This window comes from Oncorhynchus mykiss, chromosome 20 (assembly GCF_057628025.1).
Source record: "Oncorhynchus mykiss isolate SJ-2025 chromosome 20, ASM5762802v1, whole genome shotgun sequence".
NCBI lineage: Eukaryota > Metazoa > Chordata > Actinopteri > Salmoniformes > Salmonidae > Oncorhynchus > Oncorhynchus mykiss.
The window spans coordinates 34,438,773-34,727,130 of NC_143041.1; the positions used below are offsets into that span (position 1 = coordinate 34,438,773).

The 288,358-nt window shown below is 43.0% G+C and overlaps 7 protein-coding genes and 1 long non-coding RNA gene across 19 annotated transcripts; 5 read left to right on the forward strand and 3 right to left on the reverse strand.

Moving 5' to 3' along the window:
* Positions 1-574: 574 nt before the first annotated feature.
* msh6 (mutS homolog 6 (E. coli)) lies at positions 575-39,291 on the forward strand. The gene is made up of 20 exons (XM_021576400.3): positions 575-978; positions 3,055-3,260; positions 10,446-10,630; positions 16,092-16,778; positions 17,046-17,198; positions 17,365-17,562; positions 20,259-20,405; positions 20,840-20,930; positions 21,278-21,537; positions 21,855-22,095; positions 22,233-22,531; positions 22,752-22,954; positions 23,125-23,239; positions 23,399-23,585; positions 33,183-33,472; positions 33,752-33,869; positions 34,168-34,257; positions 34,536-34,690; positions 35,962-36,164; positions 38,917-39,291. Exons 1-20 carry the CDS (start codon positions 719-721, stop codon positions 38,996-38,998), a joined length of 4,170 nt encoding a protein of 1,389 aa, XP_021432075.3. The 5' UTR covers positions 575-718; the 3' UTR covers positions 38,999-39,291.
* Positions 39,174-72,763, reverse strand: fbxo11a (F-box protein 11a). 6 transcript variants are annotated; one of them, XR_016489486.1, is made up of 21 exons: positions 72,188-72,763; positions 53,792-53,922; positions 53,189-53,270; positions 52,733-52,874; positions 50,871-51,000; positions 47,522-47,605; positions 47,133-47,265; positions 46,757-46,863; positions 46,350-46,461; positions 45,907-46,013; positions 45,652-45,789; positions 44,266-44,483; positions 43,914-44,094; positions 43,336-43,458; positions 43,122-43,207; positions 42,862-42,938; positions 42,342-42,596; positions 41,882-41,989; positions 41,641-41,691; positions 41,192-41,290; positions 39,174-40,914 (listed from the first exon to the last, which is right to left on the reverse strand). XR_016489486.1 is itself a non-coding variant. In XM_036956149.2 (21 exons), the coding sequence occupies exons 1-21, from the start codon at positions 72,273-72,275 to the stop codon at positions 40,785-40,787; spliced, it is 2,640 nt and encodes an 879-aa protein (XP_036812044.1). In that variant the 5' UTR covers positions 72,276-72,763; the 3' UTR covers positions 39,174-40,784. The 6 variants fall into 6 exon arrangements, 4 of the variants coding, with proteins under 4 accessions (XP_036812044.1, XP_036812043.1, XP_090069084.1 ...); XR_005037977.2 differs by having other exon boundaries at positions 52,733-52,877; XM_036956149.2 differs by having other exon boundaries at positions 41,583-41,691.
* A 14,734-nt stretch (positions 72,764-87,497) lies between these two features.
* On the reverse strand, positions 87,498-138,258 carry foxn2a (forkhead box N2a). 7 transcript variants are annotated; one of them, XM_090212960.1, is made up of 6 exons: positions 138,041-138,189; positions 133,787-133,890; positions 105,063-105,649; positions 94,513-94,687; positions 93,628-93,699; positions 87,498-91,228 (listed from the first exon to the last, which is right to left on the reverse strand). In XM_090212960.1, the coding sequence occupies exons 2-6, from the start codon at positions 133,839-133,841 to the stop codon at positions 90,765-90,767; spliced, it is 1,353 nt and encodes a 450-aa protein (XP_090069086.1). In that variant the 5' UTR covers positions 133,842-133,890; positions 138,041-138,189; the 3' UTR covers positions 87,498-90,764. The 7 variants fall into 7 exon arrangements, with proteins under 7 accessions (XP_090069086.1, XP_090069089.1, XP_090069087.1 ...); XM_090212963.1 differs by having other exon boundaries at positions 87,498-91,743; XM_090212961.1 differs by lacking the exon at positions 133,787-133,890 and adding an exon at positions 121,219-121,361 and having other exon boundaries at positions 138,041-138,186.
* Positions 138,259-167,341: 29,083 nt separating this feature from the next.
* LOC110499323 (protein phosphatase 1 regulatory subunit 21) lies at positions 167,342-190,769 on the forward strand. The gene is made up of 21 exons (XM_021576403.3): positions 167,342-167,691; positions 169,236-169,304; positions 169,481-169,627; positions 170,004-170,108; positions 170,940-171,104; positions 171,335-171,393; positions 172,797-172,891; positions 173,444-173,496; positions 175,212-175,361; positions 176,072-176,262; positions 176,546-176,682; positions 180,111-180,203; positions 180,464-180,591; positions 182,334-182,486; positions 182,748-182,840; positions 183,106-183,372; positions 184,538-184,573; positions 184,679-184,795; positions 187,222-187,320; positions 187,786-187,914; positions 188,714-190,769. The coding sequence occupies exons 1-21, from the start codon at positions 167,638-167,640 to the stop codon at positions 188,744-188,746; spliced, it is 2,373 nt and encodes a 790-aa protein (XP_021432078.2). The 5' UTR covers positions 167,342-167,637; the 3' UTR covers positions 188,747-190,769.
* A 2,100-nt stretch (positions 190,770-192,869) lies between these two features.
* LOC110499324 (stonin-1) lies at positions 192,870-214,600 on the forward strand. Its single transcript, XM_036956153.2, has 7 exons — positions 192,870-193,128; positions 207,850-209,155; positions 209,301-209,498; positions 210,848-210,988; positions 211,160-211,679; positions 212,059-212,261; positions 212,545-214,600. Exons 2-7 carry the CDS (start codon positions 207,950-207,952, stop codon positions 212,608-212,610), a joined length of 2,334 nt encoding a protein of 777 aa, XP_036812048.1. The 5' UTR covers positions 192,870-193,128; positions 207,850-207,949; the 3' UTR covers positions 212,611-214,600.
* Positions 214,601-216,386: 1,786 nt separating this feature from the next.
* LOC149974577 (uncharacterized) lies at positions 216,387-230,716 on the forward strand. Its single transcript, XR_016489487.1, has 4 exons — positions 216,387-216,722; positions 216,845-216,891; positions 230,101-230,227; positions 230,635-230,716. It is a non-coding gene; the product is annotated as an uncharacterized LOC149974577 (long non-coding RNA).
* Positions 230,717-232,456: 1,740 nt separating this feature from the next.
* On the forward strand, positions 232,457-236,477 carry LOC149974578 (uncharacterized). Its single transcript, XM_090212965.1, has 7 exons — positions 232,457-232,515; positions 232,846-232,939; positions 233,172-233,453; positions 233,542-233,825; positions 234,127-234,286; positions 234,837-234,945; positions 235,278-236,477. The coding sequence occupies exons 5-7, from the start codon at positions 234,245-234,247 to the stop codon at positions 235,475-235,477; spliced, it is 351 nt and encodes a 116-aa protein (XP_090069091.1). The 5' UTR covers positions 232,457-232,515; positions 232,846-232,939; positions 233,172-233,453; positions 233,542-233,825; positions 234,127-234,244; the 3' UTR covers positions 235,478-236,477.
* Positions 236,478-245,147: 8,670 nt separating this feature from the next.
* Positions 245,148-282,338, reverse strand: LOC110498786 (lutropin-choriogonadotropic hormone receptor). Its single transcript, XM_090212966.1, has 14 exons — positions 282,133-282,338; positions 281,071-281,142; positions 270,791-270,865; positions 270,268-270,342; positions 270,002-270,082; positions 264,453-264,530; positions 264,016-264,084; positions 262,508-262,582; positions 255,561-255,749; positions 250,228-250,293; positions 249,853-250,077; positions 249,412-249,523; positions 247,800-248,057; positions 245,148-245,847 (listed from the first exon to the last, which is right to left on the reverse strand). The coding sequence occupies exons 1-14, from the start codon at positions 282,336-282,338 to the stop codon at positions 245,284-245,286; spliced, it is 2,145 nt and encodes a 714-aa protein (XP_090069092.1). The 3' UTR covers positions 245,148-245,283.
* Between the last annotated feature and the right edge of the window lie 6,020 nt (positions 282,339-288,358).

The window sequence follows — 288,358 nt, forward strand, 5'->3', positions numbered from 1 at the left end:
GGTAAGATATTAAATGTTTTACAAATCTGTGCTGTTTAGTTTGATGGGAGGGTACTCTCAATAAAAAACATATCACCAGATATTTTTTGGGGTGTGGTTAGTTTACACCAGTTTGTTTCCAACAACCAGGTAGAAAAATGAGGGTAGAGTGGAGTGGAGTGAAAGTGAAGTGATGAAAATATTAGAATGGTAAATCAAAATATAAGGGAAACTCACAGTTTGTGAAATGGGAAGAACAATTCACAGGGTGAATTCCAAAGTTATCTATGATGAATGATTACAAGTTAGGTTTACATTAGGTTTACACACGTCTCCCATAATCTGTAATCAATTATACAAATACCGCGACTGCACTCTGCTGGTGATGTGGCTATCGCATAACATAGTCGGTCTGTATCATGATGAAATGTAACTCCTAAATAAATACAAATATGTATTAACTTATTCTTACTCGGGAAGAGAAAATACATGTTTTAATTGTTTGACATGAACCAGTATAAACCCAAAATATTTATTTGATTAATAAATACCAAGAATAAAGATGGTTTGCCATTGGCTGAATTTCCTTGGAGCCACTCCCACATGACCTTTTACCTTCTGAGAATTTCCCGCGAACAGTGCACGAGCACTGATGCCTGCAGACCAGACAGAGTTAGCAGACTCTAAACATTTGATGAACTAAATCACTTCATTATAATTTTTTCCATTAACAGGCTTTATGGCGAAGCAAAGCAGCATTTTCAATTTTTTCAATAAGTCTCCGCCACCGGTTCTGAAGGCGAAACCGAGTCCCTCGCCTGCAGAAGCCGACTTGCCATCCTCAGTTCGAAAAAATAACAGCTCTCCAAAAGAAGAAGCTAAGCATGCATCTCAAACTCCCAACACCAAAAAGACTCCTGCAAAACCCCTTAATGCAAAAGCAAGCAAAGGCGGATTCGGCAAACTCTTTGGGAATAAGACACTAACAATAAAGGAGAGGTAAGACAGGTGGCTCAAATTAGTTAGCTAGCACAAACAACGAGTTGCTTTGTTGTGGCTAGTGGTTTTAGCGGTAGCTAGCCACAGTAGCTAATTATAACTCATGCAGAAATGCTCATTGATTTGTGAAATGGCTAACTCTCGTCTACACAGGACAGACGTTATGTAAATGCAATACGATTTAGACAGATTAGTGGCTGGATAAAACTGGCTAACCAGTCAGCGGATTACTTAACTAGTAACGTTAATGTTATTTGCCTCAACCCTTCAACACTTCCTTGTGTATCCGTTGTCTGACAGTGTTGGAGTAATGATACATTTTGATCAAGCATGTCAAAGTGCACAGTAACATGCATGCGTCCTCATTTGGCGGGAGAACGTGTCATGTAATTCAACACTTTCGTGACTGGCATGATGCGGGTGGACGTAGACCCATGGGGACCAATTATATTCAAAGGGGCAAGGCATCATACCATATCTTCAGGTCTATGTGAAACTAGGTTTATTAAGCCTCGATCAGTGTCATTGCATTTTGGAACACCAGAAGTACCAATGATTGTATTTCTAACTGAACCAAGATAGACAACAATCTGCCGTTCCAATGGGAACAAATTAGTTATAGTGGGCAGAACAAGCAAGGAGATGGACAGAGCCAAGCATGAGTTAGCGAGATCCTATTGACACGTTCTAGCGTGCATCTGCATATTTCCGTTAGGGAAGGCCTACTCTATCAAGTGCCGTGTGCAATAACTGAATTCGCCTTTGCACTCCTACTAAACCACGCGCTTTCTTTTTTTGCAACTTTGGCAAAAGGTAAAGCCTACTAAATGTAGTCCACTCTGTAAATAACATATTTTAGTTTTGGGAACAGAACTGTGTTGAGATCAAATATTTCGATGATGAGAAAGTCTGTCAAAATCCATCTTCTCCCACTGCCAGCCACTGGGCTTCCTCTCACTACCATATTTGGTAGTGAGTGGCAACGCCAGCAGATGCCTCACATTTATACATCTGGTGAAACATCTGACTCATTGTTCTCATTGTTCTATTTGTGGAAGTAGATTCATTTCCAATGGAACGCTGCGTTTGCCCTGCAGCATTGCGTTTAATTTATCAAATGTATTTGTAAAACTATTTGCATAGATGGCTTGACAGAAATGGTAGAGGAAGGTGACTGTTGAACTTTTGTTGCACACACATCCAGATGATGCTGCGTACCATTTTGCGCAAATATGCTGTCGGTGTGAAGGAGGCGTGAGCTGAGTTGACGACAACCGGATGCATCGGCTTTTAAGGGATACAGCCAAAGATGGGCAGAAACTGCTTTAATATAAATCACCGATCACACTTGTAGGGGACCATTAGACACTATGCGCAGAAACACGTCATCATGTCTAACGGTCAACCCGTGGTGAACTGCACCTGTGCAGGCCATCAAATCCAAGGCGCTCCTTTGACATGAAGTTCTTTTTGGCAAAAATGTAAACGTGTCAGTTTCACTTTCACAAGGTTGGAGTAATATGTTTAACTACTTAAGACATTTGCTCGAATCTAGGTTGTGCCTTTTTTAGATTTTGAGAATTAACAAGGGAGATTATTTTTTTTTTTTTTTACTAATCAAACCCCACAACCCGGCCTGGTCTGTTTCACAAGCATTCCTGTAAGTCTCATGATCTTGCGCCTCTGGGTTTAGAAACTCTGTGATACAGCTAATTCAACCCTATTCAATCTAGATCAATTTTCCGCTGAAAACTGGATATGGAAACTCCGCTCGGGTGTTTTCTTTTACATCTGCTACCTTAGGTTAATGTAAAACAAATGAATGGGACGGATCCATATTTCCTTCAATCTCCCTTTCCTCTTAAAGTGTGCACTCGTTCACTGCTCCCCACATGTAAAAAATAATTGGATTGGAGTAAGCATTGGCTAGAGTAGACAAGGGAGTTACTATACCAGTGATTTCCTTTCAAATCCATAAAGGGAAGTTCAACAAGTAGACACTTGGGTAAACAGGAGAGATTGTTACTAGATGACCTGTTGTCGGATATTTTAATTCTCCATCTTATTTTCTTCCAGTCCAGCACCATGTCCATTCAGTGCCGGAGCCTTGGTGTGGGCCAAGCTAGAGGGGCACCCCTGGTGGCCGTGTATGGTAGCTCCCCAGCCTGTCGGCGGGCAGCAGCTGAGGGGTAGGGGTAAAAGCCAGCGCCTGCATGTCCACTTCTTCGATGAGCCACCGACCAGGGGCTGGGTCAGCACCAAATATATCCGCGAGTATCAAGGTGAGAAAGCTATGGTTTACCTGTCCAAAACTCCCTTTACTATCTACAGTGTGCTGCGTCACTCACCTAGCCTGTGCAGGTGGACATCTATTGTCTATCTATTCTTGGTTAGCCTGGTCCCAGATCTGTATGTTCTGTCTTTCCAACTCTTATGTATGTTGTCATGGAAGACCATGACCATAGGAGTTTGCAAGACGGCACAAGAAAATCTGATATCAGGCTAATTCTAGCTATGCTACAGTTAGTGATGTAAGATGCCAGTTAAGAGGTAAGCTATATTACTACAGCAATAGCTTCTCTAAAAAAAGGGTTTTATTGATTCTAAAGCAATGTTTTCGGCACTGAGCAAATTTCAGGTCTGCGAGCGCATTCTTGAATGTTGTGAAAATTCGGTGCAACTTCCAGCGTGCGTTTACTGTGAACTCTGAGGCTGTACCTGCTTTAGGTTACAGTGTTAAGTGGCCATGTAGGCTACTGTGGCTATTTGATCATAACCTACAGAGTGGCCTACCATCAAAAACAATGGAGAAAATGCATTCCATAACATTTTAACATGGAAATCGCTGTTCTATTATTCAGCCTACAGTAGCAGCCAATGTGTGGTGTTCAATGTAGGGCTGCATTCCATGCGACTTGTGAAAAAGAAAATTCCGGTACAAATCTGTCGTTCTGCCCCTGAACAAGGCAGTTAACCCACTGTCATTGTAAATAAGAATTTGTTCTTAACTGACTTGCCTAGTTAAATAAAGGTAAAATATATATATATATTTTTTACCTGTTTATCCACTTGTCCTTCAGACACAGTGACTGAAAATGTTCTCATGTTTGATGCAAGAAACCACTTTACAAAATAAAATGCATTATTATTATACCATTATTACAGAAAATCAGACAAATTATGCTACCCTCTGCCTATTGGCTACCAATCTTATTCAAGCCTGTCTCAAAATACAACACTGCCCCTTTAAGACGACAAAAAAGCTGTTTACCGGACTTGCATTTCAAAGATGTCTAGAAATGTTAATGTTTTGTGCTCTTGTAGGAGGCAATCACTCCCCTATTGCTGACTACAAATGATCTGTAACTTGGCTGATAACTCACTAACTAGCAAAGTGTATGACTAAAATGTGCACATGTGGCTACATGAAGCTTTTGCTTTGATCTCAAAACAAGCACATCTACTCAACTGTTTATGCTGTAAACAGAGTCCAGTTAAAAGTAAGTGGCACAGATCCGTATGTGGCAATGGTCTATTTGCGTATAGACCTACTGCAGCTCTGATTGTTTATGCCACACCAGTCTGTAGTGTGTGTCAATGCAATAGAATCTTTACTCCGTGTTCTGCCTATAACAAAATCTCTTGCATAGTTTGTTTTGTTTCGGTATGTTGCATTGAAAGTGACTAATATTGCGTTGATTTGATCACAATTGATGGTGTTAACAGGGAAAACTCTACTGGTCACCAACCTTTTTATGAGTAAAGGTCACTTTCTGAGTAAAAATGCAAGCTGAGATCTACTGCTCAGCTTTTTTTACACATGACTTAAAAAACATATGCCTATGCAATGTTAACCAATTAACAGTCCCTCCAGGATTCCGCAATTCTGCAATTGCATAATTTAATGCAAAATCAACCAATCAGCGCATATTATGCGAGAGCTCGCAATTTTGACAAATCCCTGCACTTTTAGCGCATAAAAGGGTCCAATCAAAAGCGGGTTTGTAATTTTGACTAATTACTGCACTGTCCAATCCAACCACACATCAAAGTTTTTTTCCCCCTTGGCCTGTCGGTGTATTCACGTGCGAGGATTATGGGTGATTGTTGATGGCTGACGGGCGGTACAAGGAACAGAAATCAATCTCATTAGCTAACAAACGACCGTGCGAAACAATTTCCAAGTGTTTTTGGAAACTAGAGAAATTCAACAGTCACTTCAAATCAGCAAAGCATATGAGAATGTCAGAACAGTTCCCACAGCAGCGGCAGTTCACCATGACTGAAGTGGTAGCAGGGAAGACTGTGGCAGCGCTGAAAGAATCAAGGTGAGTGAGTAAAACTACAAACTTGTTCTCCGCTAACCTTGGCTTTAGTAGGGTGGTCAGCTCTCTGCTCTCCCCAGTCTGTCTATGGAGAGCGCTGATCAAAGCACCGAGTGCAATTTGTCAGCTTTGCCATTTTAAACTCTGTAAAACTTAATCCGGATCACTAAAGCACAATCTTTCTGTATTTTTTAGAAATGGTAATACTGTTTCAAAAGTATATCAACCACAATACTCTATTTGTACGTTTTCTGTTCATCCCCCTTATGACCGTTTCAGAAAAAAATCACAATCAAGTATTTTGAAGACAACTTGTTAGAAAGAAATATTGATCCTTAAATTGGAAGCGATTGATCAGCTTTAACTCTTTTTTTTGAGAGAGCTAGCGTGAGCAGGAATGTGAGATCCATCTTGTGTTGATGGCAAGCAAAGCCTGATGGAGAGGTGAATGTGTAAGTAGATTATGACAGAGCTGTTTTCTCTGGAAAATAAACAAAATTGAAACATCTAAAGTGCTCATTGTTTTTGTAATATGTATTCCGCTTAAAATTGTCCTAAAACTGAGCACATGACTTTTTATTGCTTTATATGAAATTAATGTGGGGGGAAAAAGGATCACTGCTTTATTGTTGGGTTTTTTACACAATTGTTGGTGATCCACTATTCAAATTTATTTTATATAGCCCTTCGTACATCAGCTGATATCTCAGTGCTGTACAGAAACCCAGCCTAAAACCCCAAACAGCAAGCAATGCAGGTGAAGAAGCACGGTGGCTAGGAAAAACTCCCTAGAAAGGCCAAAACCTAGGAAGAAACCTAGAGAGGAACCAGGCTATGTGGGGTGGCCAGTCTTCTTCTGGCTGTGCCGGGTGGAGATTACAACAAAACATGGTCAAGATGTTCAAATGTTCATAAATGACCAGCATGGTCGAATAATAATAAGGCAGAATAGTTGAAACTGGAGCAGCAGCACAGTCAGGTGGACTGGGGACAGCAAGGAGTCATCATGTCAGGTATTCCTGGGGCATGGTCCTAGGGCTCAGGTCCTCCGAGAGAGAGAAAGAAAGAGAGAATTAGAGAGAGCATATGTGGGATGGCCAGTCCTCTTCTGGCTGTGCCGGGTGGAGATTATAACAGAACATGGCCAAGATGTTCAAATGTTCATAAATGATCAGCATGGTTGAATAATAATAAGGCAGAACAGTTGAAACTGGAGCAGCAGCACAGCCAGGTGGACTGGGGACAGCAAGGAGTCATCATGTCAGGTAGTCCTGGGGCATGGTCCTAGGGCTCAGGTCCTCCGAGAGAGAGAAAGAGAGAAGGAGAGAATTAGAGAACGCACACTTAGATTCACACAGGACACCGAATAGGACAGGAGAAGTACTCCAGATATAACAAACTGACCCTAGCCCCCCGACACATAAACTACTGCAGCATAAATACTGGAGGCTGAGACAGGAGGGGTCAGGAGACACTGTGGCCCACTCCGAGGACACCCCCGGACAGGGCCAAACAGGAAGGATATAACCCCACCCACTTTGCCAAAGCACAGCCCCCACACCACTAGAGGGATATCTCCAACCACCAACATACCATCCTGAGACAAGGCTGAGTATAGCCCACAAAGACCTCCGCCACGGCACAACTTAAGGGGGGGGGGGGGGGGCACCAACCCAGACAGGATGACCACATCAGTGACTCAACCCACTCAGGTGACGCACCCCCTCCAGGGACGGCATGAGAGAGCCCCAGTAAAGCCAGTGACTCAGCCCCTGTAATAGGGTTAGAGGCAGAGAATCCCAGTGGAAAGAGGGGAACCGGCCAGGCAGAGACAGCAAGGGTGGTTCGTTGCTCCAGAGCCTTTCCGTTCACCCTCCCACTCCTGGGCCAGACTACACTCAATCATATGACCCACTGAAGAGATGAGTCTTCAGTAGAGACTTAAAGGTTGAGACCGAGTTTGCGTCTCTGACATGGGTAGGCAGACCGTTCCATAAAAATGGAGCTCTATAGGAGAAAGCCCTGCCTCCAGCTGTTTGCTTAAAAATTCTAGGGACAATTAGGAGGCCTGCGTCTTGTGACCGTAGCGTACGTGTAGGTATGTACGGCAGGACCAAATCAGAGAGATAGATAGGAGCAAGCCCATGTAATGCTTTGTAGGTTAGCAGTAAAACCTTGATCAGCCCTTGCTTTGACAGGAAGCCAGTGTAGAGAGGCTAGCACTGGAGTAATATGATCAAATATTTTGGTTCTAGTCAGGATTCTAGCAGCCGTATTTAGCACTAACTGAAGTTTATTTAGTGCTTTATCCGGGTAGCCGGAAAGTAGAGCATTGCAGTAGTCTAACCTGGAAGTGACAAAAGCATGGATTAATTTTTCTGCATCATTTTTGGACAGAAAGTTCCTGATTTTTGCAATGTTACGTAGATGGAAAAAAGCTGTGCTTGAAATGGTCTTGATATGTTCTTCAAAAGAGAGATCAGGGTCCAGAGTAACGCCGAGGTCCTTCACAGTTTTATTTGAGACGACTGTACAACCATTAAGATTAATTGTCAGATTCAACAGAAGATCTCTTTGTTTCTTGGGACCTAGAACAAGCATCTCTGTTTTGTCCGAGTTTAAAAGTAGAAAGTTTGCAGCCATCCACTTCCTTATGTCTGAAACACATTCTTCTAGCAAGGGCAATTTTGGGGCTTCACCATGTTTAATTGAAATGTACAGCTGTGTGTCATCCGCATAGCAGTGAAAGTTAACATTATGTTTTCGAATAACATCCCCAAGAGGTAAAATATATAGTGAAAACAATAGTGGTCCTAAAACGGAACCTTGAGGAACACCGAAATTTACAGTTGATTTGTCAGAGGACAGACCATTCACAGAGACAAACTGATATCTTTCCGACAGATAAGATCTAAACCAGGCCAGAACTTGTCCGTGTAGACCAATTTGGGTTTCCAATCTCTCCAAAAGAATGTGGTGATCGATGGTATCAAAAGCAGCACTAAGGTCTAGGAGCACGAGGACAGATGCAGAGCCTCGGTCCGATGCCATTAAAATGTCATTTACCACCTTCACAAGTGCCGTCTCAGTGCTATGATGGGGTCTAAAACCAGACTGAAGCATTTCGTATACATTGTTTGTCTTCAGGAAGGCAGTGAGTTGTTGCGCAACAGCCTTTTCTAAAATTTTTGAGAGGAATGGAAGATTCGATATAGGCCGATAGTTTTTTATATTTTCTGGGTCAAGGTTTGGCTTTTTCAAGAGAGGCTTTATTACTGCCACTTTTAGTGAGTTTGGTACACATCCGGTGGATAGAGAGACATTTATTATGTTCAACATAGGAGGGCCAAGCACAGGAAGCAGCTCTTTCAGTAGTTTAGTTGGAATAGGGTCCAGTATGCAGCTTGAAGGTTTAGAGGCCATGATTATTTTCATCATTGTGTCAAGAGATATAGTACTAAAACACTTGAGTGTCTCTCTTGATCCCAGTTTGGTGTGTCGCCATTTCCGTTCCAATTTTCTGGAAGCTTGCTTCAGAGCTCGGGTATTTTCTGTGTACCAGGGAGCTAGTTTCTTATGAGAAATGTTTTTAGTTTTTAGGGGTGCAACTGCATCTAGGGTATTGCGCAAGGTTAAGTTGAGTTCCTCAGTTAGGTGGTTAACTGATTTTTGTCCTCTGGCGTCCTTGGGTAGACAGAGGGAATCTGGAAGGACATCAAGGAATCTTTGTGTTGTCTGTGAATTTATAGCACGACTTTTGATGATCCTTGGTTGGGGTCTGAGCAGATTATTTGTTGCAATTGCAAACGTAATAAAATGGTGGTCCGATAGTCCAGGATTATGAGGAAAAACATTAAGATCCACAACATTTATTCCATGGGACAAAACTAGGTCCAGCGTATGACTGTGACAGTGAGTGGGTCCAGAGACATGTTGGACAAAACCCACTGAGTCGATGATGGCTCCGAAAGCCTTTTGGAGTGGGTCTGTGGACTTTTCCATGTGAATATTAAAGTCACCAAAGATTAGAATATTATCCGCTATGACTACAAGGTCCGATAGGAATTCAGGGAACTCAGTGAGGAACGCTGTATATGGCCCAGGAGGCCTGTAAACAGTAGCTATAAAAAGTGATTGAGTAGGCTGCATAGATTTCATGACTAGAAGCTCAAAAGACGAAAACGTCTTTTTTTTTGTAAATTGAAATTTGCTATCGTAAATGTTAGCAACACCTCCGCCTTTGCGGGATGCACGGGGGATATGGTCACTAGTGTAGCCAGGAGGTGAGGCCTCATTTAACACAGTAAATTCATCAGGCTTAAGCCATGTTTCAGTCAGGCCAATCACATCAAGATTATGATCAGTGATTAGTTCATTGACTATAATTGCCTTTGAAGTAAGGGATCTAACATTAAGTAGCCCTATTTTGAGATGTGAGGTATCATGATCTCTTTCAATAATGACAGGAATGGAGGTGGTCTTTATCCTAGTGAGATTGCTAAGGCGAACACCGCCATGTTTAGTTTTGCCCAACCTAGGTCGAGGCACAGACACGGTCTCAATGGTGATAGCTGAGCTGACTACACTGACTGTGCTAGTGGCAGACTCCACTATGCTGGCAGGCTGGCTAACAGCCTGCTGGCAGGCTGGCTAACAGCCTGCTGCCTGGCCTGCACCCTATTTCATTGTGGAGCTAGAGGAGTTAGAGCCCTGTCTATGTTGGTAGATAAAATGAGAGCACCCCTCCAGCTAGGATGGAGTCCGTCACTCCTCAGCAGGTCAGGCTTGGTCCTGTTTGTGGGTGAGTCCCAGAAAGAGGGCCAATTATCTACAAATTCTATCTTTTGGGAGGGGCAGAAAACAGTTTTCAACCAGCGATTGAGTTGTGAGACTCTGCTGTAGAGCTCATCACTCCCCCTAACTGGGGACTATTAATGCCTTGGTGACCACTGCTCTAGAAAGTTGAGTGAAGTTCAATCTCGTGCTTCTCTCTGTGGGCTAATATTTCTGCGGACAGTCCAGGGGAGCTGCTCGGCAGTCTCGGAGCTACTGTGAGCGCAGCTTAGACAGAACATTGTTTTCGAGCCATATACACTTTGGAGTGCACTAAAAATGTCGCTTCTCACTTGTACTCCATCCCAGGCTCGGACAGCAGTGATGCTAAGACAGGAGGGGTGTTCTTCAGTGGTAAGCCTGTGATCCGCAAGGCCATGGAGCTGGCTGATGCTGCTATGCCAGACAGCCCAGAGACTAGACTGAAGATGCCTGTCTGTATGGACCCATCTGATGCTGAGGAAGATGATGACGACGAGGAGGAGGATATGGAGGTGAGAGAATCTTTCCGTTTGTATGTACTGCTGCGAACATTGCATTTCCATTTGATTGATACTTTATTAATCTACAATCTATTTGTCTATCTAGTAGTGGTGCAACGGATCACAAAACTCACGGTTTTGAGTCATGGATCGGATCATTTTTCAGCTCTGCAAAAAAAAGGGAGACAAATAACTTTGCTTTCCATTTATTACTTAAAGAACACTTAAAGCAAGGAACTTTGCAATGTTTAAATAAAATCTTAAAATAAATATTCAATACTCAATTGTTAAATTAAAGTGCAATATGCGGCATGATGCCTTCTTCCTTTGAACAATAGTGAATGAAAAAATAGCCTGTCAACAAAAATACAAGTTTTTAAAAAAGCAAAGCAAACCTGAGCTTATAACTTCTTTTTCAGAAAGATGAGGATGTCTACATTGTCTGGGGAGAGGGTTGACCTCTTTGCATTTAATATGTCCCTTGCTGTGGAAAACACCCTCTCGCTTTGACCTGAAGTGCCAGGTACAGCCAGGTCGTGACTTGCCATCATGGCAATGTGAGGATATTTATACTTATTGCTTTTCCACCATGTCATCCACTGGAATGCTGCTTTCTGCCTTGTAGGATACCACCACCTCTTTGATGGTGTTGGCAAACGTCTTGCCTGTGTCCTTGCTCGCAAAAGTCTCCCTGAAAAGCTCCATGGACAAATTATTTTGGCTCTGGCTTGACCCTGCAGAAAAAAGGACTATCTATTAAACTATTTATTTTCAAATTTCATAGAACTATAATTGTGGCAATAACATTTAATAAAAACCATTATTGTTACAACTCAAAAATGGATGATTCTAATAGCAATAGCTATTTACCTATTCAGTGGCTACAATCTCAGTGACAAGGTCACTGTATGTCCTCCGGTGTAGGGCATGGTCTAGGTGAGACAGGTTGAGAGCTTCAAGTTCCTTGGCGTTCACATTAACTTCTTATGGCTAGGGGGGCAGCATTTTCACGTTTGGATGAAAAGCGTGCCCAGAGTAAACTGCCTGCTACTCAGTCCCAGTTGCTAATATATGCATATTATTAGTAGATTTGGATAGAAAACAGTTTGAATGATGTCTGAGTATAACAGAACTCGTATGTCAGGTGAAAACCTAAGAAAAATCCAACCAGGAAGTGGGAAATATGAGGTTTGTAGTTTTTTTTAAACTCTTGGCCTATCGAATACAGTGTCTATGGAATACACAGTGTCTAGAGTGTCATTTTGCACTTCCTACGGCTTCCACTAGATGTCAACAGTCTTTAGAAACTTGTTTGAGGCTTCTACTATTAAGGTGGGGCTCATAAGGAATCTTTGAGTCACTGGTCTGGCAGTGATTAAGTTAATATTTATAATGCTATTTCTGACTTATGTTGACTCATGGCGGATATCTTTTTGGGTTGTTTTGGTCTGATTGCTGTACTCAAGATTATTGCATGGTTTGCTTTTTCTGTAAAGTTTATTTGAAATCTGACAGCGGTTGTATTGAAGTATATCTTTAAATCTGTGAATAACACTTATCTTTTATCAATGTTTATTATTATTTCTGTAATTATGTGGCTCTGTGCAAATTCACAGGATGTTTTGGAGGCAAAGCCAAATGTAAACTGAGTTTTTTGGCTATAAATATGAACTTGATTGAACAAACCATACATGTATCGTGTAACATGTTGTTCCGGGAGTGTCATCTGATGAAGAATATCAAAGGCTAGTGATTCATTTTATCTCTATTTCTGTTTTTTGTGACTCCTCTCTTTGGTTGGAAAATCGCTGTATGCTTTCTGTGACTAGTTGCTGACCTAACATAATGATATGTTCTGCTTGTGTCCCACATGGCCAATAGCCAGGGAAGATGCAGAGCGCCAAATTCAAATACATTTCTATAAAAATCAAACTTTCATTAAATTACACATGCAAGAGAGCAAATGAAAGCTAAACTCGTTGTGAATCCAGCCAACATGTCAGATTTCAAAAAGGCTTTTCGGCGAAAGCACAAGATGCTATTATCTGATGATAGCACAATAGTAAACAATGAGAGAGTAGCATATTTCAACTCTGCAGGCGAGACACAAAACGCAGAAATAAAATACAAATCATGCCTTACCTTTGACAAGCTTCTTTTGTTGGCACTCCTATATGTCTCAAACATCACAAATGGTTTTGTTTGATTAATTCCGTTGATTATATATCCAAAATGTCCATTTATTTGGCACGTTTGATACAGAATGAAGTGACGTTCGTTCTGAGCAATGGTACTTCTTCATTACACAAAGGAAAAACCTTAACCAATTTCTACAAACTGGTGACATCCAGTGGAATTGGTAAGAACTGCAGGAAAGTCGATTCCCTATGAAAACATATTGAAAAGACTGACTTGAAAAAAAAGTCAATGGTTTGTCCTCTGGATTTTGCCTTCTAAATAAGACCTGTTATACTCACAGACATGATTTGAACAGTTTTAAAAACTTCAGTGTTTTCTATCCAATACTAATAATAATATGCATATATTAGGATCTGGGACAGAGTAGGAGGCAGTTCAGTTTGGGCACGCTATTTATCCAAAAGTGAAAATGCTGCCCCCTACCCCAAACAGGTTAAAATGGTGTCTAATACTTGTATGTTTGAGAGAATTGAATTGAGATTTCTGTTGATTTTCAATTTGGCACCCTGCAATTTCACTGGCTGTTGGTGAGTGGTTCCGCTAGCGGAACAGGTTAACAACAAACTAACATGGTCCAAGCACACCAAGACAGTCTTGAAGAGAGCACGACAAAACCTATTCCCCCCTCAGGAGACTGAAAAGATTTGGCATGGGTCCTCAGATCCTCAAAAGGTTTACAGTTGCACCATCGAGAGCATCCTGACGGGTTGCATCACTGCCTGGTATGGCAACTGCTCGGCCTCCGACCGCAAGGCACTACAGAGGATAGTGCTTACGGCCCAGTACATCACCGGGGCCAAGCTCCCTGCCATCCAGGACCTCTATACCAGGCGGTGTCAGAGGAAGGCCCTAAAAACTAAAAATTGTCAAGACTTCAGCCACCCTAGTCATAGACTGTTCTCTCTGATACCGCAGGGCAAGCGGTACCGGGGCGCCAAGTCTAGGTCCAAGAGGCTTCTAAACAGCCTCTTCCTCCAAGCTATAAGACTCCTGAACAGCTAATCAAATACTACTTGCCCCACCCCCCACGCTGCTACTACTCCCTGTTATCTATACATAGCCACTTTAACAACCCTACCTGCATGTACATAATTATCTCAATTACCTCCACTGGTGCCCCCGTTCGTTGACTCTGTATCGGTATCCCCTGTATATAGCCCCGCTGTTGTTTTACTGCTGCTCTTTAAATATTTATTCTTATTTTCTTAACTGCATCATTGGTTAAGCGCTTGTAAGTAAGCATTTCACTGTAAGGTTGTATTTGTTGTATTTGGCACATGTGACATAACATTTGACTTGAACCTTGGATCCAGTGCGGTAGATCTATGAAGGTAGTCCTGTACATTAGGGGGGTATCTGGGGTACCGGTTCTCTAATGGCAGCCTTGACATCTCTAATGATATGGTGCTTTATTCCTTGTTTTCAGAGGTAGGATCATGGACACTGACGATGCAGTTTCGGTGCTCAATAAGGTTGTAACCGTTTTGAGGGGTTTGAGCACCTGGAGGACCTCCTCCTGCCACATTCACAGCTGCCTGCTGCTCAAGATCGAGCTCCAACATGTCATAGGTGGAGTTCCATCTTGTTGTGACATGGTGTATGAGCTTGTGAGTCGGTAGCTGTAGCATTTCTTGCTTGGTGTTAAGCACATGAGTGGCTGTTGTGCTCCGGTGAAAAAAGGAAACCTTCCTGATCCTCCCAAGGAGGCGGTCCATCTGGTTTACTGAGATTCCCCTTTGAGATGCTAAATAGCTTGCATTGCACATGAGAGCACCAGCCTCTATCACTGCATTTACTTGGTTCTTGGCGTTATCTGTGGTGATTGGGATATTGCTATTGGGCCTCTCTAGCTTCCACTCTGCTCCTGCTCCTAGCAGTACCTGCGCCAGATTTGTGTTTCTCTCATAGAGGGGGTGTCTAGCACCGGACTTCACATCTCCCACTCCTCTGGTGTAGTGAACAGTCACAAAGCTTTCCGTTACCTTGAAGGTCCACCTGTGTGAGGTGAGAGCAACAGAGGATGCCTTGGATAATTCATCGACAATTTAGTTATTTTCCGGTTCCTAAAGATCTGGCATGATCTTCATACTGAAGTGGGTGCGCCAGGGGATTTCGTAGAATGGCTCAAGCACTTTCACCATATTTTTAAACCCTTTGTTTTCCACAACAGAATATGGCCTCATGTCTGCAGAGATAAACATCCCAATAGATTTGGTGATGGCTTTAGCCCGGTCTGATTCTACAGCAACGGGCTGCTTAAATGTTGCGGTGAGAAGTGGTCTCTTGGCTGAGTTGGCTCCCGTCACTTGACACACCAGGGTGATGACGCTTTAAATGTGTGGCCATGCTCAATGTATTTCCATGATCATACGGCTTTCTTGTGGCACAATGCCCACACACCGTAATGGTGTTGTCCACCACCCTTCTTCTGTCATATTTGACAGGGAAGCCAAAATTCTCCCATCCATGAGACTTAAATGAAGCGGGAGGCTTTTCCTGTTCTTCAGCTCCTCCCCCAGCCATGGCTGTCACTGCTCTTTTCGTAGCTTTTTGCAACGCGAGCATCCAGGATTGATACGTTTGGATTCAACATGCCCCGTTCATGTGAACAGTAAGCACAACTGCTTTAAAAAATTATTCAATCAGGCTTCAGAGCAAAACACAGCACTGTCTTTATCTTTCACTGCAAATTTGCATCGAGATGTAGGGAATTGCTTTAAAAAGTAACAGCGGCAGTAAAACTGTATTTCACACTGATGGTTAAACTTTGCAATTGATCTGCAGTTCACACGTGTGCCGAACCGTGGGCGGTTGATCCGTATGGATCAACTACTCTCCTACGATCTCGACACATTTGCATCAAAAAAATGTAAGCCAGTATCAAAACTTTCCCCATCTTGTAGTGTAGAACAAGTTATTTTAAACATTGAACTTACCCCTCAATAATGATAAATACTGTATCATTCCTCCGACATACATATATTACTCTTTGTCTTGTGTGCAAACTGGCATGTGTAAAGCAAATGTGTTGAATATAAAAATTAAAAAAACTTTAAAAAACAAACGAACAACACTGGGCCAAATGTGCGCCACCCTATGGGACTTCCAATCACGGCTGGTTTAGATACAGCCTGGATTTTAACCAGGGTGTCTGTAGTGACGCCTCAAGCAGTGAGATGCAGTGCCTTAAATCACTTCACCACTGGGGAGCCCATATTTTTTTCTCTTTTGAAAAACTGAAGTACTGTATTTTCATTTGCCTTTCCTCCTACAGCTTGATAAGTCAACATTGACCGACGAAGATTTGACTGAAGAGGAAGATGAGGAGACGGTGAAGTCTAAGCCTAGTCGCCGTTCCTCCCGTGCCACAGCAGAACAGGGCAGCAAGTCCAAGCGTCGCCGCATCGTGGTTGCCTCCGACAGTGAAGGCTCGGGTGACGAATTCAAACCAGAACAGGCCGGATGCAGCAGTGAGGAAGATGAGGAAGAGGTAGTGAACAGTATGTCGGAGGAAGATGTAGAAAGTGAATGTGAGGCTGAACCCGACAGCCCAGTTAAACCGGTGAAACGCAAACGACCCATAGAGAAGCCATCCAGTGCCAAACCAAAACCCAAGACTCCCACTCTTCCAGAAACCGCCAAGAGAGCCCCCTTATCTAGCACCATCACAGCCGACACCAAGTCTCGACTCTCAGCCTTTTCGGCCCCGGAGAGCTTCGACAGCCAGGCGAATGGCTCTAGTGCCGGCGGGCAAGGTGGGGCTACGGTATGGGACCATGAGAAGCTTGATTGGCTACAGGAAGGCCGGAGGAAAGATGCCAAGAGACGGAGACAGTCTGAGGAAGACTACGATCCCACGACTCTGTATGTCCCAGAAGACTTCTTGAACAAAACGACCCCAGGCATGCGGCGCTGGTGGCAGCTCAAGTCGGAGACGTTCGATGCCGTGCTCTTCTTCAAGGTACTATAAATCATTAAAATGCTGTATTTTGGTGGAGGTGCAATGCTTCTTTGTTTAACATTGACTCCCTGGCCAGTTTATTAGGCACCCCCATCTTGTACAGGGTCGGACCCCCCCTTGCCTCCAGAACAGCCTGAAATCTTGGAGAGTCACCTTTGAACATGCTTTTTAGTCTAGGACTAGGCAGAATTTGTGGCTGTGAATCTGGCCTTTAGTGTCCTCATCTATCTTGAAAGGTGCAAGTAAAATGTATTTATTATTACTCAGGTGGGTAAGTTCTATGAGCTGTACCACATGGATGCTGTGATTGGTGTCAACGAGCTGGGGCTGACCTTCATGAAGGGGGCCTGGGCCCACTCTGGCTTCCCCGAGATAGGCTTTGGACGCTTCTCAGATGGACTGGTGCAGAGGGGATACAAGGTGGGGAGCCATTTTGTTTTTAAAAGAAAGCTTAGACTCATCCTTTTTAAAAGGCTTAATGTTATCCAAAATAATATTGCGATATGTAACTATTTCCACCCATCACTGCTGTTTTGCTGGCAAACCAATTTCTCCTCAGTCATTAATAAAGTATTTCTTATGTTAGGTGGCACGTGTGGAGCAGACGGAGACTCCAGACATGATGGAGGCTCGCTGTAAGACCATGCTGAAGCCCACCAAGTTTGACCGGGTGGTACAGCGTGAGGTGTGCCGAATCATCACACGGGGAACGCAGACCTACAGCGTGTTGGACGGAGCCCCTTCTGAGACACACAGCAAATACCTCCTCAGCATCAAGGAGAAGGTAGGATGTGTTTTGTGTTGCGTTGTACAGTATATTCATTTTGTTACCTTATAGCCTTATTCTAAAATGGTTTAAATCATTTATACTCCATAATGACAGAGCAAAAACAGGTTTGTAGACATTTTTGCATATGTATTAAATAAAAATAACTCACATTTACATAAGTGTTCAGATCCTTTACTCAGTACTTTGTTGAAGCACTTTTGGCAGTGATTACAGCTTTGAGACTTCTTGGGTATGACGCTACAAGCTTGGCACACCTGTATTTAGGGAGTTTCTCCGATTCTTCTCTGCAGATGCTCTCAAGCTCTGTCAGGTTGGATTGGGAGCGTTGCTGCACAGCTATTTTCAGGTCTGTCCAGAGCTGTTCGATCGGGTTCATGTCCTGGCTCTGGCTGGGCCACTGAAGGACATTTACAGACTAGTCCCGAAACCACTCCTGCATTGTTTTGTCTGTGTGCTTAGGGTTGTTGTCTTGTTGGAAGGTGAATCTTTGCCCGTCTGAGGTCCTGAGCGCTCTGGAGCAGGTTTTCATCAAGGATCTCTCTCTACTTTGCTCCATTCATCTTTGCCCCAATCCTAACTAGTCTCCCAGTCTCTGCTGCTGAAAAAAATTTCAACAGCATGCTTCACGATCTGATGAAACCAAGAGTCTTTAGGTGACTTTTGGCAAACTCCAAGCGGGCTGTTATGTGCCTTTTACTGAGGAGTGGTTTCCGTCTGGCCACTCTACCACAAAGGCCTGATTGGTGGAGTGCTGCAGAGGTGGTTGTCCTTATGGAAGGTTCTCCCATCTCCACAGGGGAACTCTGGAGCGCTGTCAGTGACCATCAGGTTCTTGGTCACCTCCCTGACCAAGGCCCTTCTCCCCTTATTGCTCAGTTTGGCCGGGCGGCCAGCTCTAGGAAGAGTCTTGGTGGTTTCAAACTTCTTCCATTTAAGACTGATCGACTCATTTATTTGTCACATGCGCCGGATACTGTAGACCTTACTAGAGGTCAACCGATTATGATTTTTCAACGCCGATACGGATTACTGGAGGACCAAAAAAAAAAAGCCGATACCGATTAATCATTATTTTTAAATGGTAATATATATTTATATGTATGTGTGTAATAATGACAATTACAATAATACTGAATGAACAATGAACACTTTTTTATAAATCAATTTAGTCTCAAATAATGAAACATGTTCAATTTGGTTTAAATATTCCAAAAACAAAGTGTTGGAGAAGAAAGTAAAAGTGCAATATGTGCCATGTAAGAAAAGATAACGTTTAAGTTCCTTGCTCAGAACATGAGAACATATGAAAACTGGTGGTTCAATATTCCCAGTTAAGAAGTTTCAGGTTGTAGTTAATATAGGAATTATGACGCGTCTACTATTTCTCTCTATACCATTTGTATTTCATATACCTTTTGACTGTTGGATGTTCTAATAGTATTTCCAGCCTAATCTCAGGAGTTAAAAGGCTTGAAGTCATAAACCGTGCTGTGAAGCAAGCATTGCTAAGAGCTGCTGGCAAACGCAATAAAGTTTGAATGAATGCTTACGAGCCTGTTGCCGCCTACCACCGCTCGGTCAGATAGCTTTATCAAATCATAGACGTAATTATAATAAACAGAAATATAAATCCGGAAACTATCATTTCGAAAACAAACCATTTATTCTTTCAGTGAAATACGGAACCGTTCCGTATTTTATCTAACGGGTGGCATCCCTAAGTCTAAATATTGCTGTTACATTGCCTTCAATGTTATGTCATAATTATGTACAATTCTGGCAAATTAGCTCGCAATGAGCCAGGCAGCCCAAACTGTTGCATATACCTCTTGTTGCAATTGAACATAAGAAAAGTGACACAATTTCCCTAGTTAATATTGCCTGCTAACACAAATTTCTTTTAACTAAAATATGCAGGTTTATTGATTTTAAGGCATTGATGTTTATGGTTAGGTACATTCGTGCAACAATTGTGCTTTTTTTCACGAATGTGCTTTTGTTAAATCATCCCCCGTTTGGCTGTGATTCAATGATAAATTAACAGGCACCGCATTGATTATATGCAACGCAGGACAAGCTAGTAAACCTAGTAATATCAACCATGTGTAGTTCATTAGTGATTATGCGAAGATTGATTTGTTTTTTTATAAGATAAGTTTAATGCTAGCTAGCAACTTACCTTGGTTCCTTGTTGCACTCGCCTAACAGGTGCTCAGCTTGCAACGCAGTTTCCTCGTGGAATGCAATGTAATCGGCCATAATCGGCGTCCAAAAATGCATATTACCGATTTATGAAACCTTTAAATCGGCCCTAATTAATTGGCCATACCGATTTTTAATCGGTCGACTTCTAATTCAGAGTTTCTCTCGGAATGTTTCGCACAGGGCGCCATTCCTTTGCCGGGCGGGTCGTTTGGGGAAATTCTGGGCAAAATTAGATTAGATTACCCACTTTTACCACTACCAACACACCATTGCGTTCAACTACCACCAAGCTACTGCAAAATATAGTTAAATTACTAGTTGAACTACATGTGTTTTACCACTCCCCAACACTGTCCTTTTTACAGGGTTAGTTTATCTAATAATTATGTTTGGGTCAAATTCCTCTAACCTTGAGTTTTCCATATTGTGTGACATGGAGGTTGCAGTAATGTGTTTTGCATCAAAGTATCACCTCTCATCTCAAGGCAGAGGAGGAGAGTTCAGGGCGCTGCAGGACCTATGGGGTCAGCTTCGTGGACACATCTGTAGGGTACTTCTATGTGGGCCAATTCCAGGACGACCGACACTGCTCCCGGCTCCGCACCCTGTTGTCTCACTACACCCCTGCACAGGTCAGTCACTACTTCTACAGCACAGGAGGTTGGTGGCACCTTAATTGGGTAGAATGGCTCATGGTAATAGTTGTCGGTGAATAAGTGGAATGATATCCAATACATCAAACACATGCTTTCCATTCGCTCCGTTCCAGTCATTATGAGCCGTCCTCCCCTCAGCATCCTCCACTGTTCAACAATAACAATTTAAACTTGTTAACTTCGGTCACTACCATAAAAATAGGTTCATGTTTGGACAGCTGAAGCAAGTCACACAATTATTATTTAGGAAAATTACCCTTTCTAGTTTTCACAACACTTACAGCATATCACAATCACCCAACAACAACAAGACACACTACATTGATCTGCCCCATCCTTGTCGTAAAAGTTTTTTTTAGACATAAAGGAAAATGTATATAAAATGCTCCCTTTTCTTTCTGTTTACACAGGTGCTCTTTGAGAAGGGGAACCCTTCAGCCGAAACCCGTAAAATCTTCAAGGCTTCTTTGTCCTCTGCTATGCAGGAGGGGCTGACTGCAGGTTCAGTTCTTTTTCAATACTTTTTTTGTGTCAGTCTGTATACATCAATATTTCACTTCATCCATCCACTTTTTAGTACTTTATTTACAATGATACTGATTACAGCTTTACAGTGACCCCTTCCTCTCCCGTACTTCCAGTCTGTAACGTCAGTCTTTGTTTATGAAAATTGGTTGGGTGTCTGAACTGTACTTTACCAACATTGTTATTCACTTGCTCTCTCTCGTTCAACTAGTGCGTGAGTAAAACATGGTATGGAATATTGTATATCGGTTATCAATATAATGAAAACATGGACTGGAATAACAGTAATGTTCACTACATTACACCCTCCTCCCTCTCAACAGGCTCCCAGTTCTGGGATGCACAGAAGACCCTGAAGACCCTAGCTGAAGAAGACTACTTTAAAGAGAGTGTGAGGAAGGATGAGGAGTCTGGGAGCAGTGTTCTCCCCTCTGTCCTCAAATCCATGACGTCTGAGAGCGACTCGTTGGGTCTGACCCCTAAGGAGGGGTATGAGTTGGCTCTGTCGGCCCTGGGAGGCTGTATGTTCTACTTAAAGAAATGTCTGGTTGACCAGGAGCTGCTGTCCATGACCAACTTCCAGGTAGGGATGTCAATGGTTAACCAATTAGCCCACCATAATAATTAAGCAATTTAAACCAATTAAGTTAAGTTATTATGAACATTTGCTAACCATAAATTAGTGAATGTTGTAGGAAAATAAATAGTTTGGTTAGTTTGAGCCTTTCAGGCGTAGCCCGGTCCCAGATCGGTTTATGCTTTTGCCTACTCTTTTGTCACTGTCAAACCAAACATGGCAGGACGATTCCATATGGAGTTGTCAAGAGAGCAGAAACAGCCTGGCGCCTAGGCAAGAGGTTCCAGGAGTGCACGAAGTTATGATTTTATCCCAAATTCTAGGAATATATCCCAGTGGACGTGGAGATGGAGAAGGCAGCCGGGCCGACCAGTTTCTTCTCCCAGACCCGTCAGCGTATGGTCCTGGATGGGGTGACCCTAGCCAACCTGGAGATCCTGCAGAATGTGTCGGGGGGTACAGAGGGGACCTTGTTGGAACGCCTGGATACCTGTAGTACTCCATTTGGTAAAAGGTTGCTGAAGCAGTGGCTCTGTTCCCCGCTCTGTAACCCCACATCCATAGGTGAGGGGAACACGAAAATACATTGTTTTGAACCCTGTTCTTGTTTTCATTGGTTGGTCTGCTATTGTCTTATTTCTTCTGATTTGCTCGGTCATTGAAATGCGCTATATAAACCCCATGTATTATAATGATTATAGGGGAACGCCTGGATGCCCTGGAGGACCTGATGGGAGTGCAGGCCCAGGCTACGGAGGTCTCAGACCTGCTCAAGAAGCTCCCTGATCTGGAGAGGCTCCTTAGTAAGATCCACAGCATCGGTACTCCGAAGGGTCAGGACCACCCAGACAGCAGGGCTGTTCTGTATGAAGAGGTCACCTACAGTAAGAAAAAGATTGTGGACTTCCTCTCGGCTCTGGAGGGCTTCAAGACCATGCAGGAGATTGTGACCATACTAGGACCGGTTGCGGTCGACTTCCGGTCCAGGCTGCTGCGCCAGGTTTGTACACTACACACCACAGCACTACCTGTCACTATAATTGTGCTTTTTACTATATTAATTCTGTACTTTTTAAATGTCCTGTATTTATTGGTGTTGTCTTGTGATTGTTTTAAATGTTGAGTATTTGTGTTTGTCATACTTGGTTACAACCATAGTAAAAACAAACTGTTTTCTTCTTGGCGATTTAATAAATGACAATTTCATGTAATCTCATCAGGTGGTCAACCTGAAGGATGACGGTCAGGAGGGCCTCTTCCCTGACCTGTCGGCCGAGCTGAAACGCTGGGACACAGCCTTCGACCACCAGAAGGCCCGCGCCACCGGAGTCATCACCCCTAAGACTGGCTTTGACCCAGAGTTTGACCAGGCTCTCAGTGGCATCAAGGCCTGTGAGAGGGACCTACAGGACTACCTGGACAGGTACCTTAATCTCTTGAGAAACACATTTAGGACACCTTCCCAGGGTCACATTACACTTAGTCCTGGACTAAAAAGCATGCCCAATGAAGAACTGAAATGAGCTTGTTTGCTATATTTTTCTTGGACAAATGCATATGTTAAATGCAGTTAACCAACTTGAATGTTGCCAGGCAGAAGAAGAGGCTGGGCTGCAGGAACCTGACCTACTGGGGGACGGGACGGAACCGCTTTCAGATGGAAGTACCAGACAGTGTCTCGGAGAGGAACATTCCTGAGGAGTACAAGGTCAGAGTGGCTGCTAGCAATGCCATTTTCAGGTGTTTGAAGCGGCTGCCAAATTAGAAATACTGAGTGTTCCTCAATGTGATTTTTAATCTGTAGTGTGTCTTGTAAAATATTGTGGAGTGACAGTTTAGCAAACTTTTCTGAACTCTATTTAATCAGGTGAAGTCCACTAAGAAGGGCTGGAAACGCTACTGGACCAGGGAGATAGAGCGTCTGTTCTCAGAGCTCCAGAGTCTTGAGGAGAAGAGAGACGCAGCTCTGAAGGACTGCATGAGAAGACTCTTCTACAACTTTGACAAGAACTATAGGGACTGGCAGACTGGGGTGGAGTGCATGGCTGTGCTAGGTAAGCTTTGATTTATTAGGTTTATTTAACTAGCTTAATGAGTCTTCTGAGTATCCTGGGCAATTGTTGGTATACATCTGTTGCCTGGTGTAACATTTGTATGTATTTTAAATAGTCAAATCAAATGCACATTGATCAACATCTTCTCATGATCATGTAGGTCTAGTTGAATTCAAAAGAATCAACGATTCCATAAACCTACAGTTTACTCACTGTATTGAGGTGCATTATACCTAATATTGAGTTGCAGCCAGGTACTGCTGGTTACCATAGATACAGTTCATGCACCTGGTGAGCCACAGACATTGGTTTGTCGACAATGCCTGAACACATTTGCAAACTGATATTTTACACCCATTATAAACAGTAGGCTTTATAATCATATTTGGCAGGGGTTTGAACCAAACCAAAAACTGGAAAAGGGAATTTTTCTTCTGCATTGGAACAAAAGTGATCTCTACTGTTCTGGAATAGAACTGTTATTTTAAAAGCATGGGAACTGGTTTATAATTGTATTTTATTTTGCTGGCATTTTTTTCAAAACACCTAAGCAAAGCCCTCACTTAAACCTATTCCAGTGTCTGCCTGCCGCTGAAAATCTTTGCTAGTGTGTGTAAGCTACATGCCCCTCCCCCCTGCGAAGCATAGACGACTGTAGCCTACTGACTATACAAGCATGATTCAGAAGATGGGGACAGATTTTACAGAAGAATGAATTAACTTTTTCAGTGCTAGTTAAGGATACTTTAGTTATCACATTTCACAATAGATTAATTAACTACAAAAAAAAGAATGTGTTTTTAATTATGGTGCAGCTCTGCACACACAAGCTTGTTAGCTACCAGTGGTCCAGCGTGAAGTTCAAAGGACATTCAAAGTTTCTCCATAGAAGCTCCTAGGTATAATTGTGTGTATCTAATTCAGATAATGCATGTCATAACAAGATACCCAGCACTTTAAGCCAAACCTCTCACTCTCCACACCCTCAATGTGTGGCATCTCACTCCCTATACTTGTCAGTCCATCATGCATGTAAACAACTAGCTTACCTGCTTCATAGCAAGCTGCTCTAGCCGCACTGATTGAAGTAATTCAATGAACTGTTTGGTTCTAAACATAGTAAAAACTCAAACAGATAAATAGGAAAAGCTCAAACCCAGTTTATTCCCCACTGGGTGAAACAGCTGCAAAGACATGTTTACACAAGCACATATACCCTCCTAGGCGGAGTCAGTTTGTTGCACGTCTAGACAGCCAATACATCTGTTGCTAGTCAGGAACTTAAATTGGTTCCTTTCACTGGCATACTCATGGCCCCGCCTCCTGCTAAAACCTGGGAGTGGAAATATGTGTGGTATAGGACTGTTCATCTGACCTGACCTCGGGATGGGTTCCTCGCTCCTCTCTGTAGTATCTGGGATCTACATCTGTTTATATTAGTTACTGTGCTGTTACTAAGCAGTAGTGCATTACTGCAGTGTTACGTTACTACACCTAATAGGAAATGCACATGCGCACTGGAATGCCGCGAACTGTAGACGAAGGGTTTTGACTAAACGAAAACTAACTGTACTCCCGTCTCCTGCCTGGTCATTTCTCCACAACACAAATATTACACTCTCCACGCCTGTCCTACCTTATCAGTGACTGAAACCAGACTGTTGCCCTTTGCCTCTTTAAGAGCCTTGAGATTTAACAATACCATGTTTTAACAGAATGTAAACTTTCTGTACTCCCCCTTCCTCACTCAGTAACTTTCCATACACCTAGTTCTTATCCACCCTCTATTGACCCCAATACATTTCTTACACATGTAAAGTAATCAATATGTTCTAGTATGGTAACATGAATAAGTATATTTCAAGCTAGAATCCAACTTTTTTTTTTTTTTTTTTTTTTTTTACATTTAGCTCTGATTGCACAGGTTAAATAAGGAACTTAAAGGAACAATAAACCTGTACAGTTTGGGGGGTTCGTACCAGTTCAGAACTCTATTTTTCTGGTTGGAACAGTAGAATGGAACAAGATAAATAGTGGTTCTATTCAGAACGAAACGATTGGAAAAGGATTTAGGTTCCAACCCCTGCTCACTTGGCATGCCTACACTTTTACCACGCCACATTAGCCATACTCAGTTCTGCTCTAATGAAAACAGAAGGGGAAAGGAGATGATTGCATTGTTAATGATTGCGCTCTACTGCAGCAACATAATGTGTTTCACTAACAGCCTTGTCTGGGTCATTACTCTGCTAAGCATGGAATGTTTCCCAAATGGCATCCTATTACCTGTTATAGTGCACTACTTTTGACCATGACTGTTTTTTTAAAATAGATATTTATTTATTTTTCTTCACCTTTATTTAACCAGGTAGACAAGTTCTCATTTACAACTGCGAGCTGGCCAAGAATGCAAAGCAGTGAGACAAAAAACGAGTTACACATGGGATAAACAAGCATATAGTCAATAACACAACAGACCAATCTGTATACAGTGTGTGCAAATGAAGTAAGGAGGTAAGGTAATAAATAGGCCAATAGTTGGGAAGTAATTACAATTTAGCAATTGACACTGAAGTGATATGTGCAACTTGAAATACTGGTGTGCATAAGAGCAGAAAAACATATGGGGATGATTTCAATAGTTGGTTGGATGGGTTATTTACAGCTGGACTGTGTAAGGCTGCAGCGATTGGTAAGCTGCTCTGACAGCTGACGCTTAAAGTTAGTGAGGGAGATATGTCTCCAACTTAAGTGATTTATGCAATTCGTTCCAGTCATTGGCAGCAGAGAACTGGAAGGAAAGTTGGCCAAAGGAGGTGTTGGCTTTAGGGATGACCAGTGATATATTCAGTGGGGCAAAAAAGTATTTAGTCAGCCACCGATTGTGCAAGTTCTCCCACTTAAAAATATGAGAGGCCTGTAATTTTCATCATAGGTACACTTCAACTATGACAGACAAAATGAGGGAAAAAAATCCAGAAAATCACATTGTAGGATTTTTAATGAATTTATTTGCAAATTATGGTGGAAAATAAGTATTTGGTCACCTACGAACAAGCAAGATTTCTGGCTCTCACAGACCTGTAACTTCTTCTTTAAGAGGCTCCTCTGTCCTCCACTCGTTACCTGTATTAATGGCACCTGTTTGAACTTGTTATCAGTATAAAAGAAACCTGTCCACAACCTCAAACAGTCACACTGCAAACTCCTATGGCCAAGACCAAAGAAAGCTGTTTGAATAATGTCTGTGAGTATAACAGAACTGATTTGGCAGGCGAAACCCAGAGCACAATCCATAAAAGGGACATTTTTTGGCGGGGTCAATCTGTTTTCCATTAGTTTTCTATGGCAAGCCTGTTTTAATAGAAATATGCTTGCCGTTCCTATGGCTTCCACTAGATGTCAACAGTCTTTAGAAATTAGTTGATGTTTCTCCTTTGAGTAATGAAGAAGTGTCCCTTTCCTTTCTGGGTGTATAGTCAAATGGGCTGTTTTGTTTGGGGCGCGTGACCTGGAGCTCGCTCCACTTTCATTTTATCCACTATTGAACAAATTTTATTCCGTCTTAAATTTGAACGATTATTTGTTTTAAAATGCCTAAAGTTGGATTAGGAAAGTTGTTTGGACCAAGATTACAGGTAATTTATTAGATACTTTGTAGTCATGTTGGGTGAGTTGGAACCAGTGTTTTTCTGAATCAAACAGCGCCAAATAAATGAACATTTGGGGATATACGGATGGAATTAATCGAACAAAAGGACCATTTGTGATCTTTATGGGACATGTTGGAGTGCCAACAGAAGATCTTCAATGGTAAGGCATGAATTATATCATTTTTTTCTGAGTTTTGTGTCGTGCCTGGCGGGTTCAAATATAATTGTCATGTGTTTATTTGATGGGGTGCTGTCCTCAGATAATAGCATGGTTTGCTTTCGCCGTAAAGCCTGTTTGAAATCTGACACAGTGTCTGGATTAACAATAAGTTAAGCTTTATTTTGGTGTATTGCACTTGTGATTGTATGAAAGTTAAATATTTATAATTTAATTTGAATTTGGCGTTCTGCCATTTCACCGGATGTTGTCAAATCGATTCCGCTAACGGGATTTGATCCATAAAAAGTTAACATTGTCCAAAGAAGGCCCAGATGTATACAAAATGGTGTCGTCTGCGGAGAGGTGGATCAAAGAATCACCCGCAGCAAGAGCGACATCATTGATGTATACAGAGAAAAGAGTCTTTTATCGATGGCGGTTATGATATCGTTTAGGACCTTGAGTGTGGCTGAGGTGCACCTGTGACCAGCTCGGAAACCAGATTTCATAGCGGAGAAGGTACGGTGGGATTTGAAATGGTCGGTGATCTGTTTGTTCACTTGGCTTTAGAAAGACAGGGCAGGATAGATATTGGTCTGTAGGTCAATATCCTCCCAGGATACCCGGGCCAGGTCGATTTAGAAAGGCACAGGGCCTGGGTTAACCTCTTCATCACCAGAGGAACAGAGTAGGATGAGGGTACGGCTAAAGGCTATAAGACCTGTCCGTCTAGTGCTTTGGGAACAGAGAATTAAAGGAGCAGATTTCTGGGCGTGGTAGGAAAGATTCAGGGCATAGTGTACAGACAAGGGTATGGTAGGGTGCGAGTACAGTGGGGGTAAACCTAGGTGTTGAGTGACGATGAGAGGTTTTATCTCTGGAGGCGCCAGTTAAGCTAGGTGCGGTCTCCGCATGTATGGTGGGTGGGACAAGGGGGGCTTTCGGAGGCATGTTGAGCAGGACTAGGCGCTCCGCAGTAAAATAAAACTGAGAGCTGCCCTAAACAACAGTATACAAGGCATATTGACATTTAGAGAAAGGCATAAAGCAATCACAGGTGTTGATTGGGAGAGCTGAGACAGCAATGGGTAAACAGCTAGGACAACAACAACGGGTAAATGGTGATGAATGGGCAGAGAGGGTCAGTTAGCGACACACAGGGCCTGAGTTCGAGGCTGGGGCTGACAGATAAACAAAATTAAGTGTTAATGAACAGTCCAGCAGGCATCAGCTCTGTAGCCGAGAGATCATAGGGTCAATGAGCAGTAAAGATGAAACGGAGCCGTCGATTACTATGCAAGGCGAGCTGGAGACGCAGCGTTCAGGAAGCTAGCAGGCCGAGGCTAGCAGATGGATCAACACCAACATCCACAACGCAGAGGCCGGTTGAGAGCACATCGGCCGAAGTTACGTCCGCAGACCAGTTGTGATGGATCGGCGGCTCTCCGTGTCGACAAAGGGTCCAGTCCAATTGGCAAGAGCGGTATTGTAGTTGGTGTACTTTGCTTGCTAGCCGGGAAATGGGCCTAGCTCGAGGCTAGCTGGTGCATGCTTCTGGACAAGGGCGCCACAATAGCCACTCGGTAGCAACTAGCTAGCTGCAAAGATCCGGTGGAATGGTCTAGAGCTTGCGGCACGAATCCGGTGATGTAGTGAAGGGAAAAAAGCAGTCCGATATGCTCAGGGCTGATATCGTGCTGTGCAGACTGGCAGGTAATTATCCGGGCTAAAGCGTCTGGAGTCCGACCTAAAGGTAAAGACCGCTAGCAGTGGTTAACAATGACTAAAAAGCTAGTAGCTAATTAGCTGGCTAGCCTCTGATGGAGGTTCCAGTTATAAGGTCAAAAAAATAGCAGATCCGTACCACATTGGGTGAGGCAGGTTGCAGGAAGGTATGTTTAATTTGAAAATGGAAAAGAGATTGAAATGTATACAAAATACAATATTTACATGGGACGAAAACAAACATGTCTTACTGCTCCGCTATCTTGGTCTATTGGGTCAAAAGTAGTGCACTATATAGGGAATAGGGTGCCATTTGGGACACTTCCAGTGTGTGTATAGAGCTACGCTGCTAAAAACAACCCTATAAAATATTGATGAACCTAATGAGGACAGAACACTCTGCCAGTGTTGGTCTAAAGGAGAGGATGATGTGGATGGGGATTTATTGGGCTTAGATGGTTGCCTTGAAGCCAATGGGGTCAATAAGAGGCTATCACAATTAGGGTTGGAAACTTTCCAGGAAAATTTCCAGAATTTTTCCATGGGAAGTTAAGCCTGGGAATTTTGCTTAAATTTGTCAAAGTTAGCTTATAACAGTTAACCTTTTTTGTGGGATACACAAGGCAATTCCAGGTCTTGTGGCATATTCTGGTTAAACTACCCCCAATTCAATGGAATTGCAACCCTCTGCATACACAGTGCTTTCTTCCATCACGTGTACAGCAGATTCTCAAGATCTTGCACACTGCCTGAAGCCCAAACACGCCGCAGCATACATGTTGGACCCCAAGTATGCTGGCAAGCTCATCCTGTCTGGTGCAGAGATCATCAAGGCCTACGGTGTCATCACTACTGTGTCTCGCCACCTTGGCTTGGATGAGGGCAAGGTTCTTGGCAGTCTGGCGAAGTACACATCCAAGCAAGCGCTTTGGGATGGAGATGCAATATGGCAGTCCTGCAAACCTATCTCATCAGCCACCTGGTGGAAGGGACTTTGTGGATCGGAGGCTCTTTCCCCTGTTGCCTCCATCATCCTCCAAATCCCACCAACATCAGCCACCTCAGAGTGCAACTGGTCCTTGTTTGAGAACACACACCAAAGCACGCAACAGGCTGACCAATACAAGGGTTTAAAAATTGGTGGCCATCTGGGCAAATTTGAGGCTTTTTGAGCCTGAGAACGAGCCATCCTCAACAAGGGTGGGAAGTGACAGTGAATGAGGCCTCAGTCTGATGTTCAAGAAGTGGACATTGAGGAGGTCCAGGGAGAAGACATGGAAGCCTGAGAGGAAGACAACCAAAGCTTGAGTTTCTAGACTATCATTTTACAGATATTGAAAACGTTTTTGGGAGATGCGATGGATCATTCAATATTTGTTGTTTAGTGAAATCATCCCATGTGAAGAGTCAACTCATTTAATTAAAGTTCAATTTGTAACTAAATAGTATTTTTTCTATTGGAATGATTTAATAATTTGCAATTGTCTACTTATGATAAGGTAAAAGGTTTGTTATGGTAAATATATCCAACACAAAAAAACATTTTGTTGCTCCCTGCCTACAGACAGAAGCTAAAACAAGAAGCTCCCACGCTGAGTTCTGTTCAACGCTGGTCCGACCAATCTGATTCCACGCTCCAAGACTGCTTCCATCACGTGGACTGGGATATGTTTTGTATTGCGTCAAACAACAACATTGAAGAATACGCTGATTCGGTGAGCGAGTTCATTAGAACGTGCGTTGAAAATGTCGTTCCCATAGCAATGATTAAAACATTCCCAAACCATGGATTGATGGCAGCATTCGCGTGAAACTGAAAGCGCGAACCACTGCTTTTTAATCAGGGCAAGGTGACCGGAAACATGACCGAATACAAACAGTGTAACTATTCCCTCCGCAAGGCAATCAAACAAGCTAAGCGTCAGTATAGAGACAAAGTAGAATCTCAATTCAACGGCTCAAACACGAGGTATGTGGCAGGGTCTACAGTCAATCACGGATTACAAAAAGAAAACCAGCCCAGTCACGGACCAGGATGCCTTGCTCCCAGGCAGACTAAATAACTTGCTGGTGTGTTTACGGACATATTCAATCAATCCTTATCCCAGTCTGCTGTTCCCACATGCTTCAAGAGGGCCACCATTGTTCCTGTTCCCAAGAAAGCTAAGGTAACTGAGCTAAATGACCTCCGCTCCGTAGCACTCACTTCCGTCATCATGAAGTGCTTTGAGAGACTAGTCAAGGACCATATCACCTCCACCCTACCTGACACCCTAGACCCACTCCAATTTGCTTACCGCCCAAATAGGTCCACAGACGATGCAATCTCAACCACACTGCACACTACCCTAACCCATCTGGACAAGAGGAATACCTGTGAGAATGCTGTTCATCGACTACAGCTCAGCATTTAACACCATAGTACCCTCCAAACTCGTCATCAAGCTCGAGACCCTGGGTCTCGACCCCGCCCTGTGCAACTGGGTACTGGACTTCCTGATGGGCCGCCCCCAGGTGGTGAGGGTAGGTAACAACATTTCCACCCCGCTGATCTTCAACACTGGGGTCCCACAAGGGTGTGTTCTGAGCCCTCTCCTGTACTCCCTGTTCACCCATGACTGCGTGGCCACGCACGCCTCCAACTCAATCATCAAGTTTGCGGACGACACAACAGTGGTAGGCTTGATTACCAACAACGACGAGACGGCCTACAGGGAGGAGGTGAGGGCCCTCTGAGTGTGGTGTCAGGAAAATAACCTCACACTCAACGTCAACAAAACTAAGGAGATGATTGTGGACTTCAGGAAACAGCAGAGGAAGCACGCCCCTATCCACATCGATGGGACAGTAGTGGAGAGGGTAGTAAGTTTTAAGTTCCTTGGCGTACACATCAGGAGGCTGAAGAAATTCGGGTTGTCACCAAAAGCACTCACAAACTTCTACAGATGCACAATCGAGAGCATCCTGTCGGGCTGTATCACCGCCTGGTACGGCAACTGCTCCGCCCACAACCGTAAGGCTCTCCAGAAGGTAGTGAGGTCTGCACAACGCATCACCGGGGGCAAACTACCTGCCCTCCAGGACACCTACACCACCCGATGTCACAGGAAGGCCATAAAGATCATCAAGGACAACAATCACCCGAGCCACTGCCTGTTCACCCCGCTATCATCCAGAAGGCGAGGTCAGTACAGGTGCATCAAAGCTGGGACCGAGAGACTGAAAAACAGCTTCTATCTCAAGGCCATCAGACTGTTAAACAGCCACCACTAACATTGAGTGGCTGCTGCCAACACACTGACTCAACTCCAGCCACTTTAATAATGGGAATGGTTGGGAATTTATGTAAAATATATCACTAGCCACTTTAAACAATGCTACTTAATATAATGTTTACACACCCTACATTATTTATCTCATATGTATATGTATATACTGTACTCTATCATCTACTGCATCTTTATGTAATACATGTATCACTAGCCACTTTAAACTATGCCACTTTGTTTACATACTCATCTCATATGTATATACTGTACTCGATACCATCTACTGCATCTTGCCTATGCCGCTCTGTACCATCACTCATTCATATCTTTATGTACATATTCTTTATCCCTTTACACTTGTGTGTGTGTATAAGGTAGTAGTTTTGGAATTGTTAGCTAGATTACTCGTTGGTTATTACTACATTGTCGGAACTAGAAGCACAAGCATTTCGCTACACTCGCATTAACATCTGCATGTGACAAATAACATTTGATTTGATTTGAAATGGTATCAATTTGCATATTTCTGTTCATTCCCATATATTCCCGTTAATTCCCACGGAAAGTTTCCATCTCTGAATATTCCCCAAAATGTGCAACCCCAATCACAATATTAAATGCATTTGACATTTGGTCTATATTTTGTTATCGTCATGTGTTTTTTAAATACTATTTTGTAGGACGTAACTAACTTCAGACATGCATTTATACACAAACAACACATCTACATATATCCAAAAACAAAATGCATGTTTATATACTAAGTTAGGGTCTGCTTTTACCTGTGTAGATGTGTTACTGAGTCTGACACGGTACAGCCAGGGGGGTGATGGAGGACCAATGGCACGGCCTCAAGTACTACTTCCTGGTGACATCAGCCAATCAGCAGCCTTCCTGGACTTGAGGGGCTCCCGCCACCCCTGTGTCACCAAAACCTTCTTCGGTGATGACTTCATCCCTAATGACATTGCTATTGGGTGCCCTGGCGGCGAGGAGGAGGGCCAGGAGGATAAAGGACATGCACCCTGCGTGCTGGTCACTGGGCCTAACATGGGAGGAAAGTCGACTCTTATGAGACAGGTATGGGTTTTTCTTTCAACTTTGTTTTTCCCAGAGAGAAAGTGGTTGTGCTGCAAGATCACACATTAAAGACAAACATTTAACGGGAATGGCAGTTGATCTTGAACCTCACCTAGGTCATGTGTGTACTTTTGCTTCTCCTGTAGTTGTTGGCTTGAAGTTGTTAGATTTCCATCTGTGGTGGTTCTGTGTTCCTGGCACAGTCTGGACTAATATGATTCTGGATTTCCTTGGTCCTGATGTGTAATTATTTCCTGTGCTTGGTCACTCCTCCCGCAGTGTGGTCTGGTGGTGGTCTTGGCCCAGTTGGGTTGCTATGTTCCTGCTGAGAGCCTGTCCTTTACCCCTGTGGACAGAGTCTTTACCCGGTTGGGAGCATCGGACCGTATCATGGCTGGTAAGGACTCTTACCCCACTCCCCAGCAAGTGAATGGGTGTGTCCCAATTCTTCTGAAGTGTGGACTTGTGCACGGCTCCCTGTGCATTTTAAACGTTTTTGATTGGTGTAAGCATGGGCAACTGGGAGTTTTGACCATATTTATTCCACCTTTCCTATTAAGTGTGACGTGAACAAGTACACACTTGGGGCATAAGGGTTGAGAATTGGGATACATAAGTGTTTTCCCCGAGTCCCAGGAGTTCCTTAAGATGTCCTCCTGAACTAAGTGAATGTAACCCTGGCCTGTGTGTTCCAGGGGAGAGCACCTTCTTTGTAGAGCTCAGTGAGACTGCAAGTATCCTCCACCATGGGACCAAGCACTCCCTGGTGCTGCTGGATGAACTGGGTAAACAACACATCTCTTATCTGTTTGTCTGTCTTAAATCTTTGTGTTGAATTCAACATGGTGTTGGTACTACAAGAAGATGTAGCTTTAGGGTTCATCCTCCACTTCTGAGGCATAGTTCTTTGGCCAGTTTCAGACCCAGAACTAGTTTGGAACTTAAAAGCATGATCAATGGAGATTCTCTTTTGAACATGTTTTTAAGTCAAATACTTAATCTGTGTCTGGGAAATCGGCCCATAAAGTTTAAGTGAGAGAGAAACTGATCCGTTGTGTTACAGGAAGGGGCACAGCCACATATGACGGCACAGCGATAGCCAGTGCTGTGGTGAACGAGCTGGCGAAAAGGATCTGCTGTCGGACCCTCTTCTCCACACATTACCACTCCTTAGTAGAAGACTACACCAACAACCCTGCTGTACGGCTCGGACACATGGTGAGGAGACGGCACACACACAAGCAAGCTCAATGATAATCAATACAGTACACGGACATAACAATTCAATGACAAATATTGTGCCTTTGGATTTTATACGGCTGGACACGTTATTTTCAGCTCTGCCAATCAATCACAAATTGTAGACTGTTTTATAGCCATATCAAATAATTCTGGGTAACAATTACGTACTTCTCTAACCAGGTTTCCAGCCAACCTTTTTATGCGAATAAAGTACATGTCGGATAACAAATGGCAGGACTGATGGAAACTTTCCAAATGTCCACAAAACACATTCGCTAGACAATGTGGGATCTTTTTGTGTCGGTAAAATTAATTATGCTAGAAAATCCTTTTCTTCGCAAATATTGATAACCATCATATCATCTTGTGTTCCTCCTACTACGACTTGTCAGGAGAGCTTGCAGTTTTTTAGGCTACAGATTAAATCAGTTATGATGAACTTCATAGGCTGGTGAAAGTGCAAGGTGAGGAGCTTGATGATCCTTTCCAATAAGGAGGATCTTATTCTATTCACATGATGATCGATGCTTGGCTGTCGTTTGACAAATAAAAAAATGATTGCTCGTTTGTCCATAACAAATTCATGAAGGCTGTACGTGTGTTCTAGCCAACTGCACGTATATAGCGTTATTCATTGGCTAGACTAGAACGAACCTGCCAGTATCAGAGTGGGCACACTCGCTATATAACGCAAGAAAAATGCGATGGAAACCTATTTGACTTGTATTTTTTTTTATTTGGTACTTGTGAATTTAACCGCAGTCTATTTTTATGTGCCTTACGTCATCTCACACATCCTTTTAAATGCAACAAGTACATTTTATGGAAACACATCTCTGGAAGGAACATTTGAATATAGTTTAATGGTTCGTTTTAAAAAAAATATTTGCGTGAAAATCTGTCGCCAAATTGGATAAAAACCTAACTACTGTAATAGATTTCCATTTTTAAAATGGGCAAAAATTGCTTTTTAGCTAAACTTATTCTCAAGCAACAATTTTCCTAGGACTGTCTGGGAGGAGAAACTGAGAACTAGCTGTTATTAGCAGAGCAGTTTGGAACTCTTTGCTAATAGTCTATTAAGCAAACAGCAAACTTAATTGACTGCACTGGGCCTTTAATCAACCAGTCAGTCTTCACCTATCAGGCTTGTATTGTGGAGAAAGAAAGAAATGAGGACCCTAGCCAGGAGACCATCACCTTCCTCTAAGTTAAAGCAATTAACCTATCACTCTGTCCCCCCTCAGGCCTGTATGGTGGAGAATGAGGGAGATGAGGACCCTAGTCAGGAGACGATCACCTTCCTCTACAAGTTTATCGCAGGAGCTTGTCCTAAAAGCTACGGTTTCAACGCTGCTCGCCTCGCCAACCTGCCTGAGGATGTTATACAATCAGGCCACAGGAAGGCCAAGGAGTTTGAGAGGAGCACCATTTCCCTACGAGTCTTCAAGTATGTGTTAAACTGTAGTTAGTGAAGTCGGAAGTTTACATACACAGCCAAATACATTTAAACTCAGTTTTTCACAATTCCTGACATTTAATCCTAGTAAAAAATTCCCTGTCTTAGGATCACCACTTTTATTTTAAGAATGTGAAATGTCAGAATAATGTTAGTGATTTATTTAAGCTTTATTACTTTAATCACCTTCCCAAATTTGGAAGTATGCTTGGGGTCATTGTCCATTTGGAAGACCCATTTGGACCAAGCTTTAACTTCCTGACTGATGTCTTGAGATGTTGCTTCAATATATCCACATAATTTTCCATCCACATGATGCCATCTAGTTTGAAGTGCACCAGTCCCTCCTGCAGAAAAGCACCCCCACAACATGATGCTGCCACCCCCGTGCTTCATGGTTGGGGTGGCGTTCTTCGGTTTGCAAACTTCCCCCTTTTTCCTCCAAAAAACAGTTCTATTTTTGTTTCATCAGACCGGAGGATATTTCTCCAAAAAATACGGTCTTTGTCCCCATGTGCAGTTGCAAACCGTAGTCTGGCTGTTTTATGGCGGTTTTGGAGCAGTGGCTTCTTCCTTGCTGAGCGGCCTTTCAGGTTATGTCGATATAGGACTCGGTTTACTGTGGATATAGATACTTTAGTGTGAAAAGTACAAATAAAAAAGTATGTTCTTCTCTAGGAGACAGAACGCATCTCCTTCCTGAGCGGTATGACGGCTGCGTGGTCCCATGGTGTTTATACTTGTGTACTATTGTTTGTACAGATGAACGTGGTACCTTCAGGCATTTGGAAATTGCTCCCAAGGATGAACCAGACTTGTGGAGGTTTACAATTTGTTTTCTGATGTCTTGGCTGAGTGAGTTCTGTTGATTTCCCCATGATGTCAAGCAAAAAGGCACTGAGTATGAAAGTAGGCCTGGAAATACATCCACAGGTACACCTCCAATTGACTGAAATTATGTCAATCAGCCTATCAGAAGCTTCTAAAGCCATGACAATTTTCTGGAATTTTCCAAGGCAGTCAACTTAGTGTATGTAAACTTCTGAACCACTGGAGTTGTGATAGTGAATTCATCTGTAAACAATTACTTGTCATGCACAAAGTAGATGTCTTAACTGACTTGAAAAAACTATAGTTTGTTAACAAGAAATCTGTAGAGTGTTTGAAGCCAACCTAAGTGTATGTAAACTTCCGACTTCAACTGTACATGTAGAAGTAAACTGAGTATACCAACATTAGGAACACCATAATATTGAGTTACCCACTCTGCCTTTTTGCCCTCAGAACAGTTTAAATTTGTCGAGGCATGAACTCTACAAGATGTCGAAAGCGTTCCACAAGGATGCTGGCCCGATGCTTCCCATAGTTGTCAAGTTGGCTGGATGTCATTTCGGTTGTGGACCATTCTTAATACACACAGGAGACTTGTGTGTGTGAAACCCAGCAGCGTTGCAGTTCTTGACAAACTGGTGCGTGTGGCACTGACATTTCTTGTCTTGCCCATTCCACTCTCTGAATGGCACACATACACAATTCATGTCTTAATCTCTCCTCCCCTTCATGAACACTGAACAAAAATATAAACAACATGTAAAGTGTTGGTCCCATGTTTCATGAGCTGAAATAAAAGATCCCAGAAATGTTCCATAAGCACAAAGCTTATTTCTCTCAAATTTTGGGCAAAATGTGTTTACATCCCTGTTAGTGAGCATTTCTCCTTTGCCAAGATAATCCATCCACCTCACAGGTGTGGCATATCAAGAAGCTGATTAAACAGCACGATCATGTGCTGGGAACAATTAAAAGGCCACTCTAAAATGTGCAGTTTTGTTACGCAACACAATGCCACAGATGTCTCAAGTGGCGTACAATTGGCATGCTGACTGCAGGAATGTCCACCAGAGCTGTTGCCAGAGAATTGATTGTTTTAAACTTAGTTTTAGAGAATGTGGCAGTATGTCCAACTGGCCTCACAACCGCAGACTGTGAAACCATACAAGCCCAGGATCTCCCCATCCAGCTTCTTCTCCTGCGGGATTGTCTGAGACCTGCCACCCTGACAAAACTGTGTTTGCAAACTGTCAGAAACCGTCTCGGGGAAGCTCATCTTTGCTCGTCATCCTCACCAGGGTCTTGACTTGACTGTAGTTCGTCGTAATAGACTTCAGTGGGCATATTGCTCACCTTCGATGGCCGCTGGCATGCTGGAGAAGTGTGCTCTTCACGGTTGAATCCCGACAATTTGATTGCACAGAGACCTGTACATAATTTCTGGAAGCTGAAACTGTCCCTGTTTTTCCATGGCCGTCATACTCATCCGGAAATGTCATCCATTGATCATATTTGGGATGCTCTGGATCGGCATGTACCTGCTTCTGTCCAGCAACTTTGCATAGCCATTGAAGCGTGGAACAACATTCTACAGGCCACAATCAACTCTATGCAAAGATGTCGCTGCCTGAGCCAGTCAGTATCTGGTGTTTCTGATCCACACCCCTTAAAATGTTTTTTACGGTATCTATTCCCAGTCATATGGAATTTATTTCAATTGACTATTTCTTTATGAACTGTAACTCAGTAAAATTAAGTTTGTTCAGTCTACATTGATTTAACAAGTGACATCGATAAAGGACCATAGGGTTCACCTGGTCAGTCTGTCAGAGAAAGAGCAGGTGTTCTTAATGTTTTCTATACACAAGTCTTCAAGTAACTAGTGTTATTTTTCCATCTTTTTGCTCCACAGGAAGCTGTGTTTGTATGCTGAAGACCCCACAGCAGCCAGTACACAGTTTGCCTTGCTCCTCCGGATGATCAGCAACCTGTGAAGATGAAGCCGTTTTGTTTTTTGGGCCTGTTCAAGAGAACGTTACATTTCTAATTTGAGTGTTGTATCGAGTAGAATAGGAAACTGTCTTCAGTCAATTTGCAACATTTAAAACCTCTCATCCATTTTGTTCTTTGTAGTTTGCTCCTCTCCCCTTTCCATCATCACATCACTACTGTATTATGATCAAATAAAGTTTATTTAAAAAAGACCACTTTCCTCTCTAGGAAATTAAACCCTTTAATTCACACTAGCATCTACAAAATGGTTATTGAAAACTCCACAATATATTAAGTCTAGATGTTATGGTACATGCATACAATTCTGGCTGTTTGAGAACCCACAGTCACCGAAACACATGAATGGGAAAGCAATAACCATATACTGGTTATATTTAAGAGCTTTACTTTAGAAAAGGATCTCTGGCAATGCTTTACTCCAATGTGAAAATATTTGCCTTAACCTGGGCTCAGATCGGTTTGTGTGGCATTGCCAACAGGAAATGACATAACCAGAGGTGTTTGCAAGACCGCTCTGGGACCAGGCTAGAAAAGCTGAGTTCACAAGACTTAGGGCTGGATTCAGTCGGTATCGCAGAAGATCTGCATTATAGCTCAATTTAAATTTTAAAGGCAATGTCATAGGTAAACGCTGCAGGTCGGCTCAGTCAAATGTCCTTTACATTTTAACGCATAAGATACCGATTGAATCCAGCCCTTAATACTTTTGTCATTTATACAGAGGTTTACCTCCAGTGTGGTCCAAATAATAGGAAATATGTAGCAAAGCATTCATGGTTCCTTATCTCCATATTGCAGACAATTGTATTTGGGTGTTCAAAGAGTCAAAACAAAAATGGCCACAGTTCTAGATCAATTCTAAAGGTTAACAAGACCAATGTATTTTTCGCAGCTTTTCTTAAAATAGTCAACATTGCTGGAGAAAATGTTGCTTTGTTTTCTTTCACAGAAAGAATGTAGATACTGCGACATTCCACTTACACCAAGTCCATGGGGGGGTAAAACCAAAAAAAAAAAACTAAGACATTCAAGTACAAAACTACATGAGAAAAGCATTTTAAAATCTTTTTTTTGTAAAAAACCCCCGAAGTGCTAGGTCATTTTTTTTCTGTAACCATACATATACCAGCACAACGGTTTGCTGCCTCCTCGTATGGCTCTGTACAATAACTGCAGTCTGACTTCACTTGCCCACTTTGCCAAGAAAGGGAGGGGCATTAAAATGTCTAGCGTCCATCCACAACTCCGCTATAAAGCTGAAATGCTTCCCATGAATTCTCCAACCTGAGTCAATATCTGACATGGCACACTATTCAGTTCATAGGGTACTTTTGACTAGGACCCTAATACTGACCCTGGTCAAAAGTAGTGCCTTATGAAGGGAATAAGAATACCCATTCATCACCGACCAAGTCCCATTGCCTCCTCGTCACCATGTTGCTGGGAAGGAAAATAAAAAGGGAGAAGCTGTGCAGGCAGTCAGTGCATCCACAGCAGAAATGTCATGTCTCCTTTCAGCTTGTCTTTGTCCATCACGACATCCATTTTTCCCCATATTTATTTACATTGTGATATTTATAAGTTTGTATTTTTCCATCCTCCCCATAGGTGGACTAGTTAGCTGAGCAAACATGAGTCTGTCCAAAATGACACCCTATTCCCTACAGTGCACTAGTTTTGACCAGGGCCAGCATAGGGTTTGAGTCAAAAGTAGTGCATTATATAGGGTAAAGGCCTGGAAGGGTCTGGGGGGTGGGGGGGTCCAGCTCAGTTGTGTTGCAGCGTATTGGACTCTATAGGAGGGGCTGAGTCGTACAGTGTGTCTGTGTCATGCGTGGGCTCTCCGGCTAGCGTGCAGGGGTTTGACAACGTCCCGGCTCCACAGTCACAGAAAAATCTACAGTGAAGACAAAAGAAAGAATTATGCTGGAAATGACATGGAAGACTAAACTACCAACTGATCAGGTAGCCACTGAAATACTAGCAGACATCCAGTTGGCTCTAGACTAATTTTTAAAAATGTAAAGTCAATTACTGACGATATATTAACACGTTTGAATGCAACATTTCATTTGGCACAAGAGGAAGAGGTTCTGCAACAAAACCAGATATAATTTGCATATCTACAAAGTCATTTAGAATGAAGTATCGCTGTAAAATACAGAGTAACGTACCTATCATGCCTAATGAACTCGACGTCGTGCCCCTGGTGGCACTTCTTGATGCAGTTCACACAGATGGCGTTGCGGTCTGTTGTGTTACAGGTGTGACACCTGACCACACGGAGGGACAGAACAAAGAAACAGGTGATGAGCCAAACGAGTTGTCCAGGTCACATCAATTAAAGTGGACAGCTGGGGCAGAAAGCTGGATCAATGAGTTAGCCAGCTAACTGTCCAACATTGCTTGAAATAATGTTATCTTCAAAACATAGTGTTCTCAAATCAACCCGAAAGTGAAGAGTTAAGTGGCTGTTTATCAAAGTTTAAATGGCTAATTTAATAATCCTGCTTTCTGGAAAATCCCACTGGTAGAAGTTAGATATATAAGGTAAGAAATTATTACCTGTAAAAATCGTGCATTGGATAGCTGGTGTAACTTGAAATCTTGTACAGGCACTGACCTCTGCTCACAGCTTTTTCAATGGCATCTTGATTGTTCATTATTTTGTTATCTGGGGAGACAGGAGGTCAGGTGTAGTTGGATCAGTCCAGGTACAGAGAAGAAAAAATAATGAGGCAATTTAAGATAATTCAATTTTGACAAACACTAACTGATGTAAGTAGATCCTACAATGCTAGATTCCAGGAATAAAACATCCACAAATCACATCATGGTGACACATTATCCCCCCCCCCTCTTACCTTTCATTGTAACGTTGACACCAGATGCGAGAAACAACCCTCCAAAGCGGTTATTGAAGATCTGATTGCCCTCCAGGGTTGCCGTGGCATGATTGGTGATCTCAATACCTGGTGGACAGAGACAGGTCAGGATCAGCGTGGAGGAAGTGGAGATTCAGGCCTGACCCCTAAGCCCTATGCACTTGTGGAGATCCAAGAAGATTTGATTGGTATAAGCAACATGGTGAAACTTCCACATTTTGGATTGGGCCTCACTCTCTACTATTAATCAAAAGGATACAAAGCAAAATACTGCTAGGCTGTGTTCATTAGGGCACACAATGGAAAACAGAACATTTGGATTTCTTATTGGACAAATCCACGTAGTCCCTCTCCCTCTCATTTCATTCCTCTTTCCACCATATGGTGCCTAATGAACAGACCTGGATTGAACCCTGCTTTCTAGAATTACATAATGCACCTGCAGCGAAGCCGTCAAATATTCTGTTCTTCCTCAGGACGGGGTGGCTGTTGGTGCTGATGAGGACCCCTGCTTGGGCGTTCCTGAATATATCGTTCTCCTCCAGTAAACCTCGTCCTCCGTTGAATATACAGATGCCTCCGTCTCTCCCGTCGTGGATCTTATTCCTTCGGAGAGTGGGGTTGCTGTCCGTCTTTATCCACACCCCCGCCATGGCGTTGTCAAAGATCTCATTGTCCTCGATGAAGCCCAAACCTGAAACAGAGTCAATATATCAGCCAATGGGTCTCCCTTTCATTTATCCTGGTTAGAAGGTTCATGAGGGAGCATCTGAATTACACAGGATATTGATTGGTCCACTTCACTCAGAACCTGTGAGTCCAGGGTGTCTTCACTGTTCTGCACATGAATTTAAAATGTAGAAAGGTACACGTGTGCTTGCTTCACCCCTATCCAGACAAGATCAAGCAGTGTGAGAGGAGGATGGATAAAGACAGAATAAAATATACTGGTTTCTCACCTGAGTTGTAAACCAGAATGCCTCCATTTTGACCTCCCCAGATCTTGTTCCGTCTGATTTTGGGATTGCTGCCAGTTCTGTTACAGTGGAAAACATTAACCATCAATCAATCAATGCATATAATAAAACATTGATAGTGCTATTACAAAGCTCATATCACTGTGATGTATTACAACATGCACTACATGATCTACACAGGTTGCCATTAGATCCCATTGTATGGTTGGCCATTCATTTTGAGTTCCTGCTCTATCACTGACCTGATTTGAACTCCGGAGTACATGTGGTTGTAGATATCATTGTCCTCCAACACTCCATGGCCGTTGTCATAGAAGTAGACACCAACCTGTATGACCCACAAAGCCAAGTGTTTAGCTTGCAGGTTATGGTCCAATTTCATTCATTCATCTGTAAGAGATGAGTAGCCCATAGAGCCATCTGAACAGACAGACGGGTCTCTCTCCATCTCCGTACCTGTTTCCCACTGTGTATCCGGTTCCTCCTGAGGACAGGTGTGCTTCCTGTAGTCACCCAGACTCCTGCCAGCGTGTTGCTGTACACCTCGTTCTCCTCTATCACCCCCTGTCCCTTTTCATGCTACAGGGGAGACACACAGATTCATTACATTACTAATACCCTTATCCAAAGAGAACTGCCCCGTCTTTCAGAGTCCACTGACTACAAGATGGCTCTGTATCAATTTACATTGTCGTCATTTAGCAGACAGACACTCTTATCCAGAGCGACTTACAGGAGCAATTAGGTGTAAGTACCTTGCTCAAGGGCACATGGGCCGATTTTTCACCTAGTCGGCTGGGGATTAAAACCAGCAACCTTCGGTGTCTGACCCAACGCTCTTAGCCGCTTGGCTACCTGCCTAGCGTTTTAGAGCATTTTATTTTCAGACACTAATAAGGTGGGCTAGTAGTTAAAGATGCTAAAGGATTGCAAATAAACCACAGCTAAAAGTCTCATAAGTATTTGCTACGTATTTGACTACACGTTTTCTTTAAATACACATTTTTAAAAAGTTATAAGAAAGCCCTACTTACCACATAGATGCCCCCATGCTGTCCGTCGTGGATCTTGTTGTGTCGTACGATGGGGCAGCTGTTTGTCCTGATCTGGATCCCTGCCAAGGCGTTACCGTAGATGTCGTTCCCCTCGATGAGGCCTCGCCCATCACCGAATATGTAAACTCCACCCTGGTTACCGTTGAAGATTGCGTTGCCCCTGTGATTGACACAACGTGGAAAAATTTAATCAGAGTATCCATTTACACATCAGAATCAATATAAATGAATATCGGTTGTATAACAGACAACAGCGCAAGTGATATAAAAAGTGGGAAAGAGAAGGGAGGAGAGGGCGATAGAAAGTGTTTGACTTTAAAACCCCACTGACCTTATTGTAGGATCACTATTGGAGGTGATCCACACTCCAGCAAAGTTGTTTGCATAGATCTTGTTCTCGATGAACTGTCCTCGGCCCTTCTCGTGCACGTAGATCCCTCCCGTCTGTCCGTGGTGGATCTCACAGCGCACCACCGTGGGGTTGGCGTACGCCTTCACCTCGAAGCCAGCTATGCGGTTCCTGTGGATGTTGCAGCTCTCAAAATAGCCCTGCAGGGGGTGACAGTCACAGTCAGTCAAAATAATTAGAATGCCAAGGCTCTTTCTCAATTCTCTCTCCTTGCCTCCTTTTCCAAAAGCATTGGAGAAGATGGTCAGTGAGGAGGAACCTTGGACCTTCTCTAATACGTTTCAGAAGAGCAAGGTGCTAAACGGTTCTTTCCTCTTGAGAAAATTACCTCAATCCGATATCTTATGTAACTAAGCTACCGTGTGAGTAGGAACACATTTACATGTTTTTAAAAGGGAAAAGCTGTGGATTAAGGCTTATGTAACTAAAATCAGTGGTGCGTCTCTAAAACCTACACATGGATTAAACTGCAAGCCAACGCTTCTCTTGAAGAAGAAACGGCTGCAGACTGAGGTTCTACAGTACACTAAGGTTTTCCTCAATTCTTCTTTCCTTGTTACCTCGCATGCTCTCCTTCTCAAAACACATTGGAGAAGAAGGTCAGAGGGGAGAGACCTTGGATTTTCTCTAGCAATAGGTGAGAGGATGCAAGAGATGGTAAGATGAATTGAGATGGCGCCTTAAGGTTAAGTCACTACAGTAGACAATGAGCTGGCCACAATGGACCAATATGGAGTGTCATCTCAGTGGTAGCCAGACCAGACCAATAGAGACCAGACCAATATGGCGTGTCATCTCGGTGGTAGCCAGACCAGACCAATAGAGACCAGACCAATATGGAGTGTCATCTCAGTGGTAGCCAGACCAGACCAATAGAGACCAGACCAATATGGTGTGTCATCTCGGTGGTAGCCAGACCAGACCAATAGAGACCAGACCAATATGGTGTGTCATCTCGGTGGTAGCCAGATCAGACCAAGAGACCAGACCAATATGGAGTGTCATCTCGGTGGTAGCCAGATCAGACCAATAGAGACCAGACCAATATGGAGTGTCATCTCGGTGGTAGCCAGACCAGACCAATAGAGACCAGACCAATATGGTGTGTCATCTCGGTGGTAGCCAGACCAGACCAACAGAGACCAGACCAATATGGTGTGTCATCTCAGTGGTAGCCAGATCAGACCAACAGAAACCAGACCAATATGACGTGTCATCTCAGTGGTAGCCAGACCAGACCAATAGAGACCAGACCAATATGGAGTGTCATCTCGGTGGTAGCCAGACCAATATGGAGTGTCATCTCACCATGCCGTGGTCGAAAGTGAAGACGCCCACGTCTCTGCCATGGTGGATGTGGTTCCGTCTGATGATGGGGTTGCCATGGTTTTTCACCCAGATCCCAGCCAGAGCGTTGTTGGAGATCTCGTTGTCCTCATAGATACCCTGGAAACAGAGTGTCAGTTTCACAGCAGAATCTTGGAAATGGGATTATTTGAGTTATCAAGTGCCATAAGGAAAGAGAGGTGTGTGTGTATGTGTGTGTGTGTTTGCATTACCTACCTGTGCATGGTCGGTAATGTAAAGCCCCACGTTCTCACAGTCGCTGATGTTGCAGTGTTTAATGGTGGGACAAGCTCCCTGGCCGCTCACACAGACCGCTGAGCCCACTGAAATAAACAGGTGCAGAGCCAGCAAGGTCAGCATGCTAGAGCCACGTGAATCGACTAAGTTAGACTTCTCAGACAGATACCAACTGTCTCAATTGAATGTGTTGAAGACACTGAAAATAGCTAGCATAGCTCCAGTATTATTTTAAAGAGTAGAAGCCTATGTGCTATGATAATTATTATGCATTTGGGAGTCAAAATGCAATCCAAAATGAAAAGGCCCTATAAATAACCCAATCAATTCCCCATAATTGGACTGCACTAAGTAGGTCAGAGGGTAATACTATGTTTTATGAAAGGCATGTAGGTCTGGGGAGACATTGTGTTGTAAGGTACCTGTGCAAGTGCTGCGTATGATACAGTGGTCAATGCTGGGGCTGCAGTTGACTGTAATCTCCAGACAGTGGTGGGCGTTGTGGTGCTGGGCAGACTTATCGTCAGGATTAAACTAAAGGACCACAAACATACGGGAGTTAGACAAGCTAATTACATGACTAAGATATTACTAAGACATGACAAACGACAGGCTAAAAGTCCATAAAAGCTTCTGCTAAATGGCATATATTATATTACTAAGATATGAGTCATGTTCATAACATATGACTAACAACCACAACTGATATGTCAAGACTGCCCTTTGTTTCAGACCAGCTGTATTTATAATGACATGTGGACCACTAATGTACAGAGTTCCTGCATACAGTCAGGCAGCTAGGCTAGAGCCATATTACATAATAGCTCACCTTGATGGTCATGTAGCCAACGTACGCGTCCTCTGAGCCCTCCATGAAGACAAACGTGGAGTCTCTGGTGTTCTCAATGATCACTTTGTCCGCTACTTTACCGGGTGCTGTTGACAAATGAACGTCGTTAGGATTAAAAGGGCGAGGTTGGGAAGACAACATCGAGCTAAAAGGTGTCCAGCAATGACAATCAATTAACCTAGTTAACAGGTCAAGTGGTATAACTCAGTGGGGGTACTTGAGAAGACTCCTGAGACCACAGGCCTACAAGCAGAGCAAAATGTATTTGGTGGTACAGTAACCCAAAAAGGTTGGGAACCACTGGTACAGATAGACAACGAACAGACAGTAGGGCAACTCAATAATGAATACGTGCCAGCTCCGATCATTGTGATGGGTGACTCTATGTAGATCCACTCGTCAGTGTAGACCCCTGAGTGGACGAATATGAGGCCGTCAAAGTGGGCCTCCTGAACACCCCCCAGTGCATCCTCTATGGTGTCATAGTACTGAGGAAGAGGCAGAACAGAGAAGTGTGTTAAAGCCAAGTCACAGTGAACACATGATGACAAATCACTCAATAACAACCTTAAAACAAACAGAACTCTCTGGGCCAGTTTCCCAGATTAAGAAGCCTAAACTAAAAAGTTAGGCCAATATAAATTGACATTCTTCAATCAGTGTGCATTTTAGTACAGGACTAGGCTCAATCTGTGTCAAGGAAACAGGTCCTTAAACTCTCTGAAACAAACAAACAACTCTTACAAGCATGTTCTCTCTTCCTTTGTATCTGGCAGGATTACTGTAGAAGTGTTCTGCGAAGCCCGTCTTCACATGTGCTCCTTTATACTGAAAGCAGAAAAATAATGAATCTAGCCATTGCTATTATTACACAGTAATACTTATGGTGAGATTCCTTCTAGAATCACAGCAACCTCAAGTGATATTAGACTCCACTGGGACTACTTGCGCCATAGAATTACTGGGGCTCTGTTCTTGCATGCATACATCTGTACAAACCATTGACAGTACGTTTTAGCCGCAGCAGTATCTACAATGCATTCAGAAAGTATTTAGACCCCTTCACCTTTTTCACATTTGTTACAGCCTTATTCTAAAATGGATTAAATACACAATTTCCCTCAATCTACACACAATACTACAAAATGACAAGATTTTTTTGCAAATGTACTACAACCCCCCCCCCCCCCGAAATACCTTATTTTCATAAGTATTCAGACCCTTTCCTGTGAGACTCGAAATTGAGCTCAGGTGCATCCTGTTTCCATTGAGCATCCTTGAGATGTTTCTACAACTTGATTGGAGACCACCTGTGGTAAATTCAATTGATTGGACATGATTTGGAAAGGCACACACCTGTCTATATAAACTCCCACAGTTGACAGTGCATGTCAGAGCAAAAACCAAGCCATGAGGTTGAAGGAATTTTCCATAGAGTTCTGAGACAGGATTGTGTGGAGGTACAGATCTGGGGAAGGGTACCAAAATATTTCTGCAACATTGAAGGTCCACAAGAACACAGTGGCCTCCCATCATTCTGAAATGGAATAAGTTAGGAACCACCAAGAGTCTTCCTAGAGCTATCCGCCCGGCCAAACTGAGCAATCGGAGAAGGGCCTTGGTCAGGGAGGTGACCAAGAGCCCGATGGCCACTCTGTCAGAGCTTCAGAGTTCCTCTGTGGAGATGGGAGAACCTTCCAGAAGAACAACCTTCCAGAAGGACAACCATCTCTGCAGCACTCCACCAATCAGGCCTTTTAAGGTAATGACCTGACGGAAGCCACTCCTCAGTAAAAGGCACATGACAGCTCGCTTGGAGTTTGCCAAAAGTCACCTAAAGGACTCCAAGGCCATGAGAAACAAGATTTTCTGGTCTGATAAAACCAAGATTGAACTCTTTGGGCTGAATGCCAAGCGTAATGTCTGGAGGAAACCTGGCACCATCCCTACGGTGAAGCATGGTGGTGGTAGCATCATGCTGTGGGGATGTTTTTCAGCGGCAGGGACTTGGAGACTAGTCAGTACAGAGAGATCCTTGATGAAAACCTGCTCCAGAGCTCTCCGGACCTCAGACTGGGGTGAAGGTTCCCCTTCCAACAGGACAACGACCTTAAGCACACAGCCAAGACAACGCAGGTGTGGCTTTGGGACAAGTCTCTGAATGTCCTTGATTGGCCCAGCCAGAGCCTGGACTTGAACATCTCTGGAGAGACCTGAAAATAGCTGTGCAGCAACGCTCCCCATCCAACCTGACAGAGCTTAAGAGGATCTCCAGAGAAGAATGGGAGAAACTCCCCAAATACAGTTGTGCCAAGCTTGTAGCATCATACCCAAGAAGACTCAAGGCTGTAATCACTGCCAAAGGTGCTTCAACAAAGTACTGAGTAAAATGTGATATTTCAGTTTTTAATTTGAATACATTTGCAAATTTTGCTTTGTCATTATGGGGTATTCTGTGTAAATTGATGAGGATAAAAACATTTAAAAAATAAAAATTTTAGAATAAGGCTTTAACAAATCAATTTGTATTTGTCACATGCGCCAAATACAACAGTGAAATGTCTACTTACAAGCCCTTAAGAAAAAAAGTGTTAACTCTATTGTTAGTTAAGAAAGTATTTACTGAAGTAAAAAATAAATAGATAAAATAAAAAATAATTAAGGAGCAACAATAAAATAACAGTAGCGAGGCGATATACAGGGGGTACCGGTACAGAGTCAATGTGCGGAGGGGGCACCGGTTAGTCCAGGTAATATGTAGGTAGAGGTAAAGTGACTATGCATGGATAATAAACAGAGTAGCAGAGTAACAGAGTAAAAATGGGGATGGGGACAATGCAAATAGTCCGGATAGCCATTTGATTAAGTGTTCAGCAGTCTTACGGCTTGGGGGTAGATGCTGTTAAGAAGCCTTTTGGACCTACACTTGGCCCTCCGGTACTGCTTGCCGTGAAGTAGCAGAGAGCAGTCTATGACTAGGGTGGCTTGAGTCTTTGGCAATTTTTGTGACACAGCCTGGTATAGAAGTCCTGGATGGCAGGAACCTTGGCCCCAGTGATGTACTGGGCCGTACACACTACCCTCTGTAGTGCCTTGCGGTCGGAGGCAGAGCAGTTGCCATACCAGGCGGTGATGCAACCAGTCAGAATGCTGGTGGTGCAGCTATAGAACGTTTTGAGGATCTGAGGACCCAAATCTTTTCACTCTCCTGCGGGGGAATAGGTTTGTCGTGCCCTCTTCACAACTGTCTTGGTGTGTTTGGAACATGACAGTATGTTGGTGATGTGGACACCAAGGAACTTGAAGCTCTCAACCTGCTCCACTACAACCCCGTAGATGACAATGGGGGCGTGCTCGCTCCTCTTTTTCTGTAGTTGTTATCCTGGCACCACACTGCCAGGTCTTTGACCTCCTCCCTATAGGCTGTCTCATCGCTGTCGGTGATCAGGCCTACCACCGTTTTGGCGTCGGCAAACTTAATGATGGTGTTGGAGTCGTGTTTGGCCAGGCAGTCATGGGTGAACAGATAGTACAGGAGGGGACGGAGCACGCACCCCTGCGGGGCCCGTGTTGAGAATCAGCGTGGCAGATGTGTTGTTACCTACCCTTACCACCTGGGGGCGGCCCGTCAGGAAGTCCAGGATCCAGTTGCAGAGGGAGGTGTTTAGTTCCAGGGTCCTTAGCTTAGTGATGAGCTTTGAGGGCACTATGGTTTTGAATGTTGAGCTGTTGTCAATGAATAGCATTCTCACGTAGATGTTCCTTTTGTCTAGGTGGGAAAAGGCAGTGTGGAGTGCAATAGAAATTGCATCATCTGTTGGGGTGGTATCCAAATTGGAGTGGGTCTAGAGTTTTTGGGATAATGGTGTTGATGTGAGCCATGACCAGCCTTTCAAAGCACTTCATGGCTACAGACCTGGGGTCTGAATACTTTCTGAATGGACTGTATATGGTTGAGTAACAGTGAAGGTAGAGGTCAGAGGTAACTGTTTGTAAACAATCACTGTCCTGAGATCAGAGGTAACAGTGAGAGTATAGAGGACAGAGGTGAGTAACAATTAGGACAGTTGGGGTATAGAGGTCATAGTCCTACCAGCTGCTGAAAGCTCTCTTTCCATGGGTTGGGCTGCTCGTACTCCTCTGGGTTAATCTGGAAGAACTTCCCCGCCTCAGGGTGCATCATGGGACGCGTGTACTCAAACACATCCATGTACAGCCTCTTCCTGTGAAGCAAAGCAAGGCACACAGACAGACACCATCAGACAGGGTTACTTCACTATGTGATCTAGATTAGATTTTGTGCATCGGCTTGCTGAAACTGCTGATTAACTGAGTGGTGCGGGAGGGACTTGAATGGGGATGTCCATTCTATTGCTATGGTCTCACCATCCATCCATCCAGTCAGAACGAATGGCAGTGTGTCTCACCATCCAGACACACACAACCAGTCAAACCAGGCTGGTCTTGGCTCACTTCAACACCATCATCCCGGAAACCTTAGATCCACTACAAATCGCATACCGCTCCAACAGATCCACAGATGGCATAATCTCAATCCACACTGCCCTTTCCCATCTGGACAAAAATAACACCTATGTGAGAATGCTATTCATTGACTACAGCTCAGCATTCAACACCATAGCGCCCACAAAGTGCATTACTAAGCTAAGGACCCTGGGACTAAACACCTCCCTCTGCAACTGGATCCTGGACTTCCTGACGGGCTGCCCTCAGGTGGTAAGGGTAGGCAACGACACATCTGCCACGCTGACCCACAACACAGGGGCCCCTAGGGATGCATGCTCAGTCCCCTCCTGTACTCCCTGTTCACCCATGACTGCGTGGCCAAGCATAACTCCAACACCATCATTAGGTTTGCTGACGACACAACAGTGGTAGGCCTGATCACCGACAACGATGAGACCGCCTATAGGGAGGAGGTCAGAGACCTGGCAGTGTGGTGCCAGGACAACCACCTCTCCCTCAATGTGAGCAAGACAATGGAGCTGATCGTGGACTACAGGAAAAGGAGGGCCGAACAGGCCCACATTAACATGACAGGGCTGAAGTGAAGTGGGTTGAGAGTTTCAAGTTCATTGGTGTCCACATCACCACCAAACTACCATAGTCCAAACTCACCAAGACAGTCGTGAAGAGGGCACGACAACACATTTTCCCCCTCAGGACACTGAAGAGATTTGGCATGGGTCCCCAGATCCTCAAAAAGTTCTACAGAGGCACCATTGAGAGATTCCCGAATGGTTGCATCACCGCCTGGTATGGCAACTGTTCAGCATCTGACCATAAGGCTCTACAGAGGGTAGTGTGTATGGACCAGTACATCACTGGGGCCAAGCGTTCTGCCATGCAGGACCTATATACTAGGCGGTGTCAGAGGAAGGCCCAAAAAATTGCCAGAGACTCCAGTCACCCAAGTCATAGATTGTTCTCTCTGCTACCGCACGGCAAGCGGTACCGGAGCGCCAAGTCTAAATCCAAAAGGATCATTAACAGCTTTTACCCCCAAGCCATAAGACTGGTGAACAATTAATCAGATGGCCACCCGGACTATTTACATTGAACCCCCCCCCCCCCCGCCCGTTTTTACACTGCTGCTACTCGCTGTTTATTATCTATGCATAGTCATTTTATCCCTACTTACATGTACAAAATTCTCTCAACTAACCTGTACCCCCCACACATTGACTCGGTACCGGTACCCCCTGTAACAGCCTCATTGTTATTTTGTGTTTCTTTTTATGAAATTTGTTTGTTTATTTAGTAAATATTGTCTTAACTATTTCTTGAACTGCAAAGTTGGTTAAGGGCTTGTAAGTAAGCATTTCATGCTAAGGTCTACACCGGTTGTATTCTGTGCATGTGACAAATACAATTGAATTTGAAACAGACAGGCAACCAGACAGAGACACAGGGACAGCTGAACCAGCCACTCACCAGAGGATGGGGTCATTGGCCAGTTCACTGAAGCGTTTGCAGACACATGCTGCGCGACACAGGTCCTGCTCCAGCAGGTAGGAGAAGATCTTCAGAACCACCTCGTCTGGCAGCTTCTCCTCGAGGTAGTGCTCCGCAGGCGCTGCTAGTGGTGAAAGCAACGAGATGGACACTTTATTAATGGAGGTTTTCACACGTCCAAAGTAATAACAGGAGCGGGACAGAAAGAATGTCCAACACAGAGCAGGGTCATTTTTAACCTCCAATTCTCATAACACGTTAACCAACATCTTCAACAACTCTCCAAAACCTTTGTCGTTGGTTTTACTCTATTGTGTATGTCATTGTGGTCTTTTAAAGTTTTTTATAAGATTAGCCAGAGGTGAGAAGTGACAGGACAATGATTCTAATAAATCAAAATTCAACAAAAAGTTAAAGATCAAAGTATTATTTTACCTGGTAAATCTTGAGACTTTCCTGACACTCGGGCACGTTTTGCCCGATGGCCAAAGTCTTCTGTGGCTGAAGTGGAAGCACCCTGAGCATTAAAAATAAAAAGATGGTTATAAGCCTTGATAGCTTTGACACGTTTTGATAGAACAGACAGTGGTCATCTGCTTAAAACGACTGTATCAATATTTCAGCATTGTTTTTAATAAATCAAATTCTTCAATTAATCACTACCGCTAGTGAAATACTAATCAATTATGCAGAGACAAAAGATGAATTATCAAATTCAGCCCGTGGGTGAAAGGATGACATGCTAAAGACACCTTTGTGGGTGGAATGCATTTCCCACTGATATTGCTCAACAGTCTAGGTTATAATGTCTGCAATATGTCTTTATAACCAGTGGCACTCAACAGCCCGAGTTAAGTGAGCTGATTCATTATGGCAGATCCATGTTCAGCAGGCAAACAGATAGAAATGTCATGAGTAGAGCTAAAATTAGTCATTATTCTACATGTCAGAGGCATCATGTTTGTTTTACATAACACATGTCTATATAGTGCACTATATAGGCAGCCATTTGGGACACATTCCATTCTAATGACTCACCTCCATGTTAGTCTTTGCTGGACACGCTGCTGTTCTCTTGGGTAGTAGAGACTTTCTTCGAAGTTGGTACGGACTATTCTGAGCTCCTGGACCTGATTCTTCTGCAACCATATCTGCAGGGACGTCCTCATCTGGACGAGAGGAAGAGAGGACACAGTCAAAACAACCATATCTGCAGGGACGTCCTCATCTGGACGAGAGGAAGAGAGGACACAGTCAAAACAGCCATATCTGCAGGGACGTCCTCATCTGGACAAGAGGAAGAGAGGACACAGTCAAAACAGCCATATCTGCAGGGACGTCCTCATCTGGACGAGAGGAAGACAGTCAAAACCCTCTTAGCTTAAGCTACGACTAGTAGAAATGTTACGGCTGCACCGTAGTGAGCTACAGTTCCTCTGCACAGCGCTAAAATCTTTCACAGTACAGTTTTAGAAGTCGGCATGCCTCTCAGATCGCTGACTGACAGCAGAGTATTCGCCTTCATTCCGGTCAGTATCCTCTAAATAAAAGAGGAATACGTGAAGAATGAACGTTAGCTACATGAAGTAGCTAAGAGAAAACATTTCATGTAGTCCAAGGTCCCCTAGGAAACACTGCTTCCTACCCTGTCACAATAACTGCTCCCTGGCATTTTAAATTTGTTGTCATGTCAAACACTGTATTCAAAGAACTATAGATTTAGAATAATCATTCTATTTCCATGATTCCAACAGTTCACCAAAGTGTTTTGCTCAAAATCACAAGTCAATCGCAATTGCAAAGTTTGGTAGAAAATAATGCCTAGACTGTTTGCCCATATCGTGTAGCCCTATGTGGCAGTGTGGAAATGAGCTCAAATTAAAATTGTTTTATACTATTTAATTCAACCAAAAACTATCAGAATGGAGAAAGACCCATTGAAATCACTTAGAATATGTGTGATGTAGGGTTGGCCCCATTTAGTCGACCAGTCGCAATTATTTGTATTCATTTTTTTTATGGTGCACAAGACACCTATCTGACTTGCGCCTGACTGAGTGGACTAATCCATTGCAGAGGCCATGTGGATGGCACAGTCCACCACTAAGACGTGATACTGAAATTGTATATGGTTATATTATATTTAAAAAAATGATGGTGCATCACTAATAAATCAAATATTATTTTATAACAAATGCACTCTCCCACATTGGATACAGTCGCTGTCCGCAGTTCTGAAACAATCTTCAGAGCACCGTAGAATTTGCGCCTTTCCCTATGTTGCTATGTGCATAATAGAAAAGTTAAACAGCATATTGAGATTGAGAACAATGCGGTGGAGGCAGCAGCAGCAGAGATGAGTAAACAGCCCTTGCATTAACCTAATTGTCTAAGAAAAGTGAGGAGAGAAGAAATCAACTTAATTAGGTCTATAATCAATAACCCAACTTAAATGTGCCTGGCTTTATAAATCATCCCTATACAGTGGGGCAAAAAAGTATTTAGTCAGCCACCAATTGTGCAAGTTCTCCCACTTAAAAATATGAGAGAGGCCTGTAATTTTCATCATAGGTACACTTCAACTATGACAGACAAAATGAGACAAAAGAATCCAGAAAATCACATTGTAGGATTTTTAATGAATTTATTTGCAAATTATGGTGGAAAATATTTGGTCACCTACAAACAAGCAGGATTTCTGGCTCTCACAGACCTGTAACTTCTTCTTTAAGAGGCTCCTCTGTCCTCCACTCGTTACCTGTATTAATGGCACCTTTTTGAACTTGTTATCAGTATAAAAGACACCTGTCCACAACCTCAAATAGTCACACTCCAAACTCCACTATGGCCAAGACCAAAGAGCTGTCAAAGGACACCAGAAACAAAATTAAGCAGTTAAGCAGATTGGTTTGAAGAAATCAACTGTGGGAGCAATTATTAGGAAATGGAAGACATACAAGACCACTGATAATCTCCCTCGATCTGGGGCTCCACGCAAGATCTCACCCCGTGGGGTCAAAATGATCACAAGAACGGTGAGCAAAAATCCCAGAACCACACGGGGGGACCTAGTGAATGACCTGCAGAGAGCTGGGACCAAAGTAACAAAGCCTACCATCAGTAACACACTACGCCGCCAGGGACTCAAATCCTGCAGTGACAGACGTGTCCCTCTGCTTAAGCCAGTACATGTCCAGGCCCGTCTGAAGTTTGCTAGAAAGTATTTGGATGATCCAGAAGAAGATTGGGAGAATGTCATATGGTCAGATGAAACCAAAATATAACTTTTTGGTAAAAACACAACTCGTTGTGTTTGGAGGACAAAGAATGCTGAGTTGCATCCAAAGAACACCATACCTACTGTGAAGCATGGGGGTGGAAACATCATGCTTTGGGGCTGTTTTTCTGCAAAGGGACCAGGACGACTGATCCGTGTAAAGGAAAGAATGAATGGGGACATGTATAGTGAGATTTTGAGTGAAAACCTCCTTTCATCAGCAAGGGCATTGAAGATGAAACGTGGCTGGTTCTTTCAGCATGACAAGGATCCCAAACACACCGCCCGGGCAACGAAGGAGTGGCTTCGTAAGAAGCATTTCAAGGTCCTGGAGTGGCCTAGCCAGTCTCCAGATCTCAACCCCATAGAAAATCTTTGGAGGGAGTTGAAAGTCCGTGTTGCCCAGCAACAGCCCCAAAACATCACTGCTCTAGAGGAGATCTGCATGGAGGAATGGGCCAAAATACCAGCAACAGTGTGTGAAAACCTTGTGAAGACTTACAGAAAACGTTTGACCTCTGTCATTGCTAACAAAGGGTATATCACAAAGTATTGAGATAAACTTTTGTTATTGACCAAATACTTATTTTCCACCATAATTTGCAAATAAATTCATTAAAAATCCTACAATGTGATTTTCTGGATTTTAAAAAGTTTTTGGCTGTCATAGTTGAAGTGTACCTATGATGAAAATTACAGGCCTCTCTCATCTTTTTAAGTGGGAGAACTTGCAATTGGTGGCTGACTAAATACTTTTTTGCCCCACTGTATATCTACATAAATAAGACAGATCCTGCTTCTGTTGCTTGTTTAAGTGTTTGTTTAATAGCCTACTGATTCCATGAGCACCAAGCCTCATGCAACAGCAAATGTCAGATAAAGCAATTTCACAGATTGAGCTGTTTCTAATCTTTGCTAGGCTGTAATAAAGGCTTGACACATTTTTTACATTAGAACAGACTGGTATTACTTAACATTTATTCAGTGTTGTTTACACTGTTCAAAACAGGCAGAAAAATAACTAATCTAACATCTGCACACAGCTCTCGCTCCTACCCTCTTCTTATTGTTATTATTACAATCCTCATTATAATAATGTAATGTTGTTATCAGCAGGCTTAGTATAGCAGCCTTGTGTAACCATCATCGAGCTGTCGGCCTAAGAGCGCGTCCTGTTTAGTCTTAATTCCGTAACTTACTTGGGCCTATATTTCAATATATAGGCTACAATATCAATCAATCATTCATTCCATCACACAAGACAATCATGCTTTGAAATGCAATCCAGGATTGTAGTTTAAAAATTAAACAAAAATGGAGCTTTGAATAATTAGCCTAAACAATAAATCAACCGCAATTCACGAATGCATGCAACCGTTGTTATACCGCTGTAATAAAAGGTTGATATTAATAAAATAATATTAAAAATTATGTTAAAACAGACTGTCTGATACACTTATTTAGTGTTGTTTACACTGTTTTAAAAAATTGTAATCTAACAGCAACTGTTCGTTCGGGCACAATACTCTCGGGATGCGTGATCCTATACTCTCGTTTATCTGGATTTCCAGTAGTTTCCACAACTAAGTCAAATATCTTCTACAGATCTGACTTCCTTTTTCCCTCCTGGGCAACCAGTAAACATTCACCCGTTACAAGTTTCTTTTTCACATGCGCCGCATCCATTTTGCTGTCATGTGTTACTGTGTTCGGAGTTTGTTATAACCAATTTATTGAGGTGATTATGATAGGCTATAGCTCAGGCCATATTGTTCACATGCATGCGATGCTTACATGTTTCACGTAAAGAGAGCTAGGGTTGAGCGAATAGTGAATGTTTTTCCTAAACAAATTAGGGATTTCAGTAACAGAACTTTTCAGTCAAACAAGTAAGTAACCAAATGGCTGAAATGATGTAGAGGCTTCAGCACGGACAGCGCAATAAACACTTGCTGTGGTGCCTTTTCGCTGCAGTAGGGAGGAGATAGAGACAACGTGCACCAGTCACACGCTGTCATTTGTTCTTTAAACAGTGTGACCATCAGGCTCTTTGAGTAATTTGTGTGTCTTTATTATCTAATCAAACAGTGTGCTTAAAGCATTAGACAAGGTCAGTGGGGCAGCAGGTAGCCTAGTGGTTAGAGTGTTGGGCCAGTAACTGAAAAGTTGCTAGATCAAATCCCCGAGCTGACAAGGCAGATAACCCACTGTTCCTAGGCTGTCATTGAAAATAAGAATTTGTTCTTAATTGACTTGCTTAGTTAAATCAAAGGTCAAATAATAAATAAAAGTACATATGTAGTTGATTTTATTCAAACACATAGGGTGTATATCTATATGAAAAAAATGTGTTTAAATATTTCAACCAATTGATTGGTCAAAAGAACAGGACGACTCTCGGTCAACTAAGATTTTTTTTTTTTTGTCGGGACAGCCCTAATTGTTGCTACCCTAGGGCCACGCACTATTCAAAGCAAATTTAGAACTTTTATTTTTCAAAAACATAAAATAACGTCAATTTAAAAATAGGATATTTTGGTCATATTGCCCGGCCCTAGTATATACACACCATATACAGTGGTGTAAAGTTCTTATGTAAAAGTACTTTAAAGTACTACCGAAGTAATTTTTTGGGGTATCTGTACTTTACTTTTACTTCACTACATTCCTGTCATGGAAAGCACCTAAAGAAAATGATGTACTTTTTACTCCATACATTTTACCTACACCAAAAAGTACTTGTTACATTTTGAATGCTTATGTCAAGCCTTTATTACAGCCTAGCAAAGATTAGAAACAGCTCAATCTGTGAAAATGGTCCAACGGCGCCCGGGGAACAGTGGGTTAACTGCCTTGCTCAGGGGCAGAACGACAGATTTTTACCGTGTCAGCTCGCAGATTTGATCGGCTACTGGCCCAATGCTCTAACCACTAAGCTACCTGCCCTCTCCATCCCTGGTCATCCCTACTGCCTCTTATCTGGTGGACTCACTAAACACAAATGCTTTGTTTTTAAATTATGTCTGAGCGTTGGAGTGTGACCCTGGCTATCTGTAAATAAATAAAAACAAGAACATTGTGCTGTCTGGTTTGCTTAATAGAAGGCATTTTAAAATTATTAGTACATTTACTTTTGATACTTAAGTATATTTAAAACCAAATACTTTTAGACTTTTACTGAAGTATTATTTTACTGGGTGACTCACTTTTACTTGTCATTTTCTATTAAGGCATCTTTACTTTTACTTAAGTATGAGAATTGAGTACTTTTTCCACCACACAATGGTTTTTCTATACTGTTGAAACTATTTCTTAGAAGTTTTTCAATAAATGTTCATATTTGAAGCTACTTAAGTGAATACCTGCAGTTAACTTGTGCAATACGTTAGGAGATAATTAAAAACACGTTCTTAATTTCACCAGTCACATTATGAAGCTTACCGTAGTTCACGGCATGTGTTTGTAAAGAGCACAATAGGAGAAAGCGGGAGCAGGTGAATCCAGCTGTGTATCGACAGGGCTGCGTGTTATATTGAAAGTCAGCTGTGTATCGACAGGGCTGCGTGTTATATTGAAAGTCAGCTGTGTATCGACAGGGCTGCGTTTTATATTGAAAGTCAGCTGTGTATCGACAGGGCTGCGTGTTATATTGAAAGTCAGCTGTGTATCGACAGGGCTGCGTGTTATATTGAAAGTCAGCTGTGTATCGACAGGGCTGCGTGTTATATTGAAAGTCAGCTGTGTATCGACCGGGCTGTGTTTTATATTGAAAGTCAGCTGTGTTTTTTGCTTCAATGGAGTGATTAGGGACATGCAACTATAGTTTTCCTTCACAGAAAATAAATGAGCGTAACATATTCATCAGAAGACCACAGAAGTGCAAGGCTATTTGGCTAGCAGCCACACAAGTAAATGAGCGTACAATGAAAAAGCAAGGTGTTTTTTTCCCGCAAAAACGACACACGGCCATCCTATGTCTAATGTTTATCATAGAACGAATGTAGCCAGCTACGTTCCCTAATGTTTTGTCTAAAGTTAATCTGGTATTTTACCAGAGAAAAGTAGGCTGGCTAAGCCGAGAAAAGTAGCTACACATCAGCCAGAGAAATGTCTGCTGATAGAATGCCCGTTGGTGAATTCTCATCCAAGTGGAGAAGTGCAACTGAAGCACAGAATGTGTGATGCCGAGCAGAAAATAGAAGCAGCAGTTTACAAAACCCCGCTTTGTCATGGAAAGCACCTAATATCAACAGCTGTGCTGAACGGAGGAGGTTACAGAACCAAGAGAAACCGGCTAGCATGACTAGTGATGCACAATATCGGTGAACATATCGGAATTGGCTGATATTATCAAAAAAGATACACGTCAAATAACAATATTTGATGTGTTAAATAACACAGTTCTATTATAGAAAGTTGTGTGTTCTGAATTTGCAAGTGCAAGCCAAGCGCCACCACTACTATCAGTAGCACTGTCAAAGCTGTACAAAAAAAGTCTGCAGACACCAGCCACGAAAGATGTGTTTACAATACCGCATTGGTAATAAAGCATTATTTGTCCGACCGCAAGTAGCTAGCTAGCTTAAGCTTGGTACCAAGCTATCACCAATACAACCAGCCTGAAAACAATTAAAGGAAAGAATGAATGGGGCCATGTATCATGAGATTTTGAGTGAAAACCTCCTTCCATCAGCAAGGGCATTGAAGATGAAACGTGGCTGGGTCTTTCAGGATGACAATGATCCCAAACACACCGCCCGGGCAACGAAGGAGTGGCTTCGTAAGAAGCATTTCAAGGTCCTGGAGTGACCTAGCCAGTCTCCAGATCTCAACCCCATAGAAAATCTTTGGAGGGAGTTGAAAGTCTGTGTTGCTCAGCAACAGCCCCAAAACATCACTGCTCTAGAGGAGATCTGCATGGAGGAATGGGCCAAAATACCAGCAACAGTGTGTGAAAACCTTGTGAAGACTTACAGAAAACATTTGACCTCTGTCATTGCCAAGAAAGGGTATATAACAAGTATTGATTTTGTTATTGACCAAATACTTATTTTCCCAACATAATTAGCAAATAAATTCATTAAAAAATCCTACAATGTGATTTTCTGGATTTTTCCCCATCATTCTGTCTGTTATAGTTGAAGTGTACCTATGATGAAAATTACAGGCCTCTCATCTTTTTAAGTGGGAGAACTTGCACAATTGGTGGCTGACTAAATACTTTTTCCCCCACTGTATATCTATAATTCCATGTGTATAACTTGTATTATCATCTACATTTATGATGAGTATTTCTGTTGAATGATGTGGCTATGCAAAATCACTGGATGTTTTTGGAACTAGTGAATCTAATACGCCAATGTAAAAGTTCATATTTATATCAGAAAATCTGAGTTATCAAACAAAACATGCATGTACTGTGTAACATGAAGTCCTATGAGTGTCATCTGATGAAGATTATCAAAGGTTAGTGATTCATTTTATCTCTATATGTGCCTTTTCTCTCTCTCTATCTCTTTGGCTGGTAAAATTGGCTGTGTATTTTAGTGAGTTGTTGGTTACCTAACAATCGTTTGTGGTGCTTTCCCCGTAAATCCTATTTGAAATCGGACACTGTGGTGGGATTAACAACAAGACTACCTTGAAAACGATATAAGATACATGTATGTTTAAGGAATTTTAATTATGAGATTTCTGTTCTTTTGAATATGGCGCCATGTACTATCACTGGTTGTTGTTATATCGCTCCCGGTAACGGGATCTCAGCCATAAGAAGTTAAACAAGCTTGGAATGTGAAGCAATGAAATGGTGTATCAGCCTACTCAGTGACACCTACAGAACACAACTGAAGAATTTACGCACATATTAGCGTTGTAGCTCTTATTGCGGGACTGTGACTGTGTGAAAACACCTCCCCAGTCAGCTTATTGTGTGTATTGACATTCATTTTTCACTGTACAGCTTTACCTAACGATTGGGGATCAATGAAATTGGGTATCAGTCTACTCAATACCCAAGATATTCCTCAGAGTTAGACTCCAAAACATTCACGGAGTATTGTTTTTCCTCAGGTGTTCAATACACATAGGTTGACAAATGTGTCTCAATTCACAGTTGTTTCAGAGTCCCGCAATAAGAGCTATGACGCTAATGTTTTCTGGGTGTCACTGAGTAGACTGATACCTATGGATTGTGGATCAATGACATGGGGTAAGGCTGTACAATGGAATAAGTATGCCCCCAATGCAATTCTAAAATATAATACATCCAGTGTGATTTCAACAAATTGTCAAATTATTGTCTTTTGTTGATTTTATACAATAACATTGCAACCTCGTTTAGCATGATCCATTCAATTATGGCATAATTCCACAATTTGTATTCATTTGCATCACTGTCAATGACTTACTTTTATTTTGAAGGCTAACCGCAAAGTCCACTATTGTGGCTAGCTTCACATAGATGGGTCCGACCACCATTAATCAAATAACAACAGTCTTGTAAATTAGGGTTATTTTAGAAGACAACTAGCTAACTATATAGCTAGGTAACTATATAGCTACTGAAACAGATGTCATTTTGCTATGTTTTTGGGGAAGAACATTGTTTGCATCCATGAGCTAGCTAGCTTTTTTTTTATGACCCGATGGGTCAACAAGCTTATTTGTCAAATAGTGCTATTCGGCGTATATCTTTTTTGACACGCAAAGACCCAAATGCCGGTCCATAGAAATCCCGGTTGAGAATAAAACGACTCAACGAAACAGCAAGTAAGTAAAATAAATAGGTTTTGATTATGTTTTACTGGTAATGGGGACACACGTAAATGCCAACAAAATAACTTTTTGGTCAGTGTGGTGTGTGTGTGTGTAACCTTTATTTAGTAGGCAAGTCGGTTAAGAACAAATTCTTATTTACAACGACGGCTGGGCGACGCTGGGTCAACTGTGAGCCGCAGTATAGGACTCCCAATCACGGCCAGATGTGATACAGCCTGGATTCGAACCAGGGACTGTAGTGATGCCTCTTGCACTGGGATGCAGTGCCTTAGACCGCTGAGTCCATGTGTGTGTTTTAACTATTTAACTGTACTAGAATGCTTAACCTGTATCCCGTATCCGGGAGCGTAATTATAGCCTCAAGCTCATTAGCATAACGCAACGTTAACTATTCATGAAAATCGCAAATGAAATTAAATAAATATATTGGCTCACAAGCTTAGCCTTTTGTTAACAACACTGTCCTCTCAGCTTTTCAACCATAGCTACACAAGCATTTGTGTAAGAGTATTGATAGCTAGCATAGCATTAAGCCTAGCATTCAGCAGGCAACATTTTCACAAAAACAAGAAAAGCATTCAAATAAAATAATTTACCTTTGAAGAACTTCAAATGTTTTCAATGAGGAGACTCTCAGTTAGATAGCAAATGTTCAGTTTTTCCAAAAATATTATTTGTGTAGGAGAAATCGCTCCATTTTGTTCACGTTTGGCTAAGAAAACCCCCCGAAAATTCAGTCATTACAACGGCAAACTTTTTTCCAAATGAACTCCATAATATCGACAGAAACATGGCAAACGTTGTTTAGAATCAATCCTCAAGGTGTTTTTCACATATCTATTCGATGATAAATCACTCGTGGCAGTTTGGTTTCTCCTGTGTTCAAAATGGAAAAATGCACGCACCTGGAGATTACGCAATAGTTTCGACGGAGGACACCGAGCGGACACCTGGTAAATGTAGTCTCTTATGCTCAATTTTCCAATGATATGCCTACCAATACGTCACAATGCTGCAAACACCTTGGGGAAACGACAGAAAGTGTAGGCTCATGCCTTGCGCATTCACAGCCATATAAGGAGACATTGGAACACAGCGCATTCGAAATCTGGCTCACTTCCTGTATGAAATGTCATCTTGGTTTCGCCTGTAGCATTAGTTCTGTGGCACTCACAGACAATATCTCTGCAGTTTTGGAAACGTCAGAGTGTTTTCTTTCCAAAGCTGTCAATTATATGCATAGTCGAGCATCTTTTCGTGACAAAATATCTTGTTTAAAACGGGAACGTTTTTCATCCAAAAATGAAATACTGCCCCCAGAGGTTCAAGAGGTTAAAAGGCTGCTAAAATATAAAATATCGGTTATCAGTATCATTTTTTTCTTTGGCAAGGAAAATATAAAATATCAGTATCGGCCAAAAATGGCATATTGGTGCATCACTACTAGTGACGCAGTGACACATGGATGGTGGTGTATGCTGCTCACAGGTCATAGAATTATCAGAAGGGACCAAGCCCACTCACCAATTCTCAGTCTCCTCTCGAATCTATTTGACTTTTGTTATAGCATTGGCTATCCTCTCCTTTTAGCTGTAGTCATTTCCCACTGTGTTATTCAATCTCTGTCTCAGGTTCCTTGACAGCATGACATAAGATAAATATTACAATGCAGTGCACTAACAAATTCATAAACTAGTTAGGAATATGTGGCACTGGACATTTCACCGGAAACATTTTAATTTACCGGACATTTGAGAAATCTGTAGGACGCACATACACTGGGTGCATAACCTGATTAGGGTGTCCACCCACGGTGCTCAGAATGACAGAAATCACATTTAGATTATGACTCTAGGACAGTTGTGCGAAGACAGAGCCCAAATGCATACAACAACGAGGCCTAGGCTACATAAAAATAAAAAAAAACATTAAAAAGCAATGAGTCTGATGCAACATATCAGAATGTTTGGCTTATAATGTGAAGAAATACTAGTTTATCAACATTATAAGCGCACAAGGCAGAAGGATACGTGGGTATGTTCATTCCATAATGCAATTAGCTGGAAAACACTGTTGTCAAAAGGGCACCGCAGTTTCATGTAACAGTGATGAAAATATCCATTAGAAATGGAAAAAAAGAGGAGATCTAATAGGCTACTTTGAAGCAAGGTAAGACATGCCTCATACAGTTGAAGTCGGAAGTTTACATACACTTAGGCGGGAGTCATTAAAACTCATTTTTCAACCACTCCACAAATGTATTTTTGGCAAGTCAGTTAGGACATCTACTTTGTCCATGACAAGTAATTTTTCCAACAATTGTTTAGACAGATTATTTCACTGTGTCACAATTCCAGTGGGTCAGAAGTTTACATACACTAAATTGACTGTGCCTTTAAACAGCTTGGGAAATTTCAGAAAATGATGTCATGGCTTTGGACGCTTCTGATAGGCTAATTGACATCATTGGAGTCAATTCGAGGTGTACCTGTGGATGTATTTCAAGGTCTACTGTCAAACTCGGTGCCTCTTTGCTTGACATCATGGGAAAAATCACAAGAAATCAGCCAATACCTCAGAAGAAAAATTGTACACCTCTACCAGTCTGGTTCATCCTTGGGAGCAATTTCCAAATGCCTGAAGGTACCAAGTTCATCTGTAAAAACAATAGTACGCAAGTATAAACACCATGGGACCACGCAGCCGTCATACCGCTCAGGAAGGAAACATGTTCTGTCTCCTAGAGATGAACGTACTTGGTGCGAAAAGTGCAAATCAATCCCAGAACAACAGCAAAGGACCTTGTGTAGATGCTGGAGGAAACAGCTACAAAAGTATCTATATCCACAGTAAAACGAGTCCTATATCGACATAACCTGAAAGGCCGCTCAGCAAGGAAGAAGCCACTGCTCCAAAACCGCCATAAAAAAGCCAGACTACGGTTTGCAACTGCACATGGGGACAAAGATTGTACTTTTTGGAGAAATGTCCGATGAAACAAAAATAGAACTGTTTGGCCATAATTACCATAGTTATGTTTGGAGGAAGAAGGGGGGTGCTTGCAAGCCGAAGATTATCATCCCAACTGTGAAGCACGGGGGTGGCAGCATCATGTTGTGGGGGTGCTTTGCTGCAAGAGGGACTGGTGCACTTCATAAAATAGATGGAATCATGAGGTAGGAAGATTATGTGGATATATTAAAGTAACATCTCAAGACAGTCAGAAAGTTAAAGCTTGGATGCAAATGGTCTTCCAAATGGACAATGACCCCAAGCATACTTCAAAGTTGTGGCAAAATGGGACAAAAAAAAGGACAATGAAGTCAAGGTATTGGAGTGGCCATCACAAAGAAATACAACCTGACATAAATAATTCTCTCTAGTATTATTCTGACATTTTACATTCTTAAAATAAAAAGTGGTGATCCTAACTGACCTAAAACAGGGAATTTTTACTAGGATTAAATGTCAGGAATTGTGAGAAGAAAAAAAAACTGAGTTTAAATGTATTTGGCTAACGTGTATAAACTTCAGACATCAACTGTATGTATTAAAACGTTCAGGTTTCAAACGATGAAGTATATTTTCAAAATGCATAACCTACTACCTCCAGCTCATTGCAAAGTGGTGTGTGACATGCTGATGAAGCCTGCCTTCTGTTGCCGTTTGAGATGCTGCAGTAGCAGCTCTCGCACTGTGACAGATTCTCTGCTCTGTATCTATCTGTATGCTATACGGATAAGAGACAATATTTTAATTATGTACGCACGCGCCAATTTAATTCCACTAAGTTAACCAATAAGCATGTATTTCCATCAATTAATACGCTAAAAAGCATTATTTCACAATATAATTTCTCTCTTCTCCTTGACAATTGGCCGGGCTCAATTTTATTCATTGGCTTAACCATTATTTTTTTTTTAAATAGTCCTAAAACCAGTTATTACCGCGTAACCAAAACCTGGTTAGAGAGAGAATAAATACAAGGATATTGGCCAGCGAAGCTAGCTGCTGGATGAGAACTCCTCCTGACAGAAAGGAAATGAGTAGTGAATTAAGTAACCCCACAACAGCTTGCTCACATCTGGGCACAGCCCTTTTGCCCACAAGGAGGAGGCTTAAACACATTTAGATGGGTTACAAAGATCTCCCTAGAGTGTAGCAACAACAACAGAGCCAGCCTCGATCCTATCATGTCTCTGTGCCAGCAGCAGCTTTATGACTATTTAACTCTCCTGATGAGAGGTCAGATTCTAGGCCTCGATCAGGAGCAACAAAAATTAAGAGCCGTTTGGGAAAGTAGGTTATTGTAACACAAACAATAAAGAACATCGATCCCAGACCAGTCCTCCCACTACTAAACTTGTAATTTGTGACCTCCACTAGGTCTGAAAGACCATAAAAAGAAAAACACATCGTAGGTTCAGAAGCAGCAGGTCAGAACGTACCCCTGGAAAAGCCAAAAGGGTTATGCCTGGAAGACATAGGACAAATTATTTACATCAACATGACATTTATAGGAGCCTAAACGTCCTGTTGTACAAACAAGATATGTCAAATCAACTGGCTTGGTGAACTAGGCTACCTCTCAGGTCATCAGGGTCAGAAGAACTTCCATGTGTGTGTACATTGTGTAATTGTGTCACACAGAGACCCCCTAAAACCTTCCCTGTCAGATTGTATCAAGCCTAACCATAGGCACAAAAAATAGCTACATCATATGATAGGCCAATAATCAGCCATACATACATGTGGCTCTGGGCAAATATATATATATTTTACACAAAGAACAAAAATATAAACGCAACATGCAACAATTTCAAAGATTTTACTGAGTTACAGTTCATATAAAGAAAGTCTGTCAATTTAAATCAATTCATTAGGCCCTAATCTACAGATTTCACAGGGGCATAGGCCCAGGGGGCCAAGGCCCACCCACTGGGGAGCCAGGCCCAGCCAATCAGAATGGGCTTTTCCCCATAAAACGGCTTTAGTACAGACAGAAATACTCCTCAGTTTCATCAGCTGTCTGGGTGGCTTGTCTCAGATGATCCCGCAGGTGAAGAATGTCCATTGCTTGTGTTTCTTGCCCAAGCAAGTCTCTTCTCATTATCAGTGTCCTTTAGTTTTATTTTTTATTTTTTTATTTTACCTTTATTTAACCAGGCAAGTCAGTTAAGAACAAATTCTTATTTTCAATGACGGCCTGGGAACAGTGGGTTAACTGCCTGTTCAGGGGCAGAACGACAGATTTGTACCTTGTCAGCTCGGGGGTTTGAACTCGCAACCTTCCGGTTACTAGTCCGACGCTCTAACCACTAGGCTACGCTGCCGCCCCAGTAGTGGTTCATTTGCAGCAATTTGACCATGAAGGCCTGATTCACAGTCATCTCCTCTGAACAGTTAATGTTGAGATGTGTCTGTTACTTGAACTCTGTGAAGCATTTATTTGGGCTGCAATTTCTGAGGCTGGTAACTAATGAACTTATCCTCGACAGCAGAGGTAACTCTGGGTCTTACTTTCCTGTGGAAGTCCTCATGAAAGCCAGTTTCTTTATAGCACTTGATAATTTTTGCGACTGCACTTGAAGAAACTTTCAAAGTTATTGAAATGTTCCAGATTGACTGACCTTCATGTCTTAAAGTAATGATGGACTGTTGTTTCTCTTTGCTCATTTGATCTGTTGTCATAATATGGACTTTGTCTTATACAGAAGATGGCACTGTTTGGTAAACCACTGCTACCTTGTCACAACACCACTGATTGGTTCAAACGTATTAAGGAAAGAAATTCCACAAATTAACAAGGCACACCTGTTAATTGAAATGCATTTCAGGTGACTACCTCCTCATGAAGCTGGTTGAGAGAATGCCAAGAGTGTGCAAAGCTGTCATCAATGCCAAGGGTGGCTAGTTTGAAGAATCTGAAATATATTTTTGATTTGTGTAACACTTTTTTGGTTACTACATGATTCCATATGTGTTATTTCATAATTTTTATGTTTTCACTATTATTCCACAATGTAGAAAATAGTAAAAATAAACAAAAACCCTGGAATGAGAAGGTGTGTCCAAACGTTTGACTGGTACCATATATAGAATTGAGACAGTCTGCTGTTCCCTGAGGAGGGAATGAATCCTAACATTTGGGAGGGCTGCAACAGATGAAAAAAGTTCAGTCCCTTGTAGAAATGTTGCAGCCTTCTGGCAATTTTGCACAGAGCCTTCTAACAAGTCAGAGTATGATATTTTCATTGGCTAAAACTTTCAAGCAGCTGTGTGGTGCTACTGAGCTTTCTCTCTGATTAGATTGTGTCACATGTAAAGCGCAATGCAGTCCATTGGGAGAACCATTCAAACTACATAGTAGGCCTATACATGAAACACAGAATAAAATGAATGTCCCATAAAAAAGCTGACAGACCATATATTACAAATTGTGAAGATCAATTTCTGAAACGTATCGACCACTGTCTGCACAATCTAATGGGTTTGTTTATGACAAAAGACTGTTAAACTTTGACCATATGTGTAGACACTCTTTACATCTCCTGCAATGACTGCAGACCGTTTACCTTCACCAGGTGAATAACAAAAGGTCCATTCAGCCTGGAGGATCCATAACATATGAATCCATAGGCTAACTGTTGCCAATCAAAACCACCCAAGCTGGGAGCTCCTAGCTCCAGCAAACTGTCTGTTGCTCTGGTAGCAAGGCTGCTCTCCCAGGCTACTAGTCCAGTAACCACTACAAACACTGTCTCTGCTTAGCTCACTACAACATCATCTCTAGTCTTCTACAACAAGTGCATCCCAAACACAAGTGGCACTAAAGCAACTAACTCATTAGGCCTAAAAGCCATACATACAGTCTATTCAAAACACAGTACACAGAAAAGCCAACCGATTCCCTGCTGTTGACAAACAACCATTACAAAGGACATAGTGTGTCGCATTGCACTCCACTTTTGTTATAGCACAAAAAATGCATCCTTGCTGGGAAAAAAACAAGACCAGAGTTCGGATCATGGGGATGATGGGGAGGAGACAGTAAAAACCTCATCAGGAAGAAGCAGGGTTCACTTAATCAATACAGTCTAACGAAAGAGTATAGCTGCATTGTTCCTGTGCCCCACTAGTTAGTAATCAAACTGATCAATGGATATGGGCAGTAGGGCCAGGACAATACCAGTATTGTAATATTTTTTCCATGGCAAAAATGAAGACGTGAAGCACACTAAACTCTTCGGTCCTTTAAAAACCTGCTGTATGTAAAATAGTGTGCTATAGCTTGGAAAATAAATACATGTGACTTTAGATGACAACATAATGATGTTTTTTTCCAACATTAAGTCCGCTTCTTGTTTCGTTTCCTTGCCGAGTATCACGATACTGGTATCATCCCGACCCTGTTTTAAAGACTTTGCCAAATTCTGATAAATAACATTTCAGGTTTTTAGGGTACAAAAACAAAGGCGGCTCTAATTTAATAGGATACCATGGATTGGGAACAGTTTAAGAGGTGGCAGCATGACCAAAAACAAAACAGTGTTCCTCTCTTTCAGGCTGATGAAGAATGCAAATGTCTATATGTAGGCAGCAGTGACAGCATCAAACACTCTTATTGCACTTCATAGCTGTGTTTCCCTAAGGCTGCTTTTAGACAGGCAGACTAATTGTTTTTTTTCTTCACTCATTGTTCAAAAGACCAATCAGATCAGCTCTGAAAAGATCTGATGCGATTGGTCAAAATAACAATTAGCAGGAAAAAATATAATAATTGGCTGCCTGTCTAAACACCCTAAATACTTCATTAGGAAAATACACATTAGTACAGAGTGCCCTCTTTTCTAACAATTGGAGGTAGTTGTATTAAAAAAGGATGTGGTAGTACCTCTCTGCTTGGTCATGCTGTCTGTCACATGATGAGTACCCCATAACTTATACCCAATTTATTTTAGATGTCATTTTGACCAATCAGATCAGCGCCTTTGCCAATAATTGGGCAACGCAGCCAATATAGCCTAGCTAGCTAACATTACATGTACCTCTTCACTTCGGAGGCCTCAAACCATCATGTGAACAGCTGCCTTGACTATTTTGAAGCCTCCTCAACCACCGTGACTTGTATGGCTTATCCTATTACTGATCATACTTACACGTTAATGTTCACAAAAACGTAGCTGGCAAATTGACTCAAATCTAATTAGACCAAGAAAAATGAGAATCGTCTAGCTAACGTTCGCACCAAAATAGAGGAGTATGTTAGCACTCAAAGCTCTGACGGTCGGTCCCAAGTGAATTTCCCCTGCTTTTGTGAATTAGCTCGCTTTGTCTAACCATCAGCTGTCAACGTACCAGTAACTAGACGACTGCTGTCATCGGAGATCGTCGCACATAGAACCTAAACGTTGTTTACATTTGAAAGGTTAGCTTTCGTAAGAGTGCCTGGTTACCCCATTGTGTGCCTCGGTACAACGCCGGTGGGTGTCCTCAAAAATGGATACTAATCCTAACACAACCAGGCCTTGGTTAAGGTGTTGAGACGCCACACAGACCAATGTGTTAGTTACTTTAGATGCGTCAAGCGAATTTAGCACGCTACTAACGTTAGCTGTCTACGCCAACGAGAGTAGCTAGCCTTAGCCACAGCTAAAACGTGATTTATTCATCTAGTTATTTTCTCTACAATTTGTGACCAGCAACAGTAGCTAGCTGCATTGGCTAGATGGTTAATGTTAGCTAGCTAACCAGCCAACAAATCACAACTCTAGAGAACGCAACATTGGTTAAACTAGTAACGGGGAATACGTAATGACATAACTAAAATTGTCCTCTACATAATGTGCAAATAACAATTAAGTAATGTTCACTTCGACAATTTCCTAATTGTTATTTAAACAAAGGCGTAGCTACTAGCTAGTTGGCTAGCTAGCCGTCTACCAATAACGTCCGTCATGTGTTGCCAATTTGCTCGTTACGTTAACGTACTACTAGTTCACTTAGCTGGCTAACTTTATACCCGTAAAAACTAACGTTAGCGAGACTAGAAATACTAAGACATCTACAAGAGACTGACTAACCATTATTTACAATGTGTTTGAGTATTATCTTCTACGATCTGTAGCTAGTCAAGATCAGCAAGGACTAGTTTAGGTCTAGGAACAAACCAAACAAAGCGCGGCCTTAAGGATTGCGGACAGAGCAAGATGCCTCGATGTTTCCTACCGTCTCAACCAAAAGGGAAATGTTTTCAACCCTAATTTTGAAAATCAACCTGACAACACGCAATCGTTCAACTTGAGTCACGTAATTAACGTGTCTGTAAAGGTTTGAAATGGGCCCAATTAGCTTAGCGACTACATTAAATGCATTACCTCTTTCCTGGTTGTTCCTTTCCGGCTGTACCGGGCGCGGCCTCGACACTCGCCTGGGTCTTCTGCTGGTTGCTCTGACGGAGTTCATTTGGGGTATTTAGAATTTAAAAGAAAAACCGAACCCTTCGCTGCAGTTGGAACGACGTCTAAGCACGCAATCTAAAATGTTTTTTTCTTAAACATTGCTCAATAAGTCACCCCTTTCCTGCGGCTTGAGAAAAAAATGTATATATTTGCGTTGCCCCTGCAACCCTTGCTCAGCTGCGTTTTGCTATTGCAGGAGGAGCCATTAGCGCAGAGACCGTCCGACAACAAGAAAATTGAACATCAATCACATGGGAAGAACTTCCACCAATAGCACATCGTAGTTCGACGTTTTTTCTTGCAACTGCAAACATGAATGTGTGTCTGAAAATGGCTGAGAATGAAACAAAGTATATTATGGGCTCACGTTACCTTTAAACTATTATTAGCCTACTGTAGCCTAATCATCACTATTATGTGTGATAGTTCTAGGCTGGAACCAAACCCGACACACCCTGTGAGTCTCCTGTTCAGAACAGCCTTTCGAGATATATAGACATTATTCAGTACAGGGTAGGTAGTAACCCACAATAGGGATTGAAGAACATATGGCTAAAGAAGCCCACTCCATTTCAAAGTATTATTTGCCAATTCATCTATCGGAAAATAGAATTGGTCAATGTGGGTTCCTTGTGTTGTCTGAAGTAGAAGCCAGTATAGGTTTATTATTACAGTCCTGACATATCTGGCACAATGCCTTGCATAACGATATCTAAACAAGCACCTGATTGACTCCTGTAGGATAGACTGGATTACCCTTTTCTTTCCCCCCTGACAACACAGGATTGTGCACAGGGTTTGGATAACAGGTGTGCTAGAGGGGTCATCAAATCAGGGCCCCTCAGAAGAATTTTAATACCAATATGCCCCCCCCCCCCCCCACAATTTTCAAAGATATCAATGTGTGGCACCCATAAGACACCTCGTCGTGCACCCCAAGAGTCAATGTGTAATTCAAACCCTGAGTTTGTGTGCCACTGCCAGTGATTGACTCAGTGCTTAGAAGGAACTAATAAGCCTACAGACAGACATCACTACTCCTGTACATGGTCTTTCTCACAGCTCAGCTGTCTATGTAAATCACTGTAATAAAAACATACTTTATCAATCACCAGTGTTGAACTTCACCTCACAGCTGAGGTCTTCTCCTTTGTGGTCAGCTGTCATTAATTTGAGTTCCTGACTGACAGCTGTATAGACCACATGTTGTGTGGTTGGTGGCTGGCTGATTGTGACCCAAATGGCACTCTATTCCCTATTTAGTGCACTACTTTTGAACAGGGCCCAGAGGTCATTTGGGATGCAAATGCCCATGGCAAATACTGTCTGTTAAGTAATTGCCATCAATGAACTACAACAAGCGGTGGCCACATTTTATGCATAGGGATGATGGGTCTCTCTGACTGAGCATATCCAGTAGTAGGCCGTCCTGCTACTAATTCTGAGCTCTAGTGTTAATTATTGAGAGAATGCTCAGGTCTCATTGAATGCTCTTTGTACTTGTGTATTTGTCATAGTGTGGTAAACATTCTGAGAGTTAGATATTGAGTTTCAATGCCTTTATTCAATGGGCAGTTTATTTGTGAAATTTCTGAACAAAGCTCATTCATGATTAAATATTTCAGTGAAATAGTGATCATTCAAGTGTTAATGTGTGGGACCTTGAATGCAGTGTTTCTCCTATATTCATTTAGCAGTGGCGGGCCGCCGCAAAATCTTTAGAATTGCAGGAAATTATGAGCTTTGAAACTGCATTTAAAAAAAAAATATCAGCCCCGTGGCAAAACGTGTAGGAATGCAGGAAACAAGCAACATTTTGTCTCTGAGACCAAGAGGTGAGCCTCTAAAATCTTTGGTCGGAAGCCACGCAATTGGCCATGCCCGCCCTGCGCTAACTTTGCCACCGCTGCTGAAAAAAGTCCTAGAGGAAACACTGGAATGGCATCATGAATAATATACATTTGACTGAGAGGAGGTAGCCTATCTATTCATGTACTCTAGTCTAGTGAATGTTCACTCACAGATGGAGCCATATTGAGGCATCATGCTCTGATTTCCTCATTGCGAAGGGTTAGTAATGTCACGTAGGAAAGAACGCCATCTGTTGGGAGGTAATGATGATGCCACGTAAACCTCAAACCTAGGACTGCCCCCTGTGGTGTATTCATTAGTCAGACAATGTTGCTAACAGTTTCAAACTTTTGCAATGGAAGCTGTTTACTCCAAACCAAAAGATCAGGGGTGTATTCATTATGGAAACCGTATACCATTTAAGAAGCAAACGATACGGGGAGGAACCTACCTGAATTTGTTCAATAAAAACTCTTGTTTACATTTTCTGTTGAAAAACTTTTTGCAACAATCTGTGTAATGATTACACCCCAGATGTCATATAATGAAAAGAGGTACATATCACAGATGGATGCAAATCTTCTACTGATTTGATTTTTCTAATTGTTCAATCCTTTATGGGCTGTGGGAAGAGACTACTAATTGTTCCAGTCTCAGTCAGCTCCCTCTTTGACAACAGCAATATCAACAGCACCATCAACAAACTACAGCAGCAGTGAGATACCCACTCTGCTCAAAGGCCCGGTGCAGTCAAAACCTTGATTACCTGGGTTTTATATTTCCATACTATGATCACACATCACACTACTGCTCCCGGGTGGCACAGCGGTCTAAGGTCCTGCATCTCAGTGTTAGAGCTGTCACTACAGACCGTGGTTCAGCAGTCTAAGGCACTGCATCTCAATGTTAGAGGTGTCACTACAGACCCTGGTTCAGCGGTCTAAGGCACTGCATCTCAGTGTTAGAGGTGTCACTACAGACCCTGGTTCAGCGGTCTAAGGCCCTGCATCTCAGTGTTAGAGGTGTCACTACAGACCCTGGTTCAGCGGTCTAAGGCACTGCATCTCAGTGTTAGAGGTGTCACTACAGACCCTGGTTCAGCGGTCTAAGGCCCTGCATCTCAGTGTTAGAGCTGTCACTACAGACCCTGGTTCAGCGGTCTAAGGCCCTGCATCTCAGTGTTAGAGGTGTCACTACAGACCCTGGTTCAGCGGGCTAAGGCACTGCATCTCAGTGTTAGAGGTGTCACTACAGACCCTGGTTCAGCGGTCTAAGGCCCTGCATCTCAGTGTTAGAGCTGTCACTACAGACCCTGGTTCAACGGTCTAAGGCACTGCATCTCAGTGTTAGAGGTGTCACTACAGACCCTGGTTCAGCGGTCTAAGGCCCTGCATCTCAGTGTTAGAGCTGTTACTACAGACCCTGGTTCAGCGGTCTAAGGCCCTGCATCTCAGTGTTAGAGCTGTCACTACAGACCCTGGTTCAGCGGTCTAAGGCCCTGCATCTCAGTGTTAGAGGTGTCACTACAGACCCTGGTTCAGTGGTCTAAGGCACTGCATCTCAGTGTTAGAGGTGTCACTACAGACCCTGGTTCAGCGGTCTAAGGCACTGCATCTCAGTGTTAGAGGTGTCACTAGAGACCCTGGTACAGCGGTCTAAGGCACTGCATCTCAGTGTTAGAGGTGCCACTACAGACCCTGGTTCAGCGGTCTAAGGCACTGCATCTCAGTGTTAGAGGTGTCACTACAGACCCTGGTTCAGCGGTCTGAGGCACTGCATCTCAGTGCTTGAGGCGTCACTACAAACACCCTGGTTTGATTCCTGGCTGTATCACAACCAGCTGTGAATGGGAGTCCCATAGGGGGGTGCACAATTGGCACGGGTTTGGCCGGTGTAGGCCATCATTGTAAATAACAATTTGTTCTTTAACTGCCTTGCCTAGTTAAATAAAGGTTCAATAAAAAATTGCTGTGTATTTCTTACATAATCTTATCTCTTTGCTGTAGTGTATAGCCATGAAATAATATTTTGTAAGAGAGGGCATTCCTTCATTCTGGACATGATAACTTAAAACCCACTAGAGTCGATGTCCGCACCCCCACTGAAATGTAATTAGCATAATAACAAAATCCCCATTAAAATATGTCAGTTTAAGCTAGAGATAAGCTAGAGAAGCCAGCAGAACATCCCACCTCAGATCCTGACCATAGCCTCGACATCACAGCAGGACAGATAAATGAAGAACCCCAAGCCCAGGGGACCCCACGCCCTCCTAGCACCCCCACCCCTCCCCCGTCAAACAAGCCACAGATCATCAAACAAGAAATATATACAAGAAAATACACTTTTTCCCAAACACACAGTGTCTAAACTCTAGTGTCCAAACACCCAGCGTGCCCTAGACCTTCTGTATGAGGACCAATTAGGGTCACCCAGCCAAATAATGATAAACACAGGCACAGCACTCAAGGGAGTGATTGAAAAGGCTTCTTCTACATTCCTCCACGCACAAGTGGTTATCTCCACCCTGCTACCACAAAAAGACTTCTACCCTGCTACCATGCAGCGGGTAAACGCAAGTATTTCCCGTGACTGTGCCTCAAAATCTAATGTTTACCTGGCTCACCACTTCACCCTAGACTTGAACAGCCTTTACGACCAGGTCCACCAATACAAGGCAGCAGTGCCCACCTTCACCAGGACCCTAAAGGACATCGCCCTCAACCGCAGCCCTAATAACTCACACAGGAGCAACAGTTCAACGGACACCCCGCCCAGACCAGCGAGACACTCTCCCAGACCTGCGGGACCCCCCAGGACCTACACCTAGAGGATCAATGCTGAGAGGACCTACATCCAGACCACAGCACCACCAGCCACATCCACACCCCCACCCTGACCAATCAATACTCCCCCAAACCAACCATGCCCACACCCCATGCCCACACCTCTCCTCAGGCCCACTCAGATCAGACCTATGCCCCTCCTGCCCCCCAACTCTGCAAAGAGGGCCTCAACATGAAAATCACACATACGCCCAGGCCGTGAGCAGGCAAACAGAAGCAACCCCACTCTTACACTAGCCCAAGCCATTGGCATGTATCAGATGCTCAGCAGGCTCTGCTCATACTTACTGGTCTGAGGCCAAACCACAGGACTAACAACATTGGATACTTTATGGAACACAAACCTTCACTATCTCATCCTGGAATATCCAAGGCCTAAAGAGCAGGAACCTGGAATTCACCAAAAAAATTTAAATACAGACATTGTCATCCTACAAGAAACATGGTATAGAGGAGACGGACCCACTGGTTGCCCTCTAGGTTACAGAGAGTTGGTAGTTCCATCTACCAAACTACCAGGTGCGAAACAGGGAAGGTACTCAGGGGGGTATGCTAATCTGGTATAGAAAAGACCTAACTCATCTATTATTTATTTATTTATTTATTTTCACCTTCATTTAACCAGGTAGGCCAGTTGAGAACAAGTTCTCATTTAAAACTGTGACCTGGCCAAGATAAAGCAAAGCAGTGCGACAAAAATAACTACACAGAGTTACACATAAACAAACGTACAGTCAATAACACAAAATGACATTTAAAAAAGAACAATTATTACATGAACTATTACATTAATCAAAACAGAAACATTTGGCTTGAAATTCAAAAGGGCATTTCATTTTTTTAACTAGGAAAGTCAGTTAACAACTAATTCTTATTTACAATGACGGCCTACCCCGGCCAAGCCCAGATGACACTGGGCCAATTGTGCACCACCTTATGGGACTCCCAATCACGGCCAGATGTGATGCAGCCTGGATTCGAACCAGGGACTGCAGGCCAGCAGGCCAGCCTCCTGTGATGCCTCTTGCACTGAGATGCACTGCCTTAGACTGCTACGCTACTCGGGAGCCCAATGATCTCAACAGAGAAAAATGTCCTCCTGTGTGCTACCTATAGTCCCCCCACTAGAATCCCCATACCTTAATGAAGGCAGCTTCTCCATCCTAGACGAGGACATCAATCCTTTCCAGGGACATCTACTAGTATGTGGTGACCTAAATGCCAGAACTGGACAAAAACCTGACACCCTTAACACACAGGGGGACAAACGCATACCTGAAGGTGACAGCATTCCCTCCCACATATGCCCCTCCCCCCTTAGACACAACTACGACAACATAACCAGCAAAAACAGGTCACAACTCTTGCAGCTTTGTTGCACGCTGGGTAAGTGCATAGTCAACGGTAGGCTTCGAGGGGACTCCTACGGTAGGTACACCTATAGCTCATCTCTTGGCAGTAGTATTGTAGACTACGTTATCACCGACCTCAACCCAGAGTCTCTCAGAGCGTTTACAGTCAGCCCACTGACACTCTGATCAGATCACAGCAAAATCACAATCTACTTGAACGGAGTAAGAATCAAGCATGAGGCATCAAAGCCGAACAAACTACATACTATTAAGAAATTGTATAGATGGAAGGAGGGTAGTGTATTAACCTATCAACAAACAATTGGCCAACAACATAACTTAGAAGTAGAAAGCCTGAACAATATATTTGCCCTTCAGCTGACATATCAAACGTAAGTTCTGGCAGAAAACCTAAGACAACTAACAATGAGAAATGGTTTGATGAAAAATGTAAAAACCCAAGAAAGAAATTGATTAAACCTATCCAACCAAAAACACAGAGAACCAGAAAACCTTCACTATGGTGGAACACAAAAACAATACGGAAATACACAAAGAAAAAAGAAGGAACAGAATGACAGAAAACAGCTCATTGTGATTGAGGAATCCATAGAAACAAATCACTTCCTGGAAAATTGGAACACACTAAACAAACAACACAAAAGAGCTATCTATCCAAAATGGAGATGTATGGATAAACCACTTCTCCAACCTTTTCGGCCATATAACAAAGAACCAAGGGCAAAAAACATATAGCAGTGCATTCAGAAAGTATTCAGACCCCTTGACGTTTTCCACATTTTGTTACGTTACAGCCTTATTCTAAAATGGATCAAATCAAATATATTCCTCATCAATCTATACACAACACCCCATAATGACAAAGCGAAAATAGTTTTTTTGAAATGTTTGCTAATTTATTAAATGTAAAAAACAGAAATACCTTATTTACATAAGTATTCAGATCCTTTGCTATGAGACTCGAAATTGAACTCAGGTGCAGCCTGTTTCCATTGATCATCCTTGAGATGTTCCTACAACTTGATTGGAGTTCACCTGTGGTAAATTAAATTGATTGGACATGATTTGGAAAGGCACACACCTGTCTATATAAACTCCCACAGTTGACAGTGCATGTCAGAGCAAAAACCAAGCCATGAGGTCAAGGGAATTGTCCATAGAACTCCGAGACATGATTGTGTCGAGGCACAGATCTGGGGAAGGGTACCAAAAAATGTCTGCAGCATTGAAGGTCCCCAAAACATAGTGGCCTCCATCATTCTTAAATGGAATAAGTTAGGAACCACCAAGACTCTTCCTAGAGCTAGCCGCCCGGCCAAACTGAGCAATCGAGGGAGAAGGGCCTTGGTCAGGGAGGTGACCAAGAATCCGATGGTCACTCTGACAGAGCTCCAGAGTTTCTATGTGGAGATGGGAGAACATTTCAGAAGGACAACCATCTCTGCAGCACTCCACCAATCAGGCCTTTATGGTAGAGTGGCCAGACGGAAGCCACTCCTCAGTAAAACGCACATGACAGCCCACTTGTAGTTTGCCAAAAGGCACCTAAAGACTCTCAGACCCTGATAAACAAGATTCTCTGCTCTGATGAAACCAAGATTGAACTCTTTGGCCTGAATGCCAAGCGTCACATCTGGAGGAAACCTGGCTCCATCCCTACGGTGAAGCATGGTGGCATCCTGTTGTGGGGAAGCTTTTCAGCGGCAGGGACTGGGAGATTGGTCAGGAGCAAAGAAAAGATGAACGGAGCAAAGTACTGAGAGATTCTTGATGAAAACTTGCTCCAGAGTGCTCAGGACCTCATTCTGGGGTGAAGGTTGATCATCCAATAGGACAACGACCCATAGCACACAGCCAAGACAAAGCAGGAGTGGCTTCGGGACAAGTCTCTGAATGTCCTTGAGTGGAACAGCCAGAGCCCGGACTTGAACCCAATCAAACATCTCTGGAGAGACCTGAAAATAGCTGTGCAGCGACACTCCCCATCCAACCCGACAGAGCTTGAGAGGATCTGCAGAGAAGAATGGGAGAAACTCCCCAAATACAGGTGTGCCAAGCTTGTAGCGTCATACCCAAGAAGACTTGAGGCTGGAATCGCTGTCTAAGGTGCTTCAACAAAGTACTGAGTACTGAATACTTATGTAAATGTAATATTTCAGCTTTGTATTTTTTATGAATTTCTTAACCTGTTTTTGCTTTGTCATTATGGGGTATTGTGTGTAGATTGATGAGGGGGGGAAAAAACAATTTAATCCATTTGAGAATAAGGCGTAACGTAACAAAATGTGGAAAAAGGCCAGGGGTCTGAATACTTTCCGAATGCAATATACATGATCATTTACAAAACTTAGAATCAGCTATTAAAGACTAGCAGAACCCAGTAGACTCTCCAATTACATTGGTTGAGCTACAGGATAAAATGCAAACCCTCCAACTCAAAAAGGCCTGTGGTGTTGATGGTATACTAAACAATATTCAAATGGGCAATTCTTAAACTCTTCAACATCATCCTCAGCTCTGGCATATTCTCTAATATTTAGAACCAAGGCCGGATCACCCCAATCCACAAAACTGGAGACAAATTTGACCCCAATAATTACCTTGAACTATGCGTCAGCACCAATATCAGAAACAATCCTCTGCAGTATCATCAAATCAACATTTATTTGTCACGTGTGCCGAATACAACAGGTGTAGTAGACCTTACAGTGAAATGCTTACTTACAGGCTCTAACCAATAGTGCAAAAAAGGTATTAGGTGAACAATAGGTAAGTAAAGAAATAAAAACAACAGTAAAAATGCAGTTTAAAACAGTAGCGAGGCTATATACAGACACCGGTTAGTCAGGCTGATTGGGGGAGTATGTACATGTAGATATGGTTAAAGTGACTATGCATATATGATGAACAGAGAGTAGCAGTAGCGTATAGAGGGGTTGGCGGGACACAATGCAGATAGCCCGGTTAGCCAATGTGCGGGAGCACTGGTTGGTCGGGCCAATATGTACATATGTAAATCAACAGCAGACTCCAACATTTTCTCAGTGAAAACAATGTCCTGAGCAAATGTCAAATTTGCTTCTTACCAAAATACCGCACAATAGACCACGTGTACACTCTGCATACCCTTATTAACAAACAAACAAAAGCAAAGTCTTCTCATGCTTTGTTGATTTCAAAAAAGCTTTTGGCTCAATTTGGCAAGAGGGTATGCTATACAAATTGATGGAAAGCGGTGTTGGGGGGAAAGCATATGACATTATAAAATCAATGTACACAAACAACAAGTGTGCAGTTGAAATGGGCAATAAACACACAGATGTCTTTCTTCAGGGCAGTGGGGTGAGACAGGGATGCAGCTTGAGCCCCACCCTCTTCAGCATGTATATCAATGAATTGGCGAGGCCGCTAGAACAGTCTGCAGCACCTGCCCTCACCCTACTAGAATCCGAAGTCAAATGTCTACTGTTTGCAGATGATCTGGTGCTTCTATCCCCAACCAAGGAGGGCCTACAGCAGCACCTAGATTTTCTGCCCAGATTCTGTCAGACTTGGGCCCAGACAGTGAATCTCAGTAAGACAAAAATAATTGTGTTCCAAAAAAGGTCCAGTAGCCAGGCAACATACAAATTCTATCTAGCCACTGTTGCCCTAGAGCACACACCTACCTCAGCTTATACATCAACACCGCAGGTAACTTCCACAAGGCTGTGAAAGATCTAAGAGACAAGGCAAGAAGGGCTTTCTATGCCATCAAAAAGGAACATAAAACTCAACATCCCAATTAGGATCTGGCTAAAAGTACTTCAATCAGTTATCAAACCCATTGCCTTCTATGGTGGTGAGGCCTGGGGTCCACTCACCAACCAATAATTCACAAAATGGGACAAACACCCAATTGAAAAAATATACTTAGTGTACAACGCAAAACCCCAAACAATCCATGCAGAGCATAATTAGGATTATACCCGCTAGTTATCAAAATCCAGAAAATATGTGTTAAAATCTACAACCACCTAAAAGGAAGCGATGCCCACACATTCCACAATAATGCCATCAGCTACAGAGAGTGTCCCCTCAGCCAGGTGATTCTGGGGCTCTATTCAGAAATGCAAATAGACCCCACAGCCTCAGGACAGAAACACATTTCGACCAACCAAATTTTAAGGAAGCAAAAACATAACTATTTGACACTTTGGAAAGAATCAATCAAATAACAGAGCAAATAGGAATACTATCTGACCCTGAACAGAGAGTACACAGTGACAGAATACCTGACCAATGTGACTGACCCCAAATTTATGAAAATTCTTGACTATGTACAGACTGAGTGAGCATAGCCTTGCTTTTGAGAGGCCGCCATAGGAAGAAGAAAGGCTATGTGCCCACTGCCCACAAAATGAGGTGCAAACTTAGCTGCACTTGCTAAACTCCTGCCAAATTTATGTCCACTTTAGAGATATATATTTCCCACAGACCCACAAAGAATTTCAAAACAAATCAAACATTGATAAACTCCCATATTTGTTAGGCGAAATACCGCAGTGTGCATTCACAGCTGCAAGATTTGTGGCCCATTGCCATGAGAAAAGGGCAACCATTAAAGAACTATCAACATTGTAAATACAACCTATATTTATCTGTTTATTTATTTTCCCTTCCAAACTTCAACTACATTCACATTGTTACAACACTGTACATAGCCAATAATATAACATTTAAAATGTCAATATTCTTTAAAAACTTTATTTTTTAAACTTTATTTATTTCCCTTTTGTTTACTGTCTATCCATTTGCTTTGGCAACGTAAACATATGTTTCCCATGCCAATAAAGCCTTTGAATTGAATTGAGATCTGTTTTTCTGCATTGGATGCGTCTCAATCCACTGCCTCCTCCGATGTCGCTCATCCGCACCTGCGGTGAAAGGTGACAGAGCTAGAGCAATGTTAGTCAAACCATGAGACATCCAAAAACAATGGTCCTTCTCACAATCGTCTGTAGCGTCTGAACGGTTTGTCTATAACCTATTATGAACCCTCTGGAAAGTTGAGACTCTCACGAACACCATGGTGTTGCTCAATGACCCCGACAAACATCTTTGGGACTCTAAAGTCGACACAGCCGATCTGTCGACTTCTGTCTGTAGCGTCCGAACAGTTGGGGCTACACACTAATATAATTCCTCAGTGTAAAGGTGAGACTCTCACGAACAGGGCTTAGACTGTAATGGGTTATTAACCAGGAAAATACTAATTAGAGATGAATAAAACAGGTTTATCTGTGTTACATCACCAAGTTTAGAAGTAAACTCATTGATAAAAGAACGTTTAACTACTAGAGCACATATGTCAGAGTCAAGGCCCGCGGGCCACATCCGGCCCGCAAGAAGGTTTTTTACGGCCCCTGGGATGATCTTGATTTATTATTAGAACCGGCCCGCAGCAAGCCGGCAGCCCGCAGATCTTTTACACGCACCAATACTACATTTCCCACAATGCAAAGGTGACGCACCGAGCAGTAGGCTGCTTCATTTCAATATTTATTGGCACAGCAGTCGTCAGCATCACAGTAAAATTAACTTTCAGATACCCATCAAAAATGGCAAAACGGAAGGTGGATACTGAGAACCGGGGGTTTCAAACAAGGTGGGAGTCGGAGTATATGTTCACGAAGGTAGCTGGAAAACCTGTGTGTCTTCTGTGTGGAGAAAGTGTGGCGGTACTGAAAGAGTATAATCTGAGACGACATTATGAAACGAAACACGCGGACACACACGCGGACGCAACTGTCAAGGCCAGTTTTATTTTGGCAGAAGAGATCGCTAAATCAGCCCGGCCATTTACGGAGGGGGATTTCATCAAAAACTGCATGATTAAAGTTTGTGACGAAGTTTGCCCAGAAAAAAGGCAACTCTTTTTAAATGTGAGTCTGAGCAGAAACACCATTGCCGAGAGAGTAGACCAGTTGTCCATCAATCTAAAAGAGCAGCTTGTGAAAAAGGGAAAAGATTTTATTGCATATTCCTTGGCTGTGGATGAGAGCACCGACATTTCTGACATTGCCCAGTTGTCAATTTTCATCCGCGGAGTGGACTCCAACCTAAGCGTGACAGAGGAGTTTTTGGCTTTACGTCCTATGCATGGCACAACTACGGGGCATGATTTGTATGAAGAGGTGTCAAGATGTGTAAATGAGATGGAGCTGCCTTGGGAAAAACTCGTGGGTTTGACAACCGACGGAGCACCTGCGATGTGTGGACACAGGAGCGGACTGGTGGCGAAGATACGGGAAAAGATGCAAGAGGAAAACGCGACAGGTGAGCTGACAGCTTATCATTGTATCATACACCAGGAAGCGTTGTGCGGTAAAGCCTTGAAAATGGAGCATGTAATGAGCATCATCACGCGCACAGTTAACTTTATCAGAGCCAAAGGTTTGAATCACCGCCAGTTCAAGGCATTTCTGACGGAGTTAGAAACGGAGCATGGTGATTTGCCTTATCACACAGAGGTGCGATGGCTAAGCCAGGGAAAGGTGCTTCAAAGATGTTTCGAGCTTCGTGAGGAGATTTGTCTGTTCTTGGACAGCAAAGGGAAAGACACAACACAACTCCGAGACGAAATGTTTCTGTGTGAAATGGCTTTTCTGTGTGACATTACGAGTCATCTGAATGCAATAAACTTGCAGCTGCAGGGTCGGGATCGTGTCATCTCTGATATGTACAGTACAGTGAAGGCATTTAAAACCAAACTGACTCTGTGGGAGACGCAGATGCGGAAAGAAAATTTGAGCCACTTTCCCAGCTGCCAGACCATGAAAGAGAAGCTCTCTACCAGTGCGTTCCCGAGCACACAGTTGGCTGATAAAATAGGTATGCTTGCCGCTGACTTTCGACGCCGATTTGCTGACTTTGAAGCACAAAAAAGCAGGTTGGAACTGCTCGGTAACCCATTTGCTGTTGACGTGGAAAGCTCACCACCAAACCTCCAAATGGAGTTGATTGACCTCCAATGCAATGATGCACTGAGGGCAAAATATGCGGCAGTGGGTGCTGCGGAGTTCGCCCGTTTCCTCCCCGGCACAATGCCCCAGCTGCGCATCCAGGCTGCTCAAACGTTGTCTATGTTTGGCAGCACATACCTGTGTGAACAACTGTTTTCTTTGATGAACCTGAACAAAACATCACACAGAAGTCGACTTACTGCTGAACACCTCCACTCAATTCTGAGGATTTCTTCAGCTCAGAGCCTTACCCCGAACATTGATGAACTTGTGGAAAAGATGGGACACCACCAAGTATCACCCTCAACCTCAAACAAGTGAACATTACTGTGCAATCACATATTTAGAGTTTTTACTCAGTTCAAGTTTAAAAGTTAAAATTTAATATTTGTTTTCACTGCATGTTACTTCTCCTTAAACAAAGTGTTGTTTTTGATTAATAGATTTTTGCACTTTATTTTTTTGTATTTCAATCCAATTATATTTTAAAAATATTTCAGTTGAGTGGATGATAGAAAATTGCTATTATTGTTTTTTCTTTGAAGTAAATTTAGCCCACTTTTGCTAAAATAGAAAATATAGTCTACTGATGGTGCCTTGAATACCGGTTTCTTTCATTTAATGTTCATGTTATGGGGATATTTATATAAAGGAAATTTGTCTTTTGTGTCTGTTGAAAATTAAAGATTACTGACAGAGCCATAAGAAAATATTGCTTTATTTATCTGATCATATTGTAATATATTTGTTAGGTTTTCAGTAGGTTCAATTAGGTTCACTAGACTATATGCGTCATTTAAAAATTTTTCAATGAACATTCGAACAGTCCGGCCCTCGTCTTGTAGCTGATTTTTTTATTTGGCCCTCCGTCCATTTGACTTTGACACCCCTGTACTAGAGGATGCGTAGAGGATGAGTATTATCTAGGTCTAAGACTATAATTATATATCAGCTAAGACTTGTTCAAATCCCCTAAAGTCAATGTCCGTGCCCCAGCGGAAATCTAATTAGCATAATAATCAATCTCAAACCACTGCATGCGGCTATGTAACACTTTTAACCTTAAACGAGGCAAGTCAGGTGAGAACAAATTCTTATTTCCAATGATGGCCTACACCGGCCAAACTCAGACAACGCTGGGCCAATTGTGCGCCGCCTTACGGGACTCCCAATCACATCCGGTTGTGATACCCTGGTTTGAATCCAGGCAGTATCTGTAGTGACACCATTAGCACCGAAATGCAGTGCCTTAGACCGCTGCGCCACTCGAAAGCCCTTAAAACAATTCCATATAGCTTAGTAGAACCCCCCGGCATAGACAGGGTTGACTGTTTAGTGCATCTCTCAGATGTAGGACTTTTTTTGTGGGGCATATAGTGTTTCCATGTATTGAATCTGTTATTCAGTGCATTTGTATGGGCTAATAGCAGTCAGGCCAAAAATAATTCCTCATCAAATATTATTTTTGATACTTCAAGGGGTCTTAAAAATTAGAACCATCACAAAAAAGTAGTTACCTCCTTAGTTTAGAAATTAATTATTTTGACCGTTTTAACCACGTTAACACTCTGTTTTGAAGTAAGAAATAAAATGTGTTTCATATTTTAAAGGAGAATCGACACAAAAAAAATACTTTTGGGACAAAAGGACCTATAATTATTTGCATTTCAACAGTCACTTCTGACCTCCATTACATTTTCCTTTTAAGTGATTGCCTCCTCTAAACAGCAGGTGGCGATGTTGATCACCATTTCATTACTAAAGCATGATCCCTTCACTTTCCGGTTTCATAACCAATGACTGATGGCTGAGTTTACACAGGCAGACCATTCTGATATTTTTTCCCACTAATTGGGCTTTTGACCAAATCACAGATCTTTTCACATCAGAACTTTTTGGGAACTGATCTCTATTTGTAAAAAAAACAAATGGGGCTGCCTGAGTCACACATTCTTGGTTGTTCAAATGTGTAGTTTATGGAATGCATAATTCTTTTTCACAACTGCACTAGATGTCAATGTCATTTTGGATTTGTGATCAGTGCCTCAGATGAAACAGTCCATTTATCCTGATATATCCTTTGATTAGACAGAAGTTTCTTTATAATAGTTCAATCATCAAAGTAAACAATAATATGAAAAAAACACAAAAATGATAAAACAATATTTTTTTTATTTTGTAATACCATATATAATGCAATTGCATATCTTTGGCGAAAATAAACTTTATAAACATTTTATTAACAGAGGTTAGCATACAAAAACCAAAAGGTGTGTCTGTCTAACAGACATGGCAGACGACTGACTGATACTGGGTTGGCAGCTTTAGTTAGTTCAACACAAAACGCTTTATCAGAATCAATAAATTGCAACTGCATTTTTGAAAAAATAAAAATCACATAATCAATATCCAATAACACATTTTCAAACAATGAAGCAATCCTATGTATGCAGCTTTGAGTCTAACAATGTATCACTGTGTAAAGTGAAAATATAGACCCCTGGGGTACCCCACGGTGTGTCTTAGAGCCCCATGTCATGCAGGTAGTCCTAAAGATCCATCTCAACAACATTCACTTACTAAGAGACTCAGGATAAAGTTCACTTTGAGTCTGATAACATCTTCCTTCTAGCTACAAGCACTACAGCATGAACAAGTTACTGGAAGTTGTCCTCAACTATCTAAGTTTAAACAGAAGTCCACGGGGGTACCAAGACTAACACCAGGGCAACCCTTGGAAACATGTAGATGACTTCTATGGTGGCAGGATCCTAACATGGAGAAGGATGAACTAATATCTATGGTGCGACTACTTCTGGCAGTCAGAATATTATAGAAACTTAAACAATACTAATTCAGATAAAGGCTGTGAAGTTTGATGATTCAAATCAAATTGACAGAGAAGTTCTCAATAGTTAGGGAATATCCATTCATCTGAAACGTCTACGCCAGCTTTCTCTGTACACTGTTGGCAAAAAATGGGTCAGGATCAATTTGCGCAGCAATTTTGTTCTATCCAACAACAAAACAATCGGTACACTTGGCATTCGTGGTTAAATTGAAAAAATCCCTGGTGGAAAGACTAAATACATTGGCAAAATACTTTCTCAGACACATATCTTTATCACTATATCACATAGTGAAAGTATTGGTCTATGGCAGTAAAATGAAATCATTTTCCAGAGGGGAGAGAGGAAGTAACCTTTCCACTCGCTTCAAATGACCATTATTTGATAGACGTTCCATTCAATCGTCCCATTATAAATGAATTATAATAAATACACTGATGATTTAATGGACAACATTAATTTGTTCTTCGTCTATTCACAGACCGTGTATTCTATGTCCATCTTATTTAGGAGAACCGCAGTTTAGTTCTAAGAACAACATTTCCATTCTAGGAACAAAGCGCTTCCCATTCCCGAACAACTAAAAAATAAACTACATGTCAGACTAAAGTCAGTCCACAAGGTCAGAGTCCTCCTACATTTCCTGTTAGTTGGCTTCTAGGGCACCAATGTTACTGTCAGTCACAAAAACTGTGAGAAGAGGAACATGGTCGCAATGGTACAAATGAATGTTTGGCACTGCATGCAATCTATATTTATGGAAGTGAATTCATTTAACATTATACAACAGAAGTGGAAAGTTAAGTGGGTTCCTGACAGAGGGCAGTATACTGTCATACAGTGAACCAACTAAAAGCAATTCTATCATATGGGCATGCTGTGGGCTTTTGGCATTTTGCTTACTAATGCAGGTTAATGCATGCAAGCGCCGAAAGAAAACCAGTCTGGCCTCTTCTCTTCACAAGTTCTGTTGCAACATCCTGTACTTCCCGTCACTGAACTCTATGCAATCAACTGGCAGTAAACACATTACTGTACAGCGGAGCGAAGAGGGTGGTGTGCTTCCTGATTTTGCCCTCCCTCCTCCCGTTGTGTTTTCTTATTGTGGAGCAAGACAAAGCAAAGCCTCTTTCTGGCAACACAGTCTGAACTTTGCCACAGCCAACAACAGGCAGTAAATAGTACAATATTGTCAATCTGACCTCACTACAACGTTATTATAACTAAATCCTTGTCTTAACTTCCCTTTGGCCTGAATACTAAAAGTCAGTAGGTGTGACTAACATTACATGATTGAAAACTGAGCAGCACATCTGCCAGTGAGTGCTCTCATGCAAGCGCATCGTCTTGGGATCACGATGATTACAACCTTAGCTGTGTTTCAGCCAGATACACCTTGCATAGGATAGGATAGGATAGGACAGGGTAGGACAAGAACAGGATAGATCAAGAGGAGAATCACAAATACAGAGTCCTGTATCAAATGTGTCATTTCTCAGTTTACACACTAAACACAAATAATGTATGTATAACAGAATAAGAGGGGCCACAGAGGAAAAGCCATGAAGACGAGTGGGTTCTGATGGTACGACGATGTAATGAGCTTTTCCTCTCAGTGTAGGAAACCAGAGTGGACTCTTCCTCACCGTGCCAATCTTCACACAGTCGGTTATCTTTGTGTCATTCCTTTTCTTAACATGACAGTAGCAGAGTTCCAACATTTCCTTTGTTGCGTTTCCCCAACAGGCCATTACATCCTGACATGGAACCAGTGTTCTGCTCTGGGATCAGATCACTCTAAACAGCCAGTGCCATGAACCTCACTACTTCAATACATTCCCAATAATGTACTGCTTTTAGACACCAGTGTTGTCATCAACCCAAGAAAAAATACCAACATTGAACAAATTAAATAATATAAAGAGCAGTTTAAGGTTACGGATCAATTATTGCATCTCTCTGTTATTTCCAGGCCAAGGTTGTCGCCCATCAAAAAACAGTGGCATGTTTTTATTAGATTTTTGCACGGAGAAGAGAGAAACTGACGAGAAGATGAGAGGTTAGTTGTTTGTTACAGACATGCACTCATTCTCTTATAAATAGGTTCACTTGGAAGAGGATACAGGTTGAGGAGGAAGCATGCAATGCTTTGAGTTTTAAAAACTTTAAGCTTTTTCTGGTCTTGTCTTTTATCCAGAAGAAAATCCTTTGAATTGCGAGGATCTGTGGCGAAGCCATCAGAAACAGGCAGTTCGTTTTGGATAGATGGGTATTGTGATGGTTCTTCACAGTAGTCCCCAAGCACCCCACTTAACCCCACCCACCTGACACGCCCAAGTTACAAAAGTCTCAATATGGCTTTATTCTCCTGTGTGTGAATGATACTATTGCCATTTGTTGTGTTGGGATAGGGAGGGATTTCCCATCCCATCATGGGTCAAACCAAAAAACTGGCTCAAAAATCAGCAATCAGAAAAGCAGGAGGCTGCACAACCTGGACCTATCAGTAGGACACACAATCAGATCAGGTTACAGGGGCGGGAGTCTGAGGGCGAGGCAGTACGACCACCTCATTTCCTGTTCAGTTTTTTGCTCTTGGCACTGCGTTTGTTGAGCTCCATGGAGGTACGGATCCCAGCCAGGTGAAGCAGAGACCCGGCCGCCTCCTTCAGCTCCTCATCCAGCTCCGGCTTGGCTGTCAGCTCCCTACGTGCCCTCTTACCTGCCGGGCACTTCACCGAGGAGGAAGAGGGGGATGGGCGATGAGGAGCAGGCCGGGAGTGGCCGCCCCTCTCGTCCCGGTCCCCAAGGTCGGAGTCCTCCTCTTCACTATGGAAACCCTCGCTGCCGGCGCGGCGTGGGCGCGGCCTGGCGTGGCCTGGGCCTCCTTCATCCAGGGAGGAGAGGGAGGAGGAGGAGGAGCGGGAGGAGCAGCGCTGCAGAGTCATGCTACTGTAGTTGTGGTCCTGCTTAGGATCGCTGCTCACCAGGACCAAGTCTGGCTGGGACAGGTCCAGGGGACTGTCTGGTTCACCTGGGAGAGGGAGGGAAAGAAGAGAGAGATGAGGAAGAGAGATTGAGGAAGAAACCATCTTCACACTAAAGAAATCGTGTTTCTGAATGCAACAGGGCAGTAGGAGTAGCTTATGTGATCAAGAGAGTCAAGTGTTTTTAATCCAATAAGCGGCGGGCTAGGGAGTGTCCAGCAGGCTAGGGAGTGTCCAGCAGGCTAGGGAGTGTCCAGCAGGCTAGGGAGTATCCAGCAGGCTAGGGAGTGTCCAGCAGGCTAGGGAGTGTCCAGCAGGCTAGGGAGTGTCCAGCAGGCTAGGGAGTGTCCAGCAGGCTAGGGAGTGTCCAGCAGGCTAGGGAGTGTCCAGCAGGCTAGGGAGTGTCCAGCAGGCTAGGGAGTGTCCAGCAGGCTAGGGAGTGTCCAGCAGGCTAGGGAGTGTCCAGCAGGCTAGGGAGTGTCCAGCAGGCTAGGGAGTGTCCAGCAGGCTAGGGAGTGTCCGTGTGTTCAGCAGGCTAGGGAGTATCCGTGTGTTCAGCAGGCTAGGGAGTATCCGTGTGTTCAGCAGATAACAGCAAGTAAGATTCATAACAGCAAGTAAGATTCATAACAGCAAGTAAGATTCATAACAGCAAGTAAGATTTATAACAGCAAGTAAGATTCATAACAGCAAGTAAGATTCATAACAGCAAGTAAGATTTATAACAGCAAGTAAGATTCATAACAGCAGAGGCAGAAGTGTCTTGTGGAATGAACACTTAAAACACATGGGGGAGGCATGAAATACAACACCACTTATTCACAGGAAGATAATTCTATATGCAACCTTGTCTGGCTTGGAACGGGACTATGCAGGACTTCAACTGTGCTGTTGAGTGTACATAGTAAGCAATAGAGAGACACAGGAAGATGTTTTACAAGGGGTGTATAGATGCTGGGCGAGTGATGCTGGGCGAGTGATGCTGGGCGAGTGATGTAAAAGCAATAAAAGAAAGCGTGAAACGGGCAGGTGACAAGAGAGAAAGGGGGGAGAGTAGTAATGAAAAGGTAGTGACAGAGAGAAAGGGGGGAGAGTAGTAATGACAAGGTAGTGACAGAGAGAAAGGGGGGAGAGTAGTAATGACAAGGTAGTGACAGAGAGAAAGGGGGGAGAGTAGTAATGAAAAGGTAGTGACAGAGAGAAAGGGGGGAGAGTAGTAATGAAAAGGTAGTGACAGAGAGAAAGGGGGGAGAGTAGTAATGACAAGGTAGTGACAGAGAGAAAGGGGGGAGAGTAGTAATGAAACGGTAGTGACAGAGAGAAAGGGGGGAGAGTAGTAATGAAAAGGTAGTGACAGAGAGAAAGGGGGGAGAGTAGTAATGAAAAGGTAGAGACAGAGAGAAAGGGGGGAGAGTAGTAATGAAACGGTAGAGACAGAGAGAAAGGGGGGAGAGTAGTAATGAAACGGTAGTGACAGAGAGAAAGGGGGGAGAGTAGTAATGAAACGGTAGTGACAGAGAGAAAGGGGGGAGAGTAGTAATGAAACGGTAGTGACAGAGAGAAAGGGGGGAGAGTAGTAATGAAACGGTAGTGACAGAGAGAAAGGGGGGAGAGTAGTAATGAAACGGTAGTGACAGAGAGAAAGGGGGGAGAGTAGTAATGAAAAGGTAGTGACAGAGAGAAAGGGGGGAGAGTAGTAATGAAAAGGTAGTGACAGAGAGAAAGGGGGGAGAGTAGTAATGAAAAGGTAGTGACAGAGAGAAAGGGGGGAGAGTAGTAATGAAACAGTAGTGACAGAGAGAAAGGGGGGAGAGTAGTAATGAAAAGGTAGTGACAGAGAGAAAGGGGGGAGAGTAGTAATGAAAAGGTAGTGACAGAGAGAAAGGGGGGAGAGTAGTAATGAAAAGGTAGTGACAGAGAGAAAGGGGGGAGAGTAGTAATGAAAAGGTAGTGACAGAGAGAAAGGGGGGAGAGTAGTAATGAAAAGGTAGTGACAGAGAGAAAGGGGGGAGAGTAGTAATGAAACAGTAGTGACAGAGAGAAAGGGGGGAGAGTAGTAATGAAACAGTAGTGACAGAGAGAAAGGGGGGAGAGTAGTAATGAAAAGGTAGTGACAGAGAGAAAGGGGGGAGAGTAGTAATGAAAAGGTAGAGACAGAGAGAAAGGGGGGAGAGTAGTAATGAAGAGGTAGTGACAGAGAGAAAGGGGGGAGAGTAGTAATGAAGAGGTAGTGACAGAGAGAAAGGGGGGAGAGTAGTAATGAAAAGGTAGTGACAGAGAGAAAGGGGGGAGAGTAGTAATGAAACGGTAGTGACAGAGAGAAAGGGGGGAGAGTAGTAATGAAAAGGTAGAGACAGAGAGAAAGGGGGGAGAGTAGTAATGAAAAGGTAGAGACAGAGAGAAACAGAGAAGTGGAAGAGGCATGGTGTGGGGTGGCGTCTCTTACATGGGTTGGCGTGGTGATGACCAGGGGCAGAGTTTAAGAGCATCATGGCAGTGGCAGCATCTATGTCAGACTCTGGAAGAGGAGAGAACATGCATGGTGGTCAGTGGAATAGCCTGAGCGTGTGCGTGTGTGTGTGGCCGACTGGCGAAGGAGGCTGTAGAGGGGTAAAGGAAGAGAGGATTCCTAGCTCTCTCCATACCTCACTTCAGGGGCCCTAAATTATTTATAATCAACTAGAGTGGAGACTGAGTGCTCTGCTCTACACTCTATCAGCATCACCAGGGCCTCTGTAGTCAAGGTTACCAAACAAGAGGGTAGGGGAGAGAGAGAGAGCGTTAAAGTGAGAGACACCGAGACAGAGACACACACACACACAGAGAGACAGAGAGAGAGAGAGAGAGAGAGAGAGAGAGAGAGAGAGAGAGAGAGAGAGAGAAGTGGAGGATACAGATTAGAAGAATCTACCTTGAGGCATCTACGATTAGAAATCAAATGATGACTAAAATGACAGTTGGAGATGAGGGGAGGGTGATGCTGAATGTTTTACCGGCCAATGTTGCATGACAAAAATGTGTAGAGGCAACAACCATGTGGATTTGAGATCACATGCACTGGATCAAATCTAATACCAATCCTATTTCTAGATCAGGGATGGGCAACAGGCGGCAGGCCCTCTTTTGAAGGCCCTCAAATCAATCCCACCCTCCCCATTTTTTTTTTGTAGAATTGCAACATGAGTTATAAAATTGCTAAATCTTCTCTCAGCCCAATGGCAAAATGTGTAGAATTGCAGCAAACTTGCTATAAAAACAGCAACATTTTCTTTACACCTCTTGGCAAAATGTGTAGCATTGTACAAAATTAACAAAAAAAGTCAGGAATCACCTTTGAGGGAGCAGCCCTGCAGGAAGTGGTGTCTGGGTGGTGAGGAGGCGCTGGGTGGCGAGGCGGGCGGTGTGCAGAAGGTATGTGCTGCAGGGAAGTGCTGCTTCTTCAGGGCCTGGATCAGGTTGGGTCTGTACTCTGGGTCCACACACCACAGAGAACCCTTACCATTCACCTGAAAAAACATCACAAAGCAGTAACACTGACCTGAGAGGTGTTCATTGGGGCACATCGTAACAAAATGTTTCAAAACCGAGCATTTCTTATTGGATAAATTCATATAGAATCTCACGGTAGTATCAAGAGATATCATGACTAGGCTTACTAGATTTTCCACAGCAAACACCTAGAACTTTGTTGCCTGCTTGGCTGACTCTCACGGTAGTCTCCCTGCAGTCTGACTAGTGCTGGGCGATATGGCCAAAACAATATATCATGATATTCTCATTTTTGACGGTATGACGGTATCTGACAGTATTTTATGTTACTGAATAATAAAAAATTCTAAATATGTTATGAGTATTGCATGACCCTAGGATATCAACTCATGAATTCTAAGTAGTTTTAACAGGCTTTCTCCATTCAGATTGTTTTATACTCTGCTAAACTAGGACAAACTCTGATGACTCATAATGCAGTCACCTGAGCATGTGATAAACCATCCAGACCCTGCTGGGTGAACTGCATGATGGGAGGAAAACAGTCGATAAACAATCCACACCGTCCTTAAATGATTTATTACAGGGTTGGACTGAGTTTAGCTTTTTACAGTGCTGTCCATGTAACTTGCCTTTGTAGAACCTCTCACTACAGTAGCCAAAGACATGTGAAGGCATTGTCATATCCTGTATGTAAGTTCATGAACTACCACTGAGACAACACGTCTCCATGGTGTTTTCACAAGAAAAACAAATGTTTACGTGGGTGTGGGGGGGCGGGGGGGGGGTGAGAGTGTATAAATGGTTCTCTCATTATGTATCTCTGGGGTTCTGTCCAGGAGGAGGAGGAAGGAGCGAGGGAGGAGGGATATAACCTTGACTCAGATTACCAGCCGGCTCGCAGGCAGGAAGGAGGAAATGTCACCATGGCAACGCAAACCACCAGGCAGCGTGTCATCTGAAACCAGTGCTGCATGCTCTCTCAGCTCAGCAGACGGGTAGGCTCACACTGAGCCCCCAGCACACTGATCTCAGAGAGGCTGTCTACATTGTGATGCACTGGACACCAGTCCTGCTGCCGCTGAGCTCATTTCTACTTCTAACTGGTCTTCAGCCCCTCCTAGCAGACTACATGCTATCTAGCCACTGAGCCCATTGTAACAGTATAGTTATATTCTCTTTGTCCCCGAGCTGAGCTTGAACCAGTGTCCAACACAACTACAGAAACCATGTCTCTTTACTATATATGCTCTACTTTCTCCCTCACTTCGTCCTTTCATTTCCCTTCTCTACCCTTTCTTTCACAGACACTCGTGTCTCTCTCTCTGTGTTTGTGCAGGTCAGGTCTTCAGTCCTGGGCCTGTCTTCTGCTTGGAGCTACAGTTGCAGTGTGTGTGTGTGTGTCCACTGCCTGGTCGTGGCGCTACAGTTGCAGTGTGTGTGTGTGTGTCCACTGCCTGGTCGTGGCACTACAGTTGCAGTGTGTGTGTGTGTCCACTGCCTGGTCGTGGCGCTACAGTTGCAGTGTGTGTGTGTGTGTGTGTGTCCACTGCCTGGTCGTGGCGCTACAGTTGCAGTGTGTGTGTGTGTGTGTGTGTGTGTGTGTGTCCACTGCCTGGTCGTGGCGCTACAGTTGCAGTGTGTGTGTGTGTGTCCACTGCCTGGTCGTGGCGCTACAGTTGCAGTGTGTGTGTGTCCACTGCCTGGTCGTGGCGCTACAGTTGCAGTGTGTGTGTTTCCACTGCCTGGTCGTGGCGTTGCAGTGTGTGTGTCCACTGCCTGGTCGTGGCACTACAGTTGCAGTGTGTGTGTGTGTGTCCACTGCCTGGTCGTGGCGCTACAGTTGCAGTGTGTGTGTGTCCACTGCCTGGTCGTGGCGCTACAGTTGCAGTGTGTGTGTGTGTGTGTGTGTGTGTGTGTGTGTGTGTGTGTGTGTGTGTGTGTGTGTGTCCACTGCCTGGTCGTGGCGCTACAGTTGCAGTGTGTGTGTGTGTGTCCACTGCCTGGTCGTGGCGCTACAGTTGCAGTGTGTGTGTGTCCACTGCCTGGTCGTGGCGCTACAGTTGCAGTGTGTGTGTGTCCACTGCCTGGTCGTGGCGCTACAGTTGCAGTGTGTGTGTGTCCACTGCCTGGTCGTGGCGCTACAGTTGCAGTGTGTGTGTGTCCACTGCTTGGTCGTGGCGCTACAGTTGCAGTGTGTGTGTGTCCACTGCCTGGTCGTGGCGTTGCAGTGTGTGTGTGTCCACTGCCTGGTCGTGGCGTTGCAGTGTGTGTGTCCACTGCCTGGTCGTGGCGCTACAGTTGCAGTGTGTGTGTCCACTGCCTGGTCGTGGCGCTACAGTTGCAGTGTGTGTGCGTGTGCGTCCACTGCCTGGTCGTGGCGCTACAGTTGCAGTGTGTGTGCGTCCACTGCCTGGTCGTGGCGCTACAGTTGCAGTGTGTGTGTGTATGTGTGTGTCCACTGCCTGGTGGTGGCGCTACAGTTGCAGTGTGTGTGTCCACTGCCTGGTCGTGGCTCTACAGTTGCAGTGTGTGTGTCCACTGCCTGATGGTGGCGCTACAGTTGCAGTGTGTGTGTGTCCACTGCCTGGTCGTGGCGCTACAGTTGCAGTGTGGGTGTGTGTGTGTGTCCACTGCCTGGTGGTGGCGCTACAGTTGCAGTGTGTGTGTGTGTCCACTGCCTGGTCGTGGCGCTACAGTTGCAGTGTGTGTGTGTGTCCACTGCCTGGTCGTGGCGCTACAGTTGCAGTGTGTGTGTGTCCACTGGCTGGTGGTGGCGCTACAGTTGCAGTGTGTGTGTGTGTGTGTGTGTCTACTGCCTGGTCGTGGCGCTACAGTTGCAGTGTGGGTGTGTGTGTGTGTCCACTGCCTGGTCGTGGCTCTACAGTTGCAGTGTGTGTGTGTGTGTGTGTGTGTCCACTGCCTGGTCGTGGAGCTACAGTTGCAGTGTATGTGTGTCCACTGCCTGGTCGTGGCTCTACAGTTGCAGTGTGTGTGTGTGTGTATGTCCACTGCCTGGTCGTGGCGTTGCAGTGTGTGTGTCCACTGCCTGGTCGTGGCGCTACAGTTGCAGTGTGTGTGTCCACTGCCTGGTCGTGGCGCTACAGTTGCAGTGTGTGTGCGTGTGCGTCCACTGCCTGGTCGTGGCGCTACAGTTGCAGTGTGTGTGCGTCCACTGCCTGGTCGTGGCGCTACAGTTGCAGTGTGTGTGTGTATGTGTGTGTGTGTCCACTGCCTGGTGGTGGCGCTACAGTTGCAGTGTGTGTGTGTGTGTGTCCACTGCCTGGTCGTGGCGCTACAGTTGCAGTGTGGGTGTGTGTGTGTGTCCACTGCCTGATGGTGGCGCTACAGTTGCAGTGTGTGTGTGTCTACTGCCTGGTCGTGGCGCTACAGTTGCAGTGTGGGTGTGTGTGTGTGTCCACTGCCTGGTCGTGGCTCTACAGTTGCAGTGTGTGTGTCTACTGCCTGGTCGTGGCGCTACAGTTGCAGTGTGTGTGTGTGTCCACTGCCTGGTCGTGGTGCTACAGTTGCAGTGTGTGTGCGTGTGTGTGTGTCCACTGCCTGGTCGTGGCTCTACAGTTGCAGTGTGTGTGTGTATGTCCACTGCCTGGCCATGGCTCTACAGTTGCAGTGTGTGTGTCTACTGCCTGGTCGTGGCGCTACAGTTGCAGTGTGTGTGTGTGTCCACTGCCTGGTCGTGGTGCTACAGTTGCAGTGTGTGTGCGTGTGTGTGTGTCCACTGCCTGGTCGTGGCGCTACAGTTGCAGTGTGTGTGTGTGTGTCCACTGCCTGGTCGTGGCACTACAGTTGCAGTGTGTGTGTGTCCACTGCCTGGTCGTGGCGCTACAGTTGCAGTGTGTGTGTGTCCACTGCCTGGTCGTGGCTCTACAGTTGCAGTGTGTGTGTGTCCACTGCCTGGTCGTGGCTCTACAGTTGCAGTGTGTGTGTGTCCACTGCCTGGTCGTGGCTCTACAGTTGCAGTGTGTGTGTGTCCACTGCCTGGTCGTGGCTCTACAGTTGCAGTGTGTGTGTGTGTGTGTGTGTGTGTGTGTGTGTGTGTGTGTGTGTGTGTGTGTGTGTGTGTGTGTGTCCACTGCCTGGTCATGGCTCTACAGTTGCAGTGTGTGTATGTGTGTGTCCACTGCCTGGTCGTGGCGCTACAGTTGCAGTGTGTGTGTGTCCACTGCCTGGTCGTGGCTCTACAGTTGCAGTGTGTGTGTCTACTGCCTGGTCGTAGCTCTACAGTTGCAGTGTGTGTGTGTTTCCACTGCCTGGTCGTGGCTCTACAGTTGCATTGTGTGTGTGTTTCCACTGCCTGGTGGTGGCGCTACAGTTGCAGTGTGTGTGTGTGTCCACTGCCTGGTCGTGGCGCTACAGTTGCAGTGTGTGTGTGTGTGTCCACTGCCTGGTCGTGGCTCTACAGTTGCAGTGTGTGTGTGTGTCCACTGCCTGGTCGTGGCTCTACAGTTGCAGTGTGTGTGTGTGTCCACTGCCTGGTCGTGGCTCTACAGTTGCAGTGTGTGTGTGTGTCCACTGCCTGGTCGTGGCGCTACAGTTGCAGTGTGTGTGTGTCCACTGCCTGGTTGTGGCGCTACAGTTGCAGTGTGTGTGTGTCCACTGCCTGGTCGTGGCGCTACAGTTGCAGTGTGTGTGTGTCCACTGCCTGGTGGTGGCACTACAGTTGCAGTGTGTGTGTGTCCACTGACTGGTCGTGGCGCTACAGTTGCAGTGTGTGTGTGTCCACTGCCTGGTGGTGGCGCTACAGTTGCAGTGTGTGTGTGTGTGTGTGTGTGTGTGTGTGTGTCTACTGCCTGGTCGTGGCGCTACAGTTGCAGTGTGGGTGTGTGTGTGTGTCCACTGCCTGGTCGTGGCTCTACAGTTGCAGTGTGTGTGTATGTGTGTGTGTGTCCACTGCCTGGTCGTGGAGCTACAGTTGCAGTGTATGTGTGTCCACTGCCTGGTCGTGGCTCTACAGTTGCAGTGTGTGTGTGTATGTCCACTGCCTGGCCATGGCTCTACAGTTGCAGTGTGTGTGTGTCCACTGCCTGGTCGTGGCGCTACAGTTGCAGTGTGTGTGTGTCCACTGCCTGGTCGTGGCGCTACAGTTGCAGTGTGGGTGTGTGTGTGTGTCCACTGCCTGATGGTGGCGCTACAGTTGCAGTGTGTGTGTGTCCACTGCCTGGCCATGGCTTTACAGTTGCAGTGTGTGTGTGTGTCCACTGCCTGGTCGTGGCGCTACAGTTGCAGTGTGTGTGTGTCCACTGCCTGGTCGTGGCTCTACAGTTGCAGTGTGTGTGTGTCCACTGCCTGGTCGTGGCTCTACAGTTGCAGTGTGTGTGTGTGTGTGTGTGTGTCCACTGCCTGGTCATGGCTCTACAGTTGCAGTGTGTGTATGTGTGTGTCTACTGCCTAGTCATGGCTCTACAGTTGCAGTGTGTGTGTCTACTGCCTGGTCGTAGCTCTACAGTTGCAGTGTGTGTGTCTACTGCCTGGTCGTAGCTCTACAGTTGCAGTGTGTGTGTGTTTCCACTGCCTGGTCGTGGCTCTACAGTTGCATTGTGTGTGTGTGTCCACTGCCTGGTCGTGGCGCTACAGTTGCAGTGTGTGTGTGTGTCCACTGCCTGGTCGTGGCTCTACAGTTGCAGTGTGTGTGTGTCCACTGCCTGGTCGTGGCTCTACAGTTGCAGTGTGTGTGTGTGTCCACTGCCTGGTCGTGGCTCTACAGTTGCAGTGTGTGTGTGTGTCCACTGCCTGGTCGTGGCGCTACAGTTGCAGTGTGTGTGTGTCCACTGCCTGGTTGTGGCGCTACAGTTGCAGTGTGTGTGTGTCCACTGCCTGGTCGTGGCGCTACAGTTGCAGTGTGTGTGTGTCCACTGCCTGGTGGTGGCACTACAGTTGCAGTGTGTGTGTGTCCACTGACTGGTCGTGGCGCTACAGTTGCAGTGTGTGTGTGTCCACTGCCTGGTGGTGGCGCTACAGTTGCAGTGTGTGTGTGTGTGTGTGTGTGTGTCTACTGCCTGGTCGTGGCGCTACAGTTGCAGTGTGGGTGTGTGTGTGTGTCCACTGCCTGGTCGTGGCTCTACAGTTGCAGTGTGTGTGTGTGTGTGTGTGTCCACTGCCTGGTCGTGGAGCTACAGTTGCAGTGTGTGTGTCTACTGCCTGGTCGTAGCTCTACAGTTGCAGTGTGTGTGTCTACTGCCTGGTCGTAGCTCTACAGTTGCAGTGTGTGTGTGTGTTTCCACTGCCTGGTCGTGGCTCTACAGTTGCATTGTGTGTGTGTTTCCACTGCCTGGTGGTGGCGCTACAGTTGCAGTGTGTGTGTGTCCACTGCCTGGTCGTGGCGCTACAGTTGCAGTGTGTGTGTGTGTCCACTGCCTGGTCGTGGCTCTACAGTTGCAGTGTGTGTGTGTGTCCACTGCCTGGTCGTGGCTCTACAGTTGCAGTGTGTGTGTGTGTCCACTGCCTGGTCGTGGCTCTACAGTTGCAGTGTGTGTGTGTGTCCACTGCCTGGTCGTGGCTCTACAGTTGCAGTGTGTGTGTGTGTCCACTGCCTGGTCGTGGCGCTACAGTTGCAGTGTGTGTGTGTGTGTCCACTGCCTGGTCGTGGCGCTACAGTTGCAGTGTGTGTGTGTCCACTGCCTGGTGGTGGCACTACAGTTGCAGTGTGTGTGTGTCCACTGACTGGTCGTGGCGCTACAGTTGCAGTGTGTGTGTGTCCACTGCCTGGTGGTGGCGCTACAGTTGCAGTGTGTGTGTGTGTGTCCACTGCCTGGTCGTGGCTCTACAGTTGCAGTGTGTGTGTGTGTGTCCACTGCCTGGTGGTGGCGCTACAGTTGCAGTGTGTGTGTGTCCACTGCCTGGTGGTGGCGCTACAGTTGCAGTGTGTGTGTCCACTGCCTGGTCATGGCTCTACAGTTGCAGTGTGTGTGTGTGTGTGTGTGTGTCCACTGCCTGGTCGTGGCACTACAGTTGCAGTGTGTGTGTGTGTGTGTGTGTGTGTGTCCACTGCCTGGTCGTGGCTCTACAGTTGCAGTGTGTGTGTGTGCGTGTGTATGTCCACTGCCTGGCCATGGCTCTACAGTTGCAGTGTGTGTGTGTGTGTGTCCACTGCCTGGTGGTGGCGCTACAGTTGCAGTGTGTGTGTGTGTGTGTGTGTGTGTGTGTGTATCCACTGCCTGGTCGTGGCACTACAGTTGCAGTGTGTGTGTCCACTGCCTGGTGGTGGCGCTACAGTTGCAGTGTGTGTGTGTGTGTGTGTGTGTGTCCACTGCCTGGTTGTGGCTCTACAGTTGCAGTGTGTGTGTGTGTGTGTGTGTGTGTGTGTGTGTGTGTGTGTGTGTGTGTGTGTCCACTGCCTGGTCGTGGCGCTACAGTTGCAGTGTTTGTGTGTCCACTGCCTGGTCGTGGCTCTACAGTTGCAGTGTGTGTGTGTGTGTGTGTGTGTGTGTATGTCCACTGCCTGGCCATGGCTCTACAGTTGCAGTGTGTGTGTCTACTGCCTGGTCGTAGCTCTACAGTTGCAGTGTGTGTGTGTTTCCACTGCCTGGTCGTGGCTCTACAGTTGCAGTGTGTGTGTGTTTCCACTGCCTGGTCGTGGCTCTACAGTTGCAGTGTGTGTGTGTGTGTCCACTGCCTGGTCATGGCTCTACAGTTGCAGTGTGTGTGTCCACTGCCTGGTCATGGCTCTACAGTTGCAGTGTGTGTGTCCACTGCCTGGTCATGGCTCTACAGTTGCAGTGTGTGTGTTCACTGCCTGGTCATGGCTCTACAGTTGCAGTGTGTGTGTTCACTGCCTGGTCATGGCTCTACAGTTGCAGTGTGTGTGTGTGTGTGTGTGTCCACTGCCTGGTCATGGCTCTACAGTTGCAGTGTGTGTGTCCACTGCCTGGTCATGACTCTATAGTTGCAGTGTGTGTGTTCACTGCCTGGTCATGGCTCTATAGTTGCAGTGTGTGTGTTCACTGCCTAGTCATGGCTCTACAGTTGCAGTGTGTGTGTCCACTGCCTGGTCATGGCTTTACAGTTGCAGTGTGTGTGTCCACTGCCTGGTCATGGCTCTACAGTTGCAGTGTGTGTGTCCACTGCCTGGTCATGGCTCTACAGTTGCAGTGTGTGTGTCCACTGCCTGGTCATGGCTCTACAGTTGCAGTGTGTGGGGTGCGTTGGGAGATAGCGCCCCATCTTACTGCTGCGTTTGCATTTCCTCTGAAGGAGAGAGAGGAGGGTCTATGACCTTGACTGGTATACACCGGCTCTCCCAGCCTTATCCACAGCAAGGGGAGGCACCCAGGGGGCCGCAGGCAGGGTGCGGCACTACACTGGCCCTGACACATACACACACGTCAGGGGGCCTCAGGGTGGGTTAAAACCCTGGCCCTGCCCGTCAGCCATACAGAGAGCTGCAAATCCCTATACAGGCACAGGTACACAGAGTGGAGGTGTACAGTTAACACTGTCAGGGCTGATTTCAAGGTTTTACTGCTAACCTACAAAGCATTACATGGGCTTGCTCCTACCTATCTCTCTGATTTGGTCCTGCCGTACATACCTACACGTACGCTACGGTCACAAGACGCAGGCCTCCTTACTGTCCCTAGAATTTCTAAGCAAACAGCTGGAGGCAGGGCTTTCTCCTATAGAGCTCAATTTTTATGGAACGGTCTGCCTACCCATGTCAGAGACGCAAACTCGGTCTCAACCTTTAAGTCTCTACTGAAGACTCATCTCTTCAGTGGGTCATATGATTGAGTGTAGTCTGGCCCAGGAGTGGGAAGGTGAACGGAAAGGCTCTGGAGCAACGAACCGCCCTTGCTGTCTCTGCCTGGCCGGTTCCCCTCTTTCCACTGGGATTCTCTGCCTCTAACCCTATTACAGGGGCTGAGTCACTGGCTTACTGGGGCTCTCTCATGCCGTCCCTGGAGGGGGTGCGTCACCTGAGTGGGTTGATTCAACCCCCCCTTGGGTTGTGCCGTGGCAGAGGTCTTTGTGGGCTATACTCAGCCTTGTCTCAGGATGGTAAGTTGGTGGTTGAAGATATCCCTCTAGTGATGTGGGGGCTGTGCTTTGGCAAAGTGGGTGGGGTTATATCCTTCCTGTTTGGCCCTGTCCGGGGGTGTCCTCGGATGGGGCCACAGTGTCTCCTGACCCCTCCTGTCTCAGCCTCCAGTATTTATGCTGCAGTAGTTTATGTGTCGGGGGGCTAGGGTCAGTTTGTTATATCTGGAGTACTTCTCCTGTCCTATTCGGTGTCCTGTGTGAATCTAAGTGTGCGTTCTCTAATTCTCTCCTTCTCTCTTTCTTTCTCTCTCTCGGAGGACCATGCCCCAGGACTACCTGACATGATGACTCCTTGCTGTCCCCAGTCCACCTGACCGTGCTGCTGCTCCAGTTTCAACTGTTCTGCCTTATTATCATTCGACCATGCTGGTCATTTATGAACATTTGAACATCTTGGCCATGTTCTGTTATAATCTCCACCCGGCACAGCCAGAAGAGGACTGGCCACCATACATAGCCTGGTTCCTCTCTAGGTTTCTTCCTAGGTTTTGGCCTTTCTAGGGAGTTTTTCCTAGCCACCGTGCTTCTACACCTGCATTGCTTGCTGTTTGGGGTTTTAGGCTGGGTTTCTGTACAGCACTTTGAGATATCAGCTGATGTACGAAGGGCTATATAAATAAATTTGATTTGATTCTGATTTAGTCAAACACTTTGAGCACATTGTCAATGTCACACTACTGCCACTACAGAATATCAGTGAAGAACTCTAATGACTATTTGTGGCACCTTTACACAACAAACCATCTCAATGGGGAAGGATACTATGAGCTCATTTCAACCCCATTAGTTACACAAAAAAACATCTCAATGGGGAAGGATACTATGAGCTCATTTCAACCCCATTAGTTACACAAAAAAACATCTCAATGGGGAAGGATACTATGAGCTCATTTCAACCCCATTAGTTACACAAAAAAACATCTCAATGGGGAAGGATACTATGAGCTCATTTCAACCCCATTAGTTACACAAAAAAACATCTCAATGGGGAAGGATACTATGAGCTCATTTCAACCCCATTAGTTACACAAAAAAACATCTCAATGGGGAAGGATACTATGAGCTCATTTCAACCCCATTAGTTACACAAAAAACCATCTCAATGGGGAAGGATACTATGAGCTCATTTCAACCCCATTAGAAGACCACTTCAAACCCACAATGATGTCATAATATCAATCTCACCCTGCAGTGTCAGCATGACAACTTTCAAATGGTTAAATAACGTGTTAGTGTGACCCTTGTGAGAATCAAACCCAGGCACTGCCAGCTCCTTGCAAGGTAAAAAAAAAGTGTGTGTGTGCATGCGCGCATATGACCTTATAGTTCCCTCACCTTTCCCAGGCTCCTCTCCACCTTGCGGAAGCACTTGTTGAGTGACAGGTTGTGTCTGACGCTGTTCTTCCAGCCAGTGGGGGCGGAGGAGAAGTAGGGGAAGTGCTGTAGGATCCAACCATAGATGTCCTTCACCGGCAGCCTCTTACTGGGGCTCTGCTCTATGGCCATGTAGATCAACAGAGAGAATGAGAAGGGAGGCTTGGACTTCAATAAGTCCCTCTGCGACGAGGAGTAAGAGGATGAAGACGATGGGTTCTGAGGAGCCCCGGGGTCACCCTCGATGTCAAAGAGGGGGCTGGCGCTGGGTTGGGCCCCCCCGGCCACACCGGGCCCCCCTAGGGTAAAGTTCTGGAGCAGGTTCTCATGGAGCCAGTTGAGGTTGGTGAGCTCCTCATCCTCGGAGCCACCGGATCCCCGGTCCAGGCTGGTGGCCAATGGGCTGGCTGCGCCGCACTCCGCCTCTGGGAGAGTCCCCGCCCCCCTGCATACGCCCCTAAGCCCCGCCCTCTCCTCCTGCATCCCCGGCGTTTCAGCTTTCTTATCCGGCGACATCCCGATGATTGGACCCATTAAACCAGGTAGGTCTGGAGAGGAGAGAAATGGTTAGAAAACAACTGCAGGATAGGACACACTAGTGGAGGGGGCTACAGTACAGAGACGGTGGCTACACAGAGACGGTGGCTACACAGGCCAGAACCAGTGGCTTTAAGTGGCTACATAAAAACTGTGGTGGAAACATAGAACTTTCCTTCACACAGCGACACAGTTATGCTGGGGAATGAGGAGGGAGCTGCTTTCCCAACACCACTGCAAACGTGAAATAAATTGATGTGACACATTGAAATGATGTGCTCTTCCAAGCACTCAACGTGTTTGTCTAAGGTTGGCCTGAGGGCAAGAATGGGCAGAGTACACCCCCATCGGTCTGTCCTGCACGTCTCTGTCCCGCTCTCCCCCCACCAAATGGAGAGACTATCCCCTCTCCTCCTCCTTTCTCCCCCCTCTCCCACGCAGGCTGACGGCAGAGAGACTATCCCCTCTCCCACGCAGGCTGACGGCAGAGAGACTATCCCCTCTCCCACGCCGGCTGACGGCAGAGAGACTATCCCCTCTCCCACGCCGGCTGACAGACTATCCCCTCTCCCACGCAGGCTGACGGCAGAGAGACTATCCCCTCTCCCACGCAGGCTGACGGCAGAGAGACTATCCCCTCTCCCACGCAGGCTGACGGCAGAGAGACTATCCCCTCTCCCACGCAGGCTGACGGCAGAAAGACTATCCCCTCTCCCACGCAGGCTGACGGCAGAGAGACTATCCCCTCTCCCACGCAGGCTGACGGTAGAGAGACTATCCCCTCTCCCACGCAGGCTGATGGTAGAGAGACTATCCCCTCTCTCACACAGGCTGATGGTGGAGAGACTATCCCCTCTCTCACACAGGCTGATGGTGGAGAGACTATCCCCTCTCTCACACAGGCTGATGGTAGAGAGACTATCCCCTCTCTCACACAGGTTGATGGTAGAGAGACTATCCCCTCTCTCACACAGGCTGATGGTAGAGAGACTATCCCCTCTCTCACACAGGCTGATGGTGGACAGACTATCCCCTCACTCACACAGGCTGATGGTAGAGAGACTATCCCCTCTCCTTCTTTCTGCCCCCTCTCTCACACAGGCTGATGAGGGAGAGACTATCCCCTCTCTCACACAGGCTGATGAGGGAGAGACTATCCCCTCTCCTTTCTGCCCCCTCTCCCACGCAGGCTGATGGTGCGGAGACTATCCTCCCCTCCTCTCTCCCTCTCCAGCTGAGAGCCTTTGAGGAGGACCTCTGAAGTGTGGGAGACGACTCCAGTCTCTCCAGACTGCTCTCCTCTCCGCCCACCTCATCTCAGACCAGACCACCTGCTTGTTAGACGCCAATGAGCATGAAACCATCTGCAAAATCCTGTCCCGGGTAAAGGAGGGAGAGAGAGAGAGGAGGGCATCCTTCCTTCTTACACTGCCTTGAGTGGACAGCTCTCAAATAAAGAGCCACCTGCCCTGCAATCATCTAGGAGTCAAGACCATTACTTAACTCAACCCACCTGATACCAGAGGGATTCAACTGACATACTGCCTGCCCTCCTTCCGCTATTCAAAAGCACTGAGGAATTCAGCCAAGTCAATATGAATATTATTGATTAGCCCGGATAGCGATCATCTGGTCTCCCAAAAAACAGCTTAAAGTCTACGGAAAACAGACAAGTGAAGCTAGGCTACATAATGTTCAGTAGGCCTGAAAGACCCTCTCCACAGGAAATAGTCTCACATACTTTGGGCAGTCCTCCTCTGGAATGTTTGCACACATTCAGTAGCTACTTCTACTTCATAAAACCAGTGAAGAAATATAGGCTATATAGTCCAATTATGTCAATGAAGCTGCAGTGAATACTAACACAGATATGCTAGTGTGTAGAGCATTGCATGATGGTCAATGAGGCCAACCAAGAGCACAGCAGGCAGCCAGCAAGAGACATCACCCCTCTCCTCCCCCCTCCCCCGCTCATCCTCTCCCTGCTCACAACAAGCTTTAATCTATGTCCCCAGTGTCACCATGACAACCCTGCTGCTGTCACTTCAATTAAGAGCAGAAATCCTCCCAACGAGAGAGAGTAAATGGGAAAATAAGTTATCCATCTAGGCTGGCCGCGTCTGTTGACTGTAGCCAACAACCAAATCAGCATTCAGCTTGTGGGAACCTTACAGTCTGTAGGGCACCACCAAATATCCCAGTATAGGCAGGTTGGGGCTTGGGTTGTGCGGAGCTGATGCTGTTTGGGCTTGAGGTGGGGCTGAGGCTGGGAATGGGGTGGGTTGTGACTAGACTGGTGCTGGGCTCAGTGGTCTGGGTTATGTCTGGGCTGAGGTTGAGGGACACTGAGAAACAGAGGGGTGGAGGGCGGCTGGGGCCCATCCTTTCACTGTTGTTGTTAAAGAGGAATTGGGTCACGCTCTACTCTGGACTGAGAGAAAGCAGGAGAAAGAGGGGGAGACGGTAGAGGGAGGGCAGAGAGTGAAAGAAGAGAGGAGGGAGAGCAGCCTCGGAGCGTAGCGATGGAGGGATGATAAGAGCAGAAAAGAGGTCAGGGATGTGATGTGCACCAGAAACCCCCTGCCACTCATCCCACCCCTAGGTCTGGGGTTGGGTAGTCAATGTCAGGGTGTAGAGTAACCCACCCCTAGGAGAAGAAGGGCCTAAGGCCACTGCCATGTTCAAAAAGAACGCACAACACCTGAAGGAGTGGCGAGGGCAAGGATCTACGAGAACAGATAGTAGAGAATGACAGACAGGGCAGAAAGAAGGAGAGAGAGTGTATATAACCTAGCATTAAGAGGGTACTTTTTACAACGATAGAGGCAGAGAGGGGGAAGGAGAAAAGAGAGAAGGAGAAAAAGAAAAGAGAGGGAAGGAAGGAGAAAAGAGAGAGAAGGAGAAAAGAGAGGGAAGGAGAAAAGAGAGGGAAGGAAGGAGAAAAGAGAGGGAAGGAGAAAAGAGAGAAAAGAGAGAAGGAGAAAAGAGAGAGGGAAGGAAGGAGAAAAGAGAGAGAGGGAAGGAAGGAGAAAAGAGGGGGAAGGAGAAAAGAGAGAGGGGGAAGGAGAAAAGAGAGAGGGGGAAGGAGAAAAGAGAGAGGGGGAAGGAGAAAAGATGGAAGGAAGGAAGGAAGGAGAAGAGAGAGGGGGAAGGAGAAAAGAGAGGGAAGGAAGGAAGGAGAAAAGAGAGGGAAGGAAGGAGAAAAGAGAGAGAGAGAAGGAAGGAGAAAAGAGAGGGAGGGAAGGAAGGAGAAAAGAGAGGGAGGGAAGGAAGGAGAAAAGAGAGGGAGGGAAGGAAGGAGAAACGAGAGGGAGGGAAGGAAGGAGAAACGAGAGGGAGGGAAGGAAGGAGAAACGAGAGGGAGGGAAGGAAGGAGAAACGAGAGGGAGGGAAGGAAGGAGAAACGAGAGGGAGGGAAGGAAGGAGAAACGAGAGGGAGGGAAGGAAGGAGAAACGAGAGGGAGGGAAGGAAGGAGAAACGAGAGGGAGGGAAGGAAGGAGAAACGAGAGGGAGGGAAGGAAGGAGAAAAGAGAGGGAGGGAAGGAAGGAGAAGAGAGAGGGAGGGAAGGAAGGAGAAGAGAGAGGGAGGGAAGGAAGGAGAAGAGAGGGGGAGGGAAGGAAGGAGAAGAGAGAGGGAGGGAAGGAAGGAGAAGAGAGAGGGAAGGAAGGAGAAAAGAGAGAGGGAAGGAAGGAGAAAAGAGAGAGGGAAGGAAGGAGAAAAGAGAGGGGGAAGGAAGGAGAAAAGAGAGGGGGAAGGAAGGAGAAAAGAGAGGGAAGGAAGGAGAAAAGAGAGGGAAGGAAGGAGAAGAGAGAGAGGGAAGGAAGGAGAAGAGAGAGAGGGAAGGAAGGAGAAGAGAGAGAGGGAAGGAAGGAGAAGAGAGAGAGGGAAGGAAGGAGAAGAGAGGGAAGGAAGGAGAAGAGAGGGAAGGAAGGAGAAGAGAGGGGGAGGGAAGGAAGGAGAAGAGAGGGAGGGAAGGAAGGAGAAGAGAGGGAGGGAAGGAAGGAGAAAAGAGAGAGGGAAGGAAGGAAGGAGAAAAGAGAGAGGGAAGGAAGGAGAAAAGAGAGAGAGGGAAGGAAGGAGAAAAGAGAGAGAGGGAAGGAAGGAGAAAAGAGAGAGAGGGAAGGAGAAAAGAGAGAGGGAAGGAGAAAAGAGAGTGAGGGAAGGAGAAAAGAGAGAGGGAAGGAGAAAAGAGAGAGGGAAGGAGAAAAGAGAGCGAGGGAAGGAAGGAGAAGAGAGGGAGGGAAGGAAGGAGAAAAGAGAGAGGGAAGGAAGGAGAAAAGAGAGAGGGAAGGAAGGAGAAAAGAGAGAGGGAAGGAAGGAGAAGAGAGAGGGGGAAGGAAGGAGAAGAGAGAGGGAGGGAAGGAAGGAGAAGAGAGAGGGAGGGAAGGAAGGAGAAAAGAGAGAGGGAAGGAAGGAGAAAAGAGAGAGAGGGAAGGAAGGAGAAAAGAGAGAGAGGGAAGGAAGGAGAAAAGAGAGAGAGGGAAGGAAGGAGAAAAGAGAGAGAGGGAAGGAAGGAGAAAAGAGAGAGAGGGAAGGAGAAAAGAGAGAGAGGGAAGGAGAAAAGAGAGAGAGGGAAGGAGAAAAGAGAGGGAGGGAAGGAGAAAAGAGAGGGAGGGAAGGAGAAAAAAGAGAGAGGGAAGGAGAAGAGAGAGAGGGAAGGAGAAGAGAGAGAGGGAAGGAGAAAAGAGAGAGAGGGAAGGAGAAAAGAGAGTGAGGGAAGGAGAAAAGAGAGAGGGAAGGAGAAAAGAGAGCGAGGGAAGGAAGGAGAAGAGAGGGAGGGAAGGAAGGAGAAAAGAGAGAGGGAAGGAAGGAGAAAAGAGAGAGGGAAGGAAGGAGAAAAGAGAGAGGGAAGGAAGGAGAAGAGAGAGAGGGAAGGAAGGAGAAGAGAGAGGGAGGGAAGGAAGGAGAAGAGAGAGGGAGGGAAGGAAGGAGAAGAGAGAGGGAGGGAAGGAAGGAGAAGAGAGAGGGAGGGAGGGAAGGAGAAGAGAGGGGGAGGGAAGGAAGGAGGAGAGAGGGAGGGAAGGAAGGAGAAAAGAGAGAGGGAAGGAAGGAGAAAAGAGAGAGGGAAGGAAGGAGAAAAGAGAGAGGGAAGGAAGGAGAAAAGAGAGAGAGGGAAGGAAGGAGAAAAGAGAGAGGGAAGGAAGGAGAAAAGAGAGAGAGGGAAGGAAGGAGAAAAGAGAGGGAGGGAAGGAAGGAGAAAAGAGAGAGAGGGAAGGAAGGAGAAAAGAGAGAGAGGGAAGGAGAAAAGAGAGGGAGGGAAGGAGAAAAAAGAGAGAGGGAAGGAGAAGAGAGAGAGGGAAGGAGAAGAGAGAGAGGGAAGGAGAAGAGAGAGAGGGAAGGAGAAAAGAGAGTGAGGGAAGGAGAAAAGAGAGAGGGAAGGAGAAAAGAGAGCGAGGGAAGGAGAAAAGAGAGAGAGGGAAGGAGAAAAGAGAGAGAGGGAAGGAGAAAAGAGGGGAAAACAAGCAGCAAAGAGCCATAGAAACAGTAAATAAAAAAATAAGTCAGATCTCCAGTAGCAGGCTAGCTGAGGATGAAGATGAATCATAACTCAGAGTAAAGTAGAGCAATCAGACATGTCAGACAGCGAGAGAACTGCCCGTTTGTTTTAAAGAGAATGAGCTCCACATACAGAACCACAACACAAATACATCCCCCGTATTTCCACATGGGAGGCTGGGTGCAACCCCTGCTCTGTCTGGTCTGAATGAGAGAAAGAATATATAAAACCAGACAGACAGGTCTGTAGCCTCTGGAGTGGTGCCACACCTCTTAAAGTGATGCTCCAAAGCTTTTGTAACATTTTAAATCAGTAGTTTTGAAAGTCGTGCTCACGAGCCAAAACGGGTTCCTGAAAATTTGGTCCCCAATTTCTTCCCCCGACAAATACGGACAATATGTTACAAATGTATAAGTGCTTAAGATACCGGACTGCATCTTTAATACAACAAACATACCTGTAGTAACAGGGAGCACTTTAGAGTAGAGGACAAACTGCTCTAGCCTGTGTTCTGCACAGGGATGGTAGGAACCAATCACAGTTGTCTGCATTTATGCCACTTGTTATATTCGTCGACAACTATCCTATCATTTTGATCCAAGCTCAATAACCACTGTGTAGCTTGTCCCGTTTTTAAGTGTGTATGAGACATTAGCATCACATAATAATGACAATTATTTGGCGGGTGCTTATATTTGTCCTATTTCACACACTTACATGTTTTATTTATTTTACCTTTATTTAACCAGGCAAGGCAGTTAAGAACAAATTCTTATTTTCAATGAGGGCCTAGAAACAGTGGGTTAACTGCCTGTTCAGGGGCAGAATGACAGATTTGTACCTTGTCCGCTCAAGGGTTTGAACTTGCAACCTTTTCGGTTACACAGTATTTTATGTTTTTGAATAATATAAGTTCTCAATATGCTTCATGAGTAGTACATGACCCTCAGGTGGCAACACATACATTACAAATGATTTCAAATTAGTCTTTCTCCATTCTGAATGTTTTACACTATTAAATTCAACCCAAAATAATTCTCTCTATTTTCAGCCATGTCTGCATTTCCTGCACTCATTTGAGGTCATTTCCACACTGCCACATAGGGCTACACGTTATGGGCAAACAGTCTAGGCATTGTTTTCTACCAAATGTTTCAATTGTGATTGACTTGTGATTTAGAGCTAAACACTTTGGTGAACTGTTGGAATCATGGACATAGAATGATTGTGCAGTTATATAATAGCACGTGTGAATTGGATATTTTTTTTGTTGCATATCCCAACTCCCCCTTAGACACCTTCAGAGAGTGGGGTCACGGCCAGGGTCAGGCATGATCCATGGCGACTCCCGAGCAATTACGGTTAACACCTCAAGGGCCTCGTCGGCTCGGGGATCCGAACTAGCAACGTTTCGGTAAATTTTTATTTTACCTTTATTTAACTAGGCAAATCAATTAAGAACAAATTCTTATTTTCAATGACGGCCTAGGAACAGTGGGTTAACTGCCTGTTCAGGGGCAGAACGACAGATTTGTACCTTGTCAGCTAGGTGATATGAACTTGCAACCTTTCGGTTACTAGCCCAACGCTCTAACCACTAGGCTACCCTGCCGCCCACTAATGGTCCAACTCCTAACTGCTAGGCTACATTCTGCCCTACATGGGCTTCTTAAAGCACACGCTAAGTGTAGCAAAGAAAGCTTTGTTTGAAGGTTAGTTTGTGTTCAAACAGGTATGGCAGAGAGGTATTGTTTGGTGTAAAAACAGTGTGGGTGTGTCCTAGTGCAGGACACCAGATAGCTTCCTTTCCTTCCCTCTCTGACCAATAAACTTAGCTTATCTATTGCACTTCTTACAGTACACTTATAGCTGGCATAAACGGTGCATTCGGAAATGATTCAGACCCCTTGACTTTTCCACATTTTGTTATTTATACAGCCTTATTCTAAAATTGATTCAATATTTGTTTTGCCTCAATCTACACACAATACCCCATAATAACAAAGCAAAAACAGTTTTTTTTAATATAATTTCTTTGCCATAAAAAATAAAACAGAAATACCTTATTTATATAAGTATTGAGACCCTTTGCTATGAGACTGATATTGAGCTCAGCTGTGGTAAATTCAATTGATTGGACATGATTTGGAAAGACATGCCTGTCTATATAAAGGTCCCACAGTTGAGTGCATGTCAGAGCAAAAACCAAGCCATGAGGTCGAAGGTATTGTCCTTAAAGCCCCAAGACAGGATTGTGTCGAAGCACAGATTTGGGGAAGGGTACCGAAACATTTATGCAGCATTGAAGGTCCCCAAGAACACAGTGGCCTCCATTCTTAAATGGAAGAAGTTTGGAACCACCAAGACTCTTCCTAGAGCTGGCTGCCTGCCAAACTGAGCAATCGGGGGAGAAGGGCATTGTTCAGGGAGGTGACCACGAACCAGATGGTCACTCTGACAGAGCTCTAGAGTTTCCCTGTGGAGATGGGAGGACATTCCAGAAGAACAACCATCTTTGCAGCACTCCACCAATCAGGCCTTTATGGTAGAGTGGCCAGAAGGAAACCACTCCTCAGTAAAACACACATGGACAGCCTGCTTGGATTTGCCAAAAGGAAACAAAGACTCTCAGACCATGATAAACAAGATTATCTGGTCTTATGAAACCAATATTGTACTCTTTGGCACAATCCCTACAGTGAAGCATGGTGGTGGCAGCATCATGCTGTGGGGATATTTTCAGCGGCAGGGACTGGGAGACAAGTCAATATCGAGGGAAAGATGAACAGAGCAAAGTACAGAGAGATCTTTGATGAAAACGGGGCAAAGGTTCACCTTCCAATAGGACAACGACCCTAAGCACACAGCCAAGACAATGCAGGAGTGGCTTCGCAACAAGTGTCTGAATGTTCTTGAGTGGCCCAGCCAGAGCCCGAATTTGAACCCGATCAAACATCTCTGGAGAGACCTGAAAATAGCTGTGCAGCGACACTCCCCATCCAACCTGACAGAGCTTGAGAGGATCTGCAGAGAAGAATGGGAGAAACTCCCCAAATACAGGTGTGCTCTATGGGGTATTTTGTGTAGATTGATGATGGATTTTCTTTTTTTAATCAATTTTAGAATAAGTCTGTAACGTAACAAAATGTCAAGGGGTCTGAATACTTTCTGAATGTACTGTATCTGCAGCTACTATTTAACCATTAATACCATGCTCTGCTCTGTTTTATGATGTGCAGGTCTGGGGCAACAAACATGCTAGTCGAGGTTATCACCAACCGACACTCACAAAGTCTCTCCTTCCCTCCACACCAACCCCCACGCCACCTCTCTGCAGCGCCACCGATCCAGTATCCTTTAGATCACACACTCCTCCACCAGCCACGCACATTTGAATATCAGAGTGTGTGTGTGTGTGTGTGTGTAAAAAAAAGCAGAAGAGCATCCATCTGAGGAGCACACAGGAAGTGCTTTTAGGCGATTAGCACGTTGCCGCTGCGCTGGATAGTGAATTATCATCGCTGTTATGATTATCCTCATTATCCTTGCTCTTATCAAAAAGGCATCAAAGCGAGAGGCGGCAAGGCGAGCGAGGGATGTGCTAGCTGGTTAATGGGCCACTTGTGTTTGTGAGTGGAGGGGTGGAGGAGTAGAGAGAGAGCTAATGAGAGAGATTAGCCTGTTGACTGTTAGCGCAATGCTAAGCAACTCGCTACCGGAGCAGCACCAGCCCGGGTGGTGGCCCATCGGCAAGTTAAAACAACCCGCCTCTCCGTCGGGCCAGCTCCTGCCCTCCATTCAAATTCATGACATGATTGGGGTAACAGACAGACAAAAGACGACAGGTGCCGGAGCACATATTAGGCTATTTTCCCTTGCAAACTGATCTCTTTTATCCTTCTAATGCACTGATTTGAAGACACAAAACAACAGAGGCATTAGGTTAGTGGTGAAATAATTAATGACGTCTCTTCGGGCAGTTCTCTATAGATGTGTACAGAAGGATTGCAATAGTGGGTAGAGATGACAGATTACACCAGCTCAGGGTTAAGTTCATTAGGTCAGACAGACAGTAGCAAAATGTTTGAAACTTTTCCCAAAGGAAAAAAAACTAAAAACAAAACAGTTCTTATTGGACAAGTCCATGTAGTCTGTCACTGTTTCAGTGCAACTTCAATGCCTTATTGAAACAGAGCAGGTTATGAAGAACAGAAGAGAGGCCACATACCAGATGCTTATCTCCTGATCTGCAGTGTGGTTGCCGTGGCAGCAGGGCCTAGCTGTAAAGGGAACTGATTGTATTCTAGGTGGTGATGGTGGCAGAGCGAGGCATGAGAAGAGAGGCTGATGTGGAGGGATCAATACACGCTTCGCTTAAAGTGCTGAGGCCAGCAGTCTAGCCCCATTCTCCTCAAACCTCCATCACAAAGAGGTGGCTAGGCTTCAGTGACTGACTGGGAGAGAGAGATCAGCCCAGATGTCATTCTTTGAGAGTGCAGTAAAAGCATGAGACCCTACCTTACGAACAACAATTTAATGGCCCCACACCACAATTCAAATATTGCATTGATATCTAAACATGCCATTTTGAAGTTAAAAGGTGGATAAAGGCACACACACACACACACACACCATCCCACCCTCCCTCCCTCTTGCACCGAAACCTCTGACTCAAACCTGTAACACCTCTAATAGGTACACAAAGGTGTGTCACGATGCTTACGCATTTATAACCACTAAGGTTGGTTAGATTTCAACTGATCATTGTAACAGTGGGGGTTACTTAACAACCTGGTCTGTCTGATATTGGAACAAGGAGTAAGATATGTTTCAACAAGTTGGCGTCTTACTTTATTGGTGAAGCTGGTTTATGTGTGTTTTTATTAAGTGTGTGTGGGTGCCTTGTCTGTGTCTGCCTGCTTGCCTTCCTTTCTGCCTGCCTTTCTGCCTGCCTGCCTGCAGTAAACAGGTATCTCCACTGATTAGAAAGGACAGAAAGACACTAACCTAATAGGTTAATCATTTTTTCAGAGGTCTCTGATAAACCTTTCAATGTGGTTTTAAACTCCTCTGACACTGAGAAATACACGTGGGTCTAATCTGTGCTAGAGGTCAAAGCAAACAAGGAGAGTTGACCAAAAGACGTTAGATTCGGCTTGGCATTCTCCTCATAAAGGAGCAATTGTTTTTGCTCTGGCGACGTTTGGTAACCCCCACAGTATTCTAAACAGAGAACTGAGCAAGGAGGAAACCCTTCAGGCCTGGTGAGGAAGTTGATTTACAGAGACACACCAACTCACAGACAGACACCTCTATGGGACTGTGTGCTTGACCAGTGTAAGGAGTGGAGTTCCCTACTTGAGGGAGACTAGCCCTCTCACAGAAGGGTTATCTGGCTGTGTGTGTGGCTGCATGCGTCAGCTGAATGTACTCATTGCCACAACATGCACTGTCAGACAAAACAATGCCCAAATAGCAGGCATATGGGTAAATACAAAACCGTTGAACCCAAACAGAGATGATGAAAACATAAAGATGTTAAAGAACAGCGATGAGTACCACAACACACACAAACCCACATTGCAGCTGCTATGTTTCTTGTTTTCATTTAACTAGGAAAGTCAGTTAAGAACAAATTCTTATTTACAATGACGGCCTACCCCAGCCAAACCCTCCCCTAACCGGGACGACTCTGGGCCAATTGTGCGCCTCCCTATGGGACTCCCGATCAAGGCCGGTTGGAATACAGCCCGGGATCGAACCAGAGTCTTTAGTGATGACTCTAGCACTAAGATGCAGTGCCTTAGACCACTGCCTCACTCGAGAGGCCAAGTCACCTGACTACCAGTCATAGGAGTCAGACAGCTAGTATCAGGTTGTGACGATAAACAGTGTACTTTAGCTCACCGACTTAGACTAGTAGAGGGAGTGACACAGATAGCCTAACATAGGCCTATATAGAGGAAGACCAGGAAAGGAAGGGGGAGAAAATAAAATAAAAATAAAATAAAAATAATAAATAAATAAAAAAAACTTCAATGCTATTTGGCTCTAAACAGACAGTACATGGTGGTAGACTATCTGACCAATGTGACTGATAGAAAACTGAGGAAAACACTGACTAGGTACAAACTCTGAGCACAGTCTGGCTATAGAGACCGGTCGTCACAGACAAACCTGGCTGCCCAGAGAGGACAGGCTGTGCTCACTGCTCCAGGGGAGAGGTAGAGACAGAGCTGCATTTCCTATTACACTGTGACAAATACTCAGACCTAAGAGAATATTTCTTTCCCCAAATTATAATTCAATACAAAGAATTTGAAACTTATCTTTCATACCAGGTCATGTGTCTTCTCAGTCATGAGAGAGAGACCGTCTTCTCAGTCATGTTGACACTGGTCCACTACCATTGCTTTAATGTATTGTTGTTCTTATTAATATTATTGTTGTTGTTAATGGTAATCCCATGTCCACTACTACTATTAATATTGCTGTTGGTCCCACCATTTATTTATATATAAATATATTTTATATATTTATATTTTTCAATATGTATACTTTGACAATGTAAGTAATAATGAACTTCAAATGTCAAAGTCAATTGAATTGAATAGACACAGAGAGAGAGAGCGAGAGAGAGACAGAGAGAGAGAGAGAGACACAGAGCTGAAACTCAGCTTGGCCCTTAAGACCCTGACACATTTTTACAGATGCACAATTGAGAGCATCCTATCGGGCTGTATCACCACCTGGTACGGCAACTGGACCGCTCACAACTGCAGGGCTCTCCAGAGGGTGGTGCGGTCTGCCCAATGCATTACAGGTAAAAAAGCAGATAACGAAGGAAGATTCAGACAAGTGAGAACATTTCGTCAGTCACCACAAGGAAAAAGGCTATTTTAGGCATAGGGGTTAGGTTTATAATTAGGGGTTAGGTTTATAATTGGGGGTTGGGTTGAAGGTTCTAATTAGGGGTTGGGTTGAAGGTTATAATTAGGGGTTAGGTTTATAATTGGGGGTTGGGTTGAAGGTTATAATTAGGGGTTGGGTTGAAGGTTATAATTAGGGGTTGGGTTGAAGGTTATAATTAGGGGTTGGGTTGAAGGTTATAATTAGGGGTTGGGTTGAAGGTTATAATTAGGGGTTGGGTTGAAGGTTATAATTAGGGGTTAGGTTGAAGGTTATAATTAGGGGTTAGGTTGAAGGTTATAATTAGGGGTTAGGTTGAAGGTTATAATTAGGGGTTAGGTTGAAGGTTATAATTAGGGGTTAGGTTGAAGGTTATAATTAGGGGTTAGGTTGAAGGTTATAATTAGGGGTTAGGTTGAAGGTTATAATTAGGGTTAAAATAAGGGGATAGGGGATGGAATTCTGAATGGAAATACAGGGTTAGGTCCCCACAAGGATAGTAAAACATGTGCTGTGTGTGAGGGGAGGTAGGTGTGAATGCCTTCCATCTATCTCTTAGGGACCATGTGGTTTAGAGTTCCGCCAGCTAACACCGATTCGTGGCAGAGGAGAGATGTTGCAGAATCATGTCAAAAAGAGCAGCACTAAGGCAACTATTGAAACAAATGAAAATGCTTGTGCTCTTTTGAGAAGACGGGAAAAAGTATTTCATTTGTGTGGAGAATGTCAGCAATGATTGATTTGAATAGACAAGTAATTGACAATGACAATACTTTTTCCATAAACGAATAACTATCGTCTCAGCTTTTCTTGACATTACAATGTAATAACTTGACACCAATGCGTTGCTGTGCATTCTTTGAACATAGGACTAAGAGCATTATGAATTCCGTTTTACTGTACCATACAAAAGCCTTTAAAACCACAGTAGCACTGCCCCAGTGGTCACCCCCCTCCGCCCAAACCCTGATCAATGTTCTGCGTCGTCACACTGCGATTTCCTTTAAAACCCAGCCTGTTTATTCAAGCACTCTCTCTCCCACCCTCCAACGGTCACAGTTTAGCATCATTTCAACAGAGCTCGCCAGCTTGTAGTCCTAAAATCCAGAAATAAGGGTACCTCTGGCTCATTACCTCTGGCTCATTCAGCAATCCCTATGGAAAAAATGAATGGTGAAAAACTGGGTTTTTGGAATAAACACCAAAAACATGGTCAGGGGTTAACACAGGCTTAGGAGATCTTATACAGGTTGTTCTATGAGATAATGGCAGTCAGTTAAACATGACCTTTATTATGACAAATGCTTCAAAATTCACAAAAAAAGTGACATTAGCTGATCTCTTAAGCCTGTGTTTACCACAGACCTTATTTTCGGTGTTCATCCAAAAACGCTTTTCCCCATAGGCATTAGTCCAATGAACCATGGCGGAGTTAGTGTCTACAAAAAGACACCATTACTCGCTCTCTCTATGGGGCATAAAGTCCTACACGTCTTCCCCCCTCCGACCTCTCCACTCTCAGAAATCAGACATGCAAAACTACAAACATGCTTAATTAAACACACTCCTAAAGTATGAACACACAGTAAAGTCACACTAGTCTTAATTAAACCGGATCAGGCAGTGACGCTTTCAGAAAAGTGCTTCCCCATTGGGATAGGGGCACCAACTGTTGTTTTGTGATTGGGGCCCTAAAGAGTGGAGGGGCACACTTCTGCCTGAAGAGGAGAGCGATAATACATTTGCAACCCAAATTCAGAGCAGCCACGTTTATTTGATTACTGCACTCTGATGTCATGTAACCAAGACAACGGAAGCGTTGCTCAGGGTGTGTGTGTGGTGGTGGGGGTGTACGGCTACCTCCTCCTGTCTGTCAGGAGATGAAAAATTTGTGCAGCTGCAGTCATTAAAAGCAGTCACCTCCAAACAAAGGCCAGATCATATCAGCAGAGACACGAGCTTTGATGGGTTGATAGGGGGCAGCAACAACAGCCAAGGCGGCTGGTTCAGTTGGAGAAATCAGAAGCCACCAGAGATGGACAGAGGAGACGCAACTTACTAACCCCACAGGGACAATGCACAGAGAGGACAAGGATAGACGGTCATGATGAATATAACTGAATTAAGGCGACGTCAAAAAGAAAGAACCACGGCAAGAAGGCACACGGTTTTTGCTCATATTTCACTCCCTTCAAAATCATACAGCCTGGGTTGAATGACAGGAATTCATGGTTTAACTTTCTAGTGCAACACCATTAGCATAGTTCAAAGTGTTGCTCCTGTCAGTCTGTCCATGAAAACCAGACATCTGTGATTTAATGTGATGGTCTTTGTAATCCTCCTCATCTTTCTCTTCCATTGTGCTATCAACATGGGAAAACAAATGATCCAACCAACCACACGAAGGACAACAGCACATTTAAAGTCATTGTTAAATCACGCAGACCTTTTCTAGACTGACTAATGTCAGGCAGCAACCAGAGGTCACTGGTACTGTACTTTTCAAGAAACTCGTCAGTTTTTGTTCCTACAGGCAAATGGCTTACAATTGGAAAACACCACCTCAATCCCCACACACTTCTCCAGATGGGCCGAGTTGCTGCACACATCGTTAATGTTGGAACACCAAGGGTGTTGACCTCAGCACACTGGAGCCAATAGAAGAATAGGAGTGAGAGAAGTTAGTTTACAGCGTGGTCCTTTATAGCTCAGTTGGTAGAGCATGGCGTTTGTAGCGCTAGGGTGGTGGGTTTGATTCTCAGGACCATCCATTTGTAAAATGTACATATGTACGAGTCATTAAAACTCGTTTTTCAACCACTCCACAAATTTCTTGTTAACAAAATATAGTTTTGGCAAGTCAGTTAGGACATCTACTTTGTGCATGACACAAGTCAGTTAGGACATCTACTTTGTGCATGACACAAGTCAGTTAGGACATCTACTTTGTGCATGACACAAGTCATTCTTCCAACAATTGTTTACCAACGGATTATTTCACTGTATCATAATTCCAGTGGGTCAGAAGTTTACATACACTAAGTTGACTGTGCCTTGAAACAGCTTGGAAAATTCCAGAAAATTATGTCATGGCTTTAGAAGCTTCTGATAGGCTAATTTACATCATTGGAGTCAATTGGGGGTGTACCTGTGGATGCATTTCAAGGCCTACCTTCAAACTCAGTGCCTATTTGCTTGACATCCTGGGAAAAGCAAAAGAAATCAGCCAAGATCTCAGAAAAAAATGTGTAGACCTCCACAAGTCTGGTTCATCCTTGGGAGCAATTTCCAAATGCCTGAAGGTACCACGTTCACCTGTACAAACAATAGTACACAAGTATAAACACGATCGGACATATAAACACGATGTCATACAGCTCAGGAAAGAGACACGCTCTGTCTCCTAGAGATGAACGTACTTGGTGCGAAAAGTACAAATCAATCCCAGAACAACAGCAAAGGACCTTATGAAGATGCTGGAGGAAACAGGTACAAAAGTATCTATATCCACAGTAAAAACGAGTCCTATATCGACATAACCTGAAAGGCCACTCAGCAAGGAATTGGAGTCACTGCTCCAAAGCCGCCATAAAAAAGCCAGACTACGGTTTGCAACTAACTGCACATGGGGACAAAGATCGTACTTTTTGGAGAAATATCCCCTCGTCTGATGAAACAAAAATAGAACTGTTTGGCCATAATGACCATCGTTATGTTTGGAGGAAAAAGAGGGATGCTTGCAAGCCGAAGAACACTATCCCAACCGTGAAGCACGGGGGTGGTAGCATCATGTTGTGAGGGTGCTTTGCTGCAGGAGGGACAGGTGCACTTCACAAAATAGGATGGCATCACGATGGAGGAAAATTATCTGGATATATTGAAGCAACATCTCAAGACATCAGTCACCCAACTTATTGTGGGAAGCTTGTGGAAGGCTACCTGAAACATTTGACCCAAGTTAAACAATTCAAAGGCAATGCTACCAAATACTAATTGAGTGAATGTAAACTTCTGACCCACTGGGAATGTGATGAAAGAAATAAAAGCTGAACTAAATCATTCTCTGCTATTATTCTGACATTTCACATTCTTAAAATAAAGTGGTGATCCTAACTGACCTAAGACAGGGAATTGTTACTAAGATTAAATGTCAGGAATTTGGCTAAGGTGTATGTAAACTTCCAACGTCAACTGTAAGTCAGTTTGGATAAATGGCATTTCGTATTATTATATCAATATTAGTTAACCATTCCCGTCTCTTAATAACAGACATGTCAACTTCTGCTAATCCGAATGGCCTCAATTAGACGGCACCCGATAAGAGACAATGCACACCAATACCACAGTTCTGAAGATGTATATCCTAACCTTTCTTCATTATGGGTCAAAGTCCATCACACTGTGATAAAATGGCACTCTTGTTAAAGGGATACTTCAGGATTTTTACAATGAAACCCTTTATTCAATTCAAATGGGGCATTATTGGTATGGGAAACGTGTTTACAACAAGTTTAAAAAAAAATGTATAATCAATAAAGAGTGAAAAGACAAAACATCAACAAGGAAGATATTTGAATTTTACAGTAAATACTGCACTCAAAAAGGTTTGTACAGTGTTTTAGCAATGTGAATTTGTAGTATGAACAGTAGGGGAAGGAAAATAAATTAATATTGGTGGTATTTACAATGTTTGTACTCCACTGGTTGCCCTTTTCTCATGGCAACAGGTCACAAATCTTGCAGCTGTGAATGCACACTGCGGTATTTCGCCTAACAAATATGGGAGTTTATCAAATGTTTGATTTGTTTTGAAATTCTTTGTGGGTCTGTGGGAAATATATATCTCTAAAGTGGTCATAAATTTGGCAGGAGTTTCGCAAGTGCAGCTAAGTTTGCACCTCATTTTGTGGGCAGCGGGCACATAGCCTGTCTTCTTCCTATGGCGGCCTCTCAATAGCAAGGCTATGCTCACTCAGTCTGTACATAGTCAAGAATTTTCCTAAATTTGGGGTCAGTCACATTGGTCAGGTATTCTGTCACTGTGTACTCTCTGTTTAGGGTCAGATAGTATTCCAATTTGCTCTGTTATTTGATTGATTCTTTCCAGTGTGTCAAATAGTTATGTTTTTGCTTCCTTATAATTTGGTTAGTCCAAATGTGTTTCTGTCCTGAGGCTGTGGGGTCTATTTGCATTTGTGAACAGAGCCCCAAAACCAGCTGGCTGAGGGGACACTTCGACTCATCTCTCTGTAGCTGAGGGCATTATGGTGGAACGTGTGAGCATCGCTTCCTTTTAGGTGGTTGTAGATTTTAACACATATTTTCTGGATTTTGATAACTAGCGGGTATAATCCTAATTATGCTCTGCATGGATTGTTTAGGGTTTTGCGTTGTACACCAAGTATATTTTTTCAAATTGGGTGTTTGTCCCATTTTGTGAATTATTGGTTGGTGAGTGGACCCCAAACCTTAATTTATAGAATCCATTCTATGGTAGTAAGTATTTTTAGCCAGATCCTAATTGGGATGTTGAGTTTTATGTTCCTTTTTGATGGCATAGAAGACCCTTTCCTTGTCTTTTAGATCGTTCACAGCCTTGTGGAAGTTAGCTGTGGCGCTGACGTTTAGGCGGAGGTAGGTATAGTTCTTTGTGTGCTCTAGGGCAACAGTGTCTAGATAGATTTTATATTTGTTGTCTGGCTACTGGACTTTTTTTGGAACACCATTATTTTTGTCTTGCTAAGATTCACTGTCAGGGTCATGTCAGACAGAATCTGTGCAGAAGATCTACGTGCTGCTGTAGGCCCTCCTTGGTTGGGGACAGAAGCACCAGGTCATCTGCAACTAGTTGACATTTGATTTCAGCTTATAGTAGGATGAAGCCGGGTGCTGCAGACTGTTCTAGTGCCCTCTCCAATGCATTGATATGTTGAAGAGCGTGAGGCTCAAGCTGCATCCCTGTCTCACCCCACGGCCCTGAGGAAAGAAATCTGTTCATAGCCAATTTTAGATGAACACTTGTTTGTGTTCATTGATTTTTTTTAAATGTTGTCCCCCCCCCCCACTCAACACCGCTTTCCATCAATTTGTATAGCCAACCCTAATGCCAAATTGAGCCAAAAGCTTACTTGACTTGAACAAGGCATGAGAAGGCTTTGCTTTTGTTTTATTTGTCTGACAATAAGGGTGTATTTGTGGTCTGTTTGTGCGGAGTCCATTTGACATTTGCTCAGGACATTGTTTTCACTGAGAAAATGTTAGAGTCCGCTGTTGATACAGCAGAGGATTTTTCCAAAATGGCTGTTGACGCAGATTCCACTAATTATTGGATTCAAAAATTTGTCTCCACTTTTGTGGATTGGGGTGATCGGGCCTTGATTCCAAATATTGGGGAAGATGCCAGAGCTGAGGATGTTGTTAAAGAGTTTTAGTATAGCCATTTGGAATTTGTGAGCTGTATTCAGGATACCATCAACACCACCAGCCTTTTTGGGTTGGAGGGATTTATTTTATCCTGTAGTTCATTCAATGTAAATTGGAGAATCCAGTGTGTGCTGATAGTCTTTAATAGATGATTCTAAGATTTGTAGTTTATCATGTATATATGTTTTTGATGTTTGTTCTAGAGCCGAAGGATTTGAGACGTGGTTTATTCATACATCCTCATTTTGGATAGGTAGCTCTTCGTGTTGTTGTTCGTTTACTGTGTTCCAATTTTCCCCACACATGGTTAGATTCTATGGATTCTTCAATGAGAATTCACTGTTTTCTGTCATGCTGTTCCTCCTTTTATCTTAATGTATTTCTGTATTGTTTCACCATAGCGAAGGCTCAAGTTCTGGGTCTCTGTTTTTGGTTGGACATGTTTCTCAATTTATTTTGTAGGGTTTTACATTCTTCATCAAACCATTTGTCATCATTGTAAATTTTAGGTTGTCTGCTTGACATTTTCACATTTGACAGGAAGCTGAAAATTGTGTAATATACTGTTTAGGCTTTTCAGGGAAATGTTTCCTCCAGGAACTTGTCAAAAAGGGATTCAATTTGTTTTTTGGTAGGTTTCAACACTACTCTCCTCCCATCTATAGCGTTTCTTAATAGTATGCAGTTTATTTGGCTTTAATACCTAATGATCGAGTGTTGCTCTGTTCAAGTAGACTGATTTTTGCTGTGATCTGATATCAGATATCAGTGGGCTGACTGAACGCTCAGAGACTCTGGGTTGAGGTGTGTAGTCTACAGTAGAGGTCGACCGATTATGATTTTTCAACGCCGATACCGATTATTGGAGTACCAAAAAAGCCGCTACCGATTAATCGGCCGATTTGTATTATTTATTTGTAGTAATGACAATACTGAATGAATACTGAATGACAACAATACTGAATGAACTTATTTTAACTTAATATAGTACATCAATAAAATCAATTTAGCCTCAAATAAATAATGAAACATGTTCAATTTGGTTTAAATAATGCAAAAACAAAGTGTTTGAGAAGAAAGTAAAAGTGCAATATGTGCCATGTAAGAAAGCTAACGTTCAAGTTCCTTGCTCAGAACATGAGAACAAATGAAAGCTGGTGGTTCCTTTTAACATGAGTCTTCAATATTCCCAGGTAAGACGTTTTAGGTTGTAGTTATTATAGGAATTATAGGACTATTTCTCTCTATACCATTTGTATTTCATATATCTTTGACTATAGGATGTTCTTTATAGGCACTTTAGTATTGCCAGTGTAACAGTATAGTTTCCGTCCCTCTCCTAGCTCCTCCCTGGGCTCGAACCAGGAACACAACGACAACAGCCACCCTCAAAGCAGCGTTACCCATGCAGAGCAAGGGGAACAACCACTAAGTCTCAGAGCGAGTGACGATTGAAACGCTATTAGTGCACACCCCGCTAACTAGATAGCCATTTCACTTCGGTTACATCAGCCTCATCTCGGGAGTTGATAGGCTTGAAGTCATAAACAGCGCAATGCTTGACGCACAACGAAGAGCTGCTGGGAAAACGCAGTAAAGTGCTGTTTGAATGAATGCTTACGAGCCTGCTGCTGCCTAAAACTGCTCAGTCAGACTGCTCTATCAAATGATAGACTTAGTTATAACATAACAACACACAGAAATACGAGCCTTAGGTTATTCATATGGTAGAATCCGGAAACTATCATCTCGAAAACAAGACGTTTATTCTTTCAGTGAAATACGGAACCGTTCCGTATTTTATCTAAGGGGTGGCATCCATTAGTCTAAATATTCCTTTTACATTGCACAACCTTTAATGTTATGTCATAATTACGTAAAATTCTGGCAAATTAGGCAGCCCAAGCTGTTGCATATACACCAACTCTGCGTGCAATGAACGCAAGAGAAGTGACACAATTTCACCTGGTTAATATTGCCTGCTAACATGGATTTCTTTTAGCCATATGCAGGTTTAAAAATATACGTGTGTATTGATTTTAAGAAAGCCAATGATGTTCATGGTTAGGTACATATTGGAGCAACGATACGCACCGCATCAATAATATGCAATGCAGGACACGCTAGATAAACTAGTAATATCATCAACCATGTGTAGTTAACTGACATTAGTGATTATGATTGATTGATTTTTATAAGATAAGTTTAATGCTAGCTAGCAACTTACCTTGGCTTACTGCATTCGCGTAACAGGCAGTCTCCCCGTGGAGTGCAATGAGAGGCAGGTGGTTTGACTAGTAACTGTAAGGTTGCAAGATTGAATCCCCCGAGCTGACAAGGTGAAAATCTATCGTTCTGTCCCTGAACGAGGCAGTTAACCCACCATTCCTAGGCAGTCAATGAAAATAAGAATGTATTAACTGACTTGCCTAGTTAAAGATTAAATAAAGGTGTAAAAATATATATATATATATATTTAGATGTCGATCGAAATGCCCGATTCAATTAGAGCCGATTTCAAGTTTTCATAACAATCGATAATTGGTATTTTTGTATATCGGTAAAATCTGTGTCCCAAAATTTCCGATTGTTATGAAAACTTGAAAATCGGCCCTAATTAAAAATCGGGCATTCCGATTAAAATTCGGTCGACATCTAGCCTGCAGTACCCATTGCCAAGGGATGAGCTGTAGGTGTGTACCTACCATCGGATTCCCCGCAAAGCCTACCATTGGCTACGTACAGACCCAGCATTCGACTGAGCTGCAAGGAGTTGTGACCCATTTTTTGTTGGTTGTTTTGTGGTATGTGTTTAGGGAAGCATATTTGGGAGGGAATGCCTTCACCTCCAGGTAGGCATTTGTCTCCGTGTGCTGAGAATGTCGGGTTCTAGTCCAGTTCAGGCGTTTAGTTCACCAAACTAGTACGTGTCCCTGGGTATGGAAATGGTTGATCTCCCCCTCCAGACTGGATAAACTATGGGAATATAGGTAGCACACAGGAGGCCATTTTTATTTGTTGAGAGAGAATTTCCTTTAGAGTCTAGCAGCAACCAGTGGATCCATCTCCTCTATATCATGTTTCTTGCAGGATGACAATGTCTGCATTTCTGATTTATTTGGTGAAGTCTGGGTTCCTGCTCTTCGGGTCAAAAGCAGAGGACCTCAGACCTGTTGGAAGTGTTTGAAAATCGCATGCACCACCACTGTTCCAACCTTTTGATACAAAATGTATAGAGGCTGTCCCAGTCTCAGGGTCTTCGTTTCCACCCGGGGCCAATACCCTCCCTCTTGACAGAGGGATAGTGTGGTCTTATAGCACTGTGCCGTGCCAGGGGATTGTCTGTGTGGAAAATTAAATGTCCTATGTTCCCAGTCTTGAAACAGTCCGCAAATAGTGTCTTTGGATTGTCCCCGAGGAGCTTCTGTTTGTTGTCTTTTCGTGCGGTGTCATTTTTTATTTCTGAGGGGAACTGTACTATGATAGCCTCTGAACAGGGGTGTAACAAAGACTTGGAGGGGGCTTCAGAGCCCTCTGCATTTGGGATTGGTGAGGTTGTGATTCTCTGTTGCCATTGTTAGGTTCAAGGGCTTTCATACTTCAGCGCTAATTGAAGTTGCAGCTGGGTCTGTTCAGTCCTAGCAAGCTTGGTAGCTCTGTAGCCTTAACTTATCAGTGTTTATAAAGTAAAATATCTAGAGATTGTACCTTTCACGTCTTGGCTTTAGAAGCAGCTTCAGACTGAACAATACTCACTCAGGTCCAGGTTGGATGGTATTTTGATGTTTCTGCTGTTTGTTGGTTTACTAGAAAGTTAACTGGAGAGTCCTTGGAAGTAAGAATCATTCCAAGTAATGTTGCCCAAAATTCAGGCAGTAGGTTTGGAGTTGATTTAAAGTGACGGTTGTGTTGTAGAGGGTAGTATATTTTATAGGTCCTTGTGAAAAAACTCCAAGTTTATCTAACTAAATCTTTTTGCAGAAACGTTCAGGAGCCCATGACCTCTAGTACATACCATAGACTTCCAGTCATTTAGCACCCAGGTATTCATGAGTTCATCTGACACTGGGGAAGTAGATCAAGGTCCTCATTGCCAAAATCCGGAAGTTTCCCTTTAACGTAATAGGGAATGCTTTGTGTGGCCTTACAAACCCTACTATGTGTGCTTTTTTTAAAACCCTAGAAGGCCTTCATAACACTAATGAATGTGACACTATAAAGATCCTATAAAATTATTGAAATTCCATGTGACAACCCCCTCCTGTGATTGGTTATCAAATGATTGAAAACAAAAAGAGCATGCAATCTAACAGTATTTACTTTGGAAAAACATTGGAAAGCAGACTAATTAGCATATTACTGTGTGAAACATACATTTATGACTAAAGTATCACCTATAGGTAAGGCATGATTAATGTATTAAGTGTTTCACCTACAGTGCCTTCAGAAAGGACTCATACCCATCGACTTATTCCACATTTTGTTGTGTTAGATTTTTTTTTCTTACCCATCGACACACAATACCACATAATGATGTATTGTAAATGTATTGAAATTAAATATAATTTACATAAAAATTCACACCCGAGTCAATACATGTTAGAATCACCCTTGGCAGCAATTACAGTTGTGAGTCTATCTAGGTAAGTCTAAGAGCTTTGCACACCTGGATTGTACAGTCGTGGCCAAAAGTTGAGAATGACACAAATATTAATTTCCAAAGTTTGCTGCTTCAGTGTCTTTAGATATTTTTGTCAGATGTTACTATGGAATACTGAAGTATAATTACAAGCATTTCATAAGTGTCAAAGGCTTTTATTGAATATTACATGAAGTTGATGCAAAGAGTCAATATTTGCAGTGTTGACCCTTCTTTTTCAAGATCTCTGCAATCCGCCCTGGCATGCTGTCAATTAACTTCTGGGCCACTGATGGCAGCCCATTCTTGCATAATCAATGCTTGGCGTTTGTCAGAATTTGTGGGGTTTTGTTTGTCCACCCGCCTCTTGAGGATTGACCACAAGTTCTCAATGGGATTAAGGTCTGGGGAGTTTCCTGGCCATGGACCCAAAATATCAATGTTTTGTTCCCCGAGCCACTTAGTTATCACTTTTGCCTTATGGCAAGGTGCTCCATCATGCTGGAAAAGGCATTGTTCGTCACCAAACTGTTCCTGGATGGTTGGGAGAAGTTGCTCTCGGAGGATGTGTTGGTACCATCCTCTATTCATTGCCGTCTTCTTAGGCAAAATTGTGAGTGAGCCCACTCCCTTGGCTGAGAAGCAACCCCACACATGAATGGTCTCAGGATGCTTTACTGTTGGCATGACACAGGACTGATGGTAGCGCTCACCTTGTCTTCTCCGGACAAGCTTTTTTCCCCAGATGGCCCAAACAATCGGAAAGGGGATTCAGAGAAAATAACTTTACCCCAGTCCTCAGCAGTCCAATCCATGTACCTTTTGCAGAATATCGGTCTGTGCCTGATGTTTTTCCTGCAGAGAAGTGGCTTCTCTGTTGCCCTTCTTGACACCAGGCCATCCTACAAAAGTCTTCGCCTCACTGTGTGTGCAGATGCACTCACACCTGCCTGCTGCCATTCCTGAGCAAGCTCTGTACTGGTTGTCCCCCGATCCAGCAGCTGAATCAACTTTAGGAGATGGTTCTGGCGCTTGCTGGACTTTCTTGGGCGCCCTGAAGCCTTCTTCACAACAATTGAACCGCTCTCCTTGAAGTTCTTGATGATCCGATAAATGGTTGATTTCGGTGCAATCTTACTGGCAGCAATATCCTTGCCTATGAAGCCCTTTTTGTGCAAAGCAATGATGACAGCACGTGTTTCCTTGCAGGTGACCATGGTTGACAGAGGAAGAACAATGATTCTAAGCACCACCCTCCTCTTGAAGCTTCCATGTATGTTATTTGAACTCAATCAGCATGACAGAGTGATCTCCAGCCTTGTCCTCGTCAACACTCACACCTGTGTTAACTTCTCTAGGATAGGGGGCAGCATTCGGAATTTGCTATCCTCAGATCCTCAGTGCTATCCTCAGATAATAGCATCGTTTGCTTTCGCCGAAAAGCCTTTTTGAAATCTGACACGTTGGCTGGATTCACGACAAGTGTAGCTTTAATTTGGTATATTGCATGTGTGATTTCATGACAATTTGATTTTTATAGTAATTTATTTGAATTCGGCGCTCTGCATTTTCACTGGCTTTTGGCCAGGTGGGACGCTACTATCCCACATATTCTAGAGAGGTTAACGTGAGCATCACTGACATGATGTCAGCTGGTCCTTTTGTGGCAGGGCTGAAATGAAGTGGAAATGTTTTTGGGGGATTCAGTTAATTTGCATGGCAAATTGCAATTCATCTGATCACTCTTCATAACATTCTGGAGTATATGCATATTAACATCATACAAACTGAGGCAGCAGAATGAAAATTAATATTTGTGTCATTCTCAACTTTTGGCCACGACTGTACAATATCCGCACATTATTCTTTAAAAAAATATTCTAGCTCTGTCAGTTTGGTTGTAGATCATTGCTAGGACAGCCATTAGCAAGTATTGGCACAGAGTTTCATGCTGATTTAAGTTCAAACTGTAACTAGGCCACTCAGGAACATTCAACGTCATCAAAAAGTATTCACAACATTTTGTTTTGTTACAGCCTGAATTGAAAATAGATTAAATGTATATTTTTTAGTCACTGAAATTCACACAATACCTCAATGTCAAAGTGAAAATATGTTTTACAAATCAAGAAAAAATTAAAAGCTGTGGGCCTCCCGGGTGGCGCATCGCAGTGCTGGCTGTGCCACCAGAGACACTGGGTTCGCGCCCAGGCTCTGTCGCAGCCGGCCACAACCGGGAGGTCCGTGGGGCGTCGCACAATTGGCCTAGCATCGTCTGGGTTAGGGAGGGTTTGGCTGGAAGGGATATCCTTGTCTCATTGCGCACTAGCGACTCCTGTGTCGGGCCAGGTGCACAGTGTTTCCTCCGACACATTGGTGCGGCTGGCTTCCGGGTTGGATGTGCGCTGTGTTAAGAAGCAGTGCGGCTTGGTTGGGTTGTGTTTCGGAGGACGCATGGCTTTCGACCTTCGTCTCTCCCGAGCCCGTACGGGAGTTGTAGCAATGAGACAAGATAGTAACTACTAACAATTGGATACCACGAAATTGGGGAGAATTTAGTTTTTTTAAATAAATACATTTAAAATGAAAAGCTATAATGTTTTGAGTCAGTATTTAACCCCTTTGTTATAGCAAGCCTTAGCTTAACAAATGTAGCTTAACAAGTCACATAAGTGTTAAACATGATAGTTGAATGACTACCTCTTCTCTGTACCCCACACAAAATTCTGTAAGGTCACTCAGTCGAGCAGTGAATTTCAAACACAGATTCAATCAAAGACCAGGGAGATTTTCCAATACCTCGCAAAGGGCACCTATTGGTAGATACATTTTTTTTTTAAAGCAGACCTTGAATGTCCTTTTGAGTATGGTGAATCAATATAAAATGTGGATGTGGTATCAATACACCTAGTCACTACAAAGATACAGGTGTCCTGCCTAACTCAGTTGCAGGAGAAGAAGGAAACTGCTCAGGGATCTTCCCATGAAGTCAATGGGAATTTTGAAACAGTTAGAATATAATGGCTGTGATAGGAGAAAACTGAGGATGGATCAACATTGTAGTTACGCCACAATACTAACCTAATTGACAGAGATGTACAGAATACAAATATTCCAAAACATGCATCCTGTTTGCAATAAGGCACTAAAGCAAAACTGCAAAAATATTTGCCTAGGAAATTAACTTTATGTCCTGAATTCAAAGCGCTTTGTTTGTGGCAAATCCAACACATCACCGAGTACCACTCCTCCTATTTTCAGGTGGCTGCATCATGTTATGGGTAAGCTTGTAATCATTAAGGACTCTGGAGTTTTTCCCCAGTATAAAAAATAAACATAATGAAGCTAAGCACAGGCACAGTCTGCTTTACACCAGATACTGGGAGATTAATTCACCTTTCAGAAGGACAATAACCTAAAACACAAAGCCAAATCTACATTTGAAGTTGAAGCAACATTGAAGTGGCTTACTAAGACAGGGAATGTTTTTGAGTGGTCGAGTTACAGTTTTTACCTAAATCTAACTGAAAATCTATGTCAAGACCTGAAAATATTTGTCTAGCAAGAATTAACAACCAATTAGACAGAGCTTGAAGAATTTTGAAAATAACATAAAAATGTTACACAATCCAGGTGTGGAAAGCACTTAAGAGACTTAGCCAGAAAGACTCACAGCTGTAATTGCTGCCAAAGGTGCTTCTACAAAGTATTGGGTGTGTAATGTAAGAGATATTTCTTCATTTTATTTTCAATAAATTTGCAAACATTTCTAGAAACATGTTTTCAGTTTGTCATTATGGGGTAGTGTGTGCAGATGGGTGAGGGAAAAAACGAATAAATGTTGAATTCAGGTTGTAGCACAAAATGTGGAATACGTAAGGGTATGAACACTTTCTGAAGACACTGCATATTTGGCCTTGTGTTTTGGGTTATTGTCCTGCTGAAATGTCAATTTGTCTCCCAGTGTCTGTCGGAAAGCAGACAACCAGGTTTCCTCTAGGACTTTGCCTGTGCTTAGCTCTAATCCACAATTTGATCCTAAAAATAAAATAACAAATAAAATGACTCCCTAGTCCTTGCCAATGACAAGCATACCCATAACATAATGCAGCCACCACCATGCTTGAAAATATGATGAGTTGTACTAATTGATGTGTTGAATTTGGTGCTTTGTATTCAGGACATACGGTTCATTTCTTTGCCACATTTTCTGCAGTTTTACTTTAGTGCCTTACAGGATGCATGTTCTGGAATATTTTTATTCTGTACAGCTTCCTTCTTTTTTTTTTTTTAGATTGTTATTGTGGAGTAACTTCACTGAAAAATAATATAAACACAACATGTAGTGTTGGTCCCATGCTTCAGGAGCTAAAAAACAAATCCCTGAAATATTCCATACACACAAGCACATAATCTTATTTTATTTATATAATCCATCTACACAACAACTGTTGCATATGAATAAGCTGATTAAACAGTATGATCATTACACAGGTGCACCTTGTGCTGGGGACAATAAAAGGCCACACAACAACGCCACAGATGTCTCAAGTTGAGGGAGCGTGTTATTGGCATGACTGCAGGAATGTCCACAAGAGCTGTTGCCAGAGAATGTAATGTTTATTTCTCTACCATAAGCTGCTTCCAACATCATTTTAGAGAATTTGGCAGTACTTACAACTGGCCACAAAACTGCAGACCACGTGTAACCATGCCAGCACGGACCTCCACATCCGGCTTCTTCACCTGCTGGATCATCTGTGGGGTGATGAGTATTGCTGCCTGTAAGAAAGCACTTTTATGGGGTAAAACTTATTCTGATTGGACCCCTGTCCAGTCATGTGAAATCCATAGATTAGGGCCTAATTAATTCATTTTAATTGACTGACTTTTATGAACTGTAACTCAATAAAATCTTTGAAATTGTTGCTTGTTGCGTTTGTATTTTTGTTCAGTATACAATGTTGATCCATCATCAGTTTTCTCCTATCACAGCCACTAAACTCTGTTTTACACCATTGGCCTCGGGGTGAAATCCCTGAGCAGTTTTCTTCCTCTCTAGCAACTGAGTTAAGGACACCTATATCTTTCTAGTGACTGGATGTATTGACTCACCATCCAAAGCATAATTAATAACATCACTATGCTCAAAGGGATATTCAATGTCTGTTTTTTTTACCCATCTACCAATAAATGTACTTTTTTTTAGGCATTGGAAAACCTCCCAGGTCTTTGTGGTTGACCGCGTTTGAAATTCACTGAGGGACTTTATAGATAATTGTATGTGTGGGTTACAGAGATGAGGTAGTGATTCAAAATCATGTTGAACACTATTATTGCACACAGTTTATGCAAGTTATGCGACTTGTTTTTAAAAAAATTACTCAACATATTTAGGCTTGCCATAACAAAGGGTTTAAATATGTATTGACTGAGTTTTTCGTTAATTAGTAAACATTTCTAAAAACACAATTCCACTTTGACATTTTGGGGTTGTGTGTGTAGGCCAGTGACACAAAATCTCAATCTAATCCAATTTAAATTCAGGCTGTCTAGGGGTGTGAATACTTTCTGAAGGCACTGAATAGACTCCTACATGTTTCAGAAACATGCATTTCATTCCCTTTGTCTCCAGAGTGAGATGTATAATGTCAGTCAGTCTGGTACACTTTAACATGTCCCAGAGGACAAGGACAGAATATTCACTAAGATTGAACCAGCTGCTCTTTCTATTCCACTTCTTGATTAAATGGCATGGCTCCTTTCACTCTGTGGAATAGGCTGTCTGTGTGTGTGTCTCTCAACTAGTGTTGAGCGCAAATAAATAAATAAAAACGGGGAGGAAATGTAGATTCCAGAATCTCATGCCCGCAATCTAAATAACCTTATTATGACCGACACACAGCACAGCACCCCACCCCCTCCACACACACACACTTGTGACAATCGTTCAGCTCCATGTGCCTGTGCTGCACTGAGAGAAGGGAGATAGCCATTCCATAGCGAGGTTAGCAGCGGGGTTAGCAGCAGCGTTATTAGGGTTATGGGCAGGGCATATTTATAGTCATGAATGCCATGAAAGAGAGCAGGTCTCAGGCTATTTCAGGCAGCTACTTACCCGTCTGACTGCAGCCCTCCTCTGCAAGTATACATACTTGTACACCAAATGACAATGGTATAAAAAACATATTTACAAAAACACACAGGGTATTAAAAGAGCAAAAAAAAACAGCAGATGGTTCCAAGAAAACCAATCATGATGTACACTGTGTTCACACACACACACACACACTACACAAACACACTATTGGCATGAATTCCTGGCAGTAAACAAATGACAGGTTGATCACTTCTGTTCCTCTCCTTTTATCTCAGGCCTGCTTTGTTTTACTGTTTATCTGAGGCACATTAGTCAGCAAACTGTTTGTCAAAAAAAGGAACATTGCCCCTCTCCACCCTCAACACACACACCACATACAAACCGCTGCCTGCATAACAAGACAACTACAGTAGGCAACACTTTTCAATCCAAATAATTAATTTAGGATATTTTTTTATTTTTACCACCAGAAATCCCAAATTTGTAACTTTTGTAAGATAAGAGAAAAGGGGTAACATGGTCACACAGACACACGAGAGGGGAAACTATCATTGTATTTTATCACACCAACTGACATACCTCTGTAGAGAAAAATAATTAATTGGCCGCCAACAGTCACTCACTGTTTGGAGATAGCTAGTAATTTGTATCTGGGACAATCCATTACATCATGAACAGCGTAGCAGCCTAGCTGTAGCAGCCTAGCAGTAGCCTCTGGTACCAATTTCAATGTCCAAAATCACAGGTGCGGTTCTTTAGTTAAATAAGCAATAAACATCCCATAATGGTTAGGGTCATGTCTAAAAATGCTCAGTTGCCCATTATTAGCCTAGTGGTTAAGAGCATTGGCCAAGTAACTGAAAGGTCGCCGGTTTGAATCCCCGAGCCAACTAGGTGACGAATCTGTTGAATGTGCCCTTGAGCAAGGCACTTAACCCAAATTGCTCCTGTAAGTCACTCTGGATAAGAGCGTCTGCTAAATGACTAAAAATGTCAAAGTAAATTATTTTGTCTAGAAGAGATCTCAGTGACTTTGAAAGAGGGGTCTCAAATGAGCATGGGGTTTAAAGGGTGTGCATGTCTCTGTCAGCAGATCTTAACCCAACTTGAAAACTTATGGGAAATTATGGAGCGGCACCTGAGACAGCATTTTCATCCACCATCAACACACCAAATTATGGAATTTCTCGTAGAGGAATGGTGTTGCATCCCTCCAATTATGTTCCAGAAACTTGTAGAATCTATGCCAAGGTGAATTGCAGCTATTCTGGCGGCACGTGGTAGTCCAAAGCCCTTTTAAGACACTGTTGGAGTTTCCTTAAGTTTTGGCAGTTACCTGTAGCTACACCAAAGGCAACTTGACACTAAACTCATTGCATGTCCAGTGATATGCTGACATGCTCCAATATGTGAATAAGCCTTTCTGAGTTGCTGTTGTGACTTCTATAACAGCGAGCTGTGTCGCTGTCCAATAATGCATTATGACAAAGGCCACGCTTCTGCCTCACTAGCGCCATACATGCGCGTGGATGGGTTTGGAACTGTGTGTGGGACATTTTAACTGACAAAATTGCAACACCGCGACAATCTGGGCATGTGAGTGTTTTTGAGGAATTGACTCAACGTCCATCCAGACATATTGCATTGCGTACAGGCCAACTCATGGGACAGAGGAGCTTTAGCGGAAGAACAGAAATGTTAGCAAGCTGCTAGCAAGCTAGATTTTGCTTGCTCAGCTCTTCGATAACCCCCGGAACACTTTCCACTGGCAATGTCACTAAACGAGGAATCAATAACAGTAAAATAACTCAATGACTGATATAATTTCCAAGAAATGAATCACAGAGGACACACGGCAAATGAGCTACATAATCACAAAACACGTTAACCTCCCCCCTTGCTACTTTCGCCCAATAAAGTTACACACACACACAGATGTATATATATATATATTTTTTTAAACAATACAAATAAATATAGAGTCCTTGTATGGACGGCTCACCGAAAAACGTTTGAAATTTGATTCAAGATGACTCATATCAAACTGTTAAAATGGTCCACGCTCCAAATTACACCAAATTGCCACGACCTCGGTGCTCAATATGAAATCAGTTCAAGCAGCTATCGATATGGTGTCTGACAGAAATAGTCGAACTCACTGCCAGACTCGTGACATGGCAATCGAATGTCAACTAAAACGGGCAGCAAGCCAACACCTTACAGAATCTAGAACGATACATTTTCATCGTATGACTGCATGCGCAAACGAGCCATTTATTATCTGACCAATTCAAATTGGTGGAAAAGCGGCGAAGCTATCCAAGCTGGATACAAAATATCCATCGTCGGTACACATTGTTGCAATTGATATTTAAGTTAAGTGTTTCATGCAAGTTCAAATGAAAATGAAAACACATTGGACGGTCAAATTACTCGTTGTTGGCTAACTACTTACTACTCGACCGTAAAATAAGTTTGCTACATCTAGCCAACTCGATAGCTAAAGAGCCACATGGAAGACAAGAGACGCCAAAAACAACGTATTAGCACAACTGGAAAAAATTAAACAAAGTCTAAAGAATTGAAAAGTTTCGATATAGCATTGTTTCTATTATAGCTTACCATTCCATAACGCAACGCTAGAACTCAGAGAACAAATGGGGGAAGTACAGTACATGTTGTTCGCTATTGAACTGCCATGCTGGCTGCTCGAGTTATCAGTCACTTCTCCCATTTATTTTGCGCTACCTTTCACCGTTCACAAAAACACATTAAAGCATTCCGTAATATCACACCAGTAAATAAATTAAAGACGCCTTTTCAAGTACTTACATTCATGCAAGCGTTGCCTGCAAAGAAGCAGTATGGCAGGAATTGTGTGTTCAGATGTCTGTCTCAGTGTCAGAGATCACATCGGCAGCTGCTTCCTCCATCCACGCAACGCGCAGATCACGCCGCACAGCAACGCTACCGAACCCCTCGCCGTCGCCAAGGCAACAAACCCACTTCAACCAATCATAACCCCTCCCATTCCATATCCCCTGGCAACTGCCGCAGCGCAGAAGCACATGGTTATTCTGTGGCGCTGCCGACGCGGACGCCACTCCATTTTCTTTTTTACTTTTTTTCTTATGAGTTCATTGTGTAGCCTACATAGAATATGGCATATTGTAAACTTAATTAAAATACAGAAAAAAACGCACAGTACATTTTTTGGGGTGTCTCCAAATAACACAGTTTATTTCAGCGGTTAGAATAAACTACACAGTATGTGGTGATGAAAGTGGGATTAAAGTAATAGAAGGCACCTGCGTCATTTTGGCGGGGGACTAGAAGGCATCTACGTCATTTTGGCGGGGGACTCCAGCCAGTGAGCGGTCATGATGATGGTACAATATAGCCTACTTTATCTGGACTAAGCAGTCTCTTCCGCTAGCAGATTAATTTGTAGTATATCTCTCCCTAAGCGCTGCAAACGGGTCATCATTAAAGGGACATGTTAAGCTTTGTAATGCCTCAATATGCAGCCAACACTAAAGAGACCCCTGATTTCAGTACATATGTGACTGATAGGCACAGCATTAGTCATGTAGACCTACAGTATAATGGAAAGGGCAGCATTATTTGTATTCTGGAGTCGACCCTATTACTCATTTGGTATGGGCCACTGTGCAACTCTCTTAGTATCAGTGAGTTTACACCAAACTGTAACTCTCACATCAATGTGATACCTGACCCCCTTTAGAGCTCCGCCTCCTCCCTCTGTTCTCCTTTAGTCATTTTTTATTTCACCTTTATTTAACCAGGTAGGCCAGTTGAGAACAAGTTTTCATTTACAACTGCGACCTGGCCAAGATCAAGCAAAGCAGTGCGACAAAAACAACAACATAGAGTTACACATGGGATAAACAAACGTACAGTCAATAACACAATAGAAAAAGTGTATGTACAGTGTGTGCATATGTAGTAAGATTAGGGAGGTAAGGCAATAAATAGGCCATAGAGGCAAAATAATTACAATGTAGCATTAACACTGGACTAACAGATGTGCAGATGATGATGTGCAAGTAGAGATACTGGGGTGCAAAAGAGCTTCAACAACAAAAAATAACATTATGGGGATGAGGTAGTTGGGTGTGCTATTTACAGATGGGCTGTGTACAGGTACAGTGATCTGTAAGCTGCTCTGACAGCTGATGCTTAAAGTTAGAGAGGGAGATATAAGTCTCCAGCTTCAGTGATTTTTGCAATTCGTTCCAGTCATTGGCAGCAGAGAACTGGAAGGAAAGACGGCCAAAGGAGGTGTTGGCTTTGGGGATCACCAGTGAAATATACCTTCTGGAGCGTGTGCTACGGGTGGGTGTTGCTATAGTAACCAATGAGCTGAGATAAGGCTGGGCTTTACCTCCTCCTCTGTCCACTTCGATCCTGTTTTTAGAACCTCTCTCAGAGAGATAACTCTGAAAGCTACCAAAGTAGCCTGCCCCATTAGATTTGATTTTCCTGCCAAAGTTCTTCTTTCAATGTGTCAAGTTCAAGGCTTATAATTTCTCTATTACCTTGTAATTAATGACCTACCTTTTTATTCACTTTGAAATGTCTTCCTACGCCATTGTTCTGTTTGGGATGTTGTAGTATTTACAATGCTTTTGCATCCTTCTAGTGGAAACACAGAAACACACCCTGTTTCACTTCATGCCCTTCAGTTAGTTCAACTGGACAAACAGGATCTTCTGTGAATCATAGGGTGGTGGTATGCTACAGCCACACTGGATTCAAGTAAACCAGCCATTAGAGGGTTGAACAGGACCTGTAGTGTTTGTTTACCCAGGTGCAGTGTTGTTCTAACCCATATGGCTCCTTTTCATGTTGATGGTCTCTTTTCTTTTCTGGGTTTTGAGGCTTGAAAGAAATAATATAATCCCACATGTGGTGCTCTATCAAGTCTTTGATTTGAAGTCTCAGTTTTGAGTTGTCCTCATTCACTCGTTTTCTTTCTGAAGTTGCTGTTTCTGTTTTTTCCCCAGCACATTTCACCATGGCTACTGTTGGTGACTGGATCACATGGCCTATCTCGTGCTTGGAGAAGAGGAAAGGATGGACAAATGATGAAGGAAGCCGTCTGTCTGTTTCTGGTTTACTGGTTAAAAGTCCCTTGTGGGAGTGGAATGAATCATCCCCCAAAAATGCCCCTTTGAATAATCAAACCCTTTAAGGTCATGTATTTGACCTATATGCCACATTTAGAGATATATTTGGATAGCTAAGGACCATTATAATTCTCTTGAATAAATCCTTTGTGTGTATGTAGCTTGTGTAGCCACCGACGTAGCTCTGACGGTCATGATTTACATTCATTATTCACATGTTACATTGTTCATGTAATCCTCTCTGAATGTACAGGTATGTTTCGGTTTGTGAGTGTATGTACGTGGTGTTTGTCTACTCTCACACAGACCTAGCTGAGATAAAGAGGAATAACAATACATTTAGAATGCTATTTATGGTGTCTTCCATAGCCAATCTCCCTGCTATTCAGATATAGCAGATAGATGAGCCGTACTCTACGAGAGTGTATGAGAAGGAAAGCGAAAGGATTTATGACCAAAGTCAAAATAGAATCCTTGAGTTCATCCTCTTCCTTCACTTACTGTACTGTCTGTACGTTGCTTTTGCTCAGGTTGCCGTGTCATCATTTCCATACTGTACATGCTAAGAGCTATTCATAGGGCCATACAGCCAGCAGCAGCGTACAGCCTATAGCACAGAATCACTCTGCCTCATTTTTATTCTCCTCCCTTCCCTGTATCACTCCTTCCTCTCTTTCCCTAGCTGGATGATGAAGTTGCAAAGACAGCAAATGGGAGAGGAGAACAAGATATAGCAATCACCAGGGCAACGGAGCTGATTGAGGATGCCTTGAAAAGACAGAGCCATTAGTCTGTGCGCCTGGAACTGTGCTAATCTGATTTTAAATCTGTTACTACAATCTAAAGCATTATGCCCAAGAGACCATTGACAGGGATAGGTCCAGATACCTGATTCAGGGAGGAGGGAATGGCACAGACCAGATCACTGACAAACAGTCTGCCTTGGATTTCATTTAGGAGGATATTTATGAAAAATAGAGAGGCAATAGTAAAGCATTAGGTAATGTAGTTAGATGGGATGCATAGGTAAGAGGAGGTTATGTGTTGATGGTTGGGTTATGGTGGCTAAATTGAAGGAAGGGGATACATAAAGTAGATGGAAGGAAGAGTGTGAGAAGATTGAGGAGAGATGGAGGAAGAAATTAAATGTGGAGAGGTACCTATGAGAAGGAGGAGCTAATTTATGTTTTATGGTTACATACACCAGATAGGTGCAGTGAAATGTGATGTTTTACAGGGTCAGACATAGTAGTACAGCACCCCTGGAGTAAATTAGTGTTAAGTGCCTTACTCAAGGGCACATCGACAGATTCAAACCAGCAACCTTTCAGTTACTGGCACAACGCTCTAAACGCTAGTCTACCTGCCTAGCCGTTGAACTGAGTGTGTGAGATGAACTATGTATGTGAGGTGGTAGTGGAGGGATGAAACATGAGGATGGATGCAATCTGTAGATACTGTGTATTTTCTGTGTGTGAGAGTGTGTCAGAGAGTGTGTGTGTGTGTGTGTGTGTGTGTGTGTGTGTGTGTGTGTGTGTGTGTGTGTGTGTGTGTGTGTGTGTGTGTGTGTGTGTGTGTGTGTGTGTGTGTGTGTGAGAGAGAGAGAGAGATCATGTGTGTGTGTGTGTGTGTGTGTTTGTATGAGAGTGTGCAGTATATCAGGACTGGTGTCTAAGAGTGTGTGCCTGCTTGCATTTTGTTTATGCTCTCGGGCATGCATGCGACTATGTGTGTGTATATTTCAATGTGTGTGTGTGTGTGTGTGTGTGTGTAGTGTGTCAGATTAACAGGCTGCATTGTGTTAGTAGTGGTGGTGGCATTGTGGTCAGGAGGAACAGGAGTCCTGCTGCTTTAATGGTCTATAAATCTGTGCGGCCTGGCTAGCCTGACACTGCCCCACTGAGACCCACTCATGCGGAAATGAATCAAGCCCTTTTTACGGACCGCAAGTGTCCAAGCTCCCACACACACACTCATACGCACACACACAAGCACGCACGCACACACACACACACACACACACACACACACACACACACACACACACACACACACACACACACACACACACACACACACACACACACTCCCCTGCCAGGCGGCTAGCCAATAAGAAAGGCTGCACACACACACACATGCACGCACAGACACACAGACATAAACAAACTAACACAGACACGCCCCTGCCGGCCGCTATCCGATAAGAGAGGCTGCACATGCACGCACACACACGCACACGCACACACATACATACACAGCAATACTCCATTCCAACCCTGTTGGAGCTCCTAAAACACTCCATTAATGACAAGTCCTCTTCATTCTGACTCTCTTCTGATTTTCCTGGCTTGCTATTTCTCCTCCCTGATACTCTCTTCACACCGTAGTTAGCTTTCCAGAGGGTGAGCAACCACACACACACACACACACGCGCACACATGCACACACGCACACACACACACACGCACACACAAACACACACACGCACGCACACACACACACACACACACACACACACACACACACACACACACACACACACACACACACACACACACACACACACACACATACAAACACACACACTACACAGTCATATTTGTTCCACTTTTGGCTTATGAGGATCTGTGATTGTGGTAACACTCAACATCAAATCAAATCTAATTTTATTGGTCACATACGCATGGTTAGCAGATGTTATTGCGAGTGTAGCGAAATTCTTGTGCTTCTAATTCTGCAAATGCAGCAATATCTAACAAGTAATCTAACAATTCCCCAACAACTACCTAATACACACAAATCTAAGTGAAGGAATGGAATAAGAATATATACATATATATATGGATGAGCGATGACTGAGCAGCATAGGCAAGATGCAATAGACGGTATAAAATACAGTATATACATATGAGATGAGTAATTCAAGATATGTAAACATCATTATTAAAGTGGCAAATTCAAAAATTCAATAACAACTCTCAGTCACTGTGCTGGAGTTGTTATTGAATTTAAGCAGCTCTTAACATAGACGTGTCTGTAATGCATCTCTACAGAAGATTAGGTTATTGCTGCTACAAGCCTGGTAATGTCATTTTAATATACACATGCACACACGCAAGCACGCACCCACATGCTCCCGACTGGGCACAGACGTCAGTTTAACGTCTAGTTTTGATTTACATTTTGTTGAACTACACACACCCATATGCATGCATGCACGCCTGAACACACATCTATGTAGGCATGCTTGCACACACAAACACGTGCATATGCACGCATGCAGGGGGGCATGCATGCACACACACACAATCAGACACACATGAAAGGTGTTTAACCTGTGGCCCGCTGGAGGAAACAGGAAGCCAGTCAGTGGTGCTCTCATCACTCTGTGCCTTCGGCAGTGGCGATATGGATCTAATTATTTTGTTGAATTAAATTAATTGGGATTCCACCAGGGTGTGTTTCTGAAAGATAATGTGTAGTTGCATTGCAAGGTGGGAGGCCATATTTGTCTTGTGTGACTGGTCTCTGATGAGGGTTCCATTGGGGACACGGGTCATACGGTGGAACTGCCTTCTTCTGTCACCTGTTCTTTATTTTATGGCTACCGTCAAATCATATTCTTACAGGGAGTAGAGGCCGATGACAGCACTGGTGAGAACGAGGCTGAATCATCATGCTATAGACACACTGATTGGGATCACCATATGGGCCAAAGCCTAAGTCATCGGCCTCCACTCCCTGTGCAATGTTTTCCTTTGCAGAATGAGTGTGATATGAGACACACCACTCACGCAAAACATTCAAACGTTCCCCTACGCTCAGGCCAACTTGTGCTAATTAGTTGAAACTGAAACAGTATAAAACTCATGAGCACACTAACTACTCTGCTATATTTCCATAGATAAGGATCTCAAGGCCAGCGGACAGGGTAAACAGGCAGTATTTGCATTCACCCAAGGGCAGGTACTGCCTGTCTGTCTGTGGAGTCCTCACTGCACACATCACCTGAGTAATGACTAGGCAAGTCAGTTAAGAACAAATTCTTATTTTCAATGACAGCCTAGTGGGTTGTGCTGTTCAGGGGCAGAATGACAGATTTGTACCTTGTCAGCTCGGGGATTTGAACTTGCAACCTTTCGGTTACTAGTCCAACGCTCTAACCACTAGGATACCCTGCCGCCCCAATGCAGTAAGTACGTGTTACTTACTGCATTTCATTACAGGTGACGTGTGCAGTGACGGCTCCACAGACAGACAGGCAGTACCTGCCCTTGGGCGAATGCAAATACTGCTTGTTTACCCTGTCAATGAGCCCAGCCCTAACTCAAGCTTATTACTCCATTACATGACGATCAAAGTTCACTATAAAAGTGTGGGGGAGGCAATCAAAAACAAAATGGGTTGACAGAACACAAGAAACCTTTGGACATCCTGATTTTCAAGGAAAACCCCTTTACCTTTGCTGAGCTACACCTGTAGATAAAAAATAAATGAATACAAAATAATAATAACATATACCGTATTCATTTTATTAAGTATTTTGTATGTTTATTGGTGGAGAGAGATAGAGGTGAAAGGTAGAAGATAGGGCGCTGATAGAGCAGATTCAAACCCATGCCGGCAGCGATGCACTGTCCTCCAGAGGCAGCGGCTTAGACCGAAGACCTGAAAACCTGCCTAAGAACCGGGTGCGGTTAACAGGTTTCTTTTAACTTATCTGTTCTTCAGGTTTTGTTCCCTAGGTCTTTCCCTCTCCTCCCATTCCTGTCCTCCCGCTCCTCCCTTGTCATATCTTCCCTAGCCTACAGTAATAATCCTAAATGCAGTACTGGAGACTGTTTGTTTACAGAAGCCCTGTGTTTGACAGGCCTTTGTGCTAACCAGGCCTTATGAATTATGTCAACAGGCGCTGGCTGTCTCTTATCTATAGCTTGATAAAGGCCTCCTTCAATGATGGGGCAATAAAAGAACTCAATAGACAGGCAGGTAGGAACATTCTTTTAAAAATTGTATTATTATTATTATTTACCTTTATTTAACTAGGCAAGTCAGTTAAGAACAAATTCTTATTTGCAATGACAGCCTGTCTAGGAATCACTCTCTGCTCTTGAGTGGCTATCCAGAAAGAAAAAGGGAACACACATTCAGAAAGACTAAAGCCAAACAATTAGCCAGTAATTATCTATTGATTCAGCCTATTTATTCAGATTGGAAATGTAAATAGTCATTGTTTTTGATGAGGTGTTGAACTGTTGATTCACTTCAGGGCAGGATGAGCACCCAGGCCCTGGCTACATCCCAAATGGCACCCTATTCTTCATATAATGCATGTGTCCTGGTCAAAAGTAGTGCACTGTAAAGGGAATAGGGTGCCATTTGGTACACAAACACTATAACGCGAACAAACAACAATCAGCAATGTTTTAACTGATAAAAAAGGACTTAAGAGACTTCTATGCAGGAATGTTGAAGCAGCTGCTTAGTAAATCCTGTTTTTTAAACCAAGTCCTGCTGCGGGCTAAGTTTACTGATAGATGAATGACAGCGTCTACATTTTGTGTTTAATGAACCATGGAAAAAGAGTTTCTGCCTTTAATAAGTATTTCTTTAACTTCTTTGAAACAGTTTAAAAATCAGTAAGAAAGTTTTAATGTACACCATTATAACTAAGCAGAAAGAGAAGCAGGAAGAAAGAAAGGCAGGGATTAGGAGAGGAAGTGTGGCCAGAATTAAATTATTATTATCTCACATGAATCCCAACAGTCTAAACAGCATTGGCCATGGGGCTTTATCTGTATAGAGCAGTCAGTGGTTGAAAAGGAATCCCTCTCTGCTCTTGAGTGGCTATCCTTTTTACAGGTCAGGATGAGAGCTGCAATAGTGTGAGGCACCAAGATCAAAATCAATAGACCCTAGGCTAGGCCTATTCAGCTAGAGGGTGAGAAGGGACCTCGATTGAGTGGGGGGTTGGACATTCCATAAAAGAGGATGACATCACAATAGGGAGTTGGGATTTGCTGGTTGGAGCACTGACCATGAAAAATATGCCTCTCTCTGATCACGGGATCTACCCACTTCCTAGAGAAAACCTAACCACTCCAGTTCCTGGGATTGATCAAGAGGAGTGGGATTCCACAGCTCTACCCCTGCCTCCATTTCCATATCCACAGTCTGAGGAAGACTGGTTGGTCGAAACATGTTGCTCAGCTATGTAATTCTGCTCCTACCTCTGTTTACACAGTATCTACATTAAGTATCTTCTCTGTATTATACAGGCTTCCTTTTTTGTATTTTGTTTTGGCATATCCTCAACTTTTCCTGACTACCGAGCATGGAGATATACTGTAGCACCAACACAAATACAATCACCGCCCACAAAGCAGTGTCCCTGGGCCTGGCTTGGCCTGGGCTTTGTTGTAAAGCCTGGTACTAAAGTAATCCAGGACCTGGATTTACAACCGCAATTGGTCACAGCTTCTCCTGGAAGGACCAAAGGGACAACTGGAGAGTACAGCGGTGCAAAGTTTAACTCCAACCCGATGAGTTAGACTGCCAATAGAGTGCTGACAGCTAGGGAAATGGCATTGTCCAAGCTGTCAAGGAAGGCTTAGATATATGGCATGTGACTTACCCTGTTTTTATCACGTTTACAACCTGCAATGTCCATTGAAACAGCAACTCCTGAAGTTCAGTTTAGCAATATAACAGCATAGCACTGAACTTTGCCTGCTTTTATGTCATTGTAGCAACCAATTCAGTGCTGGTAGTAACTACAGTTGGACAGAGTTTCTTATTGAGCAATAACAACCGTTTCTCTTAAGCCTGGTCCCAGATCTGTTTGTACTGTCGCTATGACAACAACAAGTAGATTAGACAGCACAAACAGATCTGAGACCAGGCTAGTTTCTATTCTTTGTTGTGATTGTGGTTCACGGTTTATAGCCCCAGTAAAACTGCATGGGAGGATAATTCCTCTCTATAAAAACTCCTGCAAATAACCCTGCAATACAATCAACCACATGCAGGGGCAATTAAATTAGCCTATTGATCCTGGACTGTTCTATTACCCTGCTAAATTATGTTTTCTACTGGTAATGACTGCCTCATGCTGGCAAATGAACACCTCGGCAAGTCTATTAACTGACAAGGGAAAGAGGATGAAAAGACAGACGCGTGGCAGACAGACAGACAGACAGACAGACAGACAAGCCACTCTGACATGTTGTTTTATGTTCAGTATAGTTCATTACAATGTTGAAATGATCCAAAATTGTAAATGTATTCATCCTCACTCATCAGTTGTTTGTTGTCGTGGTTGTTGTTTACAGTGAAAGGGGGTTCAGCGTAAGTCTTCCTCAACATCTTCAGTGTAACCAGTGAAGGCTTGCCAGAGGTAACAACACTGAGTACTTTGGGCTCTATGCTCTTAGAAAAAAAGGTGCTGTATAGAACCTTAAAGGCTTTTTTGGCTGACCCCATAGTAGAACCATTTGAAGAACCGTTCTTGGTTCCAGGTAGAACCCTTTTGGGTTCCATGTAGAGACTTTTCTATAGAGGGTTCTACATGGAACTCAAAAGGATTCTGCCTGGAACCAAAAATGGTTCTCCTATAGGGACAGTGGAAGTACCCTTTTGGAACCTTTTTATCTAAGAGTGTACCAGTCCCACTGCCACCACATTGATTTACACAGCATCCCATCCACCCCATTCTGCCTGGGGCACAAGTACACTTTGTGTTGGGGGGACAATTGTGGTGTTTGTGCCCTGCCAATGTTGTCTGGCACCATCAGCTCCATAGTAGGCTGCCGTGGAGCTAGCTATTGTTCCCTGAGCAGCATGTGTGTGTGTTTTGTTAATGAAGTTCATGTGTGTGTGTACAATTACTGTGCAGTGACTGTCAAGGATATGCATCACAAAAACTTGGGATACAGTCTATACACTATGGGGGTTGAGTGTCTATTAGCGTCTGTTAGTGTTACATAAGTATATGTCCTAATTAGTTTGAATAGAGTTAGTGTGTACAGAGTGTTGGAAATGTAAAGCACTAAAGAGCAAGTGTTAGCATGCTAAAATGTTAATTGTGGAACTATAATGGTGTGGACATTGTTATTGTGTAGACGTGAGTGTACAGTGGGGTGTAGGGCTGTGAGTGAGTGTGACCCGTTGCCTAGGGGCGTGGGGCTGTATAAAGAACTCTAGGTCTATGGGGAGCCTGCCTGGCTGGCTGGCTGTGGCTGTGGGCAACACGGCTGCAGACAGTGTGTGTGTGGATAGAAAGAAGCGTGTGCTGCCTCTCTCTGCCTCACTGAGCACAGGGTAATGAAGCATGGCAGAGGAGAGGAGGGGAGGAGAGTAGGGGAGGGGGAGAGGGGAGTGGAGGAGAGTAGGGGAGGAGGGCAGAGGGGAGAGGGGAGGAGAGGAGAATGTGGCTGCAGGGTAGGTAGGGTGCCGAAAACCAGGATCAATGTTGGGGAGGTGAGACAGCACAGCAAATCAAAATCAAATCAAATCAATTAGACTTAGACTTCTCCTTGAAATGCTTCCCAACGATGCAGAGCAAAATTGTTTTGGGAACAATTAAAATAGTAACACAAATGGAATAAATAACACAGGACTGAAGCTATATGCAGGAAGTACCAGTACCATATCACTGTGCAGGGGGCTGCCTGCCGGCCTGGCTCTGTTTTGCTCTCCGGTCATGCTACTGCTGCCTGCCCTGCCACACTCTTGGTTGCATCACAATAATCTCTCCTTTCTCCCAAAGCGTACACTTGTACACTTCCTTTCATGGATTTAAAAGAAAATGACCGGTATATGGGAACTCCCTCTAGCCCATGCCTGCACCAATCTAATACTTCAACATTTGTGCGGAGTAGTGAACGAGTGCAGACTTCAGCGAGATGAACTGTCCACTCATGTCCCTCGCTCTTGTTTTTTCTCGTGCCATCTCTCTTTTCATTACTCATCAAAAACCTCTCTATTTACATCTCAAACAAAAGACAAGCCTTATTACATGTTCATATATAATAGCTGCAGGTACATATTCTGTTTTTTTTGTGATGAAAGTTTATGAAAGTGAAGGAAAATCCTTTTTTAACTCAATAATTTTTGTTCACATTGTCCCCGCTATATTAATTCTTCATGAGTTCTCTATTCCTCTTTCTCTCCTTCCTTGTGTTCTTCTGCTCGTCTCTTCCTCTTTACCTTTGCCCTATTGACCTATGAGATCTAGCCTGAGCAGATGTGATATTGCGTCTCCAGTGTTGTGTTGTCTTGAATGGCATTCCACAGACAGGGAAAATTACCCCTGTCTGGTCCTCTATCTTATCTGCACTGGGATCCAGGGGCCTTGAAACGTGAGTCTCCTGAGTGATTGTCTTTTAGGGTGACACACACACACACACACACACACACACACACACACACACACACACACACACACACACACACACACACACATATGTCTATTTGTACATTTAAAAACATTTCTAAATCAATGCATGTATTCAGGGCCTAGTTGACTGTTAGGAGTCAATGATCCAAGGAGACGTGAAATTTATGCGAATAAACTTTTATATAAGTTTGAGTTTGTATGTCATATGTATTTGTAAGATGTAAGATGTATGACAGAGCACCTTTCAGAGTAGATGAGCCATCAACCGTTCAACAACACACTACAATGAAACATTTATGGATTTTTGGTTGATATACCAACATGGTGTGAGTCAGCAAGTGTGGTGCTATTCATAGTCTGCAACCCAGGCCCTAACACTTGTCTCTTCCGGCACCCTGCTCCTAGAGGGCCGGAGAGGAGAAGGTGTGAGCTCCCTCTGCCAGGTACCACTGTGCTGGCCACACACACACACACACACACACACACACACACACACACACACACACACACACACACACACACACACACACATACACACACACACACACACACACACACACACACACACACACACACACACACACACACACACACACACAAACCAGGTTCCACTGTGCTGGCTCAGCCCTCAGCCTGGCTCCAGTTGTAGCAATGGTAGGGCCCATCGGCCATCTGTCCCTGACCAGCAGAGGGAGAGAGAGGCAGCCACTGTCCCCGGAGCAGAGAGCACACACACACACACACACACACACACACACACACACACACACACACACACACACACACACACACACACACACACACACACACACACACACACACACGCTGTCCCCAAAGCAGGGGGTGAGGGGGCGTGAGCTGGGATGAGGTCGAATGGGAGGGTAGGGGGAGTCATAGAGTCAGGCAGTCAGCATTGTGTTTCTACCTCACCTAGCAACGGCCTCCTATTTCCTGTGTTTTTGGGCGGCAGGCATCATGGTCCCCTTGGATGGTGTGGGGGTGGTGGCCCCTCTCCCTCACACTCTTTCTGTCTCTAGCTGTCCTATTTATGGTAATGAGCCATCTGCCCTCTCTGAACACAGCGGCCCAAACAAGGGAGGGGGCTGGGGGAGCGGGCTGTAGGGGGGCTAGGGAGTGTGGAGTAGGGGGGCTGGGGAGCGGGGAGTAGGAGTGCTGGGGGGACAGGCTCTGACAGCCTACTGGCGGGACACAGAGACAAAGACTCCTCCTCTGCTTGTTGTGTCTGTCCCTATAGATCAGGACTGTCCAACCATTCAGGAGCCTGTAAGTAAGCATTTCGCTGGACGATGTATGTATCGCATACATGCGACTAATAAAACTTGAAACTTTTTCTTGGTGAGCTACTGTCCTGTAGGTTTTCACTTCAACCCTAATCTAGCGCACCTGATTCTAACAAATAGCTGGTTAATAAACTGAATCAGGTTAGTTACAACTGTGAGAAATCCTACAGCAGGGTAGCTCTCCAGGAACTGTCCAGGGTTGAAGAGCTCTGCTATAGATACAGTACCTTCAGACCTTCAGACCTTATTCAGTATTTCTCTGGAAGAGACAGAGGATGAGAGTGAGAATGAAAGACAAGCTAAGGATCTTAACACCATGAGACAAACATCATGGCTTCACTCTCACTTTGCACATTGGGAAAAATGTTGCTGAGCTTTGTCAGCGGTAACCAAACCCCAAACAGGTCTTGTTGTGATCGCTAAACGTGACATCAGTGCCAGATAGTGATGTAGCCTATTACCAGGTGTGACTAAATACAGGCTCAGTTCTGTGTAGACAATGGCTGGTGAACTGCAATGACAACTGTTGGTGAATTTGTGCTTGCATGCGTCTGTGCATGCACGCGTGAGTGTGTGTTGTGTGGTTGTGTGTGTGTTTTCACATGACTTCTTAGTACTGACTGCTGACAGCTGCTTTATTGAGGAAATTACTATTATAGCCACTTACTATGACTGTGATATGTGGTTGTCTCACCTAGTTATCTTAAGATGAATGCACTGACTGTAAGTCTCTCTGGATAAGAGTGTGTGCTAAATGACTCAAATGTGTGTGTGTGTGATTAAAGGGTAGCTGTGTTCACCTGCCACCTGCAGATTTCTGTTTATAAGTCGTTTTTTACAAAGAACTGTTGTAAAATCAGCTGCTACAGGTGCTGATAGACGGACAGCTAACTAAACACACATGCTGATGCAATTATCTCTCTCTCTCTCTCTCTCTCTCTCTCTCTCTCTCTCTCTGTCTCTCTCTCTCTCTCTCTCTCTCTTTGACGTAGTACTGACAACTGGTATACCTGTAAGGCAAGATGGCGCCGACAGACATGGCAACTCTACTTCCAGCTCCTAAGCAACATAACATGTGTAAATAGCAGGTAATACCTTGGTTCTAGTGACACTTAAGCAGGACCTCATTTTCTTTTGAGGACAAAGCTAAAAGGCAAGTTAACTAGTTGATGGTTTTCTTGTAGTTGCTGGTGTCTATGTTGTGATCGCTAAACGTTACATCAGTGTCTGATAGTGATGAAGCCTATTACTAGGTGTGACTAAATACAGGCTCAGTGTTGTTTATACAATGACTGGTGAACTGTAATAACCCCATTTAGTAATCAATGCCTGTTATGTGAATACTCTTCATAGGGACTGTCTCTGTGACACAGGCGTGTGGTGGGCACAGAGCAGCCAATACAGAGCCATCGCTGGCTGCTCAATAGACCTCTGTTGCCACTGGATACTAGGTTGGTTACCAAGCCAACACATATGCCTCTCTCACCACACCAACATCTGAATGTAAAACACTCACACACATGCATGCACATACGCTGGAACGCACACACACACACACACAGACACACACACACACACACACACACACACACACACACACACACACACACACACACACACACACACACACACACACAGTGTTTTATATTTTGATAGACATCACAAGTTTGTTGACACTAAAACAGTACAAAGTCAACCTGATGGGGGATAAAAGCAGTTACTCACTTACAGCTTTACAGGATAAAGTATGGTGCTGTTTCCATGCAAACGAGACAGAGAGGGAGAGAGAGAAACTGGCACAACTGGTGAAATTAGACATTAAAGACAAGTTTAGGGATGGTCCATGAGCATTATCATGTTAATGCACATCACATACGCTCGCTCACATGTACGCACACGTCATATACATAATTATAGTGCATTTGCATGGGGGGCGGGGGGTTAACGAACTTCAACTGAAACTGAAAGTGTATGTGTGAGTGTGGCTTTATGTGCTTGGAGTGAAGTGTCTGTTTTGTGTTTAGTGTGCATCAACAGGACAGGCCACATGACATGGTTGTCATGGTAGCAGCCTGGGGTTATGAGTCATGACTGTGTTGGTGGACAGGCAGGAGGAAGAACAAGGACAGTTATAACAAGATATTACGGTGTACTTGTTAACTTTCTACTCTTAGTTTTACCGTATATTTGGAGATAGGAGGGTGGGAAAAGGGTAGGCTACAAGGAGGTTCACTGTCAAATTAAGTTATGAAGATTTCAAGAAATATACCAAGGAATTGTGATATAGTGTGTCAAAAGAGTGTGCCAAAATTGAATGAGTTTAAAATGATATTGAGGTTGAGTTTCTGTTCTTCTTTTGTCAGCTGGGAAAATATAAGTACTTGAACTTTTTGCCACATCCTGCCATCATGAGTACACACACACACACACACACAAACACACACACACACACACACACACACACGCACGCACACACACGCACACACACACACACACACACACGCACACACACTCACACGCACACACGCACACACACACTCTCACACGTACACACACACACACACACACACACACACACACACATACACCAGCCCAGCCCAGCTGGAGTGTACTGATACCCCTCCCCACCCATGCACACCCTGCCTACAGCTTCCTGTGCACTATACTGTCACCATGGAAATGGTGGAAAACTGTCACATTGTCAGAGGGCATAATAGCATTTTTGTTTTTACTCACTGCTTCTATATGTCCCCCAATCCCTCTTTCAAGGCATCATATAATTATATAAGTAAATAAGCTTTTTTTAAATATATATAATCTGCCTGATAATGGCAAAAGCAGTTAGGCAGACCTTCAATGCCCCCCATTTTGTGAGAGTGTAGTAACTGTAGTTTGCAGGATCAAGATCACAAGTCTAACAAAGTACCAGCTACCCACCTGTGCTAACCATCAAAACAGAAATCTATTTGAAAGGGATTATTACGTTTGAATAGAAATCCTAAATGGCCGTTTCATAGCCTGGTTATGTAGCCTACATTTTCAGGACCCTGTCACTCAGGGACCTGTGTCCATAAAATCACAGTGATTGGAAAATGCATGATGATTTGAGGTCAGCTCCCTCACTGACTAGGAAGGAGGAAGTAAAGAATAGACTACTATGCTATTTCTGACCTAATTTCCACTCTCTGTATTATTGTGAGAAACCCAGAGAAAATATTGTGAGACAGCACCACTGTGTGGCTTCTTAAAGAAATGCAATCAAGCAGAATCACGTGACAGTTCTGTAGGAAGTATTTACCATGATCTCTCTGTCCATTCTCTCTCTCTCTCTCTCTCTCTCTCTCTCTCTCTCTCTCTCTCTCTCTCTCTCACATCAAAGAACTGTTGTAAAACCAGCTGCTACAGGTGCTGATAGACGGACAGCTAACTAAACACACATGGTGATTCAATTATCTCTCTCTCTCTTTCTCTCTCTCTCTCTCTCTCTCTCTCTCTCTCTCTCTCTCTCTCACACACAAATCAACGTCAACATAGAAGACAGCCAGAAAAGCACTCTTCATTACTTGTGTGTGCATATGTCTATGTGAGTGTGTGTGTGTGTGTGTGTGTGCGTGCGCGTGTGTGTGTGTGTGATGGATGCTCCATCAGAAATCCTACTAACGACACCTCCCTGTTGGTCAATTAGTCACAGAGGTCTGATGTATGAACACACTGCCTGTGTCCTAAATGAAAGTGTATCCCCTATGTGGTCTACTACTTTTGGCCAGAAACATTAGGGCTGCCTGTGTGACCCTGAACAAGGGCTTGTCTGACTAGCCCAGGGCCCCGTTGGCACAGCCTTTATTGTTCATAACAGCCCTGTGTGTGTATGTACTAGGCGCATCCGTGCGTGTGCTCATGTGTGTGTGTGTGAGCAAGAGACAGAGAGGGTCTGTGTGTGCGTGTCTGCCACAAGCAGTGGCCTCTCCTCTTCTCCCCGCTGACTGACTCAATTCAGTTCACTAGAAATCAGAGCAGCGGTTTAGGCTCCCCCCTATCCTACATGGCCCTAGCAACCACGCCACGCCAACAGTTACCAGGCAACCAGAGAGCTGGAGCCACTGGCTTCACAGTAGTGTAGTGTGTGCATGTGTGTGTGTGTGTGAGAGAGAGAGAGAGAGAGAGAGAGAGAGAGAGAGAGAGAGAGAGAGAGAGAGAGAGAGAGAGAGAGAGAGAGAGAGAGAGAGAGAGAGAGAGAGAGAGAGACAGAGAGAGAGAGAGAGTGAGAGTGAGAGTGAGAGAGAGAGAGAGAGAGAGAGAGAGAGAGCATAATATGGTTTATGACAGCTTCATGCGTTACAGCATTAACATCTCGGAATAGAAACTGGGCAATAGAGGATTATTTAAATCTATCAACAAATGAGATTTTAGAAAAAAATGTAGAGATTATGGGACAAAGCCTTGACGAAATTTGCCCAAAAGAGGAAGCATGGGACAACAGCCTTTCCACATTAAAATATAGCTGATTTTAAAAATGTGATTCATTTAAAAAAATCACAAAGACCATCCCTGACATAAAAAAAACACAGACAAGCATGCTTTTCTCATAGGTGTAGCTACTCTTCCAACCGTTAGAGGTCATCATTACCCAATTTCACCCCATTTATTTTGCTTTGATGTTGGAGGAGTCACTATAGAGTCATTATAGTCACAGCGGCCTTTCACAGGTTTGCTGATGGTTCAGGATTTAGAGATTGCTATGACCTGGCTTTTTGTTCTAACTCACCTGTTTTGTATTCTAGGGACTCTATTGAGTAGACTAGACCCTAGTTTTATGGACACACAATCGATTGTTTGTCCTGTACAGTGCTATATTTGTATTTATAATCCGGATAGTTTGGCTCCTGGATGCTGATTGGCTGAAAGCTCTGGTATATCAGACCATATACCACAATTTAAGAAACATTTTTTTACTGTTCTAATTTAATTGGTAATCAACTTATAATAGCAATAAGGCACCTCAGGGGTTTGTGATATATGGCCAATATACAGTGCCTTGCGAAAGTATTCGGCCCCCTTGAACTTTGCGACCTTTTGCCACATTTCAGGCTTCAAACATAAAGATATAAAACTGTATTTTTTTGTGAAGAATCAACAACAAGTGGGACACAATCATGAAGTGGAACGACATTTATTGGATATTTCAAACTTTTTTAACAAATCAAAAACTGAAAAATTGGGCGTGCAAAATTATTCAGCCCCTTTACTTTCAGTGCAGCAAACTCTCTCCAGAAGTTCAGTGAGGATCTCTGAATGATCCAATGTTGACCTAAATGACTAATGATGATAAATACAATCCACCTGTGTGTAATCAAGTCTCCGTATAAATGCACCTGCACTGTGATAGTCTCAGAGGTCCGTTAAAAGCGCAGAGAGCATCATGAAGAACAAGGAACACACCAGGCAGGTCCGAGATACTGTTGTGAAGAAGTTTAAAGCTGGATTTGGATACAAAAAGATTTCCCAAGCTTTAAACATCCCAAGGAGCACTGTGCAAGCGATAATATTGAAATGGAAGGAGTATCAGACCACTGCAAATCTACCAAGACCTGGCCGTCCCTCCCTGGGATGGAGATTTGTCTTCCAACAAGACAATGATCCAAAACATAAAGCAAAATCTACAATGGAATGGTTAAAAAATAAACATATCCAGGTGTTAGAATAGCCAAAGTCCAGACCTGAATCCAATCGAGAATCTGTGGAAAGAACTGAAAACTGCTGTTCACAAATGCTCTCCATCCAACCTCACTGAGCTCGAACTGTTTTGCAAGGAGGAATGGGAAAAAATGTCAGTCTCTCGATGTGCAAAACGGATAGAGACATACCCCAAGCGACTTACAGCTGTAATCGCAGCAAAAGGTGGCGCTACAAAGTATTAACTTAAGGGGGCTGAATAATTTTGCACGCCCAATTTTTCAGTTTTTGATTTGTTAAAAAAGTTTGAAATATCCAATAAATGTCGTTCCACTTCATGATTGTGTCCCACTTGTTGTTGATTCTTCACAAAAAAATACAGTTTTATATCTTTATGTTTGAAGCCTGAAATGTGGCAAAAGGTCGCAAAGTTCAAGGGGGCCGAATACTTTCGCAAGGCACTGTACCACACCCCCTCGTGCCTTATAGTTTAAGTATAGAAGGTTTGGCTGGCAACTTCACGAAAATGGTCGTTATGATTCTGAATGGTCAGATAGCTAGCAACAATAGTTCCAATCGTTTTTCCACCATTCATTTGATCCATTTGGGATTTTAAAAACACTTCAAACAAGGGCTATGTTTCGTGTAGGCTTACCCTGGCGTGACGTTTACATAACCATGTAACTTTTATCAGAATATTCGCCTCTATTTTTCCCCCCGTTTTTTTCAAAGAAGCTATATAGCTAGCAACCTACCTAGATGATATAATGGGCAACATACTCGTACTTTTCCAGAGCCTCTTCTCCTTCAGCCAGTGGAGGTTTTATTTAATCGCTTATCATTTCTGCCAACTATATGAACAAGGTGAAATCTATTTCAATTCATGGTGTCCGAATGCAGTGCTGTATTAAATCAATTCAGAACTAACTTGTTGACACGTTCTGTTATAGATTCATGGAAAATTAACTCATTGCAGAATGTATCCATAATCATGAATGAATAAGCATATTTATTTAACAAGAATACACCTAGTCACACATCAATCACATGAACTCCAACAATTACCTTGTTTTAAAGAAATCAAAATAGTAAACAATGCATACATATGCCTTTTATACATAACATATAAACATCTGAATAAGTAAACATTAAATGATTTATTCATCAATGCCACAAACCTGGAACATCGAAGAGCACCATATAAACTATTATTACTGTCCAAGAACGCACAGATTCTTCTGCATTTCCATTTTAGGATTTAGACCAGCAACAAATAACAAAATGTAAAACAGCATATTGCAATTTCAGTGGGTGAGTTACAAATGGAAAATGGATGCGTAAGGTAGGTTTTATATAAAATACAAGGTCAACTCCAGCTGAATGGAATCACGTATTAACCAAAAAAAGTGTTAAATCAAATTAGATTTTAGATTCTTAAAAGTAGCCACCCTTTCCATTGATGACAGCTTTGCACTCTTGGCATTTTCTACAACCAGCTTCACTTGAAATGCTTTTCCAACAGTCTTGACAGGACTTCCTACATATGATGAGCACTTGTTGGCGGCTTTTCCTTTACTCTGCGGTCCAACTCATCCCAAACCATCTCAATTGGGTTGAGGTTGAGTGATTGTGGAGGCTAGGTCATCTGATGCAGCACTCCATCACTCTCCTTCTGTAACGGCGTTCGTCTGTAGGAGGAAGAGAAGCGGACCAAAGCGCAGCGTGGTGGTTATTCATGTTTTAATAAATCACTACACATGAACAAACTAACAAAAACAAGAAATGTGAAAACGCAAAACAGTCCTATCCTGTGACGACAAACACAGTGACAGGAACAATCACCCACAAACACACAGTGAAACCCAGGCTACCTAAGTATGATTCTCAATCAGAGACAACTAATGACACCTGCCTCTGATTGAGAACCATACTAGGCCGAAAACATAGAAATGCCCCAAAACATAGAAAAACAAACATAGACTGCCCACCCAACTCACGCCCTGACCATACTAAATAAATACAAAACAACAGAAATAGAGGTCAGAACGTGACAGTACCCCCCCCCCAAAGGTGCGGACTCCGGCCGCAAAACCTTGACCTATAGGGGAGGGTCTGGGTGGGCGTCTGTCCGCGGTGGCGGCTCTGGCGCGGGACGCGGACCCCACTTCACCATTGTCTTAGTCCGTCTTATTGTCCGCCTCCCTGGCTTACTCACCATGGCCACCCCTCTCAATGACCCCACTGGACAGAGGGGCTGCTCGGGACAGAGGGGCAGCTGCTCGGGACAGAGGGGCGATAGCAGCTCGGGACAGAGGGGCGATAGCAGCTCGGGACAGAGGGGCGATAGCTGCTCGGGACAGAGGGGCGGCAGCTGCTCGGGACAGAGGGGCAGCTGCTCGGGACCGAGGGGCGGCAGCAGCTTGGGACAGAGGGGCGGCAGCAGCTTGGGACAGAGGGGCGACAGCTGCTCTGGACAGAGGGGCAGCTGCTCGGGCGGCCCCTGGCTGACTGGCGGCACTGGCGGCCCCTGGCTTACTGGCGGCCCCTGGCTTACTGGCGGCCCCTGGCTTACTGGCGGCACTGGCGGCCCCTGGCTGACTGGCGGCACTGGCGGCCCCTGGCTGACTGGCGGCACTGGCGGCCCCTGGCTGTCTGGCGGCACTGGCGGCCCCTGGCTGACTGGCAGCACTGGCGGCCCCTGGCTGACTGGCGGCACTGGCGGCCCCTGGCTGACTGGCGGCACTGGCGGCTCCTGGCAGACGGGCGGCACTGGCGGCTCCTGGCAGACGGGCGGCACTGGCGGCTCCTGGCAGACGGGCGGCGCTGGCGGCGCTGGGCAGACGGGCGGCGCTGGCGGCGCTGGGCAGACGGGCGGCGCTGGCGGCGCTGGGCAGACGGACGGCGCTGGCGCCGCTGGGCAGACGGGAAGCTCAGCTGGCGCTGGGCAGACGGGAAGCTCAGCTGGCGCTGGGCAGACGGGCGGCGCTGGCGGCGCTGGGCAGACGGGCGGCGTTGGCGGCGCTGGGCAGACGGGAGGCTCAGCTGGCGCTGGGCAGACGGGAAGCTCAGCTGGCGCTGGGCAGACGGGAAGCTCAGCTGGCGCTGGGCAGACGGGAAGCTCAGCTGGCGCTGGGCAGACGGGAAGCTCCGGCAGCGCTGGAGAGGAGGAAGCCCCTGTAAGGATGGGCCGGAGAGACAGCCTGGTACGGGGGGCTGCCACCGGAGGGCTGGTGCGTGGAGGTGGTGACGGATAGACCGGACCGTGAAGGCGTACTGGAGATCTTGAGAGCAGGGCTGGCACCAACCGCCCTGGCTGGATCTTCACCCTAGCCCGGCAGATGTGGGGAGCTGGGATGTAGCGCACCGGGCTAAGCACGCGTACTGGGGACACCGTGCGCACAACTGCATAACACGATGCCTGACCAGCACCACGCCCGCCACAGTTAGCACTGCTAGGAGCACTGTAGTGCTGAGATGGCACAGGACGTGCAAGGCTAGGGGGATGCACAGGAGGCCTGGTGCGTGAGGCTGGCACAGTCTTCACCAGACCCCTCGCACGCACCTCAGGATGAGTATGGATAGCTGACCCCGGTGCCATTAAATCCCTGACACGCTCCGTCGGGCGAATGTCGTGCCTCATGCACCAAACCAGCAAATCCCTCATATCTCTCTCCTCCAATTTCCCCATTAACTCCTTCACAGTCTCTGCTTCGCTCACCTCCAACACCCGCTCTGGTTCTGAGCTCCTCCTTGGCTCCTCACGATAAACGGGGGGAGTTGGCTCAGGTCTGACTCCTGACTCTGCCACACTCCCCCTGTGCCCCCCCCCAAGAAATTTTTGGGGGTGACTCTCGGGCTTCCGTCCGCGCCGCCGTGCTTGCTTCTCATAATGCCGCCTCTCTGCTTTTGCTGCCTCCAGCTCGGCCTTGGGGCGGCAATATTCTCCTGGCTTAGCCCAGGGTCCTCTCCCGTCGAGGATTTCCTCCCATGTCCAGAATTCCTTATTACGTATCTCCTGCTGCCGCTGTTGCTTCTCCTGCTGCTCCTGCCTGTTGACACGCTGCTTGGTCCTGTTGTGGTGGGTGATTCTGTAACGGCGTTCGTCTGTAGGAGGAAGAGAAGCGGACCAAAGCGCAGCGTGGTGGTTATTCATGTTTTAATAAATCACTACACATGAACAAACTAACAAAAACAAGAAATGTGAAAACGCAAAACAGTCCTATCCTGTGACGACAAACACAGTGACAGGAACAATCACCCACAAACACACAGTGAAACCCAGGCTACCTAAGTATGATTCTCAATCAGAGACAACTAATGACACCTGCCTCTGATTGAGAACCATACTAGGCCGAAAACATAGAAATGCCCCAAAACATAGAAAAACAAACATAGACTGCCCACCCAACTCACGCCCTGACCATACTAAATAAATACAAAACAACAGAAATAGAGGTCAGAACGTGACACCTTCTTGGTCAAATAGCCCTTACACAGCCTGGATATGTGATGGGTCATTGTCTTGTTGAAAAACAAATGATAGTCCCACTAAGCCCAAATCAGATGGGATGGCGTATCGCTGCAGAATACTGTGGTAGCCATGCTGGTTAAGTGTGCCTTGAATTCTAAATAAATCACAGACAGTGTCACCAGCAAAGCACCCCCACACCCTCACACATCCTCCTCCATGCTTCACGGTGGGAACCACACATGCGGAGATCATCCGTTCACCTACACTGCATCACAAAGATACATCGGTTGGAACCAAAAATCTCAAATTTGGACATTGCCTTGATTCGACAATCTCGTCCAGATCATCAAGGCGCTGGTGATTGACGTGAATCTTGAGACAGGCATTTATAGTTCTATATGATCGCCACATTAGCATATAATTAGCATTTTTTTGTGTGGGTGGGGGGAAATCCCGGCAAATATATTGAAAAAAGTCACCTTGTCCGAGAGAGATTTACAAGGTTATCAAAACATCATACCAGGGTGTTAAGGGACTTTTATCAATAGTGACTAAATTGTGTATACATTTCAATCAGAACTATGACTAAACAGAATACTATTATGTTACTGTATGGATGTATGAATCTTATTATAATCTTAGTACTGAATATAATGTGTGTAATTATAATCAAGAATTAGAACAATGACTGTCTGTTCCTTGGTAGAAACGAATGAACTCATCGTCAGACTGGCTAGAATGCTTATCTACACAGAGAGAGGAGAGACCTTGGGCTGGTAGTAAATTATCTAACGGGTGGTGGACGATGTGGGAAGGCTTGTGAACTATACTGCCATTGCATTGGAGTGTTTAGTTTATAACCTGTTGTAAATTGTACCATGATCAGTACTCTCGAGAATAAACGCTATTGATTGATTTTGAGACTGGCCTCTGTCCATTTTATGCAAATAAGTATCTTACAAATTCTTAGGAATGGGCAGAGAGATTAATTGAATTGGTTAATAAAGATATAGGAATCTAATTCCTTTAACACAGGGTAAGACTACATGAAACACAGCCCTTATTTGAAGTGTTTCTAAAATCCACAATGGATAAAATGATTGGTGAAAAACGGATTGGAACATTTCCGTGTTTGACCACTAGGTTTTATGGGTATTATGATACTGTGGTAGTCTATTGATACTATGTCTTGTTTTGAGGTGTTATGACTGATGTCATGTCTATGCTAATATGGTTCAAATGTGCTTGCTAGCTAACCAACAACTATAATGATGTATTTGAGAGACAACAAGTGTTCATTGTGCAAATGTATTTATGTAAAAAATATATAGTTTCCACGTTGTTAACAATCTAAGCCAATCCCTTTTGCCCCATAGCTGCGCACAGCATCTGTTTTGTTGCTAAACACATCAACCAATAATCTATACAAAAATATGTTCTTCTTTATTTGACCTTGTAAAAATTTTTAAAACCCAAATTGTATTCAAATGTCACAGATATGAACAAATATGAATCATAGTTAATTTATAGACAAACATTTGTCATATATCGTGTAGATTAATAATACAGGGACGTCCCAAGGATCCCGGATTCCCCGTTCATATACAGTGCACCCGGAAAGTATTCAGACTCTTTCCACATTTTGTTACATTACATCTTTATTCTAAAATTGATTCATTAAATAATGTTCCTCATAAATCTTTAAACAATACCCCATAATGACAAAGCAAAAACTTGTTCTTAGAAATTTTTGCAAATTAAACATTTACATAAGTATTCAGACTCTTTGCTATGAGATTCAAAATTGAGCTCAGGTGCATCCTGTTTCCATGGATCATCCTTGAGATGTTTCTAAAACTTGATTGGAGTTCAGCTGCGGCAAATTCATTTGATTGGACATGATTTAGAAAGACACACACCTGTCTATATAAAGGTCCCATTGTTGACCGTGTATGTCAGAGCAAAAACCAAGCCATGAGATCAAAGGAATTGTCTGTAGAGCGCCGAGACAGGACTGTGTCGAGGCACAGAACTGGGGAAGGGTAGTAAAACATTTCTGCAGCATTGAAGGTCCCCAAGAACACAGTGGCCTCCATCATTCTTAAGTTTGGGACCACCAAGACTCTTCCCGCCCAGTCAAACTGATCAATCTGGGGAGAAGGGCCTTGGTCAGGGAGGTGATCAAGAACCCGATGGTCACTCTGACATACAGTTGAAGTTGGAAGCTTACATACACATTAGTCAAATACATTTAAACTCAGTTTTTCACAATTCCTGACATTTAATCAGAGTAAAATGTCCCTGTCTTAGGTCAGTTAGGATCACCACTTTATTTTAAGAATGTGAAATGTCAGAATAATAGTCGAGAGAATGATTTTTATTTCAGCTTTTATTTCTTTCATCACATTCCCAGTGGGTCAGAAGTTTACATACACTCCATTAGTATTTGGTAGCATTGCCTTTAAATTGTTTAACTTGGGTCAAACGTTTTGGGTAGCCTTCCACAAGCTTCCCACAATAAGTTGAGTGAATTTTGGCCCATTCCTCCTGACAGAGCTGGTGTAACTGAGTCAGGTTAGTAGGCCTCCTTGCTCGCACACACTTTTTAAGTTCTGCCAACAAATTTTCTATGGGATTGAGGTCAGGGCTTTGTGATGGCCACTCCAATACCTTGACTTTGCTGTCCTTAAGCTATTTTGCCACAACTTTGGAAGTATGCTTGGGGTCATTGTCCATTTGGAAGACCAGTTTGTGACCAAGCTTTAACTTCATGACTGATGTCTTGAGATGTTGCTTCAATATATCCACATAATTGTACTTCTTCATGATGCCATCTATTTTGTGAAGTGCACCAGCCCCTCCTGCAGCAAAGCACCCCAACAACATGATGCTGCCACCACCATGCTTCACCATAGGGGTGGTGCCAGATGTGATGCTTGGCATTCAGGCCAAAGGGTTTAATATTGGTTTCATAAGACCAGAGAATCTTGTTTCTCAGGGTCTAAGAGTCTTTAGGTGCCTTTTGGCAAACTCCAAGCGGGCTGTCATTTAACTGAGAAGTGCCTTTAACTGAGAAGTGACTTCCATCTGGTCACTCTACCATGAAAGCTTAATTGGTGGAGTGCTGCAGAGATGGGAAAACCTTCCAGAAGGACAACAATCTCCACAGAGGAACTCTGGAGCTCTGTCAGAGTGACAATCGGGTTCTTGGTCACCTCCCTGAACAAGGCCCTTCTCCCCCGATTGCTCAGTTTGGCAACAGCAAGCTGGATCCCTTTTTATAGATCTAGATTACATGGTTACATTCAAGACAAGGTCGTTGTCATTGATCTGTTGTCAGCAGTGTAGGCTGTGTATTAAAATGATTGGGGTAATAATGTCTCGAGTCATAAAGTGTAGTAGAAGTGGATGCAATGTTTATCAAAAGGCCACATTTTTCACTGCTAAGGAAAGAAACTTCTCTGATATAGCCAAGGCTGGTCATTTAACATCCAAACATATTCCACTACGTGCTCATTAATAGCCTACATTGTGACTATCCAATCTATTCACAACATTAGGAATAGTAATTTTACACAAGGCTGCAAATGCAATGATATATGCATGTAATACTTTGTTATAAAGGTGCAGATTTATGGTGAAAAAAATTGCTTCCCAAAACGTGAAACTCACGCGACACATGCTAATAGGTACACTATTAGTACACTACTAGTCTATCTAGCTGGCTAATTTCATGTTGTTGTTAACACCTGGTTAGAATAACAGCTAAACTCGGCTGTCTGGATTCGGGTCTAGATGGGTAAAAAAGGGTTCATTTTTCCGACTGTTCTTGAGACTTATTTTGTATTTCTTCACCTTTATTTAACCAGGTAGGCCAGATGAGAACAAGTTCTCATGTACAACTGCGACAGGGCCAAGATAAAGCAAAGCAATAACACATAGTTACACATAAACAAACGTACAGTCAATAAAACAATAGAAAAATCTATGTACAGTGTGTGTAAATGTAGGAGAGTAGGGAGGTAAGGCAATAAATAGGCCACAGAGGCGAAATAATTACAATTTAGCATTAACACTGGAGTGATAGATGTGCAGATGACGATGTGCATGTAGAGATACTGGGGTGCAAAAGAGCAAGAGGGTAAGTAATAATATGTGGATGAGGTAGTTGGTTGTGCTTTTTATAGATGGGCTGTGTACAGGTACAGTGATCGGTAAGCTGCTCTGACAGCTGATGCTTAAAGTTAGAGAGGAAGATATAAGACTCCAGCTTCAGAGATTTTTGCAATACGTTCCAGTCATCGGCAGCAGAGAACTGGAAGGAAACGCGGCCAAAGTAAGTGTTGGCTTTGGGGATGACCAGTGAAATATACCTGCTTGAGCGCATGCTATCTCCTTGTCACCAATGGTTGCAGGGAATCTGTAAAAAAAAATATCCTCATTGTCTTTCCTGCCTTGTTGGAGCAGGCAAATACTGAACAGAAAATGACCATGGTGATGAATCAACTAGTTTAAGGCACCATTATCAAGTAGTTTGTGGTAGTCAGCTTGTTGTCAGATTAATTAATGTGGTCTTCCAACATGGCCACCAGGAGGCGTCGTACGTCAACTGCAAGTCCTCTATAGTTTCCATTTACCTTATCTTGGAACACTTTTCAGAAGGACCTAAAACTAGGTAATTTTACTCTGATTGATGATTTTAAATCCCAGATTGGAGGGCTGCTGTATTTAAACTTGCTCTTTTAACTTGTTTTATGCACTTTGCGCCTTTTTAACTTGCATTCATTGTTATGTTTTATGGTTTGTTGTGTCTCATGTGTTTACTAAATGCAACATTTCTGTTGGATGTATTTTAAACATGTATTTCACTGGAGTATTTTGTCATTAACATTACACTGGGCTGAACTACACTCCAATATATTTTGTAACAAGATACTTTTGAGTGCTGTAATTTGTATTTTCAAAATACTTTATGCAATTTTTTATATTTTGTAAAGCAGTTCACAATTTCGTGTCCCCTTTCACCCTGCATTGGTATCAGAAGTCTGACGGCATGCTCAATGAACTACACTGAACAAAAATACAAACCCAATATGTTATGTGTTGGTCCCATGTTTCATGAGGTGAAATAAAAGATCCCAGAAATGTTCCACATGTTCAAAAAGCTTATTTCTCTCAAATATTTTGCTCAAATTAGTTTACATCCCTGTTAGTGAGCATTTCTCCTTTGCCAAGATAATCAATCCACCAGACAGGTGTAACATATCAAGAAGCTGATTAAACAGCATGATCATTACACACCTTGTGCTGGGGACAATAAAAGGCCACTCTAAACCGTGCAGTTTTGTCACACAACACAATGCCGTAGATGTCTCAAGTTTTGAGGGAGCATGCAATTGGCATGCTGACTGCAGGAATGTCTACCAGAGCTGTTGCCAGAGAATTTAATGTTAATTTCTCTACCACAAACACGTCGACTTATTCACCTGAAGAATTGATTTCTGCATAGTGCACCTTTTAAGTATTTCATTAAATAAATTTCAAAATACAATCATTTTGTTGTTTATTTTGATACATTGATCATTATGGTATTTTGTAATTGTATTTTGTGTAATTGAATTTTGGAAGTTTTGCACATCCTTGACTACAGTATATTTATGCTGCTTTCTTGCAGCATAAATCACAGTGTGACCTCTGGTTAAATAAATTATAAAGGATTGTAGTTACATGTAGTTATAGTTTCCCTTTACATCATCTTGGAACACTTTGCAGAAAGACCTGGAACTAGACCAGCACATTTTACACTTTTTGACCACAGTAAAAGTCCAGCAACACTTCCTATGACCTATCTTTTTGTTCAAACTCAAACTTTTCTAGGGACTCCAGTGAGTAGACTAGACCCTGGTTTTATGGACACACATTCGATAGTTTTCCTGTGCAGTGCTATATGTGTATACTGTATACAGAAATGTGTTATTCTTTATTTGACATTGAAACATGTTTTCGTGGTTCAAATGTCACTTAAATAAGAACAAATATGAATGATTGTTAAGTTATACACAATTATTTTTCATATAATAAAATATACCGTATATTGATACTTTTCTACTATTACGTGAAGGACTTTTATTTGGAAAATTCACTGACCCGGAAGTGCTTTTTTATTTATTGTTGCTGGATCGTTAGCTTACTAGCTAGCTGAATAACATCCGGCTTTACCACTCAATCAGATTATAGAATAGCTATCCTCCCCTTCATACATGGCATGAAACTGTTTATCAGTCACTTGCACCAACTGTCATTCAGATAAAGAAACGGCAAGCTAACTCGTCAGTGTACCTGCGCTACAGTAACTAGCCAGTTTATTTTCTCGCGTTAGCTAGCTATTCCATTACATATTGGTTATCCAGCTAACTAGCTTTATTTTTCCTAAAGCAATGGCTGCAGACCTGCAAGCGAAATACACCAAATTGGCCCTGGAGTATTCAAAGGTAAGCAGTTATTTGTTGCTCTATCGTTAGCCACAGTTCTTGGCTATTTAATCCGATTGCTGATTCATTCTAACTAACGTGCAAGGTACACTATCAAAAGTATGTGGACACCTGCTCGTCGAAAATCTCATTCCAAAATCATGGGCATTAATATGGAGTTGGGCCCCCCTTCGCTGCTATAACAGCCTCTACTCTTCTGGGAAGGCTTTCTACTAGATATTGGAGCATTGCTGCGGGACTTGCTTCCATTCAGCCATGAGCATTCGTGAGGTCGGCACTGATGTTGGGCGATTAGGCCTGGTTTGCAGTCGGTGTATCAAGTCATCCCAAATGTGTTCGATGGGGTTGAGGTCAGGGCTCTGTGCAGGCCAGTCAAGTTCTTCCACACTGATCTAAAACAATATTTCTGTATGGACCTCGCTTTGTGCACAGGGGCATTGTCATGCTGAAACAAGAAAGGGCCTTCCCCAAACTGTTGCCGCAAAGTTGGAAGCACAGAACCATCTAGAATGTCATTCATTGTATGCTCTAGCATTAACTGGAACTAAGGGGCATAGCCTGAACCATTATTCCTCCTCCACCAACCTAAAAAATAAAAGGTGCTGTCCAAAGTATCTAGTTACTTAGCTCGATCTGTTTCCAATCAAGTTCCTTTTCAGGGTGTCACCCTCCTGGGTGTATTGTCAAGTATAGAGAGAGCAGCCCATTAATAGGTTGGTTTGTGATAATCGAAGGCAATATTTGGTGTCTTTACTGCACTGTTTACTCTGAACGTGAACTGTGTACAGCAAGGGATGTAGCTAACTGCTGTCAATCAATCAAAACAATCTCATAGTGAACATTATTTTGGTTGGTTTCTTCATTCTATGATTTAGCCTAGGTCACTGCCTGATATGTCAGCTGACACTCACAATGTGTCTGTCTGTTATGACAAAGGGAGGAGGGTAGGCCAGAACAGAAGCCACCCTTCTCTAAACAATACAATGTTACATAGCCTGAGTAAAACACGGGCAGCCATGTTCTTCAAATCCCCTATCATACGTTAGGTAGAAAATGGATTGGTATCCATGTCAATAGTACCCATCCTAAAAACCCTTTTTAGGCATTATTAAAATAAATGTCAGTTAGACTAACTAGCTTTGGTTAATATAAGAACCATTCTCCTGACCAACACTGTCAGTTGACAGGCAGTGAATGGAATGCATGGTGTTTCCTGTCTGAATGTTGTAAAACCATAGCTCCCCGCTGGCCAATATCCTGTTATTTCTATTTTCCATTAAATATGGGGTGTAGTTTCCCAATAAGCAGCAACATTCACCCAACCTTCAGAAATGTTAGTGCAGTCATGCATTGCAGTGGAGTTATCCATATTTGATGATTTAACAATATGTCTCACACAAAATAAATCCATAAAATAGCTATGTTGCTTTGCTTAGAAGCCAAAGGCTGAGGCAATACTGTACATTTGGCCAGTTTGGTCATTAGAGGTGGTGTGTCTGCAGTAGACCTACAGCTCAGTGTCTATACTCCCCATGTCTCCATAGCTCCGGGCACAGAACCAGGTCTTGAAGAAAGGCGTGGTAGATGAGCAGGCCAGCTCCACCTCTCTTAAGGTACAGAACCATTCAGAGCCCTCTGGAATAGGGTTTCAAAATTCCAATTTCCAATCCTGGTTGGAGGAAATAATCAGGAAGGGAATCCTCCAACCAGGAATTCTGAAAAACCTGGGAATTTTGGGTGATATACTTTAAAATCACTGAGCGTCTTCTCCTCCACACCGACACTACAGGATCAGGTGAAGCAGCGAGAACAGAGCCTGAGGAAGGTGGAGCAGGAGATGGACAGTCTCACCTTCAGGAACCAGCAGCTGGCTAAGAGAGTAGAGCTGCTCCAAGAGGAACTGTCTGCCAGCGAGGCCAAGGGCAAGAAGAGCAAGGTAGAGACAGACAGTGGTCCTCTGTAGCTCAGTTGGTAAAGCATGGCTTTTGCAACGACCGGATTGTTGGTACGATTTCCGGGACCACCCCTGTGTGAAATGTATGCACGCTTGACTATAGCTTTGGATAAAGGCAACTGCTAAAATGGCAGTATATTAGACTGGGAGGAGGGTGCACCCCACAATCAGACATGTCATAGTTCAACAGGCTTACCTTGCTCTCCTTCTACCTTTGATCATGTTTGAGATCAGTTTAAGCAAGGCAAAATGCAGAATCACTCATCTCGATCACATAATGAGTATTAATATTGGATGCAAGGTGATTTGTCGATCAGTGATTCGGTGTAGTCGATCTCAGACACTTTCTCTTCACCAGAACAAAGGGGACTCCCCCTCCCAACAGGGCTTGCAGCAGACCCAGAGTGTGTTTGATGAGGACCTGCAGAAGAAGATCCAGGAGAACGAGAGGCTTCACATCCAGGTATGTCTGTGTCTGAGACATGGGAGTGTATACAATGCGGATATATTGAAGCAACATCTCAAGACATCAGTCAGGAAGTTAAATCTTGGTCGCAAATGGGTCTTCCAAATGGACAATGACCCCAAGCATACTTCCAAAGTTGTGGCAAAATGGTTTAAGGATAACAAAGTCAAGTTATTGGAGTGGCCATCACAAAGCCCTGACCTCAATCGTATAGAAAATTTGTGGGCAGAACCGAAAAAGCGTGGGCGAGGAAAGGAGGCCTACAAACCTGACACAGTTACACCAGCTCTGTCGGGTGAATTTTGGCCCATTCCTCAACTTATTGTGGGAAGCTTGTGGAAGGCTACCTGAAACGTTTGACCCAAGTTAAACAATTTAAAGGCAATGCTACCACATACTAATTGAGTGTATGTAAACTTCTGACCCACTGGGAATGTGATGAAAGAAATAAAAGCTGAAGTAAATCATTCTCTCTGCTATTATTCTGACATTTCACATTCTTAAAATAAAGTGGTGATCCTAACTGACCTAAGACGGGGAATTTTTACTAGGATTAAATGTCAGGAATTGTGAAAACTGAGTTTAAATGTATTTGGCTAAGGTGTACGTAAACTTCCGACTTCAACTGTATGTATGGGCAAGTGTTTACAAAGAGACTACTGGCTTGAATATGTGTACTACATAATGTATTTGATCAGTTGTTTTTGTGTGCTGGTCTGTTCTAGAATGTGTGTCTGAGAATGATGATATTTTTAGAACTCTTATAAGGTGATGCCCAAAGAAATGTTTAATCCTTGGTTGGACAATAAAGTTATGTTCTATTCTAAGTTCTATGAGGCTGATGAGCAGCACAGGCAGCAGGAGTCTCAGCTGAAGGTCCAGTTGGAGGAGCTGGAGAGAGACCACGAACAGCACCAGGCCATAGTTGATGGACTCACCTCCAAATACATGGACACTATTGAGAGACTACAGAGTGACAAGGCCAGACTGGAGGTGAGAGGGAGGGGAGGTGGAGAGTAGTGGATGTCTCACCTGCAACTACATGGACACTATTGAGAAACGTTAGTGACAAGGTCTGAGTAGAGGTGAGATGGCGAGAGAGACGGCTGGAAGGAGGATGAGGGCAAGTGGGAAGCGACTGAACAAAGGCAAAACTCAATCTTTTGTTATTGGTAAATGATAGAATAGTAATACATGATGCTATTTTCTGTGTCCTCCTACAGGTGAAATCCCAGACTCTGGAGAGGGAAGCTAAAGAGTGCAGAGCTCGGACAGAGGAATGGTAAATAACTTGTTCTAATCTACACATGTACCAGTTAGATATACACTGAGTGTACAAAACATTAGGATCACCTTCCAAATATTGAGTTGCAATCCTTTTGCCATCAGAACAGCCTCAATTTGTTGGGGCATGGATTCAACAAGGTGTTGAAAGCATTCCACAGGGATGCTGGCCCATGTTGACCTCTTTGCGAGGCATTGGAAAACCTGGTCTTTGTGGTTACAGCTGTTTGAAATTCACTGCTGGACTGAGTGACCTTACAATTATCTGTATGCGTGGGGTACAGAGAGGTAGTCATTAAAAAAGCATGTTAACATAATTATTGCACACAGAGTGAGACCATGCAACTTATGTGATTTGTTGAGCACATTTTTACTCCTGAATGTAGTTTAGGCTTGCCGTAACAAAGGGGTTGAATACTTATTGACTCAATACATTTCAGATTTTCATTTTTGATTTAATTTGTGAACATTTTCACTTTGACATTATGGGGTATTGTCACTGGCCTACACACAATCAAAATGTAATCCATTTTAAATTCAGGCTGTAACACAACAAAATGTGGAAACGTCAAGGGTGTGAATACCTTCTGAAGGCCCTGTAGATAATCTTTGATCAGCCTACTGGCCTTACCTAGTGAGTTACGCTGAGTTTTAAAAAACATTAGCAACATCTTCCTAATATTGAGTTACACTGCATTTTGCCCTCAGAACAGCCTCAATCCGTTGGGGCATGGACTCTACAAGGTGTCCAAAGCATTCCACAGGGATGCTGGCCCATGTTGACTCCAATGCTTCCCACAGTTTAAGTTGGCTGGATGTCCTTTGAGTAGTGGACCATTCTTGATACACACAGGAAACTGTTGAGCGTAAAAAACCCGTTGCAGTTCTTGACACACTCAAACCGGAGCACCTAGCACCTACTATCATCCCAGCCAGCCAAACCCTCCCCTAACCCGGACAAAGCTGGGCCAAATGTGCGCCGCCTCATGGGTCTCCCGGTCGGGGCCGGCTGTGACACAGCCCGGATCAAACACAGATCTGTAGTGACGCTTCTAGCGCTGTGATGCAGTGCCTTAGACCACTGCGCCACTCGGGAGGCCCCATCTACACAGATTTGAAGTGGATTTAACGGGTGACATCAATAAGGGATCAGGCTGACCAGGTGCCTCCAAGTGAAAGCTGTGTCATGGAAAGAGCAGGTGATCCTAATGTTTTGTACACTCAGTGTAGATGGAGAATGATTATATGTATCTGGTAGAGGACTTGTGGTTAACATGATGGAATAATGAGGGTTGTAATAATGTGGATAGGGAAGTATTTAATATGGTCACTGAGTGGTCATTCACCATCTCCTGATTCCTCTACCCTCCCTTCCTCTCACAATCATCCCTCTCTCTCCAGTCAGCAGCAGTTGAGGAAGTGTCAGTCAGAGCTCAACAGACATGTGAAAAAGAGCAGCATTGTCATCCAAGAGAAAGTGCCCTTCAACGACACCAGTGAGTACTATGCAACATTTCACTGACCCAGATCATGTTTATTAGGAAGAAAACTGACTGAAAGAGTAAGGGACTACCTGGATTTGTCCAATATGAACTGCTCATGATACATTTTCTGTTGCAGTGTGTGCTCTAATGAACACAACCTTGTAGAAACATCACTGATGATGGTTTATCTATGAGCATGTCTTCCCATTCTAAGACATGGCACCCACACATATATGTATGCAGTACTAACTACTAATGAAATAGAAACGTAATTCAATCTCACTGACGCTGTAAGAGGAAAACTGAAGGACTGTAATGTGTGTCATGCCATGCCACTAGAGCCCTGTTTTCCTCAGATGGTTTTCATGCTAAATGAAGGACCGACCGACCTATGACATGCCGCCATTCGGCGCTTTAAAGGAATAGTGCAAGATTTTGGCAATTAAGCACCCAGAGTCAGATGAACTCATGGATACCGTTTGTATGTCTGCGTGCAGTTTGAAGGTAGTTTGGCGAGCCGTTGCTTGCAACCTCTCCTTTAAATTTCCCTCCCCTTTTCTCTAGAATTCAGTGACTACAACAGTCTCAACGTTCCACCACACAACAGAAGACACCAGGTGAGAGGAAGTCCTATAGGAGGCATCATCAACAAGATTATATTTTTTTCTTGATTGGATGGTCGGGCCAGAACATAATTACAAATTATTTGTAGACTGCAAATTGATCACAAGAAGCCGAAACTTATATATTGTAAAAATTATTATTTTTTAACCTTGCTTACAAGGTTTGAAATGAACACCCGCTAAATGCGGGTTGAACTATGAACCCTACAATATATATCCCACATCGCCCAACGAGCAGCGACGATGCCTGGCTGGGGAGCTGTGAGCAGTGTGATTTAAGTGCTGAAGATACAATTTTAGGAGCCCTGCGCACAGGCATACAAGTTGGTCTAATTTACTAAAGTCAACTAGTGAGACTTTGTCCTTGTGTTTCTTGACAATTTACATTGTTTTGTTTACAAGATAGGTTGTTTTTCAATGTTGGAGTTTGCTTCAACTTCTAGCGAAGACATTCTCTAGCTCACACAGGCACACTGTCACTAAGCAGTTGAGAAAATGTCTCATCTGTGATATTTAGGTTAAAATTTTTGGGTCACAAAAATGTTTCTAATATTGAGCAATATACCACATCACTTCAGTTGTTTTAGAAACATTACAAAGCATGCTCATTCCATAGTGGTTAGAAGCCCCTTTGGCAGTGATTACAGCATCAAGTCTTCATGGGTATGACGCTACAAGGTAGATTTTCCCATTCTTCTCTGCAGACCCTCAAGCTCTGTCAGGTTGGCTGGGCATATTTTCAGGTCTCCAGAGATTCGATCAGGTTCAAGTCTGGACTCTGGCTGGGCCTTTCAAGGACATTCAGACACTTGTCCTAAAGCCATTCCTGCGTTGTCTTGGCTGTGTGCTTAGGGTCGTTGTCCTGTTGGAAGGTGAACCTTCACCCCAGTCTTAGGTCCTGAGCACTCTAGACCAGGATTTCGTCAAGTATCTCTCTGTACTTTGTTTCGTTCATCTTCGTCTTGATCCTGACTAGTCTCCCAGTCCCTGCCGCAGAAAATATCCCCACATCATGATGCTGCCACCACCATGCTTCACTGTAGGGATGGTGCCAGGTTTCTTCCAGGCGTGACACTTGGCATTCAGGCCAAATAGTTCAATCTTGGTTTCATCAGACCAGAGATTCTTCTTTCTCATGGTCTGAGAGTCTTTAGGTGCCTTTTGGCAAACTCATAGCGGGCTGTCATGTGCCTTTTACTGAGGATTGGCTTCTGTCTGGCCACTCTACCATAAAGGGCTAATTGGAGGAGTGCTGCATAGGTGGTTGTCCTTCTGGAAGGTTCTCCCATCTCCACAGAGGAGCTCTGAATACTTTCCGAAGGCACTGTATATACACAGTATGTTTTTAATTTGTAAAAAAAAATGTGCCTGCCACAGTGGCTGGTGGACCAGAAGGTTAGTTTAAGGCCCAGACCACATATCTCTATTGTGTGTAGGAATACTTTGGAACTGATTTCCCAAATTAAAATCACTTGGAACTGATTTGCTGGTGTTTTTAGACTTGTGTCCCAAAATGTTTTTGCTAAGAGAATTGGGGGGGCAAAAAAAATCACAGGCCACTAGTTGGGGAACCCTGAACTATAGCATGATCCTGTATTATTGTTTCTTTCCTCATATTTTATAGAACAGTTAGGGCTCCATCATACGTTGTCATTGTAGATATGTGGTCCAGAGTTTTGGTACTAATTTCTCATTTTCCTGTCCTCTAGTTGAAGGCACGAGACGTGGCTGGTCAGGCCTTGGGCTTCGTCCAGGACATAGTGGCTGCTCTGTTAAACTTCCACTCCTACACAGAGCAGAGGGTACACATCTACCCTCTGGACTCCTCTATCGAACCCATCTCACCACTCAACCAGAAGGTCAGGGATATACACACACACACACACACACACACACACACACACACACACACACACACACACACACACACACACCCACACACACACAATCTATGCCCTGACATCCTGTTTTTGTCATTTAGCAGATGCTCTTATCCATACGTGTCAAACTCATTCCAGAGGGCCGAATGTCTTTGGGTTTTCGCTCCTCCCTTGTACTGGATTGATGAATTTAAAGGTCACTAATTAGTCCTATATACCAGGCGGTGTCAGAGGAAGGCCCCAAAAAATGTCAGACTCCAGTCAACCAAGTCAGACTATTCTCTCTGCTACCGCACGGCAAGCGGTACCAGAGCGCCATGTCCCCCCCAAGCCATGAACAATTAATCAACTGCCTCGCTATTGTTATTTTGTTTTTATTAATTTTTTTTACTTTTGTTTATTTAGTATATATTTTCTTAACTCTTTATTGAACTGCATTGTTGGTTAAAGGCTTGTAAGTAAGCATTTCATGGTAAGGTCTGTTGTATTCGGCACGTGACAAATACAATTTGATTTGATAACTAGTAAGGCACTCACCTCATTGGGTTGTCTAGGGCTTAATTGAAAGCAAAACCAAAAACCCTCAGTGGAATGAGTTTGACACCCCTGCTCTTATCCATAGTGACATACAATAAGTGATTTTGGCTGAAGTAGGTAAGATGAACTCTCCTCTGCAATCTTTTCCCCAGTTCTCCCAGTATCTACATGAGAATGCAGCCTATGTGCGCCCCCTGGAGGAAGGACTAGTGCAACTACACCAGAGCATCACAGAGGACACAGTAACAGTGCTGGAGACTGTGGGGAAACTCAAGGACTTTGCCGATCACTTCACCTCCTACACCCACTTTCTGCAGAAGATTCTACCATACCAGCTCAAAAGGTCAGTACTCATTACATTAGGTAATGTGTACTGTACGCATGCATGTGTGTGTTCCTCCCTATCCCCCTCTTCTTTTTCCCCTCCCCAACCTGGAGGAAGAGTACGGCCCCTCTCTGTACCTGAGCCCTCACCTCTGAGTGTGTGTGTTTCTTTATGGCTGTGTTTACACAGGTAGCCCAATTCTGATATTTTTTTCCTACTAATTGGAAAATATCAGAATTGGGCTGCCTGTGTAACTGCAGCCGATGTGTCTCACCCTCTCCTCCTCTCTTCTCCTCACCAGTCTGGAGGAAGAGTGCTGGACTCCTCTGTGTACCTCCTCTCTCACCTCGAAGAACCAGGAGCTGCAGAGTGACATGAAGAGAATCACTTCTTTGTTCGACAAACTACACAGCTACATCAGCCTACTGGCCTTACCTAGTGAGTTAACACAAAGAACAGAAGTGAGAGGACTGACTGCGCCAAAATCAGTCCGCGCAAGAATAAAGCGTGAAGAAGACCAAGTGGGATTTTTTTAGTATGGAGGGTGTTAGGGTTGGGTGGATTTCCATACCTTCATACAGTTCCTGTACCATACCGGGGTATACGGTATTACCAGCAGTGCACATAGGGGGCGCTATTTCTTTCAGAGTATAACAAATATATATCATGCTAACAAAGTACTAGTGAATTCCTATATTGGATGCTAACTAAATGCTAACAAGCACAAGCGAACATAAACAAAATGCAAGTACAGACAACCCAACTCATAAAGTTATACAAATGTCTCAAAAGGCAACTCACACTTTATCCAGGAGGGGATTGATCGTCTGCTGTAACCAAGAAGCTTGAACTTGCACACTAACCATCACACACTAACCAGCTAGCAAGTTAGCAAACCAAATGCATAGCTGGAGCCCTGAGATGGAGAAAATGTATTTGGCATTTAGATAGTTAACTTATGTTTTAAGATATTTAGTAGGGAATTTCAAGTGGAACTTGATCACCACTTGTGCTGCTCAACAGTGGACATTGTATCACAAAACGTAAGTTTAAAACACCAGTTTGCTCCATGTGATCTTTGTAAACAAACATATGTAATTGGCTCAATAGAATTTTTGTGAATGAAAAAGAAACAAACATATTTGGGGGATGGTATTGAATATCATATAGTCGGTTTTCGAAAATACCCCGGTATACCACTAAAGCCTAGAAGTGTGTTGAATTTTGTTAAGCAAGGCTTATTTGGTAGAATAGAAGTGGTTACGAATGTACTGATATAAGAGGATGCACGTGGCATCCCAGCAGCTTTGAGAAAAATATTTTATATCGGGGTTGTGCATGTTCACATGCATATCTGCCCTCTCATTGTCTAGGATGTTCCCGTCTCCTCCCGCCTGCCTTTGCGGACATGTATTCCCATTGGTAGAGCAGACGGTCAAATATCTTGTCAAGGTCGTGCCTTCAGAAAGTATTCATACCCCTTGATTTATTCCACATTTTGTTGTTACAGCCTGAATTCAACATGTATTAAATAGATGTTCTTTCCTCACCCATCTACACACTACACCATAATTACAAAGACATGTTTTTGCAAATGTATTGAAAATGAAATTCAGAATGTTTTCTGTAAGTATTCACACCACTGAGTCAATACATGTTATAATCTTTCTGGGTAAGTCTCTTAAGAGCTTTGAACACCTGGATTGTCCAATATTTACCAATTGTATTATTTTCAAAATTTTTCAAGCTGTCAAATTGGTTGTTGATCATTGCTAGACAACCATTTGCAAGTCTTGCCATAGATTTTCAAGCAGATTTAAGTCAAACCTGTAACTCAGGAACATTCACTATCTTCTTGGTAAGCAACTCCAGTGTATATTTGGCCTAATGTTTTAGGTTATTTAGGTTATTACCTTCTGAAAGGTGAGTTCATCTCCCAGTGTCTTGTTGAAAGTAGACTGAATCAGGTTTTCCTCTAGGATTTTGCTTGTGCTTTGTTCCATTCCACTCCTCAGTCCTTAATGATTTACAAGCATACCCAATTACCCATATGATGCAGCCACCACAATGCTTACAAATATGGAGAGTGGTGTGTTCAGGAAAAAAGTGAATTGCTTTGCAACATTTTTTGCAGTATTACTTTAGTGCCTTGTTGCAAACAGGGTTCATGTTTTTGGAATATTTTTATTCTGTACAGGCTTCACTCTGTCAAATAGGTTAGTATTGTGGAGTAACTTCAATGTTGATCCATCCTCAGTTTTCTCCCATCAAAGCCATTATATTCTAGAACTGTTTTAGAGTCACCATTGGCCTCATGATGAAATCCCTGAGTGGTTTTCTTATTTTCCGGCAACTGAGTTAGGAAGGACACCTGTATCTTTCTAGTGACTGGGTGTATTGATAATTTATTAATTTGTGAACATTTCCACTTTGACATTATGGGGTATTATTGTGTGTAGGCCAGTGATAATCAAAATGTAATCCATTTTAAATTCAGGCTGTAACACAACAAAATGTTGAGAAAGTCTAGGGTTAGGAATACTTTCTGAAGGCCCTGTAGATAATGTTTGATTACCATCAGCCTACTGGCCTTGCCTAGTGAGCTACACTGAGTGTAAAAGTTGCAGCCCTTTTTGCCCTCAGAACAGCCTCAATCCGTTGGGGCATGGAATCTACAAGGTGTCCAAAGCGTTCCACAGGGATGCTGGCCCATGTTGACTCCAATGCTTCCCACAGTTGTGTCAAGTTAGCTGGATATCCTTTGGGTGGTGGTCCGTTCTTGATACATACGAGAAACTGTTGTGTGAAACCCAGCAGTGTTCCAGTTCTTGAGACACTGAAACCGGTGCACCTGGCACCTACTACCATAACCCGTTCAAAGGCACTTAAATCTTTCGTCTTCCCCAATCACCCTCTGAATGGCACACATACTGTACACAATCCAAGTCTCAATTGTCTCAAGACTCTCAATCCTCTTAACTGGTCTCCTCCCCTTCATCTACACTGATTTTGAAGTGGATTGAACAAGCGACATCAATAAGGGATCATAGCTTTCACCTGGTCAGTCTATGATATGGAAAGAGTAATGTTTTGTACACTCAGTGTACTGGCTTTACCTAGTGAGGAGAGAGAGAGGGACCGCTGTGCCACTCGGGAGTTCTATATCTGAGGCATCACAGTGCTAGAGGTGTCACTATAGATCCTGGGCTGTATCGCAACCGGCTGTGATCGGGAGTCCCATAGGGTGGCACGCAATTGGCCCGGGGTCGTCCTGGTTAGTGGAGGGTTTGGCCGTCATTGTAACTAAGAATTTGTTCTTATTAACTGCTTAACTTGACTAGTTTATTTTACTTTATAAAGTTGTTTTTTTGACCCCTTTTTTTCTCCCAAATTTCGTGTTATCCAATTTGGTAGTTACAGTCCTGTCCCATTGCTGCAACTCTCTTACGGACTCGGGAGAGGTGAAGGTCGAGAGCCAAGCTTCCGCCGAAACAACACAACCCAGCCAAGCCTTACTGCTTCTTGACACGATGCCCACTTAACCCGGAAGCCAGCCGCACCAATGTGTTGGAGGAAACACCGTACACCTGGCGACCGTGTCAGTGTGCATTGCACCCGGCCCGCCACAGGAGTCGCTAGTGCCCGTTGGGATAGGAATATCCCTAGCGGCCAAACCATCCCCTAACCCGGACGACGCAGGGCTAATTGGGCCGGCTGCGACAGAGCCTGGAGTCGAAACCAGGATCTCTAGTGGCACTGCGCCACTCGGAAGACTGACTTTCCTAGTTAAATAATAAAAAATAAAAAAATGTTACTAGTGAGTAGTGTGGGACTTGAGGAAAATCATGTGTGCAATTGTTTTCCAGGTGTTCGACAGGACTCCATGCCCCAGAGCAGTTCCTCTGCTGTCTTCACCCAGCTAGCGGCCTGTCTACACAGCCTTCACGATGCGGTCAAAGGTGAAACCTTTTTTTTTTTTTACTAGAAATTGTTATTTTGTCTGCTTTTATAGACTAATGTTCAAGCCACTCTGTCCTTCCTCTGTGTTCTGTAGAGATGTTTAAGCTTAACTGTTATAAAGCAATATACCTGCAGGCTTCAAATAAAATGGAACCAATAACAGTGTAAGCCCCCTGTGCCATCCTTTAACTGTTGGTCTCCTTCCTGTGTGTGTGGAGATTATTTTGTATGTATAAGCTAAATCCCTCTGTCTCTACAGAGATGTCTACTCATTACAGCCAGAAGGCCAGTCTGGAACAGGAGTTGTCTACAATCACTCAGAAGCTCCGCACTACTAATGAGTGTCTGCTGGCTTCCCTGGGCTCCCTCACCAGCAGCACCGGCAAGGTAGGACCATTTACCGCTATAGAAACACTGGGTATGTATTAGTGATCGAGGGGAAAAAAATAGATGCAGTTACATATCGCAATATTATTTTGGGATGATATTCTATCAATTCGGCTGTCCATTTATAATTATTATAATTTTTTTAAATCATCCTTGTTTTCGATCTTATTTTTAAATAGTGAGCCAACATGTTTTCAGCACTTATTTCCATGACTGATCAAAACACATTTTCTCTTGTCTCTGCAGCAGACGTATAATGAGCAATATGTTTGGAACATCAAATCGCAATATATATTGTATCGGCACCGAAGTATGGTGATAATATCGTATCGTGAGTTCCCTGGCAATTCCTGGCCCTATCTGTTATCACAACGTCTGTGTCTAAATGGACACAACTGGCCCCAGCAAACAAGCACACTGACAGAGCCGCTGTTTTGGTTGGCATTCTCACAATGAAAAAATATTGATGGATTTTTGTCAGTAAAAAAATGAGACCATTTTTTATTTTTTTACTTCCTGGGAATAGTCAATGACATCGGACTTATTTCCATTTCCCTATTTTTGCTGTTTTCTTGACATATTATGAGTTTAAGCAATAGTAGCAACTACTTTGGTATCTGGCTCATCGACCGTGAGGATCGGTCATTTACAATACATGACCACTAATAAGAAGGGAGGGCTTAGTTGGGGCAGGGGGATTTTTTTCACAGATCCGCAGCTTATCAGAGCATTACAGCTGTGTACCCCAGATAAAAGGGGTGGGGGATGGGGGCTTTGAAACTGAGACGGGACAGTGAGTGGCTACGTTTGTACTATACGTATGAGAGCCTTGCGGGAATTGAAACCATGACCGTACCAACTGATTGTATGTAGAGGAAGTAAATATGTTACTGTTATAACTGTAGCCCTACTGCTTATTTTTTGGTATTCTAGTTCTAATAGTAAAAGGCATGTTTTTAGTCTCTACTGCTGCCTGGCTGATGAATGCACCAGACAGACTGACTGTTTGAGGTATGAGAGATGGACTACTGTTCTATGTTGTTGTGGAAGAACAGGGATGGAATGCTCTGGGCTGGCTGGTTGCAGAGTTCTGAAGGATGTTTACTATGAGGTGATCTGAGTGGGCGAGTTGTTTTGAATGGCCTGGTGCCCTAGGTGGTCTAAAATGTGCAAACTCCGCCCACCCAGGCCACCTGGCCATGTTAAATAAAAAAGTAATACGAACTTGGTTAACAGTAGTGGGAGTGTAAAAAAAGAGGAGCAAGGCACTCCTCATATAATGAAAAGTGGGAGTGTGTATTAGAAATCTGTCAATCTCTTCCACTGACCTACTTAAAGGAACAGAGACGTAGTTGTGTTGGATAAGTGTGTATAGGAAAGTTTGACTTGGTGTTGTGGGTTTGTTTTAAGTGTGTGTATAGTGAAGTAATCATGACAAAAGATTTTATAAACTCCTTTCACATTAGTTTGTTTAATTGCACCTGTTTCACCCTCATTTTGAAGCGTATACAGTATTGACAGATTGAAAACGTATATTCTATGACATTGTTGCACCGTGATATTGAAATAACGTTGTGGACTAAAACATATAGGCCTAGAAGACCATGTATATGGCTCACCAATACTGTTTATAAGAAGACCTTTATAAAGCTTATACTTCCTTAAAACAAATGATAAAGAATTAGTGTCTACCTGGATGATAAGTCTTACCGTAATATTCATTCTGTACTGTTTTTCTACAGATTGCGACGTTCTTCAGCAACAACCTGGATTTCTTCACGTCTTCGACAGGCTACAGTCCAAGAGGGGGGGCCGGGGCACTCAACCCCCTGCAGGCAGAGAGCATGCTGGGTAACAAGAAGAAGGCCTCTGACTACATGCATGCCATCAGAAAGGTCAGTAGCTTTCCCTCGCTTTGCTGGTCATGTCACCTTCACAGACCTGGGTTAAAATACTATTTAAACATCATTCAGCTGTGTTCAATTAAGCTCGCCAAGCAAAATGGAACCAATAAAATAGTCTTAAGTGTAAATCCTGCCCCATCTGGCACGCCAATCCAGGCTGCCTAAAGCAAACAGTGGAACATCCCCTTAACAACGATGTTGTGGTTCAGTATAACAGTGTGTATTTGACTCCTGTCCTGTCTGTGTATCCAGCCCAGACCAGAGACTGTTCCATACAGAGAGGCCCTGTTGCACCGCCGTGTTCTAACTAGCTCTACAGAGAGCAGAGAGGGACTCACACAACAGGTATTGTTTGTATTTCCACGCTCCTCTCTTCCCTTCTACCCTCCAGTCTGTTAGTAAACACGTCTGACTCTTTATAATGCTCAAGGTAACCAATTTGGTTACTGACTTGGTAAGTGTGTTAGAGAAGTATAGTCCTCTTACCAACTCGCTCCTCTTCTTTCTGCCTCTCCTCACTGTGTCCTCTCCTCTGTGTCATCTCCTCCACATCTCCATTTCCCTCTGTGTCCTCTCCTCTCCCTCTGTGTCCTCTCCTCTATCACCCCAGGTGGTGGCGAGCCAGGAGAAGATTGCTCGTCTGGAGCAGGAGAAGGAGCACTGGCTGCTGGAGGCCCAGCTGGGCAGGGTGAGGCTGGAGAAGGAGAGCCAACGCATCCATGACCTGGAGACACAGCTCTCCTCTGCCCTGGGAGGAGGCGGCAGCCCAGCTCACTCCCTGGGCCAGGCCCCGGGCAGCCCAGCCCTCACCAGCCTGGAGGACGGCGAGGTGGAGGAGAGAGGAGCAGGGAAGGAGGCTATGCTAAGCAACAGTCTGGTAGATACATCTTCACTCTTGTTTTTTCTTTACGGTTGCAAGAATCCTCAAAGGGATTTCAGGAAAACTGGTAACTTTTGGAAACTTTCCGGAATTTTGCGACCTTATTTTTCTTCAACAGTGATTGAATTTGTCTTCATCCTCATGCTTAACAATACTACTTTGCAGTTGTGTGAGACTGGCATGATGTGAGATTAAATCTAGGGACATCATTCCTCCCTTTACAACCCTCCCCTTTCCCACAAAATGAGTCAGACACATCCTCGTGGGAGCAGCCGTAACATGCATTTGAGTGTTTTGGCTTCAGTGAAGGCGTTTGTGTTATCAGTGTCTGGTTAAGTTCCAATTATCTTTCCTTTGGCCCAAGGTGTGCACTTGTTCATTTCCCTTCACTGATTTGAAAGTAAATGATGGGTATAAGGAATATGCTGGAAACTCCCACTAGCCCATGCCTCTACAAATTGAATGCTTTTTAATAAAAAAAAAAAAATATATATATATATATATATTTTTTTACCTTTTATTTAACTAGGCAAGTCAGTTAAGAACCAATTCTTATTTACAATGATGGGACTCCCAATCATGGCCGGTTGTGATACAGCCTGGTTGTGATACAGCCTGGAATCGAACCAGGGTCTGTAGTGACACCTCTATCACTGAGATGCAGTGCCTTAGACCGCTGCATCACTCTGGAGCCCTAGTAGTGAACGAGAGTACACCTCATGAGAAAATAAATATTATTGGGAGGCACCAGCTTCCTTGTTTCATAATGCCTGTATTTTAATAGCATACTCAAGGTCCAGGATACACCCACTTAATCTGGTCCCAGATCTATTTGTGTTGTCAAGATCGCACAAACAGATCTGGGACCTGGCTAGCACCATGCTAGTCATTAACAACCAGCTAAACTCTTCATTCACAGGTGTCTATAAATGTAATTCCTTGCAGGTCCAGTTTCAGATACCATTAGGGGCCTGTAGTGTTTTATTGGATTTCAGTGGGTTTTATTAGCCTGGGCCCAGATCTGTTTGTGCTGTATAGCCAAAATTGACTATAGCAGTTGGCAGAAACGGATCTGGGACCAGGCTTGGTTAAATTTTTATAGCTTTCTCAATTCTCATAGGGAGTGAGGATCTAACTGTGTTTGTGTTTTTCATCTCATCAGGTTGGCATGTTAACCACAACTCCTACCAACGAGGATGTAAGTTTGTCTTGTTCTTCTTGACCCAACTATTCCTAGTGTAATTACAACACCGGTGTAAGAGCAATTTCATGTAAAGTTGTTGTCCTCTCTGTGTGCTTACAGGTGGGAGACGAGGAGTCCAGAGAACAGCTGATTAAGACTCACTACATGGCCAGAGTAGGAGAGCTCACCACACAGCTACAGGTCTCTGACAGCAAGGCGGTTAACTTCCATGCTGAGGTGAGACACTGGATCTAATTCCCATTCATAAACACAGAACTATTATTTCCTATTGAATGTAAAAGGATGTGTAGATCTTATTTTGTTGGTGGAGACTGGGGAGAGATATGGGGAACAAAGTCACATGAGTGCTCAATTTAGACGCTGCTATACAGAAGACTAACTTACTAGTTGTACAGTCACTTAACCATTTCCCCTCACGTCTTCCTTCCTCTAATACATACAGTGCATTCAGAAAGTATTCAGACACCTTGACTTTAAGTTACAGCCTTATTCTAAAATTTTCCCCCTCAAATCTACACACAATACCTCATAATGACAATGAAAAAACACGTTTTTTTTTTATATATATATATATAACAGAAATATCACATAACTATTCAGACCCTTTACTCAGTACTTTGTTGAAGCACCTTTGGCAGCGATTACAGCCTTGCGTCTTCTTTGGTATGATGCTACAAACTAAGCACACCTGTATTTGGAGAGTTTCTCCCATTCTTCTCAAGCTCTGTCAGGTTGGATGGGGAGCATTGCTGCACAGATATTTTCAGGTCTCTCCAGAGATGTTTGTTCGGGTTTAAGTCCAGGGTCTGGCTGTGCCACTCAAGGACATTTAGAGACTTGTCCCGAAGCCACTCTTGCATTTTCTTGTCTGTGTACTTAGGGTCGTTGGTCTGTTGGAAGGTGAACCTTTGCCCCAGTCTGAGGTCCTGAGTGCTCTGGAGCAGGTTTGCATCAAGGATCTCTGTACTTTGCCTCAATCCTGACTAGTCTCCCAGTCCCTGCCGCTGAAAAACAATCCCACAGCATGATGCTGCCACCACCATGCTTCACCGTAGGGATGGGACTTTCTCATGGTCTGAGAGTCTCTAGGTGCCTTTTGGCAAATTCCAAGCGGGCTGTCATGTGCCTTTTTACTGAGGAGTGGCTTTCGTCTGGACACTCTACCATAAAGGCCTGATTGGTGGAGTGCTGCAGAGTTGGTTGTCCCTCTGGAAGGTCCTCCCATCTCCACAGAAGAACTCTAGAGCTCTGTCGGAGTGACCATCGGGTTCTTGGTCACCTCCCATACCAAGGCCCTTCTCCCCCGAATGCTCAGTTTGGCCTGGGGGGCCAGCTCTAGGAAGAGTCTTGGTGGTTCCAAAATTCTTCCATTTAAGAATGACGGAGGTCACTGTGTTATTGGGGACCTTCAATGCTGCATAAATGTTTCGGTACCCTTACCCAGATCTGTGCTTCGACACAATCCTGTCTCGGAGCTCTATGGACAATTCCTTCGACCTCATGGCTTGGTTTTTGCTCTGACTTACACTGTCAACTATGAGACCTTTTATATAGACAGGTGTGTCTTTCCAAATCATTTCCAATCAATTGAGTTTACCACAGTTGGACTCCAATCAAGTTGTAGAAACATCAAGGATGATCAATGAAAACCGGATGCAATCGGAGCTCAATATCAGTCTCATAGCAAAGGGTCTGAATGCTTATGTATTTGTTTATGTTTAATACATTTGCAAACATTTCTAAAAAACAGTTTTCGCTTTGTCATTATGGGGAATTGTGTGTAGATTGCTGAGGATTTAAAAAAAATTGTAATCCATTTTAGAATAAGGCTGTAACAAAATGTGGAAGAAGTCAAGGGGTCTGAATACTTTCCGAAGGCACTGTACATGTGTATATGTTCCTGCTGCTATTTTGGTAACCTACTTCAGTCCTATACGTCTTGTTCCAAGGGAAATGGAAACGGCAACAGTTGACTATACTGTAGTCAAACCTTGTTTCCCTAAGAAGACATTTTTGTATTTTCTCTTCCTCTTTTGCTTCTCTCCATCCGCTCTTTCTATTCCATCCTGTATTTCCAGCTGGACGGACACAGGTGTGCTCACAGGGAAATCCTAACATTTTTACACTGGGGTTCTCGGTTCCAGACCTACACTAGGATATATATATATATATATATATATATATATATATATATATATATATATATAATATATATAATATATATAATTTAAAATTGTTACTTTTTAAATATTTTTTTTTAGATACATGTATCTACATTGACATGAAATAAGTTGTTATGCTATAGTTAACCAAATCTAAAGATAGCCATGTGGCGTTAGTATGTAGTATTGACTTACTGCCACATGTCAACCCTCCGTGCTATGCATCACGGCAGTAGGATTCCTCCTGATAGATGGGGAACTGGAAGTAGTGACTTAGAATCTCCCACAAAGTCAAACTTCACTGTAGAAGGGTCCGTTCAGTTCAAACCCAGACATCATGTAGGCCTATATTTAAATAGTTTTAGTGAAGAGCATCCCATTTTGTGACTCCCCATTAGTTGAAGTGATCATCTGTGGACATGTTATATTTTGTAGGTTTGTTTATTCTCTAACTCCTGTGTTGTAACTTCCCACCCTCAGTGTCGAGCCCTGGCCAAGCGTCTGGCTATCGCAGAGAAGTCACGGGAGACTCTGACGGAGGAGATCAAACTGGCCAATCAGAACATCACACGTCTCCAGGTAAACGACATCTGTTGTCTAACTGCCTGACTGAAAGAAACCAGCATATCCCAGATCCAATCAGCTTTATAATTTATTACATTGATATTTGTTGTTTATTATGTATATTTGTTCTGACCTTTTGCTTTTTTAAGTAGGATTCCCATGTATTCAGTAAACATGGCATATTAATTTTAACCTTAAAAACAAATATAAAAATGTTCAACTTCATATTCAGTTCCAGCACCACCTCATGTGAAAATTGCGCGTTTCTGTTTTGTAGTAAAAAAGAGAGGATGATAAATTTGGTTGTCATTTTCCTCTATTTTTTTACTACAAAATAGATCATTTTCACATATGTTGATGTTTGGGTGGTGCTGGAGATTATGAATATAAAGTTGGACATTATTTTTATTTTATTTTTTTTAAGTCCTTTAAATAAACATATTGGCTCTACCTAGCCACAACATGTTCCTTGTCTTTCAGGATGAACTGGCCACGACCAAGAGGAGTTACAAGGAACAGCTCAGTATGATGAGTGACCACCTGTGCAGCATGAACGAGACTCTCAGCAAACAGAGAGAGGAGATCGACACACTCAAACTGGGCAGCAAAGTATAGAGTCCCCTCACACATTCCTCACTTACTCTGTCGACTGCTACTATATTGATGAGGTCTCTCTTGCAAAACAGATTTGATCTCATTGAGACTAACTAAGTTAAGTTAAGGTTCAATAAAACACTTCACTCACTGGCCCACACAGCAACATAAGCAGTACTAGGTCAGGTTATGCTGATATAGACATAACCCAGTAACAAACTACTATCCATTCTGAGGGGAGCTGGGATGTGCCGGGGGGGGCACAGCAGGGTCTGATAGGAAAAGCACCTGCTGGAGTCAGAGGCTGACATCTGAGAAATTCATTACTGTTTGGCTGGGCTGTTGAAGTCGAGGAAGAGGCCTTCTGTTAAAACCCACTTCTCTTAAAACACTTCTGAGATGAGGTGTGTGTGTATACGTTCTGAGGGTATGGATTTCATCAACCCAAGCTATTGTGTGTGAATGGTGGCTGCCAAGTGCTGACACAAGCCTATTCAACCTGAATACAATCCAAGTGTAAAGAAATAAACCGATGACATGATTAGCTGTGAGTGAAACTCTAGAATGGAACTAACAATGTTTCAAAGTCTAGACTCATTCATGTGGTTTCTTTCATGAGTGATCACTGGTCACGTACTAACACCACAATCTGATTCAAAAAATGCCATTCCGATCTCCAGATTACAGTACCAAAACAGAAGTGTTGATACTAGGACTGCGCTCCTGCTTAATCGCTTTAATGTTCATTCAAAAATGTATTGAGTCTTGGTTTACCATGCGTTATATGTAACTCAACCCCTCCTGCCTTTTCCAGGGAAACTCCAAACTTCTGAAGAAGAGTCGGTAGGAAAGTCTGTTGGGAAACTTGCTACATTTTGGATCGGCAGAGCACCCTGGACTGAGCTTTACTATGGGACAACCCACCCACTACAGTCCTGTCAGCTCCCTAGCACCCCAAGATGGAGGACCCTGTTAACTTCTGTCAGAGGGTGGGCTATTAGGGGGTGTCTCTCTGATACCACTCTGCTTAACCATAAATAAGCAGTTTATCTAATGTTTATTTCTGATTTACACAGATAATGACTTTTGTAAAGTGCTTCCTAACGTGTGACGGAGGGCAGACTGACAACTGCTTGACCCTTTGACCTTTGGTTTGAGGGAAGTAGAGGAAAAAATAAAAATCCTAATGAGGTCATGGATGCTCACTAAAGTCAGGGATGAAGAACACCAGGCCCTCATGGTTACTGTCTTTCGCTCTCTCCTATCTCTGTGTGCTAAGCGTAGGAATGACATGTATTACTCAAATTGCTATTAAGTGGGAAGAGGAGATCATACGAACGAGTGAGAATGTGTTTGCATTATGTAAGAGAATGTCTGTCTAATACTGTGACAGAAAATAATTGAATCTTTCCATGTTTTATTAGATGGTTTTTAGTTTCAGTGAGAGAGAATGTGTGCAAATGTTGGTTATGTTTACCACAGTCTTCTGTTTGAAGGGCTGCCCCAGATTAAATCAAGGAATGAGTGACCAATTAATTAGACACACACTAGCCTCTGAAGTCCAGGCTTCGCGCTTAACCGAAAGCCTGAAACAAAGACACACACACACATTCCCTTAACTAGATATCCCATCTATCCTCTAGAACGGATAGAAGAATCCAAACACTCAAGTAGCATTTATGACCTTACTCGCCAGAAGGTGGAGATTGCCCTTGTTTATGTCCCAATGGCAGACTTAATTCCATATTTAGTGCACTGGCTTTGGTAAAAAAAAAGTAGTGCACTATATAGGGAAAAGTGTGCCATTTTGAAGTAGTCCAGGGGTGTATTCCGTGAGATGAAACGTAAAGAATGTGACGGTGCAGATAGAAATGCAGTGACATAGAATAGATCTGTCTCGATTCCCCAATCAGTTCTAACATGACAGAACTGTTCTATATGATATTTCTATCTGAACTCGGGCCAATGTAGAGTTCATAAAATGGTGACCGTTTGTCTGTGATGTTTCTGTAGTGTGGATGTGCACTGAGGAGAACTATGTCTGCGTCCCAAATGGCACCCTATTCCCAAATAGTGTGTTACTTTTACCAGAGCCCTATGGACCCTGGTCAAAAGTAGTGCACTATATAGGGAATAATGTGGTACCATTTGGGACATAGTATGTGTAGCACCAGTCTCTAAACCCATGTTATTATGTATTGATGAAAAAGGGTTGTGAATATAATACTCCTTTTGAATCATTCAATGTACATTTATTGTATTGTGTACTTTTTAAAAGTAATATACTAAAAAACAAAGGCATTCATTCTACGGTTTCAAATGTCTAATTTCCATGATGACCCAATGAAATGACTGGTTGATCAATGAAAAAGATAAGAAATATCAAGGTAATCACTCACCTGCATTTATTTTTTGATTATTGGGTTTGAGATCTTTGGAAATATGTCTATTGAAAGGCAATACACACACACAAAGGTCCACTCTCTTGGAACTCGAGTGAGACTGTATCACTGTTTGTGTACGGCACTTTACAATTGTATTATTGGCATGTTGGCAAGCTAGTCAACCCCTTGTCTGGAAATGTGTAATGACATCTCTAAACTGTTTACAATTAACAGCAGGGTCGTGTTCATTGGGCTACACCGTATCAAAACTTTTGCTTCTGATAGGTTGACTGGTTCTTACGTGTTCAGTTCAACCACCAGGTTTACCAGTAATGAGATCTCTATTATACCTGCCATTGGATCTTTTATATGATGAGAAATCAAGAGGTTTGCCAACATGCCCTATACTACTGAAACTTGTAAAACAATGTAATCTGACAGACCAACAGATTGCACATGAAATAAATAATAAAGAGCTCAATATTCTTTTTTGTGTTGGTACTAGTACTTATTGATGACGTACCACAGAGTTGAACACTTCAGGATATGTTGACAAGCTACTGTAGATTTATGAAGTTCCAATGTTATATGGCAAACAAACTTGTTAACTATGTCCAAAATGTTCCCAATCTCAAATAATTCAGGCAACAGTAGCAGCTAGAACCAAACACTCACTCATACAAAAGCAAATTTCATTCGCCACTCGCACATGTGAGCTATTTTTGTTGCAGGTGCATGGTAACAGTTGAATAATATGAGAAAAAAGAACCTGCACACTGCTCTTTAATAAGCTTTACCCATCGGCCTCAAGGCCTTCAGAGCTTTTGCAACCACTCATACACTACCACCCATAATAATAGTTGGCAGTTCCAGGATGATGGCCCTTACTTACTTAACTTTCTGTTGCCAGCTGCACTGTTACTTCTTCAGCAAAGAACAGGATAAACCCTGATCACATCCATGTTGTCAGTGTGCCCTTGGCCCACTGTGACTGGGTGTTCTCATCCAAATACTCCTCTCGCTCTGTCCTCTCCATCTCTTACTGAATGTTCTCATCCAACTACTAGGGAAAGGGGGATACCTAGTCAGTTGTCCAACTGAATGTATTCAACTTCCACATTTCACCCAACCCCTCTGAATCAGAGTGGTGCGGGGGGCTGCCTTAATCGACATCCATGTCTTCAGCTCCCAGGGTTAATTGCCTTGCACAGGGGCATAACTATATATTTTTTCCTTGTCAGCTCGGGGATTCGATCCAGCAACCTTTCAGCAACCAGCAACCAGCATCCAGCAACCATTGGGCCAGCAACCTTTCGGTTACTGGCCCAATGCTCTAACCACTAGGCTACCCTTCTCTCTGTGACTGAATGTTCTCATCCAACTAGTACCTCTCTTCTCTCTGACTGAATGTCCTCATCTAACTTCTACCTCTCTTCTCTCTCTGTGACACTGTTCTCATCCAAATACTACCTCTCTCTGTTTGCATTATGTTCGTTTTGGGTCTGTTCCAAAGGGGCTAAATGACCTTGTATTGTGTTAGGCTGAAGGTTGGCCATAACCCATAGCCATCCTCCTCCTCCCCTCTGTGAAAAGTGCTGTGTTATCCTGTTTATCCACCCTCCTCCACTCATCTATTATCGGACAGAACAGAAAGAAAAGGGGGATACCTAGTTAGTTGTACAACTGAATGTCTTCCGCATTTTATCCAACCCCTCTGAAACAGAGGTGCAGGGGGCTGCCTTAATCCACGTCTTCGGCGCCCGGGGAACAGAGGAAAACCACTTCAGTTTGTGTTGATATTGGTTTAATTTAATGTAGTGTGTATGTGAGAGAGTGTGATTCTTGTCTGGACCAACTCTAGATGACAGCACTTCAATGACTGTTATCTTCAACCCTTTAATTATCTCCCATCCAACCGCTGACCCCTCCCTTGGTGAGTAATCTCTAGTCATCCACGCCTAATTGTCCCACCCTAGCATCAGACCTCTGTCACTGTGTGAACCACTACCCTTTTTATCATGGAGTCATATGAACATGTCTGCCAGAATTCAGCTCAAACTCTCCATCTCCGCTCAAATCTCTTTCTCACTTCAGATTTTTCTCTTTGGTCATAATTTATAGTCTCTCCAGTCTCCATAGCTTGTAACTAGGCCTAGCCCACTGTGATGTCGGGCTAGGGCTGGGGAAGAGGTTAATTGACAGACAACCTTGTCCTAATCAGTGTGTGAGTGAGTTGACTGGGGTGGAACGAGGTTCTTTGACAGACAACCCTGTCCTTGTCCTAATCCAACTTCTAAATGTCCCACCTGGAACGTAAAAAAAAGAGTCAGAATGTCTAGAATGTGCTTTACTACTTATTCATTACCGTTTTTCTTAGTTGGTGGAAATCAACAAAAAATATTATATTCATAAAGCTTCCTAGGCTATCTACTCGTAATGTATGCGAATGGCTCTTTGCGCTCGCAACATTGCAGCCTGATGTTTTATCGTGTGTGTTATTGTAGCCGAACCATAAACTTTGTCTACTTCACCGGACACTCATAACATTGGCAAAAACAAACTCCCTGTCACACCAAAAGCATCGTCATCATTCGGCCAGATGAGATGTGGGAGGAGAATATGGGCATCCTCGGTTCATTCCTTCACTCGCCCCACTTCATTTCTCTAGCAGGGACGTCCCGTTAACGGGAGGGCTGAAAGGGGATAGCAAATCGGCTGCATTTTCTCTCTCTCCCTCTGCCATTTTGAGAGAAACCTGTCGGCCTCGCATATTGGGATTTCTGCTGTTTTAACGGAAAATAAGAATCATGACCTGATTGTTGTTATTTCGGGATTTGTGTAGAACGTGAGTATTTTTTTTGTTTCGTTGCAAGTTTCCACCAGAGTCAATTGACAACTTCCATCTCATTGCTCCGTCAAAACAACCTACTGTAGAAGAAGCAAGCAAGGCTACAACAATAGCTAACTTCTATTTTGGGGACAACTTGTTACCACACACTGTGCAAAGTTGTTTATTCTATCAAATATGTATTATATTCTTAGTGGCAAATCTTGACTATCATGGCCATTGATATTTCTTGAACGAGTGGACTTTGCGTTTATAACGGGTAACATATAATTAACAATTTTAAAACTGTCATATTCTTTGCTGACAAACTACAACGAAAGTCATAGGTCGAATGACAATACAACAAATACGCTGGTAGGATAGCCTCATTCTCATTTCGTGACATTGCATTGAAAACAACATCGTTCCTGTCCTGATGTTGAGGCCAGAGTTCCTCCGGCGGTAATGAGTCATGGACGATCACAGCACGGTTGAATTATTACCGAGAACAATGCACAGTCTGAGTTGTAGCAAAACATGGAAAAACAACGATTGTCGCTATGCACCGTTTCACAGAAGGATGCGGTTGGACCAAAATGCAGCATTTTGTTGTCTCATTATATGTCCATTTTCAAACCACTAGGTCAGACGTCACTCAACAATACATTCTTGTACACTGGACATAGACTTGGCGTATGTCACTCAAAAGCAATACATCAGCTATAGCAGAGACGCTTTTAAACAGGATGGTGTCCACACATAGTGCCTGCTAAACATGTATTGGTTGATAAACAATAGCAGTTGTAATTTAGGATCTGAATTTGATCACACTGTTGCAGGATTACTTTCCTTAAATGCAGGAAATCTTTAACTTGTATTAACTTTAAATATATTATTTGAGGTTTAAAAGGCTTCTGAAGTTTGTAATTTCCAATATGAAATGTTCCCTTCTGAAAAATGCATCAACCCCTACAGAAATGGTCATTAATTATAATCCACATAATATTTCCTGTTGCTACTGGATTATTTTCCTGCTGTAGCAAACTGGCTCAAATTAAGATCCTTTGCTCCAGAGTGGCACAGCGGTCAGATCACTGCATCTCAGTGCAAGAGGCGTCACTACAGTCCCTGGATTGAATCCAGGCTGTATCACATCCGGCTGACTTGCCTAGTTATATAATATTTTTTAAATTGTAAATGTAACCTTTATCTATCTATCTATATATATCTATATATATACACAGTGCTATATCTATCTATATATATATATATATATATATATATATATATATATATATATATATATATATATATATATATATATATATATATATATATATATATATATATATATATATATATATATATATATATATATATATATATATATATATATATATACACACACAGTGCCTTGCGAAAGTATTCGGCCCCCTTGAACTTTGCGACCTTTTGCCACATTTCAGGCTTCAAACATAAAGATATAAAACTGTATTTTTTTGTGAAGAATCAACAACAAGTGGGACACAATCATGAAGTGGAACGACATTTATTAGATATTTCAAACTTTTTTAACAAATCAAAAACTGAAAAATTGGGCGTGCAAAATTATTCAGCCCCCTTAAGTTAATACTTTGTAGCGCCACCTTTTGCTGCGATTACAGCTGTAAGTCGATTGGGGTATGTCTCTATCAGTTTTGCACATCGAGAGACTGACATTTTTTCCCATTCCTCCTTGCAAAACAGCTCGAGCTCAGTGAGGTTGGATGGAGAGCATATATATATATATATATATATATATATATATATATATATATATATATATATATATATATATATATATATGGGGCATTGAAAACTCAGCCTTGTGTAGATTTTGCCACGAGGAAACAGAATCAATAGAAAACATCTTCTGGTACTGTCCATCGGTTGCTTGCTTTTGGAGTCAGGTCCAGGAATGGTTATGTCATAATATCAGGGTTCAGATGGACCTGGAAACTGTATTGTTAGGGGGATCTGAAAAACCACGATCAGTCAATGGGAACTATCATTATACTCTTCCGTAAAGTATTTCGTTTTAGAGAAATATCGGTAGACATTTTACAAATAGGGAGGTTCAGGACCGTTGTAAGACATTATAGTAAAATGGAGGGATGTATTGCAAAAGGAAATTGCAAAATCGATTTATACTGATTTACCGATTTACCGATTATACCGATTTATACATCGGAGGGTTGGGGTTAAGATCAGAATGATTGATGATTGGCCGTTATGGGTGAAAATCAAGCACTTGAAGAGGAAATTAGGAATAGGTATAATTATTTAACTACAGGTACCATAGGTATAAGGGAAAATAGATGTAAATAGAAGTATTCTTGTCCGTTAGTTTACTTCTGGATCAGAAAACCAGTCAGTATCTGGTGTGACCACCATTTGCCTCATGCAGCACGACACATGTCCTTTGCATAGAGATGATCAGGCTGTTGATTGTGGCCAGTTTGATGTTGTACCACTCTTCAATGGCTGTGTGAAGTTGCTAGATATTGTCGGGAACTGGAACATGCTGTCGTACACGTCGATCCAGAGCCTCCCACACATGCTTAATAGGGGACATGTCTGCTGAGTATGCAGGATATGGAAGAACTGGGACATTTTCAACATTTTCAACCAGGAATTGTGTACAGATCCTTGTGAAATGGTGCCGTGCATTATCAGGCTGAAACATGAGGTGATGGCAGTGGATGAATGGGCCTCAGGATCTCATCACGGTATCTCTGTGCATTCAAATTGTCATTGATAAAATGCAATTGTGTGTGTTGTCTGTAGCTTATGCCTGCCCATACCATAACCCCAATGCCACCGTGGGGCACTCTGTAATAACGTTGACAACAGCAAACCGCTCGCCCACACAACGCCATAGACACTGCCTGCCATTTACCCGGTACAGTTGAAACTGGGATTCATCCGTGAAGAGCACAGTTCTCCAGCGTGCCAGTGGCCATCGAAGATGAGCATTTGCCCACTGAAGTCGGTTACGACACCGAACTGCGGTCAGGTTAAGACCCTGGTGAGGACGATGAGCATGCAGATGAGCTTCCCTGTGACAGTTTCTGACAGTTTGTGCATAAATTATTTGGTTGTGCAAACCCACTGTTTCATCAGCTGTCCAGGTGGCAGGTGGATCTCAGATGATCCCGCAGGTGAAGAAGCCGGATGTGGAGGTCCTGGGCTGGCGTGGTTACATGTGGTCTGTGGTTGTGAGGCCGGTTGGACATACTGCCAAATTCTCTACAATGACATTGGAGGCAGCTTATGGTAGAGAAATGAACATTAAATTCATTAAATTCTCTGGCAACAGCTCTGGTGGACATTCCTGCAGTCAGCATGCCAAATGCACGATCCCTCAAAACTTGAGACATCTGTGGCAATGTGACAAAACTGCACATTTTAGAGTGGCCTTTCATTGCCCCCAGCACAAGGTGCACCTGTGTAATGACCATGCTGTTTAATATGTCACACCTGTCTGGTGGATTGATTATCTTAGCAAAGGCTCACTAAAAGGGATGTAAACAAATTTGTGTAGAAAAGTTGCGAGAAATAGCTTTTTGTGCATATGGAACATTTCTGGGATCTTTTATTTCAGCTCATGAAACATGGGACCAACACTTTAAATGTTGCGTTTGTATTTTTGTTCAGTATATCGGCAATATTAAAGCTGATCTGTTTGAGTGGTTACATTTCTTCAGCGCCATCCCTCAGCTGTGTCCCCTTTGTTATCATTCGACCTGCAGATTGGACCTTTTATCAAGTCATTGATTTGTTCTAATCAAGCCATGCTGATCTAAGTTGCCAGTGGGACGTCTAGAGGACACGGTGTCAGCACAGGGTCAACACTGATGGCTATAAAGGCATTATCAAGATCTACAGATCATAGTGTGTTTATCTTATGTTTACATCAACACTCTGTTTACATTTGGTCATAATCAAGATGGGAAGGAGACATCATAAGAATACCCAAAACTTCACAAACGACACCGTTTTTGCAAAGGTACTGTAGGGACTCTATATTTTATTCCCTGTTCAAATGCGTGAATTCAGCACAGTAGCAGGGGGAATAGCAGGGCATAGCAGCACTTGTAGGGGGCATGAATCTCTTCTTTAGTCACAGCAGGGAGTATTTGATTCCAGATTACATTGTTTATTCTGCCATTAAGTATTCTGTCAAAGTTTGGAAGCAAATACGATACTGTAAAACGCTCAAGAAGACAGTAGTCTAATATGCATTCATGTACATTTCCACTGGCTGAACAAGTTAAATAAGGTCACGATGACAACCTTCAAAGGGGCAATCTGGAATATGACCAGTTGTTTTGATAAACAACTGAATGATGGGACTGGAGAAATGTTACCACTCTCAAATAATTCATAGACAAAGCTATGGATGCAAGTAGGAATAGCTATGGATCAAGTAAGAAAATAAATCTGTCTGTGACTCACTCAACTCACTTCTGCAGCAAGCGTCTGACAGTTTTAAAGACTAGACAACGAGACAGTTCTTTATTTAACAAGGGAAGTCACATCTCTTTTCTAAATGCGGCTTTTTTGTCTCTCACTCATCAAGTCATTGTCTTGTGACTGTTTGGAAAGAGTCTCTGCCAGAAAATACATAACCTAGAGTTAAAAAAGTTACATAGATATCTTGTAGGTGCTTTGAACTTGGCGTCTCCCTATATCTTGATTCACGGGGACAAGGGCTGTCTTTCTCCCACTTCAAGTCATTGCTGGAAAGCGAGCGATCATATCATGCAAACATTATGAACATATACTTCTTATTTAGTTATTAGACCACTGAGCATGCTTGCCCTTACATTTATATTTTAGTCATTTAGCAGACACTTTTATCCAGAGTGACTTACATGAGCAATTAGGGTTAAGTGCCTTGCTCAAGGGCACAGACAGATGTTTCACCTAGTCGGTTCGGGGATTCAACCAGTGAACTTTCGGTTACTGACCCAACTATCTTAACCGCTAGGCTACATGCCGACAAAAGAGTTTCATACAGTAAGGGATGGTTTCCGGACACAGATTACATTTTGTGTCCGGGAAACCATGCCTAAAAAGCAAGCTCAATGGAGAAGTTCTATTTAAAATGCTTTTTAGTCCCAGATTAGGCTTAATTGGTGTCCCTAACCCTAAAAGTTTGGGCTTCAAATCGTAAATCAGCTGACATGAGCAACCAAACCTGAGTGACATGTACAGTACAGTTCAAAAGTTTGGGGTCACTTAGAAATGTCCTTGTTTTTGAAAGAAAAGCTATTTTTTTGTCCATTAAAATAACATCAAATTGATCAGACATACTTTGTAGACATTGCTAATGTTGTAAATGACTATTGTAGCTGGAAATGGCAGATTTTTTATGGACTATCTACATAGGCCCATATGAGCAACCATCACTCTTGTGTTCCAATGGCACTCTGTGTTAGCTAATTGACGTTTATCATTTTTAAAGGCTAATTGATCATTAGAAAACCCTTTTGCAATTATGTTAGTACAGCTGAAAACTGTTGTTCTGATTAAAGAAGCAATTCAACTTGCCATCCTTAAGACTAGTTGAGTATCTGGAGCATCAGCATTTGTGGGTTCGATTACAGGCTCAAAATGGCCAGAAACAAAGTACTTTCTTCTGAAACTTGTTCTGAGAAATGAAGGCTAACGAGTTTCAGAAGAAAGGTCTTTGTTTCTAGCCATTTTGAGCCTGTAATCGAACCCACAAATGTTGATGCTCCAGATACTCAACTAGTCTAAAGAAGGTCAGTTTTATTGGCTTTTTAATCAGAACAATAGATTTCAGCTGTGCTAACAATTGCAAACAGGTCTTCTAATAATTAACTAACACAATGTGCCATTGGAACACAGGAGTGATGGTTGCTGATAATGGGCCTCTGTACACCTATGTAGATATTCCATAAAAAATCTGCCATTTCCAGCAACAATAGTCATTTACAACATTAACAATGCCTACACTGTATTTCTGATCAATGCCTACACTGTATTTCTGATCAATTTGATGTTATTTTAATGGAGAAAAATTTGCTTTTTTTTCCCTATGTGACCCCAAACTCTTGAACGGTAGTGTACAGTGTAATCACTGTCATTTACAGTGTATGTGAACCTATTGACAGAGACTGACATTGAGTTGATGTTTGCTGTGTGTGTGTGTGTGTGTATGTGCGTGTGTGTGGTGTATGTGTGTGCAGAAGCAGTAGAGTAGGCTGGTATTTCCTGTGTGCATGCTGCTCTGTCCCTTAGGAATGATTAGAATGTCTGTTCTTTTCTGCCTTTGTAGATTTAGTAACCTTTCATTCCCCCTGCTACTAGCCTGGTCAGACCTCCTGCTAGCGTGACAATACATCTAGGACCAGGATATTTCTCTGCTCCATCTCTTTGGAACAGGCTGGAGGTGGCAGTACTGTTTGGAAGTGAACTGCAGGAGTTGCCAGTATTGGACTGGAGCAAGGTTCAGTTAGCCTCGATACAAGGTTCTTCCTCCCTAAAGTCCACATTCTGTCATTTCAACAGGCCTGAATCAATGGGATTCATTTAAATGACCATTAAACAGCAGGAACAATTCCAGAATGTGGCTTTAAGGCTGAAGCACTGCTGGATCCATTGCCCACTTAGCCTGTCGTCTACAAGGCTATTGAAGCACTGCTAGATCAAACCACAGTTCAGTGAGTCCATAAGAAGGAGGGAGAGGATGGTCCTCATTTTAATGACCCAGCTCTCATACAAGCCACGACCTATGTAGCTAGTTTGTAAGCTAAGCTAGCCACTTCTCCAGTATGTGTTGATGTTATTTCACAGGATTTGTTTTTGGGCGGAAGCTGTAGAAATCAGTAAGAAATTACACTTCTGTAGCCAAATAACTTTTTTTTGTTTTTAATCATTAAATGACCTGGTATGATGGTGCATTGATCAGTTATACAGTTTAAAAGGAGTTGTTTTTGCCCAAAGTCAACTTTTGAAGTAACTGTTCAGTGTTTCCAGATTTCTATGAAATATGACATATAATTAACTACAATATGAGTAAAATAGTTTTCTTTACAAAAAAATTGTAGTTAAGTATGTTCAAAAGCAGCTTTTCTGTGTAGGAATGGTGTGGGTGTACCTCAACAACAGAATGGTGTGGGCCTACCCCAACAACAGAATGGTGTGGGTGTACCTCAACAACAGAATGGTGTGGGCCTACCCCAACAACAGAATGGTGTGGGCGAACCCCAACAACAGAATGGTGTGGGCGAACCCCAACAACAGAATGGTGTGGGCCTACCCCAACAACAGAATGGTGTGGGCCTACCCCAACAACAGAATGGTGTGGGTGTACCTCAACAACAGAATGGTGTGGGCCTACCCCAACAACAGAATGGTGTGGGCGAACCCCAACAACAGAATGGTGTGGGCGAACCCCAACAACAGAATGGTGTGGGCCTACCCCAACAACAGAATGGTGTGGGCCTACCCCAACAACAGAATGGTGTGGGTGAACCCCAACAACAGAATGGTGTGGGCCTACCCCAACAACAGAATGGTGTGGGCCTACCCCAACAACAGAATGGTGTGGGCCTACCCCAACAACAGAATGGTGTGGGTGTACCCCAACAACAGAATGGTATGGGCTTACCCCAACAACAGAATGGTGTGGGCGAACCCCAACAACAGAATGGTGTGGGCGAACCCCAACAACAGAATGGTGTGGGCCTACCCCAACAACAGAATGGTGTGGGCCTACCCCAACAACAGAATGGTGTGGGCGAACCCCAACAACAGAATGGTGTGGGCGAACCCCAACAACAGAATGGTGTGGGCGAACCCCAACAACAGAATTGTGTGGGCCTACCCCAACAACAGAATGGTGTGGGCGAACCCCAACAACAGAATGGTGTGGGCGAACCCCAACAACAGAATGGTGTGGGCGAACCCCAACAACAGAATGGTGTGGGCGAACCCCAACAACAGAATGGTGTGGGCCTACCCCAACAACAGAATGGTGTGGGCCTACCCCAACAACAGAATGGTGTGGGCGAACCCCAACAACAGAATGGTGTGGGCCTACCCCAACAACAGAATGGTGTGGGCCTACCCCAACAACAGAATGGTGTGGGCCTACCCCAACAACAGAATGGTGTGGGTGTACCCCAACAACAGAATGGTATGGGCTTACCCCAACAACAGAATGGTGTGGGCGAACCCCAACAACAGAATGGTGTGGGCGAACCCCAACAACAGAATGGTGTGGGCCTACCCCAACAACAGAATGGTGTGGGCCTACCCCAACAACAGAATGGTGTGGGCGAACCCCAACAACAGAATGGTGTGGGCGAACCCCAACAACAGAATGGTGTGGGCGAACCCCAACAACAGAATTGTGTGGGCCTACCCCAACAACAGAATGGTGTGGGCGAACCCCAACAACAGAATGGTGTGGGCGAACCTCAACAACAGAATGGTGTGGGCGAACCCCAACAACAGAATGGTGTGGGCGTACCTCAGCAACAGAATGGTGTGGGCGTACCTCAACAACAGAATGGTGTGGGTGAACCCCAACAACAGAATGGTGTGGGCGAACCCCAACAACAGAATGGTGTGGGCCTACCCCAACAACAGAATGGTATGGGCCTACCCCAACAACAGAATGGTGTGGGCCTACCCCAACAACAGAATGGTGTGGGCCTACCCCAACAACAGAATGGTGTGGGCGAACCCCAACAACAGAATGGTGTGGGCCTACCCCAACAACAGAATTGTGTGGGCGAACCCCAACAACAGAATGGTGTGGGCGAACCCCAACAACAGAATTGTGTGGGCAAACCCCAACAACAGAATGGTGTGGGCGAACCCCAACAACAGAATGGTGTGGGCCTACCCCAACAACAGAATGGTGTGGGCCTACCCCAACAACAGAATTGTGTGGGCGAACCCCAACAACAGAATTGTGTGGGCGAACCCCAACAACAGAATGGTGTGGGCCTACCCCAACAACAGAATTGTGTGGGCGAACCCCAACAACAGAATGGTGTGGGCATACCCCAACAACAGAATGGTGTGGGCGAACCCCAACAACAGAATGGTGTGGGCGTATATAGCGGTCATAAAAAATATTAGTAGACCGCTGATTGGCCAGCTCATCCTGCTCAGGAGGATGACATCATCTTCTGAGGAGATAGCAAGCATTTTTAAAATGGTCTGTTTGAGATACACGTTCGAGGTGGGGCTTTTGAATTGTTTTTTCCCCTCCAATTTATGCGCTGGCCACAAAACACGAGTATAAGAGGAGTCAACAACATTATTTGGGTATGAGTTAAGAGAATAATCACTTTTAAAAGTGAGATTTTCACTGGAAAGTTACTTGAAAACTGCAACATTGTCTCTGTCTCATGGCAAAATGTGTAGAGTAGAAGGAAATTAACTTTAAAACTACAAAATGATTTCTAATCCTCTTGACAAAATGTGGTGAATAGCATGAGATCAGCTATAAAACAGCAAACTTTTTTCTCTGCCCCATAGTAAAACGTGTTGAAATGCAGGAAGTTAGCGGTTTTCTTTCCACTTATACTGTGTTTTCAAAATACCCCTCCATATACCCCTTATTATGCCTCGAGGGGGGTATTTTAAGTAATGTCAAACTGTAGAATTGCAGGAAATTATTTGTAAAGTAAATACACCCGTTGATTCATTATGATCTAAAATGAAAAACTGATCCTAGATCAGCATTCCTACTCTGAGATGCTACCTTGGGTTCCTACAGCCCCTGAGCTCCATTCATATACTTCATTATAGCATCAAGGGAAACTTGCCCTATTATATTTAACCAATTGACTGTGGTAAATGTAATGTAAGTTAGGCCTCTATCTCTGTGGTGAGGTCGGTGGCTGTGACAGATACTTATTGAAACCAGTTCATCTGCCTCTGTCTGGGTGTTACTACTGTCATTGTTGCTGCTGCTGCTGGCAAGAGCAGTGTTGCCAGCATGTCACAGCCAAGGCACAATTGGCTGCTGAGGTTGACTGGGAATCAATTGCTAGATGGTATGTTGATTACAGCGTGACTGCTCTCCATTCTGCCATATTCTCTAACTTGGAAATCTTTAACAGCTGGGGTCGAGGCTAGGGTGGAGGACATGAATGACATCAGAGCTCAGGATAATGTACTAGCCTATATTTTGAATTGCCTGGTCCCAGATCTGTCAGTGATGTCTTGCAAATCAGATCTGGGACCAGGCTATATTTCCACAGCTCTTAAGAAACTGCTACCACATAATAGGCTATGCAGTAACCATTGTATTAGATTTTTCCACCATCCGGCTCTTTCTCTAGCAATTAGTCTGGGAATGAGGTTTACAGTACACTATATGTACAAAAGTATGTGGACACCCCTTCCAATTAGTGTATTTGACCATTTCAGCCACACCTGTTGCTGAGAGGTCTTTAAAAATAGACCACACAGCCATGCAATCTCCATAGACAAACATTGACAGTAGAATGGCCTTACTGAAGAGCTCATTGACTTTCAGCACGGCACCGTCATAGGATAACACCTTTCCAAAAAGTCTGTCAAATGTAAAAAACGTGAAAACGTTTAGGAGCGACAACGGTTCAGCCACGAAGTGGTAGGCCACACAAGCTCACAGAACGGGAACGCAGAGTGCTGAAGCGCGTACAAATCGTCTGTCCTCAGTTGCAACACTCACTAACGAGCTCCAAACAGCCTCTGGAAGCAACGTCAGCACAATAACTGTTTGTTGAGAGCTTCATGGAATGGGTTTCCATGGCCGAGCAGCCGCACACAAGCCTAAGATCATCATGCGCAATGCCAAGTGTCAGCTGGAATGGTGTAAAGCTCGCGCCATTGGACTCATTAGAAACACATTTTCTGGCTTGATGAATCACGCTTCACCATCTGGCAGTCTAACGGACAAATCTGGGTTTGCGGATGCCAAGAAAACACAACCTGCCCGAATGCATAGTGTCAACTGTAAAGGTTGGTGGAGGAGGAATACTGGTCTGGGTCTGTTTTTCATGGTTCGGGCTAGGCCCTGTAGTTCCAGTGAAGGGAAATCTTAATGCTGCAGCATACAATGACATTCTAGACGATTCTGTGCTTCCAACTTTGTGGCAACAATCTGGAGAAGGCCCTTTCCTATTTCAGCATGACAATGCCCCTGTGCACAAAGCGAGGTCCATACAGAAATGGTTTGTCGAGATTGGTGTGGAAGAACTTGACTGGCCTGCACAGAGCACTGACCTCCAACCCATCAAACACCTTTGGGATGAATTGGAAAGCCGACTGCGAGCCAGACCTAATCACTCAACATCAGCGCCCGACCTCACTAATGCGGCTGTGGCTGAATGGCTGAATGGAAACAATTCCTTGCAGCAATGTTCCAACTAGAGGTCGACCGATTAATCAGAATGGCCGATTAATTAGGGCCGATTTCAGGTTTTCAAAACAATCGGATATCGGTAATTTTGGACGCCGAATTTGCCGTTTTTTTTTTTTACACCTTTATTTAACCTTTATTTAACTAGGCAAGTCAGTTAAGAACACATTCTTATTTTCAATGATGGCCTAGGAACGGTGGATTAACTGCCTTGCCCTGGGCAGAACGACAGATTTTTACCTTGTCAGCTCAGGCATTCAATCTTGCAACCTTACGGTTAACTAGTCCAACGCTCTAACCTCCTGCCTCATGAGGAGCCCGCCTGTAACGCAAATGCAGTAAGAAGCCAAGGTAAGTTGCTAGCTAGCATTAAACTTAATCAATCATAATCACTAGTTATAACTACATATGGTTGATGATATATTTTTAAACCTGCATATTTAGCTATAAGAAATCCAGGTTAGCGGGCAATATTAACCAGGTGAAATTGTGTCACTTCTCTTGCGTTCATTTTATTTTATTTTTTTAACCTTTATTTAACTCGGCAAGTCAGTTAAGAACAAATTCTTATTTTCAATGACGGCCTAGGAACAGTGGGTTTAACTGCCTGTTCAGGGGCAGAACGACAGATTTGTACCTTGTCAGCTCGGGGGTTTGACCTTGCAACCTTCCAGTCCAACGCTCTAACCACTAGGCTACCCTGCAGCCCCAAGAGCAGTGTTGCCAGCAATTCATTGCACGCAGAGTCAGGGTCTATGCAACAGCTTGGGCCGCCTGGCTCATACCGAACTAATTTGCCAGAATTCTACGTAATTATGACATAACATTGAAGGTTGTGCAATGTAACAGGAATATTTAGACTGATGGATGCCATCCGTTAGATAAAATAAGGAAAGGTTCCGTATTTCACTGAAAGAATAAACGTCTTGTTTTCGAGATGATAGTTTCCGGATTCGACCATATTAATGACCTAAGGCTCGCATTTCTGTGTGTTATTATGTTAGAATTAAGTCTATGATTTGATAGAGCAGTCTGACTGAGCGATGGTAGGCACCAGCAGGCTCATAAGCATTCATTCAAACAGCACTTTAGTGCGTTTTGCCAGCAGCTCTGCTGTTTGACTTCAAGCCTATCAACTCCAGAGATTAGGCTGGTGTAATGATGTGATGTGAAATGGCTAGCTAGTTAGCGAGGTGCGTGCTAATAGTGTTTCAAACATCACTCGCTCTGAGACTTGGAGTAGTTGTTCCCCTTGCTCTGCATGAGTAACACTGCTTCGAGGATGGCTGTTGTCGTTGTGTTGCTGGTTCGAGCCCAGGTAGGCGCGAGGAGAGGTACGGAAGCAATACTGTTACACTAGCAATACTAAAGTGTCTATAAGAACATCCTATAGTCAAAGATATATGAAATACCAATGGTATAGAGAGAAATAGTCCTATGATACCTATAATAACTACAACCTAAAACTTATTTCCTGGGAATATTGAAGACTCATGTTAAAAGGAACCACCAGCTTTCATATGTTCTCATGTTCTGAGCAAGGAACTTAAACGTTAGCTTTCTTACATGGCACATATTGCACTTTTACTTTCTTCTCCAACACTTTGTTTTTGCATTATTTAAACCAAATTGAACGTTTGATTATTTATGAGGCTAAATTGATTTTATTGATGTATTATATTAAGTTAAAATAAGTGTTCATTCAGTATTGTTGTAATTGTCATTATTACAAATACATTTAAAAAAATCGTCAGATTAATTGCTGTCGTCTTTTTTTGTCCTCCAATAATCGGTATCGGCGTTGAAAAATCATAATCGGTCGACCTCTAGTTCCAACATCTAATGGAAAGCCTTCCCAGAAGAGTGGAGGCTGTTATAGCAGCAAAGGCAGCACCAACTCGATATTAATGCCCATGATTTTGGAATAATTTTGCACGCCCAATTTTTCAGTTTTTGATTTGTTAAAAAAGTTTGAAATATCTAATAAATGTCGTTCCACTTCATGATTGTGTCCCACTTGTTGTTGATTCTTCACAAAAAAATACAGTTTTATATCTTTATGTTTGAAGCCTGAAATGTGGCAAAAGGTCGCAAAGTTCAAGGGGGCCGAATACTTTCGCAAGGCACTGTATATATATATATTTGGAGGAGTAACTAACTAAGTCCTATGAGGACATTCATTATGCTTGGATTTTCCAATTCCCATTACACCACAACACAGTAGTGTCTGTGCCTCATATCTCACCAGCTGTTAAATAATCCAGAACCCTCACATCAGCTGTTCCAGTGTTCCACAGCCTAGTTATCACAGATGGCTTCTTACTGATGCAGAATAAAGAGGATGATTGCTTCTCTGCACGAGTGCCAGTGACACGTTTCCTGAATCCTACCCAGGATTTGGGTTCCCCTCCAACCAATCCCAATTCAGTTCCGTCTTCTACATTTCCTACCAGAGCATGGTATTTTCATCCAACACAATTTATCTACAAATTCCAAAACCCTACATTTTATTCCAACTCCAATTTATTCCTCATTTCACCACCTTTGAATAGGAGGGCGCTGACGCCTGAAGTTCAACCCAAATTGAAATTGACCACAATTCCTCTGGTAGTGGCTGACAGAGCAGAGCTGTACCTCTCTGCATTTTCATTCATCAAGGCTGCAGCTGTAGCGTTTAGCCAAATGTTACTCAGCAGTGTCCACTAGCATATTCAGTGTTTCTATATTTATCCTACTCAATTCCAGTGAGAGAACACATGGAGTGTGTGTGGTTGACTGGTGACAAGACACAGCAAAGAGTTGTACTATATTTTTTCCTCCCCTCATGTATTTTACTTGAATTTACTCCTAGCACAAAGTGCATTATTGTAAATATTACCACATGGAGCCAGTTGCTGAATTGCCACAAATAAAAAGGAAAAAAGAAACACGCCAACATACCAACACACCAGCTATTAAATAATTAAACCAACAGTCATGTGGGAAATTTAATGTCGCCGAGTGACTGAGAGGATGACATCATCTAACTGCACTGTGTTGCCAGATTTTCATGACACGTTGCAGGTGAATCTGAGCAGAAATCCCCCTCCAATCTACTAAAAGTAGCCCATGAAACGACCCTATCTGGCAACACTAACTGGGCAGAATGCTCACAAGGGGACACTGTAGGGTCATTTCTCGGTGTACACAAGAGATGCCTGATATCTTTCAAAGCAAATGCATCAATATCTAATAACTGTAGATTCTACGGAAAAATATTATTTTCTGATACTCTGTGTGTTCTAATCTATGACTCTGTTCAGTGTTTCAGCAGGGAAGACCCTTGTGGCGGAGTCTGAGGATAACGCCAACAACAGAAGCAGGAAGTGCTGACTTGAACCTTGACACCAAACAACCAAAGCCATGTGCTCTGTGAACAATCCAAACTGGGTGACCTTCGAGGATGAGGGGAGAACGTCTACGTCTCCTTCTTTTGCCTCAACCCCCTTGAAGATCCCAGAGAGTGGGACAAAGTTGGCCGCAACACCCCTGAAGTCACCAGGGGCAAAGACAAGTTCACCCCCTTCCTTTGCCTCTACACCCCTGAAGACAGCCCCAGGTAGTGTGACAACGACAGGGTTAAAGACAATCCCCCGTCCCAATGGACTAAAGCTGATACTGCCCCCAGTGGGAGATCCATCCTGGATCTTCAGCAGTTCCCTTGAATCCAGCTCCCCTCCAATGCACTTTAACCTCAATGGAAGTTCCTGTGTGCCCTGCAACACTCCTCTTTGCACTCCGGTGAGGGAGGTTCCTCCTACCGGCGCGTTACCTTTCCATTGCAGGCCCTGGGATCAGCACGATTTCTTCAGTAGTTTTTCCAGTTCATCCTCTGCCTCTGTGCCTTATTCTTCTTCTCCCCCTGGCCCAGACCAGGCCACCACTACCGGCACCACCACACATCTCCAGGGTGACGTCTCTGTCTCCGATGGCCCCAGTACCTTCCCCTCCTTCCAGGGGGACCCGGGACATTTCAACCCATTCTGGGAGGGGGCTGGTGGGCATAGCGTGGACTCTGGAAGCTCATCTTCCGACTCCGATGCTGGAGGTTCTAGTCTGCCTCGCTTCTTCATTCGGACGAAAGACGGCAACGAGCCTCCTCGACCAGACCACCTCCAGAGCTCCTACTCCTACATCTGCCACAAGCTGGAGGGCCTGCGGGCCGAGGAAGAAAATAACACAGAGGAAGGAGTAGGGATGGAGAGGGGGGAGAGGAGAGGAGTAAGAGACAGGGAGGCAGCCAAGGAGGGACCATCCCCAGCCTTTGTCTCTCACGGTCTGTTCCGTAGCGAGAAGAGAGACGGCTGGTCTTTAATGCTGAGGATCCCAGAGAAGAAAAACCGAATGTCGTCCCGACAGTGGGGCCCCATTTACCTGCGTCTGCTGTCTGGAGGTGTGCTCCAGATGTACTATGAGAAAGGACTGGAGAAGCCCTTCAAAGAGTTCCAGCTGCAGCCTCACTGCAGGTTGTCAGATCTCAAGCTAGAAAGCAATGGAGAGCCTCGCAAGATCCAGACAGTTAAGGTGGAGCACGTGTCTTACACAGAGAAGAAGCGCTACCACCCCAAGGTAATGTGGGGGGGAGGCACAATTGAGGTTTTTAAATCACATTTAAAACACACCTTTGTAGCTTGGCGTTGTAGCACTGTTATAGATGTCATCATATTGTTTTACTGTGTGTCGTGATTTTAAATGCATAAAGTTTGATTTGAAGCTGGAGGTGTCCCACGAGGCAGAGGTGGAGCAGCTGCTGAAGTTTGGAACCACGGAACACGGCGACATGGAGGACCTTTTCGAAACTATGGAGGAGGAGCTTCTCAGGCTGGCGCCGCCGCTGTTGCAGAAACGGCACTACGACGAACAGGAGATGACACTGCAGATCACAGACCACCTCTGGGTGCAGCTGGACAAGGTGCATGTACTTCTTCTTCCACTACCATACAACTACTGTAAGACAGTTGGCGCAAGCACACACATTTTGGTCAGGAAATGTAACTTTGCTAGTGTAGTTCATTGGTATTTCAGCATTATTACATGTTCTTTGATTTTTTTACATAATTTAAAAAAATGTTATATCCAAAACATACAATATACTTGCAGTGAAGCTGCTCAACAACTACACCACACCAGTCATTCAACAGACTCCCATTCAGGGCGACACAGAAGCATCCAGGGTAAATGCCCTACACAAGGGCATGTCGACAGATCTCTCACAAGGCAAAAAACAGGGACACGAATCCTCTAAGATCCCCCCCCCCACAGTTCCCCAATAGCTGCCCCTCAACCATCCGAGACCCCTCCCACCCCCCCAATAATAAAAAATTAATGAATTCCATTCCCCACCCCCAAGAAGCCCCCCAAGAAGCCAACAACCAAGAATATTAACTAAAGAGAAAAAAGACAAAAAGGAAAACAGAAAACAATGCAAAAAAAAAAAAAAAAAGGACATCAAAGGAACACTGAAATCATAACAGCAAGGCCAACTGTTTGTTTGAGTGCATGTCTGGCACTATTTACGTGTGTGTATTGAATGAGAGTGTGTGTATATGGATGTGTACAAACACCTGCATGGCATCAGCCTCTGGCAAACCGGCATTAGCTGTAAAAAAACACTGCCCCTCAGTGTCATTCTTTTTATTCTGTTTCATTTTGACTTTATTTTTTTACTTTTATCTTTGACTATCATTCTATCTCCCGCCCAGAAACTCCACTCCCACATCCCATCCATCTCTGCTGGCCACCCTCTTTGGATTTCTACACCACATATCTTTCAACTATGCTGTGATGTTGAATGTACAATTTGAATCTATCTAATCCAATAGAATCCACAGATTGCGAGTTGAAGATAAATACTTTTACTAAGAGTATTAGTATAGTAGTAATAGACTGACCCGGTCTATCCAGATCTCCTAACAGTACTATTTCTAGGGTAAATTTTAGATCAATGTTATGCATTTTCAGCCATACTTCTCTCTTGAGAAGTAGCAGTTATTTACTATTTTACACCTGGGGTTGCTATACATTACAGGTTCTTAAAATCAGGCGTTATTAAAAACAATTTTATTAATTGCTGTTACTTGTTATATAACACATTGATAGCCTAAATAATAAGGGTATACTTTTCTATGAATGTCTTTTTCTAAAATCTTTCACATGAAAATGATTCCCTACCTCCTATTTTGTATATATTACATGCCCCTTGGGGATCCTTTTTGCCACTCCACCTCTCATTTGCTAAAATCAGAGGATACATTTTTCAAGGACGGTGCATTGATGGACCGGGCGGCCATGACGAGGATCCACTGCCTGGCGTTCCTCAATGGCCCAGGGGAGTGCTTCCTGGCTCTCAACGACTTGGGGCTTCTCCGCTTCGACGCCAGCTACGGCTCTGGCTCCGAGGAGGTTTAGTATTAGTTTCTTAACATGCATAACAACTAAACATACAATTTGAACACACACATCAATGCACAATTTTAACACCCATCAACACAAACATACAATTTTAACATAAGTAAAATCATCCAGGATGACCAAAGAAATCAAGATATGTCTATTGCCATTGTGGTCTTTCAGGATGACCTCCTGGAGGGCTGGATGGAGATCAGTGACTGCTACTTCCACAAGTGCATCAATGACTTGGAGTTCCACAGGTCTCGGCTGCTCAAGTTCTCCCCTCCGGATGCCTGTAGAGTAGAACTGATGCGCTACAAGACATTAGCCCTGGGAAGTACCGAGCTGCCCTTCTCCGTCAAAGCTGTGGTGACTGTCCAAGGGGCCTACGTGGAACTCCAAGCCTTTCTCAACATGTCAGCATTCTTCCCGTCATTTATCAGCGTGTCGGAGACTCAGCCACTCTGCGAGAATGTCCTGATCCGTGTGCCGGTACCGGGGGACTGGGTGAAGGTGTCGCGTACAGTGACGTTGCTACGACGTAAGTCACTGACGGCCAGGATGAACCGAAACGCGTGTCTGGGGTCAGTCAGCGCTTCAGAGTCACAGCCAGTCATGCAGGTTACCGTGGGGACGGTCAAGTATGAGAATGTGTACTCAGCCATAGTGTGGAGGATCGACAGACTGCCTGCTAAGAACATGGGTAAGGACTAAGGAAGAGTTTGGCTGTCTATTGATGATGGCGGTCTATTGATCTATTTTCATATGGAATGCTGGTTCATTCTGACAATATTGGCTTTATTTTACATGTTATAATTACTACTTACCGAAATAGGTTTCCAAATAGTCTATGTGAATTGTAACTTATGTTCCCTAATCAGTTTAGCTACAAGACATATTATTTATAGTATTATGGTTTGTTATACTATTGCTTGGCTAAATATTAAATTCCAATTGACTGATGTTAGTGATTTGTTTGCATTGTGCCAGAGGATGGAAACATGTATCTTTCAGATTCTGCTCATAGTGCTCCCCCAAGTGGTATAGATTGCTAAATACACATTCTCCTTTTTACCTCACAGCAGTGGACCATCCCCATACCTTCTCCTGTAAGTTAGAGCTTGGTTCAGACCAGGAGATCCCCAGTGACTGGTATCCGTTTGTCACAATGGAGTGTGACATGGTGGGGGCCGTGGTTTCACAGACCAGAGTGACGTCAATGGGCACAGAGAGTGACATTCAGCCTCAGAAACATGTCACCAGTAGGACCCACTATCATTGTCAGGTAAGGCCTGAGATATTATTAGTTAAGTTTAATATCTATAATGTTTAGTATTTTTTTGCTGTTTAATATCTATAATGCTATTTCCCAACGAGAATCATGCTTTGTGATTAAGGGTGCAGGGTATTTTTTATACTGTAGTTATTACTGTGACACCAGCTGACCTTAAACTATAGGACCAGCCTAGGCATGTGATGTAGTGTAGTAAAATCTTCTATTGTTGTCATGCCATAGTGATTATTCCATATCTAATGAAACTGAACCGTATCGGTCTGTCCTTTTATAGGTAGAAATTGAGAAGAAGTGGATTGAGACAGAAGCACAAGGGCAATCAGGCTGCACAACACAGTAATGATTATGATCAAGGAAGTCTTAAAGGATCAAGTCTCACATTACCATACTCCCAAGTCTCGTTAGTCGTAAGGAAGCCTGGAATTGAGGCTATACACTAGATGCCTATTTCCTTGGTCCAAGACATTTTTGCCAACCAAACTCATCCTCGCTGTTTCAATACAAGGACAAATGTTTGAAAGGGACATAATCTACATGTGGCTGATGAACAATTGTGCTTTTATATTTTGTGTTTGTGGTGTATACTTTATCACCTTTAAGTCTGTCATAATATTGTTTGGTCCTATTGTACTCCTGTATGTATGGATATTAACATGTTGTTTATCCTGGGTGCCAGACATGACAAGAGAGCAGAAACAGACTGGCAGCCAGGCTAGTTCTAACCTGCACGGTAGAATAGAATTAGGCTACAACAAACAAATATATTATCATTGGAAGAACAAACAACCGAACACACAGCCCTACCATCACAATGCACTTTACATTTCTCTCAGAAGATTATTCATTGTGAAATGACAGGCGGTTGAAGAAGCTCTCTTTATAAAAGAGTAAATACCACATATAATCTTGTAGGCTTGCATTTAACACACTCAAAAGGACTGGTTTTTTTAGGCACAGGAGGCTGCTGAGGGGAGGACAGCTCATAATAATGGCCGGAATGGAGCAAATGGAATGGCATCAAAGACCTGGAAACCATGTGTTTGATACCATTCCACCTATTCTGCTACTGCCATTACCACAAGCCCGTCCTCCACAATTAAGGTGCCACCAACCTCATGTGAGATTAGGCTAAATCTAGTCCTCTGTAGCTCAGTTGGCAGTTGCAACGCCAGGATAGTGAGTTTGATTCCCGGGACCACCCATACATAAAATATACTGTATGCATGCATGACTAAGTCGCTTTGGATAAAAGCATCTGCTAAATGGCATATATTATTATTATTATATAAAAAGCACCTTCAATGTAGATTCTCAATTGAGCTTGCTTTTCGGTCCAGGACAAGGCTCGATCTGTCTCTGGGAAACAACCCATAGTGTTTTCAAAAACTATCTGGAATGAATTTCCAATTAAGACAATTAGGCTAATTATATAAATGTCCTGTCATTTGTTGACTAGCTAGCTGACCATGGTCCTTTTGCACAGCTAAGCATGTGCACTCATCTATTATTCTATAAGTCAATATCATTGACTTATGGTTATATGAAGTAGCCCACATACATTATGGTCCCATGTACTTGCCACGTCAGGGCTGTGGGTTCGATGCCCACGGGGGGGGGGGACCAGCACGAAAATGTATGCACTCACTACTGTAAGTCATTCTGGATACGAGTGTCTGCTAAATGACTCAAATGTATTACTAATTACAATATTTCAGAGGGGGCTCTAGAGATGCAGCAATGGTCTGCGCTCACTAAAGAAACTATATAACTACATTTATTAAATGTGTTGTATGTGTATATGAATTAAGTGGTAATTATTAACAAAACAAATTAAAGATATCTGCATTTTATGCCTGTGTTTGTGAAATGGTAGAGGTGTAGATCAAAAGTTGCAACCTGGTCTCAGAGCATTTTGTATTATTTTGATTGTAAATCCAGGACAAACCATTTAGCATGATACGTTATGTTTCATGTGATATGCATTCATTTGCGGATGTCCATCATACATTTACGGGGTTCGTACAGACAATGGCAAGTCAAATTCAAGGACTTTCAAGTACTTTTTCAAGCACTAGTATTTATTTTCAAGGACCATCCATTTGTAATAGTTCCTATTATGCAATTGTTCTAGTCACCACCAGATAGCAGTATATTGCCACAATCTTGTAAAAAAAACTAAAAACATACTATTCATCACTACCTTACAAGTTCTACTCAATAATATGTGTTTCACTACTTATTTACTACATACATGAGTGATATGTCAGTACTGATGATGTTGACTGATTTCCTTATATGAACTGTAACTCAGTAAAATCTTTGAAATTGTTGCATGTTGCATTTATATTTTTGTTCAGTGCACATTATAATAATATTGAATTGTCTTTATATTAAAATTCTCTATATATTTCACTAAATGTTAGGTCCCGTAGGCTCTCCCAACACAATGACATGAAAGTGAATTTTAACAGTGTAAAAGGCCCTTAGTTGACTCTAAAATGTTGTATCCTATACCCATTTGAAGAGAAACAAGTTATTGTGTTTGATAACATTAAAGATTATCTCATGAGACCCTATTTACATTTTAGGGGACCCAACATGGGTCAAGGACCCCAAGTTTGGGAACCACTGTACTAGTAACCTCTCTCCCTGCTTGCTTCAATGCTTCCTCTCTGTGCATCTCCTTTGCCTCCTTCATTGCAGCCTGACTCATCACTGTCTATCACACTACTCTCCGTAAAGAAAATGTATTTTGTTATGAGAATTTATAATAGCCCATCCTTTGATTATAGCTAGCTTAATTTTAGTCAACTGCTCCTGCTGAGGTCATGCTCTGTTCAACGTTAGCTTCTAACTTCATCCTTCTAGCCAGCAAGCTATAGCTAGAGCCCTTGAGCTAACTATCTAGCTAGACATCTGACTGAAATATCAGCGACTATTTACCAGTTGTAAACTCATTCTCCAAGAGTCAGTTTTTATTTTTATTTGGGGAATGTCTGTTGACACAGGATTTTAAAAAAAAATCCCACTCTGCCATTTACCACTGTAGGTCTGGGCTGAGGAAGTTTGTTTTACCTCTCGGCCTGTCACGGGCAGAGTTTCTCGTTGGACAGAGTGGTGAATGAATGTGCCGCTAACAAGGCAAATCCAAGGCAGCTGGTGAACATAACGAGCATACATGAATCATTCATGATTCAACTCGTTAGCAAAGGTAGGCACAATTAGAACTCAGATCAAGAAGCCTTCTGAGCATTTTCAACGCTAGGAACACAATAATGGGTAAATGTTAATTAACAAAATAAAAAGGTGCGTAAACTGCGTTTACCCTCCACTACATCCCTGGTTGGGTCTGGCAAAACCGATTTATAAACATCAATATCCTGCCAGGCAAGTTTTAATCTACATTTGCCAGGCATTTTAGCTATCGATGTGATGTTTGAAGCATTCAGTTCAGTACCTGTCTGGCTGAGTGGAAGTGTGGGTGGAATGAGCGAGCTCATCTGGCAACCAGAGCGCAGAAATGTATTTGCATGACCAATACATTTATCTAATATTTTTCATATTAACATATCATTTTCTGTTCTCATTTTAATTGAAGTACTTTTCAAGTACCAACTTGATAAAATATCTGATTTAAGGTATTCCGGTACTTGAATTTCAGAGTGCCAAATTCATGTACTTTAAGCACCTCAACTGTAATTCTTAACATACAATATGTTAAGAATTACAGTTCGTATGATATGTTATGAATTTCAATTTGTTGTGGCTAACCTTAGCTAGGCTAGGGTTTGGAGTTAGGTTAAGGGTTATTAAGGCTAGGGGAAGGGTTAGCTAAAAGGGTTAAGGTTAGGGTTAGCTAACATGCTAAATAGTTGCAAAGTAGCCAAAAAGTAGTAAGTAGTTGCTAATTAGCTAAAGTTGTCCGTGATGAGATTTGAACACGCACCCCTTGGGTTGATAGACTTTCGCATTACACGCCCAACCTTCTTTCATTTTTACCTTAAGTAATCTTCTGTTTTATGTAACTATACCAAAAGTAACATTTCATACTAATTTGATGTTCCGGATTTACATTTACTATGTTACTTCTAGTCTGAGACCAGGCTGCAACCAGATGTCAAGAATAAAATGTCATACTCCCCTTTGTTGGAATGAACAGCCCCTTCAGACGAGCCTACTATTTCAGCCGTTTCTATCTAATGAAACCAATATAGAAACTTCAGTATCAATGTCCACCTAGGAAAGAAAGACCAACCGATGATGTGTCAATATTGAAATATCTGTCACATGCGCGAGCTATTTAGCTGCCCAGCTAGTTAGCTATTTTAATTACCTCGCGCCTGCTAGCAAGACCAAGGGAGCCGATCGTCTGGTCCCTAAAAATGTTGTCAAATTCCAGTCATGTGGTAAAATGGAAGCAGCCTGTAAACGGATATGTATATTGTTGTTTGGGTTAGTTAGTAACGTTATCATTTGTCACAACAACATAGCCACGTCACTAACGTTACTCTTCTTAATTGCAAAACTGTCTCCTTCTTTCCTTGTATCCTCCTTTAAAAACCCTCTAAACGAAGCTATCTAGGACTGGAGGACCATGTCCTTTAATTAAGACCTGAGACAGGTGAGTGGGACTTTACTAATGATTTGTATACCGGGGTGGTGAGATCCATTGAGTAAATTGACAAAACAGACCATGTCATGGGACTCCTTTTCTCATGGGACTCCTTTTCACATGGGACCGCGGTGGGTCTGTGTAAACTATGCGATTATATTCGAGACAGGTTAATAGCAGTGAATGTCATCTATTAATTTACTGTTATAGTATTTCTAAGTACTAGCAGCCATGTCAACCAGGGATTTTCTTTCTCTCAATTTATGATGGAACATTCCTATATTTTCTGCTTTACTGTGGCTCTTTACCTGAATTGTTAGGGTTTTCTTTTAATCACAAAAAAAAAATCTTATTTTGCTGAAATATAGATATAATTAAATTGTGTTTTCTTTGAAAAGATGGGCCTGGCTGGGAATAGAACATTCCGTTTTCTGCCTGAGTGTGGCGCTGTTTACCGCTATTGTCTGGATTATTTTGTGACCTGAACAAAACAAATTTTACTCAACTAGAGATGTAATTAAATGGTATTTTCAAATGTGTGACTGGCTGACATGAAAAATACATTAAGGGGAAAGAATCCACAGACACCAGAGGCTGATAATCTTTCTGCACATCTCTTTATTACAATATTTGCTGCTATGGTTAACACACACGCATGACATTGAATGCTACCTGAATTGACTCAGCAATGTCAAGTGTGTGTGTGTGTGTGTGTGTGTGTGTGTGTGTGTGTGTGTTTTAGTCAGATTATCCAGTGTCCACAGCAACACTTAATTATTCTCTACTCCAAGTGCATGTGGTGTACTATGCTCTTAGTGATGCCCTCACTTTTACTTAACACTTATTTTTCTTAACTGTATTGTTGGTTAAGGGCTTGTAATTAAGCAAATTTAATTTGACTAACCCTAATATTCTCCCGTTCCGAAGGGCCTGAGGCGATTTGACCGCCTCTACCTGCCCGTTACCTTAATGTCCAGAATTAACATATACTGCTCTGCATCCATTGCCTTACTACTGCAACAACTTGTCAATTATTTGCCCTTTTATAGAAACCCGCTTTTAAATGTTTTTTTTTTTTACTAATGACTGGAAGGTATGTGACCATTAACATTGGCTGCATATCCATTGTCCTTCTTCTGAAGTGTGGACTTTTTAGTAATTTAGCAGACACTCTTATCCAGAGCAATTAGGGTTAAGTACCTTGTTCAAGAGCACATACGACATATTTATCACCTAGGGGATTCAAACTAGTAACCTTCTGGTGACTGGCCCAATCCTCTGTTAATGACTTTATTTTCTAAACTTCCTTTATTGTGTGTGTGTCCCTTTTTAAATAAAACCTTTGTCCAGACAATAAATCCATATTTTCATTGATGGAATATTCAACAGACTGAACAGTCATGTACCAATGAGATTTAGTTATATTTTGTGTGTATGTTTGTTTGTGGTTTTGGCATTCAGCCTCATCTTGTCATGGAATAACTGACAAAATACCTCAGCCTTAGGAAATCATTGGGGAAAGAAGTCACACTTCCAGTTTGCACAAATATTTATTTGACTTTCTGTAAGACAGAGATACAGACCATATATTATGGTCAGACGTCATAAAGACACTATGGAAGAACTCTGTATTTTTATTTTTAAGTTTGTTGTTTGAAAGTGTATTGGAAAGTTCATGGCAACTAGCTAACTTCTTAGTTTGGATCCCGCCACTCAGTTGGCATCAGTTGCTGGGACTGCTTGTCTCTTTCCAGTGATCCTGCCGACCAAGGACGGGTCTGAGGAGCTATTTGGCGTCGCAGCTAGACTAGCTGCTAGCTAGCAGCATATTAAGCTAGCAGGGTCTTCATGAACGCAGCCCACAACGCAGTTAGCCATTGTGGCTGGGACAGCGGATAGTCCCGGGTTTGTGGCTGTCTAGATCCCGGCTGTTTGTTGTGTTCAATCTTCCCTGTGACCTGCCCTGTCTGGAACTGCGAGGAGTAACAGCGTAAACTACGTTGCTAGCTACCATGACAAAGACCAAAGCCGGCGGTAGTGTCTCTCTATCACACATGAAGGATATTTTTAAATTAACAAAGAGACTCTTGTTACAAGAAGGAAATGGCTTCAAGTGTTTTGTCCAAATACTCTTAGATTCTACTAATAAAAGAATGGACGACCTGACCAGAGAGGTCCAGGACCTGAAGAACAGTTTGCAGTTCTCTCAGGGTCAGCTCGATTAGTTGAAACAGGGACATTTTCTCTGAGAAATTGAATATGGACCACAGGAAGATTGAGGTGGAGCGCGCCTGGAGGACTGGAAAACCCACCACCGGCCCAGGACGATGGTGGTCAAGTTCAAGAACAAGGTAGCTCTTCTGGAAAGAGCCAAGAACTTGAGAGGAACATATATCTTCCTCAACAAGGACTATCTTGAAGCTGTGCGCCAGAAGAGGAAAGAACTGATCCCAGCCATGAAAGCTGCCAGAGTGTGTGGGGACATTGTTTACATCCGCTATGACAGGCTTATTGTCCACCCTCCCTCCCAGAAGCCTGGAAGGGATGAGAACCAAGCCTATGGGTTTGTAGCTTCAACCCCGCAGCACACACACACCAATTGATTAATGGACTGCTGATTGTATATTTTTTCTCTTGCCTTGTTTGCTCTTTTCAGTATTATGTCTCTCTGATAAGCCTCCCAGGAAAGGGCTGAAAATATATGTAGCCTTATAAGTTTCATGAAATCAATAACTTGCTATCATCCAATAACATTCAAATATTATCAATTTCTGAGACTCGCTTAGATAATTAATTTGACGATCCAGCAGTAGCAATACAAGGATATAACATCTTTAGAAGAGACATAAATGCCTCTGGGGAGGTGTTGCTGTGTATATTCAGAGCCATATGCATGTAATGCTTAGAGAAGATCTTATGTCAAGTGTTATTGAAGTGTTGTGATTGCAGGTTCACTTGGCACATCTAAAGCCTTTTCTTTTGGCGTGTTGCTATAGGCCACTAAGTGCTAACAGTCTATCTAAATAATATGTGTGAAATGTTTGATAGTGTATGTGATGTAAACAGAGAGGTATACTTTCTTGGGGACCTGAATATTGACAGGTTTTCATCAAGCTGTCCGCTCAAGAGGAAGCTTCTTACTGTAACCAGTGCCTGTAACCTGGTTCAGGTTATTAATCAACCTACCAGGGTGTTTCCGAACACTACAGGAACAAGATCATCCACATGTATCGATCACATTTTTACTAATACTGTAGAACTTTATTCTAAAGCTGTATCCGGCTATATTCAGGAAAGCCAAAGTTCCAACAGCAGGGCCTAAAATAGTGTATAAGAGATCATACAAAAGATTTTGCTGTGACTCTTATGTAGATGATGTTAAACATATTTGTTGGTCTGTGATTTAATGAGGAGCATCCAGATGCTGCACTTGAATTTATGAAAGTGCTTCTTCCAATTTATTGATAAACGTGCACCTGTTAAGAAACTGACAGCACTGTTAAGACTCCATGGATTGATGAGGAATTTAAAAACTGTATGGTTGAAAGAGATGGGCCAAAAGGAGTGGCTGCTAAGTCTGGCTGCACATCTGACTGGATTAATTTCTCAATTTTCAGTAAGTATGTGACTAAACTCAACAAAAATATGAATAAACTGTATTATGAAGCCAAGATCAATTATATAAAGAATTAGGGAAAAACACTTTGGTGTACTTTAAATGAAATTATGGGCAGAAAGACATTCAACTCCATCTTTCATGGAATCAGATAGCTTGTTCATCACAAAACCATTTGATGTTGCCAATTATTCTAATGATTATTTAATTGGCAAAGTGGGCAAACTTAGGCAGGAAATGCCAACAACGAACAGTGAGCAATTGTATTCATGCATAAAAAAAACTAATAATGAAAGAAAAACATTGCATATTTGAATTTTGTAAAGTTGGTGTGGGAGAGGTGGAAAAATCGATAGATAATGACAAACCTGGCATTGACAATTTAGATGGAAAGCTACTGAGGAGTGGCTACAGAGTCAGCTACCATATTATCTGTCAGATTTTTAATCTGAACCTAGAGGAAAGTCTTTGTCCTCAGGCCTGGAGGAAAGCCAAAGTAATTCCGCTACCCAAGAGTGGTAAAGTGGCCTTCGCTGGTTCTAACAGCAGACCTATAAGCTTGCTGCCAGCTCTTAGCAAACTGTTGGGAAAAAAAATTGTGTTTGACCAAATACCATTTATCTGTAAACAAATTAACAGATTTTCAGCATGCTTATAGAGAAGGGCACTCAACATGTACTGCACTGACACAAATGACTGACTGGTTGAAAGAAATTGATAATAAGAAGATTGTGGGCTCTGTACTGTTGGATTTCAGTGCAGTCTTTTCATATTATTGACCGTAACCTGTTTGTGAAAGAACTTGGGTTGCACATTTTGGGAAATATTCAGAGGTGGAAACTTTCCATGTAATTAACGGGAATGTATGGGAATTAACGGAAATTATATGCAAATTAATATTAATACCATTTAAATGTAGATGTTTTTTGCGTTGGATATATTTATCATATGGAGACAGAAACAAACATTTTACCTTATCATAAGTAGACATAATTGCAAATGATTAAATCCTTCCAATAGAAACAAAATAAACTATTTAGTTACGAATTCAACTTTAATTAATTGAGTTGACTCTTCACATGGGATGATTTCACTGAACAACAAAAGAAAGGGAATATTGAATGATCCCCAATGATCCATCGCATCTAACAAAAATGTTTGACATCTGTAAAATGATAGTCTAGAAACTCAAGCTTTGGTTGTCTTCCTCTCAGGCTTCCATGTCTTCTCCCTGGACCTCAATGTCCATCTCTTGAACATCAGACTCTGAGGCCTCATCTTCACCTTCACTTTTCAACCTTGTTGAGGATGGCTCGTTGTCAGGCTCAAAAAGCCTCAAATTTGCCCTGATGGCCACCAATCTTTCAACCCTTGTATTGGTCAGCCTGTTGCGTGCTTTGGTGTGTGTGTTCCCAAACAAGGACAAGTTGCGCTCTGAGGTGGCTGATGTTGGTGGGATTTAGAGGATGATGGAGGCAAGAGCCTCCGATCCACGAAGTCCCTTCCACCAGGTGGCTGATGAGATATGTTGGCACGACTGCCATATTGCATTTCCATCCCAAAGCCCTTGCTTGGAAGTGTACTTCCAGGGTCGCAGTTGCAAATGAGAACTTGTTCTCAACTAGCCTACCTGGTTAAATAAAGGTGAAATACAAAAATAAAAAATAAAAAACTTCACCAGACTGCCACGAACATTGCCCTCATCCCGGCCAAGGTGGCGAGACACGGTAGTGATGACACCGTAGGCCTTGTTGATCTCTACACCAGACAGAATGCTCTTGCCAGCATATTTGGGGTCCAACATGTATGCTGCGGCGTGTATGGGCTTCAGGCAGAAGTCTTCACGCTTTTTGATGTATTTCAGAGCTGCAGTTTCATCTGCTTGGAGCAACAGTGAAGTGGGCAGGGCAGTACGGATTTCTTCTCTTACATCTGCAAGCAGAGTCTGAACATCAGACTGGATGGCATTGTCTCCCTCAATCTGTGCAATGGCTACTGCTATAGGTTTCAGGAGTCAGGCTGCTTACTACTCTCTCCCAAAATACATCATCGAGGAGGATTCTCTTGCTGGGGCTGTCCATATCGGCAGACTGTGATATGGTTGTTTCTTGGAGAGACCCCTTCCCCTCCAGGAGTCTGTCAAACATGATGACAACACCACAGCAAATACCTTCTGTGGTCCAAGTTCATTGATGACTACCTTCAGCTCATCTGCAATGTAGAGACCGGTGTGTCTGTTGTCCCTTGTGTCTATGCTCTTGTAGAATACTGGTTGAGAGGTGGAGATGATGTAGTTAATTATTCCTTGCCCATGAACATTTGACCACCCGTCAGAGATGATTGCAATACAGTCTGCTTTCTCAATGATTTGCTTGACCTTCATTTGAACTCTGTTGAACTCTGCATCCAGCAATTGAGTAGGAGGGGTGTATGCTAGGGGTAGAACATTCAGAAATCTCTTCAATACACAGTGCCTGTGAGCATCAGAGGTGAACCAGTTGCATACACAGCTCGAGCAAGACATTCATCAGCATTTCTGTGACCACATTCCTCCATTGAGTCAAAAAACCTTCTGATTCGAGGAGTACCATGAGCTGTTGCTGTCGATAAGATGTCTGATTCATTATTTTCACCTCGAATAGAAGTAGAGGGAGTTTTGTCAGAGGTTGTGAGCACTGAGGGAACTTTATGCACTTGGCCAGATGATTCTGCATCTTTGTTGCAGTCTTCACATATGATTTGGCACAGTATTTGCAAATGTACACAGCTTTTCCTTCTACATTAGCTGCAGAGAAATGTCTCCACACATCAGATATTGCCCGCGGAATTTTCCTGTCAAGATTAGGGAAAAAAAAGAATAAAAAAAATACAATTCAATGATAAAGTTAAGCAGTTAGATTAAACAACTCCTTTTGTAAGATGAATGTTTTAAAATGAAAAATGTATGGAAACAGGTGAATTAACACTCTTCAGTTAGCAGGCTCAAGCAAGCTAAAACCCACATGTTAGCAAACACTAACTAGCAGAAATTGTTAACAAGTTAGAAATGATTTAAACACACTTTGCTGTAGGCTACTAGTTAACAAAAACAATGATGTATGTCAAAATATATTCACCCCACCCAGTATCGTAATCAAACTTACCAGAAAGCATGTAGTCCTTTGCTCAGACAGTGTAGTAGTTTGGGCTCCATTGCATCTCATTAGTGTGCAAGATCTTGAGAATCAGCTGTACATGTGATGGAAGACACTTGATGAATGCACTGTGCATGCAGAGTGGAGGTCGACCGATTAATTGGAATGGTCGATTTAATTAGGGCCGATTTCAAGTTTTCATAACAATCGGAAATTGCTATTTTTGGACACCAATTTTGCCGATTTTAATTTTATTTTATTACACGTTTATTTAATCTTTATTTAACTAGGCAAGTCAGGTAAGAACACATCCTTATTTTCAATGGCGGCCTAGGAACGGTGGGTTAACTGCCTCGTTCAGGGGCAGAACGATAAGGTGAAAATCTATCAGCTCAGGGGATCCAATCTTGCAACCTTACAGTTAACTAGTCCAACGCAATAACGACCGTTGCACTCCACAAGGAGCCTGTTACGCGAATGCAGTAAGCCAAGGTAAGTTGCTAGCTAGTTAAACTTATCTTGTAAAAAACAATCAATCATAATCACTAGTTAACTACACATGGTTGGTGATATTACTAGATCTAGTGTGTCCTGCGTTGCATATAATCTGACTGAACATACAAGTATCTGACTGAGCGGTGGTAGGCTGTAAGCATTCATTCAAACAGCACTTTCGTGCGTTTTGCCAGCAGCTCTTAGTTGTGCGTCAAGCATTTGCGCTGTTTATGACTTCAAGCCTATCAACTCCCAAGATGAGGCTGGTGTAACTGAAGTGAAATGGCTAGCTAGTTAGTGCGCGCTAATAGCGTTTCCAACTTCACTCGCTCTGAGCCTGTGGTTGTTTCCCTTGCTCTGCATGGGTAATGCTGCTTCGAGGGGGACTGTTGTGTTCCTGGTTCGAGCCCAGGTAGGAGCGAGGAGAGGGACGGAAGCTATACTGTTACACTGGCAATACTAAAGTTCCTATAAGAACATCCAATAGTCAAAGGTTAATGAAATACAAATGGTATAGATGGAAATAGTCCTATATAATTCCTATAATAACTACAACCTATAACCTCTTACCTGGGAATATTGAAGACTCATGTTAAAAGGAACCACCAACTTCCATGTGTTCTAACTTAAACGTTAGCTTTCTTACATGGCACATATTGCACTTTTACTTTCTTCTCCAACACTGTTTTTGCATTATTTAAACCAAATTGAACGTTTCATTATTTATTTGAGACTAAATTGATTTTATTGATGTATTAAGTTAAAATAAATAAAAAAAATTGGCCGATTTAATCGGCATCGGCTTTTTTGGTCCTCCAATAATCGGTATCGGCGTTGAAAAATCATAATCGGTCAACCTCTAATGCAGTTGACAGTTTCCGACTCTTTGCAACCCTAGTTATGGCTTTTCAACCTTCTATATCGTGGATTCAGAGCAAGTTGAAGTTGGAAGTTAACATACACTTAGGTTGGAGTCATTTTTCAACCACTCCACAAACTTTAGTTTTGGGAAGTTGGTTAGGACATCTACTTTGTGTATGACACAGGTACTTTTTCAAACAATTGTTTACAGACAGATTATTTCACTTATAATTCATTGTATCACAATTCCAGTGGGTCAGAAGTTTACATACACTAAGTTGACTGTGCCTTTTAAACAGCTTGGGAAATTCCAGAAAATTATGCCATGGCTTTAGAAGCTTCTGATAGGCTAATTGACATCATTTGAGTCAATTGGAGTTGTACCTGTGGATGTATTTCAAGGTTTACTGTCAAACTCGGTGCCTCTTTGCTTGACATCATGGGAAAATCACAAGAAATCAGCCAGGACCTCCACAAGTCTGGTTCATCCTTGGGAGCAATTTCCAAACACCTGAAGCTACCACATTCATCTGTACAAACAATAGTACGCAAGTATAAACACCATGGGACCACGCAGCTGTCATACTGCTCAGGAAGAAGATGCGCTCTGTCTCCTAGAGATGGACGTACTTTGATGCGAAAAGTGCAAATCAGTCCCAGAACAACAGCAAAGGCCCTTGCGAAGATGCTGGAGGAAACGGGTACAAATGTATCTATATCCACAGTAAAACGAGTCCTATATCGACATAACCTGAAAGGCTGCTCAGTAAAGAAGATGCCACTGCTCCAAAATCGGCATTAAAAAAACCCAGACTACGTTTTGCAACTGCACATGGGGACAAAGATTGTACTTTTTGGAGAAATGTCAGATGAAACAAAAATAGAACTGTTTGGCCATAATGGCCATCGTTATGTTTGGAGGATAAAGGGAGATGCTTGCAAGCCGAAGACCACCATCCCAACCGTGAAGCACGGGGGTGGTAGCATCATGTTGTGAGGGTGCTTTGCTCCAGGAGGGACTGGTGCACTTCACAAAATAAATGGCATCATGAGGGAGGAAAATTATGGATATATTGAAGCAACATCTCAAGACATCAGTCAGGAAGTTAAAGCTTGGTCGCAAATGGGTCTCCCAAATGGACAATGACCCCAAGCATACTTCCAAAGTTGTGGCAAAATGGCTTAAGGAGAACAAAGTCAAGGTATTGGAGTGGCCATCACAAAGCCCTGACCTCAATCCTATAGAACATTTGTTGGCAGAACTGAAAAAGTGTGCTCAAGCAAGGAGGCCTTCAAAGCTTGTGGAAGGCTACCTGAAACGTTTGACCCAAGTCAAACAATTTAACCTTTCTGATCTCCCCATCCCGGATCCGGGATCGTGAATACAGACTCAAGCTCATTACCATAACGCAACGTTAACTATTCATGAAAATCGCAAATGAAATGAAATAAATATGCTAGCTCTCAAGCTTAGCCTTTTGTTAACAACACTGTCATCTCAGATTTTCAAAATATGCTTCTCAACCATTGCAAAACAAGCATTTGTGTAACAGTATTGATGGCTAACGTAGCATTTAGCATTAGCATTCAGCTGGCAACATTTACACAAAAAAACAGAAAAGCATTCAAATAAAATCATTTACCTTTGAAGAACTTCAGATGTTTTCAATGAGGAGACTCTCAGATAGCAAATGTTCAGTTTTTCCTGAAAGATTATTTGTTTAGGACAAATCGCTCCGTTTTCTGCGTCACGTTTAGCTATGAAAAAACCCCTGTATCCAGGATTGTGTAAATCTATCAGCAAGCTCATTAGCATAACACAACGTTAACTATTTATGAAAATCGCAAATGAAATGAAATAAATATGCCATCTCTCAAGCTTAGCCTTTTGTAAACAACACTGTCATCTCAGATTTTCAAAATATGCTTCTCAACCATAGGAAAACAATAATTTGTGTAAAAGTAGCTAGCTAGCGTTAACATTTCGCGTTAGCATTTAGCGTTAGCATTAGCGTTAGCATCCAGCACGCAACATTAACAAAAACATAAAAGCCTTCAAATAAAATCATTTACCTTTGAAGAACTTCTGATGTTTTCAATGAGGATACTCTCAGTTAGATAGCAGATGCTCAGTTTTTCCAAAAAGATTCCTTGTGTATTAGAAATAGCTCCCTTTTATACATCACATTTGGCTACCAAAAAAAATCTGAAAATTCAGTCCTCAAAACGCGAACTTTTTTCCAAATTAACTCCATAATATCGACTGAAAACATGGCAAACGTTGTTTAGAATCAATCATCAAGGTGTTTTTCACATATCTCTTCATTGATACATCGTTCTTGGACACATGCTTTCTCCCCTGAATCAAATGGTAAAGTAGAAGCAGCTGGCAATTGCGCACCGAATTCGACGCAGGACACCAGGCGGACACTTGGAAAATGTAGTCTCTTATGGTCAATCTTCCAATGATATGCCTACAAATACGTCACAATGCTGCTAAGACCTTGGGCGAACGACAGAAAGTGTAGGCTCATTCGTTGCGCAATCACAGCCATATAAGGAGAGAATGGAAAACAGAGCTTCAGAAATTCTGCTAATTCCTGGGTGATGCATCATCTTGGTTTCGCCTGTAGAATGAGTTCTGGGGCACTTACAGACAAAATCTTTGCAGATTCTGAAACTTCAGAGTGTTTTCTTTTCAAAACTGTCTAGAATATGCATAGTCGAGCATCTTTTCGTGACAAAATATCGCGCTTAAAACGGGAACGTTTTTTATCCAAAAATGAAATAGCGCCCCTAGAGCTCTAACAGGTTTAAAGGCATGCTACCAAATACTAATTGAGTGTATGTAAACTTCTGACCCACTGGGAATGTGATGAAATAAAAGCTGAAATAAATCATTCTCTCTACTATTATTCTGACATTTCACATTCTTAAAAGGAAGTTGTGATCCTAACTGACCTAAGACAGGGAATTTTTATTAGGATTAAATGTCAGGAATTGTGAAAAACTGAGTTAAAATGTATTTGCCTAAGGTGTATGTAAACTCCCGACTTCAACTGTATCTATCTAATAGAACTCAAAAGGGTTTTCTTTAATAGAATCCTCTCTAATGTCAAACATGTTAAATGTAGTTACCCGCAGGGCAGCTCTCTAGGCCCTTTTTTTTTTACACCAATGACCTGCACTGGCGTTAAACAAAGCATGTGTGTCCATGTATGCTGATGATTCATCCATATACGCATAAGCAACCACAGTTATTGAAGTTACTGAAACACTTAGAGTTGCAGTCTGTTTTGGAGTGGGTGGCCAATAATGAACTTGTCCTGGACATCTCTAAAACTAAGCATTGTATTTGGTACAAATCATTCCGTACGTTCTAGTCCTTAGCGTAATCTGGTAATGAAAGGTGTGGCTGTTGAACAAGTTGAGACTAAATTACTTGGCGTTACCTTAGATTGTAAACTGTCAAGACATATAGATTCAATGGTTGTAAAGATGGGGAGAGGTCTGGCTGTAATAAAGAGATGTACAGATTTTTTTGGGACACCCCACTCCAAAAAGCAAGTTCTGCAGGCTCTAGTTTTGTCTAATCTTGATTATTGTCCAGTCATGTGGTTCAGTGCTGCATGGAAATACCTAGTTAAGGTGCAGCTGGCCCAGAACATAGTGGCATGTTTTGCTCTTCATTGTAATCAGAGGGCTGATAGTATTTATATGTATGCCAGTCTCTCTTGGCTAAGAGTTGAGGAGAGACTGACTGCATCACTTATTTTTATAAGAAACATTCATGTGTTGAAAATCCCAAATGGTTTGCATCGTCATTTTACACTTATGCCACTAGGGGTCTTTTCACAGTCCCCAAATCCAGAACAAATTCAAGAAAGCGTAGTATTATATAGAGCCCTTATTGCATGGAACTTCATTCCATCTCCTATTACTCAAATAAACAGTAAACTTGGTAAAAAAAACCCAGATACAGCAACACCTCATGGCACGACGCCTCTCCCCTATTTGACCTAGATAGTTTGTGAATGCATTGATATGTAGGTTACGTGTACCTTACATTTTTTTATGCTGTTCTTGTCTATTGATGTTCTGTATTATGTTTTGTTGGGACACCGGGAAGAGTAGTGGCTGCTTTTGCAACAGCTAATGGGGATCCTAATAAAATACCGTTCAATGTCCTGCGTTTTGTATTAACCATCGCAGCCAGCATTGTAAATACACAGGTGTGCAGAAAGATAATCAGCCTCTAGAGTCTGTGGATATTTTCCTCTTAATGTATTTTTCATGTCAGCCAGGCCCATCTTTTCAAAGAAACACCACTTATTTCAATCTCTAGCTGAGTAAACAGATGATATTCACTGCTATAAACCTGACTCCAATATAATCGCATAGTTTACACAGACCGAACGCGGACCTTTGACACACACATCTCAGTGTGAAAAGACGTCCAATGGTTTGTTTTGTCAATGAACTCAATGTATTCACAACACTGGTGGTAACCAGATGATCCCAATAATTTAGGTAGCCGAGTAAATGATGCCCCCCTCTGGTCAGCTTCTGGCATGTTCTATTGCGAGTTGTTTTCCGTGTTTACTAATCAAAGATATTTTACTTATTAAGTCAAATATGAAATGATCTGCAATACACTGGTCTTTTACAATGGTGGAATCAATGTAAAATTAGAGGCTTTTTAATGTATTAAAACGTGTCTCAATCCAACGTGCCTAGCTAGCTCTGCCCACTGGGGCGTGGCTTACGGAGCACACTGAAATAAGTGCTCTTAACTCGATCCATTGGAATAAGGCGATACCTCACCAGTGAGCACGATCTTCTAACTAATGTTAGTCCTCCCTGACCAATGGACTATTGACTTCGCTTTGTAACGCACAGTGGACTTGACTACTTATTTTATGTCATAAAGGGAGTCAATAAGTATTTCAGAAAATATATCACATTGAAGTGTGGTGTTTTGAAGCTACGTGTTGAAATCAAGAAAAGAGCAGAGGCCATATGGAACTAGAACTGCAATCATATATTAAACACAGCTTATGTTATGTCAAATCAACTAACTAGCAAACCTAATGAGTTTTCCTTCATCTGTAGCTCTGGGAGTCAAAGATTCTGCAGTCCAAAGTAGTGGATGGCTTGGCCCTCGTGAAGAACACCAACTCATCAGACTTTGTGCTGCAGCTCCCTCCAAACTATGGACAGACTTTTACAAAACATACATGTAAGTAAGTAGAGGTTTTACAGTCCAAGGGTACTTCTCTATTCTCTCTTTCCTCCAAAAATGTGCACTTGTTCACTTCCCTTCACTGATTTGAAGGGAAATGACTGGTAAAGGTAATATGGTGGAACTCCCTCACAATGACTCCACCGATCTAATGCTTTTAGAATTGTGGAAAGTAGTGAACAAGTGTACACTTCAGGAGAAAGGAGATATTACTGGGACGCATCCAAAGGTTCTACACCGCACCCATTGCTATCCATATATAGGGATGCCCAATGGTTGCATATTCTACAGTGCTAGTTAATCAGGTCAATTGAATACAGATCGCTACATTTACTTATTTAATTGAATAGCCTAATCATTCCTCTTCCTTCTTCCATCCCCTGCCTCTGTTGTGATCCCTACAGGCCAACATGTCCAGAGTTTCACAGCGAAGGCAAGTTACACGAAACCGTCATACAATTGAATGCTAACTTTTTTGTTGTGCAGTGCATGTCTGCAAACCGCTGTTTGGGAAAAGAGCTTACTGCTAACCTGTCGAACGTTGATTAAATAATTTGGTTGACAGGTGTAGATTTTACATGACATTTTAGTCATTTAGCAGAGACTTTTATCCAGAGCGACTTATAGTTAGTTCATTCAACTCAAGGTACGACAACCACATGTCATAGTAAGTAAAACTTCCGTCAATATGTTTAATTTTGGAGCCACACCCTGATTGACATGCCAAGTTGTCAATAAGATGTTCAGCTGCTTGATCAGAGCCAGGGCAGCACCAAATATCAGAGCCAGGCTAGCAGCACTGTATGGTTAGGGTCAGCACGATGGTGTGAAAAAGGTAACAGAGAGACCTCACCACCTTGTTGTTTTGTGGCAACCTTTTACACCTCACTGGGATTGCGTTCCAATAATCTCTCCTTTCTCACAAAGTATGCACTTGTTCATTTCCCTTCATGGATCTGAAAGGAAATCACTGATGTATGGAAACTTCCTCTAGCACAGTGTTTCCCAACTCCGGTCCTCCAGTACCCCCAACAGTACACATTTCTGTTGTAGCCCCGAACAAACTCTTTATTCAACTTGTTAACTAATCATCAAACCCTGGATGAGAAGAATCAGGTGAGTTTGTCTGGGGCTACAACAAAAATGTGTGCTGTTGGGGGTACTGGAGTTGGGGAAACACTGCTCTTGCACATGCCTACATCAATCCAATGCTTTTAAAAGTGAATGAGTGCACACTTTGGGAAGAAGGTAAGATTATTGGGACACACCCTGAGAGTGACTGGGGAAAAGCAGCAGCAGCCTATTAAACCCCACGTTCTTATGTGATTCTGTACACACCAGGGTTGGTAACAAATTTGTCTGGGAAAGGGCCTTATGTTGTGTCTGGTAACAGGAGGACAGGTCAAGATGACACTATATTAACCATACAAAGGATGGGGATGGTGGGGCACATTTTAATTTAGGCCTAGATGTGGGCAGAGCAAAGAAAGGTAAAAAGGAAATCAGTCTTTAGAGCATCCTGTTTGTGGGCAGCTAGGGTTTTTCTTCTCTCCCCTCTCTCTCAATTTGATGTTAAAGGCCCAGTGCAATCAATTCTGTTTTCCTGTGTTTTATATCCTATTGTACAGTAGACGATGAAACGAACACTGTAACAGTGTGATCAGTGTTATTTCCTGGTAGTTGCTGGTTTAAAATTCAATCTACACAGGAGCTTTTAATGAGCAGGTTTGCATGGACGGGAGTTTCTGCTTTCCATTGTGACATCACCATGTGGTAAATTGGTTAATTGATCAGTAACACAGATGGTTCTAAACCCCAATAACCAATAACAGCAATCTTTGGCACTTTTTCATGGAAATCTATTACAGTAATGTACTTAATTGTTATCCAGAAGTGATTTGATATTTATATAAAAATGGCTGCATTGGGCCTTTAAGTAGCTACCTTTAGCACGTCTCAGTACCTTGAAACAGTCTTATGTGTTTGGTTATACTGTAGCGGCATGAGTCATGATGTCAACAGTCCTCCTATACTGTATGAGTCATGTCAAGCTGAACAGGATCATATTTTTTCTACACTAACTGTATGATGACCTACTACAGTAACTCCTTTTATGAAATTACAGACAGTGATGTAGTCTAATAGTTAGTGAGTTTTTATAATGGCATATCTATATCTCTGTGCAACTGATGAGGTTAAAATGTAGAATGTTTTCTTATGCTTGTTAGACAGCCTCTAATTTCCCAGGACTTGAACCTGAACCCAGGACTCACTGGAAAACAGTGGTAAGTGTAACTGACAAGTCAACTCAGCGACCCCGTTATTTGTGTGAGAGCAGAGGTCAAGAAGACTTGTAGCCTACTAACTGTTGCATTTTATTTTATGTGTGCTCTTGTTGCACAAACAATTTCCCTGTCTATACAACAAATAATAACCTGCCCAGGGACTGCGGTTGAAAATTAGCCGGCTGGCTAAAACCGGCACTTTTACTGAAACGTTGATTAATGTGCACTGTCCCTGTAAAAATAAAAATAAACTCAACTCAACTCAAATACAGTTGAACGTTCTTTCATTGAGTGGAGCAAATATGTGTAAACTGTCTAATTGTGTTGCAGAACAACAGTGGGACTCTGGCCACCTTCTCTCTTCCTCCACGGATGACCTACCCAGTCCAGATCCCTGCAGGGTTCACAACGCAGACATCCTCTGGTAAGAAGGGGAAAAACATGCATTAGCCCTCCATACACTCCCTCGATTAACTTAATTGAATGGTCCAATGCTATTTCATAGAAACATTTACCAAAATCTCTATGATGCATGTTTATGATACATGAAATGTCACGATATAGAAAAAAAGAAATAGCTTCATCAGTCTTCTTTTTTTTTCTCCAACATTTACAATGGGACTTTATCTATTTCTACCCTCTTTTACCTCCACAAGGCCAGCTTTACATGGTCAACTTTATAGTGATGGTGTCCCAGGTTCCAGCCGGCCACAGCCCTCTCCCTTCAGCTCCAGAAAGGGGTACCTGTAGTGGAGTGGAAAGATCCCAGCTCATCTTCCCAGCAGTCAGCTATGGTGGTCCCTTCTACTGTCCTCAAGACCATGACCACTCCGAAGACAGATCCGTTCTCCCCACGGCCTGTGGCCCCTCCCACAGCTGTACCTCAGACACCAGAGCAGATCCTGATACGTCCAGTCCAGGTGACGCCTCCGGTCCAGGTGAACCACCATCTTGATGTTTTTGTAGCACTTTGAAATGTTTTTGAAATATGTTTTACAAATAAAATGTATTATTATTATTCCCCAGCCACCTGATGAGAAGCCTGTGCTACCCAAACCCGTGGTCCAGCCTCCAGTTCAGGAGAACCATCTCCTTCAGCAGACACAGGTTCCTTTAGCTCAGGCACGCTTTTCTGTGCAGACTCCAGTGTCCTTTTATTTTCGTCCCAACCGCCATCTCACCCCCCAGAGAGCCCTTTTGACAGTGGTGATTTCAATCTGGATGGGATTGACTTCGACAGTCCACAGCAGCTAGACATGAGCCTGTCCTCGTCCCTTTCCTCTGGCTCCGCCCAGATGCCAAGCCTTTAGGTAAAGTATTATACGGTTTTTTTTCAACGACTTGTGGACAGCTCAGCCATATCTTCATCAAATAGTCAACAATCTCATGCAATTGAATTACAATGGCAAGGCAGGGTACTGCTATAATTAATAAGACAGAGGCTTCCTCCCAAATGACACGCTATTCCCTATATAGTACACATCCTGACCAGGGACCATAGGGCTCTAGTCAAAAGTAGTGCACTTTTAATGAGAATAGGGTGCCATTGGACAACGAGACCCGAGCCAAGGTTCAACATACAGCTTACATAATCATGTCTATTTTACCCAGGTCAAGATGAAGATGAGCATTTCTGAAGGGTCATGGTTGGGGGGGGGTTGGATTTCGGGGCCAGTGAGGTGGGGGTGGAGGAGATGGTGAACAGAAGGACAACACACCTGAGCAGGATATGACAACACACCTGGAGGGTCTACCTGTGTATGCTACCAAGGTACCAAGTTAAGACAGGAGATAGCAATCCCAAATCCACCCCTAGACCCTATGCACTTTGGAGATCTGAAAGGATTTCATACTGTAGGTACAGTTGAAGCAATATGGTGAAACTTCCACTTAACCTATCAGAGGGCAAGGTGGAGCTTTTGTCATATTGCTAATGTGGGAAGGGAATAAGATGTGGCATATGTGTTGAAGGAATTTTATTCTGATAACATCCACCTGTACTCTAATTGGCTTCTGTACTTTAGCAAGGGGCTGCTGGGTGGGGATTAGACAGAGTGGCTATAATGTAGCCTACTCAGTGGAGGGGTCCCATTCCCCCTCCCCTTATTATTTATTTATATTATCCCCTGATAAGTTATGCATTCTGTCTCATCATTAAAGTGCAGTCTGGCATGGATGGCGCATTGTCAGCTTCTACGAGATGAAGACCTAACTCACAGAATTACACTAACACCAGTCAAATTCTCTCAGATCTCCACAAACATATCGGGCATCTGGTCTCAATTTGTAGTTCATAACACTTCCTGTTCCTCCTCCTCCAGCTGGAGATGACCCTGTTGAAAGACTACAACTTCAACGATGCTCTAGCAGACATCATCCACCTGAACAGCAGTTCTGATGTGGAGGAGTTGGAGGAGGAGATGGATGGAGGTGTGTAGCATTGTGTCAACAATAGTTATGCTAGCCAAAGGAAGTGTTTGCCTTGATAGCTAACGGTCGCTGCGTCATTCTCATAGAGGAGCTTGCTGATGCATGCACAAGCTAACGAGTGTGGTTACAGCAAAGATGGTGGATAAATGAAGATGTCCCACTCAGGCCATTTACCATTGAAAATGGTCAATTCCGGTCTGAACAGGGTGGCGCTCACTTAGGCAACAATGCATTAGTAGCTGGGTCTGGACTGCTTAGTTCATCAACTGTATATGAACCAGAAAAGATGAGGGTGTGGGATGTCTCGCTTCCTCTTCCGTCTGTGTTCACAGGTGCAATGGGAGAGAATGAGTTTGTAGGTATGATCACTGTGGAGGCTCTGCAGGCCCTACAGGAGGCAGAGGGCAGCAGTGATGATGGCAGCTCCAGTGGTGATGGTGTCTGGATGGATGAAATCCCAGTGGAAGAGCTAAGAAACCCATTTCTATTGAGGAAAAGAAGGGCGTCCTGTCCTCCTTGTTTTTCAAAATAAGTATTTGGGTCTGGTTTGCCGGACACAGATCAAGTCTAATGGGGAATCTCCTTGACAAGTCCCCATGCAGTAGATATTGCTATTTCATTGTTTGACAGTAATCACCTAACAGTATTTGGGGCCTAGTATGCCTTATTGGCATGAACAAAACCAGAGCGTTTAACGCAAAACCAGAGCGTTTAACCCTAACACAAATTATTGTATTTTTCTTGTCTTGTCTATGTTGAATACATCATTTAAACATTCACAGTGTAGGTTGGAAAAAGTGAACCCCTAGGCTAATGACTTCTCCAAAAGCTAATTGGAGTCAGGAGTCAGCTAAATCCAATCGATGAGATTAGAGATGTTGTTTAGAGCTGCCTTGCCCTATAAAAACACTTACAAAATTTGAGTTTGCTATTCACAAGAAGCATTGCCTGATGTGAACTATGCCTCGAACAAAAGAGATCTCCGAAGACCTAAGAATTGTTGACTTGCATAAAACTGGAAAGGTTTACAAAAGTATCTCTGAAAGCCTTGATGTTCATCAGTCCACGGTAAGACAAATTGTCTATAAATTGAGAAAGTTCAGCATTGTTGCTACTCTCCCTAGGAGTGGCCATCCTGCAAAGATGACTGCAAGAGCACAGCGCAGAATGCTCAATGAGGTTAAGAAGAATCCTAGAGTGTCAGTCTACGATACGTAAAACACTAAACTAGAATGGTGTTCATGAGATGACCCCATGGAAGAAGCCACTGCTGTCCAAAAAAAATATTGCTGCAAGTATGAAGTTTGCCAAAGTGCACCTGGATGTTCCACAGCGCTACTGGCAAAATAGTCTGTGGACAGTTTAAACTACAGTTGAGTTGTTTGGAAGGAACACACAATACTATGTGTGGAGGAAAAAAATGTACAGCACACCAACATCAATACCTCATCCCAACTGTAACGCATCATGGTTTGGGGCTGCTTTTCTGCCCCAGGGCCGGCTTGCTATCATCGATGGAAAAAAAAAAAAAAGTTTATCAAGGCATTTTGGGGGAGAATGTTAGGCTATCTGTCCGCCAATTGAAGCTCAACAGAAGTTGGGTGATGCAACAGGACAACGACCCAAAACACCGAAGTAAATCAACAATAGAATGGCTTCAACAGAAGAAAATATGCTTCTGGAGTGGCCCAGTCATAGTCCTGACCTCAACCCGATTGAGATGCTGTGGCATGACCTCAAGAGAGCAGTTCACACCAGACATCCTAAGAATATTGCTGAACTGAAACCGTTTTGTAAAGAAGAATGGTCCAAAATTCCTCCTGACCATTGTGCAGGTCTGATCCTCAACTACAGAAAACGTTTGGTTGAGGTTATTGCTGCCAAAGGAGGGTCAACCTGTTATTAAATCTATTTCTCTCTATACCATTTGTATTTCATATACCTTTGACTATTGGATGTTCTTATAGGCACTTTAGTATTGCCAGTGTAACAGTATAACTTCCGTCCCTCTCCTCGCCCCTACCTGGGCTCGAACCAGGAACACATCGACAACAGCCACACTCGAAGCAGTGTTACCCATCGCACCACAAAAGCCGCGACCCTTGCAGAGCAAGGGGAATAACTACTCCAAGTCTCAGAGCGAGTGACGTTTGAAACGCTATTAGCGCGCACCCCGCTAACTAGCTAGCCATTTTACATTGGTTACACCAGCTGATAGGCTTGAAGTCATAAACAGCGCTGTGATTGCGAAGAGCTTCTGGCAAAACACATTAAAGTGCTGTTTGAATGAATGCTTACGAGCCTGCTGCTGCCTACCATTGCTCAGTTAGACTGCTCTATCAAATCATAGACTTAATTATAACATAATATCACACAGAAATACGAGCCTTTGGTCATTAATATGGTTGAATCCGGAATTTATCATTTCAGTGAAATATGGAACCGTTCGGTATTTTATCTAAGGGGTGGCATCCCTAAGTCTAAATATTCTTGTTACATTGCACAACCTTCAATGATATGTCATTATTATGGCAAATTAGTTCGCAACGAGCCAGGCAGCCCAAACTGTTGCATATACCCTGACTCTGCGTACAATGAATGTGACACAATTTCACCTGGTTAATATTGCTTGCTAACCTGGATTTCATTTAGCTAAATATGCAGGTTTAAAAAGATATACTTTTGTGTATTGATTTTAAGAACGGCATTGATGTTTATGGGTAGGTACAGTCGTCCAACGATTGTGCTTTTTTCGCAAATGCGCTTTTGTTAAATCATCCCCCAGCATTGCATCGATTATATGCAATGCAGGACATGCTAGATAAACGAGTAATATCATCAACCATGTGTAGTTATAACTAGTGATTATGATTGATTATTTTTATAAGATAAGTTTAATGCTAGCTAGCAACTTACCTTGGCTTCTACTGCATTCGCATAACAGGCAGGCTCCTCGTGGAGTGCAATGAGAGGCAGGTGGTTAGAGCGTTGGACAAGTTAACTGTACAGTTGCAAGATTGGATCCCCCGAGCTGACAATGTGAAAATCTGTCATTCTGCCCTTGAACAAGGCAGTTAACCCCCCCGTTCCTAGGCCGCCATTGAAAATAAGAAAGTGTTCTTAACTGACTTGCCTAGTTAAATAAAGATTAAATAAAGGTGTTAAAAAAAAAAAAGACAATCGCCATATAAAGTTCAAAGAAGAAAAAGCCTGAAAGGAGAAGAGAAGAGGAGAGATGACTAGAAACGATTCGGTTGACTGTTTTATGTTTGGATTAATTATCGGAGTAGAGGACATTGTGCATTTTAGGTAAAATACCAACTCAACATTTATATCCCAGGACAAATTAGCTAGCAATTGCAAGCTAGCTAGCTAAATTGCCATACATGTTTAATGCTTTTTGACCTGTCCCCAAATTAATATAATTGGTTCAGTTTGTTTTGATATTTCAACCTGCTTGTCGTGATCGCGTTTGGTGTGGGAGGACAAAATCTATTTGCTCACGATGGCGCACGCACTCGTCCGGTTTGGGTATGGTGTTCGGTGCCAATACAATATGTATTGCGATTCATACTGTGATTTTTATTGTGATTTGTTGTTCCAAACATATTACTTCAGATTCACCACATTAAGAACCAGTGGAAGTTCTATCTGAAGTGTGGGGTGATGTGTTACGGAGGGGAGGACTGTCTTCTCGAAGGCTGTTGAGGAGGCAGAGTGGTGACTGGATTCATGTTATGTTCCACTGCAATGCCAATACAGATCCTAAGTAGCATACCAGTGTGAATATCAGAACTGAACCTTGGTCTGTATTTCACTCATGTGGCTACAGCCTTGACTTCGTCTTAAATGTGTCCAACGAGATGTATAATACAAGTGTGTAAAACAATAATATTATCATTTTGAAGTTATTGGGGAAAACTAGTTGTTCAGTGAGCTAGAAAAAACATTTGGAATCTATACAGACTTCTGTGAAGGAAATGTCTGTCCCAAAAAGTAGTGCACTATGGGGCATAGGGTTCCATTTGGGATGCTCACAATATCTAATTCAGCCACCACAGTGCAGTAAGGTCTTTCTGAATTGTTTATTTCATCCTTTATTTAACTATTTAAAATGCTTATCTTATTAATGTTAATGCCATTAATGAGTACATTTGCCAAGTAGGACCAAACGGAGCTTAATCATTTTTAATGATGCTCTGTTTGTTTATATGTATAATCCATTCATGTTAAGAGATACATCATATGATTTTCTGTTCTGAGCAATGTGACAAAACAATGTATACAGTATGCCACAAAATGTTTGTTTTTTTCTGCCATGGTGGTCTTTTCTGAGTTCTTGGTAGTGACTGAAATGTGAATTCAAATACCTCTTCTGTTTTCACTGCCAATAAAATATAAGCAGTAATATGAACCCTGCTGTTATTTTGTCATAAATTAAGAATGTACATACAGAACACAGAATCTAAATGGAAACGGACATGTTATGTAGTCAGGGCAAATGGATGCTTTACACCAGGGTTTCCCAACCCTCTCCTCAGGCCCCCCCAGACGTTTCACATTTTAGTTTTAACCCTGAACTGGCACACCAGATTAAATTAGTTGACTAATCAAGCCTTTGACTAATTGAATCCGGTTAGCAAGGAGAGGGTTGGGAAACCCTGGTGTATACGACCATGGTTGTCTCCCAAATGGCACTATATAGTGCACTATTACCAGAACCTTAAATGGAATCGGTTGCCATTTAGGACGTAGCCCATGTCTTTGCAAACAGGTTCATGTGCTCAAATGCATTAGCTTGATTGTGTGCTCAAACAGTCAGAAAATGTAGCTAATGGCAGAAAATCAATTTCCATTATGTACAGTATTACCCAAAAAGTAAATAATTGGAATTGAGTTAATTCTGGTTAAATACTGTATGTAACAGACTCTTGGGATACTGGAGATGGAGACTTCAACTGGGTACAAAGTCAAGGAAACATCACACAATTACAAATATATAGTTTATTACTAGTTTCAATGAAACAGGGGATAATAAAGGTTTTATTGGTTAATGTAACAGTTAACTTATCACAATGTTTTCTAAATAGAATATCACACAATGTTCAAATTAGAGGTATAAATCACAGCACTCAGGCAGGGTGATGGTGAAGCACAGCACACTTGAGGAAGCCACACAATCTACTAGCTACCAATGAATCAGGCTAAAGGCAAATACAAAATGGTGTTCCCCTTTTAAAATGTACACAAGCAAAAATACAATACAAACAATGCACTTTAATCAACTCACCAATACACTCAACAACAATACTTTAAAACACTTTGGCAAAAAGCAGTGTGGCAGCAGCTACCTCACCCTGATCTGGTTTGTATGCCAAGATAACTCCATGTGCTTCTCTTGTATTTAACTAGGCAAGTCAGTTAGGAACAAATTCTTATTTACAATGACCGCCTACTGGGGAACAGTGTATTAACTGCCTTGGTCAGAGGCAGAACAACATATGTACAGTGCCTTGCGAAAGTATTCGGCCCCCTTAAACTTTGCGACCTTTTGCCACATTTCAGGCTTCAAACATAAAGATATAAAACTGTATTTTTTTCTGAAGAATCAACAAGTGGGACACAATCATGAAGTGGAACGACATTTATTGGATATTTCAAACTTTTTTAACAAATCAAAAACTGAAAAATTGGGCGTGCAAAATTATTCACACCTGTTTAAACAGCTTGGAAAATTCCAGAAAATGATGACATGGCTTTAGAAGCTTCTGACAGACTAATTTACATAATTTGAGGCTATTGGAGGTGTACCTGTGGAGGTATTTCAAGGACTACCTTCCAACTCAGTGCCTCTTTGCTTGACATCATGGGAAAATCAAAAATAAATCAGGAACAAGACCTCAGAAAAAAATGTAGACCTCCACAAGTCTGGTTCATCCTTGGGAGCAATTTCCAAACGCCTGAATATACCACGTTCATCTGTACAAACAATAGTATGCAAGTATAAACACCATGGGACCACGCAGCCATCATACCGCTCAGGAAAGATACGTTCTGTCTCCTAGAGATGAACCTACTTTGGTGCGAAAAGTGCAAATCAATCCCAGAACAACAGCAAAGGACCTTGTAAAGATGCTGGAGGAAACAGGTACAAAAGTATCTATATCCACAGTAAAACAAGTCCTATATCGACATAACGTGAAAAGCCGTTCAGCAAGGAAGAAGCCACTGCTCCAAAACCGCCATAAAAAATACAGACTACGGTTTTCAACTGCACATGGGGACAAAGAAAGATAAATGGAGAAATGTCCTCTAGTTTGATGAAACAACAATATAACTGTTTGGCCATAATGACCATCATGTTTGGAAGAAAAAGGGGGAGGCTTGCAAGCCGAAGAACACCATCCCAACCGTGAAGCACGGGGATGGCAGCATCATGTTGTGGGGGTGCTTTGCTGCAGGAGGGACTGGTGCACTTCACAAAATAGATGGCATCATGAGGATAGAAAATTATGTGGATATATTGAAGCAACATCTCAAGACATCAATCAGGAAGTTAAAGCTTGGTCGCAAATGGGTTTTCCAAATGGACAATGACCCCAAACATACTTCCAAAGTTATGGCAAAAGGGCTTAAGGACAACAAAGTCAAGGTATTGGAGTGGCCATCACAAAGGCCTGACCTCAATCCTATAGAAAATAATGTGGGCAGAACTGAAAAAGCGTGTGTGAGCAAGGAGGCCTACAAACCTGACTCAGTTACACCAGCTCTGTCAGGAGGAATGGGCCAAAATTCACCCAACTTATTGTGGGAAGCTTGTGGAAGGCTACCCGAACCGTTTGACCCAAGTTAAACAATTTAAAGGCAATGCTACCAAATACTAATTGGGTGTATGTAAACTTCTGACCCACTGGGAATGTGATGAAATAAAAGCTAAAATGAATCACTCTCTACTATTATTCTGACATTTCACATTCTTAAAATAAAGTGGTGATCCTAACCTACCTAAAACAGGGAATTTTTATGAGGATTAAATGTCAGGAATTGTGAAAAACAGAGTTTAAATGTGGTGTATGTAATCTTCCGACTTCAACTGTACAAGTGATTATCCTGGCTTTCGCTAGCATCATTTTTTATTGTTTTGTATAATCTAAAGTGGTAAAATGTAACGTGAACAAGTGTTATTACTAAAAACAAGCTTTTATCTTACAACCATTCATTAAAAAATGGTTATTCTATATTTTTGAGAGAGATGCAAATCCCTAGATCCTAGTATGCGGGCGCCTTTAGTCAGTAGCCTTGCACGAGCCATGGCTTGTGTGAGCCGGAACAGCTCATAGGCTCCTGCTCCGATCTCCTGGTTCTGTAGCATGAGGCAGCTTGATGTACAAGCTCGCCTCTTGGGTATGACGCTACAAGCTTGGCACACCTGTAATTGGAGATTCTCCCATTCTTCTCTGCAGATCCTCTCAAGCTCTGTCAGGTTGGATGGGGAGTGTTGCTGCACAGCTATTTTCATGTCTCTCCAGTCTCTCCAAATGTTCAAGTCCAGGCTCTGGCTGGGCCACTCAAGAACATTCAGAGCGCTCAGAGCCACTCCTGTGTTGTCTTGTCTGTGTGGTTAGCGTCGTTGTCCTGTTGGAAGGTGAACCTTCACCCCAGTCTGAGGTCCTGAGCGCTCTGGAGCAGGTTTTCATCAAGGATCTCTCTGTACTTTGCTCTGTTCATCTTTGCCTCGATCCTGACTAGTCTCCCAGTCCTTGCCGCTGAAAAACATCCCCACAGCATGATGCTGCCACCACCATGCTTCACCAAAGTGATGGTGTTAGGTTTCCTCCAGATGTGACACTTGGCATTCAGGCCAAAGAGTTCAATCTTGGTTTTATCAGACCAGAGAATCTTGTTTCTCATGGTCTGAGACTCACTAGGTGCCTTTTGGCAAACTCCAAGCAGGCTGTCATGTGCCTTTTACTGAGGAGTGGCTTCCAACTGACCATCATAAAGGCCTGATTTGGTGGAGTGCTGCAGCGATGGTTGTCCTTCTGGAATGTTCTCCCATCTCCACAGAGGAACTCTGGAGCTCTGTCAGAGTGACCATGGGGTCCTTGGTCACCTCCCTGACCAAGGCCCTTCTCCCTTGATTGTTCAGTTTGGCCAGGCGGCCAGCTCTAGGAAGAGACTTGGTGGTTCCAAACTTCTTCCATTTAAGAATGATGGAGGCCACTGTGTTCTTAGGGACCTTCAAAGCTGCAGATATTTTTTGGTACCCGTCCCCAGATCTGTGCCTCAACACAACCCTGTCGTCTCGGAGATCTAAGGACAATTCCTTCGTCCTCATGGATTGGTTTTTGCTGTGACATTCACTGTCAACTGTGGGACCTTTAAAGGACAGTTGTGTCCCTTTCCAAAACATATCCAATCAATAGAATTTACCACAGGTAGACTCCAACTTGTAGAAACATCTCAAGGATGATCAATGGAAACAGGATGCACCTGAGCTCAATTTTGAGTCTCATAGCAAAGGGTCTGAATACTTATGTAAATAAGGTATTTCTGTTTCTGTTTTACAAATTTGCAAAAATGTCTTAACATGTTTTCACTTTGTCATTATGGGGTATTGTGTATAGATTGCTGAGGATTTTTATTTTATTTAATCTATTTTGCAATAAGGCTATAACCTGACAAAATTTGGAAAAGGTCAAGGGGTCTGGATACTTTCCAGTACCAGTCAAAAGTAGGGGTTTTCTTTATTTTTTACTATTTTCTACATTGTAGAATAATAGTGAATACCTCAACCATGAAATAACACATATGGAATCATGTAGTGTCCAAAAAAGTGTTAAACAAATCAAAATATATTTTAGATTTTAGATTCATCAAATTAGCCACCCTTTGCCTTGATGACAGCTTTGCACACGCTTGGCATTCTCTCAACCAGCTTCATGAGGTAGTCACTTGGAATGCATTTCAATTAACAGGTGTGCCTTGTTAAAAGTTAATTTGTGGAATTTCTTTCCTTAATTGCATTTGATCCAATCAGTTGTGTTGTGACAATATAAGGTTGGTACACAGAATATAACCCTATTTGGTAATAGACTAGAGTCTATATTATGGCAAGAACAGCTCAAATAAGCAAGGAGAAATGACAGTCCATCATTACTTGAAGACATGAAGGTCAGTCAATACGGAACATTTCAAGAACTTTGAAAGTTTCTTCAAGTGCAGTCGCAAAAACCATCAAGCGCTATGATGAAATTTGCTCTCATGAGGACTGCCACAGGAAAGGAAGACCCAGAGTTATCTCTGCTGCAGAGGATAAGTTCATTAGAGTTACCAGCCTCAGAAATTGCAGCCCAATTAAATGCTTCAGAGTTCAAGTAACAGACACATGTCAACATCAACTGTTCAGAGGAGACTGTGTGAATCAGGCCTTCATGGTCGAATTGCTGAAAAGAAACCACTACTAAAGGACACCAATAATAAGAAGAGACTTGCTTTGGCCAAGAAACACGAGCAATGGACATTGGACCGGTGGAAATCTGTCCTTTGGTCTGATCAGTCCAAATTTGAGATTTTTAGTTCCAACCGCCGTGTCTTTGTGAGACACAGAGTAGGTGAAAGGATTATCTCTGCATGTGTGGTTCCCACCGTGAAGCAGTGCGGAGGGTGTGTGATGGTGTGGAGGTGCTTTGCTGCTGACACTGTCAGTGATTTATTTAGAATTCAAGGCACACTTAACCAGCATAGTTACCACAGCATTCTACAGCGATGCGCCATCCCATCTGGTTTGCGCTTAGTGGGACTATCATTTGTTTTCAACAGGACAATGATCCAAAACACACCTCCAGGCTGTGTAAGGGCTATTTTACCAAGGAGGAGAGTGATGGAGTGCTGTATCAGATGACTTGACCTCAACCCAATTGAGATGGTTGGGGATAAGTTGGACCGCAAAAGGAAAAGTAGCCAACAAGTGCTCAGCATATATGGGAACTCCAGCAAGACTGTTGGAAAAGAATTCCAGGTTACTACCTCATGAAGCTGGTTAAGAGAATGCCAAGAGCGTGCAAAGCTGTCATCAAGGCAAAGGGCGGCTACTTTGAAGAGAAAAAAAAATGGGTTACTAAGTGTTATTTCATTGTTTTGATGTCTTCAGTATTATTCTACAATGTGGAAAATAGAAAAAATAAAGAAAAACCCTTGAATGAGTAGGTTTGTCCAAACTTTTGACTGGTTATGTATATATATATATATATATTTTTACAGACAATTGTTTTCGTTGTCATTCAACTATTGGCTTAAAATGTGATTTTACCCACAGTTCTGATTTACTGAGACTAGTCATGTTGCTCCGCCTCCCTCGCAGAGAAAGCATCCTTGCATCTTGATGTGGTAGGTGTAGAACCTGAAAGAGTGATGTTTTCTGGGGGACGTAGTACTACCCTTAGGCGGTATAGTGTGTGCTTCCAGGTTCTGTGCCCTGTAGAACTCAGCTCTGGCATGGCAAAAACTACAGCGACTCAACAACAAACGTATATCCTTCTGAAACGATCGAGTAAAGATGGTGTAGAGGAAGGGGTTACAGAGGGAGTTGATTGGGTAGAAGAGGACGAGCAGGATCTTGGAGTGGGAGACGGTGATGAGGGGCATGCGGAGAGCCGCCGAGATGCCGAAGAAAGAGATGGGTGCCATGCAGATGAAGTCGGTGAAGATTAGGACGGCCATGCGCTTGGCGATCTTGGAGTCACCGTGGCGGATTGCTAGGTCGGGGTTGTGGATGGACAGGTAGATGCGTACGTAGCAGCAGCAGATGATGAAAAAGGCAGTGACGTTGAGGAGGAGGAGGGCTACAACATACACCTGGGAGGCTAGGGACTCGATGTCCATGGGCAGGCAGATTGACACCTGGATGATAAAATATCAAAGAAAGTCAGTCAATCAGGTAAATGTGTAAAGCCCGTTTTACATCAACAATTGTCATGAAGTTATTTTACAGCAGAAATAAAAAGGCTGTGAATGTTCACCTACTACAGTATATGTTCTGTGTAAAGTGAGTGTTTGAATACGGGCCCAGGTTTACAGAAAGCATCACAGATTAAGCCTAGTCCTGGTCTAAAAAGCAAGTTCAATGGAGATTGAAAGTGCTTTATAGTCTAGGACTAGGCTTAATCTGTTTCTGATAAACCGGCCCTTTGTTAATACATGCCCTAAACTTAAATGAAAAAAATATATATATACAGTGGGGCAAAAAAGTATTTAGTCAGCCACCAATTGTGCAAGTTCTCCCACTTAAAAAGATGAGAGAGGCCTGTAATTGTCATCATAGGTTCACTTCAACTATGACAGACAAAATAAGAAAAAAAAATCCAGAAAATCACATTGTAGGATTTTTAATGAATTTATTTGCAAATTATGGTGGAAAATAAGTATTTGGTCAATAACAAAAGTTTATCTCAATACTGTTATATACCCTTTGTTGGCAATGACAGAGGTCAAACGTTTTCTGTAAGTCTTCACAAGGTTTTCACACACTGTTGCTGGTATTTTGGCCCATTCCTCCATGCAGATCTCCTCTAGAGCAGTGATGTTTTGGGGCTGTTGCTGGGCAACACGGACTTTCAACTCCCTCCAAAGATTTTCTATGGGGTTGAGATCTGGAGACTGGCTTGGCCACTCCAGGACCTTGAAATGCGTCTTACGAAGCCACTCCTTCGTTGCCCGGGCGGTGTGTTTGGGATCATTGTCATGCTGAAAGACCCAGACACGTTTCATCTTCAATGCCCTTGCTGATGGAAGGAGGTTTTCACTCAAAATCTCACGATACATGGCCCCATTCATTCTTTCCTTTACACGGATCAGTCGTCCTGGTCCCTTTGCAGAAAAACAGCCCCAAAGCATGGTGTTTCCACCCCCATGCTTCACAGTAGGTATGGTGTTATTTGGATGCAACTCAGCATTGTTTGTCCTCCAAACACGACGAGTTGAGTTTTTACCAAAAAGTTACATTTTGGTTTCATCTGACCATATGACATTCTCCCAATCTTCTTCTGGATCATCCAAATGCTCTCTAGCAAACTTCAGACGGGCCTGGACATGTACTGGCTTAAGCAGGGGGACACGTCTGGCACTGCAGGATTTGAGTCCCTGGCGGCGTAGTGTGTTACTGATGGTAGGCTTTGTTACTTTGGTCCCAGCTCTCTGCAGGTCATTCACTAGGTCCCCCCGTGTGGTTCTGGGATTTTTGCTCACCGTTCTTGTGATCATTTTGACCCCACGGGGTGAGATCTTGCGTGGAGCCCCAGGCCGAGGGAGATTATCAGTGGTCTTGTATGTCTTCCATTTCCTAATAATTGCTCCCACAGTTGATTTCTTCAAACCAAGCTGCTTACCTATTGCAGATTCAGTCTTCCCAGCCTGGTGCAGGTCTACAATTTTGTTTCTGGTCTCCTTTGACAGCTCTTTATTCTAGGCCATAGTGGAGTTTGGAGTGTGACTGTTTGAGGTTGTGGACAGGTGTCTTTTATACTGATAACAAGTTCAAACAGGTGCCATTAATACAGGTAACGAGTGGAGGACAGAGGAGCCTCTTAAAGAAGAAGTTACAGGTCTGTGAGAGCCAGAAATCTTGTTTGTTTGTAGGTGACCAAATACTTATTTTCCACCATAATTTGCAAATAAATTAATAAAAAATCCTACAATGTGATTTTCTGGATTTGTTTTCTCATTTTGTCTGTCATAGTTGAAGTGTACCTATGATGAAAATTACAGGCCTCTTATCTTTTTAAGTGGGAGAACTTGCACAATTGGTGGCTGACTAAATACTTTTTTGCCCCACTGTATTTTCAAATTCTGCTGACCTTAGTGTAGCTGCTGACTCCGAGGACAGGAAGCAGAGCGGCCAATAGGGAGAAGCCCCACCCCCCAGCCATCATGGCTACCACATGCCTCAGCCGCAGCCTTTTGTTCTTGTGCATGGCGTTAGTGATGGTGTGCCACCGCTCTAACGTTATAATGGTCAGCGTGTAGACCGACAGCTCGCTGGCGAACACCGTCAGGAACCCCGCCACACCACAGCCCGCACCCGTCTGCCAGAACGTGGCGTGGTTGTAGTATTCCTACAATAAAATACAACTTTATTATTGGATGTGGACTAGAACTCCTACAATAAAATACAACTTTATTATTTGATATGGACTAGAACTCCTACAATAAAATACAACTTTATTATTGGATATGGATTAGAACTCCTACAATAAAATACAACTTTATTATTGGATATGGATTAGAACTCCTACAATACAACTTTATTATTGGATATGGACTAGAACTCCTACAATAAAATACAACTTTATTATTGGATATAGACTAGAACTCCTACAAACAATACAACTTTAGAATTTGATATGGACTAGAACTCCTACAATACAACTTTATTATTTGATATGGATTAGAACTCCTACAATAAAATACAACTTTATTACTGGATATGGACTAGAACTCCTACAAACAATACAACTTTAGAATTTGATATGGACTAGAACTCCTACAATAAAATACAACTTTATTATTGGATATAGACTAGAACTCCTACAATACAACTTTATTATTGGATATGGACTAGAACTCCTACAATACAACTTTATTATTGGATGTGGACTAGAACTCCTACAATACAATACAACTTTATTATTGGATATGGACTAGAACTCCTACAATACAACTTTATTATTGGATGTGGACTAGAACTCCTACAATACAATACAACTTTATTATTGGATATAGACTAGAACTCCTACAATACAACTTTATTATTGGATATGGACTAGAACTCCTACAAACAATACAACTTTATTATTGGATATGGACTAGAACTCCTACAATACAACTTTATTATTGGATATGGACTAGAACTCCTACAAACAATACAACTTTATTATTGGATATGGACTAGAACTCCTACAAACAATACAACTTTATTATTGGATGTGGACTAGAACTCCTACAATAAAATACAACTTTATTATTGGATATGGATTAGAACTCCTACAATAAAATACAACTTTATTATTGGATATGGATTAGAACTCCTACAATAAAATACAACTTTATTATTGGATATGAACTAGAACTCCTACAATAAAATGCAACTGTATTTTTGGATATAGACTAGAACTCCTACAATAACATACAATACAACTTTAGTGTCCAAATAGGAAAGAGTCATTACAAAAATATAAACATTGGAAAGCAAGCATTACAGGGTCAGCCGCAGTGCAGCCCCCCTGGAGAAGTTTAGGGGTTAAGTTCTGCCTTGCTCAAGGGTTCAATGGTAGGTGGTTGGTAGTAATGTACTCAACTGAAAAGAGCAGCCCTACAGAAGCCAGTTCAGTCCCCACCTTTTCATAGCCCAACTTGAGACTTGAACCAGTGACCTTCTGATATACCTCTCTAAGCCTTTGGGCTATGTACCTTGCGTGAGTGGTAGTCCATGGCTGCAATGAGGAGGAGGTAGACCCCCATGCAGAGGTCTGCGAAGGCCAGGTTACACATCAGGAACCGAGAGACATTGAGCTTCTGGTGGCTGGTGAGCAGAATGATAAAAAATGTAAAAAATATAATCAATTACTTGAATATAAGTTGCAATTAAAGCATTGTTTTAATTATATTTTTCTTATTCAAGCAAAATTTCTTAGTAGACCACACATGGTCAGTTTACGCAAGAGGATAAGAGTTGAGCACATTCTTTCCTATAGAATTAAATCGATTACAAACCATTAATTCCAATTCAATTGGTTTGGAATCTATCCCTGACAAAGATGGTTGGCATTATCAGCACACTTGTCCAGAGACATGCAGGTCTATGACATTGACCACTCTAGTTAATCCTAAATCTATTTTCTCTCCCTTTACCTGATGATCAGTACGACCAGCACGGCCATGTTCCCGGCCACAGCGAATACAATGATGAGCCAGGTGACTGAACGGAGGAAGGAGTATCCCAGCAGATCCTCACAGGGGTTGAAGGCGTCGGACTCCGGGGTGCACTGGAAGGGTCCAGGACACAGGCTCAGCTGCAGGTCTGGGTATTGGAGGTTGATGTCGTACAGGTCTGTCACATTGTCTGCCGAGTGGTCCCTGTAGAAAAGGGGAAGACAACATGGATTTGTTCAACATTAGATGTAGGAGGTAGAGACCGCCCCCCCAAAAAGAAAATGGGCAATCAAGGGAAAAACATTACGAAAGCCTTTAACTTTCCCCTGATACATGGTGGAAATATTGTCTTACATGATTTCATCATCGTCATCGCACAGCCTTCTGAGGTTCGGAGAGAGTGCAAGGACAACTTTTTCCCTTTGGATGCATAAAGAGAAAAGGTTAGAGTAGACCCTTGAGTGTCAACCTTTTTGTGTACCTGTGATGAGCACCTATGTGCTAAAATATTACATGACATTACATTTCCTAACACTTTACCCAATACATTTAGTGTGTTCCCTCAGGCCACTACTCCACTATGTGGCGGAGGAATCAGAATTAGTTGGGTAACATAGATTAATAAGATGTTTTATTCATCTAATATGCTTATGTGAGATACTTGTCATTAGAATGTATCCTTTTGGACTATAGTGTTGGCAGTTGCACTTTTTTCTAAGCTGGGGCTCAGTCATTTGGGGCCCAGAGAGGGGAGAGGTCAGGCTTGTCGTTTACATGTCTCTGGTGCTATGCAGAATATCAGAAAGGGAAGAGGACAGGATGGAACCTTGCCTTCACATGTGAATGTATCTGTTAAACCATGTGAAGGGATGGCGTGATTAAGGGGGGAACCAATTAAGTCACTCCCCTCAGTGAGCTTGTCCAGGAGTGGGGAGAAGAGGGGGTTTACTTGAGATGGGAGTATATAGAGTTGACAATTGAGTTATGGCTTGGACGAGGTAATGTTTTGGTACTATGAAGTACCAGGAACGAGATTAGAACCTCGTTTTAGAGACCAAACTGAGAGATAATTATAGTGAATGCAATCTGGCTAAGGGATACTCCTTTCTCAAGTAAAAGGCCCTTTGTGAAGAGTTCCTAAGATCTGTGGTTCTTCATGTACAGTGAGGGAAAAAAGTATTTGATCCCCTGCTGATTTTGTACGTTTGCCCACTGACAAAAAAATGATCAGTCTATAATTTTAATGGTAGGTTTATTTGAACAGTGAGAGACAGAATTACAACTAAAAAAATATATAAATTGATTTGCATTTTAATGAGAGAAATAAGTATTTGACCCCTCTGCAAAACATGACTTAGTACTTGATGGCAAAACCCTTGTTGGCAATCAGAGGTCAGACGTTTCTTGTAGTTGGCCACCAGGTTTGCACACATCTCAGGAGGGATTTTGTCCCACTCCTCTTTGCAGATCTTCTCCAAGTCATTAAGGTTTCGAGGCTGACGTTTGGCAACTTGAACCTTCAGCTCTCTCCACAGATTTTCTATGGGATTAAGGTCTGGAGACTGGCTAGGCCACTCCAGGACCTTAATTTTCTTCTTCTTGAGCCACTCCTTTGTTGCCTTGGTCGTGTGTTTTGGGTCATTGTCATGCTGGAATACCCATCCACAACCCATTTTCAATGCCCTGGCTGAGGGAAGGAGGTTCTCACCCAAGATTTGACGGTACATGGCCCCGTCCATCGTCCCTTTGATGCGGTGAAGTTGTCATGTCCCCTTAGCAGAAAAACACCTGTATTCTCTCTCGCTGTGTGTCAACATGTACAGTACAGTATGCTCTCTCTCTGTGTGTCAACATGTACAGTACAGTATGCTGTCTCTCTCTCTCTCTGTGTCAACATGTACAGTACAATATGCTCTCTCTCTCTAAGTGTGTCAACATGTACAGTACAGTATGCTACATCCCCCAAAGCATAATGTTTCCACCTCCATGTTTGACGGTGGGGATGGTGTTCTTGGGGTCATAGGCAGCATTGCTCCTCCTCCAAACACGGCGAGTTGAGTTGATGCCAAAGAGCTCCATTTTGGTCTCATCTGACCACAACACTTTCACCCAGTTGTCCTCTGAATCATTCAGATGTTAATTGGCAAACTTCAGACGGGCATGTATATGTGCTTTCTTGAGTAGCGGGACCTTGCGGGCGCTGCATGATTTCAGTCCTTCACTGCGTAGTGTGTTACCAATTGTTTTCTTGGTGATTATGGTCCCAGCTCCCTTGAGATCATTGACAAGCTCCTCCTGTGTAGTTCTGGGCTGATTCCTCACCGTTCTCATGATCATTGCAACTCCACGAGGTGAGATCTTGCATGGAGCCCCAGGCCGAGGGAGATTGACAGTTCTTTTGTGTTTCTTCCATTTGCGAATAATCGCACCAACTGTTGTCACCTTCTCACCAAGCTGCTTGGCGATGGTCTTGTAGCCCATTCCAGCATTGTGTAGGTCTACAATCTTGTCCCTGACATCCTTGGAGAGCTCTTTGGTCTTGGCCATGGTGGAGAGTTTGGAATCTGATTGATTGATTGCTTCTGTGGACAGATGTCTTTTATACAGGTAACACGCTGAGATTAGGAGCACTCCCTTTAAGAGTGTGCTCCTAATCTCAGCTCGTTACCTGTATAAAAGACACCTGGGAGCCAGAAATCTTTCTGATTGAGTGGGGGTCAAATACTTATTTCCCTCATTAAAATGCAAATAAATGTTTGACATTTTTGACATGCGTTTTTCTGGATTTTGTTGTTATTCTGTCTCTCACTGTTCAAATAAACCTACCATTAAAATGATAGACTGATAATTTATTTGACAGTGGGCAAATGTACAAAGTCAGCAGGTGATCAAATACTTTTTCCCCTCACTGTAAGTTGAGAGGTGTATCTTTGCTATAAAATATCTCAGTTGCCATTATGTTGGGACTCTCAACAATTCATTATAGATAGTGAGTTGTTGAAAGTCAAAGGGCTATTGTAAAGCTCATATTATTAAAGATGAAGTTTAAGTATAACTCTGACTGGTGTGTGGTTTATAACTCTCCTCATTTGGTAATACAGGAAATTGCCACGACAACTATCACATACAGTTGAAATCGGAAGTTTACATACACTTAGGGTGGAGTCATTAAAACTAGTTTTTCAACCACTTCACACATTTCTTGTTAACAGACTATAGTTTTGGCAAGTCGGTTAGGACATCTACTTTGTGCATGACACAGGTACTTGTTCCAACAATTGTTAACAGACAGATTATTTCACTTATCATTCACTGTATCACAATTTCAGTGGGTCAGTAGTTTACATACACTAAGTTAACTGTGCCTTTAAACAGCTTGGGAAATTCCAGAAAATTATGACATTGCTTTAGAAGCTTCTGACAGGCTAATTGACATAATTTGAGTCAAATGGAGGTGTACCTGTGGAGGTATTTCAAGGCCTACCTTCAAACTCAGTGCCTCTTTGCTTGACATCATGGGAAAATCAAAAGAAATCAGCCAAGACCCCAGAAAAAAAATTGTAGACCTCCACAAGTCTGGTTCATCTTTGAGAGCAATTTCCAAACGCCTGAAGGTACCACATACATCTGTACAAACGATAGCACGCAAGTATAAACACCATGGGACCACGCAGCCGTCATACCGCTCAGGTAGGAGATGCGTTCTGTCTCCTAGAGAGGAACCTACTTTCGTGTGAAAAGTGCAAATCAATCCCAGAACAACAGCAAAGGCCCTTGTGAAGATGCTGGAGGAAGCAGGTACAAAAGTATCTATATTCACAGTAAAACGAGTCCTATATCAACATAACCTGATAGGCTGCTCAGAAAGGAAGAAGCCACTGCTCCAAAAACGCCCCAAAAAAAGCCACGGCATGCAACTGCACATGGGGACAAAGATCGTATTTTTTGGAAAAATGACCGCTGGTCTGATGAAACAAAAATAGAACTGTTTGGCCATAATGACCATCGTTATGTTTGGAGGAAAAAGGGGGAGGCTTGCAAGCCGAAGAACACGATCCCAACCGTGAAGCACAGGGGTGGCAGCATCATGTTGTTGGGGTGCTTTGCTGGGACTGGTGCACTTCACAAAATAGATGGCATCACAAGGCAAGAAAATTATGTTGATATATTGAAGCAACATCTCAAGATATCAGTCAGGAAGATAAAGCTTGGTCACAAAGTGAAGGTATTGGAGTGGCCATCACAAAGACCTGACCTCAATCCTATAGAAAATGTGTTGGCAGAACTGAAAAAGTGTGGGCGAGCAAGGAGGCCTACAAACCTGATTCATTTACACCAGCTCTGCCAGGAAGAATGGGCCAAAATTCACCCAACTTATTGTGGGAAGCTTGTGGAAGGCTACCCAAAACGTTTTACCCAAGTTAAACCATTTAAAGGCAATGCTACCAAATACTAAATGAGTGTATGTAAACTTCTGACCCACTGGGAATGTGACGAAATAAATAAAAGCTGAAATAAATAATTATTTCTACTATTATTCTGACATTTCACATTCTTAAAATAAAGTGGTGATCCTGACTGGCCTAAGATAGGGAATGTTTACTTGGATTAAATGTCAGGAATAGTGAAAAACTGAGTTTAAATGTATTTGGCTAAGGTGTACATAAACTTCCGACTTCCCTGTAAATACAGTACAACATCCATGTGTACGTGCGTGTCTTATCATGTGTATGTGTGTCTGAGCCTGTGTGTGTCCAGTCTCCGCTGTTCCATAAGATGTTTTTTTTAAATCAGATTCTACTGCTTGCATTAGTTACCTGATGTGGAACAGAGTTCCATGTAACCATGGCTCTATGTAGTACTATGCACCTCCCATAGTCTGTTCTTGACTTGGGGATTGTGTAGAGGCCTATGGTGGCATGTCTTGTGGGGTATGCATGGGTGTCTGAGCTGTGTGCTAGTAGTTTAGACAGATGCCTCGGTGCATTCAGCATGTCAACACTTCTTACAATAACTGTGTGGCAAAATCCTGCACGGAGCCTTCACCGTGCGCTGCCACTTTAAGAGCGCATCAGCAGTAAGGAAGGAGGAAATAAAGACAGCTCGTTCAGCTCTTTGGGGAGGGGCTCTTGGGTGGCGCGACAGTTTGATTGTGTGTGCTGTGCTGCAGAAGTTTTGTTTTCAGCGTGTGTAGTTTATAAAGTATTTAACTCAATCATCGGTGTGATCGCTACAACTGGTAGTGATAAACTCAATCCATCCTCCACTTTGAGCCATGAGAGATTTACATGTTTATTATTCATGCTAGCTCTCCGTGTACATTTAAGGGCCAGCCGTGCTGCCCAGTTCTGAACCAATTGTAATTTTTTCGAGGTCTCTCTTTGTGGCACCTGACCACACAACTGAAGAGTAGTGCAGGTGCGACAAAACTAGGGCCTGTAGGATCTGCCTTGTTGATGGTGTTGTTAAAAAGGCTTTATTATGGACAGACTTCTCCCCATCTTAGCTACTGGTGTATCAACATGTTTTGACCATGACAGTTTACACTCCAAGCAGTTTGGTCACCCCAACTTGCTAAATTTTCACATTATTTATTACAATATTTAGTTGAGGTTTAGGGTTTAGTGAATGATTTGTCCCAAATACAATGCTTTTAGTTTTAGAAATATTTATAGATGTGTACCTACTTGTCTTTGCGTCGCCAGGTGTGAAAGGCACAGCAGTGGCTGGGGTAAGTAATCTCTGCCACCTCCAGCTCTAGGAGGCTTTCTAGAGGAGGTAGAGTCTTCAGGTAGGGGGTAGAACGGGCAATCAGGACCTTTAAATGTTCCAAACCTTGACGGGGGAGTGTGTCGAGAGCTGTGGAGGAGACGTCACTGGGCAACACACACAAGATACAGGAAACACCCAAGTCAAATGTTGACACATTTTTTCCTACCTGTTACAATATAACTTTATTGTCCATAGTTACAGCGAACAATGAAAAATTATCTTCTACTCTCTTCATTTCTCAACCCCTCCCACACATCACACAGAGTAGCACAGGGTAAAGCTGCATTGCAGCACCCCTGTATGGAGAGCATGGTGTGGTTAAAGGCCTTGCTCAAAAGCCCAATGGTAGGGGATTATCATTAGGATATGAACCCAGCAGCTCTCCAGGTGCCAGATCAATTTCTCATTTTTTTCCCAAGCGCCTCGCCCGGGAATCCAGAAGGCGACCTTTCGGCTACAGGCCCAACTCCTTAGCCGCTCGGGCTACCTACCCCCAAGACCTAACACTAAACTTTCACCCTAACAAATTTTTACACTCTTTTGTTTTTAACAATGTCAAGCAGGGTGCAAACAAACAATACAACAAGACAAGACAACATACCATTACAATCTAACAAATACAGAAGGAGACCTGGCCGCCAAGTTGTGTATATACACTGAACAAAAATTAAAACGCAACATGCAACAATTTCAAAGAGATAAAGTTCATATAAGAAAATCTGTCAATTTAAATAAATTCATTAGGCCCAAACCTATGAATTTCACATGACTGGGAATACAGATATGCATCTGTTGGTCACAGTGAGCATTTGCCCACTGAATTCGGTTACGACGCAGAACTGCAGTCAGGTCAAGATCCCGGTGAGGATGATGAGCTTGCAGATGAGCTTCCCTGAGACAGTTTCTGACTGTTTGTGCAGACATTCTTTGGTTCTGCAAACCAATAGTTTCATCAGCTGTCCGGATGGCTGGTCTCAGACGATCCCCACAGGAGAAGCAGGAGGATGTGGAGGTCCTGGGTTGGCGTGGTTACACTTGGTCTGCGGTTGTGAGGCCGGTTGGACGTACTGCCAAACGATGTTAGAGGCGGCTTATGGTAGAGAAATTAACATTCAATTCTCTGGCAACAGCTCTGGCGGACATTCCTGCAGTCAGTATGCCAATTGCACACTCCCTCAACTTGAGACATCTGTGGCATTGTGTTGTGTGCCAAAACTAGACATTTTAGTGGCCTTTTATTTGACCCCAGCACAAGGTGCACCTGTGTAATGATCATGCTGTTGAATCAGCTTCTTGATATGCCACATCTGTCAGGTGGATGGATTATCTTGTCAAAGAAGAAATGCTCACTAACAGGGATGTAAACAAATTTGTTTTTTGTGCATATGGAAAATATTCGGGGATCATTTATTTCAGCTCATGAAACATGGGACCAACACTTTACATGTTGCATTTATATTTGTGTTCAGTATATCTTCAATATTAAAGCTGATCTGTTCAGGAGTTTGAGTGGTTACATTACCCCAGCGCAATCCCTCAGCTGTGTTCTCTTTGTTATCATTCAAATCAAATCAAACTTTGTCACGTGCGCCGAATACAATCGGTGTAGACCTTACAGTGAAATGCTTACTTACAGGCTCTAACCAATAGTGCAAAAAGGTATTAGGTGAACAATAGGTAGGTAAAAAAATAAAACAACAGTAAAAAGACAGGCTATATACAGTAGCGAGGCTATAAAAGTAGCGAGGCTACATACAGACAGCGGTTAGTCAGGCTGATTGAGGTAGTATGTACATGTAGATATGGTTAAAGTGACTATGCAAATATGATGAACAGAGAGTAGCAGTAGCGTAAAAGAGGGGTTGGCGGGTGGTGGGTGGGACACAATGCAGACAGCCCGGTTAGCCAATGTGCGGGAGCACTGGTTGGTCGGCCCAATTGAGGTAGTATGTACATGAATGTATAGTTAAAGTGACTATGCATATATGATAAACAGAGAGTAGCAGCAGCGTAAAAAGAGGGGTTGGGTGGGGCACACAATGCAAATAGTCCGGGTAGCCATTTGATTACCTGTTCAGGCATCTTATGGCTTGGGGGTAAAACTGTTGAGAAGCCTTTTTGTCCTAGACTTGGCACTCCGGTACGGCTTGCCATGCGGTAGTAGAGAGAACAGTCTGTGGCTGGGGTCTTTGACAATTTGTAGGGCATTCCTCTGACACCGCCTGGTGTAGAGGTCCTGGACGGCAAGCAGCTTAGCCCCAGTGATGTACTGGGCCGTACGCACTACCCTCTGTAGTGCCTTGCTGTCAGAGGCCGAGCAATTGCTGTACCAGGCAGTGATGCAACCAGTCAGGATGCTCTTGATGTTGCAGCTGTAGAATCTTTTGAGGATCTCAGGACCAATGCCAAATATTTTTAGTTTCCTGAGGGCTTTGTCGTGCCCTTTTCACGACTGTCTTGGTGTGTTTGGACCATTCTAGTTTGTTGTTGATGTGGACACCAAGGAACTTGAAGCCATCAACCTTCTCCATTACAGCCCCGTCGATGAGAATGGGGGTGTGCTCGGTCCTCCTTGTCCTGTAGTCCACAATCATCTCCTTAGTCTTGGTTACGTTGAGGGATAGGTTGTTATTCTGGCACCACCCGACCAGGTCTCTGACCTCCTCCCTATAGGCTGTCTCGTTGTTGTCGGTGATCAGGCCTACCACTGTTGTGTCGTCTCCAAACTTAATGATGGTGTTGGAGTCGTGCCTGGCCATGCAGTCGTGGGTGAACAGCAAGTACAATAGGGGACGAGCACACACCCCTGGGGGGCTCCAGTGTTGAGGATCAGCGTGGCAGATGTGTTGCTACCTACCCTCACCACCTGGGAGCGACCCGTCAGGAAGTCCAGGATCCAGTTGCAGAGGGAGATGTTTAGTCCCAACCTTAGCTTAGTGATGAGCTTTGAGGGTACTATGGTGTTGAACGCTGAGCTGTAGACAATGAATAGCATTCTCACATAAGTGTTCCTTTTGTCCAGGTGGGAAAGAGTAGTGTGGAGTGCAATATAAATTGCATCATCTGTGGTATGCAAATTGGAGTGGGTCTAGGGTTTCTGGGATAATGTTGTTGATGTGAGCCATTACCAACCTTTCAAAGCACTTCATGGCTACGGACAGGAGTGCATCGGGTCTGTAGTCATTTAGGCAGGTTTCCTTTGTGCTCTTGGGCACAGGGACTATGGGGGTCTGCTTGAAACATGTTGGTATTACAGACTCAATCAGGGACACATTGAACATGTCAGTGAAGACACCTGCCAGTTGGTCAGCACATGCCCGGAGCACACGTCCTGGTAATCCGTCTGGCCCCACAGCCTTGTGTATGTTGACCTGTTTAAAGGTCTTACTCGTCGGCTACAGAGAGCGTGATCACACAGTCATCCGGAACAGCTGATGCTCTCATGCATGCCTCAGTGTTGCTTGCCTCGAAGCGAGCATAGAAGTGATTTAGCTCGTTTGGTAGGCTCGTGTCACTGGGCAGCTTGCGGCTGTGCTTCCCTTTGTAGTCTGTAATAGTTTGCAAGCCCTGCCACATAAGACGAGCGTCAGAGCTGGTGTGGTATGATTCAATCTTAGCCCTGTATTGATCCTTTCCCTGTTTGATGGTTCGTCGCAGGGCATAGCAGGATTTCTTGTAAGCTTCCGGGTTAGAGTCCCGCACCTTGAAAGAGGCAGCTCTACCCTTTAGCTCAGTGCAAATGTTTCCTGTAATTCATGGTTTCTGGTTGGGGTATGTACGTGCAGTCACTGTGGGGACGATGTCCTCTATGCACTTATTGATAAAGTCAGTGTGTGGAGTACAGGAGATCTAGATTTCTTCCCCTCTGGTTGCACATTTAACATGTTGATAGAAATTTGGTAGAACTGATTTACGTTTCCCTGCATTAAAGTCTCCGGCCACTAGGAGCACCGCCTCTGGGTGAGTGGTTTCCTGTTTGCTTATTTCCTTATACAGCTGACTGAGTGCGGGCCTAATGCCAACATCTGTCTATGGTGGTAAATAAACTGCCACGAAAAGTATAGATGAAAACTCTCTAGGCAAGTAGTTTGGCCTGCAATCACAATATACTCTACTTCAGGGAGGCAAAATCTAGAGACTTCCTTAGATTTCGTGCACCAGCTGTTGTTTACAAATATGCACAGACGTCTTACCTTGAGTGTGCAGTTCTATCTTGCCGGTGCAGCGTATATCCCGCTAGCTGAATATCCATGTCGTCATTCAGCCACGACTCCGTGAAACATAGGATATTACAGTTTTTGATGTCCCGTTGGTAGGATATTCGTGATCATACCCTGTCTTTTTTATTGTCCAATGAATGCACGTTGGCGAGTAGTATCAACAGTAACGGAGGCTTTCCCACTCGCCTTTCCCGGGTCCTGACCAGTCATCCGGCTCTTTGTCCTCTGTACCTGCGTCGCTGCCTCTTGCAAATAACGGGGATGTTGGCCCTGTCGGGTGTTTGGAGAGTGTCCTGTCTAATCCGAGGTGAGTGATCGCTGTCCTGACATCAGAAGCTCTTTGTCTAATCCGAGGTGAGTGATCGCTGTCCTGATATCAGAAGCTCTTTGTCTAATCCGAGGTGAGTGATCGCTGTCCTGATATCAGAAGCTCTTTGTCTATTCCGAGGTGAGTGATCGCTGTCCTGATATCAGAAGCTCTTTGTCTATTCCGAGGTGAGTGATTGCTGTCCTGATATCAGAAGCTCTTTGTCTAATCCGAGGTGAGTGATCGCTGTCCTGATATCAGAAGCTCTTTGTCTAATCCGAGGTGAGTGATCGCTGTCCTGATATCAGAAGCTCTTTGTCTAATCCGAGGTGAGTGATCGCTGTCCTGATATCAGAAGCTCTTTGTCTATTCCGAGGTGAGTGATCGCTGTCCTGATATCCAGTAGCTCTTTGTCTAATCAGAGGTGAATGATCGCTGTCCTGATATCAGAAGCTCTTTGTCTAATCCGAGGTGAGTGATCGCTGTCCTGATATCCAGAAGCTCTTTGTCTAATCCGAGGTGAGTGATCACTGTCCTGATTTCCAGAAGCTCTTTGTCTAATCCGAGGTGAGTGATCGCTGTCCTGATATCCAGAAGCTCTTTGTCTAATCCGAGGTGAGTGATCGCTGTCCTGATATCCAGAAGCTCTTTGTCTAATCCGAGGTGAGTGATCACTGTCCTGATATCAGAAGGTCTTTTTTGCCGTAAGATACGGTTGCAGAAATATTATGTACAAAATAAGTTACAAATAACGCGGGAAAAAACACATAATAGCACAATTGGTTGGGCACCCGTAAAACTGATGCCATTTCTTCCGGTGAAATTTTGCGACCTGCAGATTGGCCTTTTCTGGGATCTTTTATTTCATGAAACATGGGAACAACATTTTACATGTTGCGTTTATATTTTTGTTCAGTATAGATTACCGCATGCCTTTGTCAACAAGCATCAAACTTGTTTTATTTAACTTTTTAATGAATAATAATTAAGAAACCTCTCCAATCAGGATTAGACCCACCCGTTGTGTAACACACCATAAACCACAAGGTCTCTAAGATAACAGGTCTCAGTAGTCAGATTTAGTGTCCATGTAATCTTTACATGTACTGTATAACTAATGTGTATCTTTGACATTTCCAGTTATAGATAGGAAATACTGGGACTCCATAGAGGTCAGTGTGGCAGGAAGAATCCCACCGGGCACACAAATAAAATACATTTTTATTTGTCACATGCTTCGTAAACAACAGGTGTGGACTAACAGTGAAATGCTTACTTACGTGCCCTTCCCAACAATGCAGAGTGAAAGAAGATATAAAAAATAACACATAATAATAATAAAAGTAATAATACTGTAGATACACAATGAGTTGGCTATACGATAACTTGGCTATATGCAAAGGGTACCAGTACAAAGGATACCAGTACAAAGGATACCAGTGCAAAGGATACCAGTGCAAAGGATACCAGTACAAAGGATACCAATACAAAGGATACCAGTACAAAGGATACCAGTACAAAGGATACCAGTACAAAGGATACCAGTACAAATGGTACCAGTGAGTCAAAAAAGGTTTGCTCAAAAAGGGTCAATGCAGAAAGTCCAGGTAGGTTATTTGGTTTTAACTATTTAACTAACTATTTAGCAGTCTTATGGCTTGGGGGTAGAAGCTGTTCAGGGTCCTGTTGGTTCCAGACTAGGTGCATCGGTACCGCTTGCTGTGCTGTAGCAGAGAGAACAGTCTATGACTTGGGTGGCTGGAGTCTGACAATTTTTAGGGCCTTCCTCTGACACCTCCTGGTATCGAGGTCCAGAATTGCAGGGAGCTCAGGCCCCAGTGATGTACTACAATGTACACACTACCCTCTAGCTCCTTGCAGTTTGATGCCAAGTAGTTGCCATACCAAACGGTGATACAGCCAGTCAAGATGCTCTCAACGGTGCAGCTTCAATACTTTTTGTGGATCTGAGGACACATGCCAAATCTTTTCAGCATCTTTAGGAGGAAGAGGCGGTGTCATGCCCTCTTCACGACTGTGTTGGTGTGTGTGGACCATGATAGATCCTTAGTGATGTGGACACTGAGGTATTTGAAGCTCTTGACCCGCTCCACTACAGCCCTGTTGATGTGAATGGGGCCGTGCTCAGCCCTCCGTTTCCTGTAGTCCTGGTTGAATCACGTTGTTTCCACGTCATTTCAATGAAATGATGTGGAACCAACGTGGAATAGACGTTGAATTGACATCTGTGCACAGTGGGATGATTATGTTATAGGAATGGACTGTATTGAAGGTGAATGTTACATAAGAGTTCTCTAAGGAAGTATTCACTTACAGCACAGTTGGCCCTGATGCTCCCTCAAAGGCATCTTCATGAATGTTCCTCAGATACCTGTTGTCTTTCAGAATCCTACACGAGAAAACCATCACATGATACACATAGTATTAAATCATGTTTGTCTTTATCACAATGGAAGTTATATACTTGCAATAAATGAGTGGAACATGGGTGTTTTGCTTTTGTATTCTGATGTTTGACCCTTTTGTTTTCTCTTCTCTAAAACCTAGTAGTTTTTCTATGGATGCCCGACAGATCCTCAGCTCTACTAACTAAGCTTTGTTTGTTTAGACTCATGTTTTTGTGATCACGTTTTTATTATTTTCAATTAGGTACACAAGACAGATTGGACAAGGAAACAAGTGACAAGACCGAACAAGACAAACAGTTCACAGGATTTCCTCAACCCAAATTTAGATTAGTGGTGTAAAAAAAAACAGCAGTGTTTTTACAGTCATAAGTTGATGAAAGAGAAAATATGTTTCTTTCACTCACCCCATGCATGCGTCCTACAGATATTTCCATGTTTATAATGTCCATGAATGATAACAGCCACTGCTGTCTGCTTAAAGAATGAGGAGCCTGCCAATGTGAAGCTATCATCTTTTTGGCTGTTGTTAATCCAGCCAGCCAAATACGTTGCTGTTTGACAGATAGAGTCATGTCCTCATTTAACAATAAAATAGATGGTGAACATTTCTAACCATTATGTCAATGAGACCGGATGAAACACAACCACAGAAACGTAAAACCCCTGGGCACTCACAGACCATATGAAAAAATTGCCAAGAGCCCCCTGAGGGTACAGTGAGCAATTTGAGGATTGTCTGGCTTTCACCTTGAATAGTTTGCATGGTGTGCAGTAAGTTCTATGGGCAAAATTGTAATGTATCATTTGGTGGTTGGGGTTTCTTGAGGAAAATTATATGTTGGACAAAACCCTTTTCCAATTAGTCACAGTACTACACACAGAGAGGTCTTTCTTCCACGATGCATGGGTAGGGATTGGTTTATGACAAATTTTCAGAGAATGTAATTTAGAGACAATCCCTGGCTCCCAGTGGGTGGGCTGATGACCGAAATCCATAGATTAGGGCCTAATGAATTTATTTCAATTGACCGTTTTCCTTCTATGAACTGTAACTCAGTAAAATCTTCTAAATTGTTGCATGTTGCGTTTCTATTTGTGTTCGGTATATGAATGTTTAGACTCATTGAAAGCGATTCTGGCGAGATCAAGATGTTGCAACCCACCGCCACAGCGTGGCACCCACTCAATGTTGTGTCTTCCAAGATGTTATTTTACTGGGTTTCTTTGATTAACCAAGCCTTTGACACATCTCTAATAACAGCAACCAAGGCTTAGCAAAAACCACAAGAGCAGCTCCTGTTTAGATGTTGTGTGAGTGCTTGCACGTGTTTGTGTGTTCAGGCACTTCATTGTAAGAACTGAAACTAAGCAGGAAGCGGAAGAAAAGGTTCATTGTTTGAGAGGAATTACGTACAGTTTATCCAGCTTTGTTCCGTTGAAAGCGTGCGACTTGATTTCCTTGAATCCATTTTTTATAATTTTCCTGAAAGAAACATTTTCACACATTTAATTTCAATTGGTTGTTATCAGCTTGACCGATTTACAATTGCTTACATACAGCAGTAATGGATTGAAAAACATCATTCACAAGTGCTGTCCTAAACCCTGGATTTGATGAAAATGATCATGGTTACCGCAATCAATTAGATGAGATTTAATTAAATCAGCAGTGAAACAATTCTTACATTAAACAGCCAGATGAGATCTTTTTCTCATCACTGATCTGAACACGTGGTGAGACAAAATGAAATCTAAGAAATGTATTCATTTTCTCACGAAAATTGGATATCCTATATTATGGCTGTTTGGAGTATGGCTCCAAATAATTAATAGTATTGGACTCATACTCACATGTACACACTCTCCTCTGTGATCCCTTGAAAGGCATTGGCAGGTATACTGTGGAGCTGCATGTTGTCTCCCAGCTCACTGCACACAGAAGAGAGAAGAGAAGAGCAGAGGATAGGAGAGAAGAGGATAGGAGAGAAGAGGAGAACAGAGGATAGGAGAGAAGGGGATAGGAGAGAAGAGGAGAGAAGAGGATAGGACAGAAGAGGAGAGAAGCGGATAGGAGAGAAGAGGAGAGAAGAGGATAGGACAGAAGAGGAGAGGAGTGGATAGGAGAGAAGAGAGGATATGAGAGAAGAGGATAGGACAGAAGAGGAGAGAAGCGGATAGGAGAGAAGAGGATAGGAGAGAAGAAGAGAGAAGAGGATAGGACAAAAGAGGAGCGAAGCGATAGGAGAGAAGAGAGGATAGGAGAGAAGAGAGGATAGGACAGAAGAGGAGAGAAGCGGATAGGAGAGAAGAGGATAGGACAGAAGAGGAGAGAAGCGGATAGGAGAGAAGAAAGGATAGGAGAGAAGAGAGGATAGGAGAGAAGAGGAGAGGAGGGGAGAGAAAATCAGAGAAGAGGATAGAAGAGAAGGGGAGTGAAAATAAGAGAAGGGATAGGAGAGGATAGGAGAGAAAAGAAGCGGATAGGAGTGGAGAGGAGAGGAGAGAAAAGAAGAGAAGGTTTAGGTTTAAGGTTTAATTTATTTGCAACAAAGAAAATAAGTGATAAACAACAATACAGATGAAAACAAATAAATAAAGATAAACAATGTGCAGGTTGGAAGCCAAAGGGATTACATAAAAACCACACCACAAAAAAACAACATACAATACATAAGTAAAAAAATAAAGCTTTGTTAAAACAGATAACAAAACCCACTAATCATAAATGTACAAATGAACCAATCGGCAATCACAAAAAAAACTAAAACAGTATATGCTTTGTTTAAATGTGTGTGCATGTGTAGACAGATGTGAGAGTTGGGCTATATGGAAGAGATTACTGGGTAGTTTGGTTCATCAGGCTGACCCCCAGTCTTCACTTGAAGTTATTGAGGAATGATGAGGTTTTGGCAATGTGAAGATAAGAATTCCAGAGTATGGTACCTCTGTATCTGATAGAGAATTGACTATGTGAGGTGCAGCAGTGGGGAGGGTGAAGGTTATCGCAGTGTCTTGTGTTATATAGATGGATTTCAGAATTAACCTGGAAGAATCCATTGAAGGGTTTAGGTAAATGGTCTGGGTGGTATGAGTATTTGTAAAAATTGGAGTACATTAATGTAGACAAGATATTGAGTTTCTTAAACAAAGGTGCATGTACTGGCTTAAGCAGGGGGACACCTCTGGCACTGCAGGATTTGAGTCCCTGGCGGCGTAGTGTGTTACTGATGGTAGGCTTTGTTACTTTGGTCCCAGCTCTCTGCAGGTCATTCACTAGGTCCCCCCGTGTGGTTCTGGGATTTTTGCTCACCGTTCTTGTGATCATTTTGACCCCACGGGGTGAGATCTTGCGTGGAGACCCAGATCGAGGGAGATTATCAGTGGTCTTGTATGTCTTCCATTTCCTAATAATTGCTCCCACAGTTGATTTATTCAAACCAAGCTGCTTACCTATTGCAGATTCAGTCTTCCCAGCCTGGTGCAGGTCTACAGTTTTGTTTCTGGTGTCCTTTGACAGCTCTTTGGTCTTGGCCATAGTGGAGTTTGGAGTGTGACTGTTTGAGGTTGTGGACAGGTGTCTTTTATACTGATAACAAGTTTAAACAGGTGCCATTAATACAGGTAACGAGTGGAGGACAGAGGAGCCTCTTAAAGAAGAAGTTACAGGTCTGTGAGAGCCAGAAATCTTGCTTGTTTGTAGGTGACCAAATACTTATTTTCCACCATAATTTGCAAATAAATTCATTAAAAATCCTACAATGTGATTTTCTGGATTTTTTTTCTCCTCATTTTGTCTGTCATAGTTGAAGTGTACCTATGATGAAAATTACAGGCCTCTATCATCTTTTTAAGTGGGAGAACTTGCACAATTGGTGGCTGACTGAATACTTTTTTGCCCCACTGTACCACACCATATACCACACCTCCTCGGGCCTTATTGCTTAAATATACAATGATAATATAGCTTTACCCATTTTAAGATCATATACACTCAACCCCAGTTGTATGTGACTCTACTATTCTAATTATTTTCACTGAAAAGGAACTGACCCTGGTCTTTGTGATGACATCCTGTGGCCAGGGAATGATATTTAGTATCTCTTCTCTTCTCTTTGCTTCTTTCCGCTTTTCTCGTCACTCGTCTCTCTTCTCTCCTCTCCTCTTCTCTTCTCTCCTATCCCTGCTCTCCTATCCTTTTCTCTTCTCTTTATGACATGTCTCCATAATGCTGTTCACCACTGTAGAACCTCAAGAGTGGGAAGAGTGTCCATTTTTGTTCATGAACATTTTCATTTATTTGTATTGTTGACCTCGCACTTGCATCTGATGACATTGATATTGAATCTCTTTTCATAGAAATTCCCTCCTGTTCATTTTTTGGTTGATAAAAATGTGGTATTGGATGCATCTATCGGCCACACGATTCTGACATTGGTAGTTTCATTAATATCTTTGGATCAACCTTGGATTTGATTATTCATGGAGATACAAATGTGTTTTCTATTGGGTGATTACAACATAAATGTATTTAAAAATGAGAACCACTCACTAACATCTGACATTTTAAATACTTTATACTCCAGCTATCTAACCAGATCATCTGCCACCCTTATTGAAAATATTTTTAACAAATTCTTTAAATAATGTGGCTAATGCAGGTATGCTTTAAACTGACATTTCTGACCACTTTTAAAATGTCCACTTCTCATTGGTAGCTGGAAATGAACAGATGTGAATGATTAGTAGCATGTAATGTGGAATATGTCTGAGGATGCCAGGCTGCCCTGTATCACGCACTCCTATCATCCATTACGCACACCAACCTTCCCTCGTCATGCGCATCAGCGATATTGAACTCACCTGGACTCACTAATCACCTGTTTATTACCTCCCCTCTATTTGTCAGTTCCACAGCTCTGTTCTCTGCTGCTGCATTGATTGTCTTTTGTTTGTTATTAGTGTGTTATTAGTTTGCTTCTCTGCTTCAGTTTGATCCTCCTGATGTAATGGAGGTAATTGGTCACCTAAAGATAACAGCAGGCCCGTCTGAAGTTTGCTAGAGAGCATTTGGATGATCCAGAAGAAGATTGGGAGAATGTCATATGGTCAGATGAAACCAAAATAGACCTTTTTGGTAAAAACTCAACTTGTCGTGTTTGGAGGACAAAGAATGCTGAGTTGCATCCAAAGAACACCTTACCTACTGTGAAGCGTGGGGGTGGAAACATCATGCTTTGGGGCTGTTTTAATGCAAAGGTACCAGGACGACTGATCCGTGTAAAGGAAAGAATGAATGGGGCCATGTATCATGAGATTTTGAGTGAAAACCTCCTTCCATCAGCAAGGGCATTGAAGATGAAACGTGGCTGGGTCTTTCAGCATGACAATGATCCCAAACACAAGGTCCTGGAGTGGCCTAGTCAGTCTCCAGATCTCAACCCCATAGAAAATCTTTGGAGGGAGTTGAAAGTCCGTGTTGCCCAGCAACAGCCCCAAAACATCACTGCTCTAGAGGAGATCTGCATGGAGGAATGGGCCAAAATACCAGCAACAGTGTGTGAAAAACTTGTGAAGACTTACAGAAAATGTTTGACCTCTGTCATTGCCAACAAAGTGTGTATAACAAAGTATTGAGGTTATACACTCTATCAGCAAGACAAAACAGCAGCCTCTGGTAAGACACGGGGCGGGGGCCTATGCATTTATGTAAACAACAGCTGGTGCACGATATCTAAGTAAGTCTCAAAGTTTCTCTCACACTCAATGCGCTGTATTCCACCATAAGCAAACAGGAAAACGCTCATCCAGAGGCGGCAATCCTTGTGGCCGGTGAATGCAGGGGAAAAAAACAAATCTAGACACTTTTACTCCACACACTGAGATGCGTACAAAGCTCTCCCTCGCCCTCCATTTGGCAAATCTGACCATAACGCTATCCTCCTGATTACAAGCAAAAATTAAAGCAGGAAGCACCAGTGACTCGGTCTATAAAAAAAGTGGTCAGATGAAGCAGATGCTAAACTCCAGGACTATTTTTCTAGCACAGACGTGCCTTTTCCCACCTGGACAAAAGGAACACCTGTGTGAGAATGCTATTCATTGACTACAGCTCAGTGTTCAACACCATAGTGCCTTCAAAGCTTATCACTAAGCTAAGAACCCTGGGACTAAACACCTCCCTCTGCAACTGGATCCTGGACTTCCTGACAGGCCGCACCCAGGTGGTAAGGGTAGGTAACAACACATCTGCCATGCTGGTCCTCAACACAGGGGCCCCTCAGGGGTGCCTGCTCAGTCCCCTCCTGTACTCCCTGTTCACTCATGACTGCATGGCCAGCCACAATTCAAACACCATCATTAAATTTGCTGATGACACAACAGTGGTAGGCCTGATCACCGACAACGATGAGACAGCCTATAGGGAGGACATCAGAGACCTGACTGTGTGATGCAAGGACAACAACCTTTCCCTCAAAGTGATCAAGACAAAGGATATGATTGTGGACCACAGGAAAAGGAGGACCGAGCACGCCCCCATTCTCTTCGACGGGACTGTAGTGGAGCAGATTGAGAGCTTCAAGTTCCTTGGCATCCACATCATGAACAAACTAACATATTCTAAGCACACCAAGACAGTTGTGAAGAGCGCACGACAAAACCTATTCCCCTTCAGGAGACTGAAAAGATTTGGCATGTGTCCTCAGATCCTTACAGCTGCACCATCGACAGCATCCTGACGGGTTGCATCACTGCCTGGTATGGCAACTGCTCGGCCTCCGACCGCAAGGCACTACAGAGGGTAGTGCTTACGGCCCAGTACATCACCGGGGCCAAGCTCCCTGCCATCCAGGACCTCTATACCAGGCGGTGTCAAATGAAGGCCCTAAAAATGGTCAAAGACTCCAGCCACCCTAGGCATAGACTGTTCTCTCTAGTCATAGACTGTTCTCTCTGCTACCGCACGGCAAGCAATACTGGAGCGTCAAATCTAGGTCCAAGAGGCTTTTAAACAGCTTCTACCCCCAAGCCATAAGACTCCTGAACAGCTAATCAAATGGCTAACCAGACTATTTGCACCCCCAATACATTGCTGCTACTCTCTGTTATCATCTATGGATAGCCACTTTAATAACGCTACCTGCATTTACATAATTACTTCAACTACCTCGACACCGGCGCCCCCGCACATTGACACATTGACTCTGTACCGGTACCCCCTGTATATAGCACCCGCTATTGTAATTTACTACTGCTCTTTAATGATTTGTTTTTCTTACCTTTTTTAAGGTATTTTCTTAAAACTGCGTTGTTGGTAAGTAAGTATTTCACTGTAATTGTATTCGGCGCATGTGACAAATAAAATTTGATTTGAACCACCCAGTTTAGAATATTATACATACAGGAAGAAGTACTCCAGTATGACCAGGGAGGAGATGGTGGAGAAGTCTGGAAAGTGTATTATTCCTGTGTTACAGATACTCCTGGAAGAGAGAGAAGAAGGGGAAAGAGGTTTTAAAAAAAGTGGGTGAAATGTGTGTGTTACAAAGCTGTGACAGCATTTCATCAAGTAAACAAAATGCCAAAATGGAATATTGACAAACTGAGTTGTTGTAGCTGGAATTACAGTAGTATGGTAACTAACAATAATATTGCCATAAAAGCTTACAGGTATCTCAGCTTGGGCAGATCAGTGAAGGCCCCCTTCTCTATACTGATCAGATTTCTGATGTTCTGTATCTGTCTAAGGAATAAAAGAAAGCATCACAATAAACATTTATTTAGAAAACTTTAACACTGATTTCCAACATCCCAATCAAGTAACATATTTTTACTCGTGATAAGTGCACTTGTGAATCATACGTGTACATTATTTTGTTACAGTAATATTCTGTCCAGGAATGAAGAGGATTAAGTAAATAAGTAAAATTCGGCATGAATTGTTGTGTTCAATCCAGACAAATGGATTTAGAAAAAAGTTAAAAGACCCACAACAAAATCCTCAAACAAACCACAGTCTATTACAGTAACTTATTAGGGTAGGAGACACATACTAAGAAAATGTAAACACAGTCAAATACAAAACCCTCAATGGAACAAAACGTTATCTCACCAATTAAAACCTTCAGAACTGGGAGAGGAAAATGCTGTAATATGGTGTGTGTGTGTGTGTGTGTGTGTGAGACACTTACATCTCAGTTAGGCTGTGGAGAGAGAGGAATGCATGGTTTCTTATGTACCTGGTGCAGTCACTCTGAGATATCTCACTGTAGAAGAAAAAGAGACAGCATAATGTAAATTCACATTCTAAAGGAATATTCTCCTTAATAATAAAATAGAGACAGAATATGCCGAGAGTAAACTGCAAATGGACCGCAAAGTGAAATTAGAAGTATTCTGATAAGGCCAAAGGGGATAGGATCAGAGAGGCTCTAGTGACATGCCCTTGACAGTTTCCTGTCTTCCTGATGATGCCCTTGCTACCCTCCAACCCATCCCCCATCCCAAACCAACCTTCCACACCCTCTCAACCCCTTTCTTCTATTGTTAATTATACTTTCTTTATAGACCTCAATACGTTTTACCCTTCCAGTCCACCGTACCACCCACTGATATGTAATTAACCAACACTTTTCTTTAGATAGCCTTTTAGATTCCATCTTAAACCAGATAATTAAACCTAGCGACCCACTCTGCTTATATTTTCCCTCAGCCCTGTGTGAGTGTATGTGTTTGTTTGTGTGTGTGTACCTCTCTTCTTAAGTTGTTGCATAACATCTTAATTACTGTTACTTTTGTGAAACGATTAAAAAGCCATTTCATTTCAGAGCATCCTCACACATGGAGGAGAGGCTGGGCCATGATTTCCAGCCAATGTGAGTCGTCCGTGACAAGACAATACCATCTGAACTCCACCACAGCAAATTAGCCAGTGTGACCTAGGACTGGATTAAATCAGATTGACATCGGCATATTGGTTGTTTTGGTGGTGTCGGAGGTGGAACTGAGTTCGAGCTGTCATATCCACAAGCCTCCAAATCATTGCCACCTTCTATCTCATATTACTTACATTCCTTCAAGGATCTCCTTAAGGGATTGCCATCCTTACAGAAGCCCAACTACCACGGCCTGACGGTGATGTCTACCTGAAACTCCTGGCCAAAACCTACAGAGTAAATCCCTAAGGATCCTTCATCTGCAGTCCATGGCTTCATCCGGTCTATTCTCATTCCCCTCCTGAATCCTTATTCTTACATCCATTCCATTTCTGCAATAAATATTCTAAACCCATTTCAATTGCTGGTCCTTAAACTCATATAAAGAGATAATGATAGCTAAGGGGGCTGCAATAAACCTCAACCAAAATCTAAATCGGACACTAATTGAGTTATCAGTAAGAAGACAGCTGCATCCTGATCAGATCACGGGAAGCTTGTTCCCCTGGCTATAGGAGTTGGCAAGTCAGCACAAACAGATCTGGAACCAGGCTACAGTAAGCCATCCCCCCTGATGGAATACCATAATATGGGTCTTGCCAATTGACTTGTGAGTGGTGAGGGGTCCTTGACTCAAAGGCCAAGCTGGGGTAAAGCTGTCAGCCCAGATGAGGGATTCACCCAGCTATACATGCAATGCATTAGTTAGATGGGATCTGGATGTACAGTTGTGGCCAAAAGTTTGAGAATTACACAAATCTTAATTTCCACAAAGTTTGCTGCTTCAGTGTCTTTAGATATTTTTGTCAGATGTTAATATGGAATACTGAAGTATAATTACAAGTATTTCATAAGTGTCAAAGGCTATTATTGACAATTACATGAAGTTGATGCAAAGACTCAATATTTGTAGTGTTGTGTTAAGGTGCGTGAATGAGGACCCAAAAGCGAATTAACAAAACAGAGTTACTTTAATGACGAAACACACGTAGGCTCAGATGGACAGGCAGATTCCGACAGGACAGGACAAGGTTGCAGCAAACACGACGATAGTCTGGTTCAGGCATGAGTAACACAAACGAGAATCCGACAAAGACAGGAACAAAAACAGAGAGAGATATAGAGGACTAATCAGAGGGAAAAAGGGAACAGGTGGGAAAAGGGGTGACGAGGTAGTTAGGAGGAGACAAGGAACAGCTGGGGGAAAGAGGGGGAGAAAAGGTAACCTAATAACGACCAGCAGAGGGAGACAGGGTGAAGGGAAAGGACAGAAACAAGACACAACATGACAATACATGACATGTTGACCCTTCTTTTTCAAGACCTCTGCAATCTGCCCTGGCATGCTGTCAATTAACATCTGGGCCACACTGATGGCAGCCCATTCTTGCATAATCAATGCTTGGAGTTTGTGGGTTTTTGTTTGTCCACCCGCCTCTTGAGAATTGACCACAAATTCTCAATGGGATCAAGGTCTGGGGAGTTTCCTGGCCATGGACCCAAAATATCGATGTTTTGTTCCCCGAGCCACTTAGTTATCATTTTTGCCTTATGGCAAGGTGTTCTATTATGCTGGAAAATACATTGTTTGTCACCCCCAAAAAATGGTAGACCTCCACAATTCTGGTTCATCCTTGGGAGCAATTTCCAAACGCCTGAAGGTACCGCATTCATCTGTACAAACAATAGTACGCAAGTATAAACACCATGGGACCACTCAGCTGTCATACTGCTCAGGAAGGAGACGCGTTCTGTCTCCTAGAGATGAACGCACTTTGGTGTGAAAAGTGCAAATCAATCCCAGAACAACAGCAAAGGCCCTTGTGAAGATGCTGGAGGAAGCAGGTACAAAAGTATCTATATCCACAGTAAAACACAGTCCTATATCGACATAACCTGAAAGGCTGCTCAGAAAGGAAGAAGCCACTGCTCCAAAACCGCCATAAAAAAGCCAGACTACAGTTTGCAACTGCACATGGGGACAAATATCGTACTTTTTGGAGAAATGTCCTCTGGTCTGATGAAACAAAAATAGAACTGTTTGGCCATAATGATCATCGTTATGTTTGGAGGAAACAGGGGGAGGCTTGCAAGCCGAAGAACACCATCCCAACTGTGTTGTGGGGGTGCTTTGCTGCAGGTGGGACTGGTGCACTTCACAAAATAGATGGCATCATGAGGGAGGAAATGATGTGGATATATTGAAGCAACATCTCAAGACATCAGTCAGGAAGTTAAAGCTTGGTCGCAAATGGGTCTTCCAAATGGACAATGACCCCAAGCATACTTCCAAAGTTGTGGCAAAATGTCTTTAACAAGGTAATAGAGTGGCCATCACAAAGCCCTGTCCTCAATCCCATAGAACATTTGTGGGCAGAACTGAAAAAGCATGTGCGAGCAAGGAGGCCTACAAACCTGACTCAGTTACACCATCTCTGTCAGGAGGGGATGGGCCAAAGTCACCCAACTTTTTGTGGGAAGCTTGTGGAAGGCTACCCAAAACATTTGACCCAAGTTAAACTATTTAAAGGCAATGCTACCAAATACTAATTTAGTGTATGTAAACGTCTGACCCACTGGGAATGTGATGAAAGAAATAAAAGCTGAAATAAACCATTCTCTCTACTATTCTTCTGACATTTCACATTGTTAAAATAATGTGGAATTTTTACTCGGATTAAATGTCAGGAATTGTGAAAAGTTTAAATGTATTTGGCTAAGATGTAGACTTCCGACTTCAACTGCAGCTTAGCATGAGTTGACAAGTACTAAGTGTTTTTTGTGGTGAGGATACTTGGGATTCAGCCTCACCTGGCCTCAACCGCTTGGTTGACAGCAAACTGACCTTCCTGCCACACCATCAGGTCAGTAAGAGTGACAGAGATCAGCCAAAGTAAGTTACCGTGTATTTTACAATAACTACTTGCAGCAAGCTGACCATAAATTATAATAAAATAAGCACGAACTAGGCTGGGCGATATGGCCAGAATATCAAATCACAATATTTTTCAAGTTTTTGATGGTATTTGATGTTTTGGAATAATTAAAGTTCTAAATATGCTTTATGAGTAGTTCATGACCCTAGAGTGGCAACACATAAATTATACGTGATTTCAATGGGGCATTCTACATTCTGATTGTTTTATACTGTTCAATCCAACTTCAACCCCAAAAATGTTTTAGCATTTTCAAAAATATTCTGCATTTCCTGCACTCATGTTACAATTTCCGCACTTTGTCACGTAGGGCTGCATGATATGAACCAACAATCTAGGCCTAATTATTTGGTGAACTGTTGGAATCGTAGAAATATAATGATTATTCAAATTCTACATTTGGATAGCAGGCAGCACTTTAAATACATAGTTTTTTTGGGAACTCAGTCTGGGTCTCAACTTTTGCAAGGTAGAATTGTCGAATACACAAGGTGCAATATCGAAATGTGGTTGTGCACCAACAGTTTTTCTCTTGTTATGTCAGTCACTAATAGTCACTCAATTATCCCACGTCAGCTAAAATGTTTTAGATTGTTAAATTAGTGTAGCATCCAGCTATCTAAATTTACAGTAACCATGGTCAGATTATTTCCCTACAAAACCATCAACTCCCTACTAAACCATCAACTCCCTACTACATCATCAACTCCATATTAAACCATCAACTCCCTACTAAACCATCAACTCCCTATTACCCAATCAACTCCCTACTAAACCATCAACTCCCTATTACACCATCAACTCCTATTAAACTATCAACTCCCTACTAAACCATCAACTCCCTATTAAACCATCAACTCCCTACTAAACCATAAACTCCCTATTACACCATCAACTCCCTATTACACTATTAAACCATCAACTCCCTATTACACCATCAACTCCCTATTACACCATCAACTTCCTACTAAACCATCAACTCCCTATTACACCATCAACTCCCTATTACACCATCAACTCCCTATTACACTATTAAACCATCAACTCCCTATTACACTATTAAACCATCAACTCCCTATTACACCATCAACTCCTATTAAACTATCAACTCCCTACTAAACCATCAACTCCCTATTAAACCATCAACTCCCTACTAAACCATAAACTCCCTATTACACCATCAACTCCCTATTACACTATTAAACCATCAACTCCCTATTACACCATCAACTCCCTATTACACCATCAACTTCCTACTAAACCATCAACTCCCTATTACACCATCAACTCCCTATTACACCATCAACTCCCTATTACACTATTAAACCATCAACTCCCTATTACACCATCAACTCCCTATTACACCATCAACTTCCTACTAAACCATCAACTCCCTATTACACCATCAACTCCCTATTACACCATCAACTCCCTATTACACTATTAAACCATCAACTCCCTATTACACCATCAACTCCCTATTACACCATCAACTCCCTATTACACTATTAAACCATCAACTCCCTACTAAACCATAAACTCCCTACTAAACCACCCACTCCCTACTAAACCATCAACTCCCTACTACATCATCAACTCCCTACTAAACCATCGACTCCCTACTAAACCATCGACTCCCTACTACACCATCAACTCCCAACTAAACAATAAGCACCCACTTTTCCCATCTGGTTCCACCCACCATGTGTAAGAAAGATGGCTTACTAAAACATGTGTGAGGCTTTTGTTCAGTGTGCTAACACAGTCTTGTGTCTCACAAGAAACCAGGGTTTGATACCCAATCAGTCACATTGGGACTTTATTATGTGTCTATAAGACTGAAAAACAAAAGTGATTAATGAAATTCATAATGAAAACTGTGATGCTATTTCTATCCACACAATGCCTAATTGTCACGCCCTGACCTTAGAGAGCCTTTTTATGTCTCTATTTGGTTTGGTCAGGGTGTGATTTGAGTGGGCATTCTATGTTCAGATTTCTATGTTTTGTTTTTCTATGTTTTGGCCGGGTATGGTTCTCAATCAGGGACAGCTGCCTATCATTGTCTCTGATTGGGAATGATACTTAGGCAGCCTTTTCCCTTTTGTTATTGTGGGAAGTTATTTTTGTTAGTGGCACTATAGACCTTGTAAGCTTCACGGTCGTTTCTTTGTTTCTTGTTTTGTTGGCGACATTTATATAAATAAACGCAAATGTACGCTCACAACGCTGCGCTTTGGTCCACTTCTTCAGACGATCGTGACACTTATATTCAGACCAAGACCCTCTATGCTGTTCACTGTGTGTGTTTGTATGTACAAATAGTATCTTTGGGCTGCATTGTGTGCGTCCCAGGTGGCGCTCTATTCCCTAACTATGACCGATGAAGTCTACTTTATCTAACTACACTGAACATAAATATAAATGCAACATGCAACAATTTCAAAGATTTTACTGAGATACAGTTCATATAAGGAAACCAGTCAATTGAAATAAAGGAATTAGGCCCTAACCTATGGATTTCACATGACTGGGAATACAGATATGCATCTGTTGGTCACAGATACCTTAAAGGTGGGGGCTTGAATCAGAAAACCAGTCAGTATCTGGTATGACCACCATTTGCCTTATGTGGCGTGACACATCTCCTTCGCATAGAGTTGATCAGGCTGTTGATTGTGGCCTGTGAAATGTTGTCCCACTCCACTTCAATGGCTGTGCGAAGTTGCGGGAACTGGAACAAGCTGTTGTACACGTCGATCCAGAGCATCCCAAACATACTCAATGGGTGACATGTCTGGTGAGTATGCAGGCCATGGAAGAACTGGGAAAGTTTCAGCTTCCTGGAATTGTGCACAGATCTTTGCGACATGAGGCCGTGTATTATCATGCTGAAACATGAGGTGATGGCGGCGAATGAATGGCATGACAATAGGCCTCAGGATGTCATCACGGTATCTCTGTGCATTCAAATTGGCTTTTATAAAACGCATGTGTTCATTATCCGTAGCTTATTCCTGCGCATTACGGAGGTAAAGAAGCCGGATGTGATGGTCCTGGGCTGGCGTGGTTACACGTGATCTGAGGTTGTGAGGCCGGTTGGACGTACTGCCAAATTCTCTAAAACAACGTTGGAGGTGGCTTATGGTAGAGAAATTAACATTCAATTCTCTGGCAACAGCTATGGTGGACATTCCTGCAGTCAGCATACCAACTGCACACTCCCTCAAAACCTGAGACATCTGTTTAATTGTGTTGTGTGACAAAACATTTTCGAGTGGCCTTGTATAGTCCCCAGCTCAAGGTACAGCTGTGTAATGATCATGTTGTTTAATCAGCTTCTTGATATGCCACACCTGTCATGAAACATGGGACCAACACTTTACGTTGCGCTTATATTTTTGTTCAGTTTAGATAAAGCAGACACATTTTATATGGATATAGTGTGGTGCCTTATCTTTGAAAATGTATGCAGTATCAGATTATTTTAAACAGCAACCCCCACTATCTACAGTTTTTTTTGTCTTCAGAAATAGACCGTGGAAGAACATCAGCCATGAGTAGACCGAAGTTTAGCCTTGCACGAGCCTTGGCTCATAGTTTCAAGTTTTATTAGTCGTATGTGGGGATAGACATGGTATACACCGCCCAATGAAATGCTTACTTGCAGGTTCCTTATCGACAATACACCAACAATAAGAAATAATACAAGATAAGAATACTCATAGGAGCAGGAGACTGTTTCCTGTTTCTGTAGCATGAGGCAGCTTGATGTACAAGTAATCCCACAGAACAGGTTGCTAGTCTATCACAGGGCCTTACTCCCACTCCATCTCCTAAATGCTGAGTGTCAAGCAGAGACGCATTGGGTCCCATTTTCAGTCTTTGGTATGACTCGGCCGGGGAACAAACTCCGAACCTTCCGGCTGTCATAACTCTCCTGTGACGATCTGAAGGATCGGGTTACAGGGGGGTCCGCTCTACAGCGTGCTCTCTCAGAGGGGGAGAGCGGGAAGTAGACTGTTTTATGGTCAGTCATAAAATGCCCCTATGCTCTGTAGTGTTCGAGATTGGAATGTAAACTGTGGAACACAGAGACACCCTTGGACATCAAACGTTTGAATAATTAAACAATGTTTCTATTTTGAATGAGAATGATCCATGGACACTTAAAGGACAGTTATGTTGAGTGTGTTTCATTTGGTGATCTCATGAAAGACAGGAAACATACATAACTGTATCTCTGTCAGGTTTACATCTAAATATTGTGAAACGTATGTGATTAAACATTAAACTATTTGTGAAAAGATGTAATGTGATGTTAACCTTCTAAATGAGAGTATGGATTTTCATAAAGTTGTAACTAGTCAGTGGCCACACCCCCGTGAGCCCAGACATCACATTAGGCGTCATAGAACCAACCCTTCTTCCACAGAGTATAAAACCTAGTTCCTATGAAATGTACATTAGACCAGAAAAGATGGAGCAACGCTAAATGTTGAAATGGTTAAGAACTACAGCGCTATAGACCACGCAAACCACGGTGTAAGCTAAGGTCGCAAATGGTTGAATTTACAAGACCAAAACGTGCTGGGTGACGCTGGACGCTGGTGTGTGAAGCAGTTTAAACTACTACTCTACCAAAGGACAAGACCAGAGGACGTGGAGATCATTCCCATGTTGAAATGGTGAAGAAATCTAGAAAAGTAAGAATAATTATTCAGACTGCAGCTGTTTAAATACTTTAGTCTGGTAAACGCATCCTATTCTAATAAGATTTCTGAATGGTTCTCTGAAGTATCCATTATAACAACTACGACAGACTGTGACTTCCGGGGAACGCAACCAGAGACTTTTCTGTCAACTCTCTCCAGCAGATGGACCGGCAACCACAGAGAGAGACAGCAAGACATACACTCGTAAATATGTAAATTGCCATTTATTTTCAAATAAGCGGTCGTTCATGTAAAGTATTAGCACTTTCTATGAGTGTAGTTATCAGCTATGAGTTTCCCGCTATTGAGCGGTCCCTACCCCATTTCCTTTGTCTACCAAGCCATCATAACGGTTTGTCCTCTAGGGACTTTCTTTGTATCATGTATGAACTAATTGTGTGTGTTTTCATGTATTTCTGTGATTTGATTATTTAGCTAGTAAATAAATAAATAAGCCAATTTGTATATCACTGATTCATAATTTATGCTAGGGTTCGTGCAGATATCCAAGGGTTTGCAATGTTCAGTAATGAGAACTGATGAGGTACAATTCATTAATAAGCGACTGTTTTGATAACATATTTAAATATCTGAAGAGGTGTTTCAGGAAATAGAGACTATATAAACTTTTTCCCGTGGTGCCCCGACTTCCTAGTTAATTAAAGTTAACATGATTAGTTTAATCACGTAATAATAATTGTACATAGAGAATTGATTTGATAAAATAAGTCTTCACATTTAATGGTAGTCACAGACACAACACAGCGGACACTCTGATCATAAGGCCAGTGAGTTGGTTCATCAACCACGCTTATCATTATTTCACAAATAGTAACCAACAATTTGTTCATATGAATTGACATGCTTTTGATCTCCTAAATAGTGGGTGAAAGGTAATACATCATAAATAAATGTAGGTCAAACTACTTCCTCTAAAAGGATGTGTGTATGTAGGCAACTCATCTGCAGTGTCTTAGCTCTTATTACTTATTTATATAATAAGAAAGACTCCGAATACAAGGAAATGAACTGGAGCCTCACATTTCCTAAAATGAGTTAGTACCAGAATAACAGAACAACACTGTGCATGATCAAGGGTGCTCCATTCTTAAAGGGGACATCAGTCATTAACAGAACATAACATCATCCAAAGATACCCATCCAAAGTGGACATCTCCTTTCCTCTTCTTAAAGCCCCCAGACAGTCTTTCACTGCATGTCTATTGAATCCCAGTGTGTGTTTATTGAATGAAAATAACTCCAAACATATTTTTTTTATTTCCCTGAGCCTCCTTTTGCCATTGAAATGCTCAGTCTGACAGTGTGGGTGTGTTGATAAAAATGTTAATATTTAAATACACAGCCCTGGTAGATAAAATCATCTCTAGACTCTAGAGCCTACTCGCTTCCAAAAGTCATTGGTCAGACTAATTAGGTCTGATTGCGATGTCATGCTTTGGGCCAAAAACACCATCCCACCTGAACAGGCTGAAATTCCAGGGCGCCCCCTCACACACAAACCACATCTTACACTAAAAGGCCATTATCTGAGTGTTACTTTGACCTCATAATGTGGAAATATTATAAAAATGACGACTGTACTGCCACTTTAACATCCATTTAGATACATGTTTCATACAATATAATGTTAGATTATCACACCTTTCATAAAAGCTACCAGCAGTATGTCTTCCACAAAACAAATACGTTTATAACTGGGCACTAGTCAAGTTTTAAACAGCCTCATGAAGCTTTGCTGATCTATAACATTGAAAAGGTAAACCCAGAGTTAAACTGAAAATGTGTAATAGGGCTAAAGGAATACTGACAATGCTATATGTCACAGGTGAAAAGGGCTTAATAAATACATTTAATTGAAACTTACATTCTGGACACGTTGACCAGTCCTCTGAAGGCATTGCTTGGAACTTCATTCAACGGCAGATGAGTTAGTCTTCTAAAGATTATACACAAGGAAAAACTTGTTTTAAAAACATGTAGTCTAAGGTAATGCTGGCTGCTGGCAACCAGATCACAGAGCATTTCTTATTATTCTGTATGTAAATCTGTGACAGTCCATTTAGTATGATATGTTATGTTTCATATGGTATGTATTCATTTGTATATATCCATCACCCATTTTGTATGATATGTTTTACATTACAAAGCGGAAAATGTATTTGCAAAGCAGACAATATGTTACAAATTTGTAACACATGTGATATGTTATGAATTCTAGGTGGCTAACATTAGCTAGCTGGCTAAAATTAGCTAGACTAAGGGTTAGGGTTAAGTTTAAGTAACGTTAAAAGTTTAAGGTTATAGTTAGGGTTAGGGGAAGGGTTACCTAAAAGGGTTAAAGTTAGGGTTCGGGGGAAAGTTTAGCTAACATGCTAAGTAGTTGAAAAGCAGCTAAAAATTAGTAAGTAGTTCAAAAGTAGATAATAAGCTAAAATACAAAAGTTGTAATGAGATTTAAACTCGCAACTTATGGGTTGCTAGATGTTCGTGTTAGACATACATTTTTGCCTTATGTAAGCATCTGTACTATGTAACCATACCAAAGATAACATATCATACCAATTTGATTGGATTTACATTTACTATGTTATGTCTAGTCTATGAGACCAGGCTGAGTATTAGGCTACTATGGTGGCCTGAATTTTAATAAACTGAAGTGAAGAGGGTAAAGCACAATCAGTAGCTAGGTACTGTACTACAGACAGTACTGTCCTGATAAAAGGCCATCATTGTATCTACTGTAAATTGGATTGTGTTTCCTAATTGACTGGTTGAATTCAAAGGTTAAATAAATAATCAAATAATAAATAATCAACGACAAAAGTGTCGGGCAAATTTAAAAAAAAACATGGGTAGATATTGACGCTATAATGTAATATATGCACAATCTCTCCACCAAAACGGACTTACATTTTAGGGTACTTACAAGTTTCGAATAAACGATGGAGCGGCTTGGGACCTCAGTTGCGTTTCCCTCGTGCAACTGAGTTTATCTCCCGTGTCTTTGTAACATGTATCGCTCTTCAATGAACATTTGCAAATCGACGGACAAGTGAAAGTCCAGCAGGAGCGCAAATTCAGAACACCCGACAGCGCGAGAAGAACCCACACCGTCCGCCTTGCTGGTGCCATCCTGTAGGCTACCTGGGCATTGATCAACCGCTTCCCCTTTCTCCCCAATCGTCACTTTCTAAAGAGAACTCAAATAAAACCGACCTCAGATAGACGAACCTAGGTAGCCAACCTAACAAAGCAAATTGAAGCGGAGGAGAAGAGAGAACCATTATCATTTCCACCTGCCCTGCGCTAATGCAAAGTCCTGTATTTTCCTGGGGTGCGTCACTCAGTAAATCAGCATTCAACAAGGTTACAGTTATAGCCCAGCCCTGACAGGATCACAACATAACTGCTCTACTCTCTCCACATTAAAAATACAAATTATACAAGACAAAAATGCTGGGTTAAAAACAACTCAATTTGGGTAAATGTTTGGTTATTTTGAGCCAGCTAGTTCACAAACAAAAGATTGTTTTCCTTAAATTGGGTTTTTGATGCTGGGTTATTGAGCTATGATCCACTGGGTCAGAGCAGAAGACTGGAGGCGTGGCTTAGTAACGGGGTGGCTTTTAGATAATATTTTTTCGGGTCACTTTTGAGAGTAAATGTAATTCCGGTTAATCTGTTCTGTTGCATTGTTAATGCGTGTTATGGTTGAGCACTGACACTTTTGTAGCTTAAGTAGGGGTTACACAATAGTATGAGTTCCTTAAGAGCCTATGCACATCCCAAAGTAGGGATAGTTACTACTTTCTTATAATATTTAAATATACATTTTATATTAAAATATGTCATTTCAAAAATATTGAATGAAAATGTAAATTTACAGAGTACACACTTAAAATGATGAACATGAGTGACATTTACTCTCATGGGTGGCCAAAAAAGAGCTGAAAGTCAGGCCTGTACTAAGCCACGCCTCCAGTCTTCTGATCTGACCCAGTGGATCATGGCTCAATAACCCAAGTAAGTGACCCAACTGGCTCGGTCAAAAATAACCAAACGTGTGTTATGTCCACTATTTACCCAGCACTGGGTTGTTTTTAAAGCAGTATTTTATTTGTGTAGGCGGCAATGTAGGTTAGACTGCACATCACTCACGTCACTGGTTAAATGCCATTTAGTGGTTCCTATTGGCCACTGCTTTGTGCAGTTTTGAGTTGTTTCCTTAGCTACTACTTTGTAACACACATTAAGTTAGTTCATTTATTCTTCAAAAGTTTGCAGTTTAAGCCTATTCGACATGGTGTATCTCCCCAATCCCATGGCACTGGCCTACAATAAATAAAATAATGTGAACATGAATGTCATTTTACGAGGGGTGCAGGAAACCTTGGAGAGGCAGCTGTGCGGCTATATAACCCTCACTGGTGAATGGATTTAGCCTTCAGTCCTGTCAAGCAGTGGACTTCTTCCTTAATTGGTCATCACTGGTCACCTCCTCTGCTTCTCTGCAATAGTGGGTGGATTGTTGAGCATTGACTATCCAGACCTAGCATGTTTTAAGCATTTCATTGTACTGTGTACACCATGTGTATCCTGTGCATATGGCAAATACACTTGACTTGATATGGAGTGGTGGGAAGAGACACATGCGATCATACATTTAGCAAAAAAAATATTATTCTTAATTTACACTGATAATTAAGAGAGCAGTTTTATTGTGCAATACAACAGTTTACTGGTTTGGAACAGATGTGCAAGCCAGATATATAAATGACAAAACAAAGATTTAATTAGGCAAACATTCACAGGATAGACCAAGCTTAAGGGCACTTGTTATATAAATAATAGTGTATATAAATAACATTTATATTATCTTATTTATCTTCACACAGAATACCATATTAACTTAAACAATCACTTTTTTTACAGAAGGAAAAATAAGGAAGTAATGAGAAATAGAAATGAGAGAATAAACAGAATGAGCTGCAGAAAAGAGGGATGGTGCCATCGTGAGCATCTTTAGTGGCTTGTGAAAGTCCTTTGGCATTTTTCCTATTTTGCCTTACAACCTGGAATTAAAATAGATTTTTTGGGGGGTTTGTATCCTTTGATTTACATAACATGCCTACCACTTTGAAGATGCAATATATATATTTTTTGTGAAATAAACAAGAAATAAGACAAAAAACTGACAACTTGAGCGTGCATAACTATTCACATCTCCAAAGTCAATACACCCCCAAAGTCAATACTTTAGAGCCACCCTTTGCAGCAATTACAGCTGCAAGTCTCTTGGGGTATGTCTCTATAAGCTTGGCACATCTAGCCACTGGGATTTTTGCCCATTCTTCAAGGCAAAACTGCTCCAGCTCCTTCAAGTTGGATGGGTTCCGCTGGTGTACAGCAATCTTTAAGTCAGATTCTCAATTGGATTGAGGTCTGGGCTTTGACTAGGCCATTCCAAGACATTTAAATGTTTCCCCTTAAACCACTCAAGTTTTGCTTTAGCAGTATGCTTAGGGTCATTGTCCTGCTGGAATGTGAACCTCCATCCCAGTCTCAAATCTCTGGAAGACTGAAACAGGTTTCCCTCAAGAATTTCCCAGTATTTAGCACCATCCATAATTCCTTCTATTTTGAACAGTTTCCCAGTCCCTGCCGATGAAAAACATCCCCACAGCATGATGCTGCCACCACCATGCTTCACTGTGAGGATGGTGTTCTCGGGGTGATGAGAGGTGTTGGGTTTGCGCCAGACATAGCGTTTTCCTTGATTGCCAAAAAGCTCAAATTTAGTCTCATCTGACCAGAGTACCTTCTTCCATATGTTTAGGGAGTCTCCCACAAGCCTTTTAGCGAACACTAAACGTGTTTGCTTATTTTTTTCTTTAAGCAATGGCTTTTTTTCTGGCCACTCTTCCATAAAGCCCAGCTCTGTGGAGTGTACGGCTTAAAGTGGTCCTATGGACAGATACTCCAATCTCCGCTGTGGAGCTTTGCAGCTCCTTCAGGGTTATCTTTGGTCTCTTTGTTGCCTCTCTGATTAATGCCCTCCTTGCCTGGTCCGTGAGTTTTGGTGGGCGGCCCTCTCTTGGCAGGTTGGTTGTGGTGCCATTCCATTTTTTAATAATGAATTTAATTGTGCTCTGTGGCATGATAAAAGTTTAAAATATATTTTTATATAACCCAGAAGCTTACAAGAAATTCTGCTATGCCCTGCGACGAACCATCAAACAGGCAAAGCGTCAATACAGGGCTAAGGCTGAATCATACTACACCTGCTCCGACGCTCATCTTATGTGGCAGGGCTTCTAAACTATTACAGACTACAAAGGGACAGCCACGAGCTGCCCAGTGACACGAGTCTACCAGACGAGCTAAATCTATCTATCTAAATCTATCTAAGCTATGCTCGCTTTGAGGCAAGCAACACTGAGGCATGCGTGAGAGCATCACCTGTTCCGGACGACTGTGTGATCACGCTCTCCGTAGCCGAGGTGAGTAAGACCTTTAAACAGGTCAACATACACAAGGCTGAGGGGCCAGACGGATTACCAGGACGTGTGCTCCGGGCATGTGCTGATCAACTGGCAGGTGTCTTCACTGACATTTTTAACATGTCCCTGATTGAGTCTGTAATACCAACATGTTTCAAGCAGACCACCATAGTCCCTGTGCTACACCATAGTCCCTGTGCTATAAGTCACGTCCGTAGCCATGAAGTGCTTTGAAAGGCTGGTAATGGCTCACAACCCACACCATTATCCCAGAAACCCTAGACCCACTCCAATTTGCATACCGCCCAAACAGATCTGCAGATGATGCAATCTCTATTGCACTCCACACCGCCCTTTCCCACCTGGACAAAAGGAACACTTATGTGAGAACGCTATTCATTGACTACAGCTCAGCATTCAACACCATAGTGCCCTCAAAGCTCATCACTAAGCTAAGGTTCCTGGGACTAAACACCTCCCTCTGCAACTGGATCCTGGACTTCCTGACGGGCGCCCCCAGGTGGTAAGGGTAGGTAGCAACACATCTGCCACACTGATCCACAACACTGGGGCCCCCCAGGGGTGCATGCTCAGTCTCCTCTTGTACTCCCTGTTCATCCACAACTGCATGGCCAGGCACGACTCCAACACCATCATTAAGTTTGCAGATGACACAACAGTGGTAGGCCTGATCACCGACAACAACGAGACAGCCTATAGGGAGGAGATCAGAGACCTGGGCGAGTGGTGCCAGAGTAACAACCTATCCCTCAATGTAACCAAGACTAAGGATATTATTGTGGACTGCAGGAAAAGGAGGACCGAGTACGCCCCCATCCTCATTGACGGGGCTTTGGTGGAGCAGGTTGAGAGCTTAAAGTTCCTTGGTGTCCACATCAACAACAAACTAGAATGGTCCAAACACACCAAGACAGTTGTGAAGAGGGCACGACAAAGTCTATTCCTCCTCAGGAAACTAAAAGATCCTCAAAAGGTTCTACAGCTGCAACATCGAGAGCATCACTGGTTGCATCACTGCCTGGTACGGCAATTGCTTTGCCTCCGACAGCAAGGCACTACAGAGGGTAGTGCGTACGGCCCAGTACATCACTGGGGCTAAGCCGCCTGCCATCCAGGACCAGGCGGTGTCAGAGGAAGGCCCTAAAAATTGTCAAAGATCCCAGCCACCCCTGTCATAGACTGTTCTCTCTACTACCGCATGGCAAGCGGTAGCTGAGTGCCAAGTCTAGGACAAAAACGCTTCTCAACAGTTTTTACCCCCAAGCCATAAGAGTCCTGAACAGGTAATCAAATGGCTACCCAGACTATTTGTATTGTGTGCCCCCCCAACCCCTCTTTTAAGTTGCTGCTACTCTCTGTTTATCATATATGCACAGTCACTTTAACTATACATACATGCTATCTGCATTGTGTCCCGCCACCCACCATCCGCCAACCCCTCGTTACGCTAGTGCTACTCTCTGTTCATCATATATGCATAGTCACTTTAACCATATCTACATGTACATACTACCTCAAGCAGCCTGACTAACCGGTGTCTGTATGTAGCCTCACTACTTTTATAGCCTCCCTACTGTATTAAGCCTCACTACTGTATATAGCCTCGCTACTGTATATAGCCTCACTACTGTATGTAGCCTCACTACTTTTATAGCCTCCCTACTGTATATAGCCTCGCTACTGTATATAGCCTCGCTACTGTATATAGCCTCACTACTGTATGTAGCCTCACTACTTTTATAGCCTCCCTACTGTATATAGCCTCGCTACTGTATATAGCCTCGCTACTGTATTAAGCCTCACTACTGTATATAGCCTCGCTACTGTATATAGCCTCACTACTGTATGTAGCCTCACTACTTTTATAGCCTCCCTACTGTATATAGCCTCCCTACTGTTTTTCAGTCTTTTTACTGTTATTTTTATTGTTCACCTAATACCATTTTTTGCACTAGTTAGAGTTAGTTAGAGCCTCTAGTTAGAGCCTGTAAGTAAGCGCACGTGACAAATAAACTTTGATTTGATTTGATCTGTACTTCTCCACAACTTGACCTGTAAGGAGAGCTCCTTGGTCTTCATGGTGCTGCTTGCTTGGTAGTGCCCCTTGCTTAGTGGTGTTGCAGACTCTGGGGACTTTCAGAACAGGTGTATTTCTACTGAGATCATGTGACAGATCATGTGACACTTAGATTGCAAACAGGTGGACTTTATTTAACTAATTATGTGACTTCTGAAGGTAATTGGTTGCACCAGATCTTATTTAGGGGCTTCATAGCAAAGGGGGTGAATACATATGCACGCACCCCTTTTCTGATTTTTATTTTATGAAACTATTTTTTTTTTCATTTCACTTCACTAATTTGGACTATTTTGTGTATGTCCATTACATGAAATAAAAATACATTTAAGAGAGGGAGTGGAGAGGGAGGGGAGGGGAGGGAGGAGAGGGGTGGAGGGAGAGAGACAGAGAAGAAGGGAGAGAGAGAGGGATGGAGGTGGAGAGGGAGGGGAGGGAGGAGAGAGGTGCAGGGAAAGAGAGAAACAAAGAAGAAGGGGGAGAGAGAGGGATGGAGAAAGAGAGAGGGATGGAAAGAGAGAGAGAGAGAGAGAGAGAGAGAGAGAGAGAGAGAG

Coding starts and splice junctions, on each gene's coding strand:
- msh6 (XM_021576400.3), top strand. CDS start 719: ATGGCGAAGCAAAGCAGCATTTTCAATTTTTTCAATAAGTCTCCGCCA. Junction 20,406..20,839: donor CTCACTACACCCCTGCACAG/GTCAGTCACTAC, acceptor CTGTTTACACAG/GTGCTCTTTGAGAAGGGGAA. Junction 34,258..34,535: donor GGTGCTGCTGGATGAACTGG/GTAAACAACACA, acceptor GTTGTGTTACAG/GAAGGGGCACAGCCACATAT.
- fbxo11a (XM_036956148.2), bottom strand. CDS start 72,275: ATGAACTCCGTCAGAGCAACCAGCAGAAGACCCAGGCGAGTGTCGAGG. Junction 53,923..72,187: donor AAGGAACAACCAGGAAAGAG/GTAATGCATTTA, acceptor CCTCTCGTCCAG/ATGAGGACGTCCCTGCAGAT. Junction 44,095..44,265: donor AATAGTGATCCTACAATAAG/GTCAGTGGGGTT, acceptor TGTCAATCACAG/GGGCAACGCAATCTTCAACG.
- foxn2a (XM_090212960.1), bottom strand. CDS start 133,841: ATGTGGAGGTCCGTGCTGGCATGGTTACACGTGGTCTGCAGTTTTGTG. Junction 94,688..105,062: donor TGGAGAGGAGCCTGGGAAAG/GTGAGGGAACTA, acceptor ATGTTTTTTCAG/GTGAATGGTAAGGGTTCTCT. Junction 91,229..93,627: donor TCATCACCACGCCAACCCAT/GTAAGAGACGCC, acceptor TCCCTCTCCCAG/GTGAACCAGACAGTCCCCTG.
- LOC110499323 (XM_021576403.3), top strand. CDS start 167,638: ATGGCTGCAGACCTGCAAGCGAAATACACCAAATTGGCCCTGGAGTAT. Junction 184,574..184,678: donor CAACTCCTACCAACGAGGAT/GTAAGTTTGTCT, acceptor GTGTGCTTACAG/GTGGGAGACGAGGAGTCCAG. Junction 187,915..188,713: donor CACTCAAACTGGGCAGCAAA/GTATAGAGTCCC, acceptor TGCCTTTTCCAG/GGAAACTCCAAACTTCTGAA.
- LOC110499324 (XM_036956153.2), top strand. CDS start 207,950: ATGTGCTCTGTGAACAATCCAAACTGGGTGACCTTCGAGGATGAGGGG. Junction 209,499..210,847: donor TCTGGGTGCAGCTGGACAAG/GTGCATGTACTT, acceptor ACATTTTTCAAG/GACGGTGCATTGATGGACCG. Junction 210,989..211,159: donor ACGGCTCTGGCTCCGAGGAG/GTTTAGTATTAG, acceptor GTGGTCTTTCAG/GATGACCTCCTGGAGGGCTG.
- LOC149974578 (XM_090212965.1), top strand. CDS start 234,245: ATGACAACACACCTGGAGGGTCTACCTGTGTATGCTACCAAG. Junction 234,287..234,836: donor TACCTGTGTATGCTACCAAG/GTACCAAGTTAA, acceptor CTCCTCCTCCAG/CTGGAGATGACCCTGTTGAA. Junction 234,946..235,277: donor GGAGGAGGAGATGGATGGAG/GTGTGTAGCATT, acceptor CTGTGTTCACAG/GTGCAATGGGAGAGAATGAG.
- LOC110498786 (XM_090212966.1), bottom strand. CDS start 282,338: ATGGCACCAGCAAGGCGGACGGTGTGGGTTCTTCTCGCGCTGTCGGGT. Junction 281,143..282,132: donor CCATCGTTTATTCGAAACTT/GTAAGTACCCTA, acceptor TATAATCTTTAG/AAGACTAACTCATCTGCCGT. Junction 250,294..255,560: donor ACCTGGCGACGCAAAGACAA/GTAGGTACACAT, acceptor ATGCATCCAAAG/GGAAAAAGTTGTCCTTGCAC.